This window comes from Amphiura filiformis, chromosome 20 (genome assembly GCF_039555335.1).
Source record: "Amphiura filiformis chromosome 20, Afil_fr2py, whole genome shotgun sequence".
Taxonomy (NCBI): Eukaryota; Metazoa; Echinodermata; class Ophiuroidea; order Amphilepidida; family Amphiuridae; genus Amphiura; species Amphiura filiformis.
Window position 1 is genome coordinate 62,124,930 of NC_092647.1, and position 252,640 is coordinate 62,377,569.

At 37.6% G+C, this 252,640-nt stretch overlaps 3 protein-coding genes and 1 long non-coding RNA gene across 8 annotated transcripts; 1 reads left to right on the forward strand and 3 right to left on the reverse strand.

Moving 5' to 3' along the window:
* The first annotated feature begins 4,572 nt into the window (after positions 1 to 4,572).
* Positions 4,573 to 126,465, forward strand: LOC140142522 (signal transducer and activator of transcription 5B-like). Of its 5 annotated transcripts, none has more exons than XM_072164512.1 (22): positions 4,573 to 4,690; positions 23,079 to 23,247; positions 34,215 to 34,374; positions 58,532 to 58,618; positions 68,461 to 68,632; positions 69,454 to 69,587; positions 70,712 to 70,863; positions 74,239 to 74,394; positions 75,347 to 75,415; positions 76,221 to 76,334; positions 77,564 to 77,651; positions 79,667 to 79,708; positions 79,995 to 80,075; positions 83,009 to 83,101; positions 85,756 to 85,894; positions 87,006 to 87,067; positions 87,839 to 87,933; positions 88,483 to 88,622; positions 89,418 to 89,573; positions 89,885 to 89,951; positions 93,687 to 93,797; positions 120,340 to 126,465. In XM_072164512.1, the coding sequence occupies exons 2-22, from the start codon at positions 23,117 to 23,119 to the stop codon at positions 120,515 to 120,517; spliced, it is 2,427 nt and encodes an 808-aa protein (XP_072020613.1). In that variant the 5' UTR covers positions 4,573 to 4,690; positions 23,079 to 23,116; the 3' UTR covers positions 120,518 to 126,465. The 5 variants fall into 5 exon arrangements, with proteins under 5 accessions (XP_072020613.1, XP_072020612.1, XP_072020616.1 ...); XM_072164511.1 differs by lacking the exon at positions 89,885 to 89,951 and adding an exon at positions 90,035 to 90,101; XM_072164515.1 differs by lacking the exon at positions 120,340 to 126,465 and adding an exon at positions 95,337 to 95,570.
* On the reverse strand, positions 104,033 to 113,317 carry LOC140142521 (uncharacterized). Its single transcript, XR_011857533.1, has 2 exons — positions 112,726 to 113,317; positions 104,033 to 105,499 (listed from the first exon to the last, which is right to left on the reverse strand). It is a non-coding gene; the product is annotated as an uncharacterized lncRNA (long non-coding RNA).
* Positions 126,466 to 133,913: 7,448 nt separating the features above from the next.
* Positions 133,914 to 222,346, reverse strand: LOC140142523 (ceramide synthase 1-like). Its single transcript, XM_072164517.1, has 7 exons — positions 221,918 to 222,346; positions 172,380 to 172,539; positions 170,607 to 170,787; positions 167,663 to 167,824; positions 149,134 to 149,287; positions 144,031 to 144,194; positions 133,914 to 143,242 (listed from the first exon to the last, which is right to left on the reverse strand). Exons 1-7 carry the CDS (start codon positions 222,140 to 222,142, stop codon positions 143,146 to 143,148), a joined length of 1,143 nt encoding a protein of 380 aa, XP_072020618.1. The 5' UTR covers positions 222,143 to 222,346; the 3' UTR covers positions 133,914 to 143,145.
* A 7,023-nt stretch (positions 222,347 to 229,369) lies between these two features.
* LOC140142524 (uncharacterized) lies at positions 229,370 to 230,653 on the reverse strand. The gene has a single exon (XM_072164518.1). The coding sequence runs from the start codon at positions 230,647 to 230,649 to the stop codon at positions 230,167 to 230,169; it is 483 nt and encodes a 160-aa protein (XP_072020619.1). The 5' UTR covers positions 230,650 to 230,653; the 3' UTR covers positions 229,370 to 230,166.
* Positions 230,654 to 252,640: the final 21,987 nt, after the last annotated feature.

Consider the following 252,640-nt stretch of genomic DNA (forward strand, 5'->3'; position numbering starts at 1 on the left):
GTCTTCCTTCTACCAAGGTGGCACATGATTTGGTATTTGTTGCATTTTTTTAAGCCTGTATCCACGATTCTGTTTGCAATTTAACAAATGTCCTCTCCAGCACAATTATGTCATTTCCATGAATTGGTAAACAAACTAAAAAATAAAAATTTCAAAGAGCCAAACCTACAAGAAATGTTTGCATTTTATTGCAAATTATGCTTACAAACCACTTTAGTGTTCAAATTATTGTCCAGTTGTTGAGAACACATATGATATTATTCTGCATTGAACTTCGGTTAATTGCAATATTCCTAATTTAACCAGAATATTAACCCTGTTTGTAGTGGATTTTAAATGCTGGGGATCTTTTATGCAATAATATTGATGCAGCTATTTCTAAAGTTAAAGTATGCTTTATTATGTGTTAAAAATGTGTCCTATCCAGAACAAATGACACAGGAGGGTCTTTTATTTTAGGTTTTCCATGACTAGTACAACAGATTGACGCAGAATACTCACTTATGCATCAGTGTAGCTATTGGGCAGGACAAAATGACTATTTCATGAATTTTTCATGTGAAGATAAAGTTTATCCTTAAAAATATGAAGTAATTTTGCACCATTTATCTGGATTAGTATCAATTTACTAATTGTTTTATATTGAAACTGGCATATTTAAGACACTGAAGTGTAAAGGAACATACAACAATTATTACAGACTAAATATGAATAAGTATGAACCCAATGTTGGTTACATATACTCTTTCAAAGTTGTGTATTAAATTGTTTAAAAAAATGTCCCTCCAGACGGCAGCTATGTTTTACACAGCAAAAATTCAATTTAATTTTTTAATGGTTCCTGAGGGTTTGACGCTCTAATATTTTGAGAATTATTGACACACCATCTGAACTTTGAAATGATAATGAATTTGCATGAAATAAATGAGTTTGAATTTTGACCCCTTTTGGGACTCAATGTTGTCATTTATAATGAAATAGCCCATTAATGGGATAGATTTAAATTAAGTTATAGGTATATGAGTCAGGTTTTTAATAAAGTATCTTGGCGTTTGACTTAATGAAGTTTGCATTCATCAAGGTAATAAGTGTTAGTACGATTAAATTATTGTGGTTACTTCTAGATAGTAGAAATGTCATACTAAAGTATTTGAATTTAATTTAAGCATAATGAAAAAACTATATTGCATTATATAATGACTTAGAAGTATTAATTATGCGTAATAGATTTTAATGTACTCAAGTAATAATGATTGATCTCATCAAAAGATAATGTTATAAGCATGATATAATTATAATTAGTGTGACGTAAGAGGCCGATTGTAATTGGTTATGAATGATTATATAATTCTAATTATCATGATGGATTAGAGGGCGATGGTAGTTAATTAATAGATATGACATAATAATGAGTGTGAGGGATAAGAGAATGAGCAGCGTTTATTTCATGGAGTAAATACGTTAAGTATCATATATTGAATAATGATGTGATGGTGAATGAAGGTATCGTTGTTGCTGTGCTACAGCGACGCCGCAAAGGTATCGCTGCTGCCGTGCTACAGCGACGGCGCGGAGCTAGACCTTTTATGAGGGACCTACACCGACAGCGGTAAGGTAGACCTATTTCCATAAGGCTACACCGACGGTGCAAAAGTGCATCTTTTGTAGGCCTAATTGTTAAAGTCGTCATATTAGCAAATGAGTGTGGTGGAGGAAGGTATCGTTGTTGCCGTGCTACAGCGACGGCGCCGGCTATACCTTTTACGGGGGCTACACCGACGGTAGCGCTGGTTATCGCTGTTGCCGTGCTACAGCGACGGCGCCGAAGCTATACCTTTTACTGGGCTACACCGGCGGCGGGCGGAAGGTATCGCTGTTGCCGTGCTACAGCGACGGCGCCGGCTATACCTTTTACTGGGCTACACCGACGGTAGCGAAGGTGTCGTTGTTGCCATGCTACAGCGACGGCGCGAAGCTAGACTTTTTTGAGGGGCTAAACTGATGGCGCGAAAGTATTCCTATTTCCGTATGTTAACACAGACGGCACTGATGTATATCTTATTTGGTCATGTCACCAAATTAATGTAGGGGAGGAAGGTATCGCTGTTGCCGTGCGACGGCGCGAAGCTATACCTTTTTACTGGGCTACACCGACGGCGCGAAGCTATCGTTGTTGCTGTGCTACAACGACGGCGCAAAGCTAGGTTTTTTGCGTATTTTGTAATGACTTGATCATGTTAGCAAATAAATGTAATGAAGAGGAGGAAGGTATCGCTGTTGCCGTGCTACAGCGACGCCGCTAACCTATACCTTGCCATTGGGTGAAGGTACCGCTGTTGCCGTGCTACAGCGACGCCGCAAATGATTTTTTTATTATTTGATTATTTAAAGAATAAAAAGAAATGACCTGCTTGGTTTTAGGATTTAGCAACACATGTTTATTTACGCTTCGCCCACCCAGGCCCGACTTAAAGCTGTTAAAAAAATCCCTATTATTCAACATGCACGTATTGAATCATATATTTGCATATTGGATTGTAGATGATGATGCTTGGGCGATATACATATGATGCACATGTGAAATGGGGAGTTGCTTGTTTGTTGACAAGAGCGTCGAGCAAATATTAAGTTGTCATTGGTAAGCGCATAATGCACAGAACTTAGTTTGCACTACCTGGTTGTCACTGGTTGGGGCATTTTATGAACGACGCATGGACGCATACGCTGGTTTATGTGATTTCATACTTTGCAGTTGTTATATATAAATAAAAACAGGACCGTGACCACTGAAAAGTTAATTAAGAAGAAAATGGTCATTCATCGCTCATACAGTCCCGACTAATTAGGTGAAAAAATAAGCATCATAAGACATTTCTTTTACAAGTTCAACAAAACATTGTGAATTAAACAGAAATCTTCCATCTTTATTCAGATTTGTATTGAACATAAGAACGCGGTCAATGTAAAGTACAGCTTGTGAGACTATGAGTGGTAGGGGCGTTTTATGAACGACGTATAATCATGATAATTTTTATCATTTATACTTGGCAAGGTCTTTTAAAAAGAAAACATTTGATACAAAAATCATGGAAATCGGTAGTAGGGTTGTTGAGAAATTGTAGTTCAAAGTTCACATGCCATGTCGCCGTAGCCCTGCAACAACGATAACCTTCCTCATAGGCATCACATTAATGGGTGAATATTTATAAAGTTTGTTTGTTTGTTTGTTTGTTTGTTAATTAATTCATTAATTATCAAACGGCGATGTCGCTGTAGCCCTGCAACAACGATAACCTTCCTCATGGGCATAACATTAATGACTGAATATTGAGAAAAGTTAATTGTTTAAGAACGTTAATTAATTGATTAATTATCAAACGGCGAAGTCGCTGTAGCCCTGCAACAACGGCAACTTTCCTCGTGTGCATCAGAAAATTTACATATTATAATTAATGACTGAGTATTGTTACAAGTTAATGTTTTTATTTAATGTTCTTAAGTTAATTAATAATTATTTACCTCTAAGGTAATTAATGAATGGAGACCGATCATTATGCAGATTTATGATTCCTGGCTGATTATGGGAAGCAAAGCAATAATTATGAATATTAATTAGGCCGTATAAAATTAATGTTTTGGTTCTCGTCCAGAGGATTTTCATGAATTGATGAGGGAGGGAGGTGTTTTTTTTTTTTTTTTTTTTTCAATGTAAAATTAGCATTGTCAGTAGTTTTCGGTCTTCTCCAACAGTGCTCGAGGAAACGATGAGGCCCTTTTTTTTTTTTTTTTTCAAATGTGAGATTCTGAGGATAAACCCCTAGAGTACCACAAAAAGACTTGGAAGTGATGCTTGTTCTCTAATAAACTTATTTATATGTATGAAGATTTCATAAATCATTCCAAAGTCTAAAAAATTGAAAAATCTAAAAAAAAAAAAAAAATCTGACAAATCCCAGAAATTGAGGAGGGAGGGACGAGAACCAAAATATTAATTTTACACGGCCTTAAATTCAAAATTTATTAATGTGCCTCTTTTTCATTATATAGTAGGCCTAGGCCTACGTGGCATTATTAATTAAATTAGTACAATGTTGTTTTGAATCTCTCTCGTCCGTTTATTTAATTTGCTGAATTAAGTGATTTATTTATTGTAGGCCTACTGAGTTAATCCATATATCATTCAATGTAATCCTATCATCGAGTTTCGCGCCGTCGGTGTAGCAGGGCTAAAACTAGGGTAGCTTCGGCGACGGCCAAATGTGGTAGGGTATAGTAAAGCTTAGCCGAAATAAATAAATAAACAAATAAACAAATTTGATAGAGAAAGAAATTAAGAAATAGCTAAGCAAATAAACATTCCTATTTTTGGGTTATTTTCTCAGGGATTTTCTTGGATTTGCTATATTCGTTTCCAAATATGGGATAATTGATTCCTTATTTGGAATCTACGACACTGTGGAAAGTACAATTTTATTGGTCAAACATAACCCTTGTGAAGGTCATTTTACAGAATTGACAAATCAGCAGCCTTGTAAGTAAATTTGCCCTTACTCGTAAGATCCGGAAGTATTTGGTACGGGTGAGATGCGTGAATTTCCTCGAATTGCAGATTACACTGTTGGAGAGGGAAGCGAGATTTTTCAAAAATTTGTGGATGTGAATATTGTCAACCTTAACTTAAATTCGCAAGGTAGGAATGAAACCATGTCATTTGTATAGGTCCGTGCATGTTGCTGCATGATTACGGATAAAGTGATTTTTCCTCTTGTAAATTGTAATGTTGTGAGTGGAGAATAATTATAAAGTTAATGCAGTTGCCAGTTGTAGCTTGATAAATAAGCTTATCCATGTAATGAATGATGTATAATTAATAAATTATAGATACACAGCAGTGTATATTTAATTTTTAACTTGAATACATGATCCGGGACACGATCCTTACATGCCTTTTTCATACACCGTACAGTACACATGATTTATCTTGTAATCTGCGCTGGCAGATGCATGGGCTGCTAGATCATGAATGATGTTAATCTGGTTCCATACAGCAATACGCAGTATTGCTGTCTGGTAAAATGTAAGCAGGTACAAATAATTCCGTGTGAATTGAGACGTCAGAGCAGGTCAAAGTACTATTTTAGCCTACGTCCCGTATCCTACTATCACTCAAACAAGGAAATATCTTCACAAATTCACTCACGTCACCTTGCGATCCTACATCATCAGTCCCAGAACAACGCCAAATATGGATTAAAAGACCTTTGACCTTGGATGTACAACAGCATGTTATGATCTAATGGGAAACTGTGCACATCAACAAACACCATTTCTATCAAAAAAGGCAACGTCTGATATAATTTGAAACCACATAAATTACTAGAGTTGGTTCTTCTCTTGGATTTGGACCAAGCTTTAGAATATCGAATGTTGCGCTTTTGAAATAAAACAAACCAGAAATTTATCACCCATTGTAAAAGATATGGCACATGTACCAATACATGTACATACATTGGCTGACCTTGTGGATTTCCTGGCCCAGCCATGCTAACCACATAAGGAGATTATACGATTAACCTAGTGCAGCTATTGTCATAGCAGGGTATTATGTAATACTCCTGATCCATATTTGGCGTTCTCTTGGACTGATCATCAGTTGAAACAAACATCTTAAATTTCCAAAAACAACTTTGTCATTCCTCAAAACTACAAGTACGGTAACTTCATTATTAAATAAAAAAATGAAATCCTACTATTACCTGTTATTGAAAATTTTGTTCGATTTATGTCAACCAAAAGAACGCACGAGTCGAGTTCAGTTGACCAAAGCAAAGTGGTAGCTCCTGCCTCCTGGCAGTGTTCGAAATAAGCACTTATCCTCTTGTCCTCTTGTCCAAAAATCACTGTGGACAACCAAATTGAGCTATGTAGGCCCTACTTATCTCCTGGACAACCACTATATTTTACCTCCAAAAATATGACACATTTTGGGGACAACCAAAATGCTTTGAGGACAAGCAAAATTTATGCTTTAGTTGTCCTCGAGGACAACCTCCATATTTTCCTTATTTCGGACACTGCCTCCTGGTCACCTCAGATATGACGTCAGTATCAAGCTGCTTATTAAATATTCATGAAACCGACCACGTGGTCACAATCGGTGGATCGGATTGGTTGAAATCAACGTGTTTGACCTTACAGGGGTCAGAGATATGCATGTATGAATGACTGCTGGCTGAACAGCGATGCGGATATAGTATTCATCACCGGGACTGAGAAATGCGACATTTTTGATGTTTGTACCGGGAATTTCAGACACAGAGACTCCGCAGAGATTTCTACAAATTCGTCCAAAGGTTACCAAAGGGTTGGGGATCGCATTTTTAACTACCCGGTATCACTAAATGTGGCATTGTCCTCTAAAGAGCCCGTATAAAATAAAGACCCCCTAGCTTACTGAAAATATACGCGTATTGTACGGCGCACTCAAAGCAAAGGTCGCGCCACAACGCGCCCTGCACTGCACACCGCGCAGCGTGAATAAAATAATGATTTAATAAATGATTAAATAAATAAATAATTAAATAAATAAATAAATAAATAAATAAATAAATAAATAATAGGCCTAAATAAATAATAGGCCTAAATAAATAAATAAATAATTTAATAAATAATTAAAAAATGATAAAATAAAATAGCTAAATAAATGATTTAATTTTTTTAAATTCATTTAATATAATAATAAATTGCTAAATAAATTAATTAATAATTTAATAAAAGATTTGATAAATATTTTGATAAATACATCTAATAAATAAAGAAGTACCGGGGTAATGATATAGATAATTTTAATAAATTCATAAATAAATAAATATTTTAATAAATAAATTTAAACGATTTAATAAATATTTTAATCAATACATTTAATAAATTTAATTTATTTAATTAATATTTTAAATAAATAAATAAATAAACTATAAATATGTTAATAAATAAATATATGAACATGGCATTTATTCCGTAGACATGTGAAACAATAATGACCATTTTCAATAACTAGCGCTTTCCAATTTAAATGGAATAAATAGCATGATTAGGCCTACACATGATTGTCCTATGAACATTATAGAATTTATTCCATAGATATTATCATCATGAAATAATGACCAATATTAAAAAAATTATATATAATAATTCTCATATGCTTAGTCCTTTCCAATTTAGACGGAATAAATAGCATGATTTAATACATGGAAATTATGTTTGTCCTAAAAGTATGGCATTTATTCCGTAGACTTGATTAGAAATTAATTATTTTCATAATTACTTGTAGGTTTAGCCCTTCCAATTCATACGGAATAAATAGCATGATTACACATGTTTGGCATATTTATTCCGTAGATATATCAGGAAATAATAATGAGCATAATTGTTTATAAAAAATATATAGGCCTATATATAATTCTTGCAGGCTTAGCCCTTTCCAATTCAAACGGAATAAATAGCATGATTATATAAAAAAATTACATTTGTCCTAAAAGTATAGCATTTATTCTGTAGAATTTATAAGGACATAATTATCATAATTAGGCCTACTTCTAAGCTCAGACCTTTCAATTTCAAACGGAATAAATAGCACGATTACACATTTTTTATCCTATGAACATAGCATTTATTCCGGATTCCATAGGACCGTAATAATTAATTATGAAATAACATTTGATTTCTTGTAGGCTTGCCCACTTCCAATTTAAATAAGTCCGTCAGAACAAATAAGTCCCCCTGGAACAAATAGGCCCGTCTGAAACAAATAGATCCGTAACCACTTGCTTAACCTTCTTCCCCCCCAAAACTATCCTGTATTTCTATCTTTATTTTACAGCACTGTACAAATATCACCATAATTGCTGCACCGAGTTGTATGTCAAAATGGAAACTCGGATGCCTTTCAAAACAGAGCATCACATGTCCACGGCCATGATGATTGAACTAAAAAAAGTTTGAAATTGACAATCACAATGCCTAATATGGCCATTATATACCATGAGAGATTTTTCAATTCAGACAAAAATATTTTAACCGTATTTTACGAAAAATGTGAATTTTAAGGTGTTACAATCCAAACCGGAAACAAGTTTCGTTCCTTCAGGTTGCATGAGATATGATGTGCAATGCATATAAATGGTTAAAAAAAATGATGCTTTTATAGCACTTAGGAGAAAGTCATATTTTCAAATTACTGCAGATATACAGTTTTGTTGGTTGCGTAGGCCTATACATTTTAAACATTGAGGTCGTGTGTCTTGAGCTCGCCACCAAAAAAAAGTGGCGACGTTACATTTTGCCAAAGTCGACTCAAAACAAATGATGATTTCTCTGCCAAGCAAGGAGGTATTGTCATGCTTGTGGTCTCATTTTATTTCCAAATAAAATGCACTTTCAACCCTGTAAAAAGAAATACTTGAACTTTTTTAATACTGACACTGTGCTTCATAGAATTCAGAATGGGCAGGGTGGCGGTGGTGGGGGATGTGGTGGTGGGGATGTGGTACACACAAACTCTATGGGATTGGTATTTTTAGTGCGTAATCTGCTTCTGTAAAGGCTGTAAATTGTATTTGGACTCTATTTAGCATCTAAAACACTCATGGGCAAGGCTTTAGCTAGAGACCCGTCTGGCCGTCATTTGGACGCCCTGTCACGAAAATGGACGGCCTAGGACGGCCTACTGAAATACAAAAAAAAAAAAAAAAAAAAAATTTTTTTTTTTTTTAAGTTTTTTTTCGGTTTTGTAGTGTCCCGATTTAGACCTAAATGCTAGATCATTCATGGTTGACCTTAAAAAAAATAAAAAATAAAAAATAAATTTCCAAGATGTTTTGTATTTTTAATATGAAAATTGATAATTTGTATTCATGTCATACTCTATCAATGATATCAAAATGCATTCAAATTCAATGCATTTTGATATCATTAATATAGTATGACATGAATACAAACTATCAATTTTCATATTAAAACACAAAACATCATGCAATTTTTTTATATTTTTTTTAGGTCAACCATGAATGATCCTAGCATTTAGGTCTAGGTCCAGAAACACTACAAAACCAAAAAAAAAAATAACTTTAAAATTTCCGGGCATGGAATTTCCGCCTGGTACTAGGCTACCCGGCGGGACTCGAATTCCCAGGAACCAGTCCCTACCTTAGTAAGTCAAGAAAAGTAAGTTTTGAATGGTATTGATGCAAATTGCTTAATACAAATAGTTGGATTTTTATGTCTAAAAAGCCTCTCCTGGGCCCTTCAAATTGCTAAAATCTAGGAGCTTTGGGCGCTGCCCCTGATCCCTAACCAGGGGGCCTAAAGCGCCCCTGGACCCCGGCCGGTGAGCGATTATCTGTTCGCTTCGCTTTACTTTTTGTACTTTGGACACCCTACTTTCAAATCCTGGCTAATGCCTTGCTCATGGGCAGTCATGGCCTTACAGCTAAACAATTCTACGAATTGTTTTTAATAATTTATGATTGGTTTAGTCTAGAAAATACAAACTTTTCCATACAAAACTACCCGTTGTCATATTAAACACTGTAGTAAGTAATGCAGATGTCTTCAAAATCTAAAAGTTACTGTAAAATTTTAATTACTTATCCTATCATAGTGGTGGTGGGGGGTTGTTACCACTGTGTTATTAGTTTTTGAGAAAAATGCAAAAATAGACACAAATTTATTGAGGGGTGTAGTACCCCCTTAATTGAACAATCACCGATCCACTTCAAACTTGGTCTTGTAATTGTATTCTTTATTTACCAACCTTTGTTGTGGGGGCCACCTTAATTACGAACCGCGTAATTCTAGTTTAAAAATGATTACAGTTTTTCCTCAAATAGTCGCCCCCCCTCAAATAAACACCCCACCACTTTTTTCAACCAAGATGTTTAAAAAATGCCGACATTTTCATGCTTTCTTGTGTAGTAAGCTTACCAAGTTGCTCACATGGTCGATAATAGCGTTAATAATCAGCGAAAATCATGCTCGGAAACCTGGAAGTGAACGAGAAGTCATTGTTTCTTATAAATTCTAGTTCATAGTTTGTCATTTCAGCACGAGTTTTAAGCTTACTTTTTATTTAAAAACTCCTAACCACAGGGTTGATGGGCTACAATAGATATTTAACACACAGTGTATGTAAGGGATAAACTGTGCATATGAGATATATATGGGTTCAAGTGGGGGAAATGTCCACTCAGTGAACAATAAACTTCTCTTATTATTTCATCTACACCTGCTTTAGTAATAAATGGTACTCATTTAAAAGAGACTGGTTTTTATGCTAAATTGTAAACATAAATTTCATTTTTTTTTGTTATAAACTTGGCCTATTTTTCTTAAATCAAAAGTTGTGTGTGTGTGTATAAAATGCTTATAATATCAATTCATTGTGTCACAAAATATTAACTTTGGGGATTAATTTTTATTAATCATTATTTCCAAATGTGTACATGGTTGGCTAATCATTAAAGTTATAAAGATAATGTTCCATTTAATTTGTCATCATTTCACATTGATAGCTTGTAATTTGATGTCTGGGTGCTATACTGTATAAAGGCAGGCGATTACTATTGAGTGTTTCACCCTGTCTGGCCTTTTCAAGCTGCAACACATGATTAGTTTATCACTCTTTTGCCAGCGTAATGTATCAATATGCAGGAGTCGGGGCAAATTTCAAGAACCTTATTGAAGGCTTGACTCCTGCTATTATAGCAGAAAGATTTTAATATTGAAATGGAAATAAAAGTTGATGGAAATTGCTAAATTTAGGATACAATAAATGGACTTTTCTCATTTTTCCTTAAAATATCTTGGAAACTTAGAGCAATGTGATAAACACAAAGCTTGTTTTCCAAAATGCAAGTACTAAATGTACAGTGAAATGCGAATTGCTGAAATTCTCGAAATTTTATGTAAATTGGAGAGTTTGTTCATCTGCAATTATTGGACTTTTTAGCATTTTGAAGTGTGGCACTAACATGTAACAATGTTGAAATTCTCAAGAATGTAAATTGAACATTTATGTCATCTGCAACTATGAGTGATTCAAGCATTCAGCATCTGTTTTTCTAATGTAAACCAGCTGAATTTGTGAAAAGAATGGGGATTTCCCCTACACTAGCAATATGTAAACATTATCAATCAGGCATGTCAAAGGGGATTGGTATGATATTTTTGCCAATCGTGAAAATTGTTCATAGGAGACATGTGTTTAAAGTGTTTAAAGTCAATTGTCCATCCAACCTGGGATGTGAGACACATGGAAGCTGGTCAATGACTGCATCAAAGTGAACTGTGGTTGTGAACAAAAGAAATAATAGGGGAAACATGAACAAAGTCAATATGTAGCCGCTAAGAAATTAATTGCATTACCAAGCCTTAAGTCAAATCCTGACAATGGGGCTGTGTTATGTTGGCATATTCATGGACTGTCGTTTGAGAGTGATCGCTCAGCAACCCGCGCCTAAACCGCTTTTTAATGGCGCAATTTAATGGCGCGATGGAAATGATCAAATTCAGAGGCAACTTTGGACAAAACAAGCTGCAGATTTTAAACAAATGCACCCACACAACCATCTGGCCCTCTGTAACATAATACAATGACCATTTTTTACACTAGGTAGGTCTTGCTTCCAACACCATGATTTCATCATTATCATTATCAGGTTCGAGATCTGGTCTATGTAGCGACATAATATTATTTTTTATTGCACATTTCAGAGACCACCACCTCTGGTCTTCCAGTGATTAGATCTGTCTTTATGGTACAAAATATAGTCCGAATCTGAGAGTTCAGCATCATTAACATTGCTGTTCAGCCATGTTTCTGTGGTATATAATGTCATAGAGTTTTTTGATTGAATTGCACAGTAATCCCTGATTTTATTTATATGTTTCTTTTTTCTTATGGTTTTAATACTACGTGCATTTAAATAAAAAATGTCAATCCCAGTCCCACGTTGAGATCCATCGTCAGGTAAATTAAAATTAAAATTCATCGGAGGAAAGTCCGTCATCACTCGTCTGTTCAAGTTCAAAGCTGAGAAATGGGTAGGTCCTGGTGGTTCAAATTGATGTCACCAGCCAATAAGTTGACTATAATGAACAGGGGGAGATGACCCCTCGGGTAGCCAAGAAACGGTGTAGAACTAACCTTCTTCAGTCCTCTACCCTGATGATGATTCAGTGTGCACACAACTGAATGAAATTGTATAAGCTTCAGATAATGTTGGTATGTGTGCATCAAACGTAGAAAAATAAGCATCTTTGTAAGAGTCAGGTCGTTGAGAATTGTGTGTTTGACGATGTACTAGACATGTGAAAATGTTGCACAACAAAATGTGTGCAGGAAAATGCAAGACTTATTAAATGTGGCTACTTGGCTATGCATGATACCAGATCATGTTTTAAATGGTCTATGGTTTGGGCCACCTTAATGCACATTCGCACAAAGAACAATGACATGAGAGAGTAGGGAAAGCCATTTACATACAAACATATTTACAACATATTATGAGAGAAAAAACCCAAGCTGTTATGATTAAATCTACATGCTAATTGATTTGTGGCATTATGCAATTTATTTGAGCAAAAATCTGTGTGTGAACCTACATGTTTAGGGAAACATACAGTCAGTAGGCCTATATGTCGAAAGTGCAGCCAAGTTAACCCAGAACTTGTTCCTACTTTTATGACTAATTAATTTAATCCAATCAACACAAATTATCTACAAACAAGTATGGAGGGATAAGTGTGGATCGTGTCAGGGCTACAAATGTACAACCAATCCATTCTAAGAATTGTGTGTCATAATTAAGGTCACCAGTGACATTATTCATTGACCATTAACCTTGTGCCAGAGAAAATATCAAAGTCTTGAATATTCAGTGATGGGCTTTTATAGATCATATAGACTCTTATTAAACACTGTCTATGCATAGATTTACTTGCTAGATTCAGATAATTGGCATCACACATTACATTAGATCAGGGAAACATACAATACAAAATATAGATATATACATGTATATGTAGTGTATAATTAAAATTAAAAAAAAAATTCAAATAAAGGCAATGATGTGCGGATAGATGTCGATAGAAACGCAATGGGATAGAGGACCACATGGTCGGGCTCACAGTCAGGTAGCTGAGCTACTCTCTATTCCAGAAAAATAGAGCACCATTTTTGGAATTTAAAAAAAAAAAAATCTTGTTTTGCCAAATGAAACATAGCTAAAATAATCCTAATCCTTTAGTTAATTCTATTTCTAACTGGCAATAAGAGTCAAATTTTAATGTTTTTGCAATTTGTGGGGAAATGGGACAAAATCATGCAATTTTGCATATTTTCTTACAATTATAGTCACAAAAATCTTGAGTACAGATTTAGCTCATACAGTCCAACCTCTCTCATCTGGACCTCTTTTATCCGGATCTCTCTGTTATCCGGCTGTGAAATATTCACTGGAAAACATGTTTTTGATACTTTGACACCTTAATCCCATGCTCTGAATGCCTAGAAAGGCATATATTATGTTGCATAAAGCACTCAAATGTCATCTATAGTGTTATAACCCTATGTTGAAACAATCTTTTGTTGTCCCAATTTCAGTACTTGAGCAGTCAATGCAGAATTAAAAGTAATTCACTTATCAGGATTTTTCACTTATCCGGACAATGCTTGGTCCCATCATGGCCAGATAAAAGAGGATGGTTAATTTTTGGTTATGTTATTTTGGATAACTGGTTATGAAAAAGATTAGAAAATGTATTTTCCAAAAATTAAAAATGAGTCTTTGTACAAGTCTTGGGCTTGATTGTCACAGCATACGAAAAACTGTCTAAAAACCAATGTTTTAGCCGTTATTTCCCAAATAGACCAAATATTAGAATTTGACTTTTATTGCCAGTTAGAACTAACTAAAGGATTAGGATATAGTTATGTTTCATTTGGTAAAACAGAATAATATTTTTTAATCCCATAAAAGTTTCAAAAATAGACCAAATATTAGAATTTGACTTTTATTGCCAGTTAGAACTAACTAAAGCATTAGGATTTTTGTTTCATTTAGGATTTTTGTTTCATTTGGCAAAACAGGATAATATTTTTTTAATCCCAATTTTTTTTTCTGGAATGGGGAGTAGTTCTTTGCTGAGACTAGAATGGTTATTATAGTTTCAGGTTCTTAGAACCGTTGAAAAACAAAAACAAATTAATAACAGCGTGATTCAAGGCACAACTTAAAACTAAAAATAATTGCATTAACGTAATTGACAAGCACTTAACAAAATCAATTGTCTCACGCTATAAATAAAATACATCACTTCCTACCATCCCTTGCCACCGTAAGTGAGATCACTCACAAATTATGTTTTGCTAGATTTCACACCGTATTTGACAGTGGTCATCCATGCCAATCAAATCTAATAAAACTCAGCCTCTTCAAGGAGAGTTGAGGCTCAATATTCAATGAATAATTAATGTAGAGTTTATCTTATTGATGGATTTTGTAGTATCACTGTACTATCTCTGCATAACGTGACCTTTTCTAGTGATACCCTGCGAGGTAGCAGAGAAGAGAACCTGGATGTACTATTTACTCTAACTAATAATAGAGTATTAGGGTTTTTCTATTGGAGTAAAAAGGTTTACGGATAAAAATATGTCCAGTAGATAAAGCTGTCCACCGGCAATACTGACTGACCGATTTTCCTTGTGTATTTCTCTGTATTTATCCCTCAAAAAGCAGGCATGAGAATTGTCAGGCTATTTTTTTCGTCCAAATTTCTACACTTCCTTTCAATTTCAGCCAGTTTTTGGCCTTTTTAGCATTATTTCATACACTTTTTCAAACTTTCAGGTTTTTTCATGGATGATCATGATCATTTTCATGCCAGAAAAAGTGGGATAATCAGGAGAAAAGGCTGGTTAACATCAATAGAAATTGACAATGTTGTGCATCAGCGGGCATCCATGTAAATACACAATGCATGGCCATAACTACAGATAACATTCCTCCTGTAATTATGCAAATTATGAGGTCTGCAGTGTTGAGCAATCCCCTGTATTTTATCACAGAAGAAAACACTGTCAGTGGCTACTTTCCAGTTTGCTTCTCAAAAGTTCTCATCCGGAATAATACCATATGATAATCATCCTTTAGATGGGAGATTGTATTCTAAGCCTGAGGACATGAAGGATATCCACTTGTTCTACGCACTTGTTGATTTAAAGTCTCCATACTGAAATAAATAGGTAAATGTGAGGGTTCAATTGTGCAACTTCATTTGAGTTTACAGCATTATGTGTCAACAATTTTCATTTAAGGATCATCAGGGTTCATCTGAGGGGACAGATGAGTTAAATAAGGGAGTTAGGAAAAAGTGAGTTACTACTACAACCCCACAAAGTTAAAAAGTGACCAGCTGTTGAGATTAAGGCTGGCGTCGACAGGTCCTCTGTCTGAATCCTGTTGACAAAGTGAATTATGTAAACATATCGACAGAACTCCGTTCATGGCGACATAGTGCAAAGGCAATGACCCAGTCAGGCAAGCTCATTTTCACTCAAAATATTGGCCATTTCCAATGTATTTTCAACAAAATGCAATACCAAATCTTATCTTTTACCTACTATTTCGCCAATTTTTCATGTTATTTGCCTTCAGGGGTCATACTTTTGGCAGTATTTTGCCTTGTTTTCCGGTGTAAATTGTACACTTTATCGCTACATGCTCGCTATGAAGACGGCCATCTTGGAAATAGCTGAAATTGCCGATGGTGTTTCTAGATATTTTTAAAATATTCCTAAAATCATGAAAAAAAAGTCCTGGTATTTTTTCGGAACCCAAATGAATGTCGACATCAAGATACGAAATATGTTGACATGTCGACATCAAAATACGGTGCCGACGCCGGCCCTAGTTGAGATTACGCCAAGCCCCAGGGTTGGTGAGTTAGAGAATAGTGAAGAGCTGATCAGAGTAAAGTTTTTAATTGGTGACTGCACATACCCATCACTTGCAAAGCCGAGTGCCTCTATCGCCTGGGCACAATTAATGTGTCTGGTGCTTCCAATATTTTGCTGAGCATTGACATATTATTGCTTTGAGATTGATTTGCATTAATTGCATATGTGCTACAGTGCATTTCTCAAACTATTATGTTCACTAACTGACCACAATTCACCATTTTATTAACATGATACAATTATACCGTAGAATGAAATTTGTCACAGCACCCACGAGCATCTGGCACTTTGCACCCCACACACAAAAGTTGCATGTCTTTTCACATAATTAAATGTTCCTCTATCTAAATGCTGCAGCTGCAGAGATAGAACATGTTGCTGTCATCATTTTGAAACAAGATTTGTGATTTCAAAGTATAAATATTGTCGGCATTCCACTTCGATGGTTTACATCATTCTTATTATATAAATAATAATTTGCGTTCATTAATGTATAAATTTGATATGACAATTTGTAGTATTACAAAGGTCACTTACAGGCCTGTACCCAGGTTTTTTTGGGATGCAGACTTTCAAAATGTAGACCTTTTTTCCTAAATAAATTTGCTTACATATGATACTAATAGTGGAGGTCTACACGCCCCCGACCATTGAATAACAATGGAACTTTCGTAAATTTCTGTGTGTGTGTGGGGGGGGGGGTTGTCACACGCCCAGGCTACATGTCTGATCACAAATGGGTGTAGCTACTCTTTCGTACATGTACCTATAATTTAGTCTACAGTTTTTGAAAAGTTGGTTATGTCAGTTAAAAAACATGGCTTATTATTTTTAACGTCCTAGCTAGCAGGGCAAGAAAACATTTTATGCATAAAGAATGCATTGTTTCATGAAAGGTGTTTGCCTGTATGGATTTTACATCTGAAATAATATTTAAAAAGTGGATTAATTAGTATGAAAGGTCAGTTTATGATAATGTTGTCTTTGATCATAACATATTCTGCCCTACATACATACATTATTATCTTACAGAATCAAATTGGAAATTCATATTTTATGAAGATAATTTATGGGTACAGCATCTTCAAATTGCAGCTTGCAAATGATAAGTAAATTTGAACTATTCCAGTTGAAACCCATACACCCCTGTGGAAGGCATTACCTTACTCTTCTACACAGAGACTGTGAATTTCAAATGGGGTTATCTGAATCTACACTCCCTGTGTGGAAAAGGCACGGAAAATTTGAAGCTAAACCAATGAAATATGGTGTAAAAGTGGAATAAATGCACGCGAAGTTAATTTGGTCGGAAATCCATATTCAGGTGTCAACATTGGGGGGATGATTGTATGGACCATCCCCCCAGCAAAATATTGGGGGGATTTATCCCCCCCTCCCCTGGGGTGTATGGATTTCAACTGGAATAGCCCAGTTCACTTCCTGGTGTATTTGACATTTTCGGAAAGACTTCTATCATGTAGGTGTACATTACAAGTGAAAGGAGAGACATGCTAGACAATGAGGTTTTTTATGCGGTTTTTTCCATGAATGAGAAATTGAGGGCATCCATGTTAAAGCCATCACTTCAGCAGGCTAAAATAAATACACTTATTTCGCACAAATTTATTTTCACAATAATAAACCAGATGTTCAAACAAAATTACTTTTGAGTTAAAATAGCTTATATTGCAAACATCTCTTTGGGGAATCAAAAGCTATAAATAGTAAATATTATATCACAATTTAGCTCGGTCCATTTAGTCCCCGCCACCATGTCCTGTTGGGGAGTATGTACTCCAACACAGCTTTCTTAGTTTGACTTGCATAGCAAGAAGCTGTGACTCTACTATAACCAAATTGCTTTTTGGCCGTTATTTATAAGAGGAATCGAGATGCAACAGGATCGACTGCTCTAGAGGTGTGGGATTAATTATTTCTTGGTGATTTTCAGGACGGATTCGATGTACTGACTGTAGCATTTGGGAAAATTTATTCAACCTTTGCTTGTGAGTGGGTCTTTACTTGTTGCAGTGATGTCTAATTGCATGCATAAATAGTAGTGTCACTTGATGGAAGTTGATGATGGTAGAAAAACACAAACATGTCATTGTTTGAAACACTTGCATAATATTCAGTGGCAGCGGAAGCATTAAAATTTAGGGGGGTTGGGGTACAGGCATATTTTGGTCCTGTTTACTTTTTTCCATGAAGCTCACAAAAAATTTAAACTTCCGACTATTTTAGCCACACACTAAGGTGTTTTCTGCTATTTGATAGGCAAATGCATGCAAAGCACACATAAATTGTACCCTATTTGGGCCCAAAACATAGTGTTTTCGTGCTAGAAATAAGATGCACAGGGCAATTTTTGCTTATTTTTTTCTTCTATTATGATTTTTAGGGGGATGTCCCCCCTTGCCAAAATTTAGGGGGATGTGTTCCCTAAAATCCCCCAGCTTTCGTCGTCTAATGTTTGCTGTGAGCTCCACTAAAAAGTAAACTAACATGGTATGGGATAGCAGGGCCAGAGGATTTCTCAACAGTCTGATTAGATTTTCAGCTCAAAATATTGAAACAGCGTAAAAGTGTTTGCATTCTTGCCATAGACAACACACATGAGGTAACCTTATCCTATAGGCCTAAAATCTGAAATTGCATTTGGCTTTCCAGTTCAAAATACAAATTAACCCTAACCCTACCCGTGGTTTTTTGGCTATCGGAAGGGAAAGAAGGAGCGAAAAAGGAGAGAAGATGAAGAAGAAAGTCACTTGGCACCCCGGGATTGAACCTCGGACCCCTCGCATGCCAGAAGATCCCCAGCATATAGCTACACAGGTGACGTTGGCCCGACCAGCGATTCCCTGGGTATATATGACTTGGTCTGATTAAGTCATCAAGTGCCGTGGAATGCATGCACGCAGAGTGGTTTTAATAGTGAGCTTTAGTGAGTCCTAGTTGGGTTAGGGTTAAGCAGCTGATTTGCATAATTTATGCATTATTAAATGATTAGGTTTTTGTCTTGTGCTTGGACCCAGTAGTGTGAAGACCCCTACCATTAGGCCAAAAAAATTGTTTGGTTGCCCTTCCAAGACAAAAATTTGGAGGGTCAGTAGGTCAATCCTTTTTTTTTTTCATGGGCTGTTCCTTCATTTTTCCTACATTTTGAAAAGGTTAGTAGTGTTGTCAAATGCTTGATCATTTTATGGTAAAAAATTGTGCATTTTTGGACTGAATTTAAATGGAAATACCTACTTGTTTTTAATAAATAAAATGAGTGAGTAAAAAAGTGATTGGGAAAAAACAACGACCCAAGATTTCCAATTTTTTGGGTCGGTCTCTGATGGCAACCAAACATATTTTTATAGCCTTATCTCACACTAAAGTAGCATCTACTTCCTAGATTTTCATAAAAGCCAGGGGCAGTTGGGCAACATTGTATTCTAGCCCAGCAAGGTGAGAAAACAAATTTATGAAAAAGCTAGATACCAACAAGGCTTTTGGATCTGATGGTGACGGTCCTCATAATCAAAATGGCAGCTCCAGAACTTGTAACTCCCCTCTTCCAATTAATAGCGCAGTGTGCAGTGATTTACAGTGCACTACGCAGAGGCACAATGTCTAGATGTTGCTCCACAAGACTCAGCACACTTTACAGGTTGTCACTGGCCCCACATCATTCCATAAACCATTTAACAACAACACATGAACTTTGAAGCTTCAAGAGCGCACACCCTAGACTAAAGCCACAATTTTTGCGTGTTACAAAATTTAAATTCCGTGTTACAAATTGGACGATTCCGTGATTTTCCGTTTTACATTATAAAGCACTGAAAAGTGAATACAAGCAGGTTTTTAAAGGTGTCATTTGTCGTATATAATTATATGTACCTTTTACTGTAGTCTCCCTCAACATCCTCATTAAAATTAAACTTCTGATAGCTGTATCGACCAGAATAAATGCTAGAATGGATTGTTTAATGGTTGCAACCAAAAATCAGATTACGGTACTGCTAAATTACCACTTTTCTTTGTTTTCTTTTGCAAATCAACACAAAAGTTAGACATTTTACACAGTTTTTCACTATTTTGTGGCATTTTCAAATTTCCGTGAGCAAACCCTGAATTCCGTGAATTTTTCCGTTTTTCCGTATCACGGAGAAATCGTGGCTTTACCCTAGACGTTTCGCAATGACCTTCTCAACCGGGATCAGCTCCCCAAGTTTTGTACAACAATACAGGTTACAATGAGACAATTAGCAGTAAGTTCCTTGTCCAGGGGAATTTCAAGCTAACTTAATTTTTCCATGAGTGTACTAAACCACCGCCAGGGTTTGAACTCGCAACCTCTCGCACAATGTTTCACAAATTCACTAGACCACAGAAGAAGCGCATGTTGTTTGCCTTGACATTAGCAGAGCCTGTGATTGTGTCTGGCATCCAGGTCTGCTGGCCATCACTGCCCATGCTAACCTTGTTAAAGGACTACCTCACTGACCGATATTTGAAGGTAGTCTTGAATGGAAAAGAATCATGTGTGAAGCTGATCAATGCAGGGGTACCCCAAGGTTCTATATTGGGCCCCTCACTGTTCATCATATTCCATTTGCAAAAGTATACAAAAAGTCACAAAATTTAAGAATTTGCGAGTGTAGCGAGCCAAACAAATCAGATTTTAAGGTGGTACTACACCCCTGGCTAATTGTGTGCCTATTTTTGTATTTTTCTCAAAAATTAAATCGCATTGGTGACATGTAAGATATGTATATTATAGGGGCAAGGACTACAACTACTGCACTGAAAATTTTATTTCAGCACAGACAACAGTTGTGGAGTAATGGAGTTACAGTAAAAAATAAGGGAAAAACCAATATTTGATCAATAAATCAAAAACTACTTGTCTTGAGTCACTGAAATTTCAGTGTAGTAACTGGATTCCTTGCCCCTATAATAGACATAACTTTTGTTACCAGTGTTTTATTAGTTTTTGAGAAAAATGCAAAAATAGTCACAAATTTATCAAGGGGTATAGTACCACCTTAAAGCTTTTTTGGTCAAAAAGGGTCCAAATTTGGGGAAGAAAGTCCACTTAAAATTCACATAATTGCCCCCCCTCCCAAAAAATAATCCTGGCTACGGGCCTGATTGTAGGAATGCTGAGGTTTACCATCATTTCATTTCATTTCATTTCATTTAAAAAAAAAAAAAAACATTATAAAATACATATATTGCACATTTATAAGTACTACATCAAAAACAATTAGATATTTAAGAACGATTCCTTGAATAAGTTCATCAGGACTGTTAGATAACATACCAATGGTAAACCGCTTCACGAGTACAACAATTCACTCCCTCTCCAGATGTCCCACCCCCCGATCGGAGGACCCCCTCAGCATCCTGACCTCAATTTAAAAAAAAATTGGTGCGGCCTATTAGATGACGAGCGGCGGTCGAGGACAAACAAACATTTTTTTGGCCTTATACATGTGATGTAGACAAGTTTGTTCATAAACTGATCTTTTATTAATATATATTATAATTTTATAAAGGCATACACAAATTGGAGTACATTTGTAAATTAACCATGCAACAGCCCACTGGACTAGTATGAGGTGTATTGTGTACAAATTGTACTTCTAACTTGTTGCTGCATGCTATTAAGAACTGATTTGCTCTAAAACTGTCACTGTGTGGGCTGTGAGGCATGATTCGGAAATAAGGAGTAAATCAGGATATAAAATGATGCTCCCAAGCTTTCCATTGCAAACTGTACTTACCATTGTATAATAGGCAAGGAAAATTTGCCAGACAAATCATGTGTAGATCTGGGGGATGGTTGTGGTTGAGGATTATGAAAACCGACTCCAAAATTAAACCAAATTTGATAAACTTGTGGAGCACAGGCTTTAGAAAGCATTGGGTAAATAAAGTCGCAAAATATTGAAAATGATTGGGTTACATGTTTACTCACTATAAAAGCTTGCATTTCTAAAAACAAAAAACATATGCTGCTAATTAGCACACAAAGTAATAATATTCTTTAATATAATTTTAATAGTGTGTGAGCCATGTAGGTTGGGTGGTATATAGGGGTGGTGGCAGTGCTACATGTACTCTGTTACTCAGACCCTGTTCACATTAGAAAATTTCTTCATTCGACGAAGATAAGTTAATCTTGATTAACTAATTAAGCATGCGTACACATTACGCTGAACGAAGATCGAATGAAGACACTGCACTGTACACATTTCATGAGATTAACGAAGCTCGAATGAAGCTATTAACACTCGGCTATTATTTAAACAGGCGAAGGTCACTTGTCACATGATCACTTTCCTTCGTTGAACGAAGCGAGCGTACACATTACAAAATTATTCCTTTGTCAAAACAACCTTTTTAGCTTCGTTAAAGGAAGCAATTTTAATCTTACGAAGGAAGAAAAGTGCGTACACATTAGGAAAAAACGACTTTTAATCTTCGTTCGAGGTTCGTCGAAAGAAGCAAATTTCCTAATGTGAACAGGGTCTTAGTTGACACAAAGAGGTACACAAAAATGCATGAATATTGAAATGGCGTCATTGGCTTCTAAACCTACAGCACCACTTACACCATTGTTCACCCTGATATGACAGTGTCAATGCACATTTTATTGGGCGCAGCTTCAAATTACTTGTGTTCGCTCAAAGCGCTGGTGTACACACGCACATGCTTCAAGATGCCACACAGATGTGTGTGCGAAACAGGTGCCTCAATGCACAGGGTGAAAAAGTTGTTAGGAGATTCCTTACAACAACAAGTGGCCCTTTTTCACAACATAGAATATTTTGGGCCTTTTCTTTTTCCACAGATAGTGATCGATCTGATGTAAGGACAGGACAGGACATCCAAAATTGCTGATATAACAGCTACAGCAGATCTATGAAGAATTTCTACAGCAACAGCAAGTTCTTATCTCAGCACAGCACACATGGAATTTTTTTACAGCAACAGCAAGTTCTTATATAAATCCATGAACCCCACACAATAACTGGCTATTGTCTTTTTTTTATTCTTTCCTCAGATAGTGACCTGCTGTAAGGACAAGGAAGGACATCCAAGATGTCGCTGATTTTACAGCTGCAGCAGCTCCAGGGAGATTCCCTACAGCAGCTGCAAGCTCTATATCACAGCACACAGTTTCCTATGGAAGTACGCTACTACTGTGCACAATGGATTGAAAGCCAAAACTGGTAAGTGAATGGAAGGAAAATTGGGGTAATTTGCTATAAATCCAATCAGCCTCCTATATACACCAGGCACAAAAAGAAAGTTCGTCAGTTATATATTCATCCTTGCTGTTCAACAACCTGATAATTTTGAATTATTCTGAAATATACATTTTGTTAATTGGACTTTGCTGACACCCTGTTCGTGAAAATTGAACAAGAATTGACAAGATATGCGCCTCCAAACCCTGAAACCCCAAAATCAAAAGTTGCAATTTCAGCTATTTTCAATAGAGACGCATCGTTGTATTGCACACAAGCACCACGGGCCAATCAATAAAGTACACAATGTAACAGGCACAATTGAATCGTTAATTGCAACTTTTGATTTTGGGGTTTGAGGGTTTGGAGGCGCATATCTTGGTCAATTCTTGCTCGATATTCACAAACAGGGTGTCAAATGAGAAAGCAAAATCAAATTAACAAAATGTATATTTCAGAATAATCCAAAATTATCAGGTTGTTGAACAGCAATGAATATAACTGACGAGTTTCTTTTTGTGCCTGGTGTAGTCTTTTGTACATACACCTCATGTTGTTTTGAGTTTGGTACATATGTAATAATGACACTGTGTGTTTTAGGTTGCGTAACTTTAAAAATGTGTACACCATTCATGAAATTACAGCATACATGTAATATGCTCGTGTGTAAAGGCATCACAGTCGGAGTGCTCTCTTACAAACAGACACAGATTTTGACATCACACAAGATTTACTTGTAAAACATGTCATTTTCTTGTTCGTAATAAACTGGGTAAATAAGTAGTAAAAAACCCTAACATTTGCAAGATCTTTGTGTGTTCTTTTTATTGAAAATGAAAGACTCAGTACACCGGTCGATCTTACCGTTTCCGATGTTGATTAAGATACTTCTTGCATCGATCCCGAGATGCGGAAAAAACCAATAGTCATTTTGTCCCACATAAATGAATAAATAACAAAAACCCCGATCCCCGGTGGACTCACCCAAAAGGTGACGTCACACCATATGATCGTCCCTTATCCTCCTTGGTCTCCGACTGACACAGGCGTGCCTATCGATTGTTCATAGCACTGTGTATCAATTTCTCGACCAAAAAGCGAGATATACGGTTGTAGTTTCACACCTTAGGTAAAACCAAACCGGTATTGTTCGGCTGAGGATAGTTTTGACGGCATTTTCTGGCGAAAAAGTGACAAAAAGCGATCCAAAACTTAGCTACATATCGTGCCTCCGTTTGTATCACGGGACACACGAGCAATTCAAAATGGCCGCTCGTTGGCGCCATTCATTTTGTTTCCCACGTAAAACAACCATTGCAGCCTGTAAGTTACAATAGATGTTTGTACATACACATTGTATTTCATGTACGGTAGGTTATTGTTGCTATGTTAGGGTGATTACTCTATCGTTATGTCTTCATTACCGTCCAATAAAGACGAGTTAATCAGATATTCATACGGTGGGGATTGGTAGGGACCCGTCTGACATTTTAGTAATAAAGTTAGCCAGTCCTTACTTTACCACTAACGTTAGCGACCAGCCTCCGTGCTCAGGTTTGCTTACTGGGCTTGAGTCGCGTGTTGGGGGGTAGTGCCCCCTCCCTTTTCTCCTCGCTTCGCCTCGGCCCTGTCGGGCTTGCCCTGCCCTGGTGACGGAGCGGGACCCACACCGCTCTGTTTCACCCACAGGAGTGCTCACGATCTTCTAGATGTCTTTCTTTTGCTTAGGACTCTCCGAGTTCCAGCTTGACGATTGGGATAGGCTCCGTCATCGCCATAAGACGAAGAAGAATTCTACCAAGGGCACTGGTAAGGTCGACACGGTGGATTCTGCTGTGACAGCCCCTATGGGTCATGGCAGGTCTGCTTAAGGGGCTCCGGTCCCGGACAAGCAGGCGGTTCCTTCGGGACTGCTAAGCGCGTCCAAAGGCTCAGCAGCCAGCGAAAGCACTGACTATCGTCGGAGCAAAGTAGCAGGCAGCAGAGCGGTAACCACCAGCGAAAACCCTAGCGGGTTTTGCAGCAGGAGGATACCAGTCGTCACGGTAGATTCTGCTGTGACAGCCCCTATGGGTCATGGCAGGTCTGCTTAAGGGGCTCCGGTCCCGGACAAGCAGGCGGTTCCTTCGGGGACTGCTCGCGCGTCCAAAGGCTCAGCAGCCAGCGAAAGCACTGACTATACGTCGGAGCAAAGTAGCAGGCAGCAGAGCGGTAACCACCAGCGAAAACCCTAGCGGGTTTGTAGCAGGAGGATACCAGTCCTCTAGCGAAAATCCTCACGGGTTTTAGCAGGAGGACACCCGTCTGTTGCCGGCATATCTACGGGCTCAAACAGCCACAGTAGTAGCCAGCGACGGGCAGCATGCAAGGTACCCGGGCTTGCCTGGGTTGAACCCTAGCATGCATGGGTTCAGCAGAGACGATACCGCTGGCTAACGCTGTGGGTGTAGTCTTAGCAGAACCAACTGGGGTTGTCACACGGCAGCGTTCCATGGCGGGACCGCCGAGTGATACCCTGGGCCCTAGAATAGCTGCTGGCTGTCCACAGGGACTGGCTGGCGATTATTCAGGGGTTGGGCTCGCAGTCTCTCACGGGACAGCGACCCAGGTGCATTCGATGGCAGCTACAAAGGCGAGCTACGGCTTGACTTCAGTGGTAGCCGCTATGCACCCGCCCATAGCTGCCGTGAGTGGTCCGCCACACACAGCGACCTTAAGGGCGAAGCTCTAGAGGGTACAGTAAGTAGCTTGAACAGCCTAGCTGATCAACAACCCACTTATGTCCTCGAGAGCCAGCGGAGCGTGGGTGATCCATTACCGTCAATGGGTCAATTACCCTCTCTTGATCGATCACTGTCAAATCAACAGGGCATAGCTCCATTGATTGGCGCTGCCTATTCAGGTGGCGAGGTGATTGATCGGGGTATCTGCACGCTCAGCTACCCGTGGTACTAGGCAAGCTCCCTCTAGCCAAGGGACAGCCGGTATAGCGGGGTACCCATACACACGGCTTGATCCCCTTGCGGGGAACGCAGTGAGGCATGGGTACAGTGGTACACAGCCGGGAGCCCTCACGGGCACCTACGCTGGAACCACGCATACAGCGGTACACAACCGGGAACCCTCACGGGTACCCATGCTAGTACCAGCGCCGGTACCACGCCAGCACACAGCTTGATCCCCAAACAGGGAGCGCGGTGTGGCGAGGGTACAGCGGTCCACAGTTGGGAACCCTCACGGTACCACGCTGATACCGCACCGGTACCGCAGCACCGCCTTAGTCGCCACAGTCTCTGTGGCAACAAGGGGGAGGCGGTGCTGGTACTGCAGTACCATGGGGTTACCCTGGTGGCGGATCCTTTCAGGGTCAGCTGCCGGCTGGGTATGCCCGTGGTACCCGCCGCAGGGTGTTTCTTCCACGGCCCAGCACCGTGGCAAGTGTCGCCTAGCGATGGCCACGCAGTACCAACATCAGCTGTTGACCAGGCCAGCCGGCATGGGGCTAACCCAGATCCTGATCAGGGTAGGCCCTGTGCTGCTAGCGCTAGGACGACGGCTGCGAGAGCATGCGGACCCAGTGGTGCCATGGCGGATACCTCAGGGTCTTGCGGGAGTACTCCCTCTTCTGCTGGCAGGTAGTCGGCGAGCCACTCAGTGGTTATGCCTTCTTACCCGCTTTCAGAGGCCCGTCCTCAGTTACCGTCATCATCGGAGCATGATACGGAGACTGTGGGCGAGGGAAAGGAGTCGGAAGCTGAGTCCGGTAGTGACATCACTACCATCTCCTTCCCCCGCTGCCCCGCGAGGGGAGCAACAGCACTGATCTTCCTCCGGACACCCCCTAAGGGGGAGTCCATGGAGGAGGACCAAGGGATCCTTTCAGTAGGATGCTCAGCGGCTGCTTCCTCACAGGGGACGCCTGCACTCTCATTCCCGGCAAACCTCACGGGTAGATATCGTGGGCTGTCGAGCTCAGTAGAGCTATGGCGCCGCGTGCTTGCACGCTTCCTCTGCGTGTAACGCGAGGACCACGGGACCTACCTGAGGGGATCAGAGAGGGACCCAGATGTCGTCAAGCGTATCACGCTCAGACAACATCTGAGCTCTTCCGCGAGGTGAGCCTATTAGCGGTGCTAACAGCTAGCCTCAACGAGAGCTCCATGGGTCTAGCCCATAGGGTGTCCACTCAGCGCCGGGGGGAGGGGCCTGCCACTCCAATCGCTCAACGCGATGGAAAGGCAGGGTCCTTTTTCTCTTTGGATGCTTCTGCGCTACGGTGGAGGACCGTGCAAAGAAGCTACCAACGGGAGCACTCTGAAGAGGTCGGAAACTGCCCTTACCATGGGTAGGAGCTCCGACTTCAGCAGGCCGTGCACCACCAACAGTACCCGAGCCCACTACCTCTGCAGCACCCATTTCTGGGAGGCGCAAGGGTAGCACAGGAACAGCTGGCAAGCCCGAAGAAGAGCAAGCGCTCTTCCAAGGGAAGCTAGGCAGAGCATTCCTGGGGGCTCAGCGGTTTTTCCACAGGGGATCTCCCAGTGGGCGACCGCTTATGGCTTTCACCCAGAGGTGGGAAACCATCTCTTTGGCGCCTGGGTATGGTCAGTGGTGAGTGGGGGTTACAGACTGGCAACCCAGTCTCCCCACATTCGTCTGCACATTTCAGAGGTCCACAGTAGTGCCGTCAGACGGCCCCCAGCGTCAGGCACTACTGACAGGGATCACACAGCTTCTCACGAAGCGGGCGATTGTCCCGGTCTACCCCCGTTCTACGGGTGATCTTGGAGCCATTGGCTCCAAGGAAGACCGGCGACGGAGCCCCATCCGGAACCGCAGGCTGTTGAACACGTTCTTCAGGCCCAAGAGGTTCAGAATGGGGACTCTCGCCTCGGTGCTAGCCTGCCCCATCAGGGGCATGGGAACAACATCGCTAGATCTCTCGGGGCGCCTATCTGCATATGCCAATCGACTCTCAAGATCGGAGGCATCTGCGCTTCTAGGTACAGGATCAAAATTACCAGTTTTGATACCGGCCATCCGGCCTGTCCATCTCTCCCAGGGTGTTTAACACTCTTGGTCAGAGCGGTGGCAGCGTACCTGAAGCACAGGGGTGTCAACATCAGTTGCTACCTGGACGTTTGGCTCATATACGGACGCACTCCACTGAAGACTACGGGTCTCATGGGGTTGATAGTCCGTAGGGTGCGCGATCCTGGATTCTTTGATCAGCTCAAAAAAGTCCAGCGTGGTCCCGACGCAGACACCACTATTTGTAGGGGCCCAGATCACCCTCACGGAGGGGTTCGTGGTGCTCTCACGCGAGCGGGAGACGAAAATGGTGCGGTGTTTCTGACTCTTGGCCGAGTCTCGGGCAAAACCCGCTGTGGCATGGATGAAGGTGGTAGGCCTAATGGCCAGTATGGTAGACCTCGTACTGTACGACCGTTTCTACGTTAGGCTTACCCACCTACACCTTCTAGCCTGCTTGCAGGCCCAGTCGCCACCAATATCCCTCGCGGTTCCGTTGTCGGAGATCGCGCGAGAGAACTCTGGTGGTGGACCCATCAGCCCAATTTGACCCAGGGTGTCAGGTTTCCTGCACCCCGGTATGTCACGTAGTGAGCGACCATAAGCGTCAAAAGCGGGGCTGGGGGTCCACATCCACGGAGACTCCGTCTCGGGCCTATGGGGGCCATAGAGACAGAGTTTCACATCAACCTCCCTCGCTTACGAGGAGGTGATCGTGGAATCACATACCGTTGTCCTGACGGATAACACAACCGTGGTAGCCTACCCCAACAGACAAGGGGACTCCGGGCCACCACGATTGAGCCTGCATGCACGACACCTGATAGGGTGGTGCAAGTTCAGGCAGATTACGATGAGAGCGATACACATCGCGGGCGTCACCAGCATCCTCGCGCACAATCTGTCACGAGGAAGGGTGTCGGGACCAGCAGAATGGTCCCTTGCTCCGCAGGTCGCTCAGGCGATCTTCAAGGGATGTACCACCCTCGAAAGATCTGTTCGCATCTCATCGCAATCATCCACTGCCGGTGTACTGCTCAAGGGTCGCGGACCCCAAGCATTCACCGTGGGCGCTCTGTCCATAGACTGGGGAGGATGACAGCTTATGCAGTCCCTCCGATCTCACTACTCATGAGGGTGGTGGCCAAGATCGGGTGGGAAGACTGCATTGTCATTCTGCTAGCGGCAAGGCCGCTGGCACTCCCAGTACCAGATCTACTCCGGATGCCCGGAGCGGAGGTACCAGTCTATCACTAGAGCACCTGCAGTTAGCTGCATGGCCCTTACCAGGAACACGCAGCGGGGAGGGATACTTTTCATCAGAAGCTGTTTTTCTCATCGCCGGGGCTAGGCGGAAGTCTACCCTCCGTGCACGTATAGCCAGAGTCTGGCTCCATACTACGCTTGGTGCAATGAGACAAATAGCTCTCCCGCTAGAGCCTCTGTGCTGCTAGTTCGGAGTTTCTGACAGAAAAGTTCCAAGCAAGACTTCAGCGGGCCACTGGGGCCAGCTATAAGTCAGCTGTCCTCTCCATTCACCTAGGTTTCGAGGCGGGTTAGACTATCATAGCCGATGGTTACCTTATTAGTCTCGCCTCGGCGGTATGTTCAGCGAGTGTCTACCAAAAAGGAAAGTGATCCTCCTAAGGGATCCCAACACAGTCTTAGATTACTTTAAGGGTCACCCTTTTGACCTTCCGTCAAAAGCGGCGCTTAAATCGTAACTCTCAAGATGGCTTTCGGTTTGGCGTTGGCTTCGGGACGGCAGTGCTGAGTTGCACACGGTCTCGAGGTTAGCTTCGTGTTCACAAACACTGGAGCGACACTGTTTCGGGCGCTCTGTTCTCGTGACTTTGAGCGGGCGCGGTGCATACCGACATTCGTCCCTCTCAATCCCCAGGGTTGGGCAAGGTTCGGCTGAAGCCAAAGATAGGCTGGGGTGTCCGATAAGGCGCTGCAGCACTATTTCTTCCGAACACAAGCCTTGCGAGGACTCACGACCGCATTCATCACCCTTACAGAGCCTTTCGGTCCAGCCGCTGTCGCAATGGCTGGTCCAGGTGTTGGTGGGGTCCGGGGATCGCGAAGGTTTCAGCGTCCCACGACCCACTCGACACTGAGCTATCTCATCATCTTGGGTATACCGTTCGGTTGTCCCTTGAGGAGATCTAGCAGGCGGTGTCCCGGAAGCCACCTTCGCCCTTCTCTACGATACTTCCGTTTACGTTAGTAATCAGAGGCGGGCGGGAGGTTTACCGGGACATTGTTCGGCGATCATAATACGGTGGTGTACGGGTACCAGGTTTTCAGACTATACAGAATACTCAGCATGGTAAGAACCAGTGTCGCTATTCTTAACCACCAAACTTATTAAGTAAGGAGGTTTATGTCTGTGATCGCGTGGTCTTTTTGTTTCCCGACCGTTGGGGAAAATATTTTCTGACCTCGCGAAAACCATCGTTACCGCTCCCGATCCCTGATCAGATGCTGACCAATCTTGTACCTCCATCCGTCGGTTACTTGCTAGATCGATCTTTCAGATGTTGATGCAAGAAGTATCTTAATCAACATCGGAAGCGGTAAGATCGACCGGTGTACTGAGTCTAGTCCCAAACAGAAATGTTTGGTAGACTCATAACCGGTCGCGATCTTACCTTTCCGATGTTGATTATCCCGACCCGCCACCCCTACAAGTTTGGTCCGAGTAGGGGATCCCAAGTCGGATAAGGGATTTATCATATGGTGTGACGTCACCTTTTGGGTGAGTCCACCGGGGATCGGGGTTTTGTTATTTATTCATTTATGTGGGACAAAATGACTATTGGTTTTTTCCGCATCTCGGGATCGATGCAAGAAGTATCTTAATCAACATCGGAAAGGTAAGATCGCACCGGTTATGAGTCTACCAAACATTTCTGTTTGGGACTATTCTTTTTTTTTCAGTAAATTGATTCATATTATAGGAAAGAATATGGCTTTGAAATCAAAAAAGTTACATAAACAAGCAAATTTTCTGCCATTAGACTCTGTGTTTAACCCTAATGCACCCGAAGTCCTAATATTTGAGCGGTTTAACTGTATTCACAAAGAAATTACTTAATTGGATGATCACTTGAGTCAGTGTACATTTCATGTTCAAGATTTGATTAAAAAATGTGTAACAATGGGCAAGATGAAAAGGAATTTGCCATCAAAACTCTCATTTTTGAGGTACAGTGCAACTTTCAAAGTAGCCCAATTGCACAGATTGAAGACACCATGCCTAGGTGCGTATCCAGGGAGGGGCGAAGGGGGAGCGTGCCCCCGGGTAAAGAGGAAGAGGAGAGGAAGAGAAAGGGAGAGAAAGGGAAGGGGAAAGAGGGGAAGAGAAGAGAGAGGGAGAAAGAGAGGAAAGAGGGAGGGGAGGAGAGAGAGCACAGTCGGGTCAATCGGCACTATAATATAGGCCTACATTTATAGGCCTGTGATTATTTTAGACATTGCTGAACATTTGCCCAAAAGCAAGTCACATTTTGTCACCAAAGTCAGTATAAGACGGACATGGACTCAATGCTCAACATATTTTGAAGTCTTATAAAGTGTCAGTGGACCAGTATAACAAGTTTGCAAATTGAGTTTGGGGCCTTTTTTATAAATAGTGTAAAAATGATGCACCAATATGGCTTCAATTGGACCTTCAGTTTGCAAAATGTCCCAACTTCTGAGGGCAGAGGAACATCCCCTCAAACACCCCCCCCATCACGATGGATAAATAACTGGCTGTTTTCGCTTCTGAAGTTCTGTATTAGATGGGGTATACATGTAAGACACCCGTAATAACTTCATAATTAGGCCTGCTGAGAGTAATAGTTCACCTAACTAAAATTGTGCACAATAATAGTGTCAAAATCACCCACCAAATGGCTTCAATTAGGCCTTCATTTTTCAAAATTATAAAGCAATAATTTATACACTAACGGTGAAAACTTGTCCACGAATGGCTTTCAATTGGGCTGAATTTTCACAAATTTTCGGCTTTTTCAAACTAAACTTTTACACATTAATAGTGTCAAAATGGTTCACCAAATGGCTTCAATTAAGTCTTCATTTTACGCTGCACTCTCACTTCTTAGGGGGGCACATCCCCCTCATACAACCCCCTGCGTCGCGCAAGTGCTCCGGGATGCCCGCTTCACGGCCATATTGTATGGGACAAAAGAAACCTAATTTGCACCACCCGATCTAAGAATTCCTGGATACGCACCTGCCATACGGCATGACTAAGTAGAAACATTCTTCTCCCAAATCTCGGTGTATCCTTGATATAGAGTTGGCCTACAGTAGAAATTTCATTTGATTGAACAGTGCCCAAAAGTGTGATGTTTTCCGCGTACACTGTATGATGAATGTCCTCGTTTGCATTAACGCGGAAGTGATTCCAACCATGCCGCCTCATTCATGATTGCTAAGTATTTTCATCATTGTATCCATGGTTGCGCAGTTGCGTTGTACTTTGAAATGCGCGACATACGATCATGGTCGAATCGCGTACAGCTGTTGGCAGTTGTGTTCATTCAAATGAAATTTTTACTATCTATACTGTAAAGACTCCATTGAGGAATTTAAAGCTGTATAATCCTTCAATTGATAGAAGTTTGATATGCTGGGCTAATTCCGTACAATTTTGATCAAACAAAGGTTTGTCTCTCATACCCGCTCACATAAGTATGTGAAAGCCATCCTGTTGCGTAGCACTGAGCCTTTTTTACAGTTTTGTTTAGTTATAAAATTTTAGAAAAGTAGCCAGGCAAAAAATAAGAAAAAGAGATCTTAAAATACACATGTACAAAAAAGCACCGCATTGTACACTGCCTTTTTTGCTCTACACGAAAGATAAGCCCAAGCGAACTGCTAATTAAGCAGCCAGTGTATTTTCGATTAGCAAGAATCATGCTCTGATTGCACACTACTTATGTATTAATTGCTTTAATTAATTCATCATGATTAAAACTTAACTACCATCAATTAGTCTGAATATTGGATTGTAAATTTGAGATAATTTATGGTAATCAAAGTTTTGTTGTTGAAATGTTGCATGTGATTAATAACAGAAAATATTCTGCTCAAGAAACATTTGCATATTCTTCAAAAATATTGCATTCATCCAACCTCCAGAATTGGCAAAACATAAGTGATGCTGTTAATTTCACACTTAAGGGCTTGGATAGTGACGTTTTCACATATTTTTGTGGGACCTAGAGCACATCAGACATATTGAATGTACGAAGGTACAGAAAAATAATTAAAAATTGATATTTTTGAAATTTAACAGTCCTCGCACTAAATTGTATAAATCTAATGATATGTACTTGAAAATGTATGTAGCTGGGATGAAAAGACGCCCATCATATGAATTTTTTTACCTTCCGTATTAAAGATATAGATTTTCTTCAAAAAACACACACAAAATTTTTTTTGTAGAAATATCAAAAATATCAAATTTTAATATTTTGCCATAAAATTTTTAATATATCGCAATTTCAAACTTATTTGATACCAGAATTAAAAGACATTCCTCTTATTCTGAATGCAATATGGTGTGCCTGTTGTGCTCTCAGGTACTGTGCAGACGTTGCTATCTGATCCCTTAAGTTGCCTAAATTAAAAACTTGATGCTCAAACGATAAGAGGAAATGTACTTGATGTTTGCCCTCTCATGAAATAAAGGACAAATTTGAAATTATGCACAAATTACTCCAAATTTTAGTTGGAATTTCAACTTTTTCAGTTATAATTTGTCAAAAATCTGGATGTTTCAGCAATTTTTCTTCTCAAGACTTGGATTCAAGGATGTGTGTATGCCGCACAGGTAAAATAAAAGAGATCATCTGTGGACGTATATTTTGTTATTATTGAATCTTATTCATTTGATTTGACAGGACTGGAATCGATGTGGAAAGCGCAGCTGCGGGGGAGCCAGCAGCAAATGTACTGCTACAACAAATGATTCAACAAATTAACCTCAAAGTTAATGAACTAACAGGAGAGGACATGTTCCCTATTCGTCTCAAGCTCACAGACTTCTCACGGGATCTTATGGTAAGTCACTTACAGATTTGACAACAATACAACTTCCGGATTCCCGGGAATGGGGCCATGATAGAAAAGGACCTGGTTGAATTTTTAGGAAATGAATCGGTGTTGGGTGGTGTGTGGAAGGATGTGTGTTGTGGTACAATTTTGTCAAACATTTTAAACATTGCAAATGGATGTGATCTCTTCTACAAAAGCTACAAGTCACTTTTATTACAATCTTCATGTACATGCATATTTGCTAACACACAAAAATTTCCTGCTGCTTTTGAAAAGTGATATTTTGGTCTCAAAACCAGTATCTGATAAATACAGTAAGCCAAAAAATTAAGGTACCAGTTGTGTTCACCCCTGTATATCCTAAATAAAGACAGATATGTCATAATTGGAACCAGCAGCCAAAAGCTACATCTTTTCGCTCGAATTTAAGACCTTATTCGTTAAAATCATGCAAGAAATAAAGACACAGTGATCTAAGTCAATATTCAAAGTTAAAAGTTGCAGTTTGCTGCATTGCATACCCTATTGATTTGTACATAAAGCGTTCTCAAACAAGAGAACTTACGCCATGCATCAAATGATTAGTACCTTAAAACTAGCGTCGTGCTTTCACGGATCAGAAAACAAAAGTGCAACTTTTGATTTTGCTCATTCCTTAGATTTTAGTTCACCAGTTCTTTAATTCTCAACCAATTTCAACAAATATGGTCATAAATCAGAGCTTGTTTTAATTTTGACTTTTTTGTCTTCGATTGGGATATACAGGGGGTGAATATAACTGGTACCTTAATTCTTTTGCTTACTGTACATGTATGGGCTGGACAAGAATATTTTGAAATTAAAGGAAGAATGCCTACAATAAATAATTTTGCTACAGTTGACTCATGTAACATTTTAAATTTCACTGTAGAAACTGATGATCGGTGAATAACAAGTGTATTTGCAAAACAATAGATTCAGCTAAAGGTAGAAAGGTACTGATTGGTCAATGCATGTCATGTGATGAGTGACTTCCTGGAAAGTTGCTCTTGTCCCAGGTTGCTTGTGGCAGGAGTATTAATTGTGATTCAAATTGAGTAGTGGATAGTTGACTTTAGGAAGCGATTCAAATTACCCACAGGGCTCTCAAGAAATATACCGTAAGCATGTATGACTGGAAAATATTGAAAAGGGGTGTTTTTTGTGGGGGTTGCTTTTTTTGTGTGTGAGCAGACAAATAATATGTGCTACTTGCACATGCAGGGTTGAATTGAATTAGTTGTCATCAATTTATCAATTCATATTCAGTTGACACGTCCCGATACTTGTTATTTGTTATGACTGGCGTTGGATAGCAGTAGTAGTTTGTAAAACAAAGATGTGACATGTTTAAACTGGATTTCAATGGGTTTTTGTTTTTATTTCTCCCATCACGTACAAAGATTTAGGGATCTTTTTAGGTGTTGCAATATTCTTTGAATCTCATTTGTTTGCATCTTGGTATTTTTATGCTTCAAAGGTATGCATTATAGGATTGCACAACCAGTCGTAGTCGCGACTAAAACTGGTAGTTGTGACTATCGACTATGACTTAGTGATAGCGACTATTTATGGTGTCCCGAAAAAGTATAGTAGGGACATAAAGATGTGGCTAAATTTACACTACAAATTGTTTTGCATCTGTTTATTTTTTGTCTACTTGAAGGTTTATAGTATAAGTTTACTCAGGGCCGTGACACTCGTATTCAATCCCTGTATAAAAAGTGAAGTCACTTCGCCGGCAGTTTGATTGACATTGATTGACGGTTGCTATGCCGGTTGCTATGCAATCCAGTGCGCAGCCTGAAACTTATGCATTTGTATACCGTATACGTATTTAATTTGCGTACGGCCAAAGGAACTTATCCTGTATTGCATTGACAGCTTTCGTCAATGATTGACAGTTCTTGAACATTTCAGTGCGCAAATTAGTCTTAGTTCCAGACGTGCAAGTACACATACGATTGTAACGCAATTTGAAAGTACGTTTATTTGTTTTAGGAAAGAAATGCCCTTCTCATTACATTTTGTGTTAGTAGAGAGAAAATTAGACGCATTCGTTACTTGTTTTATTGATTTTCGAGCTAATTTTATGTACGAAATATGCACATTTAGACCGCTACAGTACAAACGACAGTCCGTCTTGATCAAGTCTAACATCGTCAGGCTAAAATCTCCTCAATCTTGAAAAACTGTCGAGGAAGTCTATTTTGAGCTATTTTTCCAAGATGGCGCACATCGACTGCCAATTATTCGGACCCTTTCCGGCAAAAATACAGCTTATTTAGCCAGTCTCATCATGGGGTCATCAAAGAGAATATTTTCCTAGCATATTGAGGTAACTCCTTAACTACTTGGTTTTTAAAAATATGATAGTAATGGAAAGAAACGACCAATTGTTCGCCGTTTTTCGCCATTTAATTTTTTTTGAAACGATGACGTAAACATGCATCATCTCTTCCACAGAAAATACACTCCTACACATACAGGGGTACAGCAATGCCATCACATGCATGATCGTGCATTGGCTGTGTGACTGACTTCATTTGCGCAAACGAGTGGCTTATCCTATAGTATATTAGTACTCGAGAATCCTTGGTTTACTCCCAAATAAATATATTGGACAATGCTTAAAATTGAAAACACCACACACAATAAAATAGAGCTAGAGTTTACAAACTTGAAATTTTCACAGAAATAATAACCTGATACACAGACTGTTTGGGAATATCAAGAGTAGCAGCAAACAATATTCAACAGCTTTTTGATGTAGACATTAGAAATGCCAGTGGGAAATCTACTAGTAACTTGAAAGGTCATCAGACAAATTCAGAGAAACGCAGAGATAGCAAACTAAATGTGACATATTGCAGATAGGCATTTCTTGTATCAAACCCTTGATCTTGTGTGGGTTGTTTGTTGTATATAAATATTGACAACTGCATTATTTCATAATAATCAAACCTGCCAACCTTTGAGATCACAAAACTATATTCTGAAAGCCCAAAAGTCGTATTTTTCATTAAAAAAACCTGTATTTTTTCAAAAATATGAAGCGTTGATGAGCTTACGTACAATGTTATACATGCGTGTATTTTTTTGCGGGGTCTTTTGGAATGCGAGCCTCCCCAGGGTAAAAGCAGGGGACGGCAAAAAAGAAGGGGCGGTGGAAGAAGGATGTTTACCCCTCATTTTTGACAATTACAGGAGCTCTGTTAATCACTCTGTTGATGTAGGTGCTCAACAAGGAGCTCAATCTTTTAATATTTGTATAAAAACATAGGGATTTAAGTAGTGAGGAGCTCAGTAAATCATACTCCTGAAATGTTGTTAAGGAGAACTGTAGGAGCTCTGGTGCAATTGAGCTCCTCAAAAATGAAGGTCTGATGTTATTGTCTTCTTTTGGGGTAGGTGCAGTTATTTCTGGAATAGCCCATTGTAGCTCATGTAAAGTCACACATACTGCTATGTGTAAACACCAGCTGCCATGGATATCAACCCAATTGGCAATGTCCAGTGTGACAAGTACTGGCAACATGCTGCAATTTTTTTTCGGGATATAAAACTCTGGCTTTCAATGTATGCTGTACTCATATTTTGCAGGTTACGCAGACACACATGTTTTGAGTTTTATTTTCCAGTACTGTGGAAACATTGAGGTTTACAATCCAATTGCAGACTTAAACCCTACACCAGCAAAGTATGAACCTAATCCTACACCAGGAAATGAAGTCAATGGCTATAATGGGCGCATCCAGATATTTTTGGCCCACCCCCTAAAGAAGACATGGGAAAATCTTAATCTTTTTTAAGATCTGACCTCGTAAACAATGAGGTCAGATCATAGCCAGCAATAGTGCATAGAGTATCATGCCTACGGATTTCATCACAGTCTTACCTTAGCACGCTGGTAAGCAGCGTTTGAGATGGTGTTAATCGATAGTCGATAACCGATAATCAATGATCAATCAGCTATGAATATTTAATTGGATTCTAAAAATAATGATCACGGACTCTCATGTTCAAATGTGTGTGTGTGGGTTTGGGGGGGGGGGTGTATACCCCCCACTCGCATGTTGGGGGTAGCAGTTGGGGAGGCCGGCTGTGTCCCCCTAAAGAAGACATGGGAAAACGCAAACTTATTGGGAATCCCATGTCTTCTTTAGGGTAGGTGATGTTAATTTCTGGAATAGCCCAATGCATGTAATTTCTCAATAGTCACCCCTACACAAACACTCCATGCATTTTCAAATTAAACACTTTTGTTGCATTGTATTGACTAGCCTGACCATCACCAGCAACCAAATTGATTCTCCCTGTCACACTGTCTAAAATCTAGTCCAAATTCAATACCAAATTATTGATGTAAAAGATCACATTCCTACTCTATTTGTTGCCACAGAGTTTATTAAGGGTACTCGCAGGTCTGCAACATTACAACAATTTGGAAACAATTTTTATTTTCAATTTTTCAGTACTGTATGATAGAAGTAAAATCTTGGCAGCTTGGTGTTACTACATCATTGTTTTTATTGGAAAAACAATAACGTAGTAACACCAAGTTTCCAGGATTTTACTTCTGTCCAGCTCCCTATTTTATATAAAAGCACTTTTCCACTGGATGGTTTTAAATCTTATTGGAGTATAATAGCACTGTATGTTATACATCTAAATACATGCATATTAAATATCTCTATAGTGTTACCATGGTTACTACATTTGTGGCCTGGCGGAGCTTGCCCTGTAGTTAAAAATTCAGGGTTGTTATTGTAGATAGACCCTAATTTTTAAAATCGGCCCTCTTACTTCCTCTTCACCAAGTTCTGACACCAAATAAAGAAAGGATGCCAAACTTGCTGGATGGATAGGCTGTGCGAATTGGCCCCCTTATTTCCTCTTCACCAAGTCCTGATACCAAATAAAGAAATGGAGCAAAATGATGGACAGACTGTGAGGCCAAATCTTATCCACGCAATTTCACAATTTTAGCATCAATCAGTCATATCTCAAAGTCTGGAATATAGACTACACTCCGCAGTTTTCCAAAAAGTCACCATTTTCTTTTAATCAATTTAAATTGCCTTAAAAACATTAAATCACTTTCACAACGTTTCTAGTGATCAGTATTATTATAAAAAGAGGATTTTTAATACGAAAAGCAAAGATTAATAAAATAAAAAGAATTCAATAACAAATAAAGCAGGTGGCTTCAGTAGAAATGTAATTAAAATTGTATAACAGCAGGTTTGTTCACAAGAATTAATACTCAGACTGCTAATTGACCAATTGATGCTGTGAATTTTTTTTGAATATTTTGCCAAAAATGGAAAGTTGAAAATTTTTATCACAGAAGAACATAGAATTTGCCATTTTAGAAAACGGAAAATAAGCCTGCATAAACCAAAATGACATTGTTATCTTCAGTAGATAGCAGTGCAACTTCAGAATCAATGTGTAGTAAAAACACATTGGCCTTTTGAAAATTAGACGTACATAGCTATTAGCTATCTTCAGTAGACAGTAGTGCAGCACTGCTGTTGTATGTGTAGATATTAGTAAAAACACAAGCAATACGTTCTTACACAATTGGCTTTTTTAAAATTAGACACAAATAGCTACATGTATCTTCAGTAGACAGCAGTGCAGCACTGCAGTTGTATTTGTAGATGCTAGTAAAAACACAAGCGATAGGTTCTTAAACAATTGGCCTTTTTAAAATTAGACGTACATAGCTATCTTCAGTAGACAGCAGTGCAGCACTGCTGTTGTATTTGTAGATACTAGTAAAACACAAGTGATAGGTTCTCACACAATTGCCTTTCTAAAAATTAGACACAAATAGCTACATGTATCTTCAGTAGACAGCAGTGCAGCACTGCAGTTGTATTTGTAGATGCTAGTAAAATCACAAGTAATAGGTTCTTAAACAATTGGCCTTGTAAAAATTAGACATACATAGCTATCTTCAATAGACAGCAGTGCAGCACTGCAGTTGAACTCACTCATTTACCTGTTTAATTTTGGTCCTGATGGGACCAAGCTCCAAGCAAATTGCCCATAACACCATTAACAGCCTGCTGGTCTGTATGGAAAGAAAGTAACAGAATTGAAAAAAAAAATTAAATAAAAAAGAAACACTTTCAAACAAATCAAGTAAACAGTTTTTCTCTTAGCGCTTGGGTCGAGAAATAAGAAATGAAACCAACCATTCTCACATTGTGGGAGCACGGTGGCTAAGCAGAACAGGCTCCGACTCATAATCGGAAGGTTGCGGGTTCGAGCCCCGACGAGGCCATCGTGTTGTGCCCTTGAGTAAGGCACTTTATCTCAGTTACTCCTCTCCACTCAGGTATATAAATGGGTACTGGCATTCTTAAATGCTGGGAAGGTAATAACAGACTCACTGTGGAGGAGGTGTAGCGATCCCCTTATAGCAGCATTACATGGAGGAGTCTGGCCCAATCACCAGTGAAAGAGAGATGGGCACCCCGATTACTGTTTATACAGGATCGTCTCCTTTACCTTTAGGGCTCATATTGAAATACGCTACCACGTTTTCACACAGAAAGAAGGCAGGATTCCCCTCGCTAAGCGCGCCTCAGGAAAGCTCGGTCATAAAACGGATGGATTATATGCATCAGTGATACACCCTGCCCAGGATTTTAACAAAAGAAGGCTAGCACAGGAAAGCTGCAGGATGGCGCACACCTTCCTGTGTAAGGGAATTTCAATATGAGCCCTTACCTTGAAGCAGAAAGTTGTCAGGGAAGAAAGGGACATTTGGTTCATTTTACATCTCAGAAAACCATAAAAAACAAAGTAATTCTTCATTGAAATATTTTTGAAGATAATTTTGAAGACCAGTCTTAGGAGCAACCCTGACAAGCTATCATTTTAAAGCGTAAATGATCCAAAGAATATATATTTTCTTGTTTTTTCCAAATTAAACATAGCTAAATCATAATCCTTTAATAGTTACTTCTACCTGGCAAAGCAAGTCAAATTTTAATCTTAATTTTTGGAAATATGGGCTAAAAACATGCATTTTTAGTATGTTTTTCATATATGCTGTGACAATCAAACTCAAAGACTAATTTTTGGAAAATGCATTTTCTAAAGTTTTTCATAACTAATTATCAAAAATGTCATGAAACATTAAAATTGTGAGGTAACTCAATAAAGCCTGTAAGCCATTTTAAATGCTTAGACTTGTGCCAAGTCTTAGAATTTTATGACTATAAATTACAATTGTACAAAAACAGGCAAAATTCTCACATATTCACAAGGACTGATCATTAGATCCACTGTGTCAAACATATCATGCACACATTGTATTTATGCAAATGTTACATCCCTTTGTGTTTACTCCAAAGACTGTTAACTACAGTAAGCAAAAGAATTAAGGTACCAGTTATGTTCACCCCTGTATATCCTACATAAAGACAAATATGTCCAAATTAAAACAAGCAATCAATACTTGTATTCTTTAGCTCAGATTTAAGACCTTATTTGTTGAAATTGGTTGAGAATTAAAGAAATGGTGATCTAAAAACCTAATCAATGGAAGCGCAACGTTAGTTCTCTTCAATAGGGCATTTAATGCAGCAAACTGCAACTTTTACATTGGTACCCACCTTAGGTTTTGGGATCGCAGTGTCTTTATTTCTTGAAGAATTTCAACGAATAAGGTCTTAAATTCGAGCTAAAAGATGCACCTATTGGCTGCTGGTTCCAATTATGGCATATCTGTCTTTGTTTAGGATATACAGGAGGTGAACATAACTGGTACCTTAATTTTTTGGCTTACTGTTTGTGCATGGCAATTTCATATGTTGCACCTCATGGAACGATTGTTCCTCATTAACAGATGATGCTGAGACTTTGCCAGTTGGTGAATCACAGTAGTTTATATCATGGTTTACAAAAATTGGCAAAAACTCATATATGGTCAGTCAAATATAAAAAGTAACACAGAAAGCTCATAAACAGTAACTTGAAATGAATCATTCAATATATTTTTGTCTCATCAAGTCCGTAAGATGAAAACGTTTTGAATTTGATTATGACACATTTCAGTTTTTAGTGCACTTAGTGAGCAATGAAAACCCATGCCTTTAATTTCTAAAATATGTTACTTATTTTTTCTCTGGCATTACTACACTCAGGCAAATATTTTTGTTACTTATTATATTAGTTTTTGAGATGAAAATGTGAAATATTTATCACTTTTATGGTTTTACTCCAGGAAAAAGAGCTCTCCAACTCGAATTCTTACAATTAAATGTCATTTCTAAGTGTACATGTGGGTGTGACTACAAGAAAAAAGAGATCATTTAAATTGTTTCTTCTGACTCTGAGAAAAAGTAATTATATCTTATCCATTCAAAGAATTATATAGAGACAATTGAAATTGTAGCCTTGGTTTTTATTTGCCTGAAACAAATGCATCCTGCAAATATCACGTGAAGTGAAAAGCATCAATCACTACTAAAAGAAAAGCCAAATTAGCAGACATCTTTGAATTTTTCATGATGATGGAATAAGCCAACTTGATTGAAGTTTTCTTCCAATTACAAATGAGACAAAAGTTAACCAGTTCTTAAAATTAAAAACAAACAAACTATGCAGCTTAATTTTGTATGCAGTTTTCAGCAACGTTTTTGTCGCAAACAGAAACACTTATGGGCTGGGGTATGAACGTTTGGACAGTATTTTTTGTGGGACATGAGAACACATCAGACATATTGAATTGCATTCTGAATACGAAGAATATCCTTCTGATATCAAATAATTTTGATTTTTTTTAAATTCGCGATATACACATTTTGTGGCAAATGATTAAAATTGATATTTTTATAAAGTTTACTTTGAGGATTGTTAAAACAGTCCTCAAAGTAAACTTTATAAATCTAATAATTTGTCATAAAATTTATATTGTATCGCAAATTTCAAAAAATCAAAATTATTTGATATCAGAAGGACATTCCTTGTATTCAGAATTCAATTCAATATGTCTGATGTGCTCTCATGTCCCACAAAAAATACTGTCGAAACTTTAATACCAGACCCTTTATGCAGCTGTCAGATGCAGTCCCTGCCCCCCAGGACCCGGGGACTTAGGCGGGGACGTAATTTTGGAAACTGCTACAAACATGTAACAGTCCTGGCTAAGTCCCGGCGGGGTGGGGAAATATTTTCTTATTCATCCTGGGCAAGTACCTGCCCCCTAACCCCAGGGCAACTGCCAGAAAGATCAAAAAATGTGTATAAATTATGAGATTCAAATCATATTATCAAAGAACCTGGATTCCCCTGGTAGATGGACAGTTGAGAGTATTCTTTAACAACGTCCTGGGTAGATCCCCGCCCTTTCAAGATGCATTACATCCCCGTATAAGTCCCGGCTATGTCCTGGCAGTGCGGGGACTCGAGACTGACCGATCAGATCGGTAGCTTCCGAATCGGAACCGATTATTAGCTTATCAGTAATGATCTGCATCGGCCGATTTTTTCCTTCATCCGCCGATGTAATGCACCGATCACACAATATCATGAAAGTAATTGTTGAAGCTTAACAAGTATTCATTTATTGGTATATTTCTTTGAATTAGACTAGTTAAATCAAGCAAAATTTAGCAAAAGAACAAATTTTGAAGGCGTTAAACCTATAATCATACCCATGCGCGTATTTTGCGGGGGGCTTTGGGGGCGCCAGCCCCCCGGGGTCAAAGTAGGGGGCGGCCAAAATGAAGGGGCGGCGGAAGAAGAAGGCGGCAAAAACACGGGCGGCAAAAAAACAAATGGGGCGGCAAAACAATTAGCAATGAAAAAAGGCGCCAAAAATTGAAAAAAGTATACAAATTTTTAAAAATGGTTGCTTTTAGGCGCTAGCTCCTAAAATCCTTTTTTTTTTTTTTTTTTTGCTCTGCACTTTTACAAACGACCGAGAAAAAAATTGGGTCAACCTTTTCGGCTGTTAAGGAAGGGCGGCAAAATTGTTTCTTCTTCAGCCCCCGGGTTGGGGCGGCCACGATGCGCCACTGATACCGTGATTCAGGCATGCAGCTGAGATAATCAGGTAATTCCCCGCATGCACATGTACGTACGCCATACGGCCAACAGATGTACTTACACACGTGCGTGTCAGATTGGAGAGAGCTACGGGCCGTGTGCAAAACTCAATACTGACTTGAACGTAAACACAATATTAAAATGGGGTGATTGAATGATTCGACGGACTCGGATATCAGAGGAAGGTCCTATTGGAGCTGACTGGCTGAAATATGCCCCAAATAAGCAGATTTTTAAAGAAAACATGGGGAGGGGCTAACATCATCCAAACCACACACTGGGCACGCCACTGATGTATGATGTGGCTGTTCGTGTAGGGCCTAGACTTTTGTGTAGGGGTGCTTTTGCAAAGCTGGTTCATTCTGCATCTCCTGACTGTTAGTATTCTATAGGTTCTGCCTGATTAATCTTTGCAGCTGCGTGGAAAGACATTGATGGGTAATTTTAAGGTAATAATAGCAAAAACAATCAAATAGCTGCTTGTCATATGTAACTTTTGTAACGCTGATTGGAAATCACATGCTTAATGAGCTGTGTGGCGTATTCATTGAAATGCTAGCATTGTGTTTTGATCTATTAGGTTTAATCGGTTTGCTTTTAATGTGTGTAAAATTTATTTAAAAAAAAAAAAGGATTTTATGCAGAGAAAAAAAAAGATTGAAGAAAATGAGGAAAAATTCAACTTGATTTAAACTTGAAGTGCTGTATTAAACTTAATTAGTGCCCTGGTGTCTAATAGTTTGAAATGGGCATTTATTATTTATGATAGATCAACCACATTATCTCTAACATTAACGCTTTGGGGGGATTCCATTTTCCACATTCCATTTTCCACGCTATTTCATTCAAATAATGTTTAAATTTGCTGTGTACTAACTTCAGTAGACAGCATGTAATGGCGATTGAAAAGTCTTTTGTACATATTTTGCAATATTTTGCCATCTTAAGGGGTACTACACCCTGGCCAATTTTGTGCCTATTTTTGCATTTTTCTCAAAAATTATAGCCATTGGTGACAAGTAAGATATGTATATTATAGGGGCAAGGACTACAACTACTGCACTGAAAATTCAGCAACTCAAGGCAAGTAGTTATTGATTTATTGATCAAATGTTGGTTTCCCTCATTTTTGACTGTAACTCCACAACTGTTGTCTGTGTTGAAATAAAATTTCCAGTGCAGTAGTTGTAGTCCTTGTCAAGGCATTAGCCAGGATTTGAAAGTAGGGTGTCCAAAGTACAAAAAGTAAAGCGAAGTGAGCGGCGAACGTGGCCCACCGGCGGGGGGGTCCAGGGGGCGCTTTAGGCCCCTGGCGGGGATCAGGGGCGCTGCCCGAAAGCTCCTGGATTTGAGCAATTTGAAGGGCCCAGGAGAGGCTTTTTAGACATACAAATCCAACTATTTGTATTAAAGCAATTTGCATCAATACCATTCAAAACTTACTTTTCTTGACTTACTAAGGTAGGGACTGGTTCCTGGGAATTAGAGTCCCGCCATGCCCGGATACCCGAAATTTCAACAACAAAAAAAAAAAAATTTAAGTTATTTTTTTTTTTTGGTTTTATAGTGTTCCTGGACCTAGACCTAAATGCTAGGATCATTCATGGTTGACCTAAAAAAAAAAAAATGCATGATGTTTTGCGTTTTTAATATGAAAATTGATAGTTTGTATCTTCATGTCATACTCTATTAATGATATCAAAATGCATTGAATTTTTTTTTTTTAAGGTCAACCATGAATGATCCTAGCATTTAGGTCTAGGTCCGGGGACACTACAAAACCGAAAAAAATAACTTAAAAAAAAAAAAAAAAAAAAAAAATTTTTTTTTTTTTTTTTTTTTTTTTGCATTTCGTAGGCCGTCCTAGGCCGTCCATTTTCGTGACAGGGCGTCCAAATGACGGCCGGACGGGTCTCTAGCTAAAGCCTTGGTCCTTGTCCTATAATATACATATCTTACTTGTCACCAATGCGCTATAATTTTTGAGAAAAATGCAAAAATAGGCACAAAATTGGGCAGGGGTGTAGTACCTCTTAATAACTAGTTATTACACCTAGACCAATCTGTGTGAAAATGATAAGATAAAAGTATTCAGTATGGAGTATATAAACAGAGTAACAATGTGTGAAAATTTCAAGTGAATCGGACATTTTGTTCTAAAGATATAAACAATAATGTAATTTCAGATGGATATTTTGCATCTAATCCAGATAATCCTGGTCATAATTGTTAGATCACTTTAACATGGGTACTTCAAATATGCCCCCATTGTAGGGTTGTTGTCGACAAGGCTCTTGTCGACAATATTGTCGACAAAGCCATTTTCCCCAGCTTTCCCGATTGTCAACAAGCATGGGCTAATTATCGACAAAGACTAGTCATTAAAAATATTAGAGATAAGCTTAAGATTACAATTATTGACCAAGAAATAACTTCTAGGTATAAAAAAAGAATGTAATAATTGAGTAACATTACAATGATAGGGTGGATCAATAGACTTCATTTTGTAATGGCGAGTTACCTATATGATTATGATTATATGATTATGTGTATTTGACAGTAATATTTTGATGTAAATAAACAACGCATAATGTGGTCTCTGAACTTAATATTTGGACTTTATTGATGTATTGCTTTGTCGACAACTTGTCAACATCGGATCTTGAGATTTGATGATTGTCGACAATGAAAATTCTACTTGACAACAACCCTACCCCATTGTGATGCAAATCTTGGATCCATGTTTCTGCCTTGTATGGAAGATTATATAATTGTCCACCGGTCCTATGCATTGCACTATTTGTATGAATGAGACTAAATTGTTGTTGGCTGCATAAACATCGCGAATGAAACTATTAATACTACAGTCTATGGCAATAGTCGCTGTTACACGTGTGTGTCAACTATGTTCGCTGAACGTTGCTGTACGTCCGCTATTTCTAGACAATGCAATCAAATGATTGCAGAACTTGTTTTCAATCAAAACCATCCGCTCTCAATTGAGGATTAATTTTGTTCAAATTGTATCTGATGTGAAAAAGGATACAATATGGCATCTCAAGATCACAATTGTGTTGAACCAGGGACAAAGTTGGATACATTACTTGAAGCAGATCAGAAAGACCCTTTGGTTAATAAAAACCTGTGGAAGTGGTAATGGCTAAATGGCAAGAGTGGTAAATGTCCATGTTTTTGATCAGAGGTCACTCACATCCCTGTTCGCATGCACCATTTGATCGAAGGGAAATACCCCAACCACTGTGCCACCTCACTGTTTCTGAGCAGTATCAATTTTTGGTGGGCTGCCAGCACACACAATAGAAGTGTATGTTACTTGCTTACTTACTAAACTGACTAACCTTTTGGCCTTTAATGATCATATCTTGAAATGCCACCAAGGTGTAACCACTAGAGTGGTGTCAAATGAAAGAGAAAAAAAGTAAGAAATACAATAAAAGAACACACACCAGGGGTTCTACTCGTAATACTTTTAAAAGTTGTGTCCATTTTACTACCCCCTCCCGTGGCAAAAGATATGACTTGGGGAAGTTTTAAAAGTCCTTCTGGTCCATATGTATGCTTGGTAGTGAGAAGTGGGCCATTGGGACACATTGTGACTTGCCTGAACTTGTTGACCATGTTGAACTGAGTCTTGGAATCTGACAGTAGCCACAGATGAGTAGCATACATGTACTGTGATATTTGGCACCCAAGTAATATCACAGATATTGAGGTAATGTTGTCAGTGGGGGGCGACAGAATTTTTTTTTTAATGTACAATATTGTATAATTCAGTGCTAAGTTGTTAGTTTGAAGATTAATATTAGGAGCTATCAGGAAAAGGGTAAATATTTAATATACATTAATTAATAATTAATTAATTAATTAATATTGATTAATTCAATTTTCAATTTATAATTAATATAATAAAAAAAAGAATACAATTTAAAACCAGGGGTCTAGTACTCCTAAAAGTGAAGTGTGCACTAAGCTTAATCCACCAGTTTGCGGTGCAGTAACCGCTCTTGTTATGTTTCCTTCATTAAAATGTTGTTTGAAACCATACAAAACATAGGCTATGTAAATTGTAATGGTAGCTCCCAAGAGAAGCGCTAATTCATTTTTCTAGGAATGTTTAGTGATATCAGAAGTCATCTTTTAGACCCTGGGTTTTCTAGGATCTTGATGAAGCACCCTTTTTATATCCATTTGTACATCAGTCAGAGGAGAAATATTCAGTTTGTATGGTATCATGTTTCATACATATAGAAAGGATTTTTTTCTGTTGGCATCATTATCACTTGATTATTGGAACATTTAGTCACTGAAATATACAGATTAATCCATTCAACTCCAGCTTATTTATCAAGTATCTGTAGAAGGGTGAGATGATGTGAAGGGTTTGGTCAAGTGCAGTTCAAAGCGAATCTTTCTTGCACTGAGTTATGGATCATTGCAGTGTGTTCTATCATTTTAACAGGTGAGTTCAATTTATCGCTTAGATGACATAATGGCATATTATGAAAATGGCCATTTTGAGATAATAGCATTTGAAGTTTTTGCAATTTTTAACCGTTTGTCATACATTGCCTCTGCTCAACCATAACTTTTAGTACATGGTGTTGTGTAGTTGTGTAGAAGATTGGAAAATGGCAGTGTTTCTTTCTTTACCTAAAAAAGGTGACACCAGAGAATGTGCCAACAATTGTACAATATCTCTCATCTCCCACACCAGCAAGTTATTGCTTCATATCACTGCTGAATGAATTCGGAACCATCTAGAAAGAGAGTAACCACCAGAACAGGCAGGTTTCAGGAAAGGAAGAGGAATAAGAAATCAGATTGGCTAATGGAGAAAAAAGTTACGGCGCATCATGATGGAAATGGGATTCTCTGCACTTGTGGTGGAGTTGATAAAATCTTTGTACCAAGGACAGAAAGGGACAGTAAGAACTGAGTGTGGAGATTCATACTGGTTTACAATTGGCCAAGGAGTATGTCAGGGATTATTTTATCACCCTATCATTTTAACATCTATGCAGAGTATATTATGAGATTTGCACTTGATGGATACTACGGAATAGTATCAATCAGAGGTAGATGAATTTATAAATAACCTTAGGTATGCTGATGACACCATCCTCATTACAAGAACAGCAACTGAACTTCAAGAACTGGTAAAGGAAGCTAGTGAGGAGTATGGACTGTTCCTGAATGTCAAAAAGACAAAGGTCATGATTTGTGGAGGGAAAGCGGACCAGCAGTTAAAAGCTGATGGAGAGGACATAACTTTCAACTTTCTTGGATCACTCATTGTTGACGAAGGAGGCAGCGGTCAAGAAATCAAAGATGCCTGACCATGGCAAGAACATCTGCTATTGCTCTTACCGACATTTGGAAAGACAGAGGAGTTTCTAGAGCAACCAAAATAAGCATCATGAATGCCCTGGTCTTTCCAATTGCTATATATGGCTCTGAAACATGGGCTGTCGGAAAGGCAGACAGATCCAGGATTCAAGCCTTTGAAATGTGGTGCTGGCGAAAGATGCTGAGAATTTCATGGAAAGATCACAAAACAAACTAGACTTAGCTGTGGTCTAAGACCACGAACACAGCCGTGTTGTTACCCCTTAATGACCTTTGACCACAAAATATATGAAAACCCCATAGACATTGGCTAATGTCAATGTATGTGTGTACGTGGCATCACTTTGCCATGTTATTTGTGGCAGAAGGGCATTTTGAAAGTTTTTGTCTCAAACCGGAAATGACCCCTTAATGACCTATGACCCCAAATAAAAAAATACCATATATACATTGGGAAAACACAATTCATGTGTGAACATACCATCACTCTCCTATGTTTTTCTTAGCTAATAAAATTTTTTGAAAATATTTCAATTTATACCGGAAGTGACCCCTTAATGACCTTTGACCCCAAATCTGTGTACACCACATTGACACTGGGTAATAACAATGTATGTGTGCAAGTGGTGTCACTGTCCTCGTAATTTGTGGGAGAAGATGCATTTTAAAGGTATTTCGTTTTATACGGAAGTGACCCCTTAATGACCTTTGACCCCAAATAAAAAAATACTACATATACATTGGATAACTGCAACTCATATGTGAACATACTGTTATTGTCCTATGTTTTCCTTAGATAATAACAAATTTTGAAGGTATTCCGTTTTATACCGGAAGTGACCCCTTAATGACCTTTGACCCCAAATCTGTGTACACCTTATAGACACTGGGTAATTACAATGCATATGTGCAAGTGGCGTCACTGTTCTACGTAATTTGTAGGAGAAGATGCATTTTGAGTAGAAATCACGTTTTGATCCCTATGACACCTGCGTGACCTTTGACCCCACAAGTTTCATGTGACATGTAGGGGCACAGTCAATGATCATTGTGACCAAGTTAGGTCAAAATCGATGTAAGCATGTGAGTGCAAATGTAATGGTTGACAGAAAGAAGAAAGAAGAAAGAAGAAAGAAAGAAGAACCTGTAAGAAAAAAGACACAGCCGTGACTAACGTCACGGCTGTGTAATGAATTTGTCAGAAGTCAACTTAGTCAGCATGTCAAATGTTCAGTGGGCCAGAAGATTGATCACAAAAAATTGCAGTACTTTGGTCACATCTCAAGAAGAAATGGTGACAACCTGGAGAAGATAACAGTTCAGGGTCAAGTTGAAGGACTTAGCAGAAGAGGCAGACTAGGGAAGGCAGAAGTCCAGAAAATTTTTTTTTCATGACTTTCAAGGTCAGATTTGAATGCTTCTGCTGTATTGTAGTGGGCTAACTTCCTGTGTCACCCACCAAATCTTCACACAAAGTGTTTCTGCTTCTGGTTGACGGTTGCTGATGAGGTTCACTCGCATCACGATTCACCCCGCATTCACCTTTACCTGATCTGTTTCTACGTATTCCTGGCATCGTCATCTTGCATCAACTCGAATTCACCCACAACTGCTTGCTCAGTAGAAACACGCTCATTCTGTGATTCATGGCAGATATGCTGCTTGACATCGATTTCTAACAAAATTGTATGAAGTTCAGGACAATGTAAATATAGATTGTTGGTGTGGTGTTGGAAATGAAGTATAATAGTTTGAAGATCTTTAAAAGGGAAAATATATGAAGTGAAAACATGTCTTTGGACAAGTTTGACAATGCAAAAATGATGAACAAAGATTGTCAAATTTGGATCTATTTAAGCATTGCATGGTTTATTGACTTTTGAAAAATCAATTTATTAAAGTCCCATTCAGTGATCCCAGCGCAAGTGTAAAAAAATTAAAATTGTTTTTAAATTGCTTAAAAGTAAAGGATACGTCATTCAAATTGTCATTTTTGAAATGAAAAATTGACAAAAAATGAAGAAAACAGCAGTATTGACGAAGTTGAAGTCCCATTCTAATTGAGTATCTTTGTTCCAATACATGTAACTACAGGGTGTCCCAAAAAAAAGAGGCCCCACATTGCGCCCTCTTTTTCTCCTATTTCTGAAACGTTGATCAAATATATTTTGGTATGTAAAGAAAACCCCAAATCGTTAAACCAAAACAATTCTTTCAATCGGCTCACAATTTTTGAAGATATGCCCTCTTTAAGAAATGTACCTGTTTTTCACTCTGTCCACGGATGAGGTTTGGTTACATCAAAGATTTAAACGAAACACACAGTTAATGACATGGATAGATAATATCATTAGTCTTGGGAAAGCATTCACTATAAGCGAGGATCACCAGATAGCTTCAAACATCTTCGCAACCCTCAGACACTGCTGCATTCATGAAGTATCCGGCGCACAAGGCCTTAAGGATGATACGCAACGTTAATGCAATGAGAACTAGGACTGAAACCTGTATTCGTCACGGAGGCAACCAGGTAGAGGGCAGAGCAGCACAGTAAACTCACTTCAAAAGAACCAAAGACAAACTAAACAGCCCTTTTAAGGGCTACCTTTTATTCCAAAAAGAGAAATGACTTATGTTGTCAATAAAAAGAAAGCAAGAAACGAGAAAAACATAAGTAATTGCAAGTATAAGGGCTACCTTTTATTCCAAAAAGAGAAATGACTTATGTTGTCAATAAAAAGAAAGCAAGAAACGAGAAAAACATAAGTAATTGCAAGTATAGCAAAAGAAGTCCCATCCCACATCAATTTCACCCAAATTAATGACACTTAACAAAATCCATAACCCATAAGCCCACCGGTAAAGCCTATTCCCTTAAATAAAGTTGTTATTTTATAAAGTTATCATCGAGGAATGTTTTATATTCATGCATGGTATATGCACTTTTCAATCTTTGAAGTAGCCAAACCTCCTCCGTGGACAGAGTGAAAACGGATACATTTCTTTAAAAGGACATATCTTCAAAAGTTATGAGCCGATTAAAATAATTGTTTTGGTTTATTAAAGCTAACGATTGAAGGTATCTTTACATACCAAAATATATTTGATCAACTTTTCAGAAATAGGAGAAAAAGAGGGCGCAATGTGGGGCCTCTTTTTTTTGGGACACCCTGTATTTTATTAGTACCATATTTCCTCAAATAGTCACCCCCGGAGGTGTTACATTTTCCAAACGGGGCGTTTATGAGATGTCATTTTTGGAACAATAATTTCTGTTAAAATCATTAGGTAAGCTTAAAACGAACTATGAACTTAGGAACACTGACTTCCGGTTCACTTCGGGGTTTCCACCAGATTTTTGCCAATTATCGGCGCTTGTTTTCAACCTTGTGTGCAACTTGGTAAGCTTACTACACAAGATAGCATGTGGGAATATTGGCATTTTTGAAACATCTTGGTTGAAAAAAGTGGTGGGGGCGTTTATTTGAAGGGGAGCAACTATTTGAGGAAATACGGTAAATAAATTAGAGATTCATGTACCGTATTGTTTGTAATAAACGCCCCCCCTCTAATAAACGCCCCACTCCAATATTTCAGTGAAAAATTGACAAAAATGCAAACATTTCCACATCATATCGTGTGAGTATGCTTAAAACTTGCATCAGTCGTGCAGTTATGATTGCTAAATTGCATGGACAAAACCTATTATGACTCAAACTTCCATCCATTTCATTGCCTAATTATGGTAGAATTTCACCAGATTCTTGCTTGATGATGCACCTACAGGTGTAATTTTGTTGTAAAACCATGAAAATGTCATTACCACTTGATTTCTGTGGGCAGCGCCACTGTGGGGCAGTGCCATGGAAATAGCATTAGTAATAAGTATAGTCGTAAATCTCTCCTTTCTACAGGAGCACCATCGAGAAATTGAACTTGATTTTTTAGTTTTTTTGGTTGACAATTCACTTGAAATAAATGACCCCCTTTAGGAAAAATGCAACGCCCCAGAAATGTTATAATATGGCTTTAATTATTTCCAACATCGATAATGTCCACATAGGGGGCATATAAAAAATTCCTTCCATATACATGCTTACCTCAACGCACGGGCTTTACGTGCACAGTTTACCTACGCACGATCCTGGAACCTTCTCTTTTCGAATAGCTCTGACACTTAACGTGCACAGGGTTTGACTCTTCCTGTACACGGGACCAACGGCTTTATGTGACTTCCGAATCACGGACGTCGCACATACACCACCTATATCTGCACGTGCTAAGCAGTATATGGGGCGAGAAGAAATTCTAATACATTCTGACTTAATTGAAGGATTCCTGACCATATAGGAACTTCTTGGGAGGGAAGAGAGTTTTCACCTAAGGCAAGCCCAAGGCTCGAACCCTCGCCGATCGTATCTCCTGGCCGACAGCGCAACGCCTTAACCGCTCGGCCATCTCGCCCTCATAAAAAATTGATCCAAGGGTATCTGTAATTTGAGTTGTAAGGATGCCAAAAACATTGGTTCCACTATTGTAGGAAAATAATACCTACATAAAACTACATGTACTAGTTTATATGCACACATTGTTGTGACATCATTAAGACAAAAATTTCCTATAACCGATGTCAGATGTATCATATCACTACTGTTCATAATATTTAGTAATAACAAAAACAGTTCAGTGATGAGAGAATCACATTCACTTGTCTCCGAACCTTTTAAAATTGTAAATTTGTATAGACTGCACTTCACTGCAGTACTTGGTACGCCCCAGGTTCAAGCCTAGGGTACATTGCATGATCCAAATCATTTTCAGCTGCATACTCTGTTAAAATAGTGCATTATAGGGGACCTTTGAATGACAAAGCGACCAAATTTGGCATGTTAACAATACATTTAAATGTCACTTTCAACATTTTCAATCTAAATTGGTGAATAAAAAGGTTACAAAAAAAAGGATTGTTTGAGCAAAGTACATGGTAATGATGCGTTACCAAAAGCATAAGTGATTACTAGTATCCAGGTGTATGCATTGGCATTGTGCAGCAACTATCAAGTTATTATTATTGAACACAATTATCTATTACAATATTAATTCCAACATTTGGCTTTTGGAAGTGTCAGAACAAATGTGGATATGATGAGGTACAGTTGTGAGTGTGAACCGTCTCGTACGGAATTCAACCCTTCATGTCAGTATAAGTCCAATGGTTGGGGTACCACAGCACAGGTAGGTGTTACTGGCTAGAGCTTTTTACTGGCTATGGCTATTTTCTTTTTTACAATGGGGTGTTTGGGTCATGTGTGAAGATGTCAATTAAATTAGATACTGTTTGTTTGTGTTAGAAATTTGTTGATTTGATGATTGATTGATCGATCATATTGATGGATTGGATGATTGATCAATTTGATTGATTGATCGATTGATTATGCTGCTTGCAGTGCCGTATCAATTGCAGGTCTGTAGGCCTTGTAGTACAGAGTTGTAAAGTCAAGAAGTGAACAAATGGTTCCTCCCTACTTTGATACACATCTTAAGCTGAAGTTGCATTATTTCAATTTCTGAACATGCTGAAAAGGTGCATTATTTCAATTTCTGAACATGCTGAAGGTGCATTATTTCAATATCTGAACATGCTGAAAAGGTGCATTATTTCAATATCTGAACATGCTGAAAATGTGCATTATTTCAATTTCTGAACATGCTGAAGGTGCATTATTTCAATTTCTGAACATGCTGAAGGTGCATTATTTCAATTTCTGAACATGCTGAAGGTGCATTATTTCAATATCTGAACATGCTGAAAAGGTGCATTATTTCAATTTCTGAACATGCTGAAGGTGCATTATTTCAATTTCTGAACATGCTGAAGGTGCATTATTTCAATATCTGAACATGCTGAAAAGGTGCATTATTTCAATATCTGAACATGCTGAAAATGTGCATTATTTCAATTTCTGAACATGCTGAAGGTGCATTATTTCAATTTCTGAACATGCTGAAGGTGCATTATTTCAATTTCTGAACATGCTGAAGGTGCATTATTTCAATTTCTGAACATGCTGAAGGTGCATTATTTCAATTTCTGAACATGCTGAAAAGGTGCATTATTTCAATTTCTGAACATGCTGAAGGTGCATTATTTCAATTTCTGAACATGCTGAAGGTGCATTATTTCAATATCTTAGAGCCTGAATTGTGTCGCCTTAAAAACAAACCCAAAAAGCAATTGCTATGGTGTGACATGCATGGTCAATGTGATTTGTGACCTAATCATGCTCACGGATCAGTTATTTCATTGAGCATTTCTAGAAGGAAATACATGTATATTATGTAATGTTTACACATGAACTTAATATTTAGAATAGACCTTTTCAGGAAAACTTTATCAACACATTCAACCAATCAATTTCAAAGGCTTTGTATGCGTTTTCGACCACAAAAAAAGCGCAGTGATTTATAGTGCACTATGCACAGGCACAACGCCTAGATGTTGATCCACAAGTCTCAGCACACTTCACAGGTTGTCGCTGATAACTGCGGCTCCATATCATTCTATAAACGACAACTCAACTCAATGACAACAGCTTCAAGAGCACACACCCATTTTGTTTTGTGTTACAAAAACAGCTATATATCTCAAGGATGTATATTTAAATGCTGTCAATTGTTTCTCACTTACTCATAAATAAATACCTTAGTAATATTGATAGAAATTATTTCTGAATAAAAAAGATTAACTAGGTTCTGAAGCCATACTTGGTTCTGCTAGGAAAAAGGAATCCAAACAACAGGAAAATGAGAACTTCACTTGGTTTCAGAGAAGAACTGCAGTCCCTTGCTCAGATTGACGCGAATGCCATGTTAATGCGGGATATACACGGAGCTTTGTGTTCCCTTAATCATGACAATCTGCATCAGGGTTTTACTCTCGCAAATAGAGATAGACTATGCCATAGTCGATTTTTGATAAATAAAAGCATGTTATTAATGTTAATCATGATGAAAGCATTCAGTTGAACTCGAAATTATACTGATATTTATTACATCAAAATACTAGTATAAAATTGTTATGAAAAAGTTTCTATAATTATATTAGTGACAGTAAAAGTAAAGTGTACGTAGGCTTATATTATTGAATGCAACATATCATAATGTCATAATTGTATTGGCACTTCAATACTGAACAATTCTGCCAGTTTATTAATCTTGAAATTCCAGGTTAAAAATCGACTATGGAATTTCAATTTTAAACAGGATTTTGAATGGGCAAAGTCCCTAACACTCACACTGTCAATCATACTTGTTTATCAATCAAATTTAACCGCAAGCAAATACAAGTCCACTTGGGAAGCTAACAAACAGAGGGAGTAGGGTGACTGAAAAGATCAGATGTGAAAATCTATCAATTGTGCACACATTAATTAAATCAAAGTGGCAAGTGGACTACGGGGTAGTCTGAAATAGAGATGGTTATGTAAACAACAGGCGAATACAAAATTTACGCATAGAGTTTCCCCATTTTCGGAAATCGCAGAAGCTGTTTTTATACTTATAGTTCTTTTTTCAACCAAAGCTCATATACTGGTGATTAAGCTCTAACCTTGATTTGGAAAACAGGAAGTAAAACAAATTTACAAGGAAAAGGGAAATATGATTTCTAAGTTTGGACTCAATTTAAATGTTCCAGCACTGGTACTTTAGACTCATTAAAAATTCAAAACATATGCATTGTAAGTGTAGGAAGCTAAAAATAGCTAGTATTTTTTTCTGTGAAAAGTATAAATTTGGTAGTAGTTGGTTGTGTGGCTTCAGAGTAGTTATTGGAAACACACGCTGCATTTCATACAAAGTATTAACCTCAATGTTAGTGCGTAACTGTTTCTGCAGAAAAGCATTAGATCAAGTGGTCAGGGTAAGATGCACATAGTTTGATTTACTCTACAAGTTTTTTGCATGTGTAATGTGCCGATGTTGAATTAAATTGCTTGTTTTAATTTCGCGATTTTTAGTTTCCTTATTATCAGGGGTGTGAGAGTTCAGATTAAAATCTGAATTCAGACTTTTTGATCTTGATTTTTATCTCTTTTTCTGCACTTCCTCTGTACAAAAGTATATAGTAGCTTTCCAAATTTCAGACTTTTTCAGACTTTCTTATCTGTTGTCACTTACATCCCTGTATTATAGACCTCTTACATGTTTTTCATTGTAACTGTGTTGAGCATGAAAAGACAAAAATTGATGTTCTGTGACACTTTTATGGTAATTTACAGGTTATTGTTTATTTCATTTGGAGTAGCTATATGATATGAAATTATGTTACCCATTGTTACAGCTTCATCTATGGAGAAGAACTTTTATGTCATGACCACAGAATTAAAACCAGAGAACCCGGGCTTGATTGCCATCTTGATACATGCATGGAACAAGAATTGGGGGTGTTCGGTTTCGCTGAGAATGCGCTTCAGGTAATCTTTGAGAGCGACATTGCATACTAAAATCATTTGAGAGATGCACTTGACGCGACCTGCACGCGATACTTAAACACTTCAGATGAGACGCAGAATTGTTTTACATGCAGTTCGTTTCCACACACCGGATGAGTAACATATCGCATTATCAGGGGCATTTCATTTTATTTCAGATATTAGAATGGACTCTAACCTGATCATTCTCTTTTTGTTTATTTTTTTCATTTCAGAACCGCTTCAGTAGCAATCCGTTGAACTTTGTGCGTACTATACGACATTGTTTGGAACAAGAGCAACAACTGGTTTCTCAAGCTGCGGTAAGTTACTGAAACTTAAGTTTTGAACAATTTCTGTCAATCAATTTGTAAATATTTCCTTGGTTTTTTAAATAAATAAGTGGCGCCTTTGGTCTTTGTTGAGGTTTGGTTTGGAGGCTGCATGGTTAACCACTTCTTTGACACCTCTTTTTTACTCGGTATTACCTGGTAACCCACAATCCGATTCAGGCAACAACCACCACGTTTCTACAGATGCTTAAAATAAGGGTTGTGGTGTGTACTGGAAGTACTGAAAATATTTTCCTGACCCCCAAGCTGCTTTTAAGGTCATGATGTGATACATAAAATGTACATAAAAGAAGTTCAACACTCAGCAACTGTTAACCGTTGTGTTTCCACTGGCAGAAATACCGGGTGTTACACCACATGGTCTACCTCATGAGGTGGAGCACGGTTGCCGGATGTCCACACCACATCACTCTGAACCTATCTGTTTCCACTGTGCACATTATCCGGTAACACTCTAAACTAAACCGCATTACCCGCCAACCGTTCCCCAGTAGAAACACGCATATTGACTTGACAGGAATCAAAGGAGTGTTCAGCCGCTTTCATATGAATTCCTACATTTATTTGAGAGCTTTCTCTGTCTCAACTATGTATATGAGATGGACATTCTTAACATTGGATTTGGTAAATAGACCCCCGTATGGTCCAGAGTCTTTACTTTGTCCTTGCTCCTGATGGTGTTTGAGGGTTAACGTGTACCATCATGCCGGTATTCCTGATTTTTCTGTTGACTGCTTCTGTCACACCTGGGACATAAGGTACAATGAGAGGGTATCTGTCCTGCTAGGTTTAGGATCCTGTTTCTTACTACTTGGCGCGGTCCATGTCCATTGGTGCATCCGCATATGGACAGTGACTTCTTTACTTGATCCAGTTCTTTTTCAAGAAGAGTGTTTTCAGAGAATAACATTTGTTATAGCATGATGAGTAAGGGTTCTAAGCTTGTGTTCCAATGGCTGGTGACTGGTAGAATTCAAGTACTGGTCGGTATGAGACCTTTTTGGTAAACGCTGAGAACCAGTTTGTCGTCGGAAGCACAAGTGATGATGGTATCAAGCACGGGAAGGGGGAAATAAAGTTTTTGTCCCTTATGGAACTTTCATTCCCAACTAGTTAAAACTAAAAGATTAGGATAGAGCCATGTGTCATCCAGCATAAGAAGATATATTTTTGGATAGTTTTGTACTATTCTAGACCTTAGCGTCCATGGATAGTGAGTGGAAACGTTGATATTATTTAACCTTCACCCCATCCAAGTTCAAGCAGTGTGTGCCAGATCATATTCACTACTTACACCAACTGTGTCCCACTTACTGATCGTCCCTCCTTAGGGTTATTTTTATGATTTCCGCCATCGACCTCCATCAGTGGTTCTCTGGCCATGTCTGAAGCGAGAGAATCGCCAATGAAATGCGTGCGCTATTGGATTTTTGCCTAGACTCTCCTCCGACTATCTTTCTGGTAACTCTGGCCGGCTTCGGCAGCGGTAGATCAACTCCAACTCCGCCTTCAGCAGAGACTAATTTTCTGAATATTGGATGGTGTTTTTACTTACATGTAGACTCTCCGCCTTCTGATGAGACTAATTTCTGGCATGTCTTGCAGCAATATAGACTACTATACCACCAACTCTGCCTTCGGCGGAGACATATTTTTTGCCTAGAAAAATTCAATGCTTAAGAGTCAATGGAGGATTTTTCTGTAAATAACATTGAAATGCAGTCCTTTTTTGAAGGAAAAATTCACGAAAGGATTGCTTTTTTCGGAGGCAAATTTGAAATCAAGGCCTTTTTAGGTCGTCCGAAGGAAAAGACCTTATGGGATCACATATCGCGTGTGTGTCAGTCGGTGTACATGTGTGTTTTCCGTCGACAATTATGTGTTCGTTTCTTTTTTATAGGCGTTTCGTTAAAATTTGGTCTCATGAACAGTTCAAATCCTATTGCAACAGGTTTATGTGACATCCGAACCACGAGACATCGCACATACACTGCATATATTTGCACGTGCTAAGCAGTGTATGGTGGGTGAGAAGAAATTCTACAATTATAAGTAACTGATGATGATTGCAGGATTTCTGACCTTATAGGAACATTTTGGGAGAGGAAGAGAATTCTCACTTATGGCAAGCCCAAGGCTCGAACCCTAGTCGATTGTTTTCTCCTGGCTCTCAGCGCAACACCTTAGCCGCTCGGTTAACTATGCATAGTGTTCACTACCCATATCTTCGGATGACCTGTCTTGGACCACCGTCCCGATTTTTAAAAGGTCAAATTCACAAAAGGTCTACTTTTTTACTCACTGCACTCCACAAAATCAATCCTGGCTAGGCCTCCCTTCTTTGTCATTGCGTCTGTTAAGGGTACACAATGTATTGTTGGTCGAAGCAGCCAAAATACTGATTTTTATTATCTAAATCAATATATTATTGAAAATAACACTTTGATGTTTTGCAAAAGTTCATTCTACAAATTATGTACTTTGAAAACTTGCTTGATTTATTGTTGTGAATGAGTTATGTACATGTACGTTTTACAAAAGTGTTGTTGTTTCAGCCTTCTTTACAACATAACTCGAGAACCACAGGACCTACAAAAGTATATCTGTGATACAATCGCTACGAAATGATCAAAGCAATTTTTGCCAAAGCTTGCTACCATTCGCAAGATGCTGTGAACTACTAAATTGCAACAGTTTAAAATAGTTGCTAACTTAAACCCTTTTTCATTAGAGGGCACGGCAAGTGACTGCCTTGGGTAAAGGACATATTTTGAGGGCATTACGGCAGTGGGGATGGGCACCCACGGCAAAATGCCATGGGTGCCGTGGGTTAAAAATCGAGGGCTGACATACAGTCAGCCTTTTGTGCCTCAAGCAATTGATCAATTATAGTGGAAAGAAGTAGGGAAGGTACACTTGAACATAGCAGTTCTTAGAAGTACTTTAATAGTTCATACCTGATTTTCAGACATATGGAAAGTAAAGTCCATATACAAAGGCTGAACCTGGGTTTGACAAGAAAAACAAAACAATACAGGAAAAATAATAATAGACCCTTTAAAGCTATCCAATATATTTCTATAACTGCCCCCCCCCCCGAGTGCTCTAGATCCGCCACTGCTCAAACCAAATGATGATCTACTAGTGACTACTTGTGATATAACATAATTAAACATGGTAAAACACAATCAACTTACTCAGAGAATTATCTTAACCCTAACCCGCCTGAATACTACAAAATACTACTTGATATATGCGCTGTTCGTGCATGCATCCCACGTGGTGTGATGACGCAATCGCCCTAAGTGATATATAGGCACGGTTTCGCTGGCTAGCGAAGCCCAAGACCCGTGGCAAAGTGTCGCCGACAGAGTGCTTGGCATGCAAGGGGTCTCGGGTTCGAATCCCAGCCAGAGCAAACAACTTCTTTCCTTCTTTTCTCTCTTTATTCTTTCCCTTCCCGTCGCCGAAAAGCCCTTAGGGGGTTAGGGTTAGGTTACCACTATCGAAACTCAGTATAGGCTTCCTTAACCCTAACCCGCCTGAATACTACAAAATACTACTTGATATATGCGCTGTTCAGTGCATGCATCCCACGTGGTGTGATGACGCAATCGCCTAAGTGATATATAGGCACGGTTTCGCTGGCCAGCGAAGCCCAAGACCCGTGGCAAAGTGTCGCCGACCGAGTGCTTGGCATGCGAGGGGTCTCGGGTTCAATCCCAGCCAGAGCAAACAACTTCTTTCCTTCTTTTCTCTCTTTATTCTTTCCTTCTTTCCCTTCCCGTCGCCGAAAAGCCCTTAGGGGTTAGGGTTAGGGTACAAAGTTTGGGGTTCAATTTATTTGGCAAATGTAAGATCCAACTCCATGGAGTTGGGTCTTTCTTCCATGGAAACCATGATTAAATATACTTAGAATGCTATTTTAGAGAGTGGATTTGGGTCCTTCTTTCACACACAAGAAAGAAAAGTCTGCAAGCAATAAAATGCTGGGTCTAACTCATTTTTGTAAAAAATGTGGAGTTGGTCTCTTTTTCCACTAAGGTATTCATATGTAAATGCCCCTTGTCCATGTGTTTATGGTAATTTCCTCATTTCCATCATACTCAAAAAGAGGAAATAAGAGCATAAAAAAGCATAAATTTGCAATTACAGTGTTAGGACCTACACTAGGTTCAAACAGTAGGCATATCAAATAGCTTAATCAGATTGGGAGTGGGACTTCCCCTGGAAAGTAGGTCCGTGTCATCATTTCTTAGAAAATCAAACTGATCTGTGTTTATTTTTAAGTGTGGCACACTTGTTTGTAAAATGTACACAATAAATGCCAATGGGGAATATTTGCTTTGTATTTAAGTTTTTATGTTGAATATTGTAACCTCTGCATATCACACCAAGGTGTGTCCCAATCAAATTGCTTGTTGGATGACATTCATATTATTCATATTCATATTCATTTTATTTCCATCCATAGGCGTAGATCCCGGGGGGATGGGGATAAATCCCCCCATTAATTTTTGTGAGCAATGGAAATTGCAAAAATAATGAATGGAAATCGCAAAAATAATGAATAATGAAAACAGTTGCCTCATTATGAAAAATGTGACGGGAAACGGGAAATTGAGTTTTAAGGATCTTAACTGATTGTGATTGAAATGAAACAAAGGAAGATATGCAACTACTTTATAAGATTTTAAAATTGCACAAAGTAGGTGGGAAGTTCAAAGTCACAATTTATTCAAACTAGCAAATTCCAAAAAATTAAAATTATTTGATATCAGGGTCAGTCCATGTCAAATCAACCAGGGGTCCCCAGGTGACCCTCTCAGATTTTGATGAAATTCCATCAGAATAATCTTTTGTGGCCACAATGAACCCATACAAAAAATTGGCCTCATATAGGCCATGTCGTTTTTGAGAAATGGCCCTTTGAAGTTTGGCCCAGACCCCCCTTTTTTGGCACTCGCGAGTGTCATTGGTGATTTTACCAACTTGGGTAGCTTATAACTTCTTGTTCTGAACAGATATAAAGCTGCAATGTTGCATTCTAGCTAATCTTATGTCATATTTTCAGTATCTGGCTCTAAATTTCAGATATCTGCTTTCCGTTTAAAGTTATGAGCACCCAAAGTTGGTCATTTATTCAACCGCAAGTGTGATTTTGTCATTTTGGGGGTCCCCTGGTGCCAAAAATATGTGATCATAGGACTCAAATGTCATAGATACATTGTCTATGGGTACATATCTGAGCCCAAAAGCAAGTTTGAGCAAATCAAGCCATTAATGAAGGAGTGAATGGCATCCTAAGCTGGGTTCAGGTGAAAATTTGCCGGAGACCCCCCCTCTTTATGACCAATGGTTGACCATGTTGACAGTTGAAACATGAATTGAAATTTACAGCCCTGAAACATACTTATGAGACCTACCTAGAAACAAAATTTCAGCTTTGGTACTCAACTCCATCATAGTTAGATGGCTCTTGAAAATAGAGAGAAAAACCTGTTATTTCTTGTCTAAAGGCAGGCACATAAACTTAAATGATCGACTCTCCTATGATATAAATATGCCAACATGTAAACATGTCGTCTGAATGACATCATCCGGATCATGTGTAAACTATCTGGCACATGGAATTCCAGGGCACTTCATGCTATAATAAATGACGTATGTCGAGTTCAGAGGTCTAAGAATAAGAAATCCTTACCATGTTTTTTCAGGGGATTTTACAGGCTACTAGCAGTCTGGATGATTTGCTCTTTCTCTTTTCCTCTCCTTCATTTCCTCTCTCTCTCTTCCTCTCCAATCTCTCACCCCCTTCCTTTCCACTCTCTTCATCTCCACACTCTCTCTCTCTTTCACCTTTTGACTCTCATCTGTTTCTTTTTCTCTCTTGGTTCTTTTGTTTCACTCACTTATCTCTGTCTGTATATTCACATTGGTTTTTCCTCTCTCTCTCTCTCTCGCTCTGTCTTTCTAGCACTTCTATGAAACTGCTGTTAAAACATTGCTAATAGTCAAGGCATGTAAGTGCTGAAACTTACTACATAGGAACTTACTGCATGTTACCTGTCTTTTCAAAGTATGTTTTTCTTAGGATCTGTTTGAAATCAGGATGTTTGCTGACTACAATATAATTCTGATGTGAGATTGATACATGTACATCACATCAACAAGAGAAGAAAATGAAGCAAATTGTTGATAAAAATATTTCAAAGAAACTTTCATTCATTCATTCCTGGGCCTTAAATATATTTTTAGAATATAATTATATATTTTCAGAATATAATATATATAGACAGCTTTTCATACTCTCTTTATTATTTTATGCCTCAGGAAAAGAAATTTTACATCTTTTTACCAAGAATGGGCAAATGGGTTGTGGAAATGCTACTAAACCTGACTTATCTGTACGTGCGTGTGTGCATGCTTACAATATCCTGTTTGTGCAATTTATTTGTGAAATTTTAAATAAAAAAGATGAATGAAATTTATTTTTGGAAACTTTTTAAAAAGCAACAGGAAAAGGAAAACGTTCATTTTTCAAAGGGCGAACTGTTGTTACGAAAACACAACAACTGGTGAAAAAGTCTACTAAAGGTCAAGTCAAATTGAAATGATGAAATTGTGACAAGCTTATTTAGCCAATGTCAACATGGTGTCATTGGTTTCAATGTTTTTGTAACATATTGGACTAACACCACAGCTATTATGGTTTTTCACAATACAATTAACAGTAACTAGCGGGAGACCCGCGCTTCGCGCGGGTCCCCGCTAGTTGAGTAAACTGGAGCGGTTAGTAAACTGGAGTGATTTATGATAAACGGTGATGGTAATGATTGTGTCTTGGTGTAGATTGATTATTTATTCTATAATAATTTTATTACCTGGAAATTTGTAGAATTAAGAATTTCCCCTGAAGAACTTATTTGTAAGGTCTTCCCTCAATTCCCCCAGGCCCCCATGTTGGAAGTTGCGACCGCACATCATGTGCATGTCACCGTTGGGGGGGGCAAGAAATCTTTACGAGCTGAAAGGGGGGGCAAGCAATTTTTGGCAAGCCGAGAGGGGGGGGTTTATTTTGGCACACATTCTTGGGGCACCTTTTAAAACGCTCTAAAAAGGGAAAACCGTACGGAAATATGCAAATTTTCCTGCTCGCTGCGCTCGCAACATGTATATATAGACCATTAAAAGGTTTGCAAATTGGGATCCCAAAAATTTGGCATGTGCAAGGGGTGGGGTGGGGGGGCAAAGATTTTTTGGCGGCCAGAGAGGGGGGGGGCAAGCGATTTTTGGCGAGCCGAGGGGGGCTCAACTCATAATTATTGCACAACCCCTTATATTTAGAAGGTGCGACATTTGAAATGTAAAATAATACCGGGTTATATAATGTAATAATAAAATATTTCCTTGCCCCCGGCCACCTCTGAAACAAATTTATATATCCCTAGTCCCCCCCCTGCTGTGGGGCCCCTCTGAACACTACGATCCTGTCTACAAAACTGTAGGGGCTAAAGGATTGTGTATAAATGTAATGTATAAAAAACATTTCTCTGGCCTGTTCACTTCAACTTCTTTCCTGCTATATAATCAGTGATAATGTTGTAAGGTTGTGCAATAGAACTGATTTATAATATTCCTTGTATAACCTGACCAATGTCCCTTTTTAAGCAACTCTAATTTCACATAAAGCAGAAAAGGGAATACCCCTATGTTTGACATATTATAAACCCCACTACATGTACATACATGTATAACTGTCTGATGTGAGAAGTGATGTTTAGGTTTTGTTACTCTATGTCAATGAACTTTTAACACTCATAAAAGTTCCCTGACCTTTGCATTAAACTTAATTAATTAATTGCTTACTCCTTAATTCATAACAAATAAAGTATCCTATATTTTAAGTCATATTAAGCTACAAATGGAAAAAAAATGTGTGGAGTTGAATAATAGCGTGGTTTTATTGGGAGAGGGAGCCAAAAGTTTTTACACCTTCCTTTTATTTATATAGAAGATGGAAAGAAAAATCCAAATGTTCATGTTTTTTCGGCACAAATAATTTTTACAAAAACAAAAAGATGTCACAGACATAAACAACAATTTCTCAATTTGCATATAGCCACCATTCATCCAGCTAACTCGTCCATATGATTGATCTTTGAGCGATCTAGGTATTATTTATGTCTGTTTGGCTTAAATAGAGCTCAGTGTGTAGTAATTAGAAAGTTCACACATCTTCCTTGTCTTCCGGTACATGTGTGTAGTTTTGTGCTACATGTGCATGTATGTATCAGTTTGCTTACAGGTACATGTTCTTGAATACTATGCAACATTCCGCATGGAACTGAATGTATATATAATGGGCTGCAAAGGGAAAAATAGCCCTTGTGATGAAATTGGATGAACAAGTGCTTTCTTCAGCATCCCAATCTGATTTGATGTTGAGTATGATCTATTTAAATGTGTGTGTGTGTGCTTATTGCCTGACTATAAAACTTGTAACGAGTCATGACTCGAGACTCAACTTTTCATAAATGAAATGACTCAACTTGGATTTTCAAATTTTCCCTATAGAGATTGTACATGAGCAGTGACTTGAGTCATTTGACTAGACTCGACTTGAGATATTGCAAGAAATGACTCGACTCGACCATGAAATGACTTGACTCCTTACAACTAGAGTTTAAACTGGCAGAGCCAAGTGCCTCTTGCTCTGGTGAAGAATACAGTGTACATATATTTTTCTCCAGTTGAAAACATGTCACATTAATGTCAGGTTTGCATGAGTTGTGTTTCACTCATTTCATTTTCCAGTTGTTGTGTATGTTAAGCTCTTCTGCATCTATATATTTGAGTTTGTTAGTCTATATGCTGCATTGAAATCAACAGCATATTAGATGCTCCCCCATGTACTTGTAAGGAAAACCAGGAACAGAATGAACAAAGATTAAAGGAAAAAGATGTAACTTTGACTAAATCAAGAGTCTGCGTCTGCAGAGAGGGATTTCTATATACTAAAGTAGTTCATCCAGTCTCCAAGTACAAGCATCACAGATGTGGGGTTGAGAGTTCACTATTGTTTGGGTATACAATGTCCCAGTTGCTGGCAAGTTTCCCACTGCTGGATGTATTACATCATTGGTGACTGAGTGACATCATAACTACCTGCTTTGACGTCAGTTGTTGTCTTTAACCTGTGCTTTGTAGGCAGAGATTGACATGCTACATGTAGGTCTGAAACATGCTCACCCTCAAGTGCATGGTTCTTGACCTGAATTCACTTTTATACTCATATAATGACCTTACAAAGCATCGGCGACAGAAACTCATTCTCCACAACATTATTAGCAACTTTTAAGCTATGTGTGTTAAATGGATACTATCGAACTATGCCATTAGGATGAGATTATTTTGTTTTTTAATGATGTGAAATTTTTTAGTTGCCACTCTTCCGAAAGGAAACAATTCTGAAACTGTTTTATTTGTAAGTTTGCATTTTGGTCTTGGTGGATGCAACACAACTGCTCCAGCTACAGTTGGCTCAATTGTGTTTTGTAGAGGAATGAGTAGTAACTTTGTGCCATGCAGTGTGTCTCATTTGGACTTGATTCTGCAATATTAACTTATGCACATTTACTAAGACCACACTTTGCAGCTACTACTATATTACAGGTATGCTGGTGCTTGTGATCATTAGCAGGCTTCAACAGAGAGGATACTGATTTCAGGCTTTGTACATGCAATTGTAACTTTGAAGCTTACAATGCTACTCAGTAACACCCTCTCTTTTCTCTCTTTGTATTCCATAGAACGGTGAGCAACTGGAAGGCATGATGCCAATCCCGGATTCCCACCGTGAGATTGAGTCTGCATTCCAGCAGCTCAAATGGCTAACACAAGATACAGAGAAAGATCTGAGTGAACAACAACAGAAACAAGAGTTGTTTGTGTTCCAGTATCAGGAGACCCTCCGTATCCAAGGTAAGGGGTAGATATTGCTATGTTAAGGGGGGGAGGGGTAGATCATAGGTGGTAAATCAGTGGCTGACACAGGACCAAGAGAAGTCATAAGTGAACAGCAACAGAAACAAGAGTTGTTTGTGTTCCAGTATCAGGAGACGCTTCGTATCCAAGGTAAGGGGTAGATATTGCTATGCTGAGGGATGGGGTACAATATGAAAGATGGAATAAGGTGACAAATCAAAGGCTGACACAGAACCAAGAGAAGACCCGAGTGAGCAGCAACAGAAACAAGAGCTGTTTATATTTCAGTGTCAGGAATTCCGTATATCCACAATAAGGGGTAGCTGGTGCAATACTGAATATGAAAGATACAATGCGAAGAAAAAGTTCCAATTGATATCAGAAAATTGTGTTTACCAAGGTAAGATAGCAATTGTGTGTCCCCTAGACAAGGTAGCATAAAATTAATGTTTCAATTAATGTAAAATTAGCATTGTTAGTAATTTTTGGTCTTTTCCAACAGCAAAAGGTTAGTGCTGTTTTCTAACGTGAGATTGTAAGAGTACCACAAAAAGACTTGGAAGTGGTTGTTGTTCTCTAATAAACTTATTTACCTGTATAGTGTTTTCCTAAAGCATTCCAAAGTCTTAAATGTTTTGAAAAATCTTTAAAAAAAATCTGAAAAAATTCACAGAAATTGAGGCAGGAGGGGACAAGAACTATACTGTACTGATGTAGTAGAATGACAAGGACATTATATCACCAATGGGATAGGTATGTTGAGTATTTTGATTAGATGGTGTTAACTTGTAATTTAAAAATACCATCTTTACTTTCAGCTCGTTTAAACCAGCTACAGCATGATGGGAGTAATCCCCAGAAACAGATGGAGAAGACACAGCTAGAGACTCGTAAAACAGAAGTGGAGAACATGTTGCAGGCCGAAGCCCAGCAGCTCCTCAAAATGAGAATTGTAAGTCATAAAACAAGTAGAAATGCACAGAATTGTTATATGAGATTAGAGATTCATATGTACATGAAAAATCAACCCAATCTTTTCTACCAATGCGAACACATTCTATTACAAGGCTATATATTGACCAGTACCTGTGTAAGAATTATCTGAGGGAAGTTTTTATTTATCCTACCAACTAAGGGAAACATCGAAGAATACCGCTCACTGGATATATTTTTGTATCTAGTCAGTGAGTGCGTATTTACGCTTTCAGTGAGAGCGTAATGCACAAGCACGGTACACGTATACGGCAAGGTACGCATATAAAGGCAATTTGCATAAACCGGGCGTGTAAAATGCATGCGATACGTAATACGTGGAACAGTCATCTAATTTTGCAACAATTAAACATAATTATTTCAATATTTAGAATGACCTAGTGGTATGATAAACTCTTTATTAGGTTCAGCGTCTGTATGGTACGGGAAATTATAGTGCGCGAAGTGTCATACTGGGTGAAGCATACCATACCTCTCAAGTCATTAGCCAGAGGGGTGTCTTTAGGGTCTCCAAAATGGTCAAAAATACCTTATTCTACAAAATCAGGGTGCCCACTTCCTATTGACCCCATTATAAAAATCAGAATTTTAGGGTGTTCAAATTAAAAACAGGGTATCCAAATGACACCTGGACACCCTTCTGGCTAATGCCTTGATACCTCAACTTCACCTAATTACTAATAATATCACACATACCCAAAAACAAATGTGCATGTAGGCACATGCGCAACATCCCCATATATGTGTAACCCTGGGCCTTATGGAAGAACATAGGATACCTTAAAACTCCACTGAAAGAGTAACACAGGCAAAAGAAGAAATAAAACAGAATATGCTGGTAGCAAGATATCATTTTGAGTTTTTATCGCCATGCCGGGGATTGCAAAGCGTATTTTTCCCTACATCCAACTGCAGATGTTGATTTTACATTTTTGGGCCATTTTGATCTGGTAACACCATCCATCAAGAGAGGATGCATTCTTGAATTTTTGAATTCCATATTTTAAGTATGCATTGCACACAGTCTTTGTATGGTTGTAAAAGTTAATTTGGGTGTTTTCTTTCTTCCCTTATTTTTGATAGGAACTAGCAGAGAAACACAAGCAGACATTTCAGTTGCTGGCCAATGTACAGAATCGTGTGTTAGAGGATGAGCTGATACGCTGGAAGCGACAGCAACAGTTGGCTGGCATTGGCGGCCCTCCAGAGGGCACCCTAGACACATTGCAATGCTGGTAAGTATCGCACACACAATGTTGGACAAATACCCCATCAAATTGAATTCTGACAAGTTATATTTTGGGAACCTGTGTATCTATGTCTGCTACTATGTATGTTGCACACTGTCTTGTCTTTTTCTCCCTTGGTTTTTATCAACATATCATATGCTTGTATCTATAGATGAGGTGACATGTGTTTACATTTGATACGCCCTCTGTTGGTCTGTGATCAAAATTGTCAGGCAAAAAACACTATAGTTTACATGGAAGAAGTTGATTTTTATTCATTAACCTTGGGTTTCAAAGCAAATAATACAGAAAATGGTATCAATCTTGTTTATAAATGCATCAAGCTATATACATAATATCACACAAAACTTCAAAGGTTTCCTGATTTCAGTGAATGAGGCGTCTATTTGTCATTGATAGATTTTGACTCCATGGAACAGATTGAAAATGAGGTAGTTACGTAAAAAAAAAATTTATTTCAAAATTGGAGCGGTCAATTATCAAAATTCAAAAAGTATGTGATAGCTTACATATTCCTCAACCACATCAGTTATTTAGTTATGTTTGGTTTATGCGTTAAAATACCCGAAAAATTCAGTTCCTGACGATACAGTCCTGTATTCGATTATATTTGTTTTGTATGAACTTAGGTAAACAACCTATATCCTGGTGGACAAACATGTAAATCCAGACAGTTTTTTCATACTTGAAGGGGATTTACCAAAACAAATCGATCAGATAACTGTTGAAAGCAAGTAGGTAATGGGGTCACACATCCTGCAAAAGAACATATATCACAATGGGGAATAGTTGCTTGCTACAAGAGAAAACTGAATATAATTTATAGGAAAGAGTGATCAGTTAAAGGCCCATTCAGTGATTTGCTCATCTGGATGATCGTGAAAATCATAAAAATTCAGATTTTGGTACGTTTGTCATTGTCATAGTCTGATGTGCTAACGTAGCCTGCATGTAGTTCAGCCAAAAGTTGTGTTTTTAAGAGAAAATGCAAAATGAGGCATTTTACATGAATCAGTAATTTTATTTATATACTGACAGTAAACAGTATATAAATGAGCTACATGTATTTGAATGGGGCTTCAACATCGTCAATTTCACAGTTTTCTTTAAGCTATTTATAACAAAACCATTTGTGCTGGGATCACTGAATGGGACTTAACTTTAACCAACATAAAGTGTTAGGATTAAACATATTAAACAAATAAACAAAATCATGACCAGCACACAATGCAAATGAACGAAAAGCAAGTGACACTTCTTTTACCAATGGGTTGGAAAAAGGACAGGTTCTTTTGGCATTAAGCCGGCATGAATACTACAGGAAGTAGTAAACAAAAAGTGAAATTGTTTATACCTGTAGCTATTTACAGGTTTCCTAGAACAGGGTATGATGTCAAACTATTTCCTCCTATACCCACGTGGAGTGAAAATATTGATTCGTAGTAACACTAATGATGATATATGAATTCCGCCCATTGTTAATGTTCATAGTCGTCAATAAAAATACTATGGAGTCAATGAAACGGGTGCATGTCACACAAGTTTGTTGCATAAAATGGCTATTTTTAAGCTGTGTAGAATTCAAACTTGAGTCATTAAAGTTTAAGGCGAGCGAAGCAGTGTCAGAGCTAGCAGTGTTTGTGCTCAAATATTGAGAAAAGTAAAGCCCACATTCACAGTGAACGTGAGATCACAAGGCTCATTGTAATGGGTTTTATTTTTCCCCGGGGAGGGGGGGAATAGAGAAAATGTTTGTTTTTGCTTATTATTTGTCATAACTCAATGACTTGACTCATTTCCTACAAGATCAATGTATTACCTTGCAGAATTATACTGCATTATTTAACCCCCTGAGCACTCCCTGTGCTACATTGCCTCTGATTGGTCAATTACATGATATCTTCACTTTAATCACCAATCAGAACGGAGCTTTTAAAATAATTCACTCCAGTATGTTTGTGTGGTGAAATTATTCTAACAATGTTGCTGATTGGGCCAATGCATAATGAAAACTTCTTTTTGGCCAATCGGTAGGTAGTTCTCATGTGGTTAAGCAAAATTACCCAAACTGAAAAAATATGACCTGAAGGCTCCAACTCGCCTTAAAGTTTTAACAATTTCAAAAGCCATTTAAGTTTTATTACTTATTTCTTGCAACAAATATAAAGGAAAAACATATGGTGAATTTTTGAGAAATATTTAGGGGAAAATCTAGTAAATTGTGCTAAATATCCAATTTTAGTTTCACTTTGTTCATCAGCATCAAATTAACTTGCGCAAGTACACATTGGCGCCACCGTGCGTCTCATGTAATCTTCTAATTAATTTAAACCACTGCCACAGATAGATAACCAAATATGTGCCCATCCACCATAAACTGGGCGTAAAGTCGGCATTTTCCATTTTGAGATACAATCAAAAACAGTTATGGATTTCTATGTAAAATATATTAGGTATTTGACTTTTCATGAACCATAACTTCACTTCCAGATGTCTGATGAAGCTGGTTGAGGTATCATTTTAAAACTGAAAGTCCATTCTTTCAAAATCTGCAATAAACAGAAAATGATCTGGAGCCAATTTTACTACCACTTCATGGTGGATGGTCACATATGTAAAAGCTTTTGTAGTAGCCTGTCTTGCAAATGAAATTTTGTATCAAACACTTGAAATGATCTTGTGTGCAGTCCAGTTAGGTCAATCGGTAAGGCGCTAGACTCTTGTGTGAGTGCTAGACTTATCAGCTGATTCAGCTCGTAATCGGCAGGACTCATAATATTGTGGATTGATATAGAATAGCGTACAAACAGCTTGCCGCACCACCTTCACATACCATGATTTACGTATTGCTTTACTGATGTGCGCTTTTTGTGAATTTATGCAGGTGTAAGTTGGGACTTTATTGACATGCGCATTGCATAATTTGGGACTTAATTGCTGTGCGCAGTAACAAAAACCGAATAATTCTCACCAAGCTGATCTGTATAGATGGTACAAATTTGAGCCCCAAGGTGTCATTTCTGTTCTCGTGGAAAGATTAAGCTTGCTTGAAATTCACCTGTACAAGGAACTTACTGCTAACTGTCCTGTCTACCCATACAAAACTTGGGGAGCTGGTTGCGATGGTTATATGTTAGCTGATTAGGGTTCTGCTTCCCAGAATGATGCTGATGGTTTATAAAATATATCTTGGGCCACTGGTCAGCGAATTCCAGTAAAGTATGCTAAAGCTTGTGTGTTTATGCTTGTGCATAGCGCACTAAAATCACTGTGCTTGTTGTGCTTGCAATCTTTGCATCTATTTTGATCATGTGTTCACTGCTAATGTTCTACAATTTTGTTGCTGTATTTTGTGTACAGGTGTGAAGCCCTTGCTGAGTTGACATGGCAGAATCGACAACAAATCAAGAAAGTGGAGCTGCTTCGACAGCAACTTCCCATGAAAGTCCCAGGCATAGATCTATTGCCTGAACTGAACACATCTATCACAGCCCTACTCTCCACATTAGTTACTAGGTAAGCTTAAAGTAAGAGTATTTGATTTGCTCACAACAGGTCCTGGGTTTAAGTCCCAGGCATAGACCTATTGCCTGAAATAAATACATCCATCACAGCCCTACTCTCCACATTAGTTACTAGGTAAGCTGAAAATAAGAGCATTTGATTTGCTAACAACAGGTCCTGGGTTTAAGTCCCAGGCATAGATCTATTGCCTGAACTTAATACATCTATCACAGCCCTACTCTCCACATTAGTTACTAGGTAAGCTGAAAGTAAAAGTATTTGACGTGCTCACAACAGGTCCTGGGTTTAAGTCCCTGGCATAGACCTATTGCCTGAAATGAATACATCTATCACAGCCCTACTCTCCACATTAGTTACTAGGTAAGCTTAAAGTAAGAGTATTTGACTTGCTCATAACAGGTCCTGGGTTTAAGTCCCTGGCATAGATCTATTGCCTGAACTGAATACATCCATCACAGCCCTACTCTCCACATAAGTTACTAGGTAAGCTGAAAGTAAGAGTATTTGACTTGGTTCACAACAGGTCCTGGGTCAAAGTCCCTGGCATAGACCTATTGCCTGAAATAAATACATCTATCACAGCCCTACTCTCCACATTAGTTACTAGGTAAGCTGAAAGTAAAAGTATTTGATTTGCTAACAACAGGTCCCGGGTTTAAGTCCCAGGCATAGACCTATTGCCTGAAATAAATACATCTATCACAGCCCTACTCTCCACATTAGTTACTAGGTAAGCTTAAAGTAAGAGTATTTGACGTGCTCACAACAGGTCCTGGGTTTAAGTCCCTGGCATAGACCTATTGCCTGAAATGAATACATCTATCACAGTCTAAATCTACACATCACATAGGCTACTAGGTTAGCTTATTTCATCTAGGCATATTGGATAAATTTTATATTATAAGATTATGTTATCACTTGTTTTCTGTATGTTTTCTCGCAGCACATTCATCATAGAGAAACAACCACCACAAGTATTGAAGAAAGAAACACGATTTTCAGCATCAGTAAGGTGAGATACTACGAAATTTGAAATGGGCTATTCCATCAATACACCCCCTATGGAAGACATGACCTGAATCCTCCACACAGGGAATTTGAATCTCAAATGGGTTTACCTGAATGGATGACTCCATTTAAAATCTACACCTCCTGTGTGGGAGATTAAGATCAGGGTTGTCACTACACTGGACGGGGCCTTCTGGCGCTCACAAAAAAATTCAGGTAACCCCAAATGATATTTCATCGTAAAAAGGTGGTGGTACCCTCAAAGCCTATTCCCCAATCCCTAGCGTTCACGGACAAGATAGTGCGAGGCGCGAGAGCTGCGCTCACTACGCTTCGCCTTCAATATTTTAACCAGTACTTTTTTGGTCCTGGTGACAACCCTGATTAAGATAATGTCTTCCATAGGGGTGGATGGATTTCATTGGAATAGCCCATTGCAAACAGACAAGTGATTTCAATGTTTTCCTTTCAAGTTTTATGCGCCTGTATTTATGTAAAGTGTTTTCAAATCATGATGTTATGGCGATGAGATTGTATGAAAATAGTCACATGACTCCGGGTTATCCAGTGAGTCACGTGATTAGCTTTACCGCTCCTGTCACAATTATGATGAAGTCCCACGGATGTGGTGATGAAATATTAAAGTAAGTCACTATTTTGTTGAGAGGACTTTTTAAAATATTCATTCTAGCAGTCAAAACAATCGTTTTCATTTTGCAAGTGACCGATAAATTGGCATGATTAATATTTATGAGGTAACAATTTGTAGCATATTGTTCATGCGTTATCTGTTATTTTTGTCTTTACAGATTGTTAGTAGGAGGTAAATTAAATGTCCACATGAATCCACCCCAGGTGAAAGCAACCATTATAAGCGAGGTCCAAGCCAAAGCACTGCTCAACAACGAAAGCTCAAACTTGAAGTAAGTCATAGTCAGGGTTGAATTTGGGAGTAAGTCTCAAGTTTGTACAAGAAATCAAAAACTTGAAATGAAGGAAGCCTAAGAGCAAAAGCTTTGGGATTTTCAGTAATTCAATAAGATAACTAGTATGAAAAAAATTGTAAATTTAAAAGCATAGCCTATAAATGATAACTCTATAGAATTACATTAAAGTACTTTTTTGCAGGATAAATTGACAAAATAGTAAAATAAATCAAATGTTCGAAATGTTACTAGTTCGACTCTTGAAAATTGAGATTTCTATACAGTACACCATCAATCGACAAGGTAAACTTTTTATTTGGCAGGGGTCAAAAATACAGGTCATGACACACCATGTTGGAAATAATGTGAAAGCTTCTTTCGATCTTGAGTTGTAATATTTGTTACAGCTTCATGTAAAATGTCTTATTCTGTCTTTAATACATGGCTTTTAGCTTAAACCTTAGCAGCCTATGTTAGTACATCTACACCAGGCACAAAAAGAAACTTGTCAGTTATATTCATCCTTGCTGTTCAATAACTTGATAATTTTGGATTATTCTGAAATATACATGTTTTTAATTGGACTTTGCTTTCTCATTTGACACCCTGTTCGTCTCGAATTGACCAAGATATGCGCCTCCAAAGCCTCAAACCCCAAAATCAAAAGTTGCATTATCAACGATTTTCACAATGGAATCGTTAAAATTGCAACTTTTCATTTTGGGGTTTGAGAGTTTGGAGGCGCATATCTTGGTCAATTCATGCTCAATGTTCACGAACAGGGTGTCAAATGAGAAAGAAAAGTGCAATTAACAAAATGTATATTTCAGAATAATCCAAAATGATCAAGTTATTAAACAGCATGGATGAATATAACTACTGAGTTTCTTTTTGTGCCTGGTGTATGCTAATAACAAAGGTGCAAAAAATGGATTTTGTTGATTTTTATGATTTTCTGAATGAGCAAATCGCTGAATGGGCCTTCAAACTTGAAAGCAAGTCACATATTTTTTAATGACTTTATGCACTTCGTTCAGAGGCAGAATGTGTGCTATTTCACAATGTAGAGTAAGGCACAAGTGGAAAAAGTATGCCCTAGAATGAAATCTCACAAACAGAAGTAAGGCACAAGAACTTATTCATTGATGCACAAATTAATAAAAAACACTTGATGTTTGCCTAACAAAGTTGAGTTATTGTAAATGCAACTGTTGTCCTCATTACAGTGAAACATGTGGTGACATTCTGAACAATTGCGGTGTGATGGAGTTTCATAGAGATACTGGTGTACTAAATGTTACATTTAGAAACATGGTGAGTAATTATAAGAAGCTGTGACATTTCCGCAGAGTTCTCTCGCATCACTGTTCTATAGTCCGTCAAGGAAGTACAAAGTGAATAGACCTCGGAAACTGGAGGTATAAGAATAATTATTTCAGTGCAATGCATGTGTAAATTCTTCTTTGGCACGCCAACTGCTGTGCGATTTGTACTTGCCAAGCATACCACACTCTTTATGTGTCGCGTTTTTTAACACGCAGCACGTGTGACGCAAAGCATCGACCCCGATGCCACAAATTTGGTTTGTACTTCTGAGTTGAAGGACTATATGAATAGGTAGGAGCTTTTAATACACAAAGCTGTAGTTATGAGTAGCTACAACCCAAAGTGTATTTTGTGGATGCAATAATGTAATTATATTGCTGTTTTGTTTTTCACAATTTATTGGGCAGTTTTTAATCTAATGTTCTTTGGCAGTTTGGCTGCCCATACCATGTGGATATTTAGTTGCACTTTTAGGAGTGGCATAGTACGTATACATGGGTTTACTTCAAGTGTACTGGAAAAGTCATCCTTGTACATGATGTGTATACCTTCTGCGGGACTGTAGGTAAATTAAATGCAATCTGCTAGACCATGCTATATGTGTGTGTTTATTGCGAAGCTACAAGTGCGCCGAACTTGGCTAAGAATTACTTAATTTACCTATAGGTTTGCACATGATTCAATACTGCGATATAAGAATATGCACATATGTCACTACCAAACTGAAGGTAATTCGATGTATATCAATGCACTTACCTTTCACTGCTGTACACTAGTTTTCATTGTGCTGAAACAACTCTTAATTGTAGTTCAATATCTGTTTATCCTTACTACTTGTTTATCACCAGGGGCTCTGCTTTTCCTTGTAAGATTAGACCTAACCCTGTCCTATTATCATGTCAGCAAAGTCGGGATCTTGAACATCCATTTCAAACGATAAATAACAGTTTTGCAAGTCTCCGTAGTAAACATTTTTACCAGGACATGTCATGATTGGAAAGAGTTCCAGGCCTGAAAAAATGAAACAATGTGTTGTTGGGTGTGCCTGGTATTTCATGGACAAACAATTCAACATTTTCTTGGAAATGGTCTTTTGTTTTTGATATGTTCAGTGAACCAAATTTGACTTTAATATGATAAAACAGTGTATCGTATATTTACTTTGCCATTGTGTGGCTTTCTTTTGCTGTAACTTTGGTTAACTTGTTTCAACAACCCTGACATAATAAAAGGATGTAACTTGTAGTGATAATAAGATGAGGATACTTTCTTATGCCAAAGTATGTGGCATACAGTAAGGCAACCTATGGCAAAAGACAGTAGACATTGCTTTAATCTCTTGTATGTTACAACCTTTTTCTGTGTGAGTCAAATAGGGAAGCTACCCTCAATCATGGCAAAATGAAGTAAATTGCTAGTGATGTCAATAAAGTTGCACCCTATTACCATATTAGGGCTGCAATATGACAGGAGTTGTTGATTTGTATGTACTTTGCTATTCCAGTTATTATTAGCACCCCCACAGAAAAAGAAACAGAAATGATCCGTCTTCAGGGGGTTGCCAATCATTACTGGAATAGCTCATATTGGCATATTTCATTACAGTAATAATTTACAGATTGTGGGCAACACAGTCATTCACCAAGTCTTGTGATTTGTGGGGTTTCCTCTTTGGTAGTGTTTTTGGTTCGCTTTTAACTTGTGTAAAAGTTATTTTTCATAGTCTGCAAGTCAGTTAGTGGAAGGTAACTTGGTAAGTTATTCATTTGCAGGGATGTTAAGTTGTTTGTAAAGCTCAAGTAAGTTTGGATATTAAACTTGTTCACAGTGATCTTTCATAATTTATAAGAGGTTTAAGTTTCAGGAATCAAAACTTGCAAATTGATTGTTTGTGGAGGTCAAAACTAGTCAATTAATTTTCAAATTGATAAATGTTTCATTAATCAAATGTATTCAGGTATAAAGTAATTCATACTAATTTACATTTTATGATTTATTTTCAGTCACTCAAAAGGATAAGACGAGCAGACAGAAGGGGATCAGAGGTAAAGTTTATATTAGCTTCTATTATATGAGAGAGAGGGATCTTTTCTATTTTATTTCTAATTTGCAGAGGCAGCGCCAGGAATTTTTTTTTTGGGGGGGCAAAATCAACAAATTTTATGCAAAAAATGCTGTAAACATGGAAAATTTTGTAATTTGGGTTTTTACTTGGTGGGCAACGGGGGGGGCAAGAATTCTGACTAGGGAGCATTTGCCCCCATGCCATCAGCAATTTTAGTAGTATGTTTAATCTTTTGTCTTTCTTTCCCAATTTACTTTGAATGTTAGTTTGTGACAGAGGAGAAGTTCACCATTCTGTTCCAGTCTCAATTCACAGTAGCCAGTGGGGAATTGGTATTCCAAGTCAGGGTAAGATGTTCTTTCCAAAAGAGTTAAAATGAGAAATTAATTTTGCATTACTGTCTGCTCATAAAAACAGTATTACACTGCACACCTTATCATTCACCAAGTGGATTTCAAGTCCCTATTAAATTTTCAACCCATTTTTGGTGTTTTTACCCTGATTTTACACTGTTTTTGTGCGTTTTAAAGTAATTTTCTTATTTTTTTGGTCTGTGGGCTCTCACACACCTGCTATTTATGGAGTGTGATTTAATGCAGCTACAACCAGTGATGCCCTTATGCGCACAATTGGGTTACTTGGCGATCACTTGCCGCTACTCAAAAAACTGTGCCGCTACTTGCCTAAAATTGGGCTACTTTGCAAAAGTCAGGTCGCGGCAGTAGTTTGATGTATTTTCCTTTCAATTTAGCTGATTTATAAAGGATTTGCGTTTCTGCAGCTCCGAATTTCAATTACAAAGGGTTTTGTGACCATTTATTGATCAGTCCGTAACTTCCCATAAACTATTGGAAGTGTTTAAATCAAGTGCTTTTCCGCCCAATTAGGTGATTTGCATTCTTATTTTGGGTCAATCCACCCAAATATCCAGTATTGGGTGCTTTTGGGGAGTTTAAAAATTCGGCTTCTTGAGGCTCCTTTATCGCAGCCAATGTGCCACGCCTTTGCACTGAAAAGTTTTGGCACAAAGAGGGGAACCAGATAAAATAGAACAGAATTACGAGGAGAATTCTCATTTTTAGAATCTCATCTATAACATCAACATTTTTGCAAAGTAGTTTGGAACAAAACTAGGACAAAATTTGCCAGTATGTTTAAATACCAGGTTAATATATATGCCTGTAGTCCATGTAAATTTATATTCTGGTTTAATCCCCATCAAATAAGATTCATTTGTGCCATAAAGATTATCTATATATCCATTGTTCATACTTTTCATTTTATATAAAATATTATGTAATAATATACAATGTTTATTGACATTTGTTAATATCAATGATGTTGTTGATTATAATTATTATATCTTATTATTTATATTTAAGACATTAATCGCAAATATATATCCCCAATGTGCTCTCTTAACACGCCAATCAGCAAATACAAGACCACGCATTTCATACTTCTATTATTTCACTTTGCACATCACTAAAAAAATCAGCTTCAAGCCGCTGCACATAAATATTGAATTTACTTATGATTTAATATTCTAGCTCAATTCATTTCCTAATCTTCTCGCATATTATATATTTTGATAATGGATTTTGAGTTCTTTTATGTAGCACCTAGTGTTATGTTGGAAGCGAGTTTGCAAATGTCAGACATCGATTTAATTTGCAGATGGAGTGAATTACTCTTTGTATATCTACATGTCACAAGGAACATGGTTATTTAAAATGCAAAAACTATTGTTCCAAGTTATGGTCTTTCAAAATTTGTGATAAAATATTCTTTTGCTATTTTGACAGATAATAGATATACAGATAACTGCTATATTTGTAACTAAATCAATTTTCATTCTTCTCAAAGTAGAATCATGAGAAATTGTGTTATTTTGGTTTTTTTATCTGCTTTTTTACATAATATTTTTTAATAGCCTTATTGTCAAATTATGCAAAATGTATTTTTAATCCAATTTCTTTTTGGTCCACAATAAATTAATAAACCTGCAGCATCATTATCAGCTGATACAAATTTAACAAAGATATGAAGATCATGCAAACAAACAAAATCTTACACTCCTTATTTGTTTCCATTCACACGGTCCCTTTGCACAGCATTCATATGAACTACACATTTGATAAAGTGTCCAATTTCACAGTCGTATTTTTCTTCTTTTGCCAAGCAAGTTACCTTGAGTTTGTTTGTTTGTTGGTGTTTCTCTACTCCACTACTTCAGACTTTGGCTCTGCCTGTAGTTGTTGTTTCAAGCATGGCAATCAGGAATGTAACGCCTTGCTACCATACTATGGGATAATGCTTTTACTGAATCAGTAAGTCCGCTTGGCTCGCTAACGGGTAGGGGCAAGCTAGCTTTGCTTCTTTATTTTTTTACAAATATAATTTGTTATTCTGCAGTCTACGCATGCGGAGGCTTGTGGTGCAGCGGTGCAGGGGTAAAGGTTGCAGGAATGAATGGTGTACAGCTGCTGTTGCTGACAGGAATGGCATATTCTGAGTCGTCTGCTTAATTTTCTTATCTCATATTTGTTGCTATTGCATGTTAATATTCTTTTCTGATATTGCACTAAGGGAGCTGCAGGGTGTGAGGATGCTATGCTAAGAATTTTGTTTTTTATTGAGGTATTTACAGTTTGATTTCAGCAGTAAATTCTAAATGAAGGAAAACAATGAGTAGTTTACATGTGCGGTTGAATCATTTTTACCCATTTTTGAATTTTTTGCAAGTACAAGTTGCTTGTATGATTAAAATGGTTGAAAAATGTTTCAATAATAAAAGTGTAATAAGTAAGTTACGCTGATATGATTGGTTGATTGCCCCAAGTAGCATATATCACACCATTGAATTGGTAAAAATAGAGATGACCTCAGTCATGAAAGAGGCCACAAAATACTTGGAAACAACTCACTAGGATGAACACACAGTGCCAGTACACCTTTTTATATTAAACTAATTACAGGCCTCATTGCCTGTATGTGTAGTCCCACTTTCACTTTTGACAGAGAAAAGAAAAATCATTTTAAAAACCCTCGCACCTTGCATGCTTCTACAAATTGCCAACTTCATTTTAACAACAAAAAAGCAATCACACTTTAAAAATAGGCACTCAGTTATGCTTTCTGCTCCCAACAGTACAGCTTTTATCATTCTTTTGCTGCTTGCAAACTAGCAAAGCCTTCCTCCAACTTACACAGTAAGGGTAGATTTGTTACTAGTTTAGATGCATGGTAACGTGTCCTGGTGTTTATATGTATACCACAGACGATGTCGCTGCCCGTTGTTGTGATTGTGCACGGGAACCAGGAGAGTAACGCATTGGCCACTGTGTTGTGGGACAATGCTTTCGCAGAACCAGTAAGTCTATCTCATTCGATTTGAAAAAAAACACCCAAACTATTTTGCCCTACCTATGAAATTATGTTGTTGTTGTGAATACAGGAATTTATTCATTCTTCTGTTATTAAGTTGTGTATTTAGATATTTTCTCCTACTTCTTTTCACAACACTTTTTGGATTTCGATCAGTGTGATTACTACTAAAATTCAAATTTTAATGTTAGGGAAATTCTTTGCATAAAATTAATAACTAAATGGAATAATCAGATTCTAGTTTGAAAGACATACTTGATGAATAATAGCACCTTTTCCTTCTCTCGTACTGATATACATCAGACCTTTCATTTTTGAATCTCTTTACTTTGCCACAAAATTGTTGCTGTGCATCTCACAAATAACTTTCTCATTCAGGGTTGTAGCTAGCAGATTAAACTTGAATAATATTTTAGCAAGATTTTAATAATGCTGGACATTAATATGAAAATTTCAATATTATGAATGCTTTTTGAGTTTGGTTGGTAGGCCCCAGCAATGAAATTAATAAGTAGTGAGTTTCGGAAGTGAGTGATGGGATCCACCACCCACCACCGCCCACAGCAGCTACAACCCTGCTATCAATACACTTAATCCAGAAACAAATTCATTAGAATTAGCTAAAGGCTAGTTTTAGACTTGTGTCATCACTTGACACAATGTATTTTGTCCCATGTTGATATGATGTGAGTTTGGAGTGATTCAATGCATTGATGCACTGTAAGTATGATAATATAATAGACACAGTATGTAAAGGACTGGTCAGTAATGCCGGTTTCATACTTTCTTCCGCTTGTCGCTTGCACTTGTCTGCAAGTGGAGCGGTACACCGCTGAGCGGCAGCGGCATGACTCTGAAAGCCATTGTTGCCGCTCAGCACCACTCCAAAATCGTATTTTGTTGTGTCAGAGCGGCACCGCTCTGAGTTGACTTGAATTCCAACTACCAGCGATGCTGCCGCTTGGGCTAAGTGGTGGAGCAAAATCATCTTCAGAGCGGAAAAGCAGCAAGCGACAGGAAAGTATGAAACCAGCATAAGGATTACAAGAAGTATTCCACAGCAGCTGAATTCAAGGTATGTTATCCATCACATCAGTCATCCATGTGAGTGGGGATTTAGAAGCAAATACTTTTTTTCTTCTTGCGATGAAATGTTCAAAGTATTACACCTGTAACCCCTGCCATAGCCTGGTACACTGACCCACATGGAACATGATTGCTCAGCCATTTGGCCAAGGACCAGGTCGGTCTTCAGGAAATGGCTCTGTTACTTACCATCTTGGAATTTTTTTGAAATGGTCCCCTTTCTACCATGTACAATGTTGTAATGTACAATGTGAACAAAGGGTAGGGGTATATGGGAGAGGAACATTGAGACAACACTTGTATAAGGTTTAGTTTCCAGCAACTCGTATAGTATGCGGAGTATGGTAAGAAGAACATGAAAATTTTTTCTGCGACTGTAGTTCTGTCTCTGTATTATGCTGTGAAATTAATTGAGCCTAGATTTTATAATTAGATCACTAGTTAGAATGTAATATATAGTTGCAATACAATAAGTAGATGAACATCATGCTAACGATATAAAGTTCCATAGTATTTGTCAGCATAAATATTGATAAGTTGAAGGTAAGAGATGGCATGTGTGGTGTGATCAGGCAAAATCAATCTGAAGTCGGGCATATGGAATTTTCATTTTTCTACGTTGATGTATAAAGCATGTGCAAAGCTACATTTTGCTGAAAACGCCATTTAATTTGGACAAATTGTTTCAAAGATAGGAACACTTTACGGGGTTTTAAAGCAATAGGAAAGAAAAGAAACTATTTCCTTTGACTATATCTCAAAGTCAATACCTCCGATTACCGACTGATTTTGTTTGATCACATCACATATGGTCTCATCGTAATCTGGAATGAGTGTTAATTGGTGGAGTTGAAAACTGATGAGGAAAGATGGAGTTCAGTGCAGGGTAAAGTGTAGGTTATCAAATTATGAATAAGTGGAACTTGCAGACAATGAGTGGATGATTTCAAGATGCATCAACGAACAGATGTATATCTATGTCTCATCATATTCGGTTACATGGTTTGAGGTGCTGAATATGTTAGTATCACAATGAAGGATGTATACCTGAAGCTTGATATGATTAATCATAAATGATGGTTGGACGCGTCTGCAATGAATCAAAAGAAACACAAGTTTCGATCCAGATAGATATAAAGATTTGGTTAACCATAAATGATAGTTGGACAATTATGCAATGAATCAAAAGAAACGCAAGGTTTGATCCAGATATAAAGATTTCTGCTTAGTAACTTCAATGTGTACAAGCTGTGTGCTCGGATGATTTATCACAAGTGGCCTCATATGGTCAAAACCAAATTTGTAGTCTAAATATTTTCTATACTTCTTTCACCTTAAATTTGGTAGTGAAGTGAGTGCTTTTAAGCAGTTGTGCTGCAAGCATGCCACAAACAGCCCTTGTGCGCATGTGTATACTTTATTGGTTTAGGGTATTGTGTGCAGTTTGATACTGCAACCAACAAAATGCATATTTACCTCACTACCAAACTTTAAGGTGGGACAGAAGTAAAGTACATACACTGACACAATTACACCGGATTGTTTTATTATCAGGGGCGTGTGCCTTTTGTAGTACCAGACAAAGTGCCGTGGAATGAGATGGGGAAAGCACTTAATTCTAAATTCATGGCTGCCAATGGAAGGAGCTTGTCACAAGAAAACCTGCAGTACTTGTCTATCAAAGCTTTCAGTAGTAAGTAGACTTCACTGGGTTTCAGAGAAGAATAGCAGTCTCTTGCTCAGGTTGATGTCAGCGCCCTGTTAATGAGCGACACACTCGGAGCTTTGTGTTCATTTCCAGGGTGCCGATCTGTGCCAACCAACGATTTGATGCACAATCGGCCAATCAGATTTTCGGTCTGTTGCTATGATTGTCAGAGGATTGATTCAGCCAATCAGAACCCCACTTCCTTGTATATACTCTGCATGCTCTCAAAGTGTAAACAAGTGCTGTTCTTCTTTGACAATAACTGTAGATGAATGCAAGATTAATAAGTTTTATGTTTGATAGTGTGTATCCTCAGTAGACCCTCCAAATATTCAGTAGTAATTAAGTAGACAGGAGAGACACAAGATTGATAATTGTAAAGTTTGATGCTCAGTAGTATGTAGGGGTGGTTAGGTGTTCACTGGCAAACAAGGACACACAAAGGATTTTTCACATTTACACCTTGGACCTACCTGCAAGCGAGTACTGTCCAATCAGAAAAGATGTTGTGTATAATAATTGACAATCCCATAATATAAAATCCCATAAGCCTTTGCGAGTACACTGAGAACTTGTCATTTGACATATGCCAATCTGCGCCAATGCGCACATCGTTTATTGAACATCGTTACTGCGCATTCAAGTCGGCGTGACATCAAATGATAAGTTCTCAGGTGTACTCGCAAAGGCTTATGGGATTTACTGAAAAGGTCAGTTGCACTCTGTGTACAATGCTCAGTGCTTTTGAATGTGTTTGCGTTGCGTAGGATTGATTCATTTTCTTTGGAGGTAGATGCTTTTATAGTGCACATATTTTGTAGTGAATATTTTGTTATAAAAACAAATATCACAGGTTTCTTTCTTTTGTATGAAATTGGTTCAAAACTGCTTATTAGTTGTTACTTGAGAAACGAGACAAATCAATACACTTTGCACTGAATGTTGATGCTTGTCCATTGCACTCTCCCATTAGATGCATCAACAGATCAGCCCATGTGCAATGATTTGCCAAATTTCTCTCACTTTATTGGCAGTTATAATGTATAATTGTTTTGCTTTGGTATTCCATCTTGAAGTAACATTTTGTCCATTTCAGGTCAGAATCTGCAGTCTGATAACCCAAGTCAACTTTCTGTTAGTTGGAGCACTTTTAACAGGGTAAGGAAAATGAGGTAGTACCAACGAGTACTGACTCTTTGTGTCGCTCTTTGAAGGCTACATTTCACTATGCATCCGTCAATCTTTGATTCAAATTGTGTTGTTTGCATTCTGTGTGCAATTTATTGTGTAAAAAACACAGGGTAAGCACTGCACGGGCATACTTTTGTACGCTCAAGAGTAAAGATGCCAATATCATTCCTTTTCGGGTTTTATCCAATAAAAGTAAGAGAAACACTCCATAAGCGACATACCAAAATGGCATTTACACACAGGGCAATTTCGAGTTGGTACACTTTGGTCTGTATGCACAAAAGAGTTAGACCCAGTCTAATGTTAGACCTGGTCTAAGTGAAATTTAGTTCCACCAGGAATGGTCCTTTACTATTGTTTCCTTCCTAGAGTAGGTAGCAAATGCTCTAAAGATGTTCAAAAATAAAACAAAATAACTTGTAAAATGTAAAGGAAAAATTTCCTTTCTCCTGGGACTAAATTTGTGCATACGACCTTTAGGTCTAATCTTTTTGGCTAAGGCAAATAATGATTACTTTATCAAATCTAGAAGCACATTAAATCCTAAAATTGATTGGCATAACCTGAACGACAGCAAGTAAAAAGCACCACAAAATACGGCCCTTTTCACTTTCAAAATAGCAAAATAATTTAAATGGGCTATTCCACTTGAAATCCATACACCCTAATGGATGACATGACCTTTATCATATCTGAATTCTTGTGATAACAATGTTTATTCAATCTTGTTGATTCCAGGACCCTCTGCCAGGTCGTACTTTCACATTTTGGAAATGGTTCCATGGCGTGTTGGAGCTGACTAGAAAGCACCTGCGTCAATCATGGAATGATGGGTAAGACACTCAATACCGTAAAAACTTGATAATTAGCATATGCGAACATGAAGAGCCCATGTAAAGTGTAAAGGGTTTTGAGCAAATCATCAATACACATAGTTATATATGAACAGTTAAGTAACCATGCAAATGTGTGTTTCAATCCCATCAGCTTAGTTGGTAAAGCGCCAGACTTTGGCACAGTTTCATGTTTTCAAAAGTGCTCGATAATAAGCACATATGCTAACTATTGAGTTTTTACAGTATGCTGTTATTTTCGCATACAGAAATTTTGTGATATTCTAAGGTTTTGAGAAATATTGCAAGTTGTTTGTTTCATGGTCAAAATATACTCTGTTTGTATGTTTTGTCTTGTTTTCTACCACTTCGACAAAAACAGTGCTTGCTATTTTGTTGCCAACTGCTATTGTCTCAATCCTGGGTACCATTCTCTCTGTCAGGGTTATTTCATCTATCTTCCAGTGAAGTGTAATGATCTTACCCAATACCACTACATAAATCATGCACAATTTGACACCCCTTTTCTGTTTGTTTTCTATGAATCAGCACTATCATGGGATTTGTGAGCAGAACACAAGCTCAAGACCTGCTCTTATCAAAACCAAATGGAACTTTCCTCCTGAGATTCAGTGACTCGGAAATTGGTGGCATCACTATAGCTTGGGTTGCACAAGACCCACAAACAAGTAAGTATGAGATGATTGTGTGTTAGTAATATTAGATTGGTCTATTATCATGACAGGTGTTTCAGTAATGTTAGTGCAATTTCATTGAATGCAACTTCAAATGATGAGCATGCCCTTTAGGGGGTGGGTATGCATGCACCTGTAATGACTAAGGTTTCTGTGTGCTGTGGAAGTGGCAAAGAAGTGGTAAGTAAGTATCCAGTTGGTTTAAATGGTAAATTTCTAGAATAACGTAGTATTACGCGAATGAAGAGATTTATACGTGTTGGGAATAGACATCAAAGGTATATTTTAAAACTGGTCAACAACACTCACTTTTTGAACCGAAACACCATCACAAAGGACAAAAAGGACAGTGTCAACAACATCTAGAAACACTGGAGAATAATCAGTCAGTCTACCAACAGCATTACACCGCTGAGGACGGAGAATGGTTTCTCTGAAATATTCGGTTCAAAAAGTGAGTGTTGTTGACCAGTTTTAAAATATACCTAGTATTACACCACCAGTGAATGATAGACTAAGTTTCTATATTCTGCATGGCATAGTTCTTGCCACTAGTTAGTGCGCAGGAATAAAGGACTGAGAAGAAAACTACATTTCAAGATTCGCATCCATTTTCACTTCTCACAGAAAACTGAACCTGGATACTGACCGCATAGATGCACTCAAAACAACTACTTATCAAGTTGTAAATTATAGATTGCTTTGCATATTACCAGTAAAGTGCAGCTGATCTTTAAAAATCACCTCAAAATAATCCGGGTGATGGGATAATACCTTATTTTTTGCCAGATGAACGCCAGGTGTGGAACCTGCAGCCATTTACAGCAGAAGACTTCAACATACGCACCTTAGCTGATCGAATTCACGACCTGCCTCATCTCACCAATCTCTATCCTGACATTCCAAAAGACACAGCCTTTGGCAATCTCTACACACCTATCGATGGTAAGTTGTTTTGTTCCAGAGACTTGATTTACACAACATTTTTTGGTGGCACAGTGTTGCATCCATTGAGCATGTGGGGTTGGAAGGGTAAAATTTAATTGATGGTTTTTGCTGTCTTTGAAAACTTAGCAGGAGCGACTTCAAAATTCTTTGATTACTTAATCAGAAGCACATATCTACACAAACAAAATACTTTTATTTAATTGATAACACGGGGGTACCACAGCACTTTTATTTATTACCTGGTGGAGGATGCACATAGACTTGTGCCAATAATCAATATCTATGCAATGTTTTATGCTGTGTTACAGAGGAGCCACCTCAAAATGTAGACAGCTACGTTAGTACTGTGTTGGTGTGCAAGACGCCAAAAATGCCGTAAGTTGTCATCCATTTCTCAATTTTTCGCTCTGCTTCACCATTGTTCTTTTTCCCCCTACATCCCGCTTTGCTTTTTACAGAGGCGCCAGTCCCTGGAGAAGCTGGTTACGTCAAGTGTGATTTGGTGAATAGGATACCAGGATTAAGGTATTGATCATAGGGCTATTCTAGTTGAAATCCATACACCCCTATGGAAGACTTGTCCTTAATCTCCCACACAGGGGGTGTAGATTTCAAATGGAGTCACCCATTCTGGTAACCCATTTGAAATTTACACTCCTTGTGTGGGAGATTAAGGTCATGTCTTCCATAGGGGGTGTATGGATTTCAAGTGAAATATCCATTAGCTGCATCCATCTGTAGATAAACAAGTTTGTAGATTGGAATGTAGAAAGTAGACACATGGAGTCATGGTTACATTACCAGAATCGTTTACGAACTAAGAATTACATTGCATGTTCCATTGATTGCATTAATTCAGCCACCATCATGACATTTAACACCATAGATTGATAACACATAAATTGGTATATTCCATGCCTGTGCCCTCTAACCGTACTTGCATTCAGCTGACACCGGTACATCGCTCAGACCTGGCGACATCGCTTATCTGAGCATACACTGAGCGTTCAACTTGGCAGCATGCATGTGCGAACTCTCTTTTGTGTACGCTCGCGCTATTTGTGCTATTTTTGAGTTCGCGAACGCACCCTTTACTTATCGTCGACCCCATAGGCAACACACTGTCGTGATCACTGCCTCTGATTGCCAAATAACATCTCAACAATATTTTACAGTGGAAAGCAGTTTTTTTTCTTGCTCAACGCTCGTGGTCAGTGAATTGGATAAAGTACTTTACATTTTAGATAGGGATGATATATAGTCATCTCATATTGGGCAATGGGCTATTCCATTTGAAATCCATGACCTTAATCTTCCGCACCCTCTGGAGTATTAAGGTCATATCTTCCATAGGGGGTGTATGGATTTCAACTGGAATAGCCCTTTGGAACTTTGAGTAAGGTACTCACATAGATGTTATAAGTTTGCTCTTTCAAACCATTAGCACTTGATTAATCATGTGCTGTGTTACTGCATTTAACTCATTAGGTACCTGTATTTCTGTGTTCTGATTCAATCAGCCAATCAGGACCCCAGTTACACATCTTTGTGCTACGTTAAGTAATGCAAAACCACAGATAATAATAACTACAGATGATTCACCAACTGTCCAGCATCATCTGTTTATGAGGGCCAATCGGTCCATGAAATGCGATAGACGGAACTGTTGCCTGTGCTATGGCCACTGCTCGCCGGCTACCACATATTTTTCACATAACGCAAACGCTCTTTTTTCCAGAAACGCAAAGGCATGGAAAGTGTGTGATTTGTTAGACATGGTCATTAGAAAGATTGGCCCTCATGAATATTAGTGAATTCTCATTGTAAAGCGGGGATTTTGCCTTGTTGGTGCACTGTCTGTAGCTCTTTAATCCATGTGCAAAACATTTATGATTGGATTATAAATGATTTCATTTGTACAAAATCAAAATGTAATTCACTATTGATGGTTTCGCCTATCATGGTCGGTAGGCATCATCGGAATGATGGTTGTAGATCCTTACTTCTGGTTGGACGTATCCCAGCCGACGAGGGTGTTTATCAGCCAAGAGAGGATCATACTCGTGACTAAGGAAGTGGGCCCCACTTCTCTGCTCATGACATTCAGGTCTTTTCTCCTGATCCAAATGGATTCTTTGCACTCTTTACACAAGATCTTAGCATTGTCCCAGTTGATGACAGGGTTTTGCTAGACGGCATGGTCCGCAATTGCCGACGCAATCGCTTGCTGAGAATGATGGTTATAGATCCCTACTTCCAAAAGTAAGGATCTACAACCATCATTCTGATGATACCTACCGACCGTGATAGGCGAAACCAATAGTGAGTTACATTTTGTACAAATGAAATCATTTATAATGTTTACCAACAAACCTGATGAATCTATTTAGTGATTTATGATGGGAGTTTCATTATGTACATACCATTGAGCAGAGGAAAGATGAAACAAGCGTAGCAGAGGCAGTCTGAACTGTTGCATTTCAAATGTCATGATTTATAGCATAATAGCATTATTTTTGTTCTTAATATCACTGTATTTGTGCCTTATAAAAATGATTTCATAGTTCTAGTCCATTAGAACAGCACTCACTGTGGACATTTCAAAGTCTAGCTAGCTTCTTTTTCAATAATGTTGATGTTGTGATAACCTTCTGTTTACGGCAGAAATTTTAGAACGTCCACAGTGAGTTCTGATTTATTGGACTAGACCTATGAAATTTTGTTAATAATTTTCAATAACAGTCATGATGAACATATTCATGTGTTTGTATCTATTTCTCAATACTAGTATTACCATGTGTGTGCCTATTTTCATTGTCATATGTTACATTAATTCTACCATAAACTCAATTTTTAGAACTTAGTCAGAAGAATCAGGCTCTTTCCAGAAACTATTACCATGTTCTCTATTGAAGGAATCTCAGTTTTGCAGATTACATCACCTCATTAATTAAATTAGCCTCCTTAGTATATGGTTTCCTATAAAACATGTCATTTCCTTGTTCATAATAATAAAAATCTATAGCAAAAAAAAAAAAAAAACACCCTCTCATTTGCAAGATATTTTCAGTGAAATTCTTTTTGCACAATTGATTCAAATTGTATAGAGAAAATATGATTTGGAAAAGTTCTTAAAGTTACAAAAACCAGCCAGTTTTCTGCCATTAGACTCTGTGCTAATCTTCCACACAGGGAGTGTGAATTTCAAATGGGGTTACCATAATGGGTGACTTCATGCATAAAAGTCTAAAGTATGGTGGGAATAACCTGATTTCTTCTCTTAAGTCAGATAACCTGTTGTTCATAGCATAAAGCATATGTGACCCCTCGGCACAACTGAGCCCGGATGTCGCCAGTGCCACTATTGAGATATGCTCCATCGAACTTAACAATAAACAACAGGAAACAAAGGATTTATTGACTGTTTTATTGATTTTCACTACTTAAATGTCAAGTACTATAGACATGATATACATCATTTTAAAGCTAATTTCAAGCAGAATATTTTGGTTGAATATCTCAAAAATGATGATTGGCGACTTCAGGGCTCAGTTGTGCCGAGGGGTCACATATTCATGAACTCACCATTTCATATTGTTGTTAACATTTCTGGTGTTAATCATGTTTTCTATTTGTATGATTTATGTGACCTGATGCATCATGTAAATCACATTTGTTGTTCAGTTAACTTAACCCTTTTAACACGGGTATGGACTGGACTGCAGAGGATAAGTTCCAAACAAATTTTTTAAATATCTCAAAACTTGGCACTTTTTATGTTGAAGCCTAGTACGCAGAGTATTAAACACTTTGTTTGATGTGTTTTATTTAAAATTGACTTGTTGCTTAAAAATTGTTATTAAAGAGAAGTGTTTTTACTTTGAAAATGTTTTCTTTTGTTTTACATCAAATTGGCCATAGTGATATTTGTCACCTAAGTGAAACTTTTCAGCCGACAAATTACCTCATTGTTTGATGGTGTCTTCCTTTGTATATACGTATTCTCCTGAAGAAAGTCAACCAATGGTTTAATGTTTACTAACACTGCTTACTTCAAACAAAAAGTTTTCTGTCGACCAATTTGTGTATGTTTGTGATTTTGTTTTTCAGTACGCGGCCAGCCTCGTTGATGACGGATAATCCAGCGACGCCATCTATGGTTCATAATGAGCCACTGTCCCCGCCCTCGATGAACCAGGGTCACACGATGGATGACCTCAGGTGAGCCAGCAGACTTTACCGTAACTTAACGACACTACTTTGTAAAACAACTCTTGCCTGAAATGACATTTAATTTTATTTGTTGTGTGTGGAAAAGTTATTATGTGAACCTGTTTAACCTTTGTACTAGATATTTTAAACTTAACCAAGGTCTTAGTAAACATGTATTTTGCATTATTTTTGCTGTTTTCAGTGTGTGGGGAAAATTTAGTTAATGCTCTGTTTTCTATTATAGACAACAGCCAGCATTGTAGACACAAATTCCAGACTTGAGTCGCATATTGAAATTGGTTTATATTCATTGTGACAAAGGTTGTATTAGTAGGAAATGGTATACGCCAAAGAAAGTGAAATTTTAGTATGTCGAGTATAACCAGGGGTGTGATTTTTCAGGATTTGTCCCGATTTCAGGATTTTTTGTGGCCAAAATTTACGCAATTTTATTGATTTTCAGCCCATTTTGGGGTATTTTAGCTTAATTTCAAACTGTTTTTCAGGATTTCCTGCTAGTTTCAGGATATTTCACAAACTTTGAATCACACCCCTGGTATAACAGAAATACGGTTTAAAACAGTCCTACTTTTACACAAGTTTCCAACTACTTTTGACCGGGATTGTAGTTTGGTCATAGAGCTTCATCGATATTTTGGTTTCATGACTTTGTTAATTCCCCAATGTATTCAAGGATAACCATGTTGTCAAAATGAAAAATTCCTGCTATCCTTAGTCCTAGGCTCCTATTTACTTCAACTTTGTGATGTTTGTATAATGGATGTATGTATCAGTGTTTGTAAAATTTGTAGTTCTAGTTCTAGGGTGAGTAAAAGGTATGGTCATAGATTGATGTATTAAAGATTTCTGCATATTTGTGTGTACATATGGCATAACTGATTATGCCAACTTGAAAATTTAGAGACCTTTAACTCACCTAATTTTGTTACACAGCCAGATCCTTGTATGCATCACCATCAATGAAACAGCAAATTAAGTTTCAACTGATTAACCCATAGTATCTAATTAGTACCCGAAATGTACAAGAACCCATCGTGTACTGTTGCCATGATGTATACAATATGATGTTTGGGAATATTTTAGGAACACTACAAGATTCTGATGGGGCTGCTTGCACAGGTACACTGCTGCCAAGGTACTTGGCTGGTACTGTGCAGTACCAGGGGAGTACCAGTATAGTTGTGGGTCCTGTGCAGTAGCAGCGCGGTACTGTGTAGGTACTCGTGTGTGTACTAGTAAAGGTACCTTGGCGATGATGTACCTGTGCAGGCGGCCCCAATAGGAATCTTGAAGTGTAACTAGGGGTATCAAATGGACAAAATGATGAGTTTCTGTGTAGCTAATCCAGTTGTGTGGTCCAAAGAGAGTACACACAGAGCCACTCATCAGTAAGGTTTCTATTAATGAAAGGATCTGATTGTGTATGTTACCTGATGTTCTTTGTGTAGCTGTGTGTTTATTAACCAAGTTAGTCATGCAGTCACCCTATGTTTGTTTCGTTTTAACACACTACTTTATCTTATGAAGGGAGGAAGGAGGAGCATCCTATTATGCGGCTAAGGAACATCATAGGCAAGTCTCCAAGTATAAGAACCCACATAGGGCTAAAATGTTGAAAAAAGAATGATTTTTGGTGAAAAATAACAGTGATTTGATCTGGTGCAAGCTTGCTGGTTCAGCATTTCATCATCTTTGTATGCATGCCATTGATAGTCATGCGTCAAAGTCTTATTCAGGGGTGGCACCAGAAATTAGATTTTTTTTAAATACCGATCTTTTTCCCGCCCAGATAAGCTTTACACCTGTCTTCCTGTAGCTCAACTACATTACCTGCACAGGTACACCATTGCTAAGGTACCCGTCAAGTACCTGGTATCTGACTGACAAGTGGCGACAGTGTACCTGTGCAGGTGGCCACAATAGGAATCTTTTGGCGTACCATTCAAATAATTTCTTATGTTTATTTTTTGTCTGACGCTTCCCAATGGGATAGTCAGCAGGTTAAACTATTCAAAACCTTAACATTCACCAAACTGGTAAACCCCAGGGGTAAACCAGTGAAACAAATTTTACGTCAAATTGAAAATGCTATGTTGAAGACAACAAGTGTCTTCACAAATCATTTTTGGACAGTACAGTATTTACTCCAACCTTGTGGTTGAGAAATAACAGATTGGAAATTGTGATAAGGAAATGCAGAATGAAATTATGTTTTGGTGCAAAATTCTGAAAAATAATATTTCTGGTGCCACCACTGCATATGTATTTTGAAATCTTGTTTAAAAGTGGATTAGTGGAACGTTGCGTGGTCTCAGAAGTGCAACATGAAAGTGATATATTATTATGTAATGATGATTTTCACAATAGTATATTTTTTTGCTACTCATATTATATTATTGGAAACAGATTCTGAAATGGAACAATATGATATATAATATGAAATTTTTCATATTTTTAATGATGTAGAAGAATGACTTGAAAAAGGTTAATATGATGTTAGATAAACAGAGAGCCGTTTTCACTCAAGGCTCAATATGGAGGGGTGAATTTGGCTGTTCCTGTTGAAATCCATACATCCCTATGTCAGACATGACCTTAATCCCTTACACAGGGAGTGTAGATTTAAAAGGAGTCACCCATTCAGGTAACCCCATTTGAAATTGACACTCCCTGTGTTGGAGATTTAGGTCAGTTCTTCCATAGGGGGTGTATGGATTTCAACTGGAATAGTCCAATGAAATAAACAATGTTATCAAATCGTAGCATTCATTTATATTCGCTGATTTATTCTGATGGGGATGATATATAACAAACTAATGTAGAGGGCGCAATGAAACTTGCACATGGACTGAAAAATGCCGTGCACTTAAAGTTTGGTATTTTTAAAAGTCAGTAAAGTTGTGGTAAAATCAAAAGTTTTAGGCTTTATTGAAATAAAATCACAAAGGATGATAAATTGTAAGAAATATTTGGTTAAATATGTAGATATTATTGTTATATCAAGAAAGGGTATGCACTTTGGTGTTTTGATGCAACTTTGATACCATACCTCATGGAAGACCTTTGAATTAAACCATATATCTGTGCAATTTGCACTTTAATTTGCACTACCATAATTCTGCAACACATCTTATGGAAATGATAGTATTACTGTTCCGATGAGTTGCTTTGTTGTTATTGTAACTTGTTCACATGTTGATGGCATTCATGACTAGCCTTATCACCACCGTGCATGTTTCATATATGTGTGTGTGTCACAGGTGTGCCTTAATCACTTAATCTATGTATAGCACAGAAGTGAGGTTCTAAATCAGGGATGCAAGTTTTCAGTCTTTTGCCTGAATTCAGGCTTTTTGTTGTCCAAATTTACGAAATTTCTTATATTTTCAGCCCATTTTAGGGCCATTCTGGACATTTTCAAGCTGTTTTTCAGGCTTTTTTTGTCAAAAATGGACTTTCATCCCTGACTGTAAATGTTCTGTATTTTTTATCATTTGTGCACTTGTGTGCGTGATTTGTAATGTGATTATCACTATTATAAATGGAAAACTGAAATAAGTGGAACCATATATGTATGGTGGGATGTATGGATGAAGACTGTATTAGGTTGGTGGGGTGTTTGATCAGAATTTGAATTTTCAATTTGAATTAAATCTTAAATTTACATAATTTACATAAATTTACATGTTACTGGGAGTTGTGATAATTGGGGCATGTTCAAATTACATTAAATTCAAACCCATATGTTGGAAACAGTATAAATACCCCCCTCAATCACAATGTGCCGTATCCTTTAGTCATGTACCATACTTTATGGTTTTGAATATCATACGCTAGGGCATTGCCCCACTTTTCTGGATGACTTTCTTGTGGCGAAAAAGTCTGCTATCATAAGCCACACACAGATAGAATTTCTTTCAATATACCCACCTTTTTTAATTAAATATTTTAAAAACTGTTCAAGGGCTTCTCTTACTGAAATACTTTTCAAAGAAATAATATAATGTAAAGAAAGAAAAAGATGAAAAAAGCTCATTTTAGCATTCATCTTTCTAGTGCTTTCCAAAGGTGCTTTATTATTAAGTAGAAAATTTTGAAGTCAAACTATATTTTGATATGGAATAGATAGTAGGCAACAGCATGTTTTTGTATGATAGGGAAATTGTATAGATATTGGGACATTGTTTTAAAGGTGTTGTGTGTAATATAATTATGTTGATATTGGGACATAGTTCTTGCTAGTGGGGGAGTGTGTAACATTTGGTGTTTTGGCTGTTGATTGGTGGAGTGTTTTATATGTGGTTGGTTGGTTGATGACAAGTGGTGCTATGGCTTTTGCAATGGCTGTGATATTATTCTATCCGTCCATTCTGCTTCATGCTTTGCGATTTATAGTGTTTTCTGTGATCAAATAATTATCGTATCAAGTAGTATCTATATCTTCTCGACAAATTGCCCAGAATTCTGAACAATTAGGACATGTAGAGTAGGAAGAGCTCAATAATACTGTTCCCTATATTAGGCAATGATGGAGATCCAATGCCCTTTAACTTGATCCCCTATAGATCATTTGGAACCAAGTTGCAGTAAAAAAGATTTATAATTGAAGACCGAATTAAAAAGTTTGCGTCTGACGTCAGGGCAAAGGTGCAACGTGATTGGTTGCTGACCTGCGCAGTACGGCATTTTTGGTCTGGTTGACAAGCGTCATACGCAAACTAGTCTTTTTAATTCGGTCTTCAATTATTATGTTGTTAATATATGATACAATCAGTAAAATGAGTCATTTTATTTTTCCCGCCCATTTAATATTTTTACCCTTTTAGCAGACTGCAATGTGCTAAAATGTTTCCTGTTTTCTTGTTACTGAGAAGATATTGAACCATATCAAGAGGTCAATTTTGTTAACAATTTGACTTGTTCTGCTTGTTATGTACCAGAATGGCTAGAGTGATTCGGTTTAGATAAACAAATGTGGTGTGATCAAGCAAAATCAAGATCAAGTGAAGTCAGTCTTACTCAATTTTCAGTTTCTTATGGGATTGTAAAAAGCATTTACAAAGCTGCACTGTGCCGAAAACTCCATTGAAATTCATAACAGGCTATTGATGGACGTTTTGATACTATGCTTTATTCTGTACAGTATGCGTATTGTTACAGAAGGCCATACAAGCTCTATGCATTGTAATGTACAAAAACTAGCCTGGGTTCTGAACAGTAATCTCAGATCATGCACTGTCTATTGAAATTGAACAACCAGTTCAAAAGATATGAGCAATTAAAGAGTTTCTAAAACAAAAGGAAATATTTCCTTTGTTTGGCTATATCTCAATATAAATACTTCCGACTCCCGACTGATTTCGCTTGATCACATCACAAATATATAAGATGAGAAAAGGATAATGCAGCTGGCATAGTAAATATATGCACAACTAGAATCCTCTATTATAATGTGTTTGTAATGAAGTGTGTATTCATCTAATCGGCTATGAACCTGTGGAGTAGCTATTGTGGTGCTTCAGATTCCACTTGCCAGATACTTCACAGGCGACTAGTTGGTAAAGATGGTCAATGCACTTTACCTTATGTTTTAATTATAGTGTAATTTTAAGCTTCAAAAGAAGAGGGATAGGAATTAAAAGATTTTCACTGCTTGAAAATTTAATTCCTAAAACATGACCAATATGACAGTAAAAGTTGAGTGTTAATTGTGGATTGGATGGTTTGGCAGGTGGGGAAGTAGTATACCATGAATTAGTGGAGATGCATATAAGCAACCCTGTATCAGATATAAGAACTATTTTAATTGGTTACAAAGCGGGCTATATCTTCTCTTTAGCCAATCAGAGATATGGTAAGAAGAGTCAGTAGGGCAGAAGGGGATTAAGGTTAAAATTGCTAAGAGATCTATTTTGATCGGTTACTCAGATGAGTATATTGTGTACAGTCTGCTTACGTTCCTTGAGTCAGTAAAGTAAAATCAAATTTTGAGATTTTCTCAAAATCTGTAAATTTTTGCAGGAATCGGTTATGCTAGTTGGATTCCTTGCATCATTTCTTTTCTAAAAATGTATACTTTTATATACTTCTCATCATTACATTTAGAGAGACAATAAAAAAAATCTAAATTACTGACTCGAGGAAGGTATACAGACTATAGTTCACTATCTCATCACAGTTTTTGTTAAAAGCCAGTAGTATTAAGAATTACTTAAAGAAAGGCATTAGTGCCCATAGGTTGAAGTTATCTAAAGACATACATTTGAACATATCTGCTCTTGGAGAGGAATTATGTGACATTTTTATATTGGAACTGTTTTGGAGTAATGTTGGACGACTTCAAATGCAGCAAATATTGGCGGACTGATTTGATTAGTGGGCCAGCCAGCAGAGACAAGGGAGATGATGTGCATGCAGTTTTGTATCAACTCATCCCAATGACTTAATGAAGCAGCCTGTTTGCAGAGAAGATGATGGTGACCCATCGCATCAGTTACTCACTTGGGCTGTTTTATATAAAATTTGTTTTCCTTTTTACTGTAATTTCAGTTAGTCACCAAAATATTTTTTTAACTCTTGCTGTATTGGAGGAAACAATCTGGACTATTTTACATGGTTCTAAATGAAATAATGTGTTTTATTTTATACTGAAAAAAGGTTACAGATGTCTCATAAAACAGCCCACAGCCCATGTTGCATTCAATTGCCTCCGTCAAAAGTGCTTCTCAATACAGCAGTGTTTGCAGAGACAAGAAATATCTTCAAGACTGCACTGACTATCAAAATGGAATTGTTATGGACAATTTTCAATTGTCCGCCATATTTATCATATTTCCCTGCCAGCTGTATTTATGTGTGGGAGTCAAGAGAATGAACCCACTTACTGTATGAAGAGAAAAAAATTAAATTAGTCTATATCATGAAAAAGCTAAACATAAGGCAGACTATGCATGACTCCTACTAGTGCCGACCCTTTTGCCAGTTTTCATGTATTCATATGGTTGGCTGGTGATTACGAGCTGATCAAACAATAGATCAAGAAACTAGTGCAGGTCTGACGTCACCTGTCAATCAAACTCAGAAATATTTTTGTTGTTTACGAATTGTCATGAAGATTAAAATTTCTTGATAAAAACAGCACCAAAAGATTTAATATCTTTGCTTGTTGCTTTCAAAATGCCAGAAATTTTAGAAAATAATTAATTGTTTTGGTGCTAAAATTCTGGATATGTTATAATATTATGATGAAAAGTAGTATGTAAAACGAGTGGCATATGTTTGGTGCTAAAACCCTGTAATACTGTGCTGAAAATCCTGTGATATCAGGAACGGAACTGGTCAAGTTGAGGTTGGTCTTAATGACCGTGGAATTATGAAAACTTTTGGGCCTCATAACTGCTAAATTGTTGGTCTAACGTATATAAAAGTATACATTTTTAGGATGGCAGAAACTTAATAAATTCATATGTGAGGTCAAATTTGGGCAGAAATGCTCAGTTTTGGAGAAAATACCAAAAAAAAAACCAGTTTTTGCCCATATTGTTTTGGGCAAAAATACAAAAATGGGTCCTAGATATTTATATCTAGTTTTTAAAAATTAATGAAAAAATATTTTGACTTATGTCAACATATATTTTGTGTAAAAAAACTTTTCATATACTTTTATACTTTTTTATACTAAACATTTAGTAGTTATGAGGCCCATAAGTGTCCAGAATTGCAGTGTTAGCCTTAATGAAAGCTTAGAGGCTAAAATTATCTGAAATCAATGAAATTAAGGCTGATTTTGCAGATGGTGCCCCTTTATCTGAATCTGCTGCTGGATATATCAAAATGATTTGTAAATGAATATGACAATTCTTTTTAAGGAATATGTAGTTTGGACAAATTTATAATGACATATTCTTAATTTTATATCTTTGGTATCTGGGCTTGCTTGGATTAAAAGATTGAAAATGGGTTGCTTTTGCCAACCAAGATTGACTTAACCCCATGAGAACTATGTGCTGATTGGCCAAAAAGAAGTTTTCATTATCAATTGGACCAATCAGCAACATTGTTCGAATAATTTCACCACACAAAAAAATTGGGGTGAATTATTTGCAAAGCTCCATTCTGATTGGTGAGTAAAGTAAAGATATCATGTAATTGACCAATCAGAGGCAATGTTAGATCGGCAGGTAGTGCTCAGGGGGTTAATTTTTCTTCAAACTTACGCCTCTGACATTTTGATTTTTAAGTACTGATGCATATCAGGGGCCCATATTTCAAAAGACTTGCAATCCAACATGCCATTGATTTAATAGGGGTTTATGTGTCTTAAATCAGTCGTAAGATGATTTTAAGGCATGGTAAAATGGCCCCAGGTTAGTGATTTCTTTTGGGTTTGTGTAAAAATATTGATTGTATTGTATATGTAATAAAGTTTGAAAATTCCCGAAATATATGTGTTAATATGGTTGTAGCGACTAGTTTGTAATGCTAAAAAACAGTAGTATACCTTATTTTTTTAAGACACGAATGAAAGAATTTCATGAAAAATGTTTAAGACAAACATGTAAGTCTTATTTTAAGATCTTTTGAGGTTCCTGTTGTGAAATATGATGTGACATCTGAGTAAGACTTGTCACTTTCTCAAATGGAATGACCAATTGTTGGGGCTTGTTGTAGATGATGCTGTTTTGTTGGTAAGGAGTTGGTCATATTATATGCAGCAGGAAGTAGTTTCTTCTCATCCCTATTGAGTGTTTTGCCCCCTCATTCATATCCACCATATCTAGTTTTTCCTTATTGTGCCTCATCCCAGTTAATGAATTATATTGAATACCATCTTCAAGTATGAAGGAGCTTTGAAACTGATTTGGGTGGTTTAGGTTCTGGGGTTATGTCAAGGAATAGCAACTGTGACTTGGGAAGAACTTTGCAACACCATTTACAGTGCATATTGCAAAGGGTATTGGGGTATTCCTGTTGAAATACATACACCCCCTATGGAAGACATAACCTTATTCTCTCATACAGGGAGTGTGCAATTCAAATGGTGCTACCTGAATGGGCGATTCCATTTGAAATCTACACCCCATGTGTGGGAGGTCCTGTCTTCCATAGGTGGTGTATGGATTTCAACTGGAATAGCCCCTTCCATAGTCCTGCCCTCGCAAGTTAAAATAAGGTATTTGCAAATATGTTACAACATAGATACTGTCTTCTTACTCAGGAGACGTGTGTTACTGAATCAGTCTGCACACTTGAGGAGACATGTGTTGTTATTCAGTAGTTAAGTCAGACTGTATCTACAAGTTAATAACATAACAAATACTGTATTTATGAGAACAGGCCATAGTCCAATGGGTCATTAGTCTGAAAGGGGTTGAAGTTATAGTTTAGGGTACTTTAGGTTAGAATTAGGGTTGATGATAAAGTTAGGGTTAGCATTAGGCCTAGGGTTAGTGTTAGGGATAGGGTTAAGCTAGTTGTAGGGCTAGAATTAAAGATTAGGATTAGAGTCGGGGTTATGTCTAAAGTTAGGGTTTAGGTTATAGGATAGGTGAAATTTAGGGTAAGGATTAGGGTATGTAACTATAGTTATTGGGTTTTCAGACTAATGATCCTTGGTACTATTGACCTATAACCATATTGACTAGTATTTATAGGAAAATAATTTGAATAAGTATGTTCCCAAAGCAACAGGTGGTATGATCAGTCTTTGAATGATTTTTTTTACCTTGGTGTGCACTTTTGAACACCAATTTGAAGGTTGTGGTATAATTTCATCTGATGCAGAGCAACTGGAAGTGCAGTCTCAGACAATCAACCCATAAAGTTGGTACAATGTGGAGTCGCAATTTTGCACCATACTTTTAAAGTTTTATCGCAACGGTCGAATTTTGGGGTGCAAATTTCACTGCAATATGGCTTATTTCGAAAGCTGGGTATGGGTAGGAATTGACCAATCAGATGCTTTCTTTTGACGCGTGGGAGGGCAGGCCGAGTTATTTATGTGAAATGATGATAACAATAGAATCCATGCCATTGGTTTGAAAATAAATGTTTATTGCTCAAAACCTGCAATCATGAGACAGAATTCAACAGTGGGCTATTCCAGATGAAATCCATACACCCTATGGAAGACATAATCACCCACACAGGGAGTGTCAATTTCAAATGGGCACCTGAATGGGTGACTCCATTTGAAAACAACACCCACTGTGTTGGAGAATAAAAAAGCGCAGTGATTTATAGTGCGCTACGCACAGGCACAACGCCTAGACGTTGATCCACAAGCCTCAGCACACTTTACAGGTTGTCGCTGACCACTACGGCCCCACATCATTCCACAAACCATTAAACAACAAATCAGGGACTTTGCTGCTTCAAGAGCGCACACCCTAGACATTCCACAAATAACCATCGCAACCAGGATCAGCTCCCCGAGTTTCGTACAGGTTACAACGAGACAAATTAGCAGTGAGTTCCTTGTCCAAGGGAATTTCAAGCTAACTCAATTTTTCCATGTGAGCGTATAGGCACCGCCAGGGTTCGAACCCGCAACCTCTCGCACCATAATCGAACGCCTTATCGATTGAGCTAACTTGACTGCTAAGGTCGGGTTTTCCATAAGGGGTGTATGGATTTCAGCTGGAATAGCCAAAATCAACAATAAATGATCAGAGAGATAGATTGATTGATATTTCATAAAAGCTTTTAATTAATTCATTGATTTCATAAAATATTAACACATTTTGTACATCAATATTGCCAAAGGTAAATAAATCAAATTCATCAACAAAAATTCCTGATTTTAGGTCTTAAGATGAGTTACAAAACTTGAGTATCCAGAGTATGACACTGGCTCTCCCGCGACTTGGATGAGGGTGTAGCATGAGAGGATGACGCTTATCACTATACTTCTCTTTACTTGGATAGTGCTGGATAGTTATGAAGGCAACAGAGCCCTTAAATTCGAGATTACGAGAATGACCCGCTACTGATGTGCTGCCAAAGAAATTACACCTGAGGTTTCAAACTCTCTGTGACACCATGTGTTACACTATGGAATGATCAAATGATAATTGACATACATTTATTGGCATAACGCATGAACAGTACAAAGGTTTGTGTATTAGCATTTAGTGTGCATTACCGAGATATTTGTTTTTCATGGTGTCCATGGCAAAACAATCGAAAGGATCCCTTTTTACTCTCCACCACCATAGATATATCTCAAGTAGGTGGTGGTTGCGTTCAGAGGTGGGTCATGGGTCACAGGTCAAATGGGGTCAAATAGAATTAAATTGATATAAACCTTGTCAACATTATGGCAGGAGGCCCAGTGGTTGGATGATCACCTTATATTTTCATTACAACCCTGCTTTTGATGCTGACAGACGGAGGATCTAGTGGTTCGTAAACCACCTCATTCCCTTTATAAATGACACACAAACATGACCCCTTCATGAAGGGGCTTGCCCCAAAACCTTAACTCTGAAGGGTGGCTGGGAGCATACACAGATGCTGAGTGCTTAAAATATGTCCAAAATAGGATGATTTTTTGTATTTCTGCCATAACCATTGGGAAGGGAGCCCCAAAGGCACCACTGAGCACACACCTGCCATGGTTCTGTACATACAAATCACAGCTTTCATAATTCATAGAATTACTCTTCAGTCTTTCATGGAAATGCCCATTCCTGCATTAAAAATAAAAATGAAAAGGTTACATCTATGAAACATCTTATTTGAGGTTTAAAATGGAACAGAAATATAAAGTCATGAAATAGATGCATTTGTAGGATTGTAGAATTAAAATTGATTAGATTTTTTGATTGCCAAATCCAAAAATACTCACTAGTTTCAGACTTTCATCATCTTAGCTGATTGTTTATACTCTCAATCATCTGGGAATCATACAATGAGAGATAGTTTCAATCTATTCAACCAGATTAATCCAAAACGTACCTTGGAGCAACCAACGTTACGGTCAGTGCCACTGACCTTCAGCTGGGTTGTGATGTTATTATTCTCTCATCTTAGCTGATGGCTTCTTCAGAATGACCATTGGGATCCACCTTTCCGGTGGGATTAGGTGCTACTTCCGGTGATTTTCACATCCATCGGTTGCTTGGTTCTTATAAGTAGGGTGGTCTACAAGATCGGTTGCAAAGGTTGCGACAAGTCTTACATTGGGAAGACAGGATGTCCAATTGGAGTAAGACTAAAAGAACACAAAAAAGATGCAGAAAAAGTCTCAAACAGAAAATACACCAGAAAAAGTAGAACAGTGTCAACTTCCGAACTTAGGAAATCTGCCATAACTGCCCACATTGCTATTGGAAACCATATCATCAATAATGTGAGGAGCCTCAGTTACTTGAGAAAGATGGTAACCAACAAACAAGACAGATCAGAGAAGCAATTTGGATTAGAAGTCATGGGGACAAAGCAGTCAATAGGGTCATCTGTAGCTACTCTAGACCACTTACAAGAACCAAGCAACCAAGGAAAAGGTGAATCCCAATGGTAATTCTGAAGAAGCCACCGGTCAAGACGACAAAAGTCTTAAACTAATGAGTATTTTAGGATTTGGCAATCAAAATATCTAAATCAATTAGAAATAAAGTTTTGGAAACCCAAATTTATCAGCCAAACTGAAAGTAAAAGCAGAGCAATTTATTGACAATTTCTTAGAATTTGATAATGTTAACAAAGCAAGCGAAAGGTTGGTTTCTAAATCAGTATGTTGGAATTTAGTCTCCGTTCAACAGAAGGAAAGTGAGATCCAAGCTTATCATCAGGAAGTTTATTTGAAGTGATTTTATCAAGCACATTGAGTTAATTGAGTGATAAGGTAGCAGGCCTGCAGTTGCTCCTGATCCTGGTAAGGTACAGTCTGTCTTTGGCATCTTAGAGTCAGACACTGTTAACAAATATGGTCAACAACCTGTGCATTTCAAGTTAATATGTTAGTACCAAATTAAAATTAAAATTTGGCCATTCCAGGGAAGGTCCTTACTCGGCCATATTCAAGGTTAAAGGTCAACACAGTGGTAAAATAATTTAAGTTGCTCAAATCTGGTTAACAAGCACACCAAATTAATCCTCTCATTGCAAGGATTCAGAAAAAGTATAGTTTGACCTACCTGCAACATACCGTTCTGGATAAGCAAAAAGGTCAAATTCTGGGCGGTGGTCAGTTTTTTTGGCCACACAGGGGCCAAAAATTAAAAATGCTCCGATTTCAACACAAATGGTCTCAAATTGCTCGTCGTGCAAAAACAAGTCAAAAAAGGAATCATTTGCACTGTCTAAAATGCTTTGTTATTGACAAAATGGGCCATTAAAGGTCAATCCCCATTACAGCCTATTGACCACAACCTATGTTGTGATGTTTCCTAGGTAACGAAACATGGTTACAACTATTCCTTATTTGACTTATTTTACATAACAAGCAATTTGAGATCAATTTCGTTCAAATCGGAGCATTTTTAATTTTTGGCCCCAGTGTGACCAAAAAATAGTTGATAATATAATATCCAGTCAAGATTGGAATGACATCCCTCAATTCTGTTATGGAAGGTATTGACTACTTCCTTAATGGAACTGGAATGAGCGTTTATGACGTTTCGACAGTATTTTTTATGGAACATGAGAGCACCTCGGACGTATCAAATTGCATTCTGAATACGAAGCATGTCTTTCTGATATCAAATAATTTTCATTTTTGAAAATCACGATATAATACAAATTTTATGACAAATTATAAAAATTTGATATTTTTCAAATTTTTGATATATAACAGTCCTCGAGTAAATTTTATAAATCTAATGATATATTCTTAAAGTATATGTAGCTGGGAGGAAAAGCCGACGATCAATTGAAAATTTTGACCTTTCATATTGAAGATATGGATTTTTTCCCAAAAAGACCTAATTTTTTTTTTTTGGTGTTTTGGGAAAAAAAATCCATATCTTCAATACTGAAAGGTCAAAATTTTCAATTGATCGTCGGCTTTTCATCCCACCTACATGCACTTTAAGTATAAATCATCAGATTTATAAAGTTTACTTCAAGTACTGTTAAATATCAAAAATATAAATTTTTTAATGATTTGCCATAAAATGTGTATTACATTGCGAATTTTAAAAATCAAAATTATTTGATATCAGAAGGACATTCTTCGTATTCAGAATGCAATTCGATATGTCTGATGTGCTCTAATGTCCCACAATAAATACTGTCCAAACGTTCATACCCCACCCCTTAAAGACAGCCTTACATTGCTGTGGGTTTATTCAAAAATCAAATATTGGATGACTGTCTGTATAAAACCTGTTAAGGGCTCGGATAGCGACATTTTCACATATTTTTATGGGACCTGAGAGTATATCAGACACACCAAATTGCATTTTGAATACGAGAATGTCCTAATATCAATTATTGATTTTTGAAATTTGCGATATAATACAAATTTTATGGTAAATCATTAAAAATTGACATTTTTAATATTTAACAGTCCTCAAAGTAAATTGTATAAATCTAATCATATATACTTAAAGTAGAGTGGCAAGTTTTCCATGATTTAAAACACCAAATTCCTCGATTTTCTGTGCATGGTTTTAAATACTAAATTCCATGATTTTCCGTGATGATGTAATTTCAATTCCATGTTCACATTCCGTGATTAAAAATCACATTTCACAAATCAAAATTAAATATAGCGTATGTCTTCTCTATGTCTGTTGTTTTAAGGTTGATATCTTTGAAGACAGTCTTCCATTTTCATTATTTTCACATCACATTCTCTTTTTTTTTTTTCTCAAGGAAAAAGATGTTTTCCATAAATTTCTGTGTTTTCCGTTTTTTCTTAAATTCCATGGATTTGTCCGTTTTTCCCCCGACACTGAAAACTTGCCACCTGGGATGAAAGGCCGACCACCAATTGAAATATATTTCTCAAAAAAACTTTAAATATTTAGGTCTTTTGGGGAAAAAGGTATATCTTCAATACCAAAGGTCAAAATTTTTCAGCTCTTTCTCCCAGCTACATACACTTTAAGTATATATTATTAGATGTTTTAAATTTGAGGACTGTTCATTATCAAAAATATAAATTTTCAAATTTCAAAAAATAAAAATTAATTGATATCAGAAGGACATTCCTCGTAATCAGAATGCATTTTGGTGTGTCTGATGTGCTCTTAGGTCCCACAAAAAATACTGATATAAAATTGGATCGGTTGAGCCCATATTTATTGGTCGAGCTATGAGTTTTAAAATATTGGACAAGACGTAGTCGAGTCCAATATTTTACAACTCATAGCGAGACCAATAAATTGGGCGTAAAGCATCCAATTTTATCATTATTATGTTTTGGATCCAATATTATCACAACTTGGATCCATCAAAACATAATAATGTGCATTATTATGTTTTCAGAATCTTGCTTCCTATACCTCTCCACAAAGTTTAAAACTTCAAAAAAATAGCATATTGGATGCATTTCGAATCCAATTTTAGCGCCACCTGGATCCCAATCCCCCGTGATTTTTAAAATCGCCGATTTTGCCGCCAATTTTAACGTATTGCAAACAGCAACAACCGTATGTGAGACTAGCGAACATAAATGCACTGAATGAGACTATTCATTCATGAACTCGATTTTGTTTATTTTGCTGTCAAACCGGGAGAATTTGATTTTCTACGGACGTGGAAAGAGATGTTTAATTTCATGATTCTAGGCTTGAAAATCAATGTTAGGGTGTACTAAATGCATGAAATTAATGTGGTTTGTTGAAATATCTGTGAAAAGTACAAAAAAACTAGTAAAAACCGGTGCTAAACCACTACGTAAAAGCTGCAGAATTCGGCAATCTCACACGCTCGGACATCAAAAATTATCAAATTTTCTGACCAAACCAGAGGATTTATACCTGCCAAGTGCCAAATATCACTTTCTGCAAGGTGTGAATGATGTTAGCACAGACACGGTAGGCTTATAGTCCACCCAACTGCACCGTTGCCTTGGCACTGGCCATGCTGGCTGCAGGCTTGCACTCTGTTTTTTGTAGCTTAAGTTACGCTTACTTATGAGTTTATTGCCTATCAAATATCATTATAAACACTTTATTACTTCATATTTTTAACCCTCATAATTCAATTATATCATTTCGCAACTTACGAACGACTCGGAACGAGTACGTAACTTCATGAGACATAGGGATTTTTTCCCTCTAGTGTTGGTAGGCAATCTCTGGGAAGTGCAGATTAGTAAATAATTTTAGTGAAATGTATTTTACAATACGTCTAAAGTTACGATGGATTTTGAGACTTACTGAAGCGCTTCTGAATGGTCATAAATTTTGGTGAAATGGATCCCCATTGATGTAAATGTTACGGAAACTTATGGAATTCCACAAGTAAGGCCAAAAAAGTCCGAAAGTAGGCCGAAAAAAAATCACGAAAAAAAAATTTGAATTTTGTATTTTAAAATAAAGATTCTGAAAACATAATAATGATAAAATGGGATGGTTTTTTTTTCAGCCAATGCAAAATTTATTGGTCTCGCTATGAGTTTTAAAATATTTTAAAACTCATAGCTCGACCAATAAATTTTGCATTGGGTTCAAACCATCCAATTTTATATCAAAGGTGGATGATGGACCCCTTAAGTGCCTTGCAACAGGTGCTAATTACAGGCAGTGCTAAAGCAACAAGAAAACATTTGTTGTCTTGTTGTTTAGCACAATACAAAGGGATGGTGTATTAAATTAAAATGCGGATCTGTAAATTTGAGCAGAAATTCCTTCCCACCATGCAATATGCATATTGCTTAACAATATGGATTAAGCTCCGAATTGTATCTATTGTTATGTAATATGCATATTACCTTGTGGGAAGGAATTTTGTTTGGTACAAATTGACTTCCATTTGAGAAACCCAGGAGCCACGTATTAGGGTTCATCACTTATGAGAAACCATGATACTATGTTTTGAGTCCTTTAAAAAAAGTATTGTTATATGTGATGAAAATGTTACCTGTATAGAAAAAAGTTTTTCAGTTGAAAAATCCATACACCCCTATGGAAGGCATGACATTTTCCACGCAGGGATGTGAATTTCAAATGGAGTTGCCTAAAAGGGTTACTTCATTTGAAATCTGTATGGGAGATAAAGGTCACGTTAGGGGTGTATGGATTTCAACTGGAACAGCCCAGTGATGTTAGGAACAAAAATACAAATTAGATCATTGGAAATGTATGACTAATGATGATGTGAACATTCCAAGAACTTGCATATTGTGGACAAATCATAAAATGTTAACATTGAAAACTATAGGATCATAACATACTATGATCAATTCCAATATCTGTGCTATGACGCAAACAAAAGTGATTGATGTTTCAAATTCTTGGAAATCTTATTGATAATGAATGGCATGTAATAGGTCAGCATTCCAATGGAGTCATATGACAGTTTTGTGCCATAATGGGTATCTAGTTTTCTTGGTAAAAAGAGGGAAACCAAAGACAGGGTATGGTTTCTTTTATGACAGAACAAGGAAATAAGTGACATAGATATGCACAACCAGATTCCATGTTTATGGTACCCAGTAGCCATTTACACAACCATATTCCATATATATGGTACCCAATAACCAAGGTACTCCTTCCTGCTTAACTTTTGGTATATGCCTAGATGCCTACCATTAGAGAACCGGAACCTTGAGGGAATTTCCCCAAACTTTTAAACCATCTTATCTGAAGTAACTTGTGAGTTACATTAGACTGCTCACAATTATGGATAATGATGGTTTGGGCACATATCACGATGTTAATAGGCAGCCAGCACTTAATAAGAAAGGGGGGGTCTCCGTTTCCTGCTATTGCACGCCTGGGACCGCACCGTAAAACAGCGTCCTTGCTGATTACCATCTCATGATGAGTTTCTGATATACTTCCATGTTATATGTGATGTATATCGGTCATTGATATCCCTTGTGAAATCAAGCCATCACAACTAGATGTAATAGGACCCTGAATCTTCTGGGATAGTCTACCGCCTCTCCCGGCCACTTCAAATCCCTTTTCCCATGTTGGTTTTCCTACCTTCATTATTCCATAGAGTACATACATGTGCAGTGGACATGGACGTATCAAGGGTTAGGTGCAGCCGTATCATTTCCATTTTGGCCATTTTTGAGAAAAGTGCATTAAAGAATTCTTCCCTCAGGCCTTTATATATAAGGCAATGGGCTATTCCATTAAAAATCCACACTACCCCTGTGGAAGATTTTGGAAATATCTTTCACAGGGAGAGAATGAATTTCAAATGGAACGAACATATTAGGCAGTTCCATTTGAATTTCATACACCCTCTGAGAAAGATTCAACCAGAATCTTCCATGGAGGGAGAGTGAGTTTCAAATGGAGCTGCTAATGTAGTCATTCCATTTGAAATTCATACTCCCCCCTATGAAAGATATTTCCAAATTCTTCCACAGTGGTAGTGTGGATTTTAAATGGAATAGCCCAATGTTTGACTGGTCTGTGGCTTTATTAGAGTTGGAAATGAAGTCTTGCTGTCACTGGAAAACCCTTTCTGAAAATGTTGGTACATGTACCGTAATCTCTTTTCTGAAAAAAAAGGATATGGTGCAAAGTTGTTATGAGCCCTGCATGAACATGTATTTATCACCCTAATGTGGCAGTTGTGTCGAAGTGTTGAGGCAGGTGGTTCGCGCGCGTGTGTGTGTACACCAGTGCACAGTGAAATGCGCACTGACGTCACTGCCACTTCAGGGTGGAAAATGGTATAGATGGCATGTTGAGGGAGTGAACCCCAAGCTGTGCTCCATTAGATAACTTACCCCACAAGGCAGCTCTACGTTACCCCACAAGGCAGCTATTTTTAAACTTACCCATCAAAGTTAGCTCAATCGATAAGGCATTTGACTATGGTGCAAGAGGTTGCGGGTTCAAACCCCAGCGGTGGTTAGTACGTTCTTGTGTAAAAAATTAGTTAGCTTGAAATTCCCCTGGACAAGGAACTTTTGCTGATTGTCTCGTAACCTGTACGAAACTCGTGGAGTTGATCCTGGCTGCGAAGGTCAATTGTGGAATGTCTAGGGTGTGCGCTTCTTAGCTGCAAGTCCCTGTATTATTGTTTAATGGTTTTGAAATGATGTGGGGCTGTAGCAGTCAGCAACAACCTGTAAAATGACCTGAAGCTTGTGGATCAACGTCTAGCGCAGTGATTTATAGTGCGCTACGAACAGGCACAACGCCTAGACGTTGCACCTAGGTTTCATTATCATTGAGGTATAGGACTTTTTATTTTTTCGGAGAAGAGCAGGTAGGGCAACTACTTGATTATATTTCTACATGTTCATACTACATACTCTGAAAATTTTAGAAAATTTGCACGAGTCCGTTTTTTTAAAAATCACATTTTGTTCCAAAAATAGGGGTTATAGCGCCCTCAACGGGCACTCTCTTCATAGGGCTACATGTAAAGACCAGTTATAGACAAATGACCCTAAAATAAAATGGACTCGTGCGAATTTCCTCAAATTTTGCATATGATGTAGATTTAACATCTGAAATGTAATGCAAGTGATGTCGTTGCTGCTCTTCTAAATTCATTTTTAAAATGTCCGCCCAGACCAAGGTGGTTGATCCACAAGCCTCAGCATACTTTACAGGCTTACCTGATTGTTACCACATCCATAGGATATCATCAGTATTAATTGATTGTTCAGATTTGTGACTGGCTCAATAGCACCACCCAAACATGGTATCTGCAAGACAAGAGTAAAGCAAATACTGCTTTTTATTTAGAAAGCTGGAAAAATTAGTTTGTGACAAATTTATCTATATATATTTTACAATGCATATAATTATTGATAGAATTAAAATAGCATATTATACAAATATTGACTGCTATGAGGGGCATGGTTAAAATTATAGGCCCGCGGTGCTCTCGAAACCATGGCTACGCCTCGGGGCATCGCCATGGTTTTGAGATCACCGGGCCTATAATTTTAACCATGCCCCTAATAAAAAGCAGTCAATATTTGTTTTATATACCAAATCTTAAGATTCTTGTCATCTGTTTGGCTAAAAGCATCGATTTTGGGAAGAGAAATTAATAGTTTCAATGCGAACGGCACACAGATTACAATCTGCGATTTCTGCATAATTATAACGTGTGAAAACATTAACGCGTGCGTAATATCATTTTACGCTGGGAAAAACTCGCAGTTTGATCGTGACGCACGTGACCGGTCCATAGTTCATTTCCATGGACCGGTCCATAGTTCATTTTGCGGGCATAGTTAATTCAATGACTGCACTTTCAACCAATCAGATGACAGGAATCTATATATGTGGTATATAATATACTATGATCAGATTGTAATAGGCAAGAATTAGTCAGTTTTGTTTTTGCGTGAGTCAATAAAGTCCTAACTTACACCTGCGTAAATTCACAAATGCGCACGTCGGTCATGCAAAGCGCAGTTCGCATAGGGCCTGTGCCCAGCTGTGTGTATGCCATTCTATATCAATCCACAATGTTATGAGGCCCGCCTATTACAAGCTGATCAGCGTATAGTTGTTGAGGCAAGATGCACTTTGCCCAAGATATTAATGTATCTAAAGCACAAGTCCGGCAGACACATAGTGAGTGCATTGGACAAGCACCTGGGGGATTGTTAGTGGAAATGAGGGTACGGAGATGTGCTTAGAGTACAGAGATGTGCTGCAGATTCAGGGTGCATTTTCAGCCATCTGGTTTATTGATGGCCCTCAATGTCCTGAAAATTTGGTTTAAGAAAGGAAGTTTGTGCCAAATTTTCTCAAACGTGCCAAATTTTCATTGTTTTTACCTTGCAAAAACTTTTCAAATATTGGTATAATTTCAGGTCTTTTTGTCATCAAATTTGATTTAAAGTCGGGTAGTTTTTCGGAGTCCCAGCACAAAAAGTTGGGAACCCCCCAGCAACAAGCATTAACATGAAGCCCAAGTTCAGGGGTTCTGTACAGGGATTCTCAACAAAGGGCCAGTGGGCCAAATCAGGCTTGCCAACCACTGTTATTTGCCCCTTAATCAAATCTAAGCACTGAATAGACATAGCATAAAATGCTGATGACCATAATCCCAGATATACATGCAAGTGCATGTGTAAGTCTTGTTCACTCTATTGTACACATGAACATGTATGCATGTTACCTAAGATGTAACGCTCACTTAGCCGAGACCCGGCTAAGTGAGGGTTACAATACATCTTAGGGCGGACTGACGGGGTGTACCCCACTTAGCACTCATAATAATATAATAATCATCACTCTAATGTAAGAAGGTCTTAGGTGCATAATTATAATAAAGCACTTGCTTATGACAAAATAAAGCAAATGTTAACTTTACTGCACTTACCTATTTTTCGCCACTGTTGTTTTATATGCGATAACTCATTTTTATGATAGAATAATATATTCAGATACCACCATACCAAGCTGGTATTATCATGTTGCAGGTATCACTTAAGCTTGAAATGTTGATTCGTACTTACCTTGCTTCCTGGTTTCATTGTGCTTAACTTGGTCATGAAGACGGGGTTTGGATACATATTGTATAGTCCATGCAGGGTGTGCCCAGAAAACTTTCAAGCATATTAGGCAAGGAGTCCACCTGGGGGCTGAGTAGCAGAAATGTCTAAACTAGGCTAATTACTTGACTGAAGCCCCAAAAGCTACACCTTTTGCAGACCACTGATATTGTGCTGGCATCATCGCTCTGTGTTGAAGCTTGTTTGAGTAAAAGTGACTTTTCTGTTGATGTCCCTTGCACTCGTAGTATGTCTCAGTACACACTTCCGTGTAGTATAAAGATGATGGTTTGGAGGTTTACAGATTAGCGTACTATGACCACAAGGATTCATAGAAAGCTTTAAAAAGAAATAACGATGATACAATCCTAGAAATTGTAATAGAAATAGAAAATAGTGGACAGGAAATGACCGCATTCAGAGAAAACATGAGACTACCAATATATCATGACGCTACATGAAAGTAGAGATAAACCTTGAACTTGTTGCCATAGAGGGGGCTATGATGTATTTTGTATAAAGAATCACTTTTTTGAGATCATCCAATGGCATACCAGAACGTATTGGGCTATATGCCAATATAGTTTTCTTTGAATTGAGTAATGGAATTCTCAGAAATGATTTTATATAAATATGGTTTCCTGTTCAGCAATTTCAATAGTATTGTTTTACTTTCACAAATGTCAAACTTTATATTTTTGTGACAGGAAGCTCTTAGTTTAAGCTTTCTACTGCATAGGTTTATGGGGCTGTTCCATGTGAAAACCTCACCCCCATTGTGGAATATTTTGGTAATACCAACCAATTGAGTTGTATAGATGATGATTCCAGAACCATCCATTTTCATCCATAGAAAGTGGAAAAGAAAGAGCAGTGATTTATAGTGCGCTACGCACATGCACAATGCCTAGACGTTGATCCACAAGCCTCAGCACACTTTACAGGTTGTCGCTGACCACTACGGCCCACATCATTCCACAAACCATTTAACAGCATTTCAGGGACTTTGCTGCTTCAAGAGCGCACACCCTAGACATTCCACAAATAACCTTCGCAACCAGGATCAGCTCCCCGAGTTTCGTACGGGTTACAACAAGCCAATGATTCAAAATAAAATAAATACATTTTTTATAAATCCAAAACAAAGTAGGTAATGGTGCCTCCAACGGATAAGGTACAAAACACACCAAGGATATCCAAAAATTTATTTATTTTATTTTTTATTTACAACGAGACAAATTAGCAGTGAGTTCCTTGTCCAGGGAAATTTCAAGCCAACTCAATTTTTCCACGAGAGCGTACTAGGCAAAAGATGTGGAAGATTTTGGAATTGCAAATGAAGTAGTCAAATGTTAGGCCAAATTGAGCAAAATTCAACTGGATTTTATCAATTTACAAACATTTTAGCTGGAATTTCACATAAATCTAGATAAAACATGAAATCAGATGGCAGTGAAATCTTCTACAGGGGGTGAAGATTTGAAATAGAATAGCCCGATTTGTTGAGAATAACTTTGTAGTATATTAATTAATTTCACTCAGTGTCAAATGTAAATACATAAATAGCAATTTGTGATGAAGTTCAGCAGGATGTGGTTTGACATTCAAGTATTTAGGTCACCTGTGTTTGTATTTCATTTTTATTTATGATGAACTTCAATGATTTAAAATATTGGTTGTCATTATGCAGATGGGGAAATACCCAAAACTTTGCTTATTATTATTGGCCTTAAAGCAATAATGTGATTTGCATGAAGAATGCCACTTTAAATGTTAGTTTTCACTGATCATATTGTCCCCTTTGAATTTTGAGCCAAACAAATGAGGTAAAACGAAAATAATTGCTATTTCAATCCAGTGCCTACAATGTGCGTATCAGCTTGCAGATCATATTATTATCATGTTTATTGGCAGAGCCCCACACAGCTATTATGTACAAAGAAGATGTAAGACGAATAGTGATTACAGTTTATACGTCACTGATTCAATGATACACATGCAAGCAATGTGTTTAGCCATCACTCGATCAGTGAACTCAGAATCAAACTGGAGATCTCCGGATTTAATATAAAAACTTAAATTTTATTGTAATTAAAGCACTTTAGGCTTAGTCTTTTATTTTAGTACACCACTGGGCATTACAATCATGCAAAAAGTGGAAATTCAAGAAATAACGAGGGTGTCGCTGTGGAGCAAATCACAAATGACTTTTAACTCAAGAACCGCAAGACCTATGGCAATAGATATATTATTGGCTTCCTTGACTTATTTCCTGTAAGATTAATGTATTAATATTAAGAAACACTGCAGTTTTGTAGTTAAAAGGCTAAAACTGGATCAAAACTGTCTCACTTATATTAAGCATATTGTTTGATTTTTGTATACTTTGTAATATTATGTGATTTTTGTATTATTGTCTGTCCAATTAACTTAGACACCCAGTTTTTGTTACTTATTTGAAAAAATATACACTTTCAAAGAAAGTCATGAAAGAAAAGTGTTAACATTCGCTGAGACCTAACGGGATTTTTGTGTTTCCAAAGCATTGAGTGAGAGTTTACCAGAAATTCTATTGAAATTGGAAGGTTTTTCTCAACACTTTAAAAATAATCCGGTGGAAGTTGGGTACCATTATTTTGGAAGGTCTCATTATACAGATTTGTAGGTATGGTGATTTTGGATAATGGATGAATAGTAAATTAATTATACTCCTCACCAAAAACATTTTATAAAAATGAAAAATATAAATCAGGTCATAAATGTAGACAGTGTTTCTAATTGGCAGATATTTATTCTTAGTGTATTAACTCAGTGATCCCAGCTGTCCCTCAACCAATTACAACAATTCGGCGCGGTATTTGAATCTTCTTCTGTGCATGCTTTTGGCTTGGCACAATTCTAAGAAAAAATACAAATTGTATGCCATATGAATGTTCTGATGTTATTGGTGAGGAGTATAATTCACAATACACTCCAGACGCATAGTAACTTGCCCTATCATTTGTTATAATGCACCAACTGTGACATCTTTTGAGTTATAGAGGTTGTGCATGAAATTATTGATTGGCTCCAAACAAAGGATTTGAACCGGTGTCCTTCACGAAATCATGGCACAGTGTAGTCCATTCAATCAAATATTGTCATCAACCTATTTGATCGTAGTGTATTTGTTATGCGTGTGACAACCTCTCGCGGTATATTGCAAACATGCTTTGTTGAATGCATTTGAGTAGACCGCCATTATTGTGAATTAGTAAAAGGATCAAAGAAAAAAGGGTGGAATCACTGATCAATATGCATGATTACAATGTTCAAACACCCCTTACTGTAAATAGATTATCCCATCAAAAGTTTCAAGTCATTAGGAATATTCGGCTGGACCCAGATATCTTGCTGTAAATTGGTCAAAATTGAATAAAAGTAGACAAGGAAGAATATTTTTTTATCGCTTTACTGATAATTTCTGTTAGGTCTGACCGTGTTTAGTCACTTTTCTTTCATGACTTTTTGCCAAAGTGAAAACTTTTCGAAATATATCCTAAAAACCGGGTGTCTAAGTTATTTGGACAGACAATAGTAATATTGCTCAGGTTGTATCAAAAGAATCGGTACCCATCAGTTTTATTGAAAAATCTTCCAAATGCAACATTCAATTTTTGGATTCTGTTGAAATGACCAGAATTTTTTTTAGTTTTTTAACCATTCATTTTATTAATGTGTTAATTAATGTTTGTTCGGCTTATAATTATTGGCGAAAATTATTCGGTTTTTGTTACTGTGCACATCAAAAGAGTCCCAACTTACGCTCACATAAATGCACATAAGCGTATGCCGGCCACCCATTACGCCCATGATGTAAGTGCTGTACCCATGCCAATATCAATACACAATGTTATGATCATTTTTTCTCCATTTATAAGCCAAATATGGCTCTGTAAATATTGTATGAATTTTGTATACATCTGAATGTTTTGTTTTTGTATCCATGTAACAGCAGAACCCCTTCACACTTGGTAAACCCACTCTGTTTTTCACAGGAAGATAACCATATCACACCAGGGTCATACATATATGATCACATTTTGCTTGTTACAGAGGAATACCGTGAATTAATATTTTACTATCAAGTTAGTAGTTTCAAAACGCTTTGGCTACTACGTGGGTGTTCTTGGTTTCAAAGGCATCTGTTGGAGTCAGAAGTTTGTCTGTATGACCTTTGTGAATGGGGACGCAATGGACCATTCACAAAGGACATACAGGTGCACAAACAAAGAACGTCAGTCAGCCAGAATGTTTAAAAACTACCAACTTGAGACTTTATACTTACTTTGTTGCAGCAGGTCACAATTGATTATAGATTAATTTCATACTAAATCATGATGTATGTAAGCAGAGTTGAAATTGAATTGCAATTTCTCCCAGTGAAAACAGGGTTTTAGATGCCATTTGTGAAGAAGGGTTGATGTCATTTCAGGCATGAGCAAGCAGGGTCAATTAACATGTTGTCTGATACTATTTTTGTAGCCTCACATAATTACTGCATTTGTATCTTAAAGCTATATGTGTTCTGTATATTGGCTGCTGATCTCCACACTGCGCATGCCAAATAATGTTATTGAAACTGATCCGCTAGAGCAGGGTTTCTCAAATGTTGGTGCACATGCCACTTGTGGCACATGGCATGGATTCAAGTGATTTGTGGATTCAAAGTTCATTAATTAAGAAAAAATTGAAAAATAAAATTTTTTCAAAAGTAGCTTCAGCAATATGAATTTCATAAAAACCAAATATAGAATGTACTTATCTCATAACCATCTCCAAGATACAATGAGGATATTTACTAAGAATGAGAATAAACAATATGAATTTTTGTTTTTACTATAGAAATTCTAATTGAGAAAGCCTATTTTCTTTGTAATCTTTCAGCATTGGCAACTTAGATGAGAACGACTTAAGTTCAATGCTACAAGATGATGCATACGATGACGGTGGCCACAACCAGCTGAACATCGATGAATTGCTGACGGGTCTTAACACAGGCGGTCTAACTGCGCTACCGACACCAACATCGACGTCTATTAATATTGGAGGGCCAAAGGTGTGATGACGAGAGACCATCCAAGTATTCACCATAGACGGGGGAATAAGTAATTAAATGAATGCTGTACATAATGTAACCTGCCTGCCTGCAATTATCCATATGTGATTGGTTTTTGTTTTGTTAAAAAAGTGTTTGTAATATAAAGATTGCGTTAAAGTAACTTCCCCCTCTTTGTACCAATACATTGAAGACAATGATCTTGACGACTTGTAGTTGCATATATTTACAAAAATCTTATTGATCTTTTGTATGGATTCACCATCTTTCTACCAAAATGAGGTTCTACATGCAAACGTGAAGAGAATTTTTGTTCGCACTTTTCTAGCAACATGCCAGAATGCTTTTGCAAAGCCTACACAGTATTCAAATCAATAAACACAATACACAATTTGCCTGTAGAACATCGTTTTGAGATTACCGTGCAAAGGGTCTAATGCTAGGTGCTTTAAGCTTTCTAAAAATCAAAATCAATGTCAGTGTGGTCTTTGGCAATTCCAGTTGAAACCTATACACCCGTAAGGAAGACATGACCTTAAGCTTCCACACAGGGAGTGTGGATTTCGAAAGGAATTATCTGAATGGGTGATTCCATTTGAAATATAAACTACCTGTGTGAGATATTGGGCAATTTCTTTCATAGGACTGAGATAGCCCATTGATGGCTGGTCACAAAGTCCACAAGTCTGTACTAATGTATTAGAAACAGTTGTCAACATTTTATTTCCAAACTCTGTTACTCTTCCTGATTTTAAAACTACATTTCATGTTTTTCTAATCTTAGTCCAATAATACCTCATAAGTTTGAATTTCATATTTTCTCAGCCAAATTAAATAACCTTATTGGTGCTCTTTTTGTTTTCCCATTCACTTTGTTATTAAGCAGGACTTATACACCATCATTGTGAAAAATGGACATGTCAATGTTGTAGCATGCCCCAGCACAAAATCTGTCCAGTTTGCTGTTGTTCTGAAATTATCACTAGACCTGACAATAACTGACGGAACCAATTGTTAATATTAGTATAATGTCCCTCTGGTGTCGTAGTGTTTTGGTTCAGTGCTGTAGACTTCAACCTGTTTCTTCTTAAATTTCTTATTTCATAGGTGCTCTTTTCACATTTGTGGAATTGGTGTCCCTTTCAACAAATTCAATAGCTGTGTACCCTTTTCACATTATATTGGTATTGGTGTTGCTTTAAACGGGTCATCACTAGTATTTCCAAGTGTTGTTAAGTTATGTGTTTGTGTAGAGAATTTTCAAAAGTAGATGTGCCTTATACCTATTTGACCAAATTGAGCAAAACATGAAAAATACCAAATCAAAAAATATATATTTATGGTGCTTATTGTGAATTCAGCTACGTTTGTCACTTCAAAAATGTGAAAAATCTTGTAACATAATGACTTTGTCAGAATATTTAAGTAGTCTCAATGCTGAGCTGGTAATAAAAAGGGGGAAGTTATTTTTAAGCAGTACTTCAAAATGCCATTGTATTATGGTCATTTTTAGTTTATAGAATAAGATTGTGTGGTCAACAAAAGCAGCGTGAACAAGAATGGAATAAAGATGCAGCTGATTGGCTAGTTGGATGAGGGAATAGACTCTAAGGTCTGATTTCTCAAAGCTTGGCTAGTGGTTAGGCTTCCATAGCCAGCAGGCTATCCCTATCGCTGTGGATTCATGTTATTGATTTATCTTTCTAGGTGATGTACGATGTGAAATTGTAAGCACTGGGATATAGGACTAATTGGGCTTAAAGGTCCAAAAGCGTTGGCCTGGTCAACTGGCAGGTTTGTGCAGGAACTAAATACCAACAATTACTAAATGTTTATACTAGGATTTGGGCAGGTAACCTTGTCCTGACATATCACCATGTTCTTTTAGATGGTCAGGACCTTGGCGAGTTGGTTAATTTTATTATCATGGATTATGTTATGCCATAAAATGTTGAGCTTGCGTAACACTTTATGAATAAATCCAGATGTGCTGTTAACCCTTTAAGCCTGAATACTAGCCATGTTTCGAGAAACCAACCCTAATATTACTCTAATGCAATGTCTGCGCTAGAGTAAATGATAGTATAGATTTAGGTTAAAGAGCTTTGGAAAACATGGATGTGTCAATTACCCAATGGGCCATTCCATTTGAAATCCATACACCCCCTGTGGAACACATGATCTTAATCTCCCACACAGGGAGTGTGAATTTCAAGTGGGGTTACATGAGGGATTCCATTTGAAATCTGTACTCACTGTTGGTCATGTCTTCCATAGGGGGTGTATGGGTTTCAAATGCAATATGCCACATGTAAGGAAGAGAATGAATATTTATCAGTGGTTGGGTAACAATTATCTCTTGACTAGAGAGTGCCTGTGTACCCAAGTGGAACTGACTACAATAGTGATTTGCACCAGCCACATTCAACATTCAACTTACAGTCAGTGTACTCTGAAGTACAAAGTACCGACGCGGACGCACACATTGTGCCGACTTAGAAGGTACGTATACCTGCAGCAGAGATGCAGCACTGCGCACTCTTTACGTGCTGTATACTCGCACATTGTTACTTTGTACTTCATAGTGGACAGACTGTAGTTAAGTGTGTGACCCTGAATTGGTAGCATACCCTGTACTTTGAAATACAAGTGTATCTGTGTTCTGAAAATCAGTTGTAACGCAGCAGAATACTTACTGGAAAATCTATTTGTAGAATTGAGCCTTGAAAGGTTTAAAGGTATTTGATACACTAGGATTGAATCCAAGACCTGTAGATTCAACTTAATCAACAGACTTTTGTGGTTGAGTATTGAACAAGTAATTAGAAGGTCATGGGTTCAAACTCAATGTTCAAAAGATTTTGTTGGCCTCACAAAACAAAAAGCATGCTTCACAAAAACAATTGTAAATAGAATTCATAGAACCTATCGGGCTGAATGAATCAAAGTGTTGATGTTCCTAAATAGGAAAAATGTGTAAAAATGTGTTCATAGTGTGCTCTATTTGTAAGCAGCACATAAAGTCGGTCTCATCACATACAGACCTATAAGTTTAATACCGTGTAAAACAAAATTGTTTCACATACAGAGCTATAAGTTTAATACCATGGTACTTGAAAGATTGACATGTAAATTTCACCAAAATTAAAACTTTAAATGTCTTCTAAAAATACTTTTAATCTTTTTACTTCTTAAACTTTGTCGAGGCAAATTAATTGAGCAAACTTTAGAGTAACATTTTATTATTAAACTTATAGCTCTGTGTGTGAAACAATCGTTTTGCGTCAAGCAGATCATTATGTGGTGTGACCGATGATAAGTCCTATTTTCATTGCTAAGTATGTGGTCAATAGAGGTCACATAAGCTACAGCAACAGTATATGTACAGTGAATTGATATAGACCTACTTGATAACAAAGCTATTTGGAATGCCCTCACATCAAGTTGAGCTTTGGCAAATACATTGACACCCAGCGAGGCATCATCAACATAAGCACTACCTGCCAATCTAAGATTGCCTCTGATTGATCAATTACATGATATCTTCACTTTTATCACCAATCAGAATGGAGCTTTGCAAATAATTCAAAAATTTTTTTGCGTGGTGAAATTATTCTAACAATGTTGCTGATTGGGCTAATTGATAATGAAAACTTTTTTTTGGCCAATCGGCAGGTAGTTCTCATGGGGTTAATGCTTGCACCCACCTACTTACTTTTATGCACCTACACCTGTGGTTGTACATCGGTACCGATAGGCTAATTTCTTTCTGAATGTGTGACGTGTAGCACCCTCTAGAATAGGTCTTGTAACCGATGATGTCCACAATGTTTGTGTCTCCAGGTTTTATGAGCATAAATTCATACAAAAGTCCACAGTTGCAAATGAAAGCAAACGCATAAGGATTTTGGCTTAGTGTATATAGGCCTAATACAATGTTTGAATATTTTGTAGTTTGTGTCTTATTTTTAGCCCATTCAACCAGCCCCCCCCCCACCACTCCTCACCATTGGTTTACATTCTGCATATATAATCCAAAATACCCAATTCTTGATCATCTGAGCCCATTTGGTACGCACATAAATTTTGTGTCAAGCAAACTATGTAATGACCATAGGCAGTGGATTAAGTGTAACTATTTGATAACTCATCAATACAGTTGCAACTGGATAGATCAAAGGTAGGTTGCGATCGTGTTATACAAAAAGTGTGCTTGGCGCAGTATTCGCAGTAAGTACATGCTCATGATCGGGAATTAATATTTTGATTATAGTGCAGTAGAGTGATGATGCAACAGGGATCAAATTGCAAGGAGTGCGATTGCACACCTTGAATCGCCTGTCCGAGTGTGATTTATAGCACACCTCAATTCCTAAACTATTTACAGGGTGAAATTTAATAGTACACCGGGCATTCCGCCTTAACATTTCCAGAAGTGTGATTTGTAGCACGCCTGTTATTTTCAAAACTAAATCCCTGGATGCAATATATTCAACCAGTCCAAAGGCTGCAATTGTTAAATTCAGATACCAGGCAAAATAGAGAGAAAAAACATGAGACACATCACAAAAGTTGCATTATAAAAGCTCTTAACTTTGCCGCCAAGTAAGCTAGCGGTGTATGGATTTCAGCAATGGTATGCTTGGTTACGGGACAAGTAACTGGTCAAACTTGCCTCCTTTAGACCTATTAGTTCATATCACAAATACAAATCCTTACTTAAAAGTCCATCGTTTTAAAAATAAAAATAACTTGTGATACACCTGAAAATACCAATGAGACGGAACCAAAGAGTACCGACTCTGTTATGCCGGTAAATAATTTGCTTGAGTAAAACATTTTTGCATTGCATAAAAACTAATCATGATCAAGGATAACATTCTATTGTATATAACATATTTTGCTTAAATGTCCAAATGTGAAACTATTTTGATAATAATTAAGTATAGAGTATATTAGATTTTAATACAAAGTATTATAAAACCATAAAGACTTAGTCATGTTATTTTAGTGTAATATTTGTGTCAATGTATGTGTTTGCACACATTTGACTTCAGTCACTTCAGCATTTTTGTCACATGCAAAAAAGAACATATTTATTCATGCTACATGTCAGCAAATTGCTAATGGCACTTAACTTATGAAAGAAAAAAAAGCTAAATTAGCTGGTAGACTAAATGGTTGAGTTATATGGTCATTGCAGTGTACACATCCAGGTTATCCTAATGTATATCTGTACTATAATTAAAATATCTAATTCTCGATCATCTAAGCCTATTAAATACGCACAGACAATGCAATGACCATATGCTTTGGAGTAAGTGTGACCATTTGGAGGAAAATCAACATGATTGTGATGAAGTTCTAACCTAAAGTGGCAAGTTCTCTGTGTCACAGAAAAATGGCAAAATCCACAGAATTTAAGAAAAAACAGAAAACACAGAAATTCGTGGAAAACATGTTTTTCCTTGAGAAAAATAAATGAGAAAGTGAGGTTAAAATAATGAAAATGAAGTCTGTTTTCAAAGATATACAACTAAAATTATAATGCAAGCATCTTATACTTAATTTTGATTTGTGAAATGTGATTTTTAATCATGGAATGTGAACACCGAATTGAAATTACGTCACGGAAAATCACAGAATTCAGTATTTAAAACCACCCACGAAAATTTGCGGAATTTGATGTTTTAAATCACAGAAAACTTGCCACTTTACTCTAGCCCACCTCTGCCTTCTCTTGGTTAGTCTTAATAATACACTGGACTACATTCAACATAAAACCCATGTCAGTTGTATATTGCATGCATCAAGCTATGTGTGAACATCAATCATTATTGAATCTAATCTGCATAATAGTAATGCTTATGTAAATACCTCAAATTGTTTATCATTGTTAGACATGTTTACAACTTTCTGTGAATAAATACAAGATCACATGACAGATCACATGACATATTTAGTATGATGTGCTACAACCATATTTTGTATAGTTTGCTTGTCCACAAGCATACCAAGATCCGAGTTTCTTGTAAAACCTCTAGAGTGGCTTATAGATGTACTGTTTCATTTGTCTGTATTGTATGTTTTGTATATATGTTGGCAGAGCACCCTATCCAATTTGATCCAATTTGTTTATTTCATATGAAATCATCTTGTTTAGTCAAGTAAACAGTAAATACTTGATAGTGAATTATGACAGGCATACCCATTCATTGAGTGTCTTCGTGTAACTGTCATTACAATGTTTTGCTGATAACAATTGATGCATCTGGCTATGTTGTACAATAGGGTGGGCCAAAAAAGACCTTTTTTCTCGGATCGACTTGGAACTCTCTGAGAATTTTACTGGGGTACATAGTAGTATTGTGCTGAAATATCAGTAATATCGGAGCATGCTTCGCCCAGGCAGTAGATTTTCACAAAATCCCTACTTTTTTGCTTTTTTTTACTGTATAACTCTATATAGAGAAATCAGTAGAAACAATCTTGGAAAAGTAGGCATTCAGATGCCATCCTAACCAATATTAAACACTTTGGGTAGTTTGTTTGGACCCTCTTGAACATCACCAAATAGCAATCCGTCTCCAATTGGTTACCATTATTTTTGCTAAAGACACACATGTAAGTCAAATATTAATGATATTTGAGTTGCTATATTAAGGGGTAGGTGTAGCATTATGGAGAATTTCCCCAGTTCTACTCAGTCAAATTTCCCAAATGTGGTATTGTTGCATAGATATGAACTGCAGCATTGTCAAAAATAAATGCTATATGATTTTCGGTTATCCATGATTTGACCAGAGGTCAAAAGGTCACACAGCCTTGAAAATTACTACAAATCAGGCGTCACATGACCCTTTAACCCCTGGTCATGTCAGAGCTGCTCTAAATTCATATCTCATGTATTGTTTGTACTTTTGCAGTTCATATCTACCCAACAAGACCAAGATTGTGAAATTTGACTCAGTAGAACTGGGGAAATGCTCCATAATGCTACCCTACCCCTTAATTTAGCAACTCAAAGATCATCAATATTTAACTAAATACAGGTCTATAGCAAAAAATAATGGTAACCAATTAGAGACTGCTTGCTATTTGGTGATGTTCTTGAGGGTCTAAACAAACTACCCAAATTGTTTAATATTGGCTATGATGTCATCTCAATGCCTACTTTTCCCAGGTTGTTTCTACTGATTTCTCTATATAGAGTTATACAGTAAGAAATGGCAAATAAGTAGGATTTTGTGAAAATCTACTGCTTGGGCGAAACATGCTCCGATCTTACTGATATTTTAGCACAATAGTAGTATGTACCCTAGTAAAATTCTCTGAGAGTTCCAAGGGTGTAGATATCAAATAGAGTCATCCATTCAGGTAACCCCATTTGAAATTCACACTCCCAGTGTGGAAGATTAAGGTTGTGTCTTCCATAGGACAGATTCCAATTAGAATTGCCTATGATGCACCATTCTCAGAAGAATCAAAGAGTGTCAGAAAGGAGTTCATTATAGTTTAACAACTGTACATTCAGTTGTTTGGAGGGTAGAAAAATCTAAACATGTCTGCAATTCCACACATGATTTTATTCTGCACAAGGCAGGTGGTGGCGGATGCAATATCGCCATTTTTAACATCATTGGATTAACACGTAATCATCAAATCTTAACAAACACTTATAAATGTATTTGTGGTGTCAAAGCAAAATGATCTTACTCTAAAACCGTTTGGGTGTGCGATAAAGTACACACTGTAAGTATGTTGTTTTTCAATTTGTAACTGCTAACCTTCTATTTTTAATGAGGCTCTCAGCTCTGTATCATCGTCACCCTCATATGTCATGTGTTGCGTGCCGTGTCCTATAGCGCCTGGCACAATGGATTGAGACCGACACAGTAATGAAGCAAGTTACTCTTGTGTGTGCAAATCTCAAATTCTAAACATTAACCATCATTTTAATAATTATTTAGTAATGGGTGGCATTGTCTGTGGAGAATAATTGCATCTGTCAGGTATATTTGTGAATAGTGTAGGCAGCTGAATGACTGTGTGCATTGTCTATTTGTATCTGAGCAAGACAGAAATACTAAGTACAAGAACACAATATCACACCAGCTATTTGTATGTGATAGTAGTTAACAAGTCTGCATTGCAGCAATTTTGTCATCCATGTTTTTTTGCTATCAATATTGTATTAGAATTTCACTACCATAATGGAATCATGTTTGCTAATATTTGATATAATAATATTTAATGAATTAGAAGTAGCATTATCTGGTTGCTAATATTTTATATTGAGAATAGGCAGCTTGGTCCAAGATGTGTAATCCTGGTCCATTTGTCAGTTGTTTTATTATTGTGAAAGCTGTGTCAAAATTGTGTCACAGAAAGTGTTACTAGAACAAATTTTGTCTGCAGTATTAGGACTTTTAAAAACACAGGTCATGCATGATCATCAAAAATTTTTTCAACCAATCAGTTTCTGGCGATTTGAACGCATATTCGACCAAACATTGGACATTTCATTCAGTTAAAGAGGGACTGGGTTGACCAGGCAAACTTTCAAGGGTAACCCAATTAAGTAGACTTAAAATATAATCAAGCCAATGTTTCACCTCTATACCAACAAACTTTACACAGCTCCTAACTTAATGTGTTTTCCAGATATTTATAGCGGCCTTTAAGAGCAAGCTGGTATGTAATTGGTTACCCAAAATTACGCACAAATCATGACAATAACAAACACTTGTCTCATAATCATGGAATAAGAATGCTTTTTAGCTGTAGTATACCAAGTCATTTGTCGTAAGCATTTCTTTAGATAATTTATGCATACAAGTAAATTACACATATAAAAAACACACTAAATTAAACATATTGATATTGAGATATAAACATATGCAGATGACAACAAAATGTTGAATTCTTCATGATCATCATCTCCAGTGGCAAAGTTCATTAACCTCCTTCATTAAGCATTTAGTATGAGTATGAGTTTTTGTACCCAACACACTCAAAGGTGATTATAATGCATAGAAGCCTATTGGGGTGTATGAACTGTGTACTGACAGATGAGATCCTAGTGCTTCTGCCAGCAATATCTCAAAATCAGTTGAAATGAGTAAAAACGATGTGTCTTGTTTGATTATGTCGTTGCATTCAAAATCTTTGTAACAGTCAGGGGAAATAGAGAAAGTTGTATTGCCCTGAGTACCGAAATCAGGGTTGGTTAATTCAAGATTGGGGTACTCCATTTCATTACACCTTCTGTGGAAGACATGACCTTAATCTCCCACACAGGGAGTATGAATTTCATATGGGGTTCTCCATTTGAAGTCTATATGCCCTGTGGGAGATGTCTTCAATAGGGGTGTATGGATTGTGAGGGCAATGCAGCTTTCCCCCTTATAAATGGCCTCCATGTGTCCATATTAGTTGTGTATACTGCATACTTATTGCAAGGTGCTATGTCAGGTGTATGCTTCCTTCTAAAGATCGTTATAGGAGAGATATTTATACAAAATAAATAAATATTTCATGAAATGGAATGTGTGTGTCGTCTTCTTATTTTGAGTTTTTCTACCACTGTCACATTTTCAATAAGACCATCTTTATTAAATAGTTGGACTCAAAGCTCCCATGAATTATTAAAATTATGTGCATTGTTTTAAAGAAGCCAAATAAATAAATTCAGGTTTTATTATCAGGAAATTATTCAAAATATTTATTGAAAAGAAACGAAAAACATTCTAGATGTTGATTCACAAAATTCATATCATCAGCGTGTGAGTTTGCTTAAGGGCTCGGATAGCGACATTTTCTTGTTTATTTTGTGGGACCTGAGAGCACATCGGACATCAAATTCAATTTTGAATACAAGGAATGTCCTGATGATATCAAATAAATTTTGATTTTTTTTGCGATATAATACAAATTTTATGGCAAATGATAAATATTCGATATTTATTTATATTTTTGATATTTAACAGTCCTTGAAGTAAACTTAATAAACCTAATGATATGTACTTAAAGTGTATGCAGCTGGGATAGAGCCGACAATCAATTGAAAATTTTGACCTTTAATAATCTTTATTTTGGGGGGGGGGGGGGAATCTATATCTTCAATATGAAAGGTCAAAATGTTCATAAGGATGGCTTTTCATCCCAGCTACATACACAGTTGGTAACCCACGCTTTAGAAAGGCTCCACAAAATGCTTAAAACAGTGGGTTTGAAAAATTTCTGGTTAAAATGTGTGTCCAAACAAATATAAAGCGTGGTCACTGATAAAAAGGGTGGGTTTAGAAGTCAACAATTGCAATCTCAAAGCTTACTGTAATTTCCGATTGAATGACACTAAATGAAACAAAAAAATGTTGACATCCCATTCTGTTTGGTCATCTAAAACTTCAATGTGTAATTCTCTTTGGGTGCAAATGTGCACCTCCTGGACCATAACCACGTATCTATGATCAGTAACCACGCTTTAATAGCATGCTTAGTAAGGGTGGGATCGGGTGTTTTGGTATAATGGGTATAAAATAAAAAGGGTGGATTTGAAATTAAAAGGGTGGGTTTGTATCACCACTGCCAGCTATGACATACCTATCATTAGATTTATACAATTTACTTTGAGGACCGTTATCAATTTTTAATCATTTGCCATAAAATATTTATTATATCGCTAATTTCAAAAAATCAAAATTATTTGATATCATCAGGACATTCCTCATATTCAGAATGCAATTTGACAGGTCCCACAAAAAATATGCAAAAACGTTGCTATCTGAGCCCTTGAGATAGTAAACACAAATTATAAGGCCAGATCCAAACAAGTATGTGTTTAATCATTACACGGTAGCTATGTACAAACTTCCCCCAATGCTTGTCCAGATAATTTTTTTCAAATTCGGGAAAATGTTTTTTGAAGATCTTTCAGTCAATTAAAATGGCTTTGACATTTCACTTGCTGCATTGCCATTGTGTGGAACTATGCTGTATAGACTATACTATGTCGCTCGTCTTCATTTAAATAAAATTCTGCCCTCCATAAGGTACCACGGGGCAATTTGTATGATAATACAATAAAACAGGTGATAGGTATGAAATAGAGACTTGTGCCTCTGTCACTTAGAACTTGGAACCTACATGTCTGCCATTTGGGTCAACAATAGACAATTTTGTGTGAACTGATGTGCATGTGAAGAAATGGAATTACATGTTAAGTTGCTACATAAATATTTGTTTGTCCCCCTCCCCCAACTTTTTAGATTCTAGAGTGCACTGGGCAAATATTTTGGTGTCGATAAAAAATGTACATTATTAAGTTTGTGCCACACCCCAGTTCCGAAAACCTGAGTTTGTCATGTTTGACACAAATTGTGATGGTAAAGTAGCTGCACAGTACAGGGAGGAGGAGGATGCATAGTTGGCCCCTAGTTAGCTCTAGTTGGTTTCTATCCTTTTTTTTTAGGATTACAAAAATCAGTTTTGAACATCAGCAAAGGGGGCCTAACAATACCTTTCGTATAATAATCCACTTATCAACTTCAAAAACAAATTTCATTATAGTTTCCACTGTTTTGAGCTGATGTGAACAAGTATCTCCTATTTCATAAGGCCAAAAAAAAATAATTGTTTGTCCTCCACATCTTTGAAAGAGGACGTCGGGTAGAGGCGGATTTTTTTTTTTTTAATTTTTTTTTTCGGATTTGGCGTATTTCTGGACCTTGCTAGAGCTAAATGCTACAATCATTCATGGTGACTTAAAAATACAATATTTTGTTTCTTTAAGGGATCCAAAATGAGCGTTTATTAACGTTTAGACAGTATTTTTGTGGGACATGAGAGCACCTCAGACCTATCGAATTGTTGCATTCTGAATCTGAAGCATGTCTTTCTGATATCAAATAATTTTCATTTTTTAAAATCACAATATAATACAAATTTTATGACAAATTATAAAAATTGATATTTTTCAAATTTTGATATATAACAGTCCTCGAAGTAAGTTATATAAATCTAATGATATATTCTTAAAGTGTATGTAGCAGGAGGAAAAGCCGACGGTCAATTGAAAATTTTGACCTTTCATATTGAAGATATGGATTTTTTCCCAAAAAGACCTAATTTTTTTTTTGGTGTTTTGGGAAAAAATCCATATCTTCAATACGAAAGGTCAAAATTTTCAATTGATCGTCGGCTTTTTATCCTACCTACATACACCTTAAGTATAAATCATCAGATTTATAAAGTTTACTTCAAGTACTGTTAAATATCAAAAATATCAATTTTTAATGATTTGCCATAAAATGTGTATTAAATTGCAAATTTCAAAAATCAAAATTATTTGATATCAGAATGACATTCTTCGTATTCAGAATGCAATTCGATATGTCTGATGTGCTCTAATGTCCCAAAATACTGTCCAAACGTTCATACCCCAGCCCTTAATATGCAGTTAAAGTTATAATTTGTGTTCATGTCATAGTCTTTTAAGGGCTGGGGTATGAACCTTTGGACAGTATTTTTTGTGGGACATTAGAGCACATCAGACATATCGAATTGCATTCTGAATACGAAGAATGTCCTTCTGATATCAAATAATTTTGATTTTTTGAAATTCGCAATGTAATACACATTTTATGGCAAATCATCAAAAATTGATATTTTTGATATTTAACAGTACTCGAAGTAAACTTTATAAATCTGATGACTTATATTTGAAGTGTATGTAGGTGGGATGAAAAGCCGACGATCAATTGAAAATTTTGACCTTTCATATTGAAGATATGGATTTTTTTTTCCAAAACACCAAAATAAAAAGGTCTTTTTGGGAAAAAATCCATATCTTCAATATGAAAGGTCAAAATTTTCAATTGACCGTGGCTTTTTCCTCCCTGCTACATACACTTTAAGAATATATCATTAGATTTAGATAATTTACTTGAGGACTGTCATATATCAAAATTTGAAAAATATCAAATTTTTATAATTTGTCATAAAATTTGTATTATATTGTGATATTCAAAAAATGAAAATTATTTGATATCAGAAAGACATGCTTCGTATTCAGAACGCAATTCGATAGGTCTGAGTTGCCTTTATGTCCCACAAAAAATACTGTCGAAACGCAATAAACGCTCATTTTAGATCCCTTAATGATTTGGTGGGCTTTTTTTTAAATTTTCAACCATGAAAGATCTTAGCATTTAGCTCTAGCTAGGTCCAGAGATACTCCAAATCTAAAAAAAATTGAATTTTACTTATTTTTATAAAAAAAAATTGAAAAAAAAAATTGGTCAGGCCTTCATCTGAGGAGCGGGCGGTGGAGGACAAACAAACAACTTTTTTTTTTTTGCCTAACCTCACATTAATAAGTAGTCTATAACACACAAAAATAGTCCCTATTTTAATCAAATATTTTTTTATTAAGAACCTTTCATGAGGTGACATTTAAAATGCTTACTTTGTTTTTAACATGAAGGGGTTAACACATCTATAATAGTATGACACTATACAGCAAAACCCTTCACCCAACAGTTTACATAGGGCTAACATCCAATAACTGGTATACACCAGGTTGACATCACTGAGGATTTATACATTAGGCCGACATCAATTAGCTATGTATTTTGTGCAGGCCTGACTTCTCAAATTATCAACATCTAGTTGCCAATAAGTATGGAATGGTTACGTAATTTAGGACATTACTGCTTGCAGGATATGAGAACAAAAATAATCGGGGTGTTTCCTCAACAATTAAGATACATGGTGAGTCAATAATGATGGCATGCTTCAAGTAGTTGATATCTTTGACATTAAGGTTGGACATCATAATTCACAGAATGATAAAATCTGAATGTTGAAATCCCTCCAGATTATGTAATGTCCAAACTACAAGTAACCCTTACATACAAGTTACAATAGCATAGCATTTTGCCTCTAATAAATGCCCCGAACCCCTACCACTTATTAAAAAAGTTTTTTAAATGGGAATTAATGTCTGCAAATTAACTCTAATAAACAAACAATTTACTCTAGTCTGCAGGAAGGTATTTATTAGAAACACTTCTAGCAACTTTTCCATCATTTTCTGGTATTCCTGATGCTATAAGAAAATTAATTAGTCCAGAATTTTAAGAACTAAACAAATAGTTGCGTAGAGTGGCTTAAATCTTCTCCAGTTTTATTTCTATCAGTTTGAGCCAAAAACTGATTGCTGCTATCCAGTATAATTTACAAAATTGGTTGCATTCTGTTTCAGTTTGATTATTTTGCCCCTATTCATCTTTAATCCTATCCCAAATTGTGCAATTCTCAACCCCCACCCCCAAAAATCCTTTTTGAAATAAACCAAGTGAGAATCATTGACATCTTTTCTAACATTTGGCTATAATCACCAAAACAATTGTGCCAAAATTATCTTGAAAAAAATGAAAACCAGCTGAAAGTTGAAGCCATTTCTACACAAATGTTCATACACTTTCGTCAATTTAATTACACATTGAAAAACATTTAACACATTTTTCAAATCAAATATTTCAAATGAGTTTGATATTATTCATGAACAGAGATGAGGGTCATTATAATCTTATTTATTATTACTATATCAGTTGAGTTGTACAGGAACCCTGTTTGTTATATTCCATATTCCAGTTGCTAACAAGTAGCAATTAATCATATGCCATTGATTAGCAGGCATAAATGTTGAAACTGCAAATCATGTGCTGCAGTGTTATCGCAATAGATTCAAACTTGACCGGTCTTAGCCACAACTCATTTATTGCAGCGTTTCTGTTACTGTTTTACACCAAATTAAAGCATTGCTTGAGGGGGTCATACTGCCCACTATTAAAGCAGCCAATCAGAAATGCATATGGATTTGAACATTAACCCCCGTACATGACTTGCATTTTATACGTATATATACATGTGTTAGTCCATGATATTAAGACACGGTTTTACAATACATTGTTTTTAATACTCATCAGCCAAAACCATATCAAGTTCAGTGGTGACACCAGTATGGGTGTGGAGGGTGGGAGAAAATTTCCCCATAATCAACCTTCCTCCTCAGTGGCATGCGCAGGATTTTTTGACTGATGGGGCACACAATCCTGTTCCCCTGAATGACTACGCCCAAAAAGGTTGACCCAATTTTTTTACACGGCTGTTCCTCCCTGTGGCAAAACCCAAAATATAAACGTTTTACTTTTTGGACTGGACAAGGTTTTCATATTTATCACATTCCCACACTCTCCGATACACAATTTACTCCCCCCCCCCATCCCCCTGGGAATTATCTGATATCACCACTGATCAAGACACCTCATACATCCGTGCAAATTCTCTATTGACATGGAAACCATTGAGTTGGTTAATTAAAAAAACAATGACAAAATTATATACAAAAAATAATAATTACATTAATGCTAACCATTATTAAATACCGCTTGACAGTACAAAATGCTATACTTCATTTAGTGAAACTTGATGACATTATTGGGGTCATAGGGTATTGAAATTAAGAAATCATTACATATAAATAAATACAATTGTTGTGCTGCGCTACCATACCTGTACATATCTTAATTAAAATATATCAGTTTACTTTGACCTTGCATTGATTAACACATCATAGGGTGATTAAATTTATCATCAGTTTTAATTACATACAAGGTCTCTATTGAGGGCTTCAGATATGCCGTTGATTTCGTCACACACCCTCGCATTATACCGTAAACATGAGCAAATAAGCCACATATTACATGCTGTGTGTTTGGACCCACCAAATGATTTGCCTTTTCATTCCTATAACTGATACTGATAGTACATACAACACAGTTTCAAGAACCACTTTATTTGTCTTTAATTGTTCAATTTCTAATTAAGCTTCCCTGTATGCACAATGATCCATTCCAGTTGAAATCCATACACCCCCTATGGAAGACATGACTTTTATCATTCACAGAGGGAGTGTGAATTTCAAATGGGGTTACCTGAATGGGCAGAATACCCCAATCTGTATCATTTTGCAATACATTGTGATGCTAGCTAGCAGCTATATATTACACTATAGGTTGCACACGCATTTCTTGCATTGCAACTATCTTCAGCCTCCTTTCAATGATACAACAACTACTCCCTAAATGTATGCACGCATGCAACAGATTAAAGACAAACCAAAATCAGGGTTCAAATTAACTATGCTCCAATCCAATTCAGATATAGTGCTTTCTCATTGCTGCATGTATTTCTTCAGGATATTGTAGAAATAAATTGTCAGTTCTGTATTTTTTTTAAATGAATATTAGTGAAAAATTATCATGACATTTTACCCCACTAAATGCCTTCTGTGAAATGATAATACAAGATATGACCATTGACCAGGGGTCATATTTTAAAAACAAACTCTCTTCATCAGTGATTTAAGTAATACTTTTGAAAGAAAATAAAGGTATGTTGAGTTGTTTTGGCTTAACCAATGATGTGACAAGGGTATACACTGTGTACAGTACAGACAGGCACACTATAATATATTGTTTAACATGATTAATTAATATTTAATACAGGGAACAAAACTGGATACCAAAAATTATGATGACAAGCTTTTTGATTTCCAGTAATGAAATGAACAACTTTGTATTTGTACAAATACACCCATTCATAATCAAATTGACCATTTACCCACTCCCCATAAGACCTAAAAAAAGAAAAGTTTGTATTGCCTTTACAGTTTCAAAGTCAGGTCGGTATTTTTTTAAACAATATTTTACCACATACAATGTTTAACGTAGGTTCACCATAAATTATGATAATAAACAATGATTTACAAAGTTTATCAGACTTGTTTTTTAATATCAGAGTTGTATGGTAACAGAGTTGTGTGGTAGGAATTACAAACCAGCAAAACATTTTGGGAGATGTATACCAATCATATGAAAATTCAAATATTAAAAAAAACACGACCCTATTTTTAATTCCCGATTCAAAAAGGGTAATACAAACTTCTTTTTTAGGCTTAATAAATATATCATGTTTGTGATTGAAATTATGTTATACAACAGTACTCCACATGATCAACACATCTCCAGTTTGTTTTTGAAGGATTATGAAGGTGTCATCCACTTATGGTACATTCAAGTCCTAGGTCTTTCTTCACTATGTGCTACTCTTATTGTATTGGGCATGGTTACATATACAAATGGGTTAATGTTTTTCAAATCCACCATACAAATTAAAGAATTTTTGAGGAAATTAATTTTCTACCACCCACTAAAGGAATCTATATCAATATTGGGCTATTCTAGTTACAATCCATACACCCCCTATGGAAGACATGACCTTAATTTTCCACACAGGGAGTGTGAATTATAAATGGGATTACCTGAATGGGTGACTCCATTTGAAATTTACACTCTCTGTGTGGAAGATTATTAAAGTCACATCTTCCATAGGGTGGATGGATTTTAACTGGAATAGCGAACAACACACTGCATACTGACAATTAACAGACAACTATAATCCATACCCCTTGTATTGAATTGACTACAGAGGGCGCTGATTGATTCTTTAACAGTACCAAGCCAGTTTTGATAAATCCACACTTTTACAGCAGCGTATACACGAGCATTTATTTATTTCTTATTTAACCTGGGGTGACCAATCAATGCACTGGCACTGTTCTCCCTTGGTTCCCAGGTTTGCATGTGTTAGCACATAAAATTTGTCATGCCTGGAACTTGTGTACACGCATATTGAATCCATTACTTTCAAGGAAGCGGCTGAACATTACCATTTTATTCCAAAAGGTTTTTATCGCTGATATCAACAGATAAATCATAGATTTTCTTACAAAGTTGAGTGGCAATGACTAACTGACATTCCTCATGCGACTAAGACGATCTTGTTTTCGTTGTTGAAAGGGATTCAATTATGTTTCACTTTTGTTTATCACCATTTAACAACTCGCAACCAGCGTGGCTGCCAGGTTTAAACCACACAGACAATGTGAACACCTTGTTGTTAAACGGTGATTAACAACAGTGAAACATGATTGATTCTCTAATTGTCCACACTTGGTGAGTAACATTCTAGCTTATATAGGTACAGTTGATAGTTGTCCGTGATTCAATCAAATGCAGTGTTCACAACGATATGTAATGCTGGTTTCATACTTTCCTGCCACTTGCTGCTTTGAAGATGATTTTGTCTTTCTGCACAGTCGCACCAGAAATGCTAGCGGTGACCAGCAGCAAGCCGATATATCGACCACTCCACCGCTTTGAATTTAAGTCAACTCCCAGTGGTGCCACTCTGACGTATGAGAACAAAATACGATTTTGGAGCAGTGCTGAGCAGCAAGAGTGCAGCAGAAAGTAGGAAACCAGCATAAGGACTGAATGACAACCGATAAAATAGATGATTAATTGCTCCTGTATACACAGAAACAGACAATTCAGACTAACATTACATCAAATACTGAAGGGACATATCTACACCATACACCAACAGAGTATCAAACAATTGGTTATAATCAATAATGTGACATTTTCATGATTTTTTCTTATACAAAACTTTTTTATACTATATACATATGACATAGGAGCATATCCTAATAATATTAGGGATGTTCCTTCTTTAGCATGTGAACAGTCGCATCAAATGGTGGCGCTCTGTATTCCACGATAGAGTCGTCCAAGTCTCTGTTTGATGTGGATGCTCACATATGTCATAACAAGCCACCAGCAGTTTTATTTTTCTTTAAAAAAAATTCTTATAGTAACATACTGAACTGTACTGCGCATCCTTGAGTTTTCTAACCATCTGTAGTTTTATTTTGCCCATACATATCTATAATCTAAGGGGGGAAAATGGTAACATTATTTAAATACTAAATTTATATTAAAACAAGAAGATCCTGTTACTTTTCCCACTATATGTAAACGACAAAAATTATTAATTACAAGCGGGCCAATCAGTGTTTGGAATGCTTTAAATGCCTTTTAAAAAGTGTGATCTCCTAAAATCTTTTAATAGTGGCCAAAATAAGCTATCACCTGCAATTAAATTGGCCTAGCAAGTAGTCACGAATAGGCAGGCATATGTGATTGACGAGCACCGCGCATTGACAAATATTAATGCATGGGACATACTTTTCCATTGGCATTTATTTGGTTCTTTAAATGAAACCAATCATGGCTACACAGTACAGTTCAAAATGTCATTACAATGTAAACATTACAATATAAAATCTGTATGTTAACTTGGCCAAACTATTAATAATATTACATTCATGCTTTAAAACAAAAATATGATCACCTTATAAATAAACAGGACCCATTTTGTCTCATTTTCACAAAATGTTATGACCAAAGTTCTTCGTAAGACACTATTTTCAAAACATACTTTCCGTCCAAAAAACGTGGAATAGATGTACACTACACAACTGCAGTACCACATGCATGCAAACATCAATTTCAATATTGTACCATATCCACTTGAAGAAAGGAATTCAACTGAACTGTATTTGTTCTAGTTGATTGATGTCTTTTGTTTCTCCCTCAAAATGAAGGGTCTGTGGAGCATAAGAATGTGACTCATTGCAAAGCCATTTTTAGCTAGAAAGAGATACGACATGTATTAAGCATTACAGCATTCCAAATTTTTTAGGACAGGGAATATTCAGATTTCACATGTTGGCAATTGAAATATATCACCAGGGTTACCAACCACAAAAGTAATAAATCATGATTATTTTGAGTTGTACGGGTTACGAGAAAAACATGAGCTTCCACCCGATACCAAAATCTGTATTTTGATGGGGGAAAGTGAGGGATGAGGCTGTCAATCTGTTCATGCATCTTCAAGTGTCATCAGTGATGTATATCCTATCGACTACAAAACCTGTTCTCGTCATTTTGGTCTAGGTTGGGGAGGTCACCATTATATATTTTTATTATAACTTTGTTAGTTGCACCATTACCAACTGGTAAGTTTGGTGCTTTTATAGTTACCGGTACCTGTTTTAACAATTTCTCATCTGACCTAGGATGACCTTTGATGTGAACTCTGGAATTCACCTGTTCGGTAAATCCTATAATCCTTTGCATTTGGATCCATACAATATGGCACGCCAATGCACGCAGCGCATTGTTAGTGAACATAGTTACTGCGCATTTCGTTGCTGTGAATTGATGCAGTTCAATGTACGCATCAGTTCAATGTGTCCCCCATTGGCGTGACAAAATCAGGGTTCCAAAGGCTTTATCGGATTTACCAAAAAGGTCAATTAGTATTACAATAGTTTGCCTTTTATACATATTACATTTTGGAAATGTTTGTATCTGACATTACATTTCAGCATGACATGCTACACAAGCAGCCTACATAAACTTAATAGTAATTTTTAGTACACTAGTATTACTGACATCTACAAAATTAATACTCCTAAAAAAAGCAAAAACATTAATTTTAAAAATATTCGATGTACTACTATTCAACTAAAATATCTATATTGCATATTTTTAAAGCTTAAAAGCTTCCAAATCTAATACACAATTGACATTGACTTGTTATAAACAACAAGATTATATGCAGAAATCTAGATAAACTTTGCACATGTGAATTGAGTTGCTCCATTTGAGATTCACATACAACCTGATACGATCACAATCTCCCACACAGGGGGTGTAGATTTGAAATGGAGTCGCCCATTTAGGTTACCCTATTTGAAATTCACACTCCCTGTGTGGGAGATTGAATTCATGTCGTCCATAGGGGGTGTATTGATTTCAACTGAAATAGCCCAATGCTTGAGAATTTCACAATTGATACAACTGAACCTGTATACCTCTCTCCAGTTTTTTGTTTGATATGCATCAACTTTGTTGGTTCCAAGGTGAATTTATTATTCCAGTCATCAGTGACAAACTATTGATTTTTAATCAATTAACTGAACTGTTCTTTCCAAATACAGATTTGACTAGTTTGCTAGTAATTGACCACTTTTGCATTCCCTGAAATGCGTCAGGGCACTGCACATGCTCAAAGCATGCATTTTCAAACAGCTTCATGATCAAAAATATGTCATGATTATTGCATGGCATGCTAAAATGGTCTATGGCCACTGATTTGTCAAAGAGGGCATGTGAACATGAAGATGTACCGAATTAATTCACATTGGATGCAAATGCAGACTTCTACCTTTCCAAGTAGTCTGTAATGCAGTTTTAATGAACAATGATCTACAGATTAGATTACAAGATCAACATATTCTTGGACAAGATTTGTTCCCTTATCACATCTATATCCTGTTATTAGCCTTGACAATGTTTCCTACATACAACCTAGTAGTATGGATATACACTGTATAATCATGCTAGTCAAAGAAATGAGAACGAGATAATCTTATAGTCCAACCTCCCTTATCTGGACCTTTATCCAGATATTTCTATTATCCGTCCATGTCACCTTCACAGGAATACAAGTTAAGCTTAGACGGATGAATTTCATGCTCTGAGGATGTTATCCGTATTGAGTAGTCTTGTTTTTGTCCTAATTTTAGCATGTCAGTCTATGCAGAATTACACAGAATTCACTTATCCTGGTTTTTCACTTCTGTAGCCGATGGTCATAGCCAGATAAAAGAGTTTAGGCTATAGATCAATATACTACGCTATGGCAATCCTTTATATTGAATTGTTATTCATGGGGTACAAAACAGCATATGAAGAGCACTTTTTCCAGCTTCATGTAAATCGATATATAATTTTGAGCTCTTTGTCCAAATCTCTGCTGCAATTTCAAAATAAAGCCTATTCATAGTCCCACTGGCTTCAAATGGTATTTCTCAAACATTTTTTACTGCTTTCATAACAAAACAAATATCATACTTATTAAGTCCACTTCATGCAACATATGCGAGGTCCGTTAAATATAAAGAAAAAATGGCATTCATGAAATTTTCTTTTTCTTGCCTTCAATATAAATTCACCAGAAAATTACATGTTTAATCTCCCAAATACACAGTTCACTGGCTTCAGAATACCTGTGCAGTCCAGGTATTCCACACTCACACCTCTACACCATAAGGTCAAATTTCATGGCTACATTATGGTATAGAGGTCAGCAAACTGTGTCAAGGAGATGATGTCAGTCTGTCAATATCTTGTATTCATTAGCACAGTATTCCATAACACACCTGTTTCTCTCTTCATACATGATTATCAAAACTGACAACAAAAATTTCATTCATTGATTCATTCCACACATGAATGAGAAAGAAAATAGTATTTTAGGGAAATTTATTTGGTAAAACAGTCATTTCCCAACTTGATAAAGGTCAGTGTTTCTAGAAAGACAACAAATAGTCTGCAAAATGTTACTATTTTCCCTCAATTTACGTGCAAGGTGAAAGTTTCTGCTTCTCGTTAAATTACAAGTGCATCTTTTACACAAAATTTCTCATGGTCCATTATTTAAAAAATCTCAATACATTTACTTTACTTCTTTTAGTTGCTCATTTCATTTGACGCAAAATTCTTCACATTTTTAATAGAAATAGGCTTTTTTTATACAAACAAGGAGAATAAAAAGTTTTGTTGAAAAAAATGTGTGTGGTGTTTGAAAATTTAGTTGTGGTTGGGCACTTCGTGAGAGTTGTTCTGCTGGTGGGGTTGCCTGTGCTTCACACCGTCTCCGTTCATGGCTTTCCCTGGTGTTAATACACTGGAGGAAAATAAAAAAGGAATACAAAATTGGTTAATGAAATACTTGTAATCAGTGGTAATATGACACTCGAGGGTTGTACATGTATGATTTCAGCTTTTTTAGAAGCAAATATTTTGCTTGGCTTATAATTGGAGAAAATTATTTGGCTTTTTGTTATTGCACGCATCAATAAAGTCCAAACTTATGCTTGCATAAATTCACATATGCGCCAGTCACACATTGTGCAAACCACCCAGAGTAGGTACTGTGCTTAGCTGCCTGCATGCCATGCTATATCAATCCACATGTCAATGTAATGAGTCTCATTTTTTCGACAATTTTTTCCCCACGAGCCCTGCATTCATGTTGTGCACTTGGGCAAGGCACTTTACCTCACTTGACTTTCTACCTAGGAGAGAAATGGGGGGGGGGGGGCTGTTCGACTATTGTCCATTGAGCGCTGTCCGCAGTGCCTTGGGCATTGTATGGCAGCTGACATGTTTCACAACAGCGGAATAAATGTAAAGCGCTTTGATGCACATGAAAGGTGCTGCATAAATGCCAACATTTATTTTAACCCTCTGAGCACTACCTGCTGATCAAACATTGCCTCTGATTGGTCAATTACATGATATCTTCATTTTAATCACCAATCAGAATTGTACCTTGCAAATAATTCACCCCAATTTTTTTCCGTGGTGACATTATTCTAATAATGTTGCTGATTGGTCCAATTGATAATGAAAACTTCTTTTTGGCCAATCAGCAGGTAGTTTTCATGGGGTTAACCTTTATTTTATACTTACCCGTTGGAATTTTGTACTGGTATTGTTTCTTCTTCATGACCATTGACAGATAACCGTTTCCTGTCTATGCCGACTTTGAGACTGCTTTCATCTGTTTCTTCTCTGGGGTCATCCATTTCTTTAGTGTCACCAATGATAATTTTGAAGAGGAATACCAATATTAACTGCAAAGAGTTAAAGTAAGAAGAATATGATAATTAGTTTGGCAAGACTAGCTGTCTAACATGTGTAACTGGCATACTTCATCAAATATACTCTCTAAATCAAAATAAGGATAATAATTGTGTGAACAAAGCCATGTTGTAAACTGTTCTCTTTGTAAAATGACACATCAAGGGGAAAAAAAACAAGCCCAAAAATTACAACAGAGCCCCCTATGGGGCGCTGTTATATTTGCAATACAGGTAATTATGTGTGACTTACAAAATCAATGTCCGAATCAAATAACTGTTTGGAAATAAGCTTTTTTTTATATATCTGTCGAACCATATCTTAAAAGAGAGCACCAAATTTATGAAATACCTCTTGAACAGTCATGAACCAATTCAAATATAATACAATTGGGCATTTTTGGATACGTACAGGATTATCTTATAATGGAAGTCTAGCTTCCTTTTTTCAGATTTTTCAAGCTTTTGGTGATTTTTTAGAGTCATTTAGCCTCTTCCAGCAAAAAGAAAAAATGCCAACAGACCAATCCTACTTGGCAAGTCTGCCATTCAATAGAATAGGGTGGGTTTTTTGGTCACATTAGTTATAATTTTAGAAGTTAAAGTAAAGAGAACTTGGATTTGTTTGCTAAAGCATATCTTGATCATCAATCCAAAAGATTCAGATATGCAGTATATTTCATTTTGTTACCCAAATTTCATACAAAATCTGAGCATGTTTCGCATATGTGATGTGATCAAGCAAAATAGTCAGAAGTTGGATATATTGATTTTCAGATATGTGACATGATCAAGGGGAATGAGTCACATGTCGGCAATTTTCAATTAGAAGTTTTATACATCATTTTCTGGCAGTTTATGAATGCTACAGTTTGATGCAAACCCCATCAAAATCGGACATTCGGTTACCGAGTTATGAGCAATTTATCAATGGCTGAAAACAATATAAAACAAAAGAATTTGATGCCAATATCTCAAAAATAATATTGGTGACATCCGACTCATTCCTCTTGATCATGTCACATATAGTCAAACAAAGACAAAATGTCTTTTGTTGCATATTGTGTTGGAAACACTTCAACTATAAGTTCAATTTCAATGGGGTTTTCTACAAAAAGTTAACTTTGTAAATGATTTATACAATCATGTAAAAAATCAGAGTTGGCGATTTTTTTGATTTAAAAAAAAAATTAAAACAAATCGATTTATTTGATTTAAATCGGATTTTTTTGATTTAAATCAATTTTTGTGATTTTTTTTATCCCAAGAACTGCTATACCCCATGATAAAGTCTAAAGAGACCAGTAGAATGCTAGACATATGCACAATCCTATCAGGTATTTACAAAAAATCAAACATGTTTTCAGATGTGAAAATTTCAAAGAAAAAATTTGGTAAAATCATGGGAAAAAACCTGTTGAATTCTGCACCTTAAAAATGATTTTTTATCAATAGATAAAATGACATCATAGAGGTATTTAATTGTATACAAAAGGTGTAGAAACATTACAAATGAAGTAAAACAGGCAATTGAAGATAGAAATTAACTTATTTATCAAAAACGGTAAAAACTGAAAAAGTTGATTTTAAAAAAAATCATTTGATTTAAATCGTGATTTAAATCATGATTTAAATCAATTGATTTAAATCGCGCCAACCCTGTAAAAAATGAAAATCTAATATGCCCAACTTCAGACTGATTTTGCTTGATGACACCACATATTAAGATATGTGTTGAAGATCATATTTGATGAAGCCAGGCGCCACCCTGATTGGAGCTGACTGGAAGGTCAATGCCAATCATGCAATTTTAATCAACCATGCCCACTCTATTAGGCTGATAATATGATGTGTTACAATGTTATAAGAAATATGACTCCAGTTTTAGTGGCTGTACATGAGTGATGATAGATAAATAATGGGCCAATGTTCTATTTGCAATGTATGTATACATGGAGTACATATTTATTTATAGTGTTCTTTTTATTTTAAATGTTGTACTGTGTAAATTGCTTTCATTTACAAAAGAGGTTATGTTACATTTTGGCGCTTTAGAAATCTCTTAAGGGATCTGGAATGAGCGTTCTGACAGTATTATATGTGGGACATGAGAGCACATCAGACATATCGAATTGCATTCTGAATACTGAAGAATGTCTTTCTGATATCAAATAATTTTCATTTTTGAAATTCACGATATAATACAAATTTTATGACAAATTATTAAAATTTGATATATTTCAAATTTTTGATATATAACAGTGCTCGAAGTAAAATTTAAAAATCTAATGATATATTCTTAAAGTGTATGCAGCTGGGAGGAAAAGCCGACGATCAATTGAAAATTTTGACCTTTCATATTGAAGATATGGATTTTTTCCCAAAAAGACCTCATTTTTGTTGGTGTTTTGGGAAAAAAATCCATATCTTCAATACGAAAGGTCAAAATTTTCAATTGATCGTGGCTTTTCATCCCACCTACATACACTTTAAGTATAAATCATCATATTTATAAAGTTTACTTCACGTACTGTTAAATATCAAAAATATCGATTTTTAATCATTTGCCATAAAGTGTGTATTACATTGCAATTTCAAAAATCAAAATTATTTGATATCAGAAGGACATTCTTCAGTATTCAGAATGCAATTCGATATGTCTGATGTGCTCTAATGTCCCACAATAAATACTGTCCAAACGTTCATACCCCATCCCTTAATATTTTAACAAAAGATTAAATTAATTCTTGTCAACTAGAGTTTTCTTTTGCTTACAATTCCCAGATGATTGTGAGTATTCATAATTATTTTATTATGTCATATTCCGTGACACTAGATATTATCATTCAACATGCAAGCTCTAATAATAACCAAAATTTGTCCTGTAAGTGGTAATATTCGCACATATAATTTTTTTGCGGTTTGCCAATTTTGTCAACTACATCCCTTGTTTATAAATTTGTGATTTTGAGTTTTCTTACATAGCTCTATCAGCACTTAAACACATTTGCATATCTTTTTTATTTTCGAGATAGAACAACATTTTCCAAGAACAACATTTTCCAAAATGTTATTCTATAATGTATATTTTTGTGTGTTTTATATTCAGTATAATTTTGCCTAAATATTGATATCAAAAATTGTTCTTATTCAATATCAAAGATGTCTTGCAATATGTCGGTCATGAGTCTTGGTAGATTTGAAAGAATTAAATCAGATTTGGTATCAGTTAAAAGCTCATATAACCCCTGTGAAATTTTAGACCTGAAATATGTTTTGTTTACACACTATGGGTCACTATGGATCATAACTTTTAATATCAAATATGAAATAAACAAAGGCTGACACTATCAGCCAACAGAAGGGGTTTGCAAAACTTAAACAGAGTTTACCAAAGAGATTCAACTAGGAGACATCTAACTTCACCATGTTTACATGTTAGGTCATGAAGGGGGAAATAGAGTACCTCCAGATTTGCCTTAGGGAAACTTTGATTTAATGTGCCTATTTGTTTCGATCAGTGTGCAATGCCTTGTGGCAATAATACACACTATATAATATGACGCTACTAGTCAACCAACATCTAGATACACCTTGACAATCATAAGTTTACAATGTCAATCGGATGTTTTTAAGGCATTTCAGGCAATCATTTCCTACATATACAGCAAGTACAAAGATATGTTGACCATCGTAAGTTTACAATGTCAATCGGATGTTTTTGAGGCATTTTAGGCAATCATTTCCTACATGTATAGCAGATCTCCAACCTTACTTCCTCTTTTACATACTGCAACAAAGGTTAGGATTATTTTCCTAGCCATTCCGTATTTGTTAGTTTGTGTTGAAATTTGGAAATGTTGATCACAAATAACAATATCCTTTGAGTTTATTATTGTGAATGTTTTGACATATTTTGTGAGATAATATTGAGAAATATTTATTGAGAAATATTCTTTGAGCATATTATTGCTTGAAATTATTTTGTGAGGCAAGATTAATTTTGCTACAAGCAACATACACATTTCTTTTCTAATCACACCATATTTTTGTTAATCTTCCTGTTCCTACTTCCTTCTGGTGGCATATTTCCCTCTTCTATACCCATCTTTATAATCAGACTTTCTTCACATAGAGATTCACTGTCACCCTTGAGAAATTTATTAAGCTTGACGACATACAGGCATGAAAATGATCATCTAAGAAAAAACCTGATATGTTTGAAAAACCTGAAAAAGCGTGTGAAATTAGGCTATAAAGGCCAAAAACAGGCTGAAATTAAAAGAAAGTGATGAAATTGACCAAAAAAAAACCCCATCTGAATTAAGATTTAAACCTGAAAATTCTCATGCCTGGACATATAAAATATTAGAGAAAGTACGGGATAATATTGTAAATTCATATGCGCCTTCAAATATTCTGCACATCTGCAATGTTTATCGTTGATTTATTTTTTATGGTGAATTTTGACTACCAGAAGTGGTATGCATGATGGATTTAGCTCAATTAAAATGCATGGAGAAGTATAATAGTGTATGGTGCTTTCATGGACAATTTTTGTCCTGTTTCTAACCTAAAATCAGTTTTGACCACGATCACACGCAGGTGCAGAGCTCTGAGGACCTAAATCAATTGGGCTAACCCATTTAATGTACACACTACCCCTGTAGAAGAATTTGGAAATATCTTCCACAGAGGAAGTATGGAATTAGCACATTAAGCAACTCTATTTGAAATCCACCCTCCCTCTGTGGACGATTCAGGTTGAATCTTTCTCAGAGGGTGCATGTGACTTTGTAGTCTCTTTCTGAACCAAGTTCAGACGAGGCAAAAATGGCCGCAATCTGATTCAGGGCCAAAACCCTTGCTTGTCATATTCTTCAGAGCTGGGACACTTCTTGAAAAATACTTCCTTGGGGGCATAGATCCTTACCGAGAACCAGTAGACATCCATAGCCATAAGAAGCCAGAGCAGGACGTTGAATTCAATACCAAATGGGAGGTGATCCTGGTAGTAAACCTTGGCTGTAGAAGGCAAGATTGAGTAGAGAACCTTCAATGGGAACCAGTACATTCTGCACATTAACCTGCAAATGCAAGACAAAACAAAACATACTTTGTTAGTTTAATTAAAATTTTGCCGCCTTTTTCCCTCAAAAGGAACTGTAAACATACCATAGTGATCACAACATTCATATCAAATCAAGAGAGATTAGATTGGAAGAGCCCAGACTCCTGCATAACACAAGAAACTGGCTTTATTGGATTGTCACCCATGGAGATCAAATAATGTACATGTTGCATATTTCTCTGATGCACAATAATTGACATCTTAAACTAAGCACAAGCATTACAAAGATTTGGCACCTGTGTCGATAATAGTTTACACACAGATCGCATACAAGTGTATACCAAGAAATCAGAAGTTTGCTGTGTGCATGTTGTAACAAGTCGGTGGTACATTATTTCCTCTCTAAAAGTGATGTGAACAACAGTAGGTTCTAGACTCTCCAGATCTACTTTTTAGATCCAATATGCCATCAGAGTAATCCGTGTCAGGGGATATGTGTGCATTCTGAACTATAGTGTAGAATAAAATTGCTCAGCAGCTTTCTCTAAGTCACATCTTCTCTCAGCATTGTCATCAAAATAATATTCATCTCCATCAGAAACACAGATCAAAATCAAGAACCATGCTCTCTATCAAATGTGCTGTAAGGTTATGGTTAGAAATAAGGATTAGGGATGGGATTCTGGGGTAGGATCTAGGTGAGGATTTGGATCAGGGTTTGGGGTGGGTTTGTTATGGTTAGAAGTAAGGATTAGGGATGGGATTCTGGGGTAAGATCTAGGTGAGGATTTGGATCAGGGTTCGGGCTGGGTTTGTTATGGTTAGAAGTAAGGATTAGGGATGGGATTCTGGGGTAAGATCTAGGTGAGGATTTGGATCAGGGTTCGGGCTGGGTTTGTTATGGTTAGAAGTAAGGATTAGGGATGGGATTCTGGGGTAAGATCTAGGTGAGGATTTGGATCAGGGTTCGGGCTGGGTTTGTTATGGTTAGAAGTATGGATTAGGGATGGGATTCTGGGGTAAGATCTAGGTGAGGATTTGGATCAGGGTTCGGGCTGGGTTTGTTATGGTTAGAAGTAAGGATTAGGGATGGGATTCTGGGGTAAGATCTAGGTGAGGATTTGGATCAGGGTTCGGGCTGGGTTTGTTATGGTTAGAAGTAAGGATTAGGGATGGGATTCTGGGGTAAGATCTAGGTGAGGATTTGGATCAGGGTTTGTTATGGTTAGAAGTAAGGATTAGGGATGGGATTCTGGGGTAAGATCTAGGTGAGGATTTGGATCAGGGTTCGGGCTGGGTTTGTTATGGTTAGAAGTAAGGATTAGGGATGGGATTCTGGGGTAAGATCTAGGTGAGGATTTGGATCAGGGTTCGGGCTGGGTTTGTTATGGTTAGAAGTAAGGATTAGGGATGGGATTCTGGGGTAAGATCTAGGTGAGGATTTGGATCAGGGTTCGGGCTGGGTTTGTTATGGTTAGAAGTAAGGATTAGGGATGGGATTCTGGGGTAAGATCTAGGTGAGGATTTGGATCAGGGTTCGGCTGGGTTTGTTATGGTTAGAAGTAAGGATTAGGGATGGGATTCTGGGGTAAGATCTAGGTGAGGATTTGGATCAGGGTTCGGGCTGGGTTTGTTATGGTTAGAAGTAAGGATTAGGGATGGGATTCTGGGGTAAGATCTAGGTGAGGATTTGGATCAGGGTTCGGGCTGGGTTTGTTATGGTTAGAAGTAAGGATTAGGGATGGGATTCTGGGGTAAGATCTAGGTGAGGATTTGGATCAGGGTTCGGGCTGGGTTTGTTATGGTTAGAAGTAAGGATTAGGGATGGGATTCTGGGGTAAGATCTAGGTGAGGATTTGGATCAGGGTTCGGGCTGGGTTTGTTATGGTTAGAAGTAAGGATTAGGGATGGGATTCTGGGGTAAGATCTAGGTGAGGATTTGGATCAGGGTTCGGGCTGGGTTTGTTATGGTTAGAAGTAAGGATTAGGGATGGGATTCTGGGGTAAGATCTAGGTGAGGATTTGGATCAGGGTTCGGGCTGGGTTTGTTATGGTTAGAAGTAAGGATTAGGGATGGGATTCTGGGGTAAGATCTAGGTGAGGATTTGGATCAGGGTTCGGGCTGGGTTTGTTATGGTTAGAAGTAAGGATTAGGGATGGGATTCTGGGGTAAGATCTAGGTGAGGATTTGGGTCAGGATTCAGACTGGATTCAATAGAAACACATGGTTCTCCTTCAATGGTCATCCATCCATGGAATCAATGCATCCATCCATCTCAATAACTTCATTATAAAAGATAATAGAATGCATTACACTAGCTTCCTGAGAAGAACGGTCCTTTCTTGCTCTGACTGACACACGCACCCTGTTAATGAGTGACACAGGCAAGGTATCGTGTTCCCTTCATGAGCACCAAACAAAGCCTCAAAATAAGCAGATCTGGACCAGGAGCCACACATTTGGTAAAAGCAGCTCCTGGTCTCGAGATTATCTAGTGAACCAGGAGCAACTTTTAAAGAGCTAAGAGTCATTTAAATTTCAATTGTACACATTAAATACAAAACCTGCTTAAACTACAAAGCTCTATTTAAAAAAAATGTAGAGCCTGGTTCATATGATTTTGGTGTGGACCAGGAGCCAAAATGTTATGACCATTGGGTAAATAGCTCCTGGGTAAATGGCTCCTGGGTGCCTGGTTATTTTGAAGCTTACCCATAGGAAAAAATTGCCAAAAACTGGCTTGTGCCCCAAATCAGACCTGGTGCCCCCAATCATGGTCGGTGCCCCCCATATGATGACCCGTGCAACGCCACTGGTGTGACGATGAATTAGGCAATCAAAACCCATCTTCTGTGTTTATGTGCTAAAAAGGCAAAAGAAGTGCTGTTCTTCACTGAAATTAAGTGTAGGCATTTTCCAGTGCATGTCTCATTTCAACCTTCCAATCCACTAATATCAGACAGCTTAAGATTCAACCTCAAAATATGGATGCTTAATACAAAATACACAACATTGCCTTTGTTTTCCAACAAAATTTTCCAGGAACTCTTCTCCACATTTGAGATTAATACTAATAGACAATAAGTTGATCGCACTTAACATCCCCCGTTATCAATATGAAACCTTCTGGAAAGTCAAAATCCAAAATTGTAAACCCTTCAATACAAACCTACAAGTGAATATTTTAACCTACAAATAAAACAATATCATCCACAAGTCTTGTTCAACAAACAGTTGAGTTTACAAAAGAATGTGTACTTACATACGGTCCATAAAGTATTGTCTTTATCATAAAATAAACATACAAAAGTAATTTTTTCTTATGTAGTTAATAAGTAGTATATAAGATAACTTCATAACATCTAAGATATTTACTATATACGTATTTTTTGCGGTAAATTGTTAAGAGTGTACAATATGTTGCCGTCTGCATTGATTAATAATGCACCATGCTTGGTTAAGGAATCGGATAGCAAGGTGCGCACAGTATTTTTTGTGCGACCTAAGAGCACATCAGACATATCAAATTGCATTCTGAATATGTGGATAATCCTTCTGATATCAAACAATTTTGTGTATTTTATCGCAAATTTCTAAAAATCCAAAGTATTTGATATTAGAATGACATTCCTCTTATTCAAAATGCAATTTGATTCGTCTGATGATCTCTTAGTCCCATACAAAATATGTGAAAACGTCGCTATCCGATCACTTAAGTATTGCAGTAAAAACCAGAGCATAATTTCAATGAAGTTGCAAAACACTACTGTGCAAAAACAAAACTTCTTTGAGACCCCCTGCAACCCCCCCTTAACAGCTAAGTCTCCTAAACCCTTGGTCATTGTGAAATATGATCCTCTTGATCACCACATCAATCACAGGCTCTTGTTTGCGGAACAATTGCCCTGCTAATTCTATTCAAATCGGCCAATCACATCCTTGCATCATGACACTAATATCACTTCACACTTGGCAGTAGCTAAATAGCAATGGATGATTGGATGCTTGACTTGATTGATTTGAATGATTGATCAAATGATTGATAGCTTGATCTAAAATCACTGCAAGAGGGTTATTGAAGAATGTCTGATTTCTGCACAGAAGTTGCAAACATTACAAATCTTAGTATAAACCCAATTTAAATATAATGAAAACAATTTTAATCCCATGCCTAACTGAACATTGAACTTGAATGTTAGTTCCAAAATAAATTCTGTTAAGATCCAAAATATTTTTGAAGTCAGGCATTGCATTTCATTTGAAAAGCATGCATTACATAATTGCTGCCTGTACGTTTATATCCAGTACAAAAATAACGAACTTTATCGCATATCAAACTAGGAAATTGAGCAGGGATTTTATAATATTAATTATACAAGTATATTGGTACTATATACCTATTAATATGACTTACAAATCTTATTTGTTGGAGTATATGTACTGAAATGCTGATGATAGTGTGTAGTTATTCACAATGGATTAAGGAATATGACATTTCTATTATTATATAGGGCGGTTGGATTTAAGGAATCATTCAGGCATGGTAGGAAAGGATAACATGTGTCTCAGCGGGCAAAATCTGGACATGAGATACTTGTATTGACTACCACCTCTTTTTTTTTTTTGTTGGGGCATAAAGAGGAGGGGGTCCTGACTCACTGACAGGAAGGATTCAAGACACTGCTCCCTCCTGCCATTACTTATTAATTTTTAGCAGCTGTCAAAATGCTGTCAAAATGCATTGAAAATGCTTGTCTTGGTGCCTTGGAAAAAGAGGTCCCTTGGTGTTTCCATTTTTACCCTGGTATTTCTCTAATGTATCTCTACACAGTAAGTATAATGAATTGACTATATCTGATATAATTAGTGCCCTGGTAGACGTAAGCAAGTTGTGTCAAGTGGTATTTTAATGTACTATGTTATTAGAGTCAATCTCGATATTAACAAATCAAAACCATGTTACAATTCAGAATATCTACATGTAGGAAATGCAAAATAATTGTTGCAGTCATTACTTGCTATCCACACCTGTATCATGTGATTTAAGAAGATTTTGGATAAAATTTCATGCATAAGCGCATTTACTTGCAGGTGCTTAAATAGTGGCAAGCCAAGTCCACCAGGGCATCAACTAGAAGGAATGCTAATTACATCAAACACAGCTAATTCTAAATGTCAATACATTGTATGTTTCAATACTACTTTATATATTAATATTCATTAATTCATGTAAACTCTTTCTCGGATGCGTCCGCAAGATAGATAGATAGAATTCATGTACTGTTTAGAATTAAAGCTTCATGATATGCGAAACTGGGTTAGATATGTCGAGTTCACAACTTGATTAAAGATACATATTTGATACATATATTAAAGACTAATGATGCATGTATGTGTTTAAATACGATACTTGTGAATTACTAATTTACTAGGGAAATGGTTGAGACTGATAATGTCGAGCAGTGGCATAGCTAGAGGAAAGAGAGTGCATGTGCCCTAGGCACCCCAAATTGACCAATTCAACACCCCCAAATGGATTCTGTAACCCCCTTCCAAGCGGTGAAAGTCAAAATTTTAAAACGGAAATTCAACTTGATTATAACCAACTTAGTACTATTTGTGCAAATTTTTGCTCTGTGCACAATTGGTTTCATGAGGGTGCCATTCCATACCCTAGGCACCACAAACTCTAGCTACACCACTAATGTTGGGAGAAAGGCATGGGTTAACTTTTGCAATGTATTTTATCCCCGATTAACCTTTTTGGTAAAGCCCACAATCTGTTGTAATTGATAAGCACATTGATGCCAACATCCTCGCTTTACACATTGATATAAACGCACTAACCAGCAGTAACAATGCGTGCATCGACATGATGCATTTAGGGTTTCAAACACAAAGGCTTGAAATTTCTAAAATGGTTTACTAAAGATACTTCCTGAAGAGTCCTGTCCATTGTATTCTGCCATTTTGGTCTTAATCTGGCACAAATACCACATTTTAAATAGAGAACCTTCTTTTTAAAGTGTAATCTCCTGTGATACCACCTCTATCTAAAAGAAACAGGGCTCATCATTTTTACTCCTGATAAAAATAGAAACATAATGAAGCCATGGTACTTGGTTACAAGTTTCAAATTTGGTTGCAAATCTGATAACAATCACATCCCAAAATTTCCACCAAATTTCAGTTAAAAACAAGTGGGGCTATACTCACATCAGCTATTAAGCTTAATAATTCATTAACGTCATTTGCTAACCAATATCCCTTTAGGAAATAGGTTTGAATTAATAGGTTTGACTTACACAAGACATATGTTTCCTAATGTTATCACAAGGTTCTATCACTGTTTGCCATCACAAAAAAGCTGCATAAAAGGATGCTTCTCTACAGTCTATGCAATCGTTAACATCACTTCTTCTCCAAGCCATAACATAGAAATTAACAAATGTAGTCCAAGCTTACAAAATGAATTCATAGGGATGAAAACAAGCACTGACATGATTTCCTGAAAGTGATTTAACATTTCATGAAAATGTTTATTTCACTATACTTTGTACAGGGAAGATCCAAACAAAATTTCCTGTAATCAGGAAATTTCCTGAAGATTTACATCCCTGAATTTAAATACTAGACACAGTAGACGGCATGGTTCTTGCTATTTCTACTGCTCAAATACGATGCCATTAATGTTTCCAGTCACAGAGTGCCTACATGTTATGCTGACATGAGTTATAGCCTAATCATCATTCACTACTACTAGCTTGACATTTTGTACACATATGACTTTATATTAAAGTAGGCTAATTTCAACATTAATTTTGTTGCAGCTCCTCTGCATATTTACTGAGGTATAGTTTGCAAATAATCGTGTGATGTTGAAGATAATTCATCTCTTACTCAATTCTGTCATAACCTTTCATGCAATTCCATCCAGGATATTCAAAATCAAATTTGCATTTTATATACTTTTGCCCAGATTCAGCCTGACCTAGTATTTGCTATACATCGGCATATGTTTGCATCTACACTCTTTGCAGTATGTACAGCTAGTCCTACTTATGGGACATCCTGAAATGGAGGAACGAAATGTGTAATTTGACCATTTGAATGGAAATGTTGCCTTTCCAGATAAAGAAATTACATAACAAATAGTGGAAAATTTGTGGAAAATTTGTCTTTCTTCCTGGGATAAACACATTTTTTTCTAGTCCTGCATCCTGCCATGGGGATGAAAACAAGCACTGCCATGGGGGGGGTATATGGAATCCAGGAAGTCATTCTAAGGAAATGTTGGAATTGGGGAGGGGGGATGAGGGAATTTTAGAATTTCAAGGACAATTGTGCTTCTCCATATAAGATATAGGCCTATGTAGGAAATGACAGGAATTGTTGCTATCTTACGGATTGACATTTGGCATATTTTCTCTGGATATACAATATTTTCCCAGCCCTGGAGTTCAATGGTGGGTATCCGGGCAGAGGTTGATTTGTGATAATATAACCTTTCATGTGTGTTAATTATGTGCAAATGGTACTAAAAATATACATAGTGTATAACTTCTACTTCTACTGGATTTCTGGGCAGACCATTACAGGTATCGCACCCAGCGGTGCAAAACATCACATCTTGGTGCAGGACAAACACAATCACTCCAGTCACTTCCACAAATACTGATGTGGTGATCAACTAAAAGTTGCTCAGCAATTGAGCATAATCAGTCAATTTTCTAGCACAGACCCATGCTTCACTTGGTGGAAAATTTGGGTGATATTTGTCAGACTAATACATAGAATTGTGCACATGTGGATGACAGCCATGTGAATCATTGTAATCTCTTCCTTTACATGTAGATTCAATCATGTAGCAGTAAATGTTTACATCTTGGACCACAAATCTTGGCCCAATGCCTACTAGACTATGCACAATTACTTACAACTGTACATTCTCTAGATTGATGGCGCATTACAAATGCTTATTTTTATTATTATTAAGTTTAATATCACCAGTTTTGATCAATGTAAGACGCTTCTGTGATCTAAGCTTCATTAATAAAACATTACATACTTGAGTAACAATGCCTGTGAAAAATGACCAAATCATGTCAAAATAAACCCAGAAGATTTGTGATATCTTAAATCATTGAGCAGTTACAAAATCTAGCAAACAAGTTCAAGATGATACTGAATGGAAATAGGTTGGCTTTATACTTATATCTTTACTTAATACAATTATCTTAAACAAATACAACAAGTTCCTGACAGTAGAAATTGAATGAAGACAAAGATTGTCCCACTAGTGGAGCTACGGATTAACATAAGTATTTGTAGAAGATTTGTGATATCTTAAATCATTGAGCAGTTACAAAATCTAGCAAACAAGTTCAAGATGATACTGAATGGAAATAGGTTGGCTTTATACTTATATCTTTACTTAATACAATTATCTTAAACAAATACAACAAGTTCCTGACAGTAGAAATTGAATGAAGACAAAGATTGTCCCACTAGTGGAGCTAGGGATTAACATAAGTATTTGTAGCTCAAGAAAGCTAGCTTGCCGGCAAAAATCAAATTTCACAAAAGAACAAATATTAGCAATTTATATAAAAATAAGCTTTCAAAACTATTTCAATGCATTCTATGCTGAAAATGACGGTGTATTGTGATTGATAAACAAAAGCTTTAAAACAAGGTAAATTAAAATCAGCCTAAGCACAATAGAAAACAATTGCATATGGCAACAAAAATGTCTTTCTGACTGTATGGAAAATCCTAGGCCTATAATACATAGACACATCCAATGCCATACAACGACATGTCACTAAAATGACAAATTGCAACCAAATTATTATTTTCTTACACCAAAATATGATCAACAGTGTGACAATTTCACCTATTTATTTTTAAGCCAATTTTACGGGTCACATGTTAACAATACCCAACTGATATTCACCCAAAAAATTGGGTTGATAAGTGAAATCTACTAAGTTCAGTTTCTTTATCGCTCACTCTACTGTGTTTGTTGCCAACATGTGAACCATAACACTTGTACTGATCACAAAACACAAAGTTCTCCCAAAGACAACTGCCGTTTCTTTATGATGACCCAATTGAAAATTCTGGGTCATCACAAAATCGGAATGTCGGATCTTTGATTATTGTGGACCATGAAAGTACTACTCGAACTAGAAATTACATGTCCACCTCCATTGAAATATGATCTATATCAATGTAAGATACCTAGAATTTGTTTTCATTTATCTTACAAAGCTTATTTCATTACATTACTTTCTAGTACATCATTATAATCCCAGGTTTACATACCATAGACTACCATAAGTTACTGCACCAAGTCACATGAACTTCAAGCAGATATGTGGAAAGGGTGCGCTAAGAACGAAAACTAAGGAGTAATGGTGCATTTTTAAACAGTGTCTCACTACAAGGTGTGTATACACGTTATGTAGAAATGTGATTGTGCAACAAACTCTAAACTAAAAAATATGCAATAACCTCAAAACAAAACTGTATCCTGACCAAGAATCTCTTGTGAGTATTTGTATTTCATGACCTGGGAATAATGTGATTCTTACCCATGTATTTCTCAGGTCACAATTAACGTAACCTTCATCAGTTAGAGCTGTTTTATCACTAGGTAGCAAGTACTGCCATCATCATATAGATATATGGATCATGAGTCAAGTGATACCTATTCAGCCAGACCTGTTTCTATAGAATAGTATTAGGAAGGATCACAAAGCCATATTTATATCACATAACTAACCACAGCAGAGGCCATGGTGCACCAATGCTGAGGTTTACACAATCGGGGTAGATAGTAGGTTAGGTACAACACAGGCACTGAGGGTTTGTATTTCATAGATAGGCAGCTATGGTCATCATAAGGGATGAGGTACACAAAGAATACATTACTTCGGTACCATGTGGTAAGATGGGAGAGCTACTACTTAGGCACTGTCACTAAGGATTTGTATTTCATAGGTGGGCAGCTATGGTCATCACAAAGGATGGGGTACACAAAGATACGTTACTTTGGTACCACATGGTAAGATGGGAGAGTTACTACATAGGCACTGATGGTCTGTACTACACTGGCAGGCATCTATGGCACACCAGGGGAAAGGGCACAACTAAGGTACCTTTGGGTACCATATAATTGGCTGTGTAATATCATGACATAAGACAGGATGCTGGAAATCTTATTGCTCATTCCATTGACAATTCAGCCAATGAGGACTCAAGTTCTGTCAATGATCACCATCACTTTGCACTAGATCTTTGTTGTAAAATTCAAAACATACCTGATCTGTTTCAAGCTAACACACTGCAGAATTCTACTCCCATGAAGTACACATATTGATATCAATTTTGAAATTAAAACTAAAATGATGGTATAAACAAATAAAAGATGATATGAAGTTTACATAAAATCTATACCCTTCACCATAGAACTAACTTCAAAAACAAACCAGTCCACATCATCATAAAAACATCAAAATCAAACTAACAAAAATGATGAAAACACCAACTGAAAAGCTACATGATATCCATGAGTATGTGTCTTGTAAACTACTAAAGCTATATGTATACTTGGGACTTGATCCTGAAGATTTGTAGTGTATTGTTAAAGCCTACAACCATCTTGAAGTCCCAAGGCTTATTTCAACTGTGAGGAGACTTCAGGATTAGTTAAAGCATTAACAATGCACTGCAAATGTTGGTATAAAATCACAGTCCTGTTTCATAGAAATCAATTGATGTATTTTATATTTTGGAACTTCATGTTAAGTCATGGATGACAATGGACAACATATTTTTTCCAAGTGAGTGGTATCCGATCATCCTCTCTGCTGGTGGTAACGCAGCTCCATTCCCGAGTGATGTGTTCTTTAGGGTCATACATGTGACCAAAATGGTACCCCTCATCATGAACTGTGTTACCATCCACCGAGAGTATGACGGGATACCAATCACTCTTTAGAAGTATGTCGTCCATGGCATACAAAACTGACAGGTTAATGTCAAAAATTTGTTTTTATAACATGAAAATTCCAACATATAATTTTCTACAAACCTGATGAATCTATTTACGAATCAATTGATGGTCATTCTTATTAATTATGCTTCAGCGTGTACTACCAAAGGCTAACATGGTGTTGCGAATCAAAGGTAATTCTTTGTCGATATGTCAACCTTATGGGCACAATTATGAAGTCATATTTGGACAAATTGCACAATTACATACGGTCGACAAAGTGCAAGAACATTGTAGATGGCTTAGTATTTCATTGTCACATACACTGTTCTTGCATTTTGTCAACCACATGGGAGTCAATGATTGTTACTGAATGGGCTATTCTAGTTGAAATCCATACACCCCCTATGGAAGACATGGCCTTAATCCCCCACACAGGGAATGTGAATTTCAAATGTGGGTACATGTACCTTAATGGGTGACTTCATTTGAAATCTACACCCCCCTGTGTGAGAGATTAAAGATATGAATTGAACAGAGGGTATATGGACTTCAACTGGAATAGCTTATGACACTATAAGAACACTACATTATTATCATGATTATGAGATTATTTTGAGGCTACAAGAAATACTAGTAATGAAAAGTTGATGAATATCACTCTCAATAATTGTTTGTTAGAAGTAGCTAATTAACTTTATACTGACATATTGCAATTACATAATAATATTATAGGAACATGATTATTAATGTATACATTTAGGCTTCTGTAAAATTCAGCTGTTAAAATATGTACAGGGATATGGCCATGATCATATAATGCTTAATTTAATTACACTCATATGTTATATTAGATTTTTTCAGCCAATACAGAATTAAATATCAGGTGAATACAGTCTTTTGATTAATTAGTTTTCATGTGGGATAAGTCATTATGATAATTATCAATAATATATTTATAATATAAATATAATTAACAGTTTTAACTTATCCATTTGTTTTTTAATAATAATATGAATATAATTGTGCAAACGGGAGCAGTTAACACATCTGGTAAGATCAGCCATTGGAATACAGGACTATGGTTATATAGAGTTGCAATAGCATATATTCATCTTTTTTATGTGTTAAGACTTCAAACAGGATATATATGAGTGTAAATACTACATTTTGACTTAGTATATAGGCTTATATTTTACCCGCTTCAATATATGTGTAGGCAATATAACATGATGCATATAATTTAGACTTATAATTTGGTATAAAAATGCGGCTATTCCAGTTGAAACCTGTACACTCCCTGTAGAAGACATGACCTTAATCTAACACACAGGGAATGTGCATTTCAAAGGGGGCTACTTGAATAGGTGACTCCATTTAAAATCTACACTCCCTTGTGTGGGAGATTAAGGCATGTCTTACATAGAGGGTGTATGGATTTCAACTGGAATAGCCGGACACATAAGCAGGCAGCCAAATGAATTATCAGTATGGAATACATGAGACAAATTATTAGCATACTTCTTAATATTCTTTTGGTCCATTTCTCTCAAAGTTACTTGAACTCATCTCTTTTTCAGCTGATGACCATTTGATACCTTAAATACAGGTATATCAATTCAAATGTACATGTATATCAGTACAGCAGATTCCCCAGACTCTTCAGAACATTTTAATATGGTTTGTCCATTTGAAACGTCTAGTCTGTCCAACTATGTGAAAATTTCATGCTGGCCTCTATGTTGCAATGGATTCATGATTCCATTCAGGCGAAGTTAGGATACATTTCAAAATGCCAAAAAATCAGGTCAGAAAAAAATTCACAACTTTCATATTATAAAATCGTTTATGGCTTTAATGCTAATTAAAGAAATTCTTATTTTTAATTTTACCTCCGAAGCTCAAGGTACCCCGAGGTAAAGCTGTCGGACTATTCTGATGACATAGCCTTTCTAAAAGAATCTGATGCCACGATGACAGCAACAAATATAGTCATCCATGAAACAGCTGGAAAGTTGGGACTTAAAATAAGCTTCAAGAAAATGGAAATCATGTCACTTGGTCATGCTACCTCTGCACCTTCTTTCAGTTCCAATGGGAGATAAAAGCCTCATTAAGGTTGTGGATCACTTTAGGTATCTGGGAGACTGGGAGCATACTGTAGTGCCTATGGATCAATTGCTAGGGAGCTCAATCATAGGATTAGCAAAGCATCAGGTGCTTTTAAAGAACATGAGAAGGTTTGGAAGGAACAATATGTCAACTTAGACACCAAGATGAAATTCTAAAATGTCTGTGTTCGAATTCTTTCTACCCTTCAGTATGCTTCTGAATGTTGGACTCTCAATGAAAAAGATGAGTCCAGATCAGATGCATTTGATATGAAATGCCAAAGGAAAATTCTCCACATCAAATGGACCCAGCATATTACCAATGACTTCAAAAACTGAACATTTTTGTTTACATCTGACTTTACCATATAATACCTCAACTCATTTCCATTCAAAGAATATGTAGTTTTATATACTTGTGACTAAACTGAAGTCGAACAACCAAAATCAAATAAAAGAAAAAATACTGAATTGAAAAAAAAAATGTTTTGACTATCAAACTTGTATCAGAATAAGCAAATAAAATTTACTGAAGCAGACTTTGCTCACATGAATGGCGTATAATTAACATCAAAAGCATACTACAATAATTTGACCTAATACCGCATCATAACTGCAGGGAAGCCAAATTTCATCATAATATATCGACTGAATCAAGCACACACAGACTACCTGCATTACCTGCATGGTGCACAAAAGCAAGCTAGTCAACTTTTCAGAATTGCTTGGTGCGAGATATTGTCGAACAGGGGTGTACCAGCACAGAAATATTGTTTTGCGACTAAAATTGTTAATTGTTGACCCTTGATTTTTGTCGCCAAAGTGCTCGAGAAGTAAAAAGTAGGAGAGGGGTAGCAACCAAAAAAAAAAAAAATTCTTGAAAAATATTTTGACAATATGTGAGATTTTATTACCTTGGTGTGAGACTGTGAGAAAGTGCCCAAATGTGTGAAATTGCATGAAACTTGAAACCCATTGTGTGAGAGCCCTGCAAAAGAGTGAACTACTGAAGTTAACCCCTTTTTGTGCCCAAGCACCTAATGCAGTAAACCTATGTGTTCTCCAAACAGGCGAAATGCCGAACCCCAAAAAAGAAATGCTTGAGATATGTGACACAAATAACCTCACCCTGCTGTAAGTCAGTCATTTGCTATTTAGCCAGTTGTTAATAGCATTTGTTCCATTAGCGCAAAAAAGCGCAGAGATTTATTGTGCGCTACGCACAGGCACAACGCCTAGACGTTGATCCACAAGCCTCAGCACACTTTACAGTGTGCATCAGCATCCAGTTACTCTGTTTATTCTATCAACCGAATACACATTGATCACCATTTGGTGATGGGTAGGGACTGAATTCGCTGTCATAGCGCGACATCAAAATTGATCATTACTGGGTCAACTGGTTCATACTATCTGTGTTTGGAACCATGATCAAAATAATCACAACACAAAGTCAATGGATTGCTAACAGGTGTGAAAACCAAGCATGAACCAGTAACCATGGTATGATGTATTCACTATGACGGCGAATTGCCAGCAGGCGCAACTTAAACCAACTCAAGAATGGGCTATTCCAGGTGAAATCCATTACCCTTATTGAACATATGACCATAATCTTCCACAGAGGGGGTGTATATTTCAAATGGAGTCACCCATGGATTTTAACTGGAGTAGCCCAATAACACTAGCAACGATTGATCCTGTGACAATCATGGGTTACAATTCTAGCTTGTAGCATTGGATCACTCATTAATCACTGATACTGCTATAGCAGATTCAACCCATCATGGGACATTTTTCAAACAAATTCAGGTTACCGGGCGACCGTACATATCACGCTATGCATGACTGGCAGATGATTGACCGGCAGCCTGGATTTGATGGAAAAAATGTGCCAATATGGGTTGAATTGGTTATAGTATGTGCAACCATAATAATCAGGCCAAATTTCACCACGATTAGCAATGTGTTGCAAGTGTCTCAAACATGTAATCATGGATGTACAACATTATAGGCTAACCATGGATCTTGACCAGAATATAAACCATTGCATAAGAAGACAAAAGCCACTTAAAGGGTATGTCAATAGAACCTACAAATGTGCCAATTTCTCACAATGTGTATTTTCACTGTTTCTTACAACTCCACAATTTTAACTTATTTAACCACTGTTAGGCTCTAACAATGGGTCTTGGAAGCATTGGACCACAGCGTCATGTTGTTGGAAGTACTTATTGCAGGTCATTATCTTACAACTTGAGAAACAGAGGGGAAATACAAGAAATCAACACATTATGTTCAGGTTTACTTCTTTGGATTGGGTACAAGCACTGGTGTATACTACTGCTGACCACCTTTGTGTTTGTGCATAAGTTTCATTATCACCAAATCATTGCAGTATAATGATCAGTTCTCTATGTAGTATCTAAAATCACCAGAAGACTACACAAAGTAGTCTAAAGGAAGAAGTGTTTAAGGTCCCAAGTTCAAATCCTGGATGGTTGTTACTTTGTTGCTGTTGTTGATATTATCATCATTGTTACTGAGCACTGTTAGTGTTATTGTTTCTGCTTTTGTCACAGAGTATGTTGCTGTCATTTGTTATTTTTACTGTTGAAGTTGTTGTTGTTATTTAAAAGCACAATGGCAAAGCAAAGTGATCGAACTCGTAACCATAAGGTTGCCAGTTTGAGTCACATCGCAGCCAATGTGTTGTGTCCTTTGGGCAAGGCACTTAATCCGATTCCTTCACTTCACCTCACTTCAGTGTAAATGGGTACCAGCTTGTGCTGAGATGTATTGGAAAATATTTGCAATTTGATTAAAATTACAGCACATTTTCATTTGTAGGGTTTTAACTTGTAATATATTGTTACTTTAATCAAACTTGCTTGGATCTGACATGCATTTAAGTTCTGATGATGAATATACTAATATCTTGTCACTTGAACTTTGTTCTCTAGACATTGTAAATTACAAATGACAGTGTTTCTTGTAGTAGTGCTCTAGAACTACAAATTGTACTTCAAGCCACCCAGTCTCATTCCCATATCTCTTGTTGGCTAAATATCAAGATATGGAACTAGTATTATCCAAACACAGAGGATCTACATGTGTGATTGTAATGAGACATCTTATTCTGTTTCAGATGCTGCAGTTATAGTAGTAGTAGTAGAGAAAGTGAACATATTAATGTTGCAATGACGGAGGTAGTAGATATAGATTGTGTTCCAGACAGCGACTTTCATTCTGATCCTGTTGTTCAGATTCATGCTATTCAAGTTACAAATGAGTGTGGCAAGAAAACTAAACATGGACATTTTCACCTACATTTTTGTGGCATTATTTTTTAGTTTTCTTATATCTTTTATTGATATCCACTTTGATGGCAATCACAGGCTCAAAAATATGATCTTAGTCATTGAATTGATTCCCGTAAAACCTTGATGTAGATTTGCGCTATTTGTGTTTTGCGGCGATATTTGCGAAAGAATTCTGAGAAGTAAAGTACTAATTTTGACCATGGTTTGACTAATTTACCCATAATATACTTCATTTTTTAAGCAAGTAACCCCAAAAGGATGAATTATGATCTAATTTACTTATTATTCATTCATATACTGTACAATAATGTAGATTTAAGAGGGTATTTAAACACCAAAAATGGCCGATAGGTACGGTAAAAAGATGTGAAACAAAGATGACCAACCAATGTTTTGATTATAGAGGGCAGTATTATTATTTTGGACAGCAAAAATGGAGATACGTAAACTGAGGCAATTCTAAATTTGTGTAAATCAAGGATTCTCCTGCGAGAATCCAAATGGATTCAGGCGCACTGTCACAGATTTATAGGCCTGAATCACAGTGACAACTTGTTTCATGTAAGATAATTTCAACTCATGGTCTGAAATAAGAAGAAACTCAGGGGAATATTTGCAGCTTGGCCTTCTCATTTATGGAATTCTAAAGGCAAACTTGACTTTACCAAACCAAAAATAAACCTACACCACATTTTGAGATTAACATTTCTTTACTATCAAATGACCCCAACAGATAGTAGTTAACCAGTGTATGCCAGAGTTTTTAAATGGTTAAGCTTTCTTCCTCTACATTTGCAACATGCAATATCATATAACTTGAACCCAGGAAAGAAGATAAACACAGCACAAAATAAGGTCCTCAGTTATGTAACCGGTCATTCATCTAAACCTGCGGATGTTATGATAATTTGAATCATACAGTCGTGTACACAAACTTGCTACCAAATGCTCTGTATTGACATAACTTGATACTAGTATATAACATTTGGTGCATTTTTAAAAATGGCAAATTAAAAGGATCACACAGAGCTGCAGAGGTAAACAGCTGAGTGTGAACATGACATAGCCCAAAATGACTGCAAGTTAACACCGATCGCACTATACCTGCATGACATAGCCCAAAATGACTGCAAGTTAACATTGATCGCACTATACCTGCATTGTAACAATTCATGTGTTTCAAATTAACAATTGAATAAACCACACTTTGTACAGGCTCTGGGGATAGTCATCAGGGGCCGGCAAGCTACCTTGGCCATGCTATCAATTCTGACTGCATGATCGTTTGATTTGCAACTTTGGAAAATGCACCAAATTTCAAATACTGGTCTGGAATCAATCTTTGTCATTCTAGAGTTTTTGGTACCAAATGTGGTATCAAATTAAAGCTAACAAGAAACTGCACACGATTGTGTCAATTAAATTGTCATAACATGAGCAGGTTTACATTTATGACGAGTAACATAAGTGAGGACTTTCTTTTTGTGTTGTATTTAGTAATATGAGGTGTGTAAGGAACAAGAAAAGGTACCCGCTTATGGGGAGATGACGCACTACAATATGATCAGTGAACAACTAGTAAAAAATGGAGTGGCGATGATTGAAGCAACAACGAACAACAAGCGTTAATAGAGCGTAAAACCCCACTGGCAGTCAAAAAACCACATCATTGAGCCGAGGTTTTTCGCTACTTACCACACCACAGTAAATATAGCAAAGAAGACATTCGCTAATTGTTCCCACATGGGAACATACTTCCCTCCCTGAATTTTAAGGTAGATGCATATTTTGCTGATTCCATAAAGATGTCAGTGATGTCGTGAAATATCAACACCAGCACACCAATATTATGATATCTGCGAGGAGAAGTGAGGAAGACAATGCAACAAAAATTAAATTTTCGACATGTGTTTTATATTCGTTCAACCATCGAACTGTGTCCAGTTCGGATACTCACCATCCTAAAGCAAACAAACTGAAGAAGATGTTTGCCATAAATTCGCAGACCGGGTAAAATTTTCCAGCTCTCACTTTCAAGTAGATAAACACTTTAGCACACTCCAGACATATGTCATTTACATCATGACAGAAAATTACTAGAATACCAATATTGTGATATCTGCAAAAACGAACAAGGCAAAATGAAGTTATTGGGTGCTCAGGTTCATCTGATGACCTGTGATTCAGTATTTCAGCATTCTGCAGGACATGGGTGCAAATCCCATACATCCATCTGTCAGCTACTGTATAGAGATTAGATCCAAAGAGTACCAACTCAAAATTACCACCATCTTGAGTTTGTCATATAATGTAGACTAAAATAGTGTACCAGCAACATTTATTGACAAAGCCCAAAATTGAATGACACTTTGCATTTAAGCTTGAGGATTACAAAGGTGTATTATACACATGTGTGTTTTGATGGTACAATGCATTAGATGCAGAAAACAAACAAGCAAACACTTTAAAGTTTACCGGGCGCACGGTGAAATGATCCGTGGTCCGCTATTTTGTCCTCCATGAGCGACGCATGGTGGAGTCGGTACTCTTTGGGTTTAATCTCTTTGTCTGGTTTTCAACTCTAGGCACCTGCTTAAAAATGGAAGTAAAAATCATCAAGAAGAGTTAAGATGTACTGTAAAAGTGAAAATTTTTATTACTTTTAGCACTTTTCGCATTCCAACTTTCTACTGTGAAAATAAGAGCACACAAATATATTCCTTTTCAGTGTAAATCAAAGTAAGGAAACTTATAATCACAAATTTCAAACCAAGGGAAACAAAATTGGCAAAGCACAAAAAATTAATTGTGCTAAATTTTGTACTTTTACAGCACAATTCATACCATTAGTTTGATAAAATAGTTTTGATAGAATATTAAAAGAGTTGCATTAGTATTTTACTAATGTCATTTTTGGTTCATGATGTGTACAAGAAGTTCTTACATTCCGTGAAAAAGGTTTGAATTTTGCGAAATTGCATTATTCACGGCTATTTCTCTGGTTTTTCTTTTAACATCACATGTATTGCATTTTTTGATGTCCACTGCAAATAAAGTAAGTGTAATATTGGCTGACAATCACACTAAATATGTCTCACTTTCAAATTCAATATTATATTAGAATTGTTATTTTTAGGAACTAAATTAATCATACTTTTGCATCAAATGTACTAGCAAATGCAAATTTGCCTTATATTTACCAACATATCATGACAACATGCTGTGACATGGGTGTCCCATTTTGAGAAATTGAACCAAAGTAAATCAAACTTCGTAAATGAACCGGAAGTGAGATGAGTATCACAATTTTAGCTATTTTAGGCTTTTTTAGAAAACACAGGTGCATTTTTGCCTTCATAATAGTCTGACTCTTATCTATGAGTATATCATAATGTATGTGTTCTATGTTCAACTGCATAATATAGTAATGACCGAGACTTGTTCAAAATATCTAGAGCTTGCAATTTCCAAACGTGCATCTATTCAAAACCCCGTCTCACAAGAGTGATTTTGAATAGTTGCATGGAAATTTGATATTTACGTTTGGAAATCACAAGCTCTCTAATATCTTTTATCAAACTCATGTATAGTCCATTTGGCTTCTTCAAGAGAGTGACATCAGTGCATGCTCCGGTACGCATAGTATTACACTCAAACCTGAACGGGCGTGTTTACACAGGCGATGAAAGGCGGTACATCTGTACACATGTGAACTCTGTCAAAGTACTGACTTCACTTTCTCTCAAGGAAGTCAAATGGACTAAAGTTCAGCTGTTTCAAGCATAAACTTTGTCTGCTTTATTGCTATCACTTCCTTTGTGTATTGACACTATGGACCACAATGGCCTCATCCCAATGGCATAGTTCAATAACCTCAATGAAACATACATAGTGCAAAATTTGACCTCAAGTCGCAGAGTACAAGTTTTTGTACCCAATTTTTCAAAGGTCATTCAATGAATATGCAAATGTATTGGGGTTATGGAACTGTGCCCTGATAGATGAGTATGTTGTGGATCCTAGTGTGACCTCATAAATGATCAATTTTGTCATGTGACATGCATGTCTAATGCATGTGTGATCATAACAGAAACATGATGCTGCATCATGTCGGTCAAACTAATAAAGTCACTGCAGAAAGGAAGTTTTAACTATAATATAGTGTGTATTGTCTAAGTTGAGAAAAACACCATGCTGATTTTGCATTGACAGATTCAAATCACATGCGTTTTACACATGGTACATGGTTGCGTCATCAGCATATGGACAAATCAGCCTTCTATGCACGGGATAAGGTTAGTATATGCGATTTATATCTGCCAATGTGAAACCCAACAAGGCATTACTCCCAACTTGAGAAGAGACACACTATAATACAAACATTTATAATTCAATTTAAAAAAACATACAAAGAACACATCAACTAACAATTGAATGAATTATTGGCGGACCTTTCAAATCCTGATATTTTCAAAATTTGTGTTCTCACGCATTTAGACAATGTGTGAGAATGTTTCCACATGGCATGTGGTTAATTAGATCATGCATGAAAGGTGTACTAGCAAACAATACTCATTTTGCAACATTATTTTGAGATGAACCTTCAAAGGGCAAATAAACCATTGCAGCATCTGCACTCTGCACAATCACACATTGTGTGCATTTGACGCACTCTCCTGCGAATTTACATTGATGACCATAATTTCAGACAATGGGATAAAAAATTAAGATTCAAATTCATGCCAATCGCATGGCAAACACAGTATAGAAGATAAAATAATCAGCACCAAAAGCATAAACATGAAACAAATTTTAAAATCATCACAGGATTTGCAAGGAATAATGGCATACATGATGGGTACCGCTTTGAACCAGTCCGGGTGTACACCTTACATACGCACCTGGCTGCATATGAAAAACCTATGAGTGATAGTGTGAGAACATGATGACAGCAAAGCAGGGCCGAGTCACTTCTCCATACGTCCAGGAATATAGTAGCAAACATACAATGGAGGTAGAAGCTTCCTTGGATTGCATATGCTGCATAGATATCTGATGGCACTTTCATACCCGGCGCCCAGCCTGTAAAATCAATGCAAACAACAGGTACAATATTGATAACTTGTTGGATACCTGTGCAGTTAGTATAATTGTGCAACTGCCAATATGAGAGCGATTTTGGACGCTCACTGATTGTCAGCAACAGTTGATAGCATAGGAGATAAAATAGCAACTGATCACATACGAGTATGTGGGTATTACCTTCTAATCGTACTCGGAGTTAGTCTAGTATCAATGCAGGGATTATACAGCTTACGGAATAAAGCTACCTAATCTCTTGATGAAGTCTTGTCATTTTTGCAAAGTTCGCCTAAGTTAATGATCCGACTCTACTATTATTATAACTTCATTGGTTTCATCTACAGACGAGCATTCTCAAATTATGCAGACATCATCTGAATACTAATATGTGCATCAACCCCCATCAATGTCCCTAAACTGATGTAGTTATTCATCTTGGCTAGATGTCACATACTGAGCTTATTCACATGAATAAGTAGATGTACATTTGTACCCTAGTGAACTAACTTTGGCAGTGATATCTCTATAGTTAGATGGTTGATTTAGGGATTCAATCATGTTTCACCGTTGTTCATCACCGCGTCGTCTGCGTGGTTTACTTCGCGAGGGCAGCTTTAGCTGCCCGAGCGAAGTAAACTACGCAGACGCCGCCGACGCGAAGTTGTTAAACAACGGTGAAACATGATTGAATCCTTTCAACAACGAAAAGAAGCTAAATATCGTATAATTCGCGATTATTTTACGAGGAATGTCAGTTAATCATTGCCACTCAGCCTAACAAAAACTTCGATGATTTCTCTTTTGATATCAGCAATAAAACTACAGAATAAAACGGCAATGTTTAGCCGCTACCTGAAAAATATTGAATTCAACTTGTAAGCTGGCATACGCATTAAAGGTTCCAGGCATGACGAATTTACGCCTCTCGCGAACGCCGTAGTCTCGCTTTCAAGCAGTGATACGCTACAGTAAAAGTGTGGGTTCATCACGGTTTAACAACGGTTAGCTCCTGTACAAAGGTATAGGAAGAGTTGTTGAATTGCTGATTACTTACTACCCTTCCCCCAAATACACATGCCATTGGGACGTTTCATTTGAAAAACACATCCCCTTGCTGCTGATTTTAGGAAATAAACTAAATTTAACCATTTGTGACCTGCTACCACAAAATGTGCGTAAAGTCAAGAGATGGTAGTTTTGAGATGTCCTGGCTGCTGCGTTGGTGTTCTTTGTTTCACAAGTACCTGTTCAAGGTAATAGTAATGTCCTACTTGCTTGTACAAGTGCGTGGCAAACAAAGAACATCAACTCAGCAGCCAGGACATCTCAAAACTACCATCTTGCGAATTTACACTCATTTTGTGGTAACACTCATATTTCAGTTATTCCATTACAAAATGCCAGGACAATATTTCAATTCACACAATCTTTCCCAGGGATCAAATTTGTAACATCCAACTGGATAATACAACATTTTTCCAAAGTATTGCCCTGAATTTAAGCAGGCACAAATTCCACCTGGATGATCCCTAAACTGGACTTGTCATCTTTCACAGGGGGTGTGGAATTCAAATAGAAAAGCCTATTGTTACCTTTAAAGACAGATGGTGGATCTGTGAAGAGTTCAAAATGTGAGCCTACTATGACATAGGCAATGAATGACCATGAGATGATATAGAATGTAGCCCTCCATGCACTCTCTGGCATCTTTTTGACATTGGCTTCTGTGAGTTGAGCATAGTTAGATAATGGCTGTGAACAGAAAAAGAACAGAAAGACAAACAATTAATTAGATTTCTATTGTTACATTTAGATTACAGCTGAAAACAGGAATTTCATCCAGCAAATGCCACAGAGTGATCAAATTTTTATGTTATAATTAAGTTCTGTGTACCTCCCATTTTATACCAAAAGAACATGATTCCTAATGCTGGTTTCATACTTTTTGCTGTTTGCTGCTGAGCGGCATGACACTTCATCATGCCGCTTGCACTTGTCTGCAAGCGGAGCGGCACACTGCTCTAAATCGTATTTTGTTCTCTTACGTCAGAGCGGCACTGATTTGAATTCAACTCCCAACGGTGTTGCCGCCGGGCAAAGCGGTGGAGTGATCGATATATCGGCTTGCTGCGGGTCACTGCTAGCATTTCTGGTGCGACTGCGCAGTGATAAAGTACAAATGTGATGTAATCAAGCAGAACGTATCGGATGTTGGGAATATTAATTTTGGGATATAGCCAATAATAATAATAATAATTTATTCTTATATAGCGCATTACATCAAAGACCACAAGGCGCTTTACAATTAAAAACATAAGTACATAAAAAACAAAATGCCCAATGAATTATATAAATATATACATTATTTAGAGAATAATGATAGATTTTGTCTTTTGCCTATACAATCAGTCATAATGGATGGGCTGGCCAATATTTTGAGTAGTGGATGCGGCGCAGCCGTATCCACTACGATAAAAAATATTGGCCAGCCCATCCATTATGACACGATATTGATAGGCAAAAGACAAAATCCTATCATTTATTCTCATTCTTATTCAGTTTTAATGTAATTTTATGAGAAAACTGCCTTTTTCAGACAAAAATAAAGTTACTTTTGTGAGGACATCCCGTTGTTTTAAATGAACGAAACCATCACGAACATCTAAGCCGCCGAATCGCGTTCTTAGTTCTCGCCAGACGTGTATTACGCGAACGCATTATCGCGTGATCATTGAGGAGCAACAAGCGTGCCGCCGCTAGCGTGGCGGCGCCGCCTGACTAATATCACTATCAACTATTGTGAGATAATATACACCAGAAAACCAATCAAATTACGTGAATTCTTTACAAGACGCACCCATTGAATAAGAAATAATAAAAATGAAATAGGCACACGATGAACATTGCACAAAAGGGATTGCACGGAAAAAAATACATGCAAAATGAGCAAAGAAACAACTAAGTGAAATGTTCAAAGTGACGACATAAGCAATAAAGCAAAATAATCATGATAATAGCATTCATCTTCCTTTGTATTTTTTTTATTCTGAGCAACAGTAAAATGACCACATTTTTGGAACTGTAAGTCTATATATGATGGATTGCATGTATTATTATTTTTGTATTATGGAGTTGTTCAGCAAAATGAAGGCTGATGTAAAGAAATTGCAAACTGAATTTAATATGAGAAAAATATGAGTTTTCTTCTGATGCCATAATCTCAGAGACTATCAATCTGGCCACCCCTTTAATGTTACCAGTGGTTCCTGCTTTGCCATAAACCTGTGAGAAGCCAAGAACAAAAGAGTCTGCTCCAAATTTGTTTAACAAGCACCTTTTGAGAACTTACAAGTTACCTAGTTCCCATCACATGTTTGCAGAAACGTGTGTTCACAAACTGTGACCTACAAATTGTTGTCCTTTGGTTTCTAGAACTGCATGCAATACAATATGCAATACAATCATTTGTAATGACTTCCACAATACATTCCTAAAAACAGGAGTGAAATTTGCAGCCTAAAACTAGTGCAATTAATATTTTCACAAATCCAGCCATGGCTTTCATTTTTTAGGTGAACAACTGCAATCAGTTTCCGAATGGAGGCGTGGGTTCGTATCCCACTTCTGACACCATGATGAATACTCAGATAGGCTTTTGTAATATAGGATGCTAAGGATTTATTCTGATAGTCATGGTAAACAATCTAGCTCTTGTAAGTCGCCATTTTAGATAGTGATGGGCGATAACCGATATAATATCATTCGATGTCATTATTCTACAGTATAAAGCCTGATTCAGACTCCACATCGCAGCAGCGATATTGCACCTGTGATTAAAAACCCACCATACATGCAAAGTATAAAACACCAAGAACCACTTAAATGTTTGGTTCACAGTCTCATATTGGTTCCATTGGAAGTCTTGAGATTTGCATAGGTTGAGAAAAAAAGGGTTCTAGCAAGTTGGACCGTAGTGAGAAGTGATTCGCTCATGCAAACAGCGGCCACTTAGCCAACAGACAAATTCAATTGGAGTTTTTCCAACTCATTAACTCATTCCTTCCAATAGCAATGTCCTTTTGAACATGCTATACATGTACATGCAATGTGTTATTAGGTTCACCTATCCTGTGATGTACTACTGAAATCGCTATGTGCACATGATTTCTAGCACATTTTCTACAAAGGCTATTTCAGGTCGACGGTTGCTATTGGCTTGAGGGGGCTCCAGCTACCAATGCAGAATGTAAACGCCGGGTGTAAACCCAGTTGGCTTACATTCTTACATTGTATGCCTCATGTTCCAGGAAGTCAATTCACCCTTACCATTCAATATGTTACCTACCAATTACATCATATACTTTAACCAACAAATATACAAAATGGCATTGTAATTAGCATTGCATTGCTGCTATCAATTACCAATGGTAAAAACAGAACCTAATTCATTCAGTGTTTATTTAATATGCTAGCAATGGTCTGATCAGCACTCACTTCCTACATAACATGCAATGTCCTGTTTATCATTTCCTATTCTAGTAAACTGAGATACATGTATAACATGGTATTGTTTTCATTGTAATACCTTATCAATACATATATGCTACAGGATTCCTATTGCGGCCGCATGTGCATAATCGCATAGGTACCCGACTGGTACACACAGAGAAACAATGCTGCTACATGTACATGTACTGCACAGGACCCACCAGCAGTACCAGGAGTGGTACTGCACTGGTACTCCGCTGGTGCCAAGTACAGTGTACCTGTGTAGACGGCAGCAATAGGAATCCGGTAGTGTATCACCAGATATTTCATACTACATAAAATATTGTATAGTGTGACACATTATAGTTTGCACAGTTTCCTTTCAAATAATTAATTATTTAGAGCAATGTGCGCATGAATCACCTGACCTACAAACACATGAACTGAGCGCATGTTAGTATACATCCTAATCATGCTTTTCACATGCTCATCAAAGAAGCTTTTCCAAACTTTCCCCTTGTTTCATATTTGCAGAGTTCCCATGTAGTATCTTCCCCCTGATGTCCTGTTGAAATCAAAGACGATAGACAAGGAGAGGACCCAACTCCCTGTATTTGCTCGTCTCGGCAATATGCCCAGCAAACAGACCTTCTATTTCATATCTATTCATTTCAGAACTCAATATAGAGAGCATTTCTCTTTTCTAATGAGGTAAAGATGACTTTCAACGGAAAACAAATTTATGCAATATTATTTTCCCTTTCAAATATATTGCTAACATGTTTTTTCCATCCTTTCTGTCTCAATACAGCCAATTACTATCAATGAAGCGCTAAATATTGCTCACTACATGAATGCATCCAGTACAATGGTCTATTCCATTTGAAAAACATCCCCCTAGTGGAAATTTTTTGGAATTCCAACCAAATTCAACCATTTTAGCAGTTCCAGATCCAACATTTTCATCCAAAAAGTGTGGATTTCAGAAAGTAAAATATTAAACTGGATTTTATAAATTTCAACAATTTTTGACAGGAACTGTACATAAAACTACCAGCAAAAGTGTCCACAGCAGATTGAACAATTAGGTGCAACTGGAATAATTATTGGAATAGCAGTGGCATCATCCACATGGGGTGTGTGGATGTTAAATGGAAGAGCCAATTACAAAGGGAACACATTCATCTGTTTCTATGGCGATATTGACTAGCATGGGAAGGCCATGATTTTATTATAAAGATACATTTCAAGTAGCAAGCAAGGGCAAGGAAACATAATGTCAAATAAATTTCAATTCATATGAAATTTCAGAAACAGACGGAATCAATTTGTTTCCTATTTTATCTATTTGAAATCCATAAACAATTTTTTTTATTAATTAATTTCTTTCTTTATAAAATAAGACTAACCAACTTCCAATTTTTGATAGCTACAAAAAAAAGTAAGAAAAGAAAATGTGCCCTCATATTATAAGAACTAAACTGATTCAACATGCATTGCCACGCCATGGCATCAAATATAGTAACTGAGATGAGATGCATTTCCTATGTCAGTGTAACTGGATAAATAATTAACATGTGGGGAGTTCCCAATTGCTATGAGTGCATTTCAGTCCAGTCCAGCTACATATGCATCAAAATGTGTCATTTATTTTATATTTTATAATTCTATTTCTGAGAATTATTATCTGGTTTAATGATTCCATAGATATTTCTTTTCATTCTTGGCCATATGATATCATTGTTGTGTAAAATAATATTGTAGTATAAGCTAAATTTCCATCTTGTTCAGAATGGGTGCCACAAGCTTCACACCTTGCGTCTTTGCGGCATTCACATCTCTTCACTCTTCATATTCTTATGGTTTATCTTAGTAATATCATAATTAATCTATTCTTTATCATGCAATTTTCCATTTTCTAACATTGATGTGAATTGAGATGAAAATCAATAAATTGAACTTGAAGGATGAGAAACAAATGATCTCATCTCTAGTCTAATCACATAGTTTATTAACCTACACTTTTTAATAACAGTCATAGATCCAAATCTGACCTGACGATGTAGAGTATGAGTTTTTTGTTCCAACACATTCAAGAGTCATTCTATAACTGTACACACATATTAGGATTAAAGAACTTTGGCCAGGCAGATGAGAATGTTTAAGCTCCTAATGATACTAACAAATGTCTGATAAATCTAGTGATTGTGATATGTGAGAAAAGGCACAGGAAGAGGTTATGGATCCGCAAATTGCGCCTTGTATATATAAGACAATACGTTTCGTTTTCAGAGTAATCACGATAATGAATTAAACTGTTAGAACTCGAAATGGATATGTGATGCCACCACACACAACAAGGCATTTGTCTCTGAAATTAGTTTTGAGATACAATCATAGGAAAAAGTCAGTTTCTTTTGGTTCTCTCCATCATCGCCAAAATGAAATTACCATATCCTAGGAGCCACACAAATCCAATGTTTGTTATACACTTTTCAACATATTGTAGTCTCTGCAATGATTAAAATTCAAAATGGGACATTTATACTTGGCTAGACAATTGGGCTATTACAGTTAAAATCCAGGAGTATGTTTTTATGTAATTGGTCAGAGTTAATCATTTTGAAACCCATACTTCCCCTAGATATAGTGGCTTTACCTATATCTTCCACAACTGGAGTGAGTATTTCAAATGGAAGTTACCCAATTATCTATTCTATTCAAAACTTATACTCCCTCTGTGGAAGACTTTAGCTAAATCTTCCACAGGAGTAGTGTGGATTTTAAATGGAATAACCCAATTTGACTCATTTTACCCAGATCACATAACATACTGTCATACATGTGACTGAATACCCTGATAGCCATTAATATGAACGTACACGGCTGGTGTTCAGGCCTGACAGGATGAATGAAACTGAGAAGGATCTAGACATTCTCCTTTAAGAGAATTCACTTCCTTTTTCAGTATAATTCCAGTAATGAATCAAACTATAAGAATTTGACTTGAAACATATATTTGTCACATGCCAGGTTAAAAGCTTTTAACAGTCATGTAAAATTTGCAGCAGGCTGGGTTAAAAGTAGACAAGTTGCAAGAACAAATTTAAGTGCTGGCTTGGCATATTTAAGTCTGCAACCCCATCCTCAAGATATTTTCCCTCTTATTAGAGACAAGATATTTAGTGTAACACTGTTGTACATAAACAAGACTTTCTGATGTTTCAGTCACTTGCGCAAGGAACTGAAATCTGGGACATTTTAATTCTAAAAAATTATTACTGACATGTAAAAAATCTTTTTGCAAAGCAGAAAACGGTTGTAATGGAGAGTACAGTACAAATGCCAAACCAATGAAGTCAAGAGTGAGCAAGGGAAGAAGATCTGATACAATCCTAGATATCTACATGGTATGGCTTTAGGAATGCAGACGCATTTAAACATAGGTCCTATCCAAGGGGTTAGTGAATGCAAGAAAGCAGATAGGGCAGCAGTGGTGGCATCAGGATTTTTTTCAGGGGGAAGTGAATTTCAGTTGGGGAAAAATCAACTAATTGGTTCATTTCGGGTTAATGTTTTTAAACATGGATTATTCAGTGACGAAAATGTGAATTTCTCTTTAATATGACTTTATCCCTGAGTTGACATAATTATGTGGAATGATTTACACAGATGAGAATGATGGATTGATCCAATAATTGAAAACAACACAGGGAAGACATATGGACTAACAATGAATATCAATATAACATCTCATGGATAATATCTATTACCAAAAAGACAAAGTATGCTTGTTTGCCCATAGACAGTAGAGAGACCAGGTGGTGTATGACGTGCAGTCCCTAAATTCAGTAAATTTTCATCGTCAACCGTGTAATTGAATGGGATTATTTTGAAATTTTAAAACGCTTGAAATATCACAAACAAATAGGCCTATGTTGATAAATAATATAAATACAAGCTAAAACCGTTGGGGTTCGATAATGAACCCCACAAAACTAACCGAGTATATGGAAAATGCCATACGGCCGGGCGGTTTCACGGGTTGCCGGCTCGATCATGTCATCCGCCGCCTGAGAGAGACAGGGTTTTCCCATTTTTATGTGAAATATTGTCTGATCTACAATTCTGCATTATAATATTAATAGCACTTATAATAAATATAAATAAAACCTGGATTCTACCACTGCTCTAACAGATCAAACACTCAGTAGAAAAACAAAATTATACAAGAAAAACAAAATGTAACTGAATAAGACAGACTAAGTTTGACTTTCTGACATATAAACCTTTTTTTTTTTCACTTATATGTTTTGTGTGAGACATCCCTTTCATGTCTCAGCCTCTCTCAGGGAGATGAGTAGAACAATCCCCTGAGTATATCATCAAACCCTGCAATCCTAGGGTCCATTTATATGCACAAAACAAATTAGACAAAGTGTAACTTTGAGACCTGGTCTAACTATGCAGGTTAGACTTAAAGAGGGATCCTTTTACTCTTTTCTTTTAATCCTTCACTCCTAGCAAAGTCCAAACTGCAACCATCTAATATTTTAAAGCTATACATGTATTTGCCCTCAACAGGATGTATAATAATATAGAATCAGGTCATGTAAATACCAAGTTCCTTCTCCATAGAACTAATCTCCATAGTTAGACCAGGTTGACAGTTAGACCTGGTCTAACTTGTTTTGTGCATACGAAATAAGATGAGATGCTAACTTGCAAAATGGAATCAAACTTTTGATAAATTATGGCTATATCCAGTCTAGTTTAACCAGAGATATTTAGGGATAAATATCAAATTTAATGCTATAGCCATGTGCATTGGATAACAAAATACATGACTTATTGCATATGAATGAGACCATATAGCTTCTAAATTACTCAGAATTGACTAAATTGCTTCTTAAATACAATTTCATAATACTTGAATTAGTAACATTTAGCAAAAACAAAGCACTTTTTGAATGAGGCTGACAACAAAATGATTCCACTAATGCTATATCTAAAGAAGCCCAAATAGCCAATTTCATGTTTTTTAGTATCTACAACAGCCTGGCAATCACCAATTTCTGAGCCCTGGATTGCATCACAAAATAATGATTACAAGTTCGTTCTTACAAATGCAAGTTATAAAGGTACACTCTTTATGATTCAATATGAAGGAAACTACAATGCTAGCCATTACCTCTACAGTCTATAAACCTGATTTGCAAATGATACAGGATTATGCATGCACCAGTAATATCAACATGTACTGTACAAAGTACTCATCTCATATACTGCATGTCGATAATTGCAATAACGTTCCTTTAAGTAGCATTTAACTCCAAAGTCGCAGACACTTCGCAGCGGTCATGTCACGTGAGACAATTAAATCACATTACTACGGAAGTGTCGAGACATCAATCGCTTTACCCAGAGGTGTCAAGCGCTAAATGAAGGCCATTTTGAAGATCCCCATGAGTTTAACTATCCTGCCAGTGAACTTTATTACGTGATTAATCGAGTGTAACTTCTCAAGTAATTTGATTTCAAAAGGATGCATAATCGCACTGACATGAACCAAGATTAAAATATCTGAACCAAGTAGCCTAGACTGCAAGTTAGGTTCTCAGTGTTCACAAGCTCTAATCTATTTAGTGAATAACACAACTTCAAGCAAAAATAATTTTCAAAAACTAAATGGATATCAGTGCAGTATTTCAGCACCTGTATGCTGTAAGCGCTGTAACTTAAGCAAGCATTGTTTTGGAGTAATTTGATTTTCAGCACAGAAAGATTACAGTTAGTACAGTCCATAATATTCCAAAAGGGTTTTGGTACATAGGTATTTTTTCGAAAGATTTGGACTATTTTTCTTTTATTCCAAAAGGGTTTTGGTACATAGGTATTTCTTCAAAAGATTTGGACTATTTTTGGAAAACTTTTGATGGTTCTTTTGGAAGGTATGGGTTTTTGGGAAATAAAAGCCAAAAACAATTGCAATTATACTTTTTCCCCTCCTCTTCACACAAAATCATGCTTTGCTCAAACATGTTAAATTCCTGTTTTGCAAGTTGCTGGTTATTAATACAGCATACCCAGTCATAACTTCTACAATTTGTATGCTACAAGCTACTGTTTAGCGCTCATTGGCAGGAAAACAACACAAACATGACTACCTGAAGGCAAACCGCAGACCGGATGGAGGGAGACAACGGATGCTAATTGTGACATTTCTACAACATTTATGTTTGACGTTCTGCAAGGTGGTACATTTTGAAATTACGTCCCAAACTGATGACACATTTCGAAAGAATCACAAGTAATGTCTAGGCATTTGAGTGCAATAACTGTTGTGTAGATTGAAACATATCCCATTCTGTTGCACATTGCGATTACAGCTGGTTTGGATATGCCTTTAAAATGAGAGCTAGGCGGCAGCGCACATGGTCGTCGATAGTATAGTGCTACAGAGTACAACGGACTCACTGTTTTCATGATTTCATCAAATGTATGCGCACAGGGGAGGAAGGGGACACTTTAAACATAACAAACATTATATCTCACTCAGTTTTGCTTGACAATAGGAGACATCTTATCAGGGAAGGAAGGAAAGAAGGGGAAGACAAGTCACAAGCCACAGGCTACTAATCAATGTTTTGTGGTGGCAGGACCAGGAGACAAGCCCGCTAGTGCGATATTAAACTAAGCTTACAAATGTAGTAATAAGTGTCATAAATATATAAAATGTGTTTGGGTTTGTCTATGTGTAGTTGTAACAGCATGGCTGGCTGGTTGCTTTAGTCTCATTAACCTTTCCCTATCTATACAAAATATGAAAGAATGAATGATGAGTGTGTTGCTTGATGTTCAGCAGATCACCAAATGACCTCATTTATCCCTTGAAAACCCAAATTCTCAAATATGTGCTACCTGGATTCTATTTTCTTCCAAACTAATGTGGAAAAGAATGACTGATATTTTGCCAAAAACTTGATTTTTGTCTTTGAAAGTTGACAAGTTTGTCTTAAATTCTTACAGCTTTTTCACCAAAACAACCTCCATTTGTTATGTTTATATACAGCACTAAACTCCCCAACTTTGATCCTAAATCCTTTCCAAAGTGAGTGTGATTGAGCCTAGTGTTAATAGCAGTGGCGGCGCCAGGAATTTTTTTTCGGGGGGGGGGGCAAAGTGATGGCCCAAATCAACAAATTTTGCTCAAAATTGCTGCAAAAGGTGGAAAGGTTCATAATTTCGAGTTTGTACTGGGGGCAACTAGGGAGGGAAGAGTTCTGACTGGGGGCATTTTGCCCCATGCCCCCTGGAACCACCACTGGTTTAGTCCATACAATAAGATTTCAATCATGTCGCGACAGGTCTATATACTTCTACGTATGCAAAGAATGACCTTTGGATGTGTCAAATATAAAAACTCATACTCCAGAATTTAAAGGTCTAATTTTGGATATGGTTGATGAGTGGAGTTTAATGGACTGTGCTATTAGGAATGAGATCATATCACTAGGCCTTCCACTACTACCCTCTTCCTAGCCGGCCAATTACTGAGATGAGCTAGGGATCATTGGGATTGCAGATACGACACTACTCAGCCATAACGGGGAATTGTATTAATATTTCAACTTGAACTGATTAATTCAAACTTAATTCTATAGATCTGGGCCAACGCTACTTTCACATCCCCTGGAAGTTCTAGGTAGATCAATTCATGTGTGCATACATATTTATGGAAAGGAAAATCACTTTCTGCATACTGTTATATGCAAAAAATAATATATCTCAATGCTTGGTTGCTTGAGAAGATTTTGAAATCCATAATGGAATATGTTTTTGTCCCCTCCACCTTTCTCCCCGACTTTGAGATGATCAAAACTTTCAAATTTCCATTCTTACGCAATGAAATATTTTCACTAATCTAAATTATTAATTACCCAATCCTTCCTTTATGGTCACATCTTCCTAACTTACTAGCAGCGTAAATGATGCAATGTGGAATTTTTCAGGTAAACCAGTATTGCCACACCCACGATTTTGTAGCCCAATTATGGGACTTTAAGTGGCCACTGAAATTTCACGCCTTTTGCCCCATTTTCAATTAATTTTGCTGCAAGTTTTTGAAGACGATTTTCTGATAAAAATTCATAGAAAATAATGCAATTGATTTTATCTCAAACTTAACCCTTAACATTGTGCAACATTTCATGTGTCATGCCTGCAAATTCTTGGCAACCGTGAATTAAACCTGGCAATATTCAAACATTTCTGACTATGGTGCATATAACTTTCTATTTACAGACTTATCCTGTCTACAGACCCAAAATGAGTGTAAATGTGTAATCTCTGCTCTGATGAGAACCAAATAGGTAGGATTTATGAGGCCTTTGTTACTAATGCACAAACTTGACTGCACTAGGCTCCATGTTTGTTCATGTGAAGGATAGAAATACAATTTGGAAAGGCCATGGATCTTGCTTTCACTATATTGCCCTAGCCTCCACTATATGTACAATACATCAATTAACAATGTCAAAAGGACTGCCTATTTAGAACTGAGTGATAGAAATATACCAAGCAACTTTGTTTCAAACAGCACATACGAAAGGTCAATAGATGGTTTTAAGTACAAAGGACTGTTTAATGTCAAAAATATAAATTTCTAATAATCTGCCAAAAAATTTGTATTATGTGCGGTTTTTAATAGCTTGTCTATTCAAAAGCGTTTTTGGCTTCATGGGGTCTCCCCTTTTTGGGTTAGTTTTGGCTGGGATTTTTAATAGTCCCAGCCCCAGCCATATCAGTAATGTCACCCTTGTGAGGTAGTAACTGCGGCAGGGTTTATTATTTTTCCATCAGCGATTTTGATTGGCTGCCTTACGACTTGGCCTGGCTCAGGCCAATCGGATCTCGTGTTAGCGAGCGCCTGTTTTTCATGCTTTTTGTTCCTTCCTCCTCACTTTTTTTCTCGGCTGAAGCGGTCAAGTTCGCTTGAAAATCCCTCCCTACCCACCCAGTTATGTAGCTGGGGGGGGGGGTGGTGGGTCGTTCCCCGACTGGCGGTGTCTGGGGCAGCTGGCCAGGTCTTTGTGCAGACCCCGTTCCGGATGTGGGGGTGGGCTGGCAAGATATCTTGCAGTCTTGTGCTCAGCCGGGTACACATGTTTTTCAGGGGGATCAGGGTCTGGACCTTTTCTTTTTTGTTTGTTTCAATGGTCGTGTCCGGAAAATATTTGGAGGTGTGGTGCCCCAGGTGGGATCCACCATCCAAATCATCAAATAATATGTCCAGACTCCGTTCCCACCTTTTGGTTCCCCATCAATGGGAAATTTTTGTAGACATGTGTGTGCATCAGTGTGGTGCTCTGACTGCTTCAGCTATTTCCGCAAATCCAAAATAAAAAAAGTTAATTGGGTAGTAACAAATTTCGCTGTGTGCTGTGTTTTCTCTCTTTATGCACGTAGCCTAAGACCCTCTGAGGACAAATTGTGAATTTCAAAAACTAAATTATTTGATATCAGAAGGACATTTCTTGTACTCAGAATACAATTTGGTGTGTTTGATGTGCTCTCATTCAGGTCCCACAAAAAATACTGTGCAAATACCGCTATTCAATCCACTTTCAGTCATTTATTAGAAAGGGAAGCATCTATCACAGAAAATATGGTAGGCATGTACATATGTCTCAAAATTGCACTTATGATCCTCAAATATTTTGTCAAATATGCAGGTGTGTTTTTTTAGGTATAAGGACTACACTTCAAGTACCGGTATTCTATTGCTCAACTCTTCTTCATCACTATCCAGTGATAACTTTGCACATAGTTTCTTGCACTTTTGAAACCCCCTACACTTCCTCATTCAAAGCATGACTTTCATGTTCATCTATATGAAAGCACTTGAAGGATATCAAAATGAGCAAGGATGATGAATAGGTGAGGGGCAGCATATAATTGTACTAGTCCAACCGATGACTGTGGAGGAGTAGAGTTTTATAAAAGAGAAGATACCAGGAATAGCCTGAGATTCAGTGTGTCAGGGGGTTGCTAGGACATTTACCAACTCAAGTCTGTCTACTGCTATGTGTGGTGGTTTCAGTTCTTTTCTGGATTTTTATATTTTTGGACATAATAAACTGCATCACATATTCATATGAATGAAAATATAAAGTGAATCAAATATGGAAAGTATAAATTTGTATATACATTAATTTTAATTTCTGGTGTAATAACCTGTGCACTTGTAATTAGGTCATAATTCAAAACAGTTAATATTCAAAGATGACTTAGGCCATCAATCATTTGGAATGAATTTTAAATGTACGTCATCACTGTATTACTGTACAGCGTGATTTATCGCGATATTAATTTTTTTGCGAAACCAATGTTGTCATGCTATATAACCACTCAAATTAGCCGGAAAGTGCCACTTTTTGCATGCAAGCCAATTTATTTAGGAAAAAGTCTAGTTTGGAAACCTGCTACTGTATGAGCCCAGAGATGAGCATCTATAGATTGAGTCTATCTTCATCAGACTACATTAATGTGCACACCTAGAGTGATAAATCTCATCATACTTTCCTGTGCATTTGATATCTGTGTTGCCTCCGGCTCCTATTATTAGACTTATTTTCATATATCCCTGTGATTACATCAATCTATCACTATTTCAACAGCAAATTGTGCTAGAATTGTCATATTTTCAGCACATAGTCAATCTCAAACACTTCCATCCCTCCTGACGCCAGCCCAAATTTATCAAGGCCTAAAAAATTGTTTATTTAATAGCGTATATATAATTCGGGAAGGTAGGTAGGGAATTAATTTTTTTTATAAATATTTTTTTGGTCAAAGACTATTAAATTTTACATGTTTTTGAATAGCAAAAAACAGTGATAGCAGTATATGCATGTTATCATGAGATGGTCAAAATGCAGATTTTCTTCATTTTAAACTTGTTTTGAACTTTTTGCTCCATTTTTTTATTAGAGACTTCATTATCCATAATATATCAAATTCAAATGACCTTTTTGTTTCCCTCCCTCAAAATAATTTGTTATATAATTAGGGTAGATCAGGTTAAGCCAATCAAACAATTTTTTAGGCCCAAGTTTTAAAAAATATGTTGTTACCAGTTTCAAATTTTTTTATTTTCTCTTATTCTAATCCATAAAACCACATTTAATGTGGATAAAATAGGTCCCTATCTTATGACTCTTCCAAAATGGCTCTATAACAGATAATTGGGCATTTAATTAAATTTCTCAGTGTCCAATAACAGTATAATTGCATTATGGCTGCATAATATGCAACCTGTATTGTGGGTCCCACTAAGCCGAATTTATTCTTAAAATCAATGGGTTGGCACAATTGGAAAAAATAATTAGGTTATCTAGGATATTTTATTACTATTTTCTTTGAAGTTTTGGGTGATTTTTGCAAGTGTACAAAATTCTAATGTTCTTTCTTTCTACAAATGTATGTCTTCTTACACACATATCCAAGTAAATCAGACATGATGCATGATTTATGCAGTACAACCCAGGTAAAGATGCAAGATGCAAAAAGTCAGTTCAAACTACCTTTGGATAAAACATGAATAATAGATAAGACCAACAAAGTTCCTGTAATTAACTGCTTTCTACTGAAGATTGAACTGGCATACTTACAGGAATATGTTTACTTCATCTGCCAATACTAGCATGAACAGAATGTCACACACATTGAATGCAAAATTAGAGGCAAATGTGGAAAAACTCCCAGTGCACAAATCATGTGATTACTTTCAGTTATGTTAATTTTTCTAAATATACAATAAGCTATCAAATTCAACAACTCTTCCTATACCTTTATACAGAAGCCAAACATTGTTAATCGGTGATGAATGCACACTTTTACTTTTAGTTAACAGAAGTGGATATATATGTGTTCATGTAAACTTTGACATACCTGGAACATGTGTGTGCATAATACATTGTACACTTACAAGTTGAATTTGTTATTTTGGAGAAAGCGGACCGGTTCTATTGCTCATATCAACAGAGAAATCATCTATCTTCTTGTAATGGCAATGACTACCCGACATTTCTCATGAAATAATTTCAATCATGTTTAACCGTTGTTCAATACCGTTTAACAACTCGCATTTGGCGCATCTGCATGATTAAATTCACGAGGGCAGCTTCAGCGCAGTAAACCATGCAGATGTGCCAGAGTCAAGTTGTTAAACGGTGATGAACAACAGCGAAACATGAACGAATCCCTAAACAACAGGTACTTACAAAACTAAGACACTAAGATCGACATTGCAATGTGTCAAGACACAATTCTTTAACGTCAATATACCTTAAATGGTTGTCATTGAAATGTGCCATGGAATTGAGATTATTTTGGCTCATAATGTAACTCAAGTGGTGGAAACCTGTGCACCAAGGACAACTAGTAAACCTACAATCAATTGAACAAATCAACAGATAAAACAACCAACATTCAAGTAGATATCCTGTCCTGCCTCACGGGCAGACAAAGAATATAACCAAATAACAATTGATAGGTAGCAAGCATATTATGAGGGACAAAGCAAGCTATACTCTGATCAGCTCGTAATCTGCAGGACTCCTAACATCGTGGATGGATATAGAATAGGGTATAAACAGCTTGGCGCACCACATATGCGAATCGCACTTTGCATATTGCTTGTCTAACGCACGTTTTACACAGGCATAATTTCAAATTAATTTGGGAATTCATTGACACTCGCAGTAACAAAAACCGAATAATTCTCACCTATTACGAACTGATCGTAGTATAGCTGTCACATAGGAAGATCGAACTGGCTTGCCTCAGAGTAAGAGCCATTTCGGTCACTCTTCCTCTGCCTAAAACGCTACTGATGACATGCATGCAATTAGTGGGACACATTGATCTGAGGGCACTGGGTCAGTTATAAGAACATAAGGAAGGACAGACTCTATGTTGTGAGGACTGAGAAAGGCCCAAATCCTTCTCTCAAAAGAACAGTGGACATCTCAGGATATGTGTGACCATGGAGGAGCAAACACATGAAATTTGGATAACTTGTTATTAATTAATATTTTATCGGATCTACCATAAATATCATCAGCACAGATCATAGGAAAAGGGCTTCAAGGCCTTTACTGCAAAATGTAATTACTTATGTATTATTTATTGTTAGTCACCCTAATTGATATTAATTTAGACTACACTGAATCTGGCACCAGTTGTTATGAATATTAATCGAGGAATGAGAATCCAACATTTCTTTGAAGAATTGTTTACAATATCACTATCAAAACTAAACAAGAATCATGTTGATGTTAACATTGATCATACAGTGTGTTTATACTGAACACCTCCCATCATTGCGCTTTTATTCCCGTATCATTTATGTGTGTCTCCGTCAACTGGGTAATTTCTATTGCTCTATGCAAAGACAGGTAACCATTTAGTGGGGAGACCACTGAGAATTACGGAAACTTTGTTGTGAATTTCAAGCTACGGAAGGTCAGGTTTGGATCACACATGTTGTATTGTACCTTCACAGGCCAAGCTACTTCCTGTGTACCCACTAAATCGTCATCTTCACTGTTTCTACTGGGAATGTCGCAGCATACCGCCTACTATTAACCTCCTCAAACCTCAATAGATGGTTGACTATCTGCATGTTTCCACTGTGGAAAGGTTAGCAGATAATGTGGTTAGTTTAGAGTGTTACCGCTTAATGGGCTTAGTGGAAATAGATTGGTACGGAGTGGACACCTGGCAACCGTGATTCACCTCTGGATATTTTCCCCAGTGGAAACATGTTCGGTGTGCCGGATATAACGGGTGTACTGGAAGTCAACCTTACATTAGTTACAAGGTGACAGTAAATGAATGCAATGCATATGACACAGGATGACCCAAGGTCATGAAAACAAAATACAGTACTGCCATCCTACACCAGATCACACAATCATTTTACCCGGTCGAGCGACAGTGGAAACGTGGTGGTTGGCCATCAAACAGTTAATCGGTTGGCGGGTGTTACCCGGTAAGAAATATAGTATGCCCAGTAGAAACACACAGAATGAGGTTACCCCATTGACCCAGCATCACCCTTCAGTTCTTCACCCAATCTGTTTCTACTTGGACTGTTACCACATACTACCTCACATCACCCTGTACCATCCATCTTTGCTCAGCAGAAACACATAATATGTTTGGAAATGTCTCACACTGTTCTGTTGATGCCATGAAATATTAGATTTCTGAACCTGTTCAAGACTGTGAGTCAGTTTATTGCTAGAATTGATTTTGTGATAAGTCCAACTTTTGCATTTCATTGTTTTGCAAGTGCATGAGCCATTTTAAAAACAGTGATCAATGTTTACATCATAATGTTCAGGTAGTTGGATGGCATAGATGATGCAACCAAGCAAACTGATTCACTAGGATCCACAACATGCTCATCTATCAGGGCACAGCTCTTTAACCCCAATACATTTGAGAATGACTTTTGGAAATGAGGGTACGAAAACTCATACTCTGCAACTTGAGGTCAAATTTTGCACTATGATTGTTTAATTGAGGTTAAAGAACTATGCCATTGTGATGAGGCCATTGTGGTCCATAGTGATTCACCTACAGGTGGGACAAGATCAATTTTCATCTAATGTTCTTGTCCATGCTAAAAATATCACAGAAATTGTGCTTGTGTGTATATATCATGATTTTGGTACATTGATGCTGATAGTACCTGCCATGGTAGCCGCAGTATGCAGCTTCGCAAACACGTTGAGTGCGTATTATGAGAATCGAAGCGAAGCGCGTGCAGCGACTCTCCTTCTCTGGATGGTAGTACACTATAAAACCAAGAGACCGTGGTAGTGCTACTGCCATGATATCATTGTTCACAAAATTGTTATAAAAATATTGTGTTGCCATGGGAACTACTCAAATACTCAATTATGTTCAGGTATAATAACTACTGAATATCATTACCAATTGTAAAGATGCTTTGGTAAATATTTTAAGAGAAAATGTTTGTGATTGAAAAATTCCATTTTGCTATATATATGATATTATTTCCTGCTGTACCATGCCATTTCAACTAGATGTAACATTGAGTACATCATTTATCACACTGCGTAAATTTTTTTTTAAAGCACCTCAATTGAATATGAAATAACATGAATCATCTACCAGTCTTACCGACTTGTTTGTTGAATTATTATTTTTTATTCTAATATTTTTTTGCTGTATTTTCTTCCTAAAATGCATAACCATGCTATGCATTTGCCAATTTCAAGTCAAATCAATCAGCCATTGATAAATATTAATATTATATGATTGTGCAATCATTATGATCTTCCAGCGCATTGTTTTGATTTACGCTTATCTAATTATTATCATTAATGACAAACTTTGCAACTACAAAACCTGATAACCTCACAAAGCGTGATGGTCACGCCATTATCCAGGTCATACGAAGGATCAAATGAGTGGATATATGGAGGGTTCAGAACCAGAAAGCCTTAACTCACAATGGGATATTCCATTTAAAATTCAAACTACCCCTGTGGAAGATTTAGCTAAAGTCTTCCACAGAGGGAGTATAAGTTTTGAATACAATAGATAATTGGGTAACTTATACATTTGAAATACTCACTCCAGTTGTGGAAGATATATAGGTAAAGCCATTATACAGGGGGAGTATGGGTTTCAAAATGATATGATCAATTACATTTGAAAAACATACTCCCCCTGTGGAATATATTTCCAAAATCTTCCACAGGGGTAGTGTGGATTTTAAGTAGAATAGCCCAATGACCTGCTCTCACAAAATGAGCATAAAGTTGACAAAATAACTTTCTAAGATATTTCATATTAGAAATCCTTATCTTATAGTTATACCCTTTAAAATTATACCAAACATGTCCTGGCTTTGGTCTTTAAAAATCAATATTTTGTCTATAGATTTGCTGTTTCAATCAGACATGCCTGGCAGACATACTGATGATGATGCAATGGAATGTTCAGCATCCAGTTTTATGGCAAAGAGGACTGATCTTTGGATTAAATACTCAAAACTTGCTGTTTGTCTTTAAACTTCAAACAGTAAAACAACAATACTATGTCCATGTTACAACCAGTGTGTATCACAGATTGTCTGCAAACATACAAAGTCCATGCGAATGCAAACCTTAACCTTTTTGTTCTAATCAGAAATTTAAATTTAGACAAAAGCCTATATCCACACAAATCACTGACTGACCACATGTATGTACTTGTACTTGGAACTTTTTTCACAGCCACTCTTGAGATTCTGGCTATCCATTCCATGATTTTTAGTGTCTTCGCTTGTTTGAAAGCCTAGCTATACAGTGAACAATTGTGATACGATCAAGCAAAATGAGTCGGATGTCGGGAATATTGATTTTGAGATATAGCCAATAATAGTATTCAACTTCCGTTGTATTTTCTTGTTCTGAGCAACACTAAAATGACCATATCTCTGGAACCGTGAATCAAATTATGATGGGATTTTCAGCAAAATATAGCTATGAGAGTGGCTTAAGTAATAAAATTGAAAACTTAATTTTGATTTTGATCGATATCAGACTCATTTTGCTTGATCGCATTACAATTGGGGTTCTACTTCTAGCGTTGAATACACAAGTCTTTAAGGGAACGGATAGCAACAGTATTTTTTTGTGGGACATGAGAGTACATCAGACATATCGAATTGCATTGCATTCTGTTATTATTTCATTATTTGTGATATAATACAAATTATATGCCAAATTATTAAAAATGTATATATTTTTGAAGTATTGAAGATACACATATAAGTTCTGCCCAATATACAATCGGCAAGTTAATACAATATTGGAATGAAATGGCAATTTTTTCATTCTACCTCATTTTTTGGCTCAAAATGAAAAGGGGATGTGATCAGTGACAACTATTCTTCATGCAAATCACACATTATTTTGCTATAAGTAAAATTAATTGAATTTTTTCCAGCACCTGTAATATAAGATGTACTTGGTCAATGTCCTACCACACTTGCCTAATACAAGTAGGCCTCTACCATGTCTACTGGTTAGAAAACATTTACATAGGTTTGTTTACATCAGGTCTTTCCCAATAACACAAATGGGAACAATGGACTTGGAGGTCACAGTACTCTAGATAACAATATTTTCAAAGCACAAAACTTTGCGCAATCTGAAAAGAACAATCATTTTTACGGCAACTAATTTCTCAAAATGTATACATTTTCTTAAAAGTGGCGTGGTCCAATTTATCATGTTCTGTTTTCTATCTTACATTGAGGCCTACAATTTGTTTCTAAATTTCGAGTTGAATTACTCTAGCAGTTTGGTATGAGAAAAACTGTGTACATGCCCATAGGATAGTACATACTTCCGGTTATCACAATTCATCACGTTTTTGATCACACCATCTAAACAAAACATATCTTGGTGTACAATTTTACTGGGGTAATGAGAAAAATATGAACATTCTTTTGATACCAAAATCTCAGTTTTGATTACGAAAAATGGGAGATGAGGCTGACAATCAGGTCATATCACACCCCTTTAGAGACCTTTAGCAAAAAGAGATACTTTCAAGCATGAAAATGTTGTGAATCTACATCAATTGCGAAATTCATGTGAATAAATATTTACAACAAATTTTGAATTCCATTGTATAGTCACCATTGACCAACCAGAACCAGTTGAGTACACATGTATTGATTCAGATGTACTGAACCAGAGAAATATCATGGAAGTTTCTTTTACAGTGATACCCATGAACTTTTATTTTTAAACATTTGAATGGGTTCATTCAATCATGCCAATCCTAAGGTTTAGCCACCCAATTGTGTTACCTGTGTTGAAGACTGCTTGCTACAGCTCAGAAAACTGTACCATTTTTTGTTAGAATGTTTGGTAAATGTCAATAAAATCTGATTATGATTTTGATTCTTTGAACCTCTTGAATGTCAAAAGCTTTCATTTGGATGGCCGGCACCACACTGAAGAGAAGTTCTTTTCAGATGTAAATTCCTACATATACACCAATCCGAGAGCGTTTACTGTATTTGGCCCTCTATTGACGGCAACACAGATGTACCAGAGCGGGAGATTTAATTAAATTCAATACTCATGATTGTGTATTGAATATCACTGCTGTGTATAATTCCCGGGTACAATTATGTATAGCACACAATAAATAATGGATGGAACCCCCGACCTCGGGACACCGCAGTTTTACATCTGGGACACCGCAGTAATGGCGAAGTCGGATAGGTGTATAATATGATGTGCTTTGGTGATTTTGTGGTTCTTTTTTCAAGAACAATATCAAGCTTTCACATAATTGCAGTGTAAATTCCTGGGTCAAATTTGGGATTTGGACTTTCTATAGTGAAATTTATTGAGAATATTTTATGATTCAATTTTCAAACATCCAGTACATTCTCATTCTGGCTAGTCAAAATCCAAAAGTTCTTGCTTATAATAATACAATGTAGCTTGAGTAGCACAAGTCATCCAACTGAGAGAAGCACTTTTAGTCATTTTTGTAATGAATTATTTCTCATAATTTTCAGTTTAATTGGGTCAAATGCCCCATGCATGTGATGCTTTGCCACTGTCTATTCGCCAGCGTTACATAACTCCTTGGTAACTGGATCACGCACCTATTGGAATTGGTAGTAGAACATGACATAGACTTTGTGTTGTGATCATTTTGATCGTGGTTCAGAAATCGAAAGTGTGATCCAGTTTTGTCATGCTGGTCATTAAAAAAGCTCTCAAAAATCGCAAATGTTGACATGTCCAAGGGGGGATCATATCAAACTGCGACAATTATGCCCAGCAATGTACAAATCGGGTACACCCCGTCAGTCCGAACCACCAACAGTCCGAATATTTAGGGTTAGGGTAATTCATACCGCAGAAGGAAGGCCTTTTGCCCAGGTCGATGATAAGTACGATGCGATATCAATGTAAAATGTTAAATTTAGGTCATTACTAATATTGCATATTAAAATGTAGGTAGCACAGAGTAGATAAATGCAGATTAAATTTCCAAAATATTTCTTAAGAGCTCTCTGTCTCATAGACAGCATATAATGAATAAATCTTGAAATTTTCAAGGAGTTGCAGCTATGTGATAACATTTTATCTAACCCTGAGACTAGTATTTATACTAGTCAGATCTAACCTATATTACCTATGTGGACTTTGACCAACAAAGCTTTAACAGACTACAAAATATTTGTTTGTGAAGGTTAACGGTGTAGGTGTAAAAAGAAAATAAGAAAAATAAGGATAAGTTAGTTTGCAAGGTTGGGCTATAATGGTGTTGAGGTAAACATTTGAAAATGCAACACTTCGTCATGGGTTTCCTTGTACTGATAATCAATACAGGACAAAACATGATTGATTACTATCAAAACAAAATTACTTTCAAGGGAATTGGTAGAGATTTAACAGAACATTACGGGTCCGGTCCTTGCTTAGGGTCCCAATTTCATTTTCCTTTGCTAATAAAATAAGTGTTGGCTAATGGCACAATTGATTTGTAACAGGGTAGTGTAAATCACTCTTTAGTTTAGGGTAGGCATTTAAATGAAAGGCCTGTGTTTTTATCATATATACATCAAACAAGATAAAGAATGACACCCTCAATGTTTTCCGTAATCAATCGGCAGTATTTTGTTAGTCCAATACATATTAAATATACTTCCCCACAAGTCAGAGTACTATCCCTAAATCTCAGATACCAATTAACACCATTGACATCATTTTAATTTTTACACGATACCGCATGGGACTTGTTAATCGTATTTTGCGGATGAGCACTTGATTCAGCACAATTATAGTTAAAGCAGTATTTTGCATTCAACCACAGATAACCATGGTATTTTATGTAGACCTACATTCACAGAGTTTTTCATCTGACAACACTGAACATTTGGTTTAAGTCTGACAAAGTGATGAGGGAGAGAGATGGAGACGGAAAGACCCGAGACAGAAAGAACTTGGCATAATGGAAATATGTGGGTTGAACCGTCACCATGGTATTTTATGTATTGGATCCTACAACACCTACATTTGCAGGGTTTTTAGTCTAACAAAACTGAAAGATCAAGTCTGAGAGTCTGATGAAGGAAAGAGACAGACATGGAGACAGAAAGACCTGAGACATACAGTGGAAGCACAGGAAGATCAAAAATAGTTTAGAGCGTAGAGTGGGTCTGTGATCTACAAAAAGCCTAACAATCCAGGGTACGGCTGCTACGGCAAATAAAACACAATTTTATGTGTATGTCCACATGTGGATAGTGAAATAATCCAAGTGGTGTCCACAGTTGCTGCTCAGTTGTTGATGGTATACACGCAAGGGTGTGACTGTGAATGGGGGTGGGTGGGGTGGGGCGTAAGTGTATCAAATTTAGAGGGAGCCTTTTCTGATAATTGCATATAACCCCCTCCCCAACACCAGTATCTGATACTCTGCTATAAATATCAACAAGTTTTCCATCAGTCCAGCAAGCAAGTTGGCTTTCTGTTTCAATTGCAATGACACTATCTAATGTAATATTGAACAGTCACACAGTGTGTGATTCACCATGCTTGTACATCTAAGCTTACCTAAACATAACCCTCATCGTCGTGTAAATTTCAAGCTCGCTTATCTAATGCATTTTTTGTTTTCTGTGTGTCTGAGATAACAGTTAAAAACATTGGTCATGAATATGATGACAATTTATAATAAGTGTCCTCTTATGGCTGATACAAGTTTATTCATTACGAATCAACAGGAATATTGTGAAAGAAAACACATGTATTAAATGATATTTCAATAAGTCTGTCTCATACATATGACATATTTCGCAGCACAACCTTGACTTGTAAGCCCAATAATTTGATGAAGGTAAGAAAAAAGAGGAAGATCCTCACCAGTGGCTGACAATATGAAGAGGATACAATCCGATACATGTAACTTGACAAGTTGTAATGCAACTCCAGACTGGTAACCCTGATGATCAAAGCCTGATGATGTTGTATCTACATTGAGGGCAGTACAGGTACAGATTAGTTTTCATGTTTAAAAGATAGGCTCATTCATCCCTGTTCATAGAGTATCTTCCCTTATTTGTCCTCAGGTATGTCCTGCAAGAATGTCCAGTTTTCTCTAAAAAATACCCTTAAAAATCGTAACTTTCAAATGTACATCATTTCATGGATGGAAAGATTTTTGTTAAAGTGTAAAAACTTACATCCCTCATTTATGTGTCTCTATTTTCCTGTGCCTGAGATGTTTTTGTCTTTTAAACTGCTCTTGTCTGGGACTATTATGATGAAACAAACTATAGATGATGAAAAATGGTACAATTTAATAAAGCTAAATTAAGCCTAAGGGGTATTAAAACTGAAAAGATGGTGATTGAAGAGCTTTGTCTCATCACCAGTTGTTATCTGTTAAAACATAAGAGCATCTGTGTAAAATGCCATATTACATGAAATAGAAATCCTCATTGGGATCTCAACACACTCATCTCTCCAAACTCAACAAAACAAGTGTATCCACATAACAACCTCTGAATATGCTGAGTGCAATAAGCCCATACCCTACAATATGAGGTCAAGTTATTAGCTACAATTATTGGATAGGGGTTACTGAACTATGCCATGAATATGAGGTCTTTTTGGCTCCAAGTGTCTGCACATGTCATATGTAGAGCAATTCACTGGCCCAGAAGTGAAAACACCTGGTAGATTTAACCTTTCCTTTTCATGCACAACAAGAACATGTTCAATCTACATGTATTACACAAATTTTACGAGTAACAACATTTTCGCATGAATTCTAATTTCCTGTAAAAATTAGTACAATTTTTTACAAACCAGCCTAGAATTGGTTTTATCGGGCAGTTCTGAAGATATGTGTATTTGTGAGCCATGGCTTTTTGAGAAGAGTTGGTGATATTCGATAAGCAATCCTTACATCCTGGTTAAAACTAGACCTGTTCTCAAACGGCGACACCCCTCAAATAGTGCGAAAAAAGCGATAAAATCATGTTATCAAAAAATTATTACATGGGCTAATTTCAAAGGCGGTGGTCAGATTTTTTTCATATTCTTTTCTATTGAGGCCTATCTTTTAAAACAATCTGTTTTAAATTTTGAGTTGCATTGCTCCAGCGGTTTTGATATAAAAGTAAAATGTACATTACAATGTGTACAAGTTTTCCAGTGACCAGTGATTACCACTTTATACTATGGTTTTGTACTCACCGCATCTAAACGACACATACCTTGGGCGTTAAATTTTACAGAGAAAATGAGAAAAATCTTCTAGGAGTTTTCTTCTGATACCAAAACCTCAGTTTTGAGAGGAGAAATGGGGAATGAGGATGTTGATCTGGTCACTTGGCAGTAGGCTGTTTTGCTTTTGGTTAATTTTGAATCTGATATGGTTTGCAGCATTTTTATTGAAAAAGTTTGATTGATTTAAAATTTGTACTGGTCGCTTAATCAGAGCAACAAACTATTTTGGCCCAATTAAGTATGATGGATTGGACACATTTTCATCAAATCCACATTACTTCTAGATAAAGAGTGAATTTTATTTGGGTTAATTTATCAGAACTTGCGTCGCCCGACCGTTATACACCATACAAAATGCATGTGTGTAATTAATTTTGTACTAAGAGGATTTAAGCACACACATGTATAAATCAGCCATAATAAAATATATTTGCAATGAATAATGAAGAAGTGTCAATGATAAAAAACTAGGCAATAACAAATTTAGTATGAGTCAAGGTTATTTATATTAAGGGCTGGCCGTACTGGATTCATGGGATAACCTACATGATGTGATTGATGTGCAAAATGGTTCATGGCTATTTGCTGAAATATGTAGTTGAAATTGTAACACAAATCTAAATTGGTGACATAGAAGAAAATAAAATACCATCCAGATTGGGTATTAATATTTTGGAAGAAAATGTGACAAAAAAATCTCTGTTCAGTGATAGTTCTTGAATGTTTATATGACTATGCAACTCATCTCTGTGTAGATGATCGCATCACACACATGTATGCATGAGTCATTCATTTGCTGTGCACTGAGTTTAGTGAAGTCATCAGCAGTAATCATCTTCAGTAGATAGTCAATGTTTTAATCAACAACACACACTGCTACTTGTATGGTGCTTTAACTAGTAAATTCATCAATACATACTAAGCTAGTGCACTGTTTTGAAATACACTACATACCAATTTCAGCTATTTGCTTGTTGTTCAAAAAAGGTCAGCACTTTCCTGCAATATGCTCCACTGCACATATCAATATGGTACATGTATGCAACAAGGCAAAACATGGCAAAACCATCATTAAAGCAAGACTTGATTTTGTCATGTACCAACTTATTGAAATTAGTGAGGTGGACTGTTTCCATTGCGCTAGATACCAGCTGAATCCGTGTCTGACATGTACATGTTTTACAAACACAGAGTGCAGCTAACCTTAACACTTGCTTAGTATTTCTGCCCCGCCCTACCTGTCTGAAGGACTTTTATGTCCACATGTTCATGAGATCCAAAATAGACCTACCCATATTAAAGAAAATGTGATTTCAATGACAGCACTGCTCCCAAAAAACAGGTCAAAATTCAAAGGTTCATTTTATGATATTTTTTCTTGCCCATTTATTTACTATATAATAATTTTTCTATAAAACTAAAATTTAACATAGTGACTAATTTTTCTGCATACATCTCTAAACTGCAGCCTTCTCACCATTGTAGATGTGCTTCTTCATCCCCCAATTTCCTTTATATATATTTTACACCTGTGGTAATAACATGTAGATCCGACCATTTTTTTGGCATGTCTACATTCATTACACATACTGTACATGAATCCCCAGTGTAACTGAATTCAATGGTGAGTGAGATGTGCCACAATGTTTAAAATATGTTCCAAGATCGTTTCAACTTTAATTATTTAAAACTTATTTTAAGAAGTGCACCGTCCATCAGTTCATCAACCCTAGCGCAGGTGCTCATGAAATAAAATATCATCTGTGTGCGTAATAGTTATTTTCATCACTTTTAGTTTTATATACCGAGGTAAAATTGGCCTGACTTCCTGCCAGTCATTCAAAATACATTCATTTCCCAAACAAGAGAGAGAGAGAGAGAGCCAAATTTGACCACAGGGTGTTGGAATCATTGCCAAAACCACACAATAGTGGTGAAAAATAACCAACTAGTACTGAACTATTACATGTAGTATTATGAAGTAAGTGTGATTTAAAAACTATATAAAACTAAACCTTCCAACTTATCTCTTTTGCCATGTGCTCTCTGGAATATTAATCTGGCCTTACAAAATTGATTAACTTTGTCCAAATCTCGGTTTGTTGAGGATGAGTGTGAATGCGAAAGAAGCCCATAGATCTGAAAGCCCATAGATCTACATTGTATAAGAACAAAATCAATTATCAGTAGCTGTATTCACATTGTTGGACATACGCCCGGCGTAACTTGGTTGGCGCAACTTGATAGGAGTAGTGAGAGGCCATCGTAAGTCCGGCTAGGCCTGCGTATGTCCGACGATTTACTCCTGACAAAAGTCGGGAGTAGCGAGCTAGGTGTAATCTCCGCCAGGCGTGTGTTGCCATGTGGACTCTGCACCTGGCTTCCGACCGGAAGTGTATGCTTGGTGGAACTGGTTGGCATACTGCTAGGAGTAGGCTAGGTATGGACAAGCAGTAGGAGAAAAGTCTTTGTTGAATTTTTATCAATGTTAGCGTAACTCAAATGTGAACATTACTATTGGTTTCCATGAAATGTTGATTGACCTTCGCAACTTGGTCGTCCAAATATAAAATCTACACATGGTGTCTGTTGTAACACACATTAGAGCTACAAGCAATCACTTCTAATAGATAGTAGATGACATTAATTCCCAAAACATCTTGCACAGCTAAATCAAAACACAGAGTTGCAGGTTTGACTTATCATCATACCCAAACTGCGCCAGTATAAACAGACTATAATGAACTTTGACTCCTTAGGGGAAACATGCCATGCTTGTGACATGATTAAGTTTATTTCCAGTTTTGCTAACTAATTAATCCTAAAAGCTGCTGTTAGACTGATTAATGTACCAGTATATATGTGCCGATAAATGTTCATATTATAGAATAAGACTACAGATTCTTTAGAAATTTATTAATGTAGAGTGAACTTCAGACCGAATCAATACAATTTTATGCATTGGCTGAAACATGGGAAGTATGAAGTATGTGAACAGTTTTGCTGAAAAACAATGCACACAAAAATATTTATTTGGCAGAATTCTGCCAAGAAGCTTTCACTAAGTACATTTCTAGTGTCCTTTCGGGTCTGCCTCTGTTACAACATTTTGCTATCACATTAATTTGACTAACCATTATGATATTTTGAAGAAGCTGTAAATATGACAACTTCGTCTGATGCTAATGCTGGGATGCTAATTTGACTTACTAATGAGAATAACAAAGTTTCAACAAATCTGTCACCCTGAGCATACATTTCTGAACCATAGTCAACAACAGATAACTGCACATTTATTTCAAACCCAACTTGGCCAACCATCAAATGGGTCAAGGTATTAAAATTCCTGGTGCCTAAAAGGCGAAGCAGTTTATACCATCTTTACTGACATGGACGTAATTATGATTAACCCTACACCAGGCCTGATCTATTAGCTATATACCTAAGCTAATCAATTCCAAATGAGCAACATTCAAATTTATTCCATTATTAATGGGCTATAATTAGCTCTTGCAAATGGTACGGTAGTTAAAGAGAGCATGGGCTGGGAACTGAGCACTTTTGATTGTTTTGAGTTGTCGGTAATGCAATTTCTCCTCCTATATAATTATACTGCAGGTCTGATCATAGATAGTACAGTCTATGGTCCAACATTGCTTGTTTTATTATTAGTAATGTTTTCTTGACATGGTTAAGTTCTTGGTATAATTAATATGAAGGTTTGCGAGGTTTAGGATGACATTACACTGGGTTTCAGAGAAGCATGGCAGTCCCTTGCTCAGATTGATGGGAGCGCCCTGTTAATGAGCGAAATACATGGAGCTTTGTGTTCCTTCAAAGGCGCCAATCTCGCCGACCAACATTTTTACAGCCAATCAGATTATCAGTCTGTTGCTGTGATTGACAGACAATTGATTCAGCCAATCAGAACCCCACTTCCATGTTTACGCACTGCACGCTCTCAAAATGTAAACAACTGCCATTCTTCTCTGACAAACACTATATACGAGGATGGGCAAAAAATAGGCGTACATGTGCGCGGCAGGCGTGTTAGGGGAGGACTGGGGTGCTATTGGACAGGGCTGCTGGCTTTTACTTGGTTTTGAAAGGTTGGCGACCATTGGTGCCATGTGCCTTTCTTGTTCAACTTGCTATGCGAAGTGATCAACAAAACTTCAGTGTTTTGGCGTTATTTCACAGGGTGACTTTTTTGCCCATATGGTGCTACATTGTAATCAAGTATTCTTAGGTACATCCACATGGAGGGCTTAAATTGCTAAAAAGCAACACGATTCTCAAGCAAAAATTTGCGGAAATCCACCGTGTGAACAGTCTTGAGGATACCAATCCCTAAAGTTGCCCCAAATTTATCCCCTGAAATATAGGAGATGTCACGATTCCCCGAGTGATCCTCAAGTGCTAACGCCGTGTGAATAATACATTTTGAGATTCTCGAGTGCCGAGCTTAACCTATGACCTTGGATTACATATTTAGTACGGCTCAATTTGGCGTGCCAATAGATGGGTCACAGTAAGCTTCCGGTTGAAATTCCAGAGCTGATGTCATCAGGCATTGCGAAACTTAAGGATTCCAGGCTTCAATTTGAGTTGTGTGGACACACACTCGGGGATTGACTTAATCATAATGATCATGATCATAAAGGATCATAATTCTCGAGCACATCGATCCTGAAAGAATTCTACCGTCTAAACATGGCTAATATTTGTAATGAAGTGGTAACGATCTGTTTATAATGTATACCTTGCACAATGCACATACCACCAATGCGGATTTATGATTACAAGTGCATTTTTTAGTACTAATGTGGGGCCTACAATGTATCAAGATCAAACTCAAAAGCTGTATGCTATTCATCAAGGTCAAAATCCACAATTTTATGACTGCAGTAAATGAATAATTTCATTATCTTCATACAGCTTTGTGTGTACATTTGTAACGCACCATGAACTTATCTTTGTCAAACCAAACAATTTTAAGATGTGGATTCCTAGCTGTTGAATACATGTAGTACCAGTAGTCTCAAAGAAATGCCAAGTACATGTATGAGTCATGACCATATGCACACCATCAACCTGTCCAAATACTTCAATTAATCACCAATACATGGCACATAATTTAGTCAGTCAAGTTCAAACCACCTGATATCTCAAAAGTGGATAAAAATGCCTAACATCTTTTATGTAAAAAAAAAGTCAAATCCTTGCCTTTATGCAGCCGTCAAAGGGAATCTTGACCCTACCCTCCTCAAGACTTCACCATGTCATTGGTGAAAATGCGTCTAATCTTTAACTTACAGGACAAAAGCATAGGGTGAATCTTGACCCAATGAGTTTTCAGATGCTGTGAATCTTCAACCAAACATATGATTGCAAAAGTGAATCTTTGACTAATCTTTACCCTCGTGTGGATTGTTATATATGCTTGTACATAGAACCAGCATTCACAGATCAGGTGAATCTTGACCTAATAATTTTTTTCTTGTGGTGAATCTTGAACTAGTATTTTTGGACAGAAGGTGAATCTTTGCCGAAACGTATTTTTTGAAGGGTGAATCAAGGTGAACCCCTTGAGGAGGGTAGGTTCAAGACTCCCTTTGATGGCTGCATTAATGAAATGACATTTCTATTGGTATGTAAGGTCATCGACCTGTCTCTTCCATTCCATTAAAATAGTCAATACAATTGAAGACTGTTCAAGTTCATGTGTAATGTGTAGGCCTATACATGGAACTATGTATCATGTTCTATTGCATGGTCTTTCTGAGCTGATATGAGTAGAATTTTAAAAGCTACATTATACAGTATATAGTACTACAGTCTACATGGTAGTATAATCATTATGATCATGATCATTATATTATTTGTTGTTGTCATGGTTGCTGTATTCCCATCTTCGTAGCATGCACATGTTTGTAATATCGAGTAATTAAGTCCATGTAGAAAAATAAATTTAAATTAAAATGAAAACGTGCAAATTGTATGCATTTTTCAGCACAAAAATATGTGAAAATTAGTACTTACACATAATTACAGTAACATCAGACAAGATAGAAGTCAATGATACATTATTATTATTATTATTTATATATACCGGTATTATTATTATAATAATAATTATTATTATTATTATTATTACCGTATTATTATAATATTTTTATTTTTATGGTGGCTCAAAGCAAATTATATTCAGCAAAGAACATCTGCTATCAGAAATGTATTCAAAGTGCTAAACTGCATAAATTGTTGATGACTAGTACAATAGTGATAGAGCTGTGATCAATAAATCAAAATTTCCAGAATCATTATAATTCTGGGGAAATTTATGGAAACTGGTAGGCCTACTTGATTATAAACTTCACCTGCAGTGTAAAATTATGACCACAACCACTGCAAAAGTAGTAAAAATAACAAATGAACATGCACATTAAACTGCTATCTTCTGAAGATACTGGCCCATGCATGCAGCCTATACTATAATAAGAAATGTAGGAAATGAACTGACAATACTAAAAATAAAAATTCAATTATTTTGTTCTATAACTTTGTTTGGATCACAGACAGATGATGATCAATCAATCAATTGTACTCACATAATATTGATCAAGTTTATTTGGAAAACCAACATTTAAGGTACAATAAGCTAGTCAATCTGTGCTACAATTCTGATCAATTATTTTGAAGAATCAATGCAGATCAATTATTTTGAAGGATTAAGTAGTTATTTATATAGATTACACAAGGTTGCCACACCCATGATTATGTAGCCCAATTGGGTGATTTTTAAAGATTTTGACTGGGACTTTTAACTGTCCCATAATGATGGTTCAGAGACAAATTGTGTCTTTCTTAATTATTTCTTACTACTGCACATAACTACACCATTCAACATCTCCCGCGACTTCCGGTAGTTTCCACTTTCCAGTTCCATAGAAACCAATTTGGTATTAGAAAACAATTGGGTTATTTTTGATTATATTTGATTATTTGACCCACAATTTGGACTGAAATATTTTGGCAACCCTGAGTACATGATGCCAAAAATCTTTCATACAATTTTGGTTCATTTTGATTCATAATTTTATAGTTGACCATTGAACAAATCAGAACAATGACAATAAAGCCATCTATGAAGTCAATCAAGAGATAATCTGATTTCATTTTTAAAAAGCTTGAATTAGCATCACAAAAACCATATAGATGTGGAAGAAAGAGATAAAACCATGAGCCATCAGCTGTGTTCAATGCTGATTAGTTTATTATTGATCTTGAGTATTTCTTACTACTGCACATAACTACATCAATTATGCATAAATTTGAAACATCCACTGTTTCCGCTTGAGTGACAAGGATGCAGAGTTATCAAAACTGATACCTATTATCTAGGCCGAATAGGTATATAATACTACTTATACCAAGTAGCAAGTACTAGTCTAAATCTCACAAAACTTGTGAAAAAGAAAATTAAGTTTTAAAGTAACTATCTATTGTGCTTTCTTGTCAATGTAATAGAAATCAATGGGTTATTTTTTAGTTCCAACCAGCAAAAGGTCAAAATGACAGGCGTAGCACCCAGCTCGCTACTGGTGACAAAAGTCAGGAATAAATCTTTGGACGTACCATCACGTACGCCTGGCGGAACTTACGCTGACCATCGTTCACAGTGCCACTACTCTTGCACTGACCCAAGACTAGCAACTTGCACTGACCCAGGTTCCGCCGGGCGTACTTCCGGCAATGTGAACACAACTAATGTAAAATTATGACAATACCATGAATGGCATTCAGCCCATAGAAGATGACAATAATGCATTGAATTTACCATAAGACAGGACTTCCAACTGTGGGTTACAACACAAATGTTGTCCCCGTAAAGTCATTCTGGCAGCCGGTCAGCGAGAGGACTTTGAAATTTTGTCCCATTTGGAAATTTTGCCTGCTATACTCCACAGATTAGTTTTGGAAAGTAACAATAGGCCTATCAATAGCCTCAACATTTAATAGCAACAGTGTCTGCCAATAAGTGCGTAGCAATAGTAAAATGCTTATACACAATTCATCATTTGCTACACAATTTTGGAATGTGTAGCAATTTTGTACTATTCATAAGCATTTTTGCTACACAAATAAAATTGCTATAAATGCAGACCCTGAATGTACAAAAGAAAATTTATAAAAGCGTGTAACAGTGCAGAATGTTGATACCTTTTGTAGGATATTCTTGTTTGTTTTTTGCTATTTAAGAAATAGAAACACATCGTAATATTCCAGATAAACGGTCGAGTCATTCAGATCGATTTTATTAGGACAAAAGAATATTTGTTTATGAATAGGGAAGACGACTATAAAACCCAGGTGTGGGATAAATCTTTCTCTCACTCTCTCACTCTCTCACTCTCTCACTCAAACTCATGGGGCCAACACACATTCAGTTATCATTTGTATTTTGATGTTGTGAAGGAAGAATAAATAAATTCATCACCAAACCAATTCCAGTTGTTACCAGAACTTTTATTTAAACCAGTAGCCTACCGCAGCATTATTTATATACACCAACCAAGCCTCGTTACAATGGTGGCAGCGGTTCAGAACTCGAGATAGCGCCATGATAGACTCTACCGTAGACAGCCATGTTTACAATGGTAGCAGCGGTGTAGAACTTGACAGCGCCAGAGAATTATCAATGGTTTTGATACCCTGTGCTTTACAATTCATCGCAGTTTCCACAGGGACAACGAGGCATGGTATATTCACTCTGTATTCGACAATTTATACCAAACTAGGCGAATTTGCAGCTTCATACAGAGGCGGCGGATGTGATGTCAGATGTGATGTGATGTTTTCAGATGGCTTTGTGACTGTGATGTCAGATGAGCGGAAATTTCGTGTTTTATATTCACTTTCGCTGAGCTGAACTGAACGGAATTGACGGACAACTGAAGAAAGAAGATTGATGTGAAAGCTGAACCGAATAAAAATTTACGGAAAGCAGAAAAGGTTTTTATAAAATGTAAACAAAAAAAATTATTTCTTCATTCAAAAATTCACTGAAGCTTCGGATATCGCAGAAATATCTTGTGAATTTTAATTCATATAGCGTGAAATAGAACATTTGCAAGGAAAATCACGTCATCAACATTTGATATACACAGCGTACGAGTATCATTTACAGAACATTTGCGGAAAAATAAAAATCACGCATTCGCAGTTCGGTCATCGCTGATTTTCAAACAAAATGTTAATAAAATGTGCCAAAAATTTTATGAAATGTAACCCATATTCTGATATGCATTGAAGTTTATGAAGATAACTCTGATATTTGTAATATTTATGGTATTTGTGAATTATTATGCAATGTTTTTATACAGGTGCAAGATGTTTACGATATATGCATTGATATTTAAAAAGAGTATATTGTCATTTATTATGTGCATTGAAGTTTAAAGTACATGTGTGAATATTGGTACATGACATTTTTGTGATGTGAATATGATACGCATTTGATACATTTTTGTGATGTTTTATGTGACATCAAAATAATTACTGTCATGAGTACAGATATATAAAATATTTTGTATAACAGGTAGAGTTCAATGTGATACGTCATTGATGTCGAGACATTTTTACGAATTCTATCGGATTTAATGTGATATATCGTTGGTATAGCATATTTTTGAAAATGTTATTTTTTGAATTTATGTGATACATCGTTGATGTGGCACATTTTGAAAATTGTCATATTTTTATGCGATACATCGTTGATGTGGCACATTTTGAAAATTGTCATATTTTTATGTGATACATTGTTGATGTGACATGTTTTTAAACAAATGTCATATTTAAAGTGATAAATGGTTGGTGTGACACAATTGTGAGAGATTTGTTGTATTTGTGTTTAATATGATGCATCGTTGATGTGATAGGTTTAATAATTATTGTTTGCATGTGAATTTATGTGATACATCTCTGATGTAGCACATTTTGATATTGTTAAATGATTGATTGAGTGCAGTTGCAATGTTTATTGCAAACTTAGTTTAAAAACTGACACCGTTATTGACAAAATGAATAAATTGTGTTGAATCAGTGTTGATATTGCATTGTATACATGTAGTAATTTGAAGTGTTTTGAAGTCTATGAAAAATTACTCCGATATTTGTGATATGCCATGATATTTTTGTGAAATAGATTCATTGTTTTAAGGTTCATTGTTAATGATACACGTACATTGATGTTTATTTAAAATACATGCATTGATAAGACGAGTATATTTTGTCATTAGATATTTGTTGAGAGTGAAGTTGGAAGTTTTGCTCATTTCTGAAGTACATTGAGGTTTTGAAAAATTGCTCTGATATTTGTGACGTGTTATGATATTTTGTTAAATGGATGCAGTGTTTTTAAGGTACACAAGTTTTGTTACATGTACATTGTTATTTATTGGAAATACATACATCGATAAGAAGAGTATTATTTTGTCATTTATCCAAAAATGTTACTTAATTTGATGAGTGATTTTGAGATAGTATTTTACTCATTTTGGTGAGTGTTGTGTATGCAAGGTGTAGAGATGAAGTTCTATGGCATTATTTTCGTGGTTCACTGAAAAATGTTTTTACTGATATAGGTTCTATATTATGAATAGGCTTTGTATTTGTATACCCTGATACAATACAATTATGTTTAGGCTTTCAAATAAATCATGTTGTAGAAGTTAAGTTGTATCCATGAGAATCAAATGTTTTAAAAATAAGTTTATGTTTAAGAATAACTCAAGTTTATGTTTAAGAAAAACTCAAGCTTATAGTCAAGCACAACTCAAGCATATAGGGAAAACAAAACAAAAATATAGATGTTTTATTGTTCAATATTAATTATTTCATGTCTTTGACATAAAATGTATGTAATAAATAAAAAGAAATTATTTCATGTCTTTAACATCAAATGTTTTGTGTAATAAAATTATTCATGTCTTATTGACATAAAATGTTGTGTGCAATAAAGAAAATATTAATGAACTTAATTATTGCAATTAATGAATTTAATTATTGCAATTTTCAAATGCAATTCAATATTAATAATGAACAATAAATTTTAAAACTAGTGATGTATGAATAATATGTGTTATAAAGTGCAATATAATTTATATGTAAATGTAACTGTGATATTGACTAAAAAAAAAATATATGTAAAACAAAGGTTTGAAAGGAATTTAAAATGAACATTAATGTTTAAATGAAGTTGCATTAATATTTCAATATGTTAAAATGTCAATATTTTTTCTGTATTTATTGAATTGTCAAATTTTTCAATTATTCAATCAATTTTCAATATTAAATTTGTCAATTTTGCCTAGACAAGTTGTACTTTTCTGATATTTCACATTTTTATTTCAAAACAAAATCAAATCCAAATTATTGATCATTTTATGGACCGGTATAATTGGTATACATAATCAGTGTGATTTTAAAATTAAAGATTTCAAAGTCTTTGACTTTTATGCTCGTATTTTATTGTCGATGTATTCAATTTATCAACATTGACAATATTGAAATCAATTTTTTATAAATATTGCAACAGTTTGAAATTATTATGTAATTGGGAGGATTATTGGTATGGTACAATTCATTGTACATTAGTACAACTCATTGTAAAGAAATCATTGTAATAAAGAAACAAGTTTGAAAACTGTTTTAGATTGAAGATTGTTAAAATTGAAAAATGCTTTGTATAAGATTTAAACCTTATTATAAAAATAAATGTATTATTGTAACTAACTTTATTTTAATTGTATTTTAAATGTATTAAGTAGAAAAACAAAACTTTTCACTTAATGAAATTAAATCATTTAACAAAAATATAATTTTTAAAATATTTTATAGCATAATGCTTGTTACATACAACCCAATGTTATGCGCATGATGAGGGCATCATCTTGGAGGAAGGGGAGTTATGTAACAGTGCAGAATGTTGATACCTTTTGTAGGATATTCTTGTTTGTTTTTGCTATTTAAGAAATAGAAACACATCGTAATATTCCAGATAAACGGTCGAGTCATTCAGATCGATTTTATTAGGACAAAAGAATATTTGTTAATGAATAGGGAAGACGACTATAAAACCCAGGTGTGGGATAAATCTTTCTCTCACTCTCTCACTCTCTCACTCAAACTCATGGGGCCAACACACATTCAGTTATCATTTGTATTTTGATGTTGTGAAGGAAGAATAAATAAATTCATCACCAAACCAATTCCAGTTGTTACCAGAACTTTTATTTAAACCAGTAGCCTACCGCAGCATTATTTATATACACCAACCAAGCCTCGTTACAAGCGAGCTATTAGAAACAATAGAAACAATGATGTTTTAAGGCATCTTACATTGTACAAAATTTACAAAAGATTTGAACTTTAGTCCCTGGCCATAATGTAGTCTATTCAATGAACTGTTGGGGTCAACATATACATTTGTAGTACACATTTTATACAATTGAACATTTGACAATGATTGCAGCATAGGACCCTGGAGGTCTATGATTGCAGCTAATTATGTCACGTGCAGGCCTCTATTCTTTGCATGTGATTCATAACCTCATTTGCGTTACATGCAATCCAATCATTTTTATTTATTTGCCAAAACGCAAACGCTGAATGTAGTTACTAATATTCGACAGTGACCCTCGCGCCGTCATGACGGCGTCAGCGTAAATATTGGTAACCGCTGTGCGTGCCATGTTGTGCATCGAACAAATTGAGAGAGCGCTGGTCGCCGTATTTGGATTGCGGGCTACCATATTTGCACAGATTGTGTTCTGTTACAGGCAGCCCTCGAATTAAAGATCTGAAAGGGCACGGCAACTTTTTTAGGGCAAGTTGAAAATTGCCTTGGATTCTTACTGAAAAGGCAAGACAGAACGGCAGTTTGTAATATATCAAGAGGGCATCATGGCAACTGTTGAAAATTTGAGAAGGGCACCAAGGCAATTTCTCAAAAGTGAAGAAAACACGGCAAACATAGATAGATGATTTTTTAATGAAGGGGCAGGGCTGGGGCACCGACGGCAACTTCATTAGAGGGCACGCCAATTGACTGCCTTGGGTAAAGGACATATTTTGAGGGCATTACGGCAGTGGGGATGGGCACCCACGGCAAAATGCCATGGGTGCCGTGGGTTAATTCGAGGGCTGGTTACAAATATTACAGGTCGTCCCGTTTTAGCCTGGTCGATTTTTGGAAAGGCAAAACATAAAAATTGTTTTGCAGGGGTTTTTTTTGAGGAAAATTGTGTGTTATTTTGTAAAGTGAAGAGATGAAAGTGACCTTATGAATGAGGTTGATAACTTTGCATCAGTAATATACATGTTGGGCATTGTGAAAAATCAAAACATTTTACTTTGGACCTCGGAATATCCCTCAGGGCTGTGCAACATTTTCGGTAAAAAACCAGAAACGGGAGGGAAATCAAATTGGAATTGGGCAAATTTCTCAAAAATGTACAAAGGAAAAAAACAAATGTGTATGGCAGAGTAGATGTCATCATGCTTCATTGACTGCAAGTAATTTTGTATTCATCTTGGCTCTCTCCGTACACCCGCAACTTCGCGGGTAGCAACACGAGGGCGTACGGCATAGCTGAAACATTTTCAGAACTGACCAATCCCGTTTGTGCAATAACACATGTTTGTGTCTGCATCACATGCACGCGGTGGGAAAGCTCTATGATGAACACCCGAGGGCAAAAATTATGGGTTCATTCATATATTTTCATGACTAAACGGTTACAAGTTTCTGCCCGAGGGCATTTAAACAACCGCTTAGTCATGAAAATATATGAATGAACCCCGTTCATACATACCACAACATTTTGTGATTCCTATTTCATCCAAATAATACCAAAATATTACAAGTAGCATTATTAAAAACATGATTTTTCTTCATTATCCCTACCCGGCGATCTCACATCCGGGACACCGGGCATAAACGCTGTTTATGCCCAGCTCTCGACCAATCTCGACCAAGCGCGCGTGTATGTATGAACAACGATTAGTCATGAAAATATATGAATGAACCCCGTTCATACGCAACATTCTGTGTGCTGTTATGGCTGTTATTTTCCTCCACAACTAAAAATATCACCATTTTAAACTAAAAACTACCAGTTCCTTATCCTTTTTTTAAAGTTTTTCCATCACTAATTGTGAGAAAATATTTACTTGCTCAGTCTATCGTGCTTCGAAGTGCGCGAACTGCGCATATATCACTCGCGCTTTGCATAAATACCTCGCGTACATAAATGCGTATCTTATTTCTTGTGAGCGTCCATCGGTTCTAACACGGCTTGTTTATGACGGGAAATCTGGGCATAATGATAAACGTTGTTTATGCCGGCCTATCGACAATCACGCACGCTGTTTATATACATGTACATGATATACGGTAGCGCGTATCTTCTTCTTCTTCTTTTGATTAAGTCGGTAATTAAGGTGCACAATGTGATAAATGAACATCATGATAATATTGTCACTGACCAGGGGTTTGAGGAAAATTGAATAAAAGTCCGACTTAGGACGAAGTCGGACAATTGCTTGGCGTGAGACAGAGCCGTACCAGGATTTGCCGACTCCAATGTTCATTTTGTACCATGATTATTTGAGCCACGGCGCTCGAGAATGTAAAAGCGGGGGGTAGGAGTAACAAATTATTCATGACGATCGTGAGACTTTACTCATTTTCCAGTTTTTTAAGGTCAGATTTACTACCTAGGCGTGAGATTATACTACCTTGGCGTGAGACCGTGAGAAAGTGACCCAATGCGTGAGACTCACGGCCAATGCGTGAGAGTTGACAGCCCTGATTCCGACAAATTATTTATATTTTTAAAAATACAATACAAACACAATCATGATCAACACACTATGACAAGGAAGGATCATATTTTCAACCTCAATTTCTGATATAAAAACGTCATCTTTAAAATGATGACTAACTCCAAATCCTCACCTGTAATACAAAACGTGTGAGAGCCCATCGGAAAATAGTCCATATAAAGGCGAGTACAAAAAGTAATTGTAAATCGGCCCACTCCCATTGACAATACGTGCGGACCTCTCCCAAAAATCCATTTTGTGTACTGGTTCCTCTAGATAATATGTTGGAAGTTCCGTTACAACTTTACTGACTAGTCCATAGTAATCAGGATAAAACAAAAAATCTGTAAAGGCAACCATTTTGTGATTTTCGTCTGTATAAAGTCTTGATTTTTGTCAGATTATGAGTTAAATCAGCACGCAACATTCACAAGACACACAGTCATGACAGTGATACGATCGCAGATGGAGATGACCAGGAACCGGAAATGCGAGCCGTCAATCAATCTATCGGGAATTGACGACAAAAGGTAATCCATGTATTCCAGCCGTTCAAGGTAGCTATGAATAATCAAGCAGGTGACGTATTTACCAACTAAAAGGATGTATTGTTTTGCTTGTTTCGACGACTGACCATAACCTTCTGAACCTTCTGAAGTTGTAGTCAGCAGGGCGAAAACCGCAAATCGCTAACTATTTGGTGACCTGCAAGCTAGAGGTTTTTCTTGAATATGTCTAAAGATGGGGCTGATATAGTGGTTTGAGTGAGGGAATTCCATGCCCTTCCAGTTCTTGGGAAAAATGAGTTTTTATAGACGTCCTTCTTGATGAATGGAATTTCAACATGTAGGTGGTGGTTTCTTCTCAAACCCGCAGCAGAAGAAGTTTGAATATAGGCTTCTTTGTTGATTCCTACCAACTCATTTTGGATTTTGTAAAACATAGCTAAACGATTTCTCTCCTTTCTGACAGCTAGAGTGTCCCATCCGAGATCTTCCAGCATTTGAGTGACACTACTTTCTCTTTGGTAATCCCCTGTGCAAAATCTTGCAGCTTTTCTCTGCACACTTTCAATCTTCTTTATGAGTCCCGCCCTGTATGGGTCCCATGCACCCGCAGCATACTCTAAGACTGGACGCACTAACGTTAGATATGCAGTAGACTTCACTTCCCTGGACAAAACCACAAGTTTCTCCTCAGGAAACCCAGAGTCCGGTTTGCTTTGTTAACTGTGTTTGTAACATGTTCTCCCCAGTTCAGCTTGTTATCCAGCTGCACCCCTAAGTAAGGATTTGAGTTTGGCTGCTGTAAAACTTGCCCGCAGAAAATATAGTCTCTGTGTGGAGGGTTTCTCTTCAAGGAAATTTCCATGACCGTGCATTTGGAAGGGTTAAAGCTCATCTTCCAGGTCTCCTGCCATGTTTCAAGAGATTTTAGATCAGCTTGAAGAGAGTCCATGTCCCTTTCATTTGACACTGTAGAGTACACCAGGCAGTCGTCTGCGAAGAGTCTTACTTGGTTGCTCAACATGTCCGGGAGGTCGTTTATATAGGTTAAAAACAACAACGGCCCCAACACCGTCCCCTGTGGTACTCCAGAAAGGACCTCTTTGGGTGATGAAAAATTGCCCTCACATGCAACTCTCTGGGTCCTATTTGATAGGAAACTTCTGATCCATTGATGAAGGTTGTTTCTAATCCCGTAATGATGAAGCTTATTCAGAAGGCGTTCATGAGGAACCTTATCAAAGGCTTTGGAGAAGTCTAGAACTGCCATGTGCACTGAATCCCCTTGTTCCAAAGCTCTTGCAATATCATCAACAGTTAAAATGAGTTGAGTTTCAGTGGAGCGCTTAGATCTGAAGCCATGTTGTGAATCAACCAAAATATTATGCTGCATAAAAATATAATAGGCCTAACAATAATAATAATAAATGATAATTAATAATAATAACAATAAGATAATAATAGTAATAAATATAATAATAACAACAGATTCAAGATTTATTTATTTGATATTCATCTTACAATAAGATATGATAACAGATACAAATATTGTAACAGATACAAATAGGTTCAAATAAACAATATAGTTTTAAACTACAACAAAATTATTAAATATCATGCATAATACGTTCATCAAAGATGAGTTTACAAACTGAATAACTTGATGGATGGTATCATAGCCCTGTACACTCATAATAAGTATTTTTTATTTATTTGATTTGTTCGGGTTTTGACAACCCTGGATAACCCAAGAAAGCCTCTATTGAAGCTTATTTCCATTGGGGTCCATTTGAACACCGGACGGGTTGGGAACAGTCAGGGGTTAACACCCTACTCTTTTCGAAACTGGCTGCGAGATGTACAAGTATGGCTCTCTGCACACGGGACCGACGGCTTAACGTCCCCTCCGAAGGACGGAGTACTTTCATGATTCATTTACTCAATTCTAAATGAACCATGGAAAGAGCGGAAGTCTGAATTTAATCTAGCCTACAGATGTTGTCAATTAATTTCAGACTTTTTTTTCCAAGTCAATATCCCAGCAAATCACCACCGCCGGAAATCGAACCCGGGACCTCATGCACTAAAGGCAAGTACCCTAACCATTGCGCCACGCTCTCCATTATATATATAAAGATATCTCTCTCAGATAGACTGTCAAAGTCATATAGATGCTTCTAAAATTATCAATCAATCGTATCCGCAAGTCATTGTAAAAAGAACACTTCATAACAAAGTGAAACTCATCTTCAACATAGGCCTATTTAGTATTTACTATCACATAACTTACAAATCCTATCTTCAGGCTTAATATGACGGCCTTTTTCAATCATTAGCTGATGTGCGCTAATTCTTAATTTACAAAATGAGACACGAGAGGAACGGTTCATCATCATGACATAATTTTCTAACGCAAAGCTTTTTTTTGAAAAGACAAAATGTCCTAAGTTTAGCCTGGTAACAAGTGATTTGTTTAACCCATAAATCACAATAAATCACAATAATAAATAATAATAATTAAAAATATAATATTAATAAAAATAATAATAATTTGATTGTACCCCCACCCCCATCCACATGTCCCCCGGCGGGATTGGCACATTATGATTGGATGATTATTAGAGTCCGAGGCGTAGAAAATAGCCAATCAGTACCACAAATCAGCGCCATAAACTGTGTAAAACTGCGCCAAAATTGGCAGACCGCTGAAGCTCTCTGCTGAACACTATAGTCATGAAACAATATTGAAACATAGGCCTAACTTTGCTTTCAACAACTCAGAAGAAAAATAAATAAATAACAATATAATAAGAATTCTTTTGTTTACTCTTTTTTTTTTTTTAATGATAATAGTAGTTGTATTAATAAATAATTATGATTGAATAATCATGGATAATACTACGCTGCAATTACTGTGTAAAGTTATACATTTTAACTTGGAAATGCGACGAGTTGCGGTGAGTTGCAGCAGAAAGTAGTCGATATCGGCACAGCACCGCAAAGCAATAATTGCGGCCTGATTGCGGCGTAGTATGAACGGACCTTAGAGTTCAATACGTCACCTGCTTAATTATTCATAGATACCTTTAACGGCTGGATTACCACGACAAAATCGATAAGTGATGAAAACTTCATTGCATACAGCGAAAAATAGTTTTCGCTATCATGGATATTAAATTAAAGAGACAGGCTCATCATTAGAAATAAGCATGATATTAATTTTTCCATTTCAGTTTTTGACAAAATGTTTGGTGTCCCTGATGATCAATTCTTAACTTATCTATTTTTATGTGTTACGTATCATGTATTTGTGAGCAAGTTTCAAAACAAAAAACCAAATGTTATTAGCGTTAAGGTCTACATTAAGAATAATAGGGAAACAGAATATTTAATTGCAAAAAAGAAAGGTAAACTCAGCTCCCACTTCCGTAAATGGAGATTTGACCTGTAATACTTTATTTTATGTTAGGTAATGGCTGCATGATCATGATATACATGTATATTTTGAATTACCCAACAATGTACAAATGTAGGCCTACTTTCATGTTAAAATTTGTTGTCTGCTGTTGTTGTTTTTTTTTGTTTTTTTGTTGTGATTATTGTAATTTGTTGATAATTGTTTTTCTCATAATAAAAATCTAATAAACATTGAAAGACAAAAAAATTAAAGGGACAGGCGGTGGTAAAAAATAATAAGAACACTCGACTCATATTAATTTGTAAAAATCCCAAGGTAAAAATCCCGGGGTAAAAATGTGAAACCGCGGAAATTCCAACTGGAATATAGGCCTATCTTATAAACACACCCCGCCGGAATTTCAAACTGCTGGCACCAGTGCGGTTTTTATTCTCTCGATCATGGTTCAACTTCAAACTCCGTACCGTATTTTGAACCACATTTCCTATAGCCTTATAACCTACAAAATCCAAAACTCATTGTTCAAGTTTTTATTTGTTTGTTAATGTCAATCAGTGGCGTAGCCAAGGAAAAAAAAAAAGGGGGGGCAGGTGTCCCCTGAAAAAGCCCCCCCCTCGTGGGCCCAGGGGGGTTCTTTGAAAAAAAAAAATTACGGGGATGTGCCACACAGACTTTCGGGTGCTGACTTTCTCTATAGCTACATTTTGTTGTTTTTGCCACCCATCAGTATACCAATTTTTCACAAAAAACACCCAAAAAGCACCCAAATTTGCCATAATTGGGCGCTTTTAGGGCACTTTTGCCTAAATGCGCCCAATTGGGCGCATTGGTCTCCACTGAAAACCCACCCATCGATATACCAAAATTGCTGAAAAAGTAGGCCTACCCCAAAACAGTGGCACATCCCCGCATACCTTCAACCAGGGAGAACCCCCTCCGGGCCCGTGGGATGGTGGCCGCCCTGATATCATAGATTTTTAGTCCTCAGTTTTCTGTACTTTTTGGCCTTAGCCATAAGCCCTCCCCCTTTGCCCAACCTCTGAAAAAGTGCTGGCTACGCCACTGATGTCAACTTTTATATCATCAGCAGTGGCGTAGCGTCATAGGGGCACGTGCCCCCCATAGGAAAATTGCCACAAAATGGCTTGTGCCCCCCCCCATCAGACCCGGTGCCCCCCCCCAATGTGATGACCCACGCTACGCCACTGATCATCAGATACTATTTTTGACAACTTTCGAGAGTTCCATGCTGCATGAACGGGCTCAGGTGTGAAAAGGGACCACTCAACTATGATCACCGCCGCGCCGTGCGGTGGAAGTAGGGCCTAGGTCTAAAACATGAGTGTCAGCTATTCTGCATGAGGTTACAGGCCTACTCTCTATAATGTAAAAGAGTGAAGGGGTTGAACGAAGGACAACCCGTTTTTGAGAGTTTTGCGAAATTTTTCCACTCAAAAAGTGATTGTCCCATACTGCAGTTACTGTCCGTTTTACACAATACACAGTGCTCTCACTCATTGACGCGTGACCTCTACAAATAGTGTATGTTATATGTTAGAAGTAGGCCTATAGGCAATTGCCTAGTTAACGTCACTGCCCCGCTCTTTGAACATTCAAAACATTTTATCCAGATTTATGCCAAAAATTTCTTGTCTCCTCCTTTCGACCTGCAAAAAATTGCTCTGGATAATTATTGCACAGCCCTATAAAAAAAAAGCGATAAAATTATAAATTTATCCCGGGATTTTAGTCCTTGACGAATCTCTGAAATCAGGGAAGTGATCTAGACTGAAAAGCTAAAGATGAGAATGGATGTCGAGTGTACTGTGTATAGTAACTGTACTTAAACGTATGCAAACAAGTGACCCATGTCAAGGGCGCAGACCCCTAAAAATTGAATTGTACTTGTAGCAGTTCAAAAGTGATTTTGTGTATGCCAGACCGCATTACTACAACTTCGAGCATAAAATAAGCATGATACATTCTTAATCAAATTCAAGATCACCTTGATCTCCTTTTCTCACGCTTAGAATGCTATAACAGGTATGAGGTATTATATAGTTACCATGGTATAGCCTATGGGCCGAAATATTTTCCCTTTTATTGTTATTATTATTAGGCCCCTATTATTAATATTATCTTATAAAACTTATCACTCGATGTTTACCAAACTCTGGTTGGTTAAAGGCATATTATGTTTGGTCCCTTCAGGACCCAAGTGTGATTCCACACGGAGCAATCGCTTAAACAAACAAAAACATTCCCCTATAAACATGATATACAGTAGGGCCTACCCTTCCCTCAATGTTTATCCAGTTCCCTACACGGCAATACGCATGCGTGATATTAAAGCACTGTAATTCTGTCCAGCTAGCTATAGCTCCAAATTTGAACAGTTTTAAAGACATTATATAGCATTAAATGTATATAAATCAATTTGATTCTATGACTGCAGCTGGGTTAGTAATCAAAGTATAAAGAATACTATACTAGTGAAGTAGCCCGGGGAAGTAGCCGTCTAGCTACAGGTATCTCAGGCCATAGACTCTAAATACATTAGTATACAAATATTAACCGTCTATGAGTGTGATGGTCGAAATATAATCACGAGGTGAAAGATGAATTGTTCCATTCCACGACCCAGCTGCAGTCATAGAATCAAATTGATTTATATACATTTAATGCTATATAATGTCTTTAAAACTGTGCCCACTATGGTTTCCGAGAGTGTGTGGTTCCCAGTAGTTTCTCTCCCTATGGATATTAATAAAGGTACACGGTCTGTAACACAGACTATGTTTTGCCGTGATATATTTCACATTTTGGGGTCCACCCCATAACTAAATCGGCGAGTCCAAGAGTCAGGAGAGCGCACCACCAATGATTGCGCCATTGGATAACACAGGGAAATACGCACGTTTGGATGGCGTTTTGTCACTGCAAAAACGTAATATAGATAAAAAGTTTGGTATCAAATTAAAGCTTATCACGTGTAGAATATTATTCTTTTAACAGAATATATTGGTGACCATCTACTTTTTTTTTTTTTTTTCCGCAAAGAAAAAACGTGCAAATTTAACCCTAAAAAATCACTCAATTTTTGAAACCGGACGTTGTTCAAATTCGCGCCAAAACTTCACCTCTGAAATAAAATATTGGGATTTTTTCTCAGATTCCTTCATGTAGACACTTGTCGGAAGCAAATGAGCTGAAAAAGTGCAAATTTTGACATTATCTTTAGAAAATAAAGCCGCAACAAGCTGAAATAAGCGGTGGACTATTTTAACCGAATTTCACTGGTACATAAATCGTGGAGTGATTTGGTGGTGCGCCCTCTCAGCGCACGGCTTGGCGCAGGCGCACTACGCCAGAGCACATGATGGTAAAGACTATCACACGGAGTGGGTGATAGTAAAAATGGCAAATGGTAATCAACCAATGAACTGTCTAGAATTTATGTATGAGTGATATAATAGAGTCTATGCTCAGGCAGACCATTTTCGAGGGGTTTATTAATACTATTTTAGCTTATTTTATCAAGCAGATGCAGCTAATTTGGTGATTCAGTTGAAACTGAATCAAGTTTTTAAAATCTTCCATGAAAAAGCCCCGGTCTATCTAAGTGCCAATTTTACTCGTACAAAATCTTTGCATAACTACGGTACCAGGGATAGCTCATACAATTTTGTTGTTCCTAGAAACCACGGTAATGTTAGTCACACCTTTTTTTTATAGTGGCATCAAACATTGGAATTCATTACCAAATTCCATCAAACAGATCACCAATTTGACCCAATTTAAAAAAAACCGTCAAAAAACATCTGATGGATCAAGCCATAAGAACTGAGCAAAGTTCTTTCATTAGGTATTGATGGAGTTTGATCTTTTTCTTTTTGGTCGTAATTTTATGTGCAATATGGGATTTGGGTGTTATTTATTTATTTTGTGCAATATTTTGGGTTCGGGAGTTATTTATTTATTTATTTATTTGGTTCTGTTGCCTGATCTGCTTGTTTCCCCATTTCTTTTTTTTTAAGGACCCCAATGGAAATAAGCCTCAATTTTATTGAGGCTTTTTGGGCTATCCTTGGTACTCGTCTGGTGTTTACTCCATAATCCATATATTTCGTTGCTATATCTGGTATTTCATGCAATTGACCACATCTTGTATACGTATTTATAATGTATATTTTTTTATCATATGTGCTGTAATATTTTTTATGTGAGTACTGAATAAATATGAATGAATGAATGAATGAATTTGGACAAAAGGAATTACATATAGGCCTCAGATCTAATGCCGTCGATTAACAGAGACGAGGGGCGTACCATTTAAGTCACGTGTATGACCCTCTCCTCAAGACCACGCCCCCTGGGGATGGAGCGACGATCACACCACCCGAGCAAAGAGGATGATAGGATACCAATCACTCTGAAGAAGTATGTCATTCAGAGAGTGACGATGACCATATTTACCGGAATCCCTAACCCTAACCCTAAGCCAGTAACTCTATAAACCCGCCTCCGGCAAATACGGTCCCCGGGATACGGTCACCGCTCTACCGTTCAAAACATACAAAACTGTACGGTCAGTGTCAAAAGTTTGGTTTGTGATATGAAAACTTGACTCCAAATTATATGTGGATGTGTGTGTGAAGTGTGGACCCCGGGTTGGATGTGGAGATGTAGGGACAAGTTCTGATCCAAAAAAGATCATGACAACTAGGACCTAGGGCTAAAACCCATGCAATGGCGTTCAAGGTCATATACATATCATTTTGATCCCGGGATTTTGATAGTTTAGTGTAGCTGTAGTTTAGTTTTTATTTAGCTTGATAATAAAAACAAATTCCTGCCGTATCCGTGAGGAAGGATTTGGCAAAGGGGTAAATTGCGCTCTCGTGTATTGGGTTCGGGTCGATGCGATCACAGGGTTTCGACCGTCACCCCCACCCACCGCACCCCATTGCGACCATCAGACAAAAATGAGCATCATTCTATTATTTAGTGTAGCGCGCCCTGAATTTTACGGGAAATCCTGCGTCAAAGACTATGTGTTTGTAATGGGTCACATGCCCCGGTCAAATACCACAGGCATGATGCATGCATATACAGGCCACATACACAATTTGGAGGGGTGGTGGCCTGATTGTTTATAGACTTCATATTCAGTCGTTTAAATTCGTGAAATTCGCCCCAAACTGCGCGTTTTATCATGTTTGTGCAATTATGTGTCAATCCCAGTGTCAATGATACTGATCATGATACTGCAGGGGCGCAATTCACTGTATGGAAGTAGCTCTACTACAGGAAAGAAAGAGTAGCGCTGTACTCAAGTCCATAACGACCAAAGGAAACGTTGACCTTAAAACTTGCGAAAGAGTCCATTGGCATTGACTCGTTCATAATTCGTATGCTAATAAACAAGTGAAAGTTTCATAATGTCAAAACTTTCTAAAACAAACAACACTCACCACAAAAATACACCTGATTAATAATTCCCGAAATATACTCCACACTACTGCTAAAATACATATGATTTGTATGTCTTTCCAGTTTAATTCACAGTAAGTTCTTACTTCCGCCAACCAGCCGTCTGGATGTATAGGTTCTGTTCGAACATATTCGGGAATGTCGTACATTGCTTGTACCAATCCATAATAATCCGGATAAAATAAAAAGTCCCATACTTTCACCATTTTGGTACAATAATAAATATAATATATCCTATATATAAATCCGTGTAAATCCTTATAAAGTTATAGGCGTGCAGTTGTTCCAAGTTGCTGTGAGCATAGTGAGTGTGAAAGTTGCAAATACATGTAGTAGGTCCGCTTGAACTTCGTGGGTTGAGCTTGTCTGATTCACTAAAATCACTGTGCATGTCATTCCGATTATTGCCTCGGCCTCGATGGCACTTTCCTAAATTGCTGCCCACTGACTTTGACCTTCCTTTCATGTACGCATACCAATAGGCCTATTTACTAGTAATTTAAGGGCTATATATATGCAATAATTATCCAGGCAGTGGCGTAAATGTAGCCAGCATTTTTTCAGAGGGTGGGCAAAGAGGGGACAAGGGGGTATAGGGTGGGCGAGGCAACTTTCAAGTGTTTAGGATTTCTGTAAAAACTTTTTAAACACCTATAAAAAAACACCAAAGTAAACACATGAAGACAAGGAGTAAACACATGAGAGTGTGTCTATTCGGTATCGGGTGTGGTGGTGGGAGGGTCATACAATTTTGTTGCCGAAATTGGGGGGGTCACAATTTTATTGACGCCGACTCTTGAAGTTCCAAAGGGGGGGCATTTTTTGGCATGTCGAAAGGGGGATCAAGCGATTTTGGGCAGGTTGAAAGGGGGGGGGGGCGGCAAGAGATTTTTGCACAGATATTTTGGGCACAGTTTCTAAATTACGCCCTAAAAAGGTGTAGAAAAAACATTAATGACCAGTGATGACACGTTTAAATATGCAAAATATCTTTAGAGCGTTTTATTGAAAAGACATGACACCTCATGAATCTCTCGGCTTACCAAAAACTGCCCCCCCCACACCCTTCGGTTAGCAAAAAACAGATCCCTCCCAATTTTACCCCCAGGGTCAGGGCTCATTATTATTGCACAGACCCTAAATCAAAGAAGAAAGTGTGGAATTCAAGATATTGGCTTATCTTTACCATGCAGTCATGGTCTATGATATGATCAGTGCAAAATATTTGTGATTTGCACCGGAAACCAACAATTAACAAATAAGCGAACGTCCGACGAGTACATGTAGGACATGCTTTTTGCTGAACCATGAAATGTTATCAGCCTATGTTACTTACTTACTAACTATATATACTGTGACTCGCCTTTTGGTCTGAATGGTCATATCTTGAAACACCACGCGCCACGAAGGTATGGCCCCCCCGAGTGGTGTCAAATGACAGAGGAAAAAGTATAGAATTTAATAAAAAATATTTCCCCACCGGGGGTGACACTCATCGTAAGTCCCGGGTCAATTATATCCATCATATTGCAAATACCTTCTCATTTGCCTCTTAGACTTTTTCCAGCGCCTACTTAGCACGGTACCAGACACTCCAAAACGCGTTCATACTGTGCCAAAACTGCCGTATCTTTCTTAAATCTTGAGGTAACAATCTGGTTTGCTCGATAAATGATAATTTGTTATGTTTACATTCAGTACTTTTAGCTAGATAAAAATACTCAAAAGTTCAAGAGTAGCAAATTTGGATTTAAACACAACATGTGTGAAATACTTTCTATGGTGGAAGGAGTCAAAAGTCATAATTTTACTCATTTTTCACTCTTTACAAGGTCAGAACTTGGCAACGAAATGGGGTATTGACCTGGTTCGGTTTGTATTTACAGATATAAGATGTTAGCTTTGGGAATAACACAGAACTTTGATGATCAATCATCATTTAGGAGAAGCAAAAGTTAAATTTCTGAATTAGATCGACTTTGGTATTCCAGTGTGCGTTGCCTGTGTGCTTGGTCACTTACCACTCACTGTGCGTGTAATTTGACTCTTGCATGCATAGACTGTGGTAAGTTCTACGACGTACCAATGAGAAAAAAAGGCATTAGGCCTACCTAGCTGGGGGGTTTACACCCCCCAGCTAGGTACTGTAATGCTCTCCGATTCTTCTTTCTTTACCTAGCTGGGGGGTTTTCAACCCCCCGAGCTAGGTACTGTTTTGCTATCGGATCTTTCTTCTTTCCTTTCGGGGCTCAGACTTGGTGACAACAAACTTAATGATCAGGGGGACATTTTGGAACACTTTGCAGGAGTCAGGTCAAAGGTTATCTGGGGTCAAATTTTATTAATTTCATTTTCTGGATATCTGTAAGGATTATGGGGCCCAAACTCTGTGACAACATATCTCATGATCAGGGAAACATTTTGCAGGGGTCAGGTCAAAGGTCATGCAGAGGTCAAATCTTCTAAATGTATTTTCTGGACATCTGTAAGGGGTACAGGGCTCAAACTTGGTGACAACAAACTTGATGACAAGGGAAACATATTTGGAACATTTTGCAGGGGTCAGGTCAAAGGTCATCTGGGGTCAAATATCAAAATTGCATTTTCTGGACACCTGTAAGGAATGCGGGACTCAAACTCGGTGACAACAAACCTCATGACCAGGGGAACAAAACATTTTTGGAACATTTTGCAGGGGTCAGATACCTCCACAACACCAACACGCCCCAGCTAGGTTTGTGGTCTATGACCACCATTTGCCACTAGTTCTTCTTCTTCTTCTTCTGGCAACAAACTTCAAAATGCTTCTCCTCCTACATGTTACACCCTACAATTACGTAACTTGCACATATGTATCACCTATATCCAGTGCCCATATGGTGCAAACAGAATTGGGATCAAAGGTCATTAAAGGGGCATTTTCGGTATATAACCAAATATCTTCAAAATGCTTCTTCTGCCACATATTACATAGCACAATGACGTCACTTACACATGTGCATCGGCTTTACCCAGTGCCCATACCTTGCACACAGAATTGGGGTCAAAGGTCATTAAGGGGGTAAAATCGTACAATGGCATTATCTGGACATCTAAGGAGTATGGGGCTCAAACTCGATACAATAAATCTCATGACCAGGGGAACATTTTGCGGGGGTCAGGTCAAAGGTCATGCAGAGGTCAAATTTTAGAAACACATTTCCTGGACATCTGTAAGGGGTACGGGGCTCAAACTTGGTGACAACAAACTTAATGATCAGGGGAACATGTTGGAACACTTTGCAGGGGTCAGGTCAAAGGTTATCTGGGGTCAAATCTTTATAACTTCATTTTCTGGATATCTGCAAGGGGTATGGGGCTCAAACTCAGTGACAACAAGTCTCATGACCAGGGGAACATTTTGCAGGGGTCAGGTCAAAGGTCATGTAGAGTTCAAAATTTCTAAATGCATTTTCTGGACATCTGTTAGGGGTACGGGCTCAAACTCCACAACAACAAACTTACTGACCTGGGGAACATTTTGGAACACTGTGCAAGGGTCATGTCAAAGGTCATCTGGGGTCAAATCGTAGAATTTCATTTTCTGGATATCTGTAAGAGGTACGGGGCTCAAACATGGTGACAACAAACCTCAAGACCAGGGGAACATTATGGAACATCATGTATAGGTCAGGTCAAAAGGTCATCTGGGGTCAAATCTTAGAATTGAATTTTTTGGACATCTGTTAGGAGTACGGGACTCAAACTCGGTGAAAACAAACCCCATGACCAGGGGAGCATTTTTGGAACATGTTGTAGGGGTCAGATACCTCCACAACACCAACATGCCCCAGCTAGGTTTGTGGTCTATGACCACCATTTGCCACTAGTTACCTAGCTGGGGGTTTTCAACCCCCCGAGCTAGGTACTGTTTTGCTATCGGATCTTTCTTCTTTCCTTCTTCTTCTTTCTGGCAATAAATTTGAAAATGCTTCTCCTCCTACATGTTACACCCTACAATTACGTCACTTGCACATATGTATCGGCTATATCCAGCGCCCATAGGGTCTAAACAGAATTGGGGTAAATGGTCATTAAGGGGGCATTTCCTGTATTTAACCAAATACCTTCAAAATGCTTCTTCTGCCACATATTATATAGTACAATGATGTCATTTGCATATATGCATCGGCTATACCCCACGCCTAGAACTTGCATACAGAATTGGGGTCAAAGGTCATTAAAGGGGCAAAATCTTACAATTGCATTATCTGGACATCTGTAAGGGGTATGGGGCTCAAACTCGGTGACAACAAATCTCATGACCAGTTGAACAATTTGCACGGGTCAGGTCAAAGGTCATGCAGAGGTCAAATTTTAGAAATGAATTTCCTGGACATCTGTAAGGAGTACGGGGCTCAGACTTGGTGACAACAAACTTAATGATCAGGGGGACATTTTGGAACACTTTGCAGGAGTCAGGTCAAAGGTTATCTGGGGTCAAATTTTATTAATTTCATTTTCTGGATATCTGTAAGGATTATGGGGCCCAAACTCTGTGACAACATATCTCATGATCAGGGAAACATTTTGCAGGGGTCAGGTCAAAGGTCATGCAGAGGTCAAATCTTCTAAATGTATTTTCTGGACATCTGTAAGGGGTACGGGGCTCAAACTTGGTGACAACAAACTTGATGACAAGGGAAACATATTTGGAACATTTTGCAGGGGTCAGGTCAAAGGTCATCTGGGGTCAAATATCAAAATTGCATTTTCTGGACACCTGTAAGGAATGCGGACTCAAACTCGGTGACAACAAACCTCATGACCAGGGGAACAAAACATTTTTGGAACATTTTGCAGGGGTCAGATACCTCCACAACACCAACACGCCCCAGCTAGGTTTGTGGTCTATGACCACCATTTGCCACTAGTTCTTACCTAGCCGGGTCTCTCCCGGCTAGGGATTGTTTTCCTAATCGGTCACCAAATTCTGGCAACAAAATACACATTTTTTGCTCCAGCTCAGACATGCTTTGACCGATTTTGACCTAACTTGGCCACAACCATCATTGACCACGACCATACATGTCACGTGACTTTGAATGGGTTAAACGTTACAGAGGGGTCAAATAGGCCATAAATGTGATTTGAGCTAAAAGTGCTTTTCCTCCTACATGCAACATCCTACAATGACGTCACTTGCACATAAGCATCTGCTATATCCACTGTTTATAGGTTGCACACAAAATTGGGGTCAAAAGGTCATTAAGGGGCGTTACCGGTATAAAACAAAATACCTGTAAAATGCTTCTTGTGCCACAAATTACATAGTACAATATATTACTTCCACATATAGCATCGGCTATACCCAGTGTCTAAAGGTTGCACACAGAATTGGGGTTAAAGTTCATTAAGGGTCATTTCCGGTACAAGTCTAAAAAGCTTCAAAATTTATATCTGCTACATGCAGCATAGTACGTTGATGCCATTTGCACTGATGCATGGCCCATTGACCAGTGTTTGGGGAGAAATGTTAATTTTTGTAATAGCCACTCGTTAAAGTGCATATTTGAAGTAATTAAGCCATTTTTGCTAACATTTAGACACCTCAGGACACCTTGTAGATATGAAGCACCGCTGGCTATTGCTGGAGATCATCCCTGACACCTGTATACTTGGGTAATCACAGCCACAAAGTGCAATTTAAGGTGTGTTCAGACATTGGGGTATAGTATTCAACTCGAGCAAATGGGCAGGCCTATTTACCTTGAGTAGAGTGCCCAGTTGGGGTAAACTTGTGATGAATGTTGAGTTTGTGCATGTCTGGACATATTTAGCTTCCCTTTGCAATTCCAAAGCTGACTGGGGCAAAATTTGAGGATTTCTACATGTAGTAGTGTGGACATAGGAATAAGGAATCACAATTCTCAAGGATTCTATCCTGTCTGAACATGATTGGATTGGGTGTCGGCGAGTGGGTAATAATTCATTTCTGGAAACACAGGTAGTACATTTTTTTGCCACATCGATATATTTATATGTTTCTTTGGCCAAAAAGATATAATGATCTGTTTCCCATTATAATATGAATACGGAAAAATAAAGTCCTTAACTGGTGGTGGTGATGATGGTGGTGGTGTGGTGGTGGTGGTGGTGGAGGGGGTGATGATCCTGCTGGGTAGTATGAAGCCATGAAGGTCATCTGAGGTAAAAGCTCAGGTCAAATTCAAGGTTGCTCCAATGGGGCTGTAACTCGGGGGAAATGAAACATGACACTTCACATGCCCCCTCCTGTAAGAATGGAACATTGTTTCCATAAGGCATGTCTGTGACATAGGCCTAGTATAGATCTCAATTCTTTGAAAGATTAAACATGCATAATAACATTATATCAATGTCAATATATTATTGATGAACATATCAATATACTAGTAAGTGCAAATGCGGTGGTAGTATGAACGGACCTTTAGAGTTGTCTTGTTTTTGTTCAACTCATCATTTTCCACTGGTACAAAGTTCTGGAAAAGATGAAAGTTCTTCTACCCTGGAACTTAGGGTGCTGGAAGCAATGTTCAGCATCTTCTTCCTAAAATTTACAAATCAGCTTCAGCTGTAGTTCTCACTGAAATCTTTAAGGAAGTTGGATATGGTCCCTGGTGAAGTGTAGTGATAGTCAGCTCTTATTTCAAACACAATTATTATATATTGGAAAAGTTATAATTCATCTGTGTTGCCCTAACAACGAAGAAATGTTCATAGTAACCTTTGCCCTTGGTGTACAAAGTGATTGTAACAGTTATTGTATGGCAGGATTTTCGACTTGAGTGTAAGATATAGTATGGAATATCACTGGAATATCATGTTGTGCTCTGGTTCTGCTTGCTGAGATTCCGAGGACATGAAGTAATTAAGCAGTCATATTTTAAAAGCAGCATACACATAATAGTTCAGGTATGGTATTAAAGTCAGCAGTTCTTACTCTCTAAACGTAAAAAAGAGTGAATTTCCACTCTTTCAAGGAGTTGAATGAAGGACAACCCATTTCGAGCATGTGAGTGGAAAACACTCTAAAATTAAATAAAGTACATTTTCTTTAGGCAATATTCACAATTTTGAGAGCATATTATAGACTTCTTTTTCAATCCTTTTAGAGTGAATTTTTCCACTCAAGGGGTTGTCCTCCATTTCACTCATTTTCCACTCTTTCCACTCGGTGTACATTTGGAGAGTAACTGGTCTGGAGCTTAAAGTAAAGGTATCTCGTTCAAATCAGATACATAATTGTCTCTGTTTTTATGCATGTCATCTCATGCCTTTATATACGTGTGACGGGACCGAGCGGCTAGGTACTTAGCAAGTGGTTTTATAGGTGGGCTTGCCGGAGCTAGAATCCGGCTATGCACTGGAGGAGTCTGTGATGGACCTCAAAGAAACTACAGTGATATCTTGTTTTACTTCAACAATGTATACTGATTTATTCGTGGCACTTGTCTTATCTGTATTACATACTACGGCTTCCAAAATATACTTTATCTCCACAAAGTAATACCAGCTCACATATTGATCAACACTAGCTTTCAATCTGGCCAGCAGGCTGTCTCACGCGTCACAACAACCGGGCAGCAGGTAACAGTAAACACAAGTTGCCGTACCACCAATAGCACGCTACACAACGGCAACAATCTGATTGGTAAACCCGGGCCAAATTAACATGCTAGAATACGCCACACCAGAATCTAGAACGATCATCACCGGAGTGGGGAAATTTCCACTCCAGCGAGACCGCGTGGTAAGCAGCCAATCAGCGAGGCGTATTACCAGTTAATTGATTGATTGATAATGACGTAATGCAAAACGAAAATTCGCCTTTAAAAAGGCGCACTTCGTGATTTGGATAATAAAATTAAAAGGATACTAAATAATAATATTTAATATTTCGAATCCCGTCACACAGCCCCCTCCTAACATTATTGACGCTCCGTCAAAATGTGATCTTTGAAACATTAACGGGGTTCGAAATTGTCTTACACTGCACATATATATACACAATTTACTCTACAACATTTTTAAATATAGCGTCCTATGGTCCTCCCGGCTCAGTCATGGCAATGGTAGTCAGCTTAATCATCTGGCATGCCTGAAGCCAACAAGTTCCTGGCAATGGTAGTCAGCTTGATCATCTGGCATGCCTGAAGCCAACAAGTTCCTTTGTCTAACATGGAGTCGGTCTTCGGATGGCAGCAGATCTCTAGTCTTCTTCAGCTCCTAGCTGCGACCATTCTTCTAGACTCTGTCGATACTCTCCTTCCTCCTTCTCTTTTCTTTCTTGGTCCATGATTTGCCGCTCGAGCTCTTCTAGTCTCTGTATCTCTTCCTCTGCCTCCTCGATCTTCCTGTCCAATTGTCGCTTCTCATGTTCCTTCCTTTCTACCCGCTCTTGCTGTTTCTTTAACTTCCTTTCTGCTCTTTCTAATTTCCGCTCCAGCATACCCAACTCGTTTTCCTGCGCACTGACCCTCCGTTCTCTTTCCATTAACTCCATCTCCCACTGCCAACGTTCCCGTCTCCTCATTTCCATCCAGTGCTGATAGTACCCTTCCGCCTGACTCATTCTTCTCTCCCTCTCTCTTAATTCTCTCTCCCATACTTGGTACTCACGGCGGAAATCTTCTCGCCATCGTTCCTTTTCCTTCTCCCATTCTTCATCCACTCTTGCTCTATTAGAAGCCATGTCGATTTCTGCAATATAAGAAAATACAAGGGATTAATACTTTACAATAATCTCTCCTGGTTTACTCTTAGGCTAACGGTACCTAATGGGTCTCTGTCTGACTCGGCTTGGATTCCGACGTCCCACCCACAGCTGGGGTCCATATGTGTCATTAGCATTAGCTGCTTCTTTATGTTCTCCTATGTCTCCAACCCGATTCACCATACGCCCACTTCCTGGAACTTTATTGCCTTTTCCCCATCTTGGGATGTGTCGCACTGCTACCTCTGGATCGAACTGGACTCTCTTTTCTCTTCCGCCCTCATTGGACGTTTCCTTATGATACTTGGCCTCTCTGTGCCCTGTTCCGTACTTGAGTCCTTATCATCAGTTCCTTGACTCTCTACAGGTTCGGTCCCATTAGCTACATGACCATCTGGCCTTGGTGCTCCCACTGATTCTTCCACCTCTGGCAACACATCAGTCTCCAACTCAGACTGTTTCTCTGCCGGGACTGGAGCTTCGAAGACCCATGGTTCTAGCTCTGGTCCTTCATAGGGTTTGAGGCGGTCCGCATGCACAACCTTTGGTTTACTTCTGGCCGTCTTCTGTATGCGGAAAGTGACATCTGATAATGCTGTCACCACTAGGTAGGGACCTTCCCATGGCAGGGTGAGTTTCTTTGACAAGCCAGGTCTCCTCTTGACATCAAACAGCCACACAAACTGACCCTCCTTATAGATAGGATCTCGTGTTCGACGGTCATAGTTCCGCTTCTGGCGCCTACTACTCGCTTCAAGAGCATGCCTAGCCCTTTCGTGTACACCTCTCATTCTCTCTCTCAACTCTTCTGCATAGTCAGTTGCACATTCTCCTTCTCCAGGCACGGCACCAAACACTAGGTCAACTGGGGCAGATACTTCACGTCCTAACATCATCATATTAGGGCTTTCACCGGTAGATGCTTGGACACTTGATCTATATGCAAAGCCCACATAGGGTAGACACTTGTCCCACTCCTTCTGGTCTTGTAGTGGCAACAACATCAGCGACACTGCATTGGTTATGGTACGATTGTACCTCTCCACTAAACCATCAGACTTCGGGTTATAAGGGGTAGTTCTGGTCTTGGTGATGCCCAGTATCTTGCACATTTCGCTGAAAACCTCTGACTCGAAGTTCCTCCCTTGGTCTGAGTGCAGTTCTAGGGGAACTCCAAACCGGCACACAAATTCATGCACTAATTTGTTTGCTACTGTCTCAGCACGCTGGTCAGGTATGGCGTATGCCTCCATCCATTTAGTCCAGTAATCCCCTACCACAAGGACATATGAGTTTCCTTGGTGAGTCTCTGTAAGGGGCCCTAGGACATCGATTGCCACTCGCTCTAGGGGGGCTCCAACACGGGTTTGCTGCAACGGGGCTCGACGTTTGCACGGAGGGTTCTTCTTACGGGCACAGTCTACGCACTGCCGCACATAAACTCTGACATCAGCACTCATACCAACCCAGTAGTACCGTTCTCGCAGCCTTGGTAAAGTTTTCTCTCGACCCAAATGGCCTGCAGTCTTCGATGCATGCAGTGCATCAAGTGCCTTCCTCCTTAGTGACTTCGGAAGCACTAGTAGCCATTTGAATTCTTTGCCATCGTCACTTTCCCATCGCTTCAGAAGGACGCCCTCTTTCACCGTCAACATGTCCCACTGGCCCCAGTATGTCTTTAATGCAGCCGACTGATGTGCAACTTCTTCCCATTTGGGTCGTTCACCCCCAGATTCCTTCAACACTATAATGGGTGACATAGTCTCATCAGCCATCTGAGCTTCTCGGATAGATATCAGTGAAACTTCAGGCATGGTAGTGATATGCCTTAGCCATACTTCAGTGTCACTGTTCTCTGCTGCTTCTGTCACTGGTGTGTCCAGCATAACACCAACTCCTTCAACCTCAAGAGTGTGCTCTCCACCGCTACTATACTCGTTTTCAGTGCTGACTTGGGCAATTTCAGCCCCCTCACGACTTTCCAGCTCGAGTTCTGGCTCTGTCTGGGTCCCAATTTCATTTGTGGCCATAGGAATCTCATTTGTTTCTATTAACTCAGCCTCCTCAACTTCTGCCTCCTGTCTTTGGCTTTCTTCTGCCTCTTTGGCCATCTGCCCTTCCCATCGACCACACTGTTTACATGGGCGCCTGGACAACCCATCTGCATTCTGATGACGCCTACCAGGGCGATACTCAAGGCAGAGATCGAAGCTTTGCACAACTTCCAACCACCTGGCGAGTTGGCCTTCCGGATTCTTGAAGTTCGACAACCACCTTAAGGAGCTGTGATCTGTCCTCACCTTCACTTGGCCCCCTCCCAAGTAATGTCTGTACTTCTTCAAGAACTCCACAATCGCTAGCAGCTCTCGCCTCGTCACACAGTAGTTCCTCTCAGCTCTCTTCAGTGACTTGCTACCATATGCAATCACCTTCTCCTCTCCTTCTTGCTCTTGTGACAATACACACCCGATTGCAAAATTACTTGCGTCTGTGTCCAGGATGTACTGTCCTGCTGATTTAGGGTAAGCAAGAACTGGTGCCGTTATCAATGCTTCCTTCAATGTGCCAAAGGCTTCCTCACAATCTTCATTCCACTGGAACTTTGCACTTTTCTCTGTCAACTTGTGCAATGGTGCAGCCGTATCAGCAAAATCACGTATGAATCGCCGATAATACGACGCTAGTCCCAGGAAGCTACGGACCTGTGTCTGTGTAACTGGCGTCGGCCAGTCCTTCACGGCTTCTATCTTGTCTGGGTCGGTGTGTATCCCCTTCTCGGACACAATATGCCCCAAATACCGGACCTCTTTCTGCAGTAGGGAACATTTGCTTGGCTTGACCTTCAGCCCGGCACTCCCAAATCTGTCAAACACTGAGGACAGCCTTGTCAGGGACTCTTCAATTGTACGGCCAAATACAATGACGTCATCTAGGTAGACCAGCAACGCTTCCCAACGCAAACCTGCCAGCACATTGTCCATCAACCTCTCGAATGTGGCAGGTGCGTTACACAGCCCAAAGGGAAGTACATTCCAGGAATACAGGCCACTTGTTGTCCTGAATGCAGACTTGTCACGGGCATCTTCGTCCAGCTCTACTTGCCAGTAGCCTGACGCAAGGTCCAAAGTAGAAAAGAACTTCGCCTCTCCTAGCGCATCGAGCGAGTCGTCAATCCGCGGAAGCGATAAGCGCTTTGACGGAAGCTTCGTTCAATTTCCTATAATCCAAACACAGCCTCTTTGACCCATCCTTCTTCTTCACAAGAACCACCGGACTTGCCCATGGACTATCAGAAGGTTGTATCAGACCCTTGTCCAATAACTCAGCCACCTGTCTCTCAACTTCTGTCCTCTGCTCAGGTGAAGAGCGTCGCAATGGCTGTCTAATAGGCTGGGCACCCTGTGTGTCAATGCTATGCTGGACTAACTTGGTACGCCCTATGTCATACTCGCCCCTCGAGAATATGTCCTGATACTTGACAAGCAACTCGAAGATCTGTCTCTTCCCCTCAGGTTCTAAATCAGTGGCACATCGCTCATACACCTCTTTTAGATGCTCTGGAAGTTCCACTCCTGCTCCCACTTCTTCACATCTGCGTACCGACTGTTCGCATTCAACTTCCACATCTTCTTCCTCCATCTGGAGCAAACGGGCACCTACCTTTCCCGCCTTAAGCACCTTTTCTTCTGAGCCCAAATTCATGATTCTCACTGGTATGGTTTCCGAGCTAGCGTCTACTACGGCTCGGGCTACCATCAAGTCATCATCTTCTATCCCCTGATCTATGGGTTCCACCAAGCACATCATGCTACCTCTCCTGTTACCAGCCAGGCATGCAGGGATCACCATTTCATGTTCTGCAGGTATACGAATCTCTGATGACGTAACCAGCTTTGAATACAGTGGTTTGTCATCTTTTGTGCGACAATCCACTCTCTCGCCACGAATTATCAGCTGCAGACTATCAAAATCTATCTTAGCTCCGCACTTCCTCAGAAAATTCGTTCCCAGCAAGTTATCGCTGACTTGTGCAACGTATACTGGCACACTCTCAACATGACTACCAACTTGCACTTCCATATAGGCTGATCCCATTATCTGCACTCTAGACCCATCAGCCTGTCTCAAGTATACTTTCTCTTCTTTCAATGGTGGTCGTCTCGCCTGCGGGATCTGACGGTACTGCTCTGGTGTTAATGTTACTTTGGAGGCCCTGAATCAACACAAAGCATTACTCTCTCTCCCTGTATGACAGTTGAAACCCATAGATCCTTTATTTCCCCAGGCTCATTCTCCCCTATCCCCAAGGCGAATTCTCTTATGTCCGTGAGAAGTTCGGTCTCCCCGGTGTCTGACTCTGATTGTTCCCCTGTCTCGCAATTTGGTTCGGTCTCCAGCCTTGGTCCCTCCTCATAGGTGGCCTCCCCCAGGACCATTGGTTTGGCCTCGTTTCGTTTCCCTGCCATCTTGCAGGACAATTCCGGTACATGTGTCCTTCCTGATGACACTCAAAACATGCCAACAGGCGTTCACATTGCCACCAAATATGATCACGGCCTCCACAATTGCGACACTCACTCCACTGGTCTACCCTTCCACCAGCTAGCTGTGGACAGGACCTCTGCATATGCCCTGGCTCTCCACATTTGAAGCATCTCCGTGGGGAGTCTTGACGAGCTGGAGGACGCGGACTCACTCTACCATTTGGCGGTGGTTGCTGTGCCTTTGCTGCAGGAGATGGCCGAGGACCCTTATTAACTGGACCTTGGCTCACGCCACTCATCGTCTTCTCCATTCCTTCCACCTTCTCTAGCAAGACCCTCACCATCTCATCTTGACTCTGGTATCCAAGACTATCGCTCCTCTCTACCCTACCAGAGGCAACTTCGGGTCTGGCTTGCTTTACTGACCTCAAGTCACGCTCCATCTCGCTCACACGCGCAATCAACTCACTCACTTCAGGATCTCTGGGTGAGTAGTCTCTCTCTTCAGTCGCTATTCTACTATAGCCAACCTGCTTCCCACGACCCCTGGTCTGTTCTGTCTTGCAGAATGACTCCACATTCTCAGCAAGCCCTATAGCATCCACCAGAGTTTTAGGGGTCGACCGGAAGAGTTCCTTGCGCAACTCTGTATCAGCTATCGCCCTCTTGAAATGTTCTCTAGCTATGTAATCTTTCTCCGCTTTCTCAGACTTCGGGTGTGCCAACTCCACTAGCCTTTTGATCTGCTTCCCCAGTTCACGGAGGCTCTCTCCTTGCTTTTGCTCACGCCGAGAAAGAGACAGGAAGTAATTCTCGGGACACTCACGTGGGCCGAACTCTCGTTTAAGTACCTTCACTACTTTGGCATAACGAGCCTCACGTGGATTAATATCATTCACATTCAGCGTGGCCAGTGCCTCATCTTGGCAACAAGAAAACATCTGGAAGGCTGCCTCCCTATCTGACCAGCCATTGTAGTCTCTACACGCATCGAACTGGGCGGCAAAGTCCTTAAATGAGCCTTTCCCATTGAACTTTGGGGGCTTCATACTTCCTCGTTTCTTAACTGCGTCGTCTGCACTGGTGGACTCATCCGTGGATGTCAATGCAGGTTTATTTTTCTTCCTTCCCCGCGACTTCTTCCCCTTTGAAGGCTTCTTTTTATTTGACTTCACTCCTGAGGAAGCTTTAGTCTCATCGTCACTAGACCCCTTGGACTCTCTCAGAAGCTTTACCGCTGACGTGCTCTTTTTAGCCTTTTTGCTGACTTTATTACGCTTGCCTTCACTTTCTGACAATGCGTCAGAGTCACTCCCACTGCTGTCGCTACTCTCAGTTTCACTCTCTAGTTCTATCGCTTTCTTCTTCTTTGACACCGATACTCTCTTGGAAGATGATTTAGGCCTAAAGTCTGACTCTGATTCACTTTGACTGCTAGTTTCAGTCTTGCTAGCCAATTGTGACCTCTTCGAACCTATTTGTACCCTATTCTTCTGCTTCTTAGACTGTTTCTCTACCGCTTGACCTGACTTAGCCTCTCGGCCATACAGAGTGTCCTTTCCTTTTGTCTTTCCCGAAAGGGATCCAAACTTGGCCTCAAATTGGCTTTTCCCCTTCAGCCTCTTATCACGCCTTAAGGGGGGTGGCTGGCTTTGCTCTGCAGTGTCACTATCTTTGTGCCCTCGGCGCAGTCCTTTCCTCCTATTCAACCGACCTTGTTTCTTCGACTGCCGTCTCACTTCTTCTCCTGAATTGGAATCATCGGTCTGACAGCCTACTTCCACTCCTTCTCTGGATGGCCATGCCATATTCACAGGCCCGTACTTTTGCTCACGCTCTCTGTCTTGCAATGCTCGCAATTTTGCCACTCGGAGTTCTTTCTCTCGGTCCAGACTCTCAATTTCCATTTGAAGTGCCTGACTCTCAGTGTTCTTTCCCCATTCTTGGGATTCTTTCCTCTCCCATTCTTCATGCTGTGTTATTGCAGTTTCTTCGCGTTTTCTCGCCATTTCTCGTTCCACCCTCTCACACTCTTCCTGCTCTCTACGACTATCTCGCAACTGGTTTATTCTCTCCTGCTTCTCTCGTTCTTCCCGTTCCATCAATCGCATATCTTGATCCATCATCTGTAACTCCTGTCTTCTTTCCTCTTTCCTGCTTCGCATTTCCTGTTCCTCCCTTCGCATTTCCTGTTCCTCCCTTTTCATTTCCTGTTCCTCCTTTTGCATTTCTTGTCTCCTCTTTTGCATTTCCTGTCTCTTCTCTTGGGCATCAGCCTCAAATTTCTGCATCTTACGCTCTGCCCGTGCATTTTCCTCCATTTGTTCTCTTTCCCGTTCCCTGCGTGCCATCTCCAGGTTTTGGGCATCCCGGGCTGCTTCCTCAAAAGCCCTTCTTGCATCCTCTATACTTCTTTCTTTCACCTTCACCCCCATTCCCTATCCGCAAGTTCTTTCTCGTGTTCGCGCCTGACCCTATCCAGCTCCGTCATTTTCGACTGGTGACGCTGATGTTCCTCCATCAACTCTTGTTCCAAATCTCTACTACTCACATCAAGCCTGTTCCTCGCTGCTCTCATCAGGGCATCTTGCTCTCGAGAGTCAACATCCTCACTTGCCTCCAACCTTGAAACCATCTTTTCAGATCCTCTAGATCTAAGGTTGTACCGTCTCCCTCCGTGCTCCTGTCTAGCGCCATCACCTTCAATCTCACTACCAGGTGCTTCTTCCTCAGACACATTTCGAGTCTTTCTTCTACCTCTCTTTTGCAACCGTTCTACTTCTCTCTTCTGAGTCTGTCTCCCTGCCTCAGAAGTACTATCCCTTCTTTTCCGAGCCATGTTCTTAGATCGTGCAGCCTTTCGCCCTCTATCATCAGGTTCGTCCCACATATCTGAGTCACTAACAGCGCCTAAACTACTTCCAGATTCACTCTCAATATCACTTTCATTACTGCCTGCCTCCTCCAATTGCTCTAGTTCAACCTTGCCCTCTGTTGACTTTAACTCTGATGCATTACTATCACCGGGCCGAGTTCCTTCCCACTTCTCCTTCCATCCAGGGCTACCTCCATCTTTTCCTACTTCACTTCCCGACATTGCTCAATACACCCACTGATCCTCTATTGTTACTTCAACTTGCTCTTTTAATTCTCTTTAAATTCACGGTATTCCAAGACTTCGGGTTACTACTTGCTCAACTTCCTCGACTTGTTAATCTCCGTTCACACCACCGCAGTTCCCGGGTCCATCTAACTCACAACTCCTCCTAATCTCAAAACAAATCCCACCGCTGCCACCACTTGTGACGGGACCGAGCGGCTAGGTACTTAGCAAGTGGTTTTATAGGTGGGCTTGCCGGAGCTAGAATCCGGCTATGCACTGGAGGAGTCTGTGATGGACCTCAAAGAAACTACAGTGATATCTTGTTTTACTTCAACAATGTATACTGATTTATTCGTGGCACTTGTCTTATCTGTATTACATACTACGGCTTCCAAAATATACTTTATCTCCACAAAGTAATACCAGCTCACATATTGATCAACACTAGCTTTCAATCTGGCCAGCAGGCTGTCTCACGCGTCACAACAACCGGGCAGCAGGTAACAGTAAACACAAGTTGCCGTACCACCAATAGCACGCTACACAACGGCAACAATCTGATTGGTAAACCCGGGCCAAATTAACATGCTAGAATACGCCACACCAGAATCTAGAACGATCATCACCGGAGTGGGGAAATTTCCACTCCAGCGAGACCGCGTGGTAAGCAGCCAATCAGCGAGGCGTATTACCAGTTAATTGATTGATTGATAATGACGTAATGCAAAACGAAAATTCGCCTTTAAAAAGGCGCACTTCGTGATTTGGATAATAAAATTAAAAGGATACTAAATAATAATATTTAATATTTCGAATCCCGTCACATACGTAAAGCGACATGGTTTCAGAATTACTTTCTTCACCCATAAGCTATTCTGTCTTACAATGAAATAAGCATATATACGTTTCAATCAAATACTCAATTTTGAGTAACATAACTTGAATTTCACATATTTCACATGTATATTCTTTAATTTTCCAGTTTATTTGTATAGGCAATATTGGTAGCCTAAATGTTGCTTATAGTTTCATTCATAGTTGATTTCTTGTTTGCAATTATACACTTGTTTCCTTGTTTCTTTGAAACATGATCTTGAGTTTCAATAAACCAAATTCTAAATCAAAACCATATTACAGTTTCTTTAGTTTTGTTAAAATAATCGAAGTCAGTCTGTAATGTTATTTTGTTTTTATTACTTTTCATTTGAACACTATGTCCAATTATATACTGGAAGTAGTTAGATTTTTCATGAGATCAAATTAACATCAAATTTTGCAAACTTCTAGTGTAGTGGTCATTAATAGTGCTAATGTATTTTTTAATAGTGTCAACACATTCTTTGTTTTGAGATGTATCTCTCTATGTCTTCTTCTTTTCAAATACTGGCCAACATCCCTGGTGGAATCAAAAGGTCATCAGAGGTCAAAGGTCAGAACAAATTTAAAGTTGCTCCAACCAGATTGTAACTTGCAGACAATGATCCCTGACACTTGGGGAGTATTAAACCATAAAGGTCATCCGAGGTCGAAGGTCAGGTCAAATTTAAAGTTGCTCGGACTGGGCTGTAACTTGTGGAAAATGATCCCTGACATATGGGGAGTATGAAACTGCAAAGGTCATCTGATGTCAAAGGTCAGGTCAAATTCAAAGTTTCTCCGATTGGGCTGTAACTCAGTGAAAATGATCCTTGACACTTGGGAAATATGAAACCGCAAAGGTCATTCAAGGTCAAAGGTCAGGTCAAATTGTAAGTTACTCCAACTGTGCTGTAATTTGGGGAAAACAATCCTGGCACTTCGGGAGTATGAAACCGCAAAAGGTCATTGGAGGTCAAATTTAAAATTGTTCCGATTGGACTAACTAGTGGAAAATGATCCCTGACCCTTGGTGAGTATGGAACCGCAAATGTCATCAGAGGTCAAAGGTCAGAACAAATTTAAAGTTGCTCCAACCAGGCTGTAACTCCCAGACAAGGTTCCCTGACACTTGGGGAGTATAAAACTGTAAAGATCATCCAAGGTCAAAGGTCAGGAGAAATTTAAAGTTGCTCCAAATGGGCCGTAACTTGCAGACAACGATCCCTGACGCTTGGGGAATATGAGACCATAATGGTCATCCAAAGTCACACGGTTGTTTGATGTATATAGAATTGGCTTCATTATTAACTAAATGCAAACTATAGATGGCGCTATTTATCCTAAATCATATTTCTTTATTTTTTGCAAGGGTTAGGAGATTAATACTGCCAAAAGAGGGAAATTAAAGTTGGGAATGGCTCAAAAGCATCTGTATACATTAGCATGATATCACTTTTAGCTGTTTATGCCTTAAATTTGGTTATACATGACGTTTTGTTTAAAAAACTAATAAATGATCCCATCAAACAACCGTGGTCAAAGGTCAGGTCAAATAATTAAAGTTACTCCGACCGGGTTGTACCTTGCGGAAGTAATCCCTGACATTGGGGCGTATAGCTCCAAAATACCAACACGCCCCCAGCTAGGTTTGTGGTCTATGACCACCATTTGCCACTAGTTCTTCTTCTTCTTCTGGCAACAAACTTCAAAATGCTTCTCCTCCTACATGTTACACCCTACAATTACGTAACTTGCACATATGTATCACCTATATCCAGTGCCCATATGGTGCAAACAGAATTGGGATCAAAAGGTCATTAAAGGGGCATTTTCGGTATATAACCAAATATCTTCAAAATGCTTCTTCTGCCACATATTACATAGCACAATGACGTCACTTACACATGTGCATCGGCTTTACCCAGTGCCCATACCTTGCACACAGAATTGGGGTCAAAGGTCATTAAGGGGGTAAAATCTTACAATTGCATTATCTGGACATCTAAGGAGTATGGGGCTCAAACTCGATACAATAAATCTCATGACCAGGGGAACATTTTGCGGGGTCAGGTCAAAGGTCATGCAGAGGTCAAATTTTAGAAACACATTTCCTGGACATCTGTAAGGGGTACAGGGCTCAAACTTGGTGACAACAAACTTAATGATCAGGGGAACATGTTGGAACACTTTGCAGGGGTCAGGTCAAAGGTTATCTGGGGTCAAATCTTTATAACTTCATTTTCTGGATATCTGCAAGGGGTATGGGGCTCAAACTCAGTGACAACAAGTCTCATGACCAGGGGAACATTTTGCAGGGGTCAGGTCAAAGGTCATGTAGAGTTCAAAATTTCTAAATGCATTTTCTGGACATCTGTTAGGGGTACGGGGCTCAAACTCCACAACAACAAACTTACTGACCTGGGGAACATTTTGGAACACTGTGCAAGGGTCATGTCAAAGGTCATCTGGGGTCAAATCGTAGAATTTCATTTTCTGGATATCTGTAAGAGGTACGGGGCTCAAACATGGTGACAACAAACCTCAAGACCAGGGGAACATTATGGAACATCATGTATAGGTCAGGTCAAAGGTCATCTGGGGTCAAATCTTAGAATTGAATTTTTTGGACATCTGTTAGGAGTACGGGACTCAAACTCGGTGAAAACAAACCCCATGACCAGGGGAGCATTTTTGGAACATGTTGTAGGGGTCAGATACCTCCACAACACCAACATGCCCCAGCTAGGTTTGTGGTCTATGACCACCATTTGCCACTAGTTATATTTGCAATATGATGGGTCCTTTTTATATCTCAAAATGAAGATATGACCCCCTGAGCTGAGTGGTGTCAAATGAAAGAGAAAGTAAAGAATAGAATAAAAATAAATTCCCCACCGGGGTGATAAGACCTGGGTCAATATTCATAATTTGGGTCCTTTTTATATCTCGAAATGCCAAGAAGGTACGACCACCTGTGTCAAATGAAAGAGAAAGAAGTACAGATATTGAAATTATTTCCCCAAAGGGTGTGACACGGGGGTGACACTCCTCATAAGACATGGGTCAATATTCATATTTTGGGTCCTTTTCATATCTCGAAAACCTATGACAAATGAAAGATAAAAAAGTAAAGAATAGAATAAAAAAGAGTAAAAATAATTTCCCCACCAGGGGTGACCAGAGGATGTTTAAATACATTCCCAAGACTCCCATAATCCAATGGGGTTTCTGACATTCTGCCTTTTGTACACATGTGGCGCAGTTGACCATACCTTTCACTGGGATTGTGTGCAAATATCTGATGTTTTCATCCTTTTATTCAAAACATTGAGATTTATGAATAAAATGAATGCAGTGGACATTGTGAATGTTTTCTATTAGAAAATCCAATTTAATTTTTCAAGTCTCGACTATTATAGCTCGTTGGCTGTAATTTTAAGATTACCATTTTGTGTGTGTGGTATATGGGGAATTTTTTTCTGATAAGATCATGAAGATCATCATTTTCAAACCATCTAAAAATAATTGGGTCAACCTTTTCGGGCTGTTGATGAAAGGGCGGTAAATTCAACCTTGGGCGCAGTCATTCGGGGGAACAAAAAATCTTGTCCACGCCACTGCTTCACTCTACTTCACATCTTTTCACCAAAGTCCACCCATGTCAAAAAGAAATCTATGCCACATGACTGATGGGAGGGACTATGTAAGACGATCATTTTGCAGGAAGAACCGCGGTTCGTTGGGATGGGTCTGGGCAGAGAAGAGAAATCTCATCATCTCTGATCTGGGTATGTTTAGTGAGAAATATTCACAAGAATCTATGTTTTGAAGAAAATAATCCCAAGACATGGGTCTCATTTGACAAATTTGAGGTCCCCGCTATGTGCTAAAAACTAGGCATGTGAACCAGTATAGCGTTGGGAGCTGTTGGGAGAGGAGGTGGTCAGGGAACAGAGTGCCCCTAATGAAAGAGAAAATGCCCGCCTAACGAAAATGAAAGTTATATACGCGCACATATTGTCCCAATAAACATGATCATAATTCATAATGTGACATTATAGTACCGACCATCTCTGGATCATCCTTTGTCAGGAGATCATTCCAAGGAAAAAATTGATATTTCAAATCGAAAATCCAATTTCTTCTCGGAAATAAGTTTATCAGCGATATGGCAAGATTTCGATTGAAAAACCAGGTCCTTCTCAGTGTTCTAATGAACTGGGGGAAAAAGTGTGCTTCATTCGGGCCAAGTGTTTACTGACGAGTATTGAATTGTTAGGTCGATCCCGGGGGTCGATCCTTCGTGTAATTCGTTCGTGTAAGCTAATCCTATCTCTAACCCTAATAATCCTAACCCTAATCATAACCACAATCCTAACCCTAACCCTAATCATAACCACAATCCTAACCCTAACCCTAACCCTAATCCTAATCCTAACCATAAACTAACCCTAAGATAAGTGGTGGAAAATAGAGACTACTCATCTTTTTTTTAAGGACAGACAGGAGGAGGACAGTATAGGGTACTAGGGGTTCTGGCGAAATTGCAAGAACCCCGAACTTTCTGGCCTTTATATATAGAACCTTTTTCATGTCTATGGTTCTTTTTGGCCTTTGCAAAACCCTTAAAGGTTGTACATACAGAGCTATTTCAGGACAGCTTTAAGGTTATACGAGGTATTGTTGGCCGAAGCAGCCAACCAAAAAAATCGATTTTCATTATCTGAATCAATATATTATTGAAAAATAGCACTTTAATGTTTTGTAAAGTTCATTCTACAAATGATATACTTTGAAAACTTGCTTAATTTATTGCTGTTAATGAGTTATGTACGTTTTACAAGAGTGTTGTTGTTTCAGCCCTCTTTACAACATAACTCAAGAACCACAGGACCTACAAAAGTCTATCTGTGATATTTGAATTCTTCTACACGCTCGCTATGAATTGAGCAATGCAATTTTTTGCTAAAGCTCACTACTATTCGCAAGATGCTGTGAACTACATTTTTTTTGCTACTTCGACCAAAAATACATCGTATACCCTTAAGAACTTTTTAAAGTTCTACTTGGAACTTTTCTAGCGGGCGGACTTGTACTTTCGGGTGGTTTTTCCGAACCACAGCAGCTTTTCATACACCCTGTTCTACATCGTCGTTCCCATGCTTCCAGTCCAGTGAGTGACATCTGCATAATGTAAGGGGTGGCCAGGGGAACAAAACATTTTTGGAACATTTTGCAGGGGTCAGATACCTCCACAACACCAACACGCCCCAGCTAGGTTTGTGGTCTATGACCACCATTTGCCACTAGTTACCTAGCCGGGACACCGGCTAGGTCTTGTGATGCTATCGGATCTTTCTTCTTCTTCTTCTTCTTTCTTCTGGCAACAAATTTCAAAATGCTTCTTCTCCTACATGTTACATCCTACAATGACGTCACTTGCACATATGCATCGGCTATATCCAGTGTCTATAGGATATTCACAAATTTGGGGTCAAAGGTCATTAAGGGGTCATTTCGGTATAAAACCAAATATCTTCAAAATGCTTCTTCTCCTACATGTTACATCCTACAATGACGTCACTTGCACATATGCATCGGCTATATCCAGTGCCTATAAATTATTCACAGAATTTGGGTCAAAGGTCATTAAGGGGTCATTTCCGGTCTGAAAGCTAAAAATATTCAAAAATCACTGTCTTTACAAATTACATAGCAGAGTGTTGTCATTAGCACACATGCATTGCTACCAACCAGGGTCTTTGGGGTGTCTACAGTTTCGGGGTCAAAGGTCATTAAGGGGTCGCTTCCGGTCAAAACCAAAAATCATCAAATATGTTCATTTTTTTATATCTCAAAACGTAACCAGACCAGAGTGACATAAATTTCATATATGCATTAGTGTTACCCGATGTATGCACGGTATTTTTATTTTTTTGGTCAAAGGTCATTTAGACGTCATTTCCGGTTTTAAGCTAAGTAACTTCAAGAATTTTTATCTCCATAACTAAGCATAGTAGATTTTTTAAATTTAAACTGTAACAATGCATTTTCTCGGTGTATATGAGGGTTTTTTTATATTGGGGTCAAAGGTCATTAAGGAGGTCAAAACGTCAAATTTGCAAAAAAATGTTTAAAATTACGGAAAAGTAGTTGTATCTCAGCCTATTAAAGACGGATTAAGCCCCTACATGCTACAGCGATGCACCATTAATGGTGTGAGATGTCCATAATAGCCGGTCAAAGGTCAAACTTTAAGTTAAGACTGACATTTCCGGCCCGGCTAGGTCCAGATCTGTAACCAGATCTAGTTACCTAGCCGGGACACCGGCTAGGTCTTGTGATGCTATCGGATCTTTCTTCTTCTTTCTTCTTCTGGCAACACATTTCAAAATGCTTCTTCTCTTACATGTTACATCCTACAATGACGTCACTTGCACATATGCATCGGCTATATCCAGTGTCTATAAGATGTTCACAAATTTAGGGTCAAAGGTCATTAAGGGGTCATTTCCGGTATAAAACCAAATATCTTCAAAATGCTTCTTCTGCCACAAATTACATAGTACGATGATGTCACTTACACATATGCATCGGCTATTACAGGTACACAAAAGTTATTCTCCGATTTTGGGTCAAAGGTCATTAAGGGGTCATTTCCGGTCTGAAAGCTAAAAATATTCAAAAATCACTGTTTTTACAAATTACATAGCAGAGTGTTGTCATTAGCACACATGCATTGCTACTAACCAGGGTCTTTGGGGTGTCTACAGTTTTGGGGTCAAAGGTCATTAAGGGTCGCTTCCGGTCAAAAACCAAAAATCATCAAATATGTTCATTTTTTTATATCTCAAAATGTAACCAGACCAGAGTGACATAAACTTCATATATGGATTAGTGTTACCCGATGTATGCACGGTATTTTTATTTTTTTGTTCAAATGTCATTTATACGTCATTTCCGGTTTTAAGCTAAATAACTTCAAGAATTTTTATCTCCATAACTAAGCATAGTAGATTTTTTAATTTAAACTGTGACAATGCATTTTCTCGGTGTATATGAGATTTTTTTTATATTGGGGTCAAAGGTCATTAAGGAGGTCAAAACGTCAAATTTGCAAAAAAATGTTTAAAATTACGGAAAAGTAGCTGTATCTCAGCCTATGGAAGACGGATAAAGCCCCTACATGCACCATTAATGGTGTGAGATGTCCATAATAGCCGGTCAAAGGTCAAACTTTAAGCTAAGACTGAAAATTCCGGCCGCGGCTAGGTCCAGATCTGTAACCAGATCTAGTTCTTCTTCTTCTTCTTCTGGCAACAAACTTCAAAATGCTTCTCCTCCTACATGTTACACCCTACAATTACGTAACTTGCACATATGTATCACATATATCCAGTGCCCATATGGTGCAAACAGAATTGGGATCAAAGGTCATTAAAGGGGCATTTTCGGTATATAACCAAATATCTTCAAAATGCTTCTTCTGCCACATATTACATAGCACAATGACGTCACTTACACATGTGCATCGGCTTTACCCAGTGCCCATACCTTGCACACAGAATTGGGGTCAAAGGTCATTAAGGGGGTAAAATCTTACAATTGCATTATCTGGACATCTAAGGAGTATGGGGCTCAAACTCGATACAATAAATCTCATGACCAGGGGAACATTTTGCGGGGTCAGGTCAAAGGTCATGCAGAGGTCAAATTTTAGAAACACATTTCCTGGACATCTGTAAGGGGTACGGGGCTCAAACTTGGTGACAACAAACTTAATGATCAGGGGAACATGTTGGAACACTTTGCAGGGGTCAGGTCAAAGGTTATCTGGGGTCAAATCTTTATAACTTCATTTTCTGGATATCTGCAAGGGGTATGGGGCTCAAACTCAGTGACAACAAGTCTCATGACCAGGGGAACATTTTGCAGGGGTCAGGTCAAAGGTCATGTAGAGTTCAAAATTTCTAAATGCATTTTCTGGACATCTGTTAGGGTACAGGGCTCAAACTCCACAACAACAAACTTACTGACCTGGGGAACATTTTGGAACACTGTGCAAGGGTCATGTCAAAGGTCATCTGGGGTCAAATCGTAGAATTTCATTTTCTGGATATCTGTAAGAGGTACAGGGCTCAAACATGGTGACAACAAACCTCAAGACCAGGGGAACATTATGGAACATCATGTATAGGTCAGGTCAAAGGTCATCTGGGGTCAAATCTTAGAATTGAATTTTTTGGACATCTGTTAGGAGTACGGGACTCAAACTCGGTGAAAACAAACCCCATGACCAGGGGAGCATTTTTGGAACATGTTGTAGGGGTCAGATACCTCCACAACACCAACATGCCCCAGCTAGGTTTGTGGTCTATGACCACCATTTGCCACTAGTTATATTTGCAATATGATGGGTCCTTTTTATATCTCAAAATGAAGATATGACCCCCTGAGCTGAGTGGTGTCAAATGAAAGAGAAAGTAAAGAATAGAATAAAAATAAATTCCCCACCGGGGTGATAAGACCTGGGTCAATATTCATAATTTGGGTACTTTATATATCTCGAAATGCCAAGAAGGTACGACCACCTGTGTCAAATGAAAGAGAAAGAAGTACAGATATTGAAATTATTTCCCCAAAGGGTGTGACACGGGGTGACACTCCTCATAAGACATGGGTCAATATTCATATTTTGGGTCCTTTTCATATCTCGAAAACCTATGACAAATGAAAGATAAAAAAGTAAAGAATAGAATAAAAAGAGTAAAATAATTTCCCCACCAGGGGTGACCAGAGGATGTTTAAATACATTCCCAAGACTCCCATAATCCAATGGGGTTTCTGACATTCTGCCTTTTGTACACATGTGGCGCAGTTGACCATACCTTTCACTGGGATTGTGTGCAAATATCTGATGTTTTCATCCTTTTATTCAAAACATTGAGATTTATGAATAAAATGAATGCAGTGGACATTGTGAATGTTTTCTATTAGAAAATCCAATTTAATTTTTCAAGTCTCGACTATTATAGCTCGTTGGCTGTAATTTTAAGATTACCATTTTGTGTGTGTGGTATATGGGGAATTTTTTCTGATAAGATCATGAAGATCATCATTTTCAAACCATCTAAAAATAATTGGGTCAACCTTTTCGGGCTGTTGATGAAAGGGCGGTAAATTCAACCTTGGGCGCAGTCATTCGGGGGAACAAAAAATCTTGTCCACGCCACTGCTTCACTCTACTTCACATCTTTTCACCAAAGTCCACTCCATGTCAAAAAGAAATCTATGCCACATGACTGATGGGAGGGACTATGTAAGACGATCATTTTGCAGGGAAGAACCGCGGTTCGTTGGGATGGGTCTGGGCAGAGAAGAGAAATCTCATCATCTCTGATCTGGGTATGTTTAGTGAGAAATATTCACAAGAATCTATGTTTTGAAGAAAATAATCCCAAGACATGGGTCTCATTTGACAAATTTGAGGTCCCCGCTATGTGCTAAAAACTAGGCATGTGAACCAGTATAGCGTTGGGAGCTGTTGGGAGAGGAGGTGGTCAGGGAACAGAGTGCCCCCTAATGAAAGAGAAAAATGCCCGCCTAACGAAAAATGAAAGTTATATACGCGCACATATTGTCCCAATAAACATGATCATAATTCATAATGTGACATTATAGTACCGACCATCTCTGGATCATCCTTTGTCAGGAGATCATTCCAAGGAAAAAATTGATATTTCAAATCGAAAATCCAATTTCTTCTCGGAAATAAGTTTATCAGCGATATGGCAAGATTTCGATTGAAAACCAGGTCCTTCTCAGTGTTCTAATGAACTGGGGGAAAAAGTGTGCTTCATTCGGGCCAAGTGTTTACTGACGAGTATTGAATTGTTAGGTCGATCCCGGGGGTCGATCCTTCGTGTAATTCGTTCGTGTAAGCTAATCCTATCTCTAACCCTAATAATCCTAACCCTAATCATAACCACAATCCTAACCCTAACCCTAATCATAACCACAATCCTAACCCTAACCCTAACCCTAATCCTAATCCTAACCATAAACTAACCCTAAGATAAGTGGTGGAAAATAGAGACTACTCATCTTTTTTTTAGGACAGACAGGAGGAGGACAGTATAGGGTACTAGGGGTTCTGGCAAATTGCAAGAACCCCGAACTTTCTGGCCTTTATATATAGAACCTTTTTCATGTCTATGGTTCTTTTTGGCCTTTGCAAAACCCTTAAAGGTTGTACATACAGAGCTATTTCAGGACAGCTTTAAGGTTATACGAGGTATTGTTGGCCGAAGCAGCCAACCAAAAAAATCGATTTTCATTATCTGAATCAATATATTATTGAAAAATAGCACTTTAATGTTTTGTAAAAGTTCATTCTACAAATGATATACTTTGAAAACTTGCTTAATTTATTGCTGTTAATGAGTTATGTACGTTTTACAAGAGTGTTGTTGTTTCAGCCCTCTTTACAACATAACTCAAGAACCACAGGACCTACAAAAGTCTATCTGTGATATTTGAATTCTTCTACCCGATCGCTATGAATTGAGCAATGCAATTTTTTGCTAAAGCTCACTACTATTCGCAAGATGCTGTGAACTACATTTTTTTTGCTACTTCGACCAAAAATACATCGTATACCCTTAAGAACTTTTTAAAGTTCTACTTGGAACTTTTCTAGCGGGCGGACTTGTACTTTCGGGTGGTTTTTCCGAACCACAGCAGCTTTTCATACACCCTGTTCTACATCGTCGTTCCCATGCTTCCAGTCCAGTGAGTGACATCTGCATAATGTAAGGGGTGGTCTATCAGGGTTTCTTGCTCCAATGTTTGGTGTCCAGTTTATCAGATTGACAACATGTTCGCTCTTACTCCTGAAGCAGTGTCCAGCGAAGCGTGTCCTTCTTTTTCTGATCTTCTTTCAAAATCTTGGAATCCGTACAGCTTGTCCTAATCATTCGAAAGTAACAGCCATCCAGCTCTTTATATAGTTTGTGCATGAGTTATGGTCTAGGCTTCGCATCCATATGGTAACACAGGGGAGACTCCACTGTTGCATGTTGCACCGAAGACTCAGCCACAGTTTGTTTGAATTTCATTGGTAGAGCAGACTTCCAAGCCGCTGCCTTGCGTGTTTTGACATCATACTTCCATGCTAACGTGACTTATTTCCAACTTAACCGTGATTGATTAATGTGAAAAGCAATGTTTTAAAAGTCACATCTTTTCTGGCACCCATTATACCAGTTCACAGAGCTTCACAGGCTCCGAAAGATTAGAAATAAAGGCAGGTGGGGGTGTGTGTGTGTGTGGGGGGGGCAATGGTACCTCCCAAGTCCGGAGGAGGGGGGCAATGGTACTTTCCCATATTCAGAAATTGTTGGGGGTTGCCCCTGGGTTGCCCCGGTTCCGGAGCCACTGTCGTTCCTTTCTCCCGTAAGTTTCACTTCATACCGCCCTTGCTAACAATTTTGTATTCTTTTACCAGAACTTGTTTTTTTTTTACATTAGCTTCCTCTTGAGTTTCTTGAATTGATCCTCTTCAATTACTATTATGATATTTACATCCGTCCTTACAAACATGTCTACACGGTCATTATCAGCTCATATCCACACCCAATCTAATATAAATAAAATAAATAAAAAGAAAACATGTGCACCGTCCAATGCTGTCCATGTCCGTCCCTGCTCCAACCCTTCGTTTTTGTGAAAGAACACCCTCTAACGATAACAAATTGCTGCAACTTGAATAAAAATTCCTTTAAAAAAGGAAAGGGCATCTCATTTGATATAACTCGTTTTATAATGTATTAAGTTTGTGTAAGGAGGCTATCATTTTCTTTGGAAGGAGGATCCATATATACAGGGGTCATAAATTATTGGAAAGAAAAATAGGGGGTCATAAAATATTTGATGACCAAAATGTATGAAGTCACAAGATGACCACAGATAGTGTGTTTATTTTATTCAAAAAGACTAATTTCAATACAATTTTAGCCTGGTAAGGTGTAGCGGTGGTTGGGGGATGGTGTCAGAACATTTTTGTTGCCGAAATGGGGGGGTCGCAATTTTATTAATGCCAACTTTTCGTACATTTGGGACCCTCCGAAGAAAATGATAGCCCCTGAAGCAGTTTGATTTCATTAGTCTTTTAAAATTAAAATTGCACCGTTGCACGTAGTCTGATCATCCATATGTTAAATTCACATAAACCTGGGTGTGCAGTTGTTTGCCCCCCCCTCCCGAACAAAGCGCATAAATCCGTAGTAGAGGATTTACATAGGCGTAGATCCCGGAGGATGGGGGATAGATCCCATTCGTACCATTAACTTATTCTGTCGCCAAAAGGTGCTTGATTCATTCAAAAAAAGTCAAAAAGAAATCTACGCCACTGCAGAGGAAGTAAAATAAGCAGTTTAACAAATGGTAGAAATATAACCACTCGATAAAAATGGACTGTTTCAATGAAAATTGAACAACCGTTTCGTGACTGAGGGTGTAACTAACAATCCGCATTTCACCTCGTACTTTATATTTCATCCATTACACTCACAGACAGTAATGACAGAGTTCAAATTAGTCTACTGTAGACTGTAGTAGACCAGTTTAATTTATCATTCCCTAAATTAATCTCTCTGACCTGACCATGGAAAACTCATCATTCCTGTTCTGATTCAACAGCTCAGATATCCATGCTTTTTTCTCTGGGCAGGGCAGTCACTGGAGATGTGATGTGTTTCGTCATAGATTTTAAATGGTTTCATGCATGGAAACATATGAATTGTTTATCAAAAAAAAAAAAAGGAATGCAGCGCAGTCTAAGTTCAAATAAGTCCCCGTGTTATTTTGTTATAGTAAAATAAACTACTTGATCAATTAGTTTGTTTTAAAGTTTGGAACACATACTGATTACTATCAAGCGAGTGCGTTTTTTTGCTACCTTTTATCATTTTCACTGAGAATTACAGCCATTTATGAAATTACCGAGCCAAAAAGGTAGGCGTAGGCCCTATATACATGTACTCTCCACGCAAACCGTCTATCTACAAACCTTTTTGATTGCATAAAATCTTTCCCACGACGAACAAAAAACAAACAAAAAAACACAACAACAGCAAAACCAGCTCACTTGGTGCATAACTAATCAATCTGTGCTCCAAACTCAGTTCATGGGTCAGTACCTTTGCACAGTATTTTTGTGGTGCCTGAGAGCACATCAGACACACCAAATTGCATTCTGAATACGAGGAACGTCCTTCAAATAATATTAAATAATAATACAAATTTTATGGCACATTATTAAAAATAGATATTGTTTTATATTTTTAATATTTAGCAGTTCTCGAAGTAAACTTTATAAATCTAATGAGATGTACTTAGTGTATGTGGCTGGGAAGAAAGCCGTCCATGATATGAACATTCTATATATCCCACAAAAATACTGTGCAAACGTCGCTATCCATATCCGAGTATCTGAGCCCTTAAAAACAGGAGAATCGATTATGGA

What these genes read in the sequence shown, in the direction of transcription:
- LOC140142522 (XM_072164512.1), top strand. Translation starts at nt 23,117, where the DNA reads ATGTCGCTGATTTTACAGCTGCAGCAGCTCCAGGGAGATTCCCTACAG. An exon ending in AACTGGTTTCTCAAGCTGCG is followed by an intron (nt 58,619 to 68,460) that starts GTAAGTTACTGA and finishes TGTATTCCATAG; the next exon opens with AACGGTGAGCAACTGGAAGG. An exon ending in CGATTTTCAGCATCAGTAAG is followed by an intron (nt 75,416 to 76,220) that starts GTGAGATACTAC and finishes TTGTCTTTACAG; the next exon opens with ATTGTTAGTAGGAGGTAAAT.
- LOC140142523 (XM_072164517.1), bottom strand. Translation starts at nt 222,142, where the DNA reads ATGGTGAAAGTATGGGACTTTTTATTTTATCCGGATTATTATGGATTG. An exon ending in GGTTTTTCATATGCAGCCAG is followed by an intron (nt 167,825 to 170,606) that starts GTGCGTATGTAA and finishes TCGTTTTTGCAG; the next exon opens with ATATCACAATATTGGTATTC. An exon ending in AGTTTGTTTGCTTTAGGATG is followed by an intron (nt 149,288 to 167,662) that starts GTGAGTATCCGA and finishes TTGCATTTGCAG; the next exon opens with GTTAATGTGCAGAATGTACT.
- LOC140142524 (XM_072164518.1), bottom strand. Translation starts at nt 230,649, where the DNA reads ATGGCTTCTAATAGAGCAAGAGTGGATGAAGAATGGGAGAAGGAAAAG.